The 288,358-nt window shown below is 46.3% G+C and overlaps 3 protein-coding genes and 1 long non-coding RNA gene across 5 annotated transcripts in view; 3 read left to right on the top strand and 1 right to left on the bottom strand.

The window, feature by feature from the left end:
* The first annotated feature begins 1,319 nt into the window (after positions 1–1,319).
* On the top strand, positions 1,320–19,246 carry FEM1B (fem-1 homolog B). Its single transcript, XM_023220735.2, has 2 exons — positions 1,320–2,228; positions 12,991–19,246. Exons 1-2 carry the CDS (start codon positions 1,981–1,983, stop codon positions 14,624–14,626), a joined length of 1,884 nt encoding a protein of 627 aa, XP_023076503.1. The 5' UTR covers positions 1,320–1,980; the 3' UTR covers positions 14,627–19,246.
* A 6,784-nt stretch (positions 19,247–26,030) lies between these two features.
* On the bottom strand, positions 26,031–157,301 carry ITGA11 (integrin subunit alpha 11). The gene is made up of 30 exons (XM_023220911.1): positions 157,160–157,301; positions 127,599–127,710; positions 91,601–91,701; positions 87,169–87,260; positions 84,091–84,205; positions 80,955–81,082; positions 79,659–79,807; positions 73,759–73,903; positions 73,116–73,281; positions 71,319–71,389; positions 62,178–62,322; positions 58,993–59,141; positions 55,602–55,742; positions 55,123–55,326; positions 54,263–54,393; positions 51,417–51,583; positions 49,930–50,072; positions 48,436–48,546; positions 44,811–44,896; positions 43,587–43,794; positions 40,611–40,709; positions 39,011–39,087; positions 37,142–37,231; positions 36,136–36,226; positions 34,351–34,464; positions 34,059–34,145; positions 30,533–30,643; positions 30,295–30,390; positions 27,081–27,194; positions 26,031–26,428 (listed from the first exon to the last, which is right to left on the bottom strand). Exons 1-30 carry the CDS (start codon positions 157,209–157,211, stop codon positions 26,357–26,359), a joined length of 3,567 nt encoding a protein of 1,188 aa, XP_023076679.1. The 5' UTR covers positions 157,212–157,301; the 3' UTR covers positions 26,031–26,356.
* Positions 45,621–54,600, top strand: LOC111548413. Of its 2 annotated transcripts, none has more exons than XR_002733396.1 (5): positions 45,621–45,820; positions 47,011–47,335; positions 51,866–52,203; positions 52,385–52,507; positions 52,955–54,600. It is a non-coding gene; the product is annotated as an uncharacterized LOC111548413 (long non-coding RNA). The 2 variants fall into 2 exon arrangements; XR_002733395.1 differs by having other exon boundaries at positions 52,088–52,203.
* Positions 157,302–243,948: 86,647 nt separating the features above from the next.
* CORO2B (coronin 2B) overlaps positions 243,949–288,358 on the top strand; it is a 216,252-nt gene continuing 171,842 nt past the window's right edge. The window contains exons 1-2 of the mRNA XM_023220661.1: positions 243,949–244,169; positions 260,878–260,942. The gene's annotated coding sequence lies outside the window, so the exon portion shown is untranslated. The remainder of the gene's footprint in view (positions 244,170–260,877; positions 260,943–288,358) is intronic.

The following is a 288,358-nucleotide window of genomic DNA, read 5'->3' on the forward strand; positions in this document are numbered from 1 at the left end:
CCACATAAATGCATTTGTTCTTTCTCTATGGTAAATTTTGTCCTTTGGGGAAGGGAGGAAGAAGGGAGGAAGTCACTTTCATATTGAGCTTTTTGAGACTGTCCCTGCAGCTTCATCACCTACCATCCACTCCTACCATCCTAATCCAAGGCCTCTCCCCCTATCTACTCATGCCTTCCAGAGTTTATTCTCCACGCAGCAGCCAGAGTGATCTTTTTAAAAAACACAAATAGCATCTTGTTACTTCCCTCTTTAAAACCCTTCATATGTCCCCATCACAGAGTAGACTTAAACCCTTTGCTCTGGGTTATTAGGCCCTAATGTGTGTTGCATCCTCTGACTTCATCTCCTATCATTCTTCCTGTGGCCCACTTTGCTGCAGCCACCCTGACCTTTCTGTTCCTGAGCTCACCAGACGGTTCCCTCCTCAGGGCTTTTATATTAGCTGTCCCCTTTGCCTAAGATACCCTCTGTTCTTGTCAATTGTCATAGAAGTCTTGTCTGATCACCCAAACTAAATGAGTGCCCCCATCATTCTATTTCATTTGCTTCAGAGCAAATGGTAATGATACCAGTTCAACTGATCTTGTCTATCATTTGTGGACTTGTTTGTTCCATTACTGAATCCCTAGTGCTAAGCAGAGCCTGGCACATAGTCGACCTCTAGTATTTGTTGGATAAATGATCGTTTCAAATCCTAACAACAATCTTGTGATGTCTGTGAGAAAACGGAGGTTCTGCTGGCTCAGGATGAGATTCCTGCTCTGACTGAACGCGGGACTCGCTTTCCTTCCCAGGATACCTCGCTCCTTCCACCGCAAGCGCAGCTCCCCTTCGCTCCCATCTTTCTCTCACACTTAATCCCTTTCTCCGGGAACGTCAGGCTGTACTTCCAGTCCCTTCTCAGAGCTTGGTGCTGTGGCTCTCAAGCCCTCCCACATTTCGGGGACTTAGAGACGCCGCCCTTTTTCTGAAATGGACCCTCCGAGTACGCGCAACCCCTTCCCTAACCCCGGGTCAGGGACAGAAAGAGGACCCGCACCGTCTATGGTAAAATAGGGTAGTCTCCTTAGCCCACCGGCTTAGCCCTCTCACTCCGCCCCCCTCCCTGGCTGGAGACCCTCAGGGCCGTGTAGGGGCCAGGAGGAGGTTCCAGGAGTCAAGGGCACTGAGGACATCCAGGCCCAAACTGGAGATGGGCCAACTGCGCGCAGCAGAACCTTTCTCCACCGGGGCCGCGTGTGCCCGCCGGTCGGCTTAGGCGGAGACACCCCACTTATCGTCCCTCCCGCTCCCGCCCTCTCTTCCCGGCTCTGTCTGCGAAAGCTCGCCTTCCTCCCCGCCCAAGTTCCGGCGCCGCTCCTGCGGGAGCGTTCCGCATCGCCCCGGGGGCCCCCACGCTAGGATCTCCGAAGCCGTTGGCAGCGCCTGGCACTTCTGAGCTCGGGGGACGAGAGGCTGAGGTTTCCTCCAGCCAGGGACGGCGAAGGGCGGAAAGCGCAGGCGGAGGCAGTGTTAGGCCTTAGGCCGGGTGGGCCGGGTGGGCCGGGTCAGGCGAGACGCGCCCATCTTTCGCCATCCGGGGCGCGCGAGGACCTCTCGGGACCCGGCCGGCGACCCGTACCTCGGGCACGCGCCTGTCGCATCCCGCAGGAAGGAGGGGTCCGGCCTGAGGCCCGGGGCGGCGGCCGCCATGGAGATCCCCTCGGCCCAGGGCCGGCGCCTGGTACCTGGCGGGCGGCCCTGACCGCCTTCCTCCCTGCCAGGGCTGGGTCGCGGACGTGCCCCTCGCGGCATTCGGCCTCCTCCGCGTCTCCGCCTTCCCCGGGCCGCACTGCTGCCTGGGCGCGGCGGCGGCGACGGCGCCCTGTTGAATGGGCTGTGAGGGCCCAGGTTTGAAGCGCTGGCGAACGCGGCCTCCGGGGGCGCACAGCAGCAGCAGCGGTGGCGACCAAACGGGTGTTGGAGTTGGCGGCGGCCATGGAGGGCCTGGCTGGCTATGTATACAAGGCGGCCAGCGAAGGCAAGGTGCTGACTCTGGCCGCCTTGCTTCTCAACCGGTCTGAAAGCGACATCCGCTATCTGCTTGGCTATGTCAGCCAGCAGGGAGGGCAGCGCTCCACGCCTCTCATCATCGCAGCCCGCAATGGACACGCAAAGGTGGTACGCTTGCTCTTGGAACATTACCGGGTGCAGACTCAGCAGACTGGCACCGTCCGCTTCGACGGGTAGGTACATCCCAAGCCAGCCTCCTTTCCGACGCGCGCGGACTCGTTAATTCACGGGCCGTCCCCTCCCTCACCCTCTCTTTCCCTCTCTTCCATGTAGGTACTCACTTCTCCCCTTTTTGTACCTCCTCATGCCCCACTAATGCCCACTTCATCTTCCAGGGCTAATACTCCATTCCATGTTTTGCTGCCCGTCCTCATCAGCCCCCTACCCCTTATTCCCTCTGTGGGAAGATAACCACACCCTCGGCCTTGAGATCTAATAGATAGTCGTCTTCTCTACTAGATAGTCTGTTAACAAGCCATTTGGAGGAGGTGGCTGCCTTTCCAGGTTTTACTTTTAGTGGAACTGGTGTTGTAACTGATCAGAAATTAAGGAGGTCAGCAGTTAACATTGAAGAACTCCGAAAGAGTTATTTGAGCATCCATTTTTACCCCCTTCAAGTGAGTGGTTCCGTAAAACCTTCAGTGGGCTGCTGGGCGTTAATGTCAAAATAAGCACCTAGAACCAGCAGCAGCTGCAGCCTCGTGAGGGATTGTCGCGCAGCCAGGCATCTCAAGACATGATTCCGATTCCTCCACATTGCTCGGTGTAGATATATTGGCTACAAAAATGGCATTGGACCTGATGTGGGAGATGATGCCATTCTTAAATTACATCTTACCCTGTGATGTTGTGGGGAGGGTTGATCATTTACTGTTAGTCGAGGTGGGAAGTTTAAAAATGCACACTGTTATGCCTAAGATTTGCCCTTGGAGTTTAATAGTACGAATTTTTGGGTAATTGACCAGAATTGTCAGGTTTGACATTATCCTCTTATTTTAACATGTTTTACAGATTACATGTAATTATAACATGTTTTACAGATTACAACTGCATGATAATTTTGCTACATATGTTTTGGTTGACTTGTGCTAGTACGTAAGCTATTTTAGTATTTTTTTTTTCTTTTGAAGTCAGTAGGGTCTGAGCATAAAAATATATATCTTTAGTTTTGGTGATTAAAAACTGTCTGGCTAAAACTCGATTGAAAAAGCATTTCTTCTTTAAGATGACTAGGGAAATGTTCTGTTTCGGTTGATTCTTTTTTAGGTTTAAACAATGAAAGCTTTTTCTATTTTAGATGAGTGGAAAATATTCATAGCATTACATCTTAATGAAATGGTAGCCCATGGGTAATGGCTTATATCACGGGTATCACCATCATACACATTAAGGAGATGTTTTTTTTTTTTCATGTTGACCAAAGATGGCAACCTGATTCATGTTTGCTTTTCCTTACTGGCTTCCGTGTCCTCTCTGTAACTCCTTGCATTCCCGCACTTAGAGAAGGAGTGAAGCACAGTGACCTCTGAACCTCCAGTACCATTTCATCTGTATAAGCACATGCAGTCATTGAGATATGAATTTCTGTAATAACATCTGCTTGGGAATACTGCTACTGAGGCAGTGTGCATAAGGGAGAATAGTGGGGAGAAAAAAGAGTTAAGAATTTCGAAAGGTTTTGCTTTTTGCCCTTTTTTTCAGTCATCAAAGATGTTTTGAGGTGGCAATTAAAAGAACCTGAAATGACTAGAAATGTAGCATTGAGCCTGTGTAGTGGCTTATCTTGCCCAATGTTCTGTACTGGCCAGAGAAATTAATGAGTTTGGTAAGTAAACATTTATTGAACACCTACTGTGTGCTAGGTTCTGTGGTAGCGATTGGATATGCAGAGATGAATAACATATTCTTCTGTTGTGGAGGATGACAGTCTGGGTGTGGGGAGAGAAATTAATAACATAAATGAGTATTTGCAGATGCCATGCCATTTAGGGTTGTAGAATTCATTTGGACTACTGAGGGAAAACAGGGAAAGGAAGTGCTCAGTTTTATCTGGGGGGGGGGGGGAATCTGGAAAGGCTTCACAGAGGAGGTGATGTTCGAGCTGTGTTTTAAAGAATGGCAGTGGAACATGAAGAAGAGGGGCAACAGCTTGGTGCTCTTACAGTGACTAGTGTTTCAGTGCTGTTGCAAAAAGGGATTCAAGTTGGAGCAATTAAGAAAGAGATTGTGGGAGACTGGAGAGAGCTGGAGACCAGATGATCCCCGTATAAAGTACTAAGAGTAAGACTGGTGAAACTGCAATCTCAAATGTTTCCATCATTTGTGATTTCATCTCCTTGATTCCGTATATCAGTTTAGCTTATGGATTATTACAGTTATGAATTAGCTGCTATGTAAAAATAGTTTAGTCTTTATTAAATGCTTATGATGGGCCTAGCCTCTGTCATGTTCTGGAGGAAATGTAAGGTACAGGAAATCTAAGGTTTCTACTTTTGAGAAGCTTACAAATTAATTAATAAAAGAGGTATTGAAGTTCCTGGTCCTCTCTGCCCATTCACACCCTCTGTGAGATTATTTTGCCATTTATCCCAGTCATTTTAGCATTTTAGAACCAAAAAAGAGTGTGATGATTTCACTTTGCATTTGTTTCAGACATTGTGAAAATGTTAGCCTGAGTACATTAACAATAGAAAGCTGACTTGACCCTTGGGGGCTGACCATTGAAAAATACATAGCCAGCACCGCCCCCCTCCCCAACCCCAACCATTGGCACTTGAGACACATGGCCAGGTAGAGAAGCTGTGTGCTGAAGTAGATTAGCGTTTCTAATTTTTAGTCATTCACATGCTATCTTCACAATTTTTGGCCAGATTGTTCAGTAACTATACTGCTGTTTACTTAATAAATATCTTTTCTTTAAATTGTCTGTTATTTGCTTGATAGTTGTCTTTAGAATGTTTTACTTCTGAGCTTCATCCTATGTAATTATGGGTTTGCTATGTGTTTTGTGTGTGTGCGTGAGAGACATACATTAAAATAAATATTAACGAAAGTTTTAAAAAGTCTGTTTTACCTAAAATCTTCTATAATACCTTAGGAAACTAAAGTGGATTCATGATAGAGCCTCGAGGGGAAAGGGACCACCTACCTGGAATAAATAGCCATTGATATATGAGTTCTTGTTCACATTTTTAGGAGTAACATTTGAGATTATTTTACTTGTGGCTTGACATGTGAACACCATGTTGATATAGATGAGTGGACAAGAAGAAAAGTCATATGAGTGGAAATGAAAGAAGATCCCGTAGTTGAATAGTGGGAAGCTGTTTGTTAAGAATGTTATAAAAATGGAACAGAACAAGGGGGAGGTGTCATGTGACCATGGAACATTGTGCTGGCCTGAGTTCTGAGGGTCTGGTTGCTCTCTGCCAGAGTTTGTGAAGACCACCTGTCCTTGAAGGGGTTTGTTGATGTGGATGGGGAGAATAGGACCTCCGAGAATTTTGAGGCTTTTTGTTGGGTGTTGTTACTTTCAAAGTCAGCGCTAGTACTAATATTTATGATAAATGTTCAGGTAGAGGAAAGGCATGAGGGGCATGCCAGTATTTGACTTCATTTAGAAAGTCATTGTCAATATATATTTCAAGGAATTACATTTCATGTAATACATGATTTTTAAGGACCTTGGTTAAAATAAAGTGTGGATCATTTATATTTAATGAATTTTTATTTCCCTTTCAAATGTTTGAACCAGGCATTTCTATTTCAGATTGAACCAGGTAATAGATGAGCTCAGCCTTGTGATCAGAAATGTTATCTCTTATTGTGAAAAGTTTCCATCATCTGATGCATACTATTTGTTTGAAAAGGTGAATATCAGATTATAGTTTCTTGATATGAAGATGAATACATAATAGAGAACTTGCATTGTAATTTTGGACTGGGCCTAGAAAGATAATTGCTTTATAGTGCTTCTCCTTCAGGAACTTAGTAAATATTGCGTTAATTTTATTTTATCTTTAATTTCTGTTAAATGCATTTGGTATTTTGTTTTGAGGCAGTATAGTCTTATAAATTTCAGCTAGATTTTATAGATGGAGGAATATCATAAATGTTAGTATTATAATTCTCTTTAATCTGTTTAATATTTTGATTTAGATTTAGAAATTCTAAATTTACCAAGGCTAATGTTTCTGAAGGACCAGTCTCGTGAAACATTCTGCGTTGAATTCTTTTGTCATAGAATATATTTAAAAATTTTAATTGCCTCAATAGAAATAGGTAGTTTGAACTTTTTTGAGGCTCCTGTCAGATGACTGTAGCTCAAGGGAAAAAATGGAAATTATTAGACTATACCAGGAAAAATATTAAACTGACCAAGTAGTTTCCGTTATAAAAACCAAGTGAATACTTGTAATTTAATTTTTACTCTTACATCATAGATTCTGAGAAGTTTGAGATCAGAAAAATATTTTAATCACTTTTTGTCTCTTTTCATCTCTAAAATGAGGGTAATGCTTTTCTTGTAGGGTTATTGCTAGGGTTAAAGATAATGTGACTGCCTATTTTAATCTAACATTTCTTGAGTTTGAAGTAGTTTAGATTCCTGTTCCCTGGCTTTTAATAATGACATATCTTAAAAACCAGGCCTGTTGAAGTGGCTCACACCTGTAATCCCAGCATGTTGGGAGGCCTAGGTGGGGAGATCATTTGAGCTCAGGAATTTGAGACCATCCTGGGCAACATAGTGAGACCTCAACTCTACCAAAAAAAAAAAAAAAGGTAGTATGCAGTCTCAGCTACTCAGGAGGCTGAGGTGGGTGGATCCCTTGAGCCTGGGAGATCTAGGCGGCTGTGAGCAGTGATGCTGTGCCACTGCCATGAGCAGTGTAAGCCTGTGCAACAGAGCAAGACCCTGTTTCAAAACAAAACAAAACAAATCCAGTGCAAGGAAACATTGTAACTATGTAATTGTCACTATGTATTAACTTTGTATTTTTTGATTATATTAACAATCAGTTTGGAAATGTTCTTTAAATTGAAACAAATGTTTGAACAATGATGTGTACTGTGTTTCCTTATGTTTGATGCATTTTATGGTATTCCAAGTACTTTTGTATTTTGAATCTCGTAAGCTTTTTTTTTTTTTTTCTTGAGACGGAGTTTCGCTTTTGTTGCCCAGGCTAAAGTGCAATGGTGCAATCTTGGCTTCCCGCAACCTCCGCCTCCCGGGTTCAAGCAATTCTCCTGCCTCAGCCTCCCGAGTAGCTGGGATTACAGACATGCACCACCACACCTGGCTAATTTTGTGTTTTTCAGTAGAGACAGGGTTTCTCCACGTTGGTCAGTCTGGTCTTGAACTCCTGACCTCAGGTGATCCGCCTACCTCGGCCTCCCAAAGTGTTGGGATTATAGGCGTGAGCCACTTCGCCCAGCTCTCACATAAACTTTTTATTTATCTGCATAATAGTTAATATTATAACTATAATGTAGTAGTATAATAGGGCATAATAATAGTACCTACCTCATAGGATTATTGTGAAGATTAAGTGAGATATTTTGCGTATTCAGCAGTGAATACAGTGCTTGGCATTGTATTTGGTATAAATTACCAAAGTTATTTGGTATAAATTACTTGAATTGAAATTACTTGAAATTGAAATTACTTGAAATGAAAGTATTTGGTATAAATTACTTATATTCATTTAAACTCTTTTTCTTTGAAGTCGTTTGTGCCTGTTTTTGTTTATAATTATATCTGTTTTTTTAGAGGAGGTATATCTAGTAAAGTACATGAATCTTGTGTACAATACTGTATAATGAATTTTTAATATGTTTACATCCATCTAGTCACCTTCTAGATGAATGTGTAGAACATTTTATCACTCTGAAGGTTTCCCTTGTGCCCCTTCCCAGTTTCCTCCCTTTCCTTCCCAGAGGTAATGATTATTTTGAGGTCTGATAGGGTGTGGCTATGTCCCACCCAAATCTTATCTTGAATTCCCACATGTTGTGGGAGGGACCAGATGGGAGGTAATTGAATCATGGGGGCAGGTCTTTCCTGTGCTGTTCTCCTGATAGTAAGTCTCATGAGATCTGGTGGTTATGATAAGGGGGAGATTCCCTGCACAAGCTCTTTTTGCCTGTTGCCATCCATGTAAGACGTGACTTGCTGCTCCTTGCCTTCTGCCATGATTGTGAAGCCTCCCCAGCCATGTGGAACTGTAAGTCCAATAACCCTTTTTCTTTTGTAAGTTGCCCAGTCTCGGGTATGCCTTTATTAGCAGCATGAAAATGGACTAATACAACTTCTGTCACCACAGATTAGTTTTGCCTGTACTTGAACTTCCTATAAGCAGAATTATACAGTATGTACTCTTTTTGTCTGACTTTTTTTGCTTAAAACAGTGTCTTTGAGATTCATCCATGTACTTGCATGTATCAGTAGTTTCTTTTTTTAATGATGTGTGATATTCCATTGCATAAATATACTACAGTTTATCCATTTCCTGTTAATATTTTGGTTGTTTCCAGTGTTTGACTGTTATGAATAAAACTGCAAATAAAACTACAGTGAACATTTGTGTATGTTGTTTGGTAGACATTTGCATTTAGTTATCTGGTATATATCAAGGAGTGGAATTGCTGGGTCCTCAGGTAGGTGTATGTTTAACTAACAGATATTGCCAAATAGTTTCCCCAAAGTTCAACAACCAAATTACATTGCTACTTGCAGTTTCCACCAGCAATGAGAATATCAGTTGCCACATCTTGCTGAACACTTATTATTGCCCTGTCAGTCTTGTTAAATTTAGCTATTCTGCTGGGTGTGTATATTGGTAAACTGGTTTTAATTTGCATTTCCCTGTTAAGTAATTATCTTGAGCATCTTTTCATATGCATATTGGCCATTTGGAGATCTTTTGTGAAGTATACTTGTTCAGTCTTTTTTTTTCTTTTTTTTTTCCTTAAATTGAGTAGAGATAGGATCTCGCTGTGTTGTGCAGACTGATCTTCAACTCTCAGCTTAGACAGTCTTCTTCTTAGCCCCCCACAGTGCCGGGATTACAGGTGTGAGCCACTGTGCCTGGCCACTTAATCACTTTTTTTATAATGTTTTTTGATTAATGGAAGTTCTAGTTTTAATGAAACCCAATAAAATACTTCCTTTTTCTTTAACAGTTAATGATTTTTTTTTTTTTGGTATTGTGTTCAAGAAATTGTGATCAACACTAAATTCATTAAGATAGTCTGTGTTTTATTTTTTTTGAGAAGCTTTTATTGTTTTGCCTTTCTCAGTATAGGTCTATACTGTGTCTCTAATTTTTGTGTGTACTGTGAGGTAGGAATCAAGGTTAATTATTTTCCATATAGATTATCTTGTTGCTCCAGAACTATTTATTAAAAAGACCATATTTTCTATGTGAATTTCCCTGGAGCCTTTGTCAGAAATCAAGGGATTCTGTATGTGTGAATTTATTTCTGGAGTTTTTTTTTTTTTTTTTTTTTTTTTGGGTCTGTTGATAGTATTATTCTGTCCCCGTGCCAGCACTTAATTTTAATTACTGTAGTTTGTCCTCTAGCTTTATTTTTCTTGAAGATTATCTTGGTTGTTTGCATTTCCATATTCTTTTTAGAATTGGCCTGTCAGTTCTTTCTTTCTTTCTCTTTCCCTTCCTCCCTTTCCTTCCTCGCCTTCCCATTGTAGAGAGAGTGTCTCGCACTGTTGCTCAGGCTAGAGTGCAGTGGCCTGATCATGACTCATTGTAACCTCGACCTCTTGGACTCTCACACACGCACGCGCGCACACGCGCGCACACACACACATATATACCACACAACCTGCTGGGATTTTCATTTGGTTTATATAGACTCTAATAGAGATCATTTTGGGGGAGAATTGACATCTTAACATTATAGAGTCTTCTGGATCATGAACATGGAATATTTTCCCATTTATTTAGATTTTCTTTACTTATCTCAGGAGTGCTGCTTTGTAGTTTTCAGTGTAGAAGTCTTGCACATTTTTCATTAGATTTATTACTATTTATTGGTATTTTCTGATGCTGTTGCAAGTGGTATTTTTTTGACAGTAAATAAATGTTTATTGAACTTTACATAATCATGACAATAAAAACATAATAAGTGAATTTTAATTAAACTGAATTGTTTGCAAAACATATAGTTGGCATCACTGATGTAGTGTCTTATTTTCTTGATACATTCTTTTTTTTTTTTTTTTTGAGATAGACTTTTGTTCTTGTCACCCAGGCTGGAGTGCAATGGCGCATTCTCGGCTCACTGCAACCTCTGCCTCCTGGGTTCAAGCGATTCTCCTGCCTCAGCCTCCTGAGTAGCTGGGATTATAGGCGTGTGCCACCACTCCTGGCTAATTTTTGTATTATTAGTAGAGAAGGGTTTTCACCATGTTGGCCAGGTTGGTGTCGAACTCCTGTCCTCTGGTGATCCACACGCTTTGGCCTCCCAAAGTGCTGGGATGACAGGCATGAGCCACTGCACCCAGCCTGATCCATTCTTTAGTTAAAAAAAATCAATTAACAAATGCATTTTTAAAAATAAAAATTAAAAAAGATAATTTTAGGAGGCTTCTGATCTTTTTTGAGGTATATCTTACCTACAGTAAAATACAGAGATCTTAAGTATGCAGTTTGATGAGTTTTTTCCCTAAATATCCATTCATGTGACTGCCACCCAGATCAAAATATAGGACATTTCCAATACCTTCAGGTCTCTTCCCAGCCAGTCCTATCCTCTTCTCTGTAGGTAGCACTGTTACTGAGAAGGCTTTTGTTTATAAATATTTTGTGTTATTATTTGAAACTGAAGAAGTAATTGCTTAAATTATTATAAAATGAGTATTTTCAGTAGAAGTGATAAAGGGTATTGTTTTTTGTGTTGATGTTAACTGGGGTTAAACCGTGATATTTATATGTCTTAGTCTGTTTTGTGGTGTTATAACAAAATACCTGACACTGTAATTTATGAACAGAAATTTATTTCTCATATTTCTGGAGGCTGAAATCTTCAAGATCCAGGTGCTGATAGGTTCAGTTGTCTGCTGAGGGCCGTATCCTCCAGAGGGGAGGAATGCTGTGTCCTCACATGGTGGAAGGTGAAAAGGCAAGCCAGTGGAATGTTGCTAACACCCCTTTTTTTTTCTTTTCTTTTCTTTTTTGAGATGGAGTTTTACTCTGTTGCCCAGACTGAGTGCAGTGGCACGATCTCAGCTCACTGTACCCTCTGCTTCCCAGGTTCAAGCGATTCTCCTGCCTCAGCCTCCTGAGTATTTGGGATTACAGGCATGTGCCACCATGCCCGGCAAATTTTTGTATTTTTGGTAGAGATGGGGTTTCACCATGTTGGCCAGGCTGGTCTTGAACTCCTAACCTCAAGTGATCTGCCCACTTCAGCCTCCCAAAGTACTGGGATTATAGGCGTGAGCCACCACGCCAGGCCTAATGCCTCTTGTATATGGTCCTTAATCTCATTCACAAGTGGAGGAGCCCTCATGACCTAATCACCTCTTCAAGACATCACCTCTTAATGCTGTTCACATTTGGCAACACCTGAATTTTGGTGGGGACACATTCAAACTGTAGCACCAGGAGCATTATTCTCTTTTCCACTGTCCACTTCGTGGGGGATATAATTTGACCAGTGTTGTAAGGTTGTATAGTGAGAAGCTCACTAGTGAGGTTTTTGGTATGTATATTTAATTGCCCTAGTGAATGTTCCTTTGATCAACCTTCCTTGTTAACACTTCCAAATATACTTACTGCTTCTAGCACAGTAGACTATCTCCAGCAAAAATCTACTTATCAGGTCTTTTGGTTAGTGGTAAAAATTTGAGAAATTGAGGTTGGGGAAAAATTGACAGTAGAAAGGTGGGAAAGATTGGACTCTAGCAGTAGTCTAATTTTGTACCTAGTAGTGAACCTAGCACATATCAGATGTTTAGTAAGTAAGTGATAAATATGAAACCACAAGTCCAGTCATGTCAGAAGATATCTGCTTGGTTTTCCAAAAGTGCGAATTATTTCCTGCTGTTAGTTTTTTCCTATAGTGGTTGATTGAGGAACACACATAGACAAGCAGTATATGCACGCACATATACATACATGTTTTTAAAACTTTTAAATTAGAGTATGATGTAACTTAGAGAAAAATGCACTAATTATAAATATATAAAAATTTCACAAAGTGAACATATTTGTTTACTAGAGTCCCCTTTGTGCTTTCTCCCATTCACTCCTCTCCCCAAAAGTAACTAGTATCCTCACTTCTAACACTGCAGATAAGTATGTAAATGTAATAATATAATATGTGCTGTATTCATCTGACTTCTTTTTCTCAGCATCAGGTTTATGTTATCTATTCATATTGTGTAGGGAGCAATAATTATTTCATTCTCATTGCTGTAGTATAGTACTCAATTAGCTTAGGGGAAACTTAATCTGGTTCATTTTTTTCTTCTTAAAGCGGCTTTAATGTAGGGTTGGGGTGGCTTTCCTAATTGTCAGAAACTGCTTGCTGCCTGGAGGCTACTGGGAAGGAGGAACATGTTCTTCTAGGAGCCAGTGAATCAACTTGGTGGTGAAGAAGCTACCTCCATACATTTCCTCTGTGCCTTCTGAAATGTATTTACTTTTGCTAGTAGAAAGTTGTTGATTTTTCAGGTTTTGTTTTTTAGGGTTATATAGTAACAGTAATAGCTAGCATATATTGAGCTTTATATTAGGTATAAGTACTATGCAAAGTGATTTTCTTAAATTGCCTGTTTTTATTTTCATGAGAACTGATGTTTTATTAATGTTCTGGAGAGTGAGGTCTTGGTCGGTGTGAGTGAACACATCCTTTCAATGTATGTTAGGCTGTGGCCTCCATTATCTAACTGCTTCTTCTTTTCATGTGTAGGTATGTCATTGATGGTGCCACTGCTCTTTGGTGTGCAGCTGGAGCAGGACATTTTGAAGTTGTTAAACTTCTAGTCAGCCATGGAGCCAACGTGAACCATACCACAGTAACTAATTCAACCCCCCTGCGGGCAGCATGCTTTGATGGCAGACTGGACATTGTGAAATACTTGGTTGAAAATAATGCCAACATCAGCATTGCCAACAAATACGACAACACCTGCCTAATGATTGCAGCATATAAGGGACACACTGATGTGGTCAGATACCTTTTAGAACAACGTGCTGATCCCAATGCTAAAGCACATTGTGGAGCCACAGCATTGCACTTTGCAGCAGAAGCTGGTCACATAGATATTGTGAAAGAGCTGATAAAATGGCGTGCTGCTATAGTAGTGAATGGCCATGGGATGACGCCATTGAAAGTAGCTGCCGAAAGCTGTAAAGCTGATGTCGTTGAACTGTTGCTCTCTCATGCTGATTGTGACCGAAGAAGTCGGATTGAAGCTTTGGAACTCTTGGGTGCCTCCTTTGCAAATGACCGTGAGAACTATGACATCATAAAGACATACCACTATCTATATTTAGCCATGTTAGAGAGGTTTCAAGATGGTGATAACATTCTCGAAAAAGAGGTTCTTCCACCAATCCATGCTTATGGGAATAGAACTGAATGTAGAAATCCTCAGGAACTGGAGTCCATTCGGCAAGACAGAGATGCTCTTCATATGGAAGGCCTTATAGTTCGGGAACGGATTTTAGGTGCTGACAATATTGATGTTTCTCATCCCATCATTTACAGGGGAGCTGTGTATGCGGATAACATGGAATTTGAGCAGTGTATCAAGTTGTGGCTTCACGCCCTGCACCTCAGACAAAAAGGTAACAGGAACACCCACAAGGATCTTCTTCGATTTGCTCAAGTTTTCTCACAAATGATACATTTGAATGAAACTGTGAAGGCCCCAGACATAGAATGTGTTTTGAGATGCAGTGTTTTGGAAATAGAACAAAGTATGAACAGAGTGAAAAATATTTCAGATGCTGATGTCCACAGTGCTATGGACAATTATGAATGTAATCTCTATACCTTTCTGTATTTAGTGTGCATCTCTACCAAAACACAGTGCAGCGAAGAAGATCAGTGCAAAATTAACAAGCAGATCTACAACCTGATTCACCTTGATCCCAGAACTCGTGAAGGTTTCACCTTGTTGCATCTGGCTGTCAATTCCAATACTCCAGTTGATGATTTCCACACCAATGACGTCTGCAGCTTTCCAAATGCACTTGTCACAAAGCTCCTGCTGGACTGTGGTGCAGAGGTGAATGCCGTGGACAATGAGGGAAACAGTGCCCTTCATATTATCGTTCAGTACAACAGGCCCATCAGTGATTTTTTGACCTTGCACTCCATCATCATTAGCCTAGTTGAAGCTGGAGCTCACACTGACATGACGAATAAACAGAATAAGACTCCGCTAGACAAAAGTACAACTGGGGTATCTGAAATACTACTTAAAACTCAAATGAAGATGAGTCTCAAGTGCCTGGCTGCCCGAGCAGTTCGGGCTAATGACATTAACTACCAAGACCAGATCCCCAGAACTCTTGAAGAGTTTGTTGGATTTCATTAAGTGACTGGATATGTAAAGTCGTTTAATGTGGTGCTAAAAAGTAAAGGACTTTAATCACAGACAGTAGAATTATGTGTTCATAAATTCTGCTTTTCTTTCCACTACCCTTCCTCCCATCCCATCCTTCCTTAGTTCTGTATTTGTTTTTTTTTGCCTCATGGTAATTGATTTCAGACAGACTTTAAACAAAGCCACATTGTTTTGGTGTAACGATAAGGTATTTGGATATTGGTCACCTATTTGTCTTTTTTTTTTTTAAAGGAACAGATATAAAATATTTTGTTTATGTAACAAGGGACATTTATAATTTCAAGTTGATAATGTTTTAAACAGCTGCTTACAAAAGTATTTCTGTTAAGCCTATGTCAGCATGTTATCCATGCAGCAGTTTTGAGGATTTTATGAAGAAAAAGAGCTAAAAAGGAACATTAAAAGGAATGGGATATCCAGGTGTTCTGCACATGCCAAACTGCTGTAGATAGTTTTCACTCTTCCGTTATTTATACGGAGTGATGCAGCACATTTTAGCATTCAGGAGGATTTTAAAAAAATAGCTGCAGATTAATCTGGAAAATGTGCTAATTTAATAGTTACAAATTTATAAAGTTAAATCCATTTGAAATTGTTGCATTATGCTGGGTAGTATATACAAAATGGTTATCATCTTAAACCAACTTTTCAGAGAATCTTGATGGACTCTGCCTTTAGGCTTGAATTCTTCAGTCTATTTTAATGAAATTTATCTAAATTGCAGCAGTCTATTTGATTCAGCTCATAGACATGTAAAAATTATGAATGCTGTTTTCTTATAAAACAAATTGTCACAGTGTAGCTATACATTCTATTTTTGTCCCCTTTTCCCTTTTCCTCCTGTATCTTTTAAAATTTGGAAACTACTTTTCCAGAAGGCATTATTTATGCCTCCCTAATAAGGTATTTTTATTTATGACAGATGAAAAGGAACCAGGATATTTTTGAATTTTTTCACTTTCTTAGTTTGTGACAAGAAGTAGAAATATCACTAGTGTGGTATAGGAACTTACGTGTTTTTTATGATAAAAATAATTCTTAATGCCACTTGAAAGGTAATTTTGTCTGAGAGCTGCAAATTTTTCAACCACAAAATGTCACTTATTCCTACAGGCTATACAGAGGTCTTTATGTTTTTTTGTTTTGTTTTAATGGCAACATTTTAACTGTCAAACTAAAAGCGTATTCTGTGATTATCTTTTAAGCATTACAGAAATTCAAGTGAAAGTTATACGCTTATTTCTATTGATGTTAAAAATGATAATGAAAGCAAAATTAGCTGTATCTGTAATTTTCTCTCTAGTGCCAAATGAATGCCTTAGCTACTCATAGTGCATGGTACTGTAAGTGAAGACCTGCAGCTTTTTTTTTTTTTCCTTTAATGAAAAGCATTATAATGATGTAGCAACATCAGATATAAACTTAAAAAAAATAAGGTTTCAATTAACATTTTATGTATGGATAATGCTTTGTAAAGTATAAGAGAAAGGTTGCAGTTGGATCAGTATAAAACAATGACCAAGCCAAAATCAGCACCTAGGGCCTTAAATAAAATAGAAATACCCCACAAAATGAAATATTTTGAAGGGTGGGAGGGGACAGAAGGGGGGACTATCCCCCAAGGATGCAAGATACTTTTTACAGTTGCTATCATTATACTTTGTGTGTCCTCTTGCTTCCGTTAGGAATATTTTGATGGTAAATTCTGTCATGGTAATAGATTTCTATTTTCCTAACCTGAGATTTTACAAGGAAGGTTTTTAGGTTGGCTTAAATGGAGGTATTTGAGTGAGCCCTAATTTGAAAATTACCAGACTTGATCCTCCTGGTATGAGTCAAGGAAATACTGTACCTTGCTCTTAGCAACTCTCAGTGGCCTGAAAGAGAAAATGCTCTTCTTCGAGGTGAGTGAATCATGCTTTTCCACAGTTCAGATCAGACCCTTTATTTTTCAGACTACAAGGCCTGCTTATTGGACAGTCTAAGGAATAACTTTGATACTTGGTATTCAGTTGGTTCCATTATTAATGTATATTATTTTTATTTAAACATCAAAACTTAAAATATCAGATAATGTTGCATGTTTTAAAAACACATTTCATCCCTTTGGCTATCCAGGACCAGCACTATTTTAAGACACTGCTTATTTATAAAATGAGGATAATGATTATATGTACATATTCAGACATCAAAATTTAATAACATTCTATTTTGAGAAGGGAAGACAATGCTGGAGAAAAACTGTTGATTGAAATGCTGACAGGTTGGAGAACAAATTTGAAGACAGTGGAATAAACTATGAACTATGCTAATGGTAATTAGATTTTTTTTGTTTGTTTAGTATAGTGGTAAATTGTGTAGTATCCTGCTGAGAATCTAATTCTATCTTGTAAAATCAATCCAAATGTGTATTGTGAAACACCTGTATAAAATCATTTTTGAAATAAGTGATCTACATGCCTGTTTTTTTAAAATGTTTTTGGTAGAATTGTTTTAAAATATGTTTAGCCAGACCCTTCCCCAACTTAATTTTTTTTTTTTTAAAAAAGGAAAATAGGTAAGAAAATGATAGTTCTATATCTTAGCCCTGCCACTTTGGTCATTTGATGTTTACTATCGGTATACTTATGCTCTGAATTGTATCTCTTCATTGATGGTATTACAGATTCAACCAAAACTTCTCTGTCCTGTTCAGTAATTGTTATATAAATCTGGATGAGCTAGGGAGGCCCAGATGGATGTTTTCATTTGCAAATCATGAGAAACTTAAGTGGGTTTTATGCACTTGATAGAGTTGGCAAAATTGAGCTATTGAGTTTAAGTTAACTATTTAACTCAAGGAATGGGCAGCAAACCCATCCCCTCAATTGATAAAGAAGGGGGAACGTTTTTACATTAGAACTGACACTGACAGCATAGCTTTTTCAGTCCACCCTGGTTGCTCTAGTAGGCCACAGCCCAATCATGTTAAGGTTCTTTGCTGTGGGAATTTTAAAGAAACCAAACCCAAAAGCAGACCATCTGTAAGCTTTGGTCTGCTTGTTTCTGAGAAGGGTTTTATTTCATTATACTAATAGTGGACTAACAATTGGTAATTGTGAGAACTTAGGTATGATAGCATTGTTTGAAGTAAAATATGATTTGGGGGCAGCAGCTTTCTAAATACCAACTCTGTTTGACAAATGTTTTGAAAATTGAAATTTCAAGTGAGCAACACCCTGTTAAGAGTTTCCACTATAGTTGAGGCAGCTACTTTATGAATAAGACCACTTTGGGTTGTTCAAACAGAAGCATTTCTTTTCTTTTGGAATGGGGTGGGGTGAGGAATGAGTTGCCAGACCTTTGATTACAGTTTGCTGGTTTAGAAACAGCCAGTCAGTGGCTGAATTAGTGAATAGATGAATGAAAGTATAAAGGACTTGTTTTTTTATGGTAGATTTTCTGTAAGAATCTTAAATGTTCCTTTTCAGATTAGTCAGATGTGTTGATGCACACATGACTATTCTGTTTTTCTCACTGACTATACTATAACATTAAAAAGGGGTTAAAGAAAACAAAACTCTGCCTTTTGTGCTGTGAAATATTTTTAGTCCAGAGGTTTTAAGCTATGTGTCCATTCCTGCTCTGAAAATGCATAGCTTTTTTCTGGATGTCATCTCTTGAAAGTAGAAAACTCCTATGTGTATATCACATTGCAGGGCTTTCTTATGTATTTCTGGCAGACTTTCCCAAATCTTTAGATGGACTGGGTTGTACAGCATGCCCTCCCACAAATATGGGATCTGAAATAAATACTACACTATTGATAGTGGAGATATATTAATTTTTAAAACTGTAAAGTAAATGTGGTCTCTAGTCTAGGTTTGTGGTGTGTACCTTTGTGTTAATGTATAGGGAAGAGACATTGACTTGATGGTTATGGGGAGTGTATCTTGATGTGTGTACAGGGGTAAGTATTGCTAAATTATTAACAGCTTTTATTCAGGGTGAGTCATGTGATGAATGGCCTAATCAGAAAAATGAAGGAGCGAAGATGCAAGCTTGCCAAGTGATGAAACGAACACGATTTTGTATCTATTTTTTATCAGGTGTTGTAAAATTTGTGCATGGCTTTTTTTTTGTTGTTGCTTAGTAACTGGTAGAGAAGAAAAGATGAGGAAAGAAACTCAGCTTTCCTCACCAGTGTTTTCAGAGATACACAGTTAGGGAGTAAAATCTGACTGGCCTAATCGATGGAAAAGACCCTGTCCTTTTCACCCCATCCTGCAATCCTCCGTGTAGAGGAACTACATTGTTGTATTCTAGTAATTCACTGTGATTTATAACAAACCAGTGATGTCATTCTATTGTGCACTTTTGTCAAACCATTTGTGTGACTTTAATAAACATAGTAAACTTGCTGACTGCACCAGAGGTCCATTAGTGATTTATATATTGCATGACATTTTCTATTTGAGTTTGACATGTAGAGTCATTTTTAGTTTCATGGCAATTGACAGTCCTAATAACTCAGCTAATATGAAACTAACAGTCTTGCTGTGTAAAAGGAAAAAATGGTGTTTGTGTTCAGTAAATGTTTGAAAAAAACTACTTTGAGGTTTGTGTCTTTATTATTCAGTGTGCCGTAGTTGCGATGTTCTTTTGTTGAGTGCCTTAAAGTTGTCAAAGTTATATATGTGCACGGGAAAAAATTCAAATAGTAAAGAAAAATTCAAATATATTTTTTTAAAGTTCCCTTTTCATATCTCCCCGCCTCCCATTTGGACTCTGCAGAGACAATCACTATTAATAGTTTTTTGAGTAGCTTCCCGGAATGTTTCCGTGCACATATGTATTATTTCTCCTTTTCAGTTTTTAAAATGCAACACTATTCTGTATCGTATCTTTTTCATGTAATATATCTTAGGCATTTTTCATTTCTATATGTATAGATTTTTAAAACAACTTCATAGCATTTAATTCTGTTGATGGATTGAAAATGTATTTAACTAGATTGTATTGATGGACTTTAGGTTTTCAGTTTGTGGTATTTCAAATAATGATGCAGTCAACATCCTTAAGTACAATACTCATAGGACATATTCATTCCTAGCAGTGGAACTTGGTTTAGTGACTACTTAAAATCTTGACAGAAGTTACCAAATTGCCTTCCATCTTTCTGCATCTTTATTGACATCAGATATTACTTAATCATTTAGTTTTTTCAAAGTTGTGATTAATGAAAAATAGTATTTCATGGTTTGATTTGTGCGCCTTTATTATGAGTGACATTGAACACTTTCATATATTTATTGACTATGTTTGCTTTGGGGTTTTTTTTTTTTTTTTTTTCCCTACTTGTTAGAAGTTCCTTAGAAGTTTGAGTACATTTTCTCTGTCATATAATAGTTGCAGTTTATTTACTTTATGGTACTTCTGTATCCAAAGTTTACATTTTTCTATAGTCAAATTTATCACAATTAAAAAAAATGGAGTCTTGAGTTTTAGATCCTGCTTGTGAGGCTGTCTCTATTCCAAGTTGTATGTCTTCCCCCTCCCCCCCCATGATCTATTTGAAAGAGACACTTTTATGGCTTCCCTTTCCTTCTTTCTCCTTCTCTTCTTTGGTTTAAAATTTTGGTTTTCCTAGAATTTGGTTTTTGTTTGTTTGTTTGTTTGTTTTCTGAGACACGATCTCACTTTATCACCCAGGCTGGAGTGCAGTGGTGCCATCATGGCTCACTGCAGCCTTGATCTTCTGGGCTCAAGTGATCCTCTCACCTCAGCCTCCCAAGTAGCTGGGACTACAGGTGTGTGCCACCATGCCCAGCTAATTCTTTTTTTGGGGGGTATTTTTTGTAGAGATGGGGTTTTGCCATGATGCCTAGGCTGGTATTGAACTCCTGGGCTCAAGCAGTCTTCCCACCTCAGCCTCCCAAAGTGTTGGGATTACAGACATGAGCCACCACACCTGGCCTTGGACTAGTATTTCTTCATTTGTCTTTTTTAAGTGGAGAGGTGGGAGTGGCTAACTTTTTTCATTATTATATGTTTATCCAGATGAAGTTTGGTGTCATTTCATCATGTTAAGAGATTATTTCGTTTAGCATTGAATTAACAGATTTAGGGACATCTGTGCAGTTCTGCATTTCTGAATCTTTTTTTTTTAATCCAAAAGAAAGCTGTGTCTGGTTAGGTAAATCATACACCTCTATCCAGAATTTGTTTTTTTTTTTTTTTTTAGGTTTTTCTTTTTAATGAAAGTCTTACAACTATTTTCCTTTTATTAGCACTACGTACTTCTAAATAATAATGTTTTTACAAAAGCACTGTATTTTTTTTTTTTAAAGAAATACATTTTCAGTTACTTCTTTTGGATGTCCCAGATACACTAATCATTTGCAAGTAACAATAATTTGGCCTTCTCATTTCCAGCATTCACACCTCAGGAGAGTATTAAAGGGTGGTATTGGAGCACACCCTCGGGACATGTTTGTTTTCAAATTTAGATTCTGAGTGGCTATTCCAGTCTCTATAGAGATCTGAAAAAAAACTGCAGCCCTCTCATTTTATAGTTCAGGACACAAGCCCAGAAAGGCTGCACAAGGACTAAGTGTGTCATAACTGAGAGTGGGCTCTGGGTCTCTCGACCCACTGAGCAGTGCTCCTTCACTATGAGATGCCAGTACTAAGGAAGCTCACCTTCAGATCTCTGCTGGGTCACTCCCCGGCTGCAATACCTAGTGAGACCACGGAAATCATCCAGACAGGTTTTAAAACATTTTTTTCTTTGTTTCAAGTAGTGTCTGCTCTGTGACAGATGACTAAAGAAAATACTGGCAGTACTATATTCCTTCAGATACTTGACCTAGAACATTTCAGTATGAGAGAGGCAAACTTTAGATAGTTCAGAAAACCTTAGCTTGTTGGCAAGTTTAAACAAAAATATATTTTCTAATTTGCCTGTGCTTTAAAACTTTGGTGTGCTCAGTCCATCAGAGGGGAGGACTGGGGTTTTGCTTTTGCCTTAATCAACGGCAAGATACTCTTGCAAATTGGTGCTTCCTGAACACCTACTATATTTCAGGCACTGCACCACAGATACGCATACAAAAATAAGAGAACAGCCTGGGCAACAAAGTGAGACCCCCTTTCTACACCAAACTTAAAAATTAGCTGGGCATGGTGGTGCACATCTGTAGTCCCAGCTACTCGAGAGGCTGAGGTGGGAGGATCACTGAAGTCCAGGAGGTTGAGGCTGCAGTGAGCTGTGATTGTGCCACTGCACTCTAGCCTGGGTGACAGGGCAAGACCTTGTCCCAAAAATAAAAATAAGAAAGATGGTCTCTCTCTTTGATAAGTTTGTTCTCCAGTTAGATGCACCTATTTGAAATTTGATTTTCTGTATTTCCTCTAATTTTCTAAACAAAACAAGTTATTTTTTGACTCTGGCTTGGGCCACCTTCTGAAAACATTTCAGACACATCACTAAGTTGCTGCACATCTTTTTAAATGCAGTGCCAGGGAGATAGTCCAGGAGTTTGAGACCAGCCTGGGCAACATGACAAGACCCTGTCTCTACAAAAAATACAAAAATTAGCTGGGTGTGGTGTGTGCCTGTAGTCCCAGCTACTCGGGAAACTGAGGTGGGATCGCTTGAGCCCGAGAGGCAGAGGTTGCACTGGGCTGTGATGGAGCCGCTGCACTCCAGCCTGGGCGACAGAGCGAGACACTCTCAAACCATGCAAAGCTGATTAAAAGGGTAAGTCCCTCAATGATAGTGCTCCTCCTTTAAAAATAACTTTCTGCTTGTACTCGACTTTGGACTTGGTAAGTTTGCTAGGTACAGTTTAGCATACATCTTATTGAAAAGTTCTGGAGTCCAGGTGCAAGGCTTAGAATTCTCTCTTCATGCTAAATCAGCAAGGCTCCGTTCCTGCTTCAGTTTCAGTTTTGGAACATGCTGTCCTATTTTAGCATGATGTTGAAACTAATTGAATAGACAGTGACACAAAAGCACTCTGCAGATTTTAATGTGGCCAATTAGGCCTGGCTGTCCTTTGAGAAGAGAAGAACCTAGTTGATGTTAACACTAACATAAAGATAGTTTGGGAGTTGTTTTTTTTTTTTTTTTTTTGTAAGAAGGAGTGCAGAATAAAAGCTGGAACCACATTAGCTAGCTGAAGGTAAAAGCAAAGACCAGTATGATGTTGAATAAAAACAGGGGACCATTCATACTAATGGCTGTATTTAAGTCACCAAAGGCACATTTGGGTGGTGGGGAGACTGCTTGTTGGGGGTGAGGCATGGGTGCAGTGAGTTATGCCAGGAAAGGAACATGATTAAGCCAGCGGTCTCCATTACAGGCTGCTTGGCATCCTGAGCTTGAAGCCAGGGGACTGACTCAAGTCTAGTGTCTTATTCTCAGACAGTATTGATGCTAAAACCTTTTGAATACTGATGGAGGTAGCAATTTATCTTGTAAAGACCTCTAGGGATGGAAAGGTCCACACCGTCTCCCAGAACCTCTTCCACATGTCCCTGGGCAGAGCTACTCCATAGTGTCTCCATTGTGTTTGCGTTAGCACTTTGCTCTTTTCACCTAGGTACCCGTCATGTTAAGAAACATTACCTTCCTTAACAAAAGTAAAACCCAGAAACTCCACTGGGGTTTTTGCTGATTTTCTTTGCTGGCTGCCACCAAGATAGTCCTCAGCACAGCTGAAGGGCATCTAAAGACAGGCCTGACAGTTTAAGAAACGGACATTGAAGATTAGAGCATAGCAGAGTATTACTATAATATCATAGCAGAATATTATAGCTGTTATGTAATATTAAATCCAGATGGCTGTTCTAGAAGTTTAATGTGCTTAGAATTACCTCATAGAGCTTGGATCTGTGAAGTCCGAGGAGGAACTTAGGAGTCTGTGGTCTGACTGAGGCAGTCCTGGGACCACTCTTTGAGAAGCTCAGCTCTGCAGAGATCTTCTGCTTTATGAGGCACAATGGGCTTGGGCACAACCCCCTGTTTCTTCATCTTCTAGCTTGGATATTCACTTACCTGTTGATGACAACTCTCAGCCATTAGAGTCATCTAGGGAAGTTGGAAGCAAATTTGGCCCCTCTCCCAACCAGTGAAATTGGGATCCATAGTGGGGAGGGCCCTTGCAGTGGTCACTTTTAAAGCTCCCAGGTGGTTCTAAGGTGCAGCCAGGATTGAGAAACACTGTTAGCATAGACTTTGCTCCCTATAAGATGCATCTTTGTTTGCTCTGCCAGGCACTCTTAAGGCTCATATTGGACATTTATACTTCAGAGTAAATAGATTGAGAAAGGGAGACTTGATAACAGAAATTGAGAGGCTAAGGGTCTTGATACAACTCTCAGTTTGCCTACCTTTTGACCACTTAGTTGGTCTTGGTGTAGGTCTGGGGAAGGGTGTGAAGGGACTGTGGAGTTCTGGAATAAGGGATGCCTGCCTCTGACTGCGAGTCCAGAGGTTGCAATTCAGTGGCCTCTGGGCTGCATTTGACCAGCAGACACATTCTGTTTGGCCTGCAGTGTGGTCACAGGCAGCAGTTTTTAAAAATATGAACGCCAACCTCTAAAAATCAGGTTTTCCATGAGAGCATTCTCTCAGATCTGATGGTATTTGATGGAAGACTTGGTGCTAAATCAAACAATGCACTTCTGAGTGGGGGTTCATTAGTTCTTATTTAGCCAGGTTACCCCATTCATAAGAGTGATGACTGAAATGGATTATGATTTAGCAACATTTCCTTCTGATTCTATTAGAAGGCAATGGGTTTTGATACTCAAATTTTAGTTTCACCATTTTCACCTTTTGCTGCACATCAAGCCCTTCTGAGGCTGCGCTCGAATGACAGCATCTGGCCTGGGTTTAGTTTTGGTTTTGCTGTGGGAGCCTAGGGCTCTCTCTGGTTCTCAGTGTCCTCATTTATGCAGAAACAAGATCAAATTATTTCCACGGTTCTACTTATTGGGATTCCAAGACATGAATGGCATAAGAACAGGATGGAGACGCCTTGGTTGAAGTCAGAGTGTAAGAGGGTTAACAATGAAACTGGCCTGGAGAAGTCTGGGAGGCATGAGAGGGAAGGGCTGGAACCAAGGTCAGAAGCTACAGTGAAACATTTGGGTCCTAACCATCCACACTGGCCATAGATGGAAGGGCGATCTTGGGAGAGAGAGCACTCCGCCCCTAGAGACGCCATACAGAAGCCAGGCAGCCACTTGGAGGGCATGTTGTGGGCAGCAAATGGCGGAGGAGTCCCTTCCGACACGTAGGGGGGAGGAAGCAAGGAACCCCCTCATCGACTTCCTCTCCTTCAAAGGGGAGTGTGGCTCACTGTGATGTGTTCTGCCCACAGAATGGGATGTCAGTGCTTGGTTGTTTTTAAACACTGTATTTTTAATTTTTCAAAAATATTTACGACAGTAAAGGTCGTACTGTGCACAGGGGGACAGATGCCTTTGATGTGTCCCCCTTTCATTTCTACCTCAAAACAAGGTTAAGGCATAAATTACTCCGCTGGGCACCAGGCATGCCCCTTGTCCTTGGGGCATTATCACTGGTCATACCACTTGTCCTGGGGGCCGGCGGATGAGATATTTGCCACCGAGGCTGCACAGGCTCCGGGAGTCCTTGCACGCGCTTTATTCAGTGCATTCCAGAGGGCACCCCTCAACAGCGCTGGCCAAGCCCTTCCCTGTGCACTGGTTGGCATAAGGGAAGGATGGGAGGCAGTGTGTGTGTGTAGGGAGGGGCTGATACAGGGAGGGGAGGCTCCCACCCCTACACCTGCTGCCCAGCTGCAGCCGGGCCAGTGCGTCCATGTCTAGGGGCAGCCTGCAGCAAGAAGACATGTGGGAATGCACAGCCCCAGGGATTGTGTCATCCACATGCTTCCCATGAGGTACCTGGGAACAAAAGTGGCCTGGGAGGGTTGGCAGCTGAGAGCAAGGGGCCACAATTGGTGGGGGAATGTGTGAGTTGCGGTCAACGTGAATGCACGTGGGTGCAGAGCCCGGCTGCCTCTCATCTCAGGTCAGCGTCCAGTATCCTGGTCCCACTTGCCTGGCCATCAGTCTCCGCATCTCAGAGTCTTTCTTCATCCCTGGCTCGCAGCTGTCACCATCAAGCCCTTGGGCTTGGATTCATTCTTTGGGAGCCCCAGGGGCCTATCTATGGGGAAGGGAGTGAGTATGACTTGGGAGCCATTGGAGGGGTGGGAAGGGTGAGAGAAAAGGGCAGACTTCAGATCTGTTCTGTCTTGGGTCCTTCTGGAACTAGAGGCCTGGAGTGTGCAGATTGGGTTCGTATTTACAGTCTTCCTCCCTGGGTTTCTTTGAAGGATGGGGATAATTACAAATTCCTAGCACCTTAGTAGCTGGGGCAGCAAATGCCCTCCAGAGAGCCTAAGGGAGGCCTTGGAGTGGGCCTAGGTGTGTGGGGGTGTCCCTTTAAATCCTTAGGGGTCTGTGCCGAAGGTGTCCCAGCCTCCCAGTAGGGCAGTTCCACTTAAAACCAGCTTGAGTTCCATTCTGGAGGGAGCAGGCGCCATTGCTCAGGAGATGAGGTCAAGTGCAAAGCCAGCTGGCTTCCTCTCCGCTCCAGCTCGGTGGGGCCACAGGCCTGGGTCCGAACACTGCCTGGACAGGTGTCCTGGCCCCCATCAACTCAAAGTCTCCTCTGGAGCCTCACTCCAGCACTTTGGGGGTGGGGTCCAGACCAGGCTCCCTCCTGCGCCTGGCACTTTTGAAGAAGCCGAGCTGCGAGGAAGCAAAGGGAGACGTCTCAGAGGAGGACAGGGTGGACAAGGCCTACCCCTGCTTTCCCTCCACTACCCTTCCTCGAGATTCCTCCCTCAGGGCTTCCTTGAGTACCCCAGCTCCTTCTGAGCACCCCCTCCTCCAGAACTGCCTCTGTGGACTGGAACACAGTGGATGAGACCATGGGTGGCATGCAAGAAGTCATGCTGGCTCCCACCACCTTGCTGTGTGACCAGCCCCAGCCAACATCCCTCTCTGGGCCTCCTTCATCTGTAGCAGGAGGAGGCTGAGACCCGGGGTTTGTAACCAGAGCTTCAGAGACAGAGATGGACTTTGGGAGGTTTGTTAACAGCTTGACATTGTTGGAGAAATTTTGTGCAGTTGTTTGTACTTGCTTTTTTTTTTTTTTTTTCTTTCTCTATTAATAGGAACCTTAGTTCTCATCAGGTTCTCAAAGGCACCCACAGATAGGTCAGAGCCGTAGTCTGAGTGCCCTCTGTTGGCCCTAACCAATGTGTCTGCTGTGGTGAGGGGGTGGGGTGCCAGCTCCCTTGGAGAGGAGAACATGGCAGTGGCCACGAAGCTCCAGGGGCTGGAGCCTGAGCCCACCAGCCAGGATGCTGCTCCTTCCCTCCCCTGCAGGGGACCTCACCTTCCACAGTGCCAGGACCAGCAGGGCCAGCAGCAGGAGGCCCCCCAGGGTGCTGCCCACAATGATCCAGATGGGGACCTGCCAGTCCTCTTGCTTGGAGATCTCAAACACGATCTGTAAAGGGAGGGGGGCCAGGCCAACAGCATTACTGTTCTGGGGCTGGGGTGGCAGCCCAGGAGGGGCAGGAGGGTGGAGACAGCTGGCACCTGGTGGGGGAGCTGCATCCTCTTCCTCAGGGGGATGCCGGAGGGATGGGTGGATAGGCCAGCCGAGGCCTCAGGACGACCAGCACCTGAACAGCCGACACTGGGTTCAGTGGCCCAGGTGATCCTGCCTCCTTGAAACACTTGCTGCCTTTGGCCTCAGGCCCCGCCACTCCCTGGATCCTCCTCCCACCACATGGGCTACTCCTTCTCCCTTTGCTGCCTCCGCATCGCCTCCCGCACTTCTAAAGGTCGGTGTGTCCCACGGTTCAGTCCTTGCACCTCTTCTTTTTCTAGAGTCACTTCCTGGGTGAACTCAGGGCTGACTTTCCCACGAGTCACGGTAGGCATGGTGCCAAGGCCCATAACACTTTTAGGAGCCCATGAAAATGTTTACATTTCTTTTAAAATTAGAGGAAAAAATGGAATAGAATCCAGCTTGGATAACATTTTTTTGTCTTTGTGCCAACACAGTTATAAACCATAATTTTAAATATTTTTTTCCTGTGGAGAAAGGCGTCCCAAAGCCAAAAGTGGCCAGGGCTGGGAAGGTCAGAAAGCAAGTCCAGGCCAGCTCCCTCAGTCCTGTGGCTATCACTGTCTACACGCTGACTGCTCTCACATTTCTGTCTTCTGCCTGGATTCTCCACTGAATTCCAGGCTAATACCGACCGTCTCCAGGCCTGCCTGGCAACTGTAACAGGCCCCTAACCAAGCTCTTAACACCCCAGCCCCTCAAGCCTGCTCCTTCCAGTTCTTTCTCACCTAAGCAAATGGCAGCACTATCCCTCCACACTGCTCAGGCCAGAAGTCACATATCCATCACTGACCCTAGCTCTCACACCCGCACGGAGCCCAGCAACAAAGTCTGTCCACTCTATCTTGGAAACACCTGGAATGTGGCCACTCCTCCCACCTGGACCTCAGCACCCTCGTATCACCTCTGGAGACTACAGCGCTGCCCGACTCTCTCCCCTCTGCAGTCTGTTCTCAGCACAGCAGCTAGAGGGATCCTTCTAAACAGCAAGGCAGGCCCATGCTCTGTTCTGCTCAAGCTCGCTCAGAGTAAAAAGTGCAGTCCTGGCCCTGGCCTGCAAGGCCCTCCCCTCTTTGGTCCCACCTGTCTTGCTGACCTCACCTCCTGCTCCCTCTTGCTCTACTCTAGACTCCGGCCACCTGGCCTCCAACGTGCATGCCATGGCGTGCCTGCTGCAGGCACTGCTATCCCCTCTGCCTGCGAGGGTTTTCCTCACACAGCTGCAAGACATTTCTGTCTTCCTCATGGTCTCTGTCTGATGTCACTTTATTGGAAAGGCTTTTCCCACGTCCCCTGTATAAAACAGCAGCCCCTGGCACTCCACCCTTAGATGTGTGCCTTTTTCTGGGTGGCCCTTATCACCAGTTGATAATGTTTATGTTTATTGCCCACCTAGAATGTCAGCTGTAGGAGAGCGGGGGTGTTGTTTTGTCCCTGCTCTATCCTCAGAACCTGGAACTGTGCTGGGAATGCAGCAGGAGCTCAGCTAACATGTGGAGTGAACGGATCACCCGCAACAGCAGACAGGGCCCTGCTTTGGCCGCTGACTCGCTGTTCACCTTGAGGCGAGTCACTGTCCCTCCTGCCTCATCTGACATGCCTCGGTGTGCATACCTGAGAGATGGGGGTGGGGACAGTGCCTCACAGTGTTGTGAGGTCTGTCACCGTGTTCGGCACACAGCTGGGGGCCAGCAAATGGCAGGGCCCTTATGTGTGCTCTTTCTGTCCCTCAAGGCGAGTACCTGGCTCTGCCTCCCCAGCGCTGGCACCTAGCACAGAGCCCAGCATACAGGGGCTTAATTTCGGGGTTGCTGGATTTCTAAAAGAGAAGTGAGGCATCCACAGAGTATAAGAGGAATTTTTTGGGGGTAGAGTGGGGGTGGAAGAAGGAAAAGTCACCTAAAAGACAAGCATCAATGTGAGAAGAAGGATTCTCTCTCTCTTTCTCTGTACGTGCAGGGTACGTGTGTGCGGGGGTGCCTGTACCACACCTCCCTCTCTGGGATGCCGGGAACATTCCAGCATCTTTCAAGATTCGGTTCAAACAAACTGTCTCCAGAAAGCTTTCTGGGGACGTCTCTCGCTCTGAACCGCTCCCCCTGGGCCTGTGCTCACCCCCAGACTTCACTCACCCGTTTATTGTCACTGTTTCCCTGCCTGCCTAATTTATCTCTGTTTCCCGTTTTGGGGCCGAAGGAGTCGTAGGAGAGACACCCAACAAATGCCAAATGAATGAACACGTAAAACAGCTCCTTAGGTGGATCCTGATACCCCTCTGCCTGGCATCCCCCAGCCCTGGTTGTGATTGGTTTTTGTTGGATTGTTTTATAAGGGATGCTTCCTGACCCCGCCTCTTTGCTCTCCAGCATCTCCCTGGGGTCGGGATGGGCGCTTACTCCGCCTCTGTAACAGAAACACTCGCCTGGAGCCCAGGCTGGCATTTCTGGGGTGTGGCCAGTGGAGGGCAGCAGCGTCCCACGCCCGGCTGCCCTGTCTATTTCCACAGGACTGGGCTTTGCTTGCTTGCTTGCTTTTACAAATGTATTTCTTTTCTTTTTTCTTCCTTTGCTACTTCTTCCAGGAACGGGCTTTTCTTTAAGACGTCACTTCTCGTTGGGTCTCACACAGAGTCTCACTCCTTTCCCAGACCCCGAATGAAGCCAGTGTGATCTGTAACAATCTGCTTTTACCCAACTAATAAAGAGGCCAATCCCGAGGCATCTCCCATCCTTTGGTCTTCACAAATTCAGTTCACACTAGACCTCTGGACCTTCCCTAGTGTTGCCCCTGAGGCCCATTTGTCTTGCTTTTCCCCCTCTCCTCAGCAGCTGCCCTAACAGCCCTCAGGTCTGCCTGATTCTCTGCTGCTGGGACATGCAGCCAGGGGTTGTAGGAAAACTCTAGAGGAGTGCGGCCAACCCTTTCCCAAGCTGTCTGGCCTAAGCCCAGTTCTGCAGGGCTCCCAGGGGCTCACCTGGCGGCTGGGATCCTCCTCACGGAAGATGAAGGGGCTGTGGAACTGCCTCTGCAAGGCTGCGTTGACCATGATTTTCATGGATTTGTACTTGAGCTGTGCAATCAGAGGGCTCGTCAGAAGCTGGCCTGGAAGCTTTTCTTCCCGTCCCCTCCCCAGGCAGCCCCAGGTGGAAGAAATCCCAACAGCCACCCCCTTTCCCTTCTTCCTTCCAGCGCAGCCCAGGGGCTCTACTTACTGCTTTTAGGGACCTCAACCATAGGTTCCCCAGTAGATGGAAATTGATTTCCTGGTTGGGGGCCAGCCGTATATTGCAATTGATGGAGACGACATCAGAGTTGCTGTGATTCTGAAAGGGAAGATGGGTCTCAGGGCTGAGCTGCTGGGCTAGGGAAGCAGGGGGCGGCAACACTGCTTGAATGACTGGGGCTCTGCTCCTGGGGGCAGGCGCAGAGGACAGGGGACAAGGAGACATTTGGGAGTGGGGGACATGTGTACTGCGCCTGCCAGGGGATGACTGAAGGACAAATGAAGGACGGTATATCTGATGCTCCACTTGAAGCTGTGCATTGTGACCGGCCTGGGTATATTCCAGGGACAGAACTTTGGTTCAACATTAGGGAATCTATAAATGTTTCCCATCACCATATAAACACATTAAGATAAAAATTCTATGATCGCTGCAACAGATGCAGAAAAAGTATTTTAGGAAGTGCAACTTCTGTTCATGATAAAAACTCCCAGGGAACTTCCTGAATCAGACAAAAGGGGTCTTCATAAAGTTCATGGAAAATGTGTATTATGGAAAAACTATGAATGGATTCCAAAACCTTTTTTTGCACCAAAATAAACTTGTATTAACTTGTTGTAACCTATGTGAACAGGATCTAGTTTGAGGCACTAAGAAGGACAAGACATCAGTTTGAGAAGAGCCCTATCAGAGCAACATGAATTCTGCTACAATTGAAGCAAAAACAAACATCAAATTTATGGCGAAACTTGAGTTGAAGAACAGTGAAATCATTGATGCTTTATAAAAAGTTGATGGGGATGATATCACAAAGAAATCAGCGGTTTGCAAATGGATAACTTGTTTTAAGAAGGGACTAGAGGGCCAGGTGTGGTGGCTCACGCCTGCAATCCAAGCACTTTGGGAGGCTGAAGCAGGCAGATCACAAGGTCAGGAGATCAAGACCATCCTGGCTAACCCGGTGAAACCCCGTCTCTACTAAAAAATATAAAAAACTAGCCAGGCGAGGTGGTGGGCGCCTGTAGTCCCAGCTACTCGAGAGGCTGAGGCAGGAGAATGGCGTAAACCCGGGAGGCGGAGCTTGCAGTGAGCTGAGATCCGGCCACTGCACTCCAGCCTGGGCGACAGAGCGAGATTCCGTCTCGAAAAAAAAAAAAAAAAAAAAAAAATACAAACAGCCAGGTGTGGTAGCATGTGCCTGTAGTCCCAACTACTTGGGAGGCTGAGGCAGGAGAATCACTTGAACCTGGGAGGCGGAGGTTGCAGTGAACCGAGATCACACCATTGCACTCCAGCTGGGTGACTGAGCAAGACTCAGTCTCAAAAAAATAAAAAGGAGGGGTTAGAGGACACTGACACTGAAGATGGAGCTTGCAGCAGATCGTTCATATCAATTTGTGAGGAAAAAAATAATCTCGTTCAGGCCCTCATTGAAGAAGCCTGACAATTAACAGCAGAACCATTAACCAACACTATAGACATCTCAGTTGGCTTAGTTGACATCATTCTGACTGAAAAATTAAAGTTGAGCAAAATTTCCACGTGACGGGTGCCCAATCTGTTGCACCCAGATCAGCTACAGAAAAGAGCAGAACTTTCAATGGAAATTTTAAACAAGTGGCATCAAGATCCTGAAGCATTTCTTCAAATAATTATAACAGATAAAAGGTGGCTTTGCCAGTACCATCCTGAAGACAAAGCACAAAAAAAGCAGTGGCTACCAAGAGGTGGATGTGGTCCAGTCAAAGCAAACGCAGATCAGTCAAGAGCAAAGGTCGTGGCAACAGTTTTTCGGAATGCTCAGAACATTTTGCTTGTTGACTTTCTGGAGGGCCAAAGAAAGAGAACATCTGGTTATTACGACAGTGCTGTGAGAAAGTTAGCCAAAGCTCTAGCAGAAAAATGGCTGGGAAAATGTTGCCAGAGAGTCCTTCTCCACCATAACAATGCTCCTGCTCGCTCCTCTCAAAGGGATTTCAAAAAGTTTGTGGAAAAATGGAATTAAAAGATAAAAATTAAAAATTAAATTTTACTTCTCAACATAAGCTCCATCAAGTTCAAAACACTTTTGTAGGCAATGATACCAACCATACAGTCCATTCTTAAATAACTAAGCGTCCTGGGAATTTAACCATGTCAACGCAGTCCTTTTTTTTTTTTTTTTTTTGAGACAGAGTCTTGCTCTGTTGCCCAGGCTAGAGTAGAGTGGCACGATCTCAGCTCACTGCAACTTCTGCCACCTGGGTTCAAGCGATTCTCTTGCCTCAGCCTCCTGAGTAGCTGGGACTACAGATGCCCGCCACCACACCTGGCTAATTTTTGTATGTTTAGTAGAGATGGGGTTTCACTATGCAGTATGCGGGCCAGGCTGGTCTCGAGCTCCTGACCTCATGATCCGCCTGCCTTGGCCTCCCAAAGTGCTTGGACAACAGGCACGAGCCACTGTGCTTGGCCTAATGCAGTGTTTTTTAACATTATTAGCTGAGGAAAAATGGGTGTCCTTTAAATATATATTTTTTAAGATTTAGCAAACCAAAAGAAGTTAGAAGGAACCAAATCAGGACTGGAAGGTGGATGCCTAATGAGTTTGAAATCCCCTCGTGTGTGAAGCCTATAGCAATGATCATATTTAACAATCAAAATAAAAATAAATTCCTTTAAGTCATCATGATTAAGGTAGTCCTGATGATTCTGTCATCATCATATCTATTTACCATTGCACTGGAAGTCTTAGCTAGAGTAACACCACAAGATCATCTATAATATAAGGATTAAGTGGAGAAACTAACGTTGATGGAAAACCCAATCTTCAGAGTTTATTAGGTGAAAGTTGCTAGTGTTGCTGCCTCGCTGCCCACCTCAACCCCAATGCAGCCCAAATCTTTGGCAAAGCACGCTACCCTCAGTAAGTGCTTTGTGGGGGGCACTTGTCTGGGGAAAGTAAAACTAAAACAGCGAAGATTGTTGTCTGGGTAAAGAACAGTGGAAGCAGGGTGAGAAACTGGTATCTGGAGGCAGAGGCAACCCTGAGAAAGCAAACCGGAAATGAGCAGGTGTTTCGGGAGGGCTGTGGAAATTGAAGCTGATCTGCATTCCATCTCTAGGGCAGGAGGCCCCAGCTGATGCGGCCAAATGCCTCCAGTACAAGCCATGTGCGTGTTCCGGTGTCCGCTTCTCTCTGCTTCTCTGTATCCTACGGGTCTGCTTGGCCCAGGTGCAAGTCCACTGTCCCCACCCCTTTCTGCTCGTTTGCCTGGCACACCACAGGCTGTGACCTTGGCTTCTCAGACACTCACTCTGTGGGTTTGTCCCACTCCCTGTGAGATGGGGGACTCACACAGGCCAAGAAGTCTTTTCCTCCTTCAGTTTTTTCTTGGTTTGGGGCTGGGTACATATAGGTGCTCAGTAAGCTCTTACTGACAAGCTGTTGGATCAGGAGGGAAATGGGCCCCGGAGCCCTGGCGGCACGCCTCTAACCCCAACCACTGTGGCTCTCTGCATGGGGGACACTCACCAGCTGCGGAGCACGACTCAAGTCTTCCTCCGTTGGGGTGGGCCGGTACTCAGTGCTGTTCCCCCAGATGTTACAGGACGTGTTCGCCTACATAAAGGACACGGACACACACACACACAGCCTCACAACCAGCTCTGGCAGATGCAGGTTCCCAGAGATGCTTCTTTTCTCCTCCTCTAGCCCTGGCCCTGGAGAAGGGAGCTGGGGTCTGGGAACCTGGGGACACACGTAGGGGGAATGTCTGTCTCCTTCTGGTCCCCTCCCCTGAGCCGGCTCCCAAGGGCATCGGTACCTGGTCGGTGAGGAAGTCCCTCAGCTTCAGCAGGCGGTTGCCGCCCCTGGTGGCGATGGGAACGGTGATCTTCATCATCACCCCGTGGATGGGGAACAAGCCCAAGTTCTGGATCTGTGGCCAGAGACGGGGGGGTGTCAGTACAGTCAGTTGACGGGGCCGGAAAACAAGGTCCACAGGGGCCAACCAGCCCCTGGGGGTGGCGATTCCCCCACCAGGCCTGGGAAAAAGGCCCACTCAAGGCCCCTGGTGTTTTCACTGTGGAAGCTCCTACGCTCTGTCAAATTGTGGCCGGGGACTGCACGGACGAGTGCAAGAAAGCCTGAGAGGGGAGGGGTGGCTGGAAGCTGAAGACAAGCCAGTGGGGATCCAGAGGCCGGAGAGCAGGGGCCACCTCCGTTTTCTTTTCTTTTCTTTTTTTCTTTTGTGAGACTGAGTCTCGCTCTATCACCCAGGCTGGAGTGCAGTGGAGCGATCTCGGCTCACTGCAACCTCCGCCTCCCGGGTTCACGCCATTCTCCAGCCTCAGCCTCCCGAGTAGCTGGGACTACAGGCGCCCGCCACCTCACCCGGCTAATTTTTTTTTTTTTGTGGTTTCAGTAGAGACGGGGTTTCACCGTGTTAGCCAGGATGGTCTCGATCTCCTGACCTCGTGATCTGCCCGCCCCAGCCTCCCAAAGTGCTGGGATTACAGGCGTGAGCCACTGCGCCCAGTCCACCTGCATTTTCAACTCTTTTTGGCTGGGATGGGGATTTTGTAGAGGCCAGGGTGAAGACGGTGACAGCAATCAATGCATTATGAGATGGAATCATTAATTAACAAAGGATGTATTGCTAAATAGCGAGTGCGTGATTGTTCACATTCTAGCAGTGTCACATTTAGTGCCAGGGCAGCAGTGATTCTAAGCAGGAGTTTGGAATCAGAAAGATCAGGAATCTAATCCTGGGCCCGCCACCACCTATGAGCTGTGTGGCCCTGAGCAGCTTACTAGGCCTCTCTTGAACAAGCCACGCAGGGCTCAGTGTGTCTGAAGTCCAGTATTCAGCTGTCAGCCTGTCCTCAGCTTTCACGCAGCCTAGGAGAAGTTGATAAACTTACAGCAGTTCTGGGTTGAGGGAGCTCTCAGGGCCCACTGTAGCAGAGGCTGCTGAATTGCCTCCTAACTCTTATTCTCCCTTTTTCCTTAGTGACAGAACTGAGACTAAAAGCCACATTTCCCAGCCTCCCTTACAGCTGAATCACAATGTTTTGGATAAAGAGAGGTCACTGGAAGAGTGAGGAACTGCCAGGGAGGTCCCTTAATAAAGAGGGAGCATGCTCTTCTCCCCTTCCTCCTCCCTGCTGCCTGGAATGAGAATGCAATGGCTGGAGCTGCAGCCATCTTGTACTGTGAGGCAAACTGGAGGCTGGTAAGTTCACACCGAGGATGGTGGAATAGAAGACCCACTCCTGGATGACTCTGTGAAGCTGCCAACTCTGGACTTCTTTTATGGGAGAGAGTAAACCCTAGTGTGTTTAAACAACTGTTTAAAAAAATTTTTTAAAGAATTTTAGGCAACCACACTGTATCTTCGCCCATATGTCTCCCACTGCAGTCCAGTTGTTTTTCAGAAGACTGAGAGGCCCAGAGAGGGGAAGTGACGTGCCTAAAGTTGCACAGTGGGTGGGTGGCAGGGTTGAGACTGGACTCCGGGCACTAGTGATGATTCCACATTCCTCCCCTCCGGGATGGGGGTGCTCAGATCCCATCGTTCCCCCTCCACCCGGCTCCCCTCCAGCCTCACCCTGAAGATGCAGCTGAAGGGAGGCCCGATACCATCGTATCTCTCCAGCGAGCTATTGGGCTTGACCTCGTAGTGGCTCAGGCTGCTCCTCCTGCAGAGACAGAGGACAGGGCTGTCGTGAGCTCAGTCAGTGCTGGCTGGAATGACAGATGAATGAAAGAGGGAGAGGGCATGTGCCGGCCTCCCCCGGGCCACAAAAAACAGGTTCCCTCTTGTGTCGGTTGGGAGTGAGTGTCATGTTGGAAGGATTCTGAGCCTTCGCAGGAATTAGCGCTGCCGTGGGTGAGCAATGTCTGCCTCCTGGGTGGGTGGGCGTGAGTCAGAAGAGCCAGTTATTTCATCCCTGCCCAGCCTGTTTGCCTAGGGGTGTAGCTGCTTTTCGGAGTGACCGTGCCACTGTGCTGCCTTCCACCCTCTAGGGATGGCTGGCGTGGGAGGGCCTGAGCTTCCTCTTCGTATCTGCTGTTCTGCCCTGACTTCTCCATCTGTCCATGAGCTCTCAGAGGACAGGGGCTGTTTCCTCCATCTGACTGGGGGCCAGTAGCGTACCAAGGGGGCGGGGGTGGGAGCAGTCTGTCTTTTGGGGAGGAGTCTTTTCCCGCTGACGTTGTTTAGATGTGCTGGCGTAAGATGATAATACAAAGTAGATTGACTTATGACAGATATTATTACTGTTTTTAAATTCTCTACAGACCATGCATCCACTTGTTGCCTATGCCAGGGGTGGACGCCTCCCACTGTCCCCACCCTCCCTTCTTGCCTCTGCTAGGAGCTCCCCAGGGCCGGGCCTGTGTCTCCTCCTTCCTCTATTTTGATATCCCCTCCCGATATTGGATGGGGGGCTGCACTCTCTGACCCATCAGGGACACTCTTGGCTCCATCCATAGTCCCTTAGTGCTGGTGTCTGGCCCTATCAGGGCTCATCAGAGGGTACCACCCCCCTTAGGCCTCCGTCCTCCCACTCCCCATGCCTTCCCTCTCCTGCGGCCCCTGGAGCCCGGCCCACCTGGTGAAGAGGACGTCAGCCTCGTATTTGAGGTGGAAGCGTAGAGGGGCCACGTTGTCTTCCTTGGTGCTGTCCCGCTCGTTACTGTCACTGCAGGGAGAGCCAGGCAGCAGCAGAGTCAGGGAGGGGTTCAGCACAGGCAGCGGGAAGGGTCTGAGGCAGACTGCGGAAGGAGCACGCTGGCTTGTCTGGGGCTGATGGGCACCAGACAGGCCACAGAGGGAACCTGAGGCGTCTCCTAGGAGAGGAAGGGCCAGAAGTGGGGACGGATGACACCAGCTCTACCTGCTGCCCCTTTAGGTGGAGTGAGGGGAGGGCTCTGGACTGGAGCTGGGAGGCCTGTGCCTGGCCTGGCATGGACCGGACCCCGGCCTGTTTGCCTCCCTCACCGGGCTGCCCGTCTGTCAGGCTGTCAGGCGGGCCAATCCTGCTGCCTGCCAGATTCTCAGGGTCTGTGGGAGGCGACACCTGTGGCAAAGGCTCGCCCATGGAGGAGGGATGGTGAGGAATTCACAGTAGAGTCGTTCATTCATCCCTGGATTGACCGGGGACAGCTCCCACAGGGCGGCCAGGGGCCACTCTGCTGCCACGAGAAGGCTGGGAGTGAAATTCAGAGACATCTTCAGGGGGGTTCTGTCCAGTGTGCCTCCCTTTATATCTGAGCACCATGAACTACTGGGGCAAATCATTTTAGACATAAACATGTACGATTCTTGCTTGCTACATAGACCGAGTTTGATTCCCTTTGGAAGCCTTACCCCAGGATAGGGGTTTGGTTAGAAAAGGGAGACCCACCACACACAGATGCACCCCCAGGGCCCCCTCCTACACACACCTAGTTCTCAGACACCGCCCACAGCTGTGCCAGAAACACTGCTCTGCAAGTGCACGCTCATTTCTCCTGTGAAGACGGGACTGGATTTTCTAAGAGCAGGGCAGAGCGCAAGGGAGGCCTTGCCAAGTTTGCCACGTGGCGTGTGAGAATTCTACCACAACGCGCAATTCATTTAACTGTAGCTGGGACGCGAGCACATGTGGGGTGTGAGCGCCCAGTGCTTCTGTGACCTCTGACCTACGCGTGTGTGTGCTGCAATGTTAGTGTTCGGTTTGTCTGGGGTATTTATTTCTTAGCTAAGGATTTTTGCCATTTATAAGGCTCCAGAGTGGACAGAATCCCTCTGTCCTTCTCCACGTAGAGGTAATTCTGCACAAAAGAGACATGTATTTACTACTGACACAAAGTGATTCACGGTGTCAGCATATAGCAAGCTGCCTCCGAGAGGCCTGGGAGACAGACAGACAGACAGGAAGACCCACACAGAGTAAGAAAAGGCCTCTTAAAAATGGGAGAGAGGTGACTAGGACAGGAAGAGCCCTGGGTGGGGAATAGGATGAGTAGTGTTCAGCTTCCAGCTGCACAATTCACTGCTGTGTGTCCTTGGGAAATTCACTCACCCTCTCTGAGCCTCTCTTTTCTTAACTTGGAAGATGGTGTGGGGAATAACCCCTGCTTTGATGATCTTAAGGGGCCTCTGTGAGGACTGAGATTTTTGCCTGTACAATGCTTTATAACCGTAGGGTTTGTGAATTACTGCTGTATACAGGGTTGTCTAAAAGTAAAGGGCTGACATTATTATTTATCACCCAAAGAATGAAGAGTGGTGGCAACACAAGGGGCAGCAGGTTGGCCCACACCTGCAACAGATGCCGGCTCACCTCCCCATCCCGTTCCCTCCACTCAAGGTTGGGGCAGTGAGGGACAGGGCGTGGGGCGGCGGACTCAGTGTTGGGAGGAGCAGTCGCTAGCAGCCAGAGAACTGGGCCCCAGAGTAGCAAGCTTGGGGGAGAAGGAGCAGGCACGGCCCTGACCTGCCTGCAGCGAGCTCGATCTCCAGGTGGTGTAGGAAGATGGATTTGCTGAACTCAAAATCAAGACGGAAAGCCACCTGCAAGGAAGCGGTCGCGTGTCTGGGCATTGCCAGGACCAGCCCCGCCCACTCCCCACAGCCCACTCCCCGCAGCCCCCTGCCAGGCTTGGGGAGGGAGAGCTTGCTAGGAGGTTGGGGAACTGCTGGCTGGGAACAGGCTGGGAAAGGGAGGACCAGGTGCTAGAGAACGTGAGCTGAGCTTCAGGGCTGCTGTGGGGACACAGCCAAAGACAACAGCTCCCACAGTGGGGTTTCTCGGGGCTGAGTCAGCCCCCCTTCCTCTTCCTTTTCTTTTGTTTTTAGCAAAAGGCAACCAGAAAGCAGCAAGTCCAGCTCCAGACTCTGTCTGCAGGATTTTTAGGGTAGGGGACCTTGATGGCAGGAAGGGCCGACGGCCATTACAGGATGTAGGGGCCAGAAGCGTTTGGTAGGACCGTCTCACCCACCTCTTCTTTGTGTGTGATGGGGAGGGGATGGCCCGGAGAGGGATGAGGGCCAGTGGCCACCCAGCAGGCCAACAAGGCGTCTGCCCCTCGTCTGGCAGTGCTCCTGCCACACTGCTGACCTGGGCCCTGACGCTCCCCTTGCCCTTTGCCCCCCGGTGGGGAAACATGCGACCCTCCTCGCCTCCTCCCCGCCCCACCAGGGGGCATTACTGGGACTTTGCACAGACACCTGCTGCTCTCCCAGGTCTCACCCTCACGAGGTTTCCCAGGAGACCTCAGCGGCCCCTTCTCTGCAGGAGTGGCTGGGCATGGGTGGGGAAGCCTGGGCTGTGCCCTGCTCCATCCCCACTCCTGGGTTTTTGTCGGTGCCTCAACCCAGAAACTACACCTTCGACTTGTTTCTCACCAGGGAGGTGCTTTGCTAAGGAGCCCTCATCCCCGCTCCCATTTCTTCCACTTTCCCCAGCCATGCAGACCCTGCTCCTGGGAGCACAGCTGCTGCCTCGCTGGCTCCTGCCACGGCTCCTCTCGGATTCCCAAGTCCAAGCAGCTTGGCCTCAATTAGATCTTCTCCTGCTCCAGAACCTTCTGTGGCTGCCCACTGTCCAGGGCTGATGTCCAAACACTCCCTGCAATCTGGTGTCTCCCTCCCTTTCCCAGCTACTTTGCTTCTCCCTTCACACACCCACCCTCTATTCACATGAGCTCTTAAGCACAGTTGGGTGGTAGGTGCTCACGAAATGGTAGTTTCTCTGCCCATCGCTCCCCATACACAGCACAGTGGCAGAGGCCAGAAATCTGAAAAACTTGTGAGGGTGCAGAACAGTGGGACTGGCTAAGGGCAGGTAGGAGACTAGTGGCTGGGAGTGGTAGGAATTCTCTCTGAGTTAAAGGATGGTCTGCTAGCCTGGGGGTGGCTGGCTAATTTGGTCACTTGCATGTCATTTCATGGGAGAAAAGACAAATAAAAGCCACCTCAGGCCTCCCACCCCTCCCTGGTCTTCTGTTCAGTCCTGTTGCTCTTGCCTCCCTCCCCAAACTCCCTGTGCCTCCCAGTGCCCACCCTTGCCCTCCCCGACTGTCCCCAGCCTCAACCTTGGCCTTGGCCCTGAAGAAGGGGTAGCTGACGTTGCAGACTTTCTTCTGGAGCCTCCTCTCCTCGTTCACGCACTCGATGTTACCGTCCGAGTCCTCCTGGAGGTGGGTGGCAGACATCATGGCAGCAGTTAGGCGGGGCCTGGGACCAGGTCTGGAGGCTCCCTTACCCCCAGCCTGCACCCCACCCTCCGCAGGGGCCGCCTCAGCCCCTGATACCCATACGGAAGCCCGGACCACAGCCCTTCTGATGTCTGAGATCCCAGAGACCCCCAGAGGCCAGGGTGTGACTCGGTTCCTGGTACTTGGCTTGACATGGGATGGGACACACTCAGAGGCTATCGGGCAGTGGCAGGAGAATGGCAGGGGCTCATGTATGTGTCTCATTTTGCTCATCTGTTAAATGGGGATGACAGTAACTATCTCATCTAGTTGTTATGAGGATGACATGACGCGATGCACATAAATGCAGCGCCTATCCCATGTCCTGCCTATTGTCATCACTCGTATGTGGCAGCTACTGTTAGGATGATTATCTGTCCCTGCTGAGGGCTCTGCACTGTTGGGCATTACCTGGGCACACGGCTATGCATGTCTCTGGGCATGCATGCACCCGTGTGATGTGAGCCTGTGTCTGTGGAGACTCTGTGTGTCTGCATGTCAGTGCATGTGTGTGCATGCACCTGCTGCATGTATACGGAGCATGTGCGTTTCCCTGGATGAATATGTAGGCCACTGTGTTTTTGCGTGTGTGTGCAAAAAGTGTGTGATCAGACTAACACATCTGCATTTCGCTGAGAAGGGTGCTTTCTCTACTAGAGTTCCCCTTGGCTGGATGTTGGCGAGAGAGAGGAGAGGAATCCGACCTCGCAGCCATGAGCGTTTCCTGGGTTGGGGATGGGTGGCGGCACCTGTGAAGGTGGCAGGCTCCAGGCTAGCCCTGCACCCCACCTGCCATGTCTGGGGGCACAGCGCTTCATAGAACGTGTCTCCCAGTTCTCTTTACCTCCACGCACTGCCAAAAGCTCTTCTGAGCCACAGAAACTAGCTCCATGATTCCCACCCCAGGGTTAGGAGCAGGCACGGGACTGGCCTTGTGAAGTCTGGGCCAGGGAAGCAGGGGAAGGCGGATGCTGGTGTGGGCTTGATTCCCTCCGTATACCTGAAATCCAGACAGACACAAGTCCCCGGGCAGGAGGGGACTCCGAGAGACCATCAGGTGGGCTCTTCATCATCAGCCTGGGCTGTCACTCTGGGCAGTGGAGAGGGAGTGGGGTTGGGGCCCAGGCCTGGGCCTGACAGAAGGGACTGGGCCCTGGTTAGGTGCACACACACCACGCGTGTGCCACCAGCCGTCCACATCCTATCTGGCTGCAGATAGGCCTTGAGGTCTATTTGAGGATGGGGGAACCCACTGAGGAGGAATGGGGGGCAGGAGCAGGCAGCTCCTCGCTTCCCTGGGGTGGCCTCCCTTCACTCAGCTTCCCCTCCTGGCTGCAGGAACTGCTCCTGTGTGTGTGGCAAGCAAGGGGGGTGCTCGGGGAGGGGTGCTGGGCAGCGGTGCTGGGGTGGAGAGGACAGACTGACCCAGCACCTGTCTTGCCCGGCACACTGGGTTCCGCATTGACACTGAGATCCTCAAGGACAGAGGCTGTGTGTAAGGGTCCTGGGACCCCCAACACTCACACATGACATTGATGTCTGAGTTTACTCAACAAACTTGTCTTGAGGGCCTTCTATGTGCCCAGCTCTGCCACAGACATGGCTAAGACAAGGCTCTTGTCCCCTGGGAGTCGAGGGTTTCAAGAGGCCAGCACTTGGAGACTGAGGTTTCTTCAGAGCACATGAAGGGCTGTGCCAGATGCTGTGCGGGCTGGAGGGCCACCTGTGGCCTTGGAGAGCTTCCAGAAAGATACCCCAGAGAGCAGGGCTGAGGACTATCCTTGACCACAAAGCGCAGGCTCAGGCACCGGCACCAGCTGTGGGGCGGGAATTCCCCTCTGCTGCTCCCCAGCTGTGTGGTCCCAGGCAGGCCTTAATCCCTCCCTATGCCTCAGTTTCCTCCTCTGTAAAATGGGGACACCACCATCACCACTACCACCACCACTACTGCTATGCCCGAGGCTGCTGCAAGGGTTAAATGCGCGCCAAGTGCTAGCACAGCGCTGGATGCCGTGAGCGGGCAATACGTGGATGGTCACCAAGTAGGAGCAGGAGCCTCTCGGGCAGAGGAGAGAGGAGTCCCAGTTGGGGGTCATGGTGGGAACGAGCAGGGCGTGCTGGGAACAAGGTGGCCCGTGGCAGGGTTAGGGGAGAAGTGGCAAGAGGTGGGTGGGATGGCCCTTGAATGCCACAATGAGGAGTCTGGAGTTTGTTCTGACAGCAGCTGGGAGTGATCAGAAGTTTTAATGTGGGGAGGAACCGGTTCTGATTCTCGTCAGAAGGACCTTCCGAGCAAGCCCGCAGGGTGCACTGTTGGTAGAAGGTGTGGATGGCTGGTGGCACACGCGTGGTGTGTGTGCACCTAACCAGGGCCCAGGAGACAGGCTGTAGGGTATTCCTCTCCATGTTCCCAAAGGGCTCAGGCTCCCCTGGTGCTGGTGGTTCTCAGCCCTGCCTGCTCACTGAAGTCACCGAGGAAGCTTTAAAAGCCTGCCGACACTAGGCCCAAACCCAGAGCAAATCAGTTAGGACCTCCAGAGAAGGAGTCTGGGGGCAGGCTTTTTAAAGCTGTCCTGTGATTCTTTTTTATTTAATTTTATATTTTTGTAGAGACGGGGTCTCACTATGTTGCCCAGGCTGGTCTCAAACTCCTGGGCTCAAGTGATCCTCCCACCTCAGCCTCCCAAAGTGTTAGGATTACAGGCATGAGCCACTGCACCCAGCTTTCTCGTGATTCTAACACACAGCTCGGACCCCACCTGGCCTTCCTTTTCCTCTGCCTCAGGCAGTCTGGGCAGGTTGCTGAGGTCTTACCTTCTGGATCAAGCTGGCAAACTGCAGGTTTGCTGACTGTGAGATATTTAGGACTGTGCTGTAGGCATTCTCGCCCCTGTTCTCCAGTGTGGCCTCCACTGCCACTCGCCGGCGTGTGCTTTCTATGATGAAAACTGTGGTGTCGAAGGACAGCGTGTATGCGGAGCAGTCCTGCGCAGGCTTCCTCAGCACCCTCTGGCAGTACTCCCTGAGAACAAGAGAGCACCAGAGATTGGGCAGATGGAATGAGGAAAGCAGGGGTAGAGAGGAGCCCCAGGGTTGGGGCAAAAAGGTGGGTCTGGGCACTTGACTGGCCTCTGCTCATGGGAATAGCCACTGGGAGAAGAGGGGAAATGGATGGCAGGGCTGGAAAGAGCTCACCCTTCAAGACCACTTCCTATTTCAAAGGCCCTTGGCGTCCTCACCATAAAGATCATACCCTCCGCTGAACCCAGAGCTCTTATTTGACCTCACCACTCATGCATCACTACTCCATGCATCCTGTTTCCCTTTTGGCCTTGGCTGCCAGGAAGCTCAGCACTAATGTAGAGATAATCCTTATTTTAGCCTAACTGGTTAGAATATGTGCTCCATTATCCTTCTACAAGTTTTGAATGTGCTATTTCTCTTTATTGTCTATGTCATGGTATATATGTTTTCTATCTAAATCATCTCATAGTTGGATCAAAGTTGAGCATAAATTATTGGAAAATATGTTACATAAATTAAGAATACGATATTGTTGATTATTTTCCCTGGTATGTTCGTTTGTCTCTTCCAGGGGATTGTGGGTCCCCTGCTCCTCCTCTGCTGGTGGTCCCTGGCATCTTTCCATCAGAAGAATTGGAAAGCCCAAGGTGTTCAGCCAGCAGGCTCTAGAAGTCACCTCATCGGGGGGCTGAAGGACAAGCACCCAGAACTCTGAGTCCCCTGTCTCTACCTTTCATCTATTTTGTAATGTGGGCTCCAAAGAAAGGGTTTCTTTTTTTAACAAAATTTGAGATTAGATTAGACTAGTAGTTTCATATGACAGAGGAGACTTTCCTGAGGTTATGCAGGAGTTGGAGGTAGAGCCTGGGCTAGAACACAGGCTCCAAGTCAAGTGTTTGATCCACGCTGCCTGTGAGGAGGACATCCAGGAAACAATCCAGGGCCCCAGGAGCCCCAGAACCTCTGACAGTGAAGGGGAAGGGGCGAGGGTGGGGGTGGAAGGAGCCAACTCACATGGCCGTGGGCAGGTCACTCCGGGCATCCAGCACAAGGTCAGGGACACAGTGCTCATCCTCATTGCAGCCGTTCCAGAAGGGCACCTGGGCCGGGGAGAGCCAGGTGTGGGCAGCTGGGTAGGGACCCGCAGTCCCTCGCCCTCAACGTACACCAGCATCTGTCTCCACCACACTAGACATGCGCTGGCTTTCCTGCACTGGCCCCAGACACCACACTGCTCCTTCTTGGGCTTTTCCGTAGATGCTTCCCTCTTTAAAACGAGGCTCAAAACTCAGCTCCTCCTGGTTCCCCTCCAGTTCATAACTGGGCTGATAGCACAGAACCCCCACCCCCACTCACCCAGCAGAGCAGTTCTGGTCAACATTTATTGATCATCTACTGTGTGCTGGCAAGGGCTTTGGTACTGGGGATATGAAACAAGGAAGATGCAGCCTCTGCCCTCAGCTCATGGGGAAGATCGGTGTATGAACAAATAACTAGTGTAAAATGTGCGAAAAATCCAAAGAGAAGTGCATGAGGAATAGAAGAGGCAGAGAGGAAAAACAGCTGTTTTGGCCTGTAGGAAGTCAGGGAAGCCTTCAAGGAAGTGACAGTGGGTCAGAGTTCTAAAGGACCGTCAAGGTAGCTGGGTGGACCGGGGTGGAGGTGGTGAAGTCCAGGAGGAAGGACTTGGGGCAGGAGGTGGTGAAGTCCAGGAGGAAGGACTTGATGCAGAGGCCCTGCGGCAGGAGCAGGACAGTGAATCGGAAATGATGGGTGGGTCAGTGTTGCTGTGATAAGAGGCACAGGGCTGAGACAGAGGAAGAGATGGTCATGGGCCTGTGTTTACAGGGCCTTGGGGTCATGCCTTGCAACTGGTAGGAGTTGCCAAATGCCTCAGGCAATGAGTGTCCTGACAGACCTGCATACTGAAGGCTGCCCTGGCTGCTGTGGGAGAATGGAGTGAGAAGATGGAGGTTCGAGGCAGGGAGGCCATTGAGGAGGCTGCCACAACATGCAGGCAAGAGGTGATGCTGGTGTTGGTGTGGTAGTGGGCATGAGAGGAGAAAATAGGTTACTGACCCCAGAGGCAGGATCAATAGGAACCTGGAGGTTGTCGGGGCTGAGGGAGAAAGGGGTCCAGGGTGTCGGCTGAGTTTCTTTTTTACGTGTCTGGAAGGATGATCATGGCATTCAGTAATAAAAGCAGGGATTGGCCGGGCACGATGGCTCACGCCTGTAATCCCAGCACTGTGGGAGGCCGAGACAGGCAGATCACCTGAGGTCAGGAGTTCGAGACCAACCTGGCCAACATGGTGAAACTTCGTCTCTGCTAAAAAAATACAAAAATTAGACAGGCGTGGTGGCGCACGCCTGTAGTCCCAGCTACTCGGGGGGCTGAGGCAGAAGAACCCCTTGAACTCGGGAGGCAGAGGCTGCAGTGAGCTGAGATCGCGCCACTACACTCTAGCCTGGGCGAAGTGCCTGTGGCCCACCGGGGGCGAGGACCTCAGCAGGCAGCTGGCTATTCAATCCTGGAGCTGAGGGGCGGTAACTGTCACTACCAACAACACAGCCCAAACCAGGGACGAGGAGTTACAGAGTCATGTGTATCTTAAATTCATTACCTTTTCTCAAAGGAGAGCTCTCTGGCCCTCACTCAGATCCATGAGCCCTTGCTTTAGGCATGGATCTACCCATCTCGCCCCCAGCTCCCCACCGCAAGGTGGATCTGCGGCTAGAAGTAGGCCAACCGCAATGGCAGCCAGCGAAGCCATATCCAGGGGTCGCTGTGGAGCCGTTGGGAAAGGGACTTAGTTCCAGATGGAGGCTTTACGGCATTCTAGCACCAAAGTTCATCCTGGTGACTTCAAGTCTCGAAGAAAAACTGCCCGCTCCCACTAGGCATACTGTTTAAGAAGTTTGAGAACTATATAATGACCTTCAGAAGAATCTCTATCTGGCTGATTAAAATAAGTAATTTAATGTAATAAGCAACTGTTACCCTCAATAATATGGAATGGCTCACTTCCCCAAGAGGCCAGATCTTATGATATTAGAACAGTGCTGGGCATTTAGTAGAGGCAAAGTAAGACTTTTAGAATGATGGGAAGAATGTGTCTCACTTGCTGGGGGCTAGAAATCCAGATAAACCAGTTTTAGAAACTTAGCTGCTCTTCAAAGTTTTCAGCTCTGTTTCTCACCTTTTCTTTATAAGGTGAGAAAGGGATTTACATGAAGCCGCAACCTGCCTTTCCTATTTCCCTGCCTTGGTGATGCTGTCAGCTCTCGCGGAGTAAAAGCCCATCCTCCCTGTCTCCGCATGTCTGAATCCTGCCTAGCCTTTAAAGTCCGGCTAAAGGCCGCCTCCTCCAGGAAGCCCTGGCCTATCATCTGATTGCTTGATTGTATGTCCTCTGAGTGCATACCGCCTCCCACCTGGCCTGTGCTGCTCATCACCACCTTGCACGGAGATCGTCGGTGTCAGAGCAGGGATTACCCTGTGTGTTAATCTGCACTGTGGGCTTCAGCCTGCTTGTTGGGTAAGTGCCATGTACTCATTCCTTTGCCGTAGTGACTTTGTAATTACTGCGAGAGGACAAACGTGACTTAGTGCACCCAGCTTTCCCCTTCTTCCGGCTCACTAACAAGGAATCCAACTTCGCCAGCCCAGGGGCGCAGACTTAGGAGGATGGGGGGCAGGTGTGAGGATGGGGGTTTGGCGGGGGACTGTGGGAGGCCTGGGGAGAGGGGTGTGGAGGGGCTGTGGGGGATGATGCGTGTGAAGGAGAGAAGGGGAGGTTTTCAGGGGCATTGCTGCGGACTGTACAGTCCTTTCCTGGTGTTGAAGAAATGCGAGTAAGAACCTGAATAATTCTGAAACTGCTTCCTGGCCGGACTGTGTCACTCACACAGACGTTGCTCAGTGACTGGACCTCACAGAATGGCTTAAGAGTGCCGTGGTGTGTTTAAAAGTTGTTTCCTGAATCCTCAAGGTTCAGGCATTAGCTATTCCATTTTACAACTTTTGCCTGCTCTTACAGCACAGCAGCAGAATTGATCACTGCCTGACATTTTTCTTGAGTGGGATTTACACGGAGTTGCAGCTGCAGGGGGCATCTGAATGTTAGATGTCAAACATTTTGGATGCCCTAGAGCCAGGGATTAGAAAATGTGGTTGAGGGATGGGGTCGCTTCTTTTTGGAATGCTTAGGAGCTCTGTCAATCAGTTAGTCATCTAACAAGCAGAACTCCGGGCTCTGAGAGTCACTCTCTGGTCTCCATTGTCCTCATCTGTAAAGGAGGGAGGTGGGTGATCAAGATCTCAGATCCTTTCTCATCCAGTGATTCTTTGTATTTCTCCAGTGCTCACCCCTTATTCCCCTGTGCTGGGGATATGGGGAACCTTAAACAGGAGAAGGCCTGGGCCTTGCCCTTAAGGAATTGATCTACTAATACTCAGCACAGGCCCCGAGGGAGGTGGGAAGGAGCCACACTGTGGGTTTGTCGGGACAGAAGGTGGGAAGGCGAGGTGAGGGTGGTGTCCTCTGCACCCGGCACACTCAGGCTCTGGCCTTTGGGGAGGAGGTGGAGGTGGGGGTGGGGTTCATGCCTGAGGTGCGTGCCCTGTACCGAGATGTACCGAGACTCTGAGGGTGGTGGGCCAGCCGTCGTCCAGCATGGGGCCATGGTCAGGGTCCTCCAGGGAATACTCGGCTGAGAAGGTCACTGGCTTCACGTAGTCAGCAGTGTCCTGGGGGGTGGAGACGAGGGCAAGGGTGAGGGAGGAGAGAACGTCATTTTATGAGCCAGGACCATGGATGCCGAGATAGAACTTTCACCTTCCTAAGGTGGCAGGGCAGCTGCCCTGTCCCCTCAGGATGAGTCCGCGGGTGGATGGAGGTTTCTAGCAGGTCTGTTGGTGGGAAGAGTGTGCCTCTGTGAAAGGAGCTCCAAGCTCAGCTCATGCCAACCTAGCTGCCTGGCTGTTTCACCAAGCTCCTGCACATCCTTCAGGGCCAGACTCCCATTGCCCGGATACCTTGGCCTCCGGGAAGCCTGGCAGTGCCGGCCCGCATCCCACCCCACCCACCACTCTGTTTAGACCAGTTACGCCCGCTGCTCACGTAGCATTTGAACCATTTGACTGTGGTCACTCTTCCTTCCCAAGCAAAGAATGGGCCTGGAGCCTCCCAGCATGGCCCTAGCACTGTAACAAGGGCTTCAGCATGTGGAATGGGTGAATGAACAAACTCGTGAGCAAGACAGGGGCACTCAGGTTGGTTCTGAGCATAGATGATAAGTAAAAGGGTGGCTTATAGCTGCCTAAAATTTCTGCTTGGAACTTGCAATCCCTGATTATGTAAAGGCAGTGGCTCCCAAACCTGAGCTGGTATCAGAGTCCCCTGGGAGCTTGTTAAAATATGGGGTGCTGGCCCCACTCCCAGAGTTTCTGAGTCAGAACATGTGAATTTCCAAGTTTGTGGGGAGGATGAGGATGCTGCTGGTGTGGACGCATCTCAGGGGACCCCTTAACAGGGATGTGCCTTCTCACACCTGCTCACATCTCTGACCTCTGGCCATTGAACTACTGGGGCCAGGAGAGCTCTGAGTGACCCTGCTTGCATCTCTGAGGCTGGAGCTCTGGATAGAAGTAAACCTCTCATCCTCTTCCTTAGCTATAAAATGGGACACCAGGCCACTACCCTGCTCGTGACATCACTGGCGCCCCTCTCTGTCTCTCCTCCCGTTTTGTACATGCCACTGCCTCCTGGACCTGGCCTTCAATTGTTAGCTGCTGCCTGCTTACCCCTCCCTTTGGGGCTGTGCCCCCCACTAGCTGCTCCTGGTTCTCTCTGCTGGACCTACTGAGCCCACCTTCCTTCCCTCGGCATCTGAGAGTGGCAGGATAAGAGGTTTTGGAAGGCGCTCCAGTGAGGTGGTATGTAGCATGTCTCTGGGGCATGAGGTGGGATTGTGGAGTGGCCAAGTTCAGGGGATACAGACCCCGGCTGGCTTCCTGAGGTCTGCTGGGGGCTCAGAACCAGCCAGGCACCAGGTGGACTCTCTGCCTCTCCCACGGCAGGTGCTCCTTCCTGTAGGAGCTTGGGCTCTGCTGGTGGGGCTGACAGCTCACCAGGACATGGAAGTTGATCCTCTCACAGAGCTCCTGGCCGGAGGAGAGCAGGACAGCTCTGTTGGTGAACCGGTCCCCGCCCTCGTCCAGGTGGGCCCTCGGTGTATACCGCCTCTCGTCCATAGTGGCATTGTATCTGATGCCTGCAGGAGGGGAGAGGGCAAGACCACAAAGGTGGAGCCACATGCCCATCCAAGACTGTCTGCCTCCTCCAGGAAGCCCCCCAGGCTGGCCAGAGGAGAGCTATTCCTTTCCTCTCACGAGCCCCAGTGTGGGTGAGAAACTCCCACACGGAAAGCCAGTGATTGCATGAGGAAAGGAAAGGAAGGAACCAAAGAAAAGGGGGAGGAAGAGGGTGGAGAAAGAGCAGGAGGAAGAAATGGAGGGAAAGTAAACACCGCAGACAAGGCGGGGAGACAGGATGTGGGGCCAGGGCGGTGCCATGTTGAGCCCCTGATGCAGTCAACAACCCCCTCTGCGTCTCCCTCCACCTTCCCTGTCTCTCTCTTGGCTCTGGGATCCCCCTCAGGGCTGATCAGAGCCTTTGCTGGGTGCTTCCTGTCACATCAATGAGGGCTGGCCAGCCCCTTCCCGCCGGCTCCTCAAACCTTTGACTCCATTCTGGGGCATAAAACCTGCAGCCTCCTCCCCTTCAATTAGGTTCTGCCAATTCCAGGAAAGACTCAGTCCCTTCTCCTGCTCTCCAGCCGGCCCGCAGGTTGCTGCTGGCTCTCCTATCTGTCTCCTCTCAGGGATGGAAGTCGAAAGAGAGAGGGGCACAGCCCCAGGCCCGCCTTTGTTCTCATCTTCCTTTTGGTCTCTGTCTGGTCCTGCTCCTTGGCTGAGACGCTCCCTGAGTCCCCGTTTCCTGTGCCGGTGTAGACAGTCCTGGAACCTGCAGCTCACTTCCTGAGACCACCTGGACCCGAGGCTGTCAAGAGGAGGTGTCTGACTCCAGACTTAGCTGGAAGTGATGGACCCTCAGAAGGAAACTGCCCCGCTGCAGACTCACACCCACTTCTGAGCAAGGCTCCCTGCCGCGAACTCACACCCACTTCTGAGTGGGGCTCCCTGCTGCTGGGGTCTCATTAGCCTGGACTTCTGGTTTCCAGCACCCCCACTGTAGGACTCCTGGGTCTGCCTCTTCCTCTGCATCCAGGCAGACTTCTGGGTTTCTGCACCCCACTTTGCTCCACTGGCATCAGTCCTGTGTTCTGATCCAAACTCTGCGCCCAGACTGTTTCCTTCTTCTCTAGTCCTCCCTGTCATGATCACCCCTGCTCACTGCCACTCTCACCCTGGCATGACATCCCCTCTTTGCTCTTTGGAATGACAGCATCAAATGGGGTCCAGTGGTCATCCAAGGTGGCTCTAGGGCGACCTGGCACTCAGCATCCATTTCAGGAAAAGCCCAGGCTTTGAAATAGAGTAAGGTGCAGGGGAAGACTGGAGCCGGGAGGTGAGGAGAAAGGAGGGGCCTGCTTTACCAACAGTTGTCGTTTGGAAGTGGGGTGCCAGGAAGACGGGCGTGAAGCAGAGGAAGGCGGCCAGGCAGGTGGCATCCCTGCCACTGCGCTTGCAGTCTCTGTGGAAGATGTTGATCTTGGATGGCTCAAAGTGGAGGCTGGCATTGATCTGAACCACAGGGCGGGACCTGCGGGAGAAGGGCCAGTGAGCTGGGGTGGGGCAGGGGCTCAGGCTGCCCTGCTGTGACCACGGGGAAAGACAAGAACCAGATGCGAGTGGAATCTGCAAAGCCACTGGAGGGGTGAGGTGGAGGAGGGAGGGGGCTTTGGATGTCAAAGGATTGGCAAGAGGGAACACAGGGGAAAGAGGGGCTCAGCCCCTCCATGCAGCCTCTCAGCACTTTCCCCCAGGGGCTGTGCTCGCTGTGGATCATGCTGACTCCCCTTTGTTCCCTCATCACCTTTTCTAGCAGTGGTTCCCCACCCTGGATGCACGTGTGAGTCATCTGAAGAGCTTAAAAAAATCCTGGTGCCTCAGTTACACCCTAGGCAAAACCACATCAGAATCAGGCCTTCGCAGGTTTTAAAGCAGTGCCTCTGAAATTTTCGTATGTGTGCACGCCCCCTGAGGATCGTGTTAAAATGCAGATTCTGATCCAATAGCTTGGCACCGATTTTGCATTTCTAAAAAGCTCCCAGGTGATGTGAACGTTCCATGGACCACACTTTGAAGAGCGAGGTGTTAAAGTACCCCAGGTGATTCCAGCGTGCAGCCAGCACCCATCCACCCCCACACCACCCCATCCAGGTAACCAAGGAAATACAAATTTACCCTTATACCAGCCTAAGTCAAATGTAATTAGGAACGAAACCTATTGCCTCTGCCAACCATGAATGTAGATAGAAAGAAATAGGAGTAGAGTGGCTTAGAGGTTTCATAGCTTCAACGTGATGATCTGTACTAATACTCTGTTCTTCTTGGCATAAAGGTGAACAGCACCTCTGCGCTGTAGAGTGAAATGGTGGATTTGAGTCTTGGCTCCGCGGGTTCCTCACTAGACCTTGGCAGGTCACATGATCTCTGCGATGGGAGATTGTGAGGATCAGAGGAGGTAAGAATGTCCTTTGACAGTGTAGAGTGCTGTGTCAACACAGCGGGTTACATCTGAAGTTCTCAAACTTGACTGCCCATTGGAATCACTTGGGGAGTTTTAAAAAAATTACGGCTGCCCAGGTCCCTCCACAGAATTCTGCTTTAATTGGTGTGGGTAAAGCCTGGGCAATGACATTTTAAAAGCTCCCCTGGTGATCCTAATGGGCAGTCATGTTTGAGAACTATGGGGCTTGACCATAAAGTCTTCCCAGAGGACTCTGGCCCACAATTTCATCACTATTTAGGTAGCACGTAAGTGTGGACTTCAAAAGCTAGAACTTGATCCAATCATTTCTGTGATTCTGATTATCCTGGGGTGTGTGTGCATATGTGTATCTTGTTTCCTGTAGAGGAGTTTATGTGTTACTTTAAAGACCTGCTAGGTTCTGTATACCCGTCTCTCCAGGCCTTGGCCATCTGCCTTGCTTTCTTGGTTGGAACCAACGCAGTGAACACCTTTACCACGCCTTGCAAGCCCAGGCTGCTGTTGCTGCCACCATCACCACCACCAAGGACCTAAGAGCCCCCACATACAGCACAGACCTTCGAAGAGACAGACCCTACTCCTGTACACTAGTTGGGCTGCACAGGCCCTGGCTTCCCAGTGCTGCCTAGAGGGCCAGGGGACACCACCAGGACTGTTGGTCAGCAGATGCTCTGGCCATGACAAATGAGGGATCTGAAGGAGCCACAAGTCTGCTGCTCCCCCTTCTTTCCCTACAATGGGCTGTGTTATGCCACACTGGAAGTGCCGAGATGCTGAGCAAAGAGCAGTACGCGTGGTGAAGACAGGCTGGCTTGCTCGGCATCTGTGCTCCCTTCCAGCTTCACTTTTGCTTCTGGGATTGCACCCCACTCCCAAAGCATTCAAGAGGCTTTTGCCTCAGGCTCTGTTTTCTAGGGAACACGGAAGAAGACATTTCCCTCTTGGGTTGTAGTAACCTTGCGAACAGGAGCCCGTCCTTTCCTTTATTCTCCCTGTGAAGTTATATATCTCTGTTCAATGCCTTTTTAAAGTTGTAGGGCAGATAAAATTGCATTTATATAAAATTATAAGCAGCAGAAAAAGGACTGGGAGAAGATATGCCACAATATTAATAGTGGTATTGTTAAGGTGATGGCAGGCTGAGTGATTCTTTTCCTTATTTTATAAATGTTCTTCATGTTATTGTATTTATGATGAAAAATACCTTATCAACATATATGAAAAAATATTCGAGGTCTTTTTTTTCTGGCTCAAAAAGTAGCCAACATATGGTAAAATAAATGGGTGTTTAGGAAGCATGAAAATGAAGCCCCAAAGAAAGGAAGCAAGAAGTCAGAGTGCTTTGGAGGAAAGAAATCTCTGTATTAGATAAACATTCCTCCACGCCAGGGTAGAAGGAAAGGTCCTCCCAGATGGTAAAAATATGCTCAACTTGCCCCTGCAAGTGTTATAGCTTGAAAAGCTGAAGTGGAAGACGTGCTCGAGTAGCCAGAACTTTTAGGACAAATTCTAACAGCGGGGGCTTTTGGACAGGACTTCAATTTATATTGAATTTACACTGATTCCACCAAAAGGAAATGTGTAAGCAAGTTGGGGTAAGAACAGGGTAAGTCTAGCTGAGGGCAGTTAAAGACAAGAGAAAAAGATCCTGAAGCCCGTTTTTAAAACCCCTGCATTCATTGTGACCTTCAGGGGAGCCCAGGAGATGGGAACAGTGGGGGAACCAACCAGAGAATCACAGCGTTGCCAAGGGCTCCCACTGCCAGGTCGATGAGCCCATCCTCATTGAGGTCCAATTGCCCGTGGATGCTGCAGCCAAAATACTGGAGGCCGGTAGCCAGCTCTGAGGCTGTGATTCTCTGCAGGGAGCAGGAAGAGAGGGGGAGGGCATGCACACCGTGAGTGTGGGGGCGGGCGGCCCTGAGCTCCAGGAACAATTGGGAGCCTGTTTGAAATCACGAAGAAGCTTCCCCAACCCAAAGCAATCTCCTCTCCTGGCCTGTCATGGCACCTGAAATTCCTACCATTCAAGTCATTCTTTTGGATTAAAATATTGTGTCTTAAAATAGTTCCCTATTAAGTGTAAATACATGTTACCTGGCAAGCGACCCATCCATGTCTGTCACACTGGTCTATTTTTTAGGCTATCTTACTCATAAACCGTGGGGCAAAAGGATGATTCTCAGGGGATGAGACCCAAGACGGGTTGGTTTTGAGGTGGGCATGAGTTCTAGCACGAAGCGTTTCCGGAGAAGACTGAGCCCAGAAGAGATGCTCCACTGGTAGGCAATTGCATGTGTGCATGTCTTGGGAGGAGTGAGGGTCAGATGCCAGGGATTTGTTGCTGTTTGTTGTTAGGGGAGGATAAAGGTAAGCAGGGGGAGGGTGCCAAAGTGGGAGGGTGGGGGGATCCTGAAGGTAAAATGTGCCCTTTTCAAAATTTCTACGTGGGGAAGCATGACCAGGACAGATTGGCATCCGTTCCTGTGAGAGGGCACGGAAGAAAATCCTGAACCAGATAAGGCACAGAAGCTCCTGGGACCCCTGCAGCCCCATTTGCTCCATCCACTTCCCCGGGGAAGCCTGACCTGCTTAGGTGTCTTCAGGATGCTGCCTCGGAAGCCGTGGAAGATGTAGATGGCTCCTGCGTGGTTGTCCTCGAGGGGGGCTCCCACCACAACATCATCGTAGGAATCCTGGTTGAGGTCTCGAACTGAGGCAATGGAGGACCCAAACCGGGCATTCTGGTAACTGTGTGAATCCTTGAGTGTTCCGTTATAAACAAACCGGTTCTGCAAAACCAGGGGCAGAAAAAGGCTGGGAAGGGCTTGGCAAAAGTCCTCAGGCTCATAATTCCCTCTGCAGGCTGCTCCGGCATCCTCTCCCCACTCCATTCCCCCAGATTCCCGTCTCTGGCTACATGAGCCCAGCCACAGAGGAGGCTCTGATTCTCCCCAGACCTGGCTCTAGCACTGGCCTCGCTAGTAACCCATTTCCCTTGTGGCTACCCAAGTCAAAGCAGAGGCTGGGGCCCCTGAGAAGCTGCCCAGCCCCTGCCCAGCTGTACCTGTCTCAGCTCGTAGACGTACACCTTGCCTCGCTCGCGGCCCTCACTGAAGTACATGGGTGCACCCACCAGCAGGACATCAGTCACGCCATCACCGTCAATGTCCACCGAGGTGATCTCACTCCCAAAGTAAGAGCCTATCTGCGGCACGTGATGGGAGAGAGGAGTGGGCTGGCTGCCCAGCTCGCACAGCCCAGAGTCCTTGCCTTGCCGGCAGAGGGAAGCCAAGGTCATCTTTTGACTCAGAATTTTTGGTGAACACATGGGTCCTCCCTTCTCATGCGCTCCCTCCCTCTCGTCTCCCTCAGAGCGGACTGGCCTGTTTTCAGTTTGCCCTTCTCCCCTTCCCTCTTTTCCTTCTGTCATTATCCCCTTCCCACTCTTCTTTCTTTCTGTTAATTTTATTGGTGGCCATTTGTCTTGTGTGTAAAGTGAAATAATGGCAAAAAATAAGGAGAATATTTAAAAGTATGAAGAAGAAAACAAAAGTTACCCACAATCCTGACATCCAAATATAACTACCATGAATGTTTTAGCGGATTTTCTTCTAGTTTTTTTTCCCCTGAGGCATGTTGCCTATTTGTACTTGTGTTTTATTTTTACAAATTGGACTAATAATGCAAATATAGTTTATATACTGATTTTTAAATAAAACAATATATCAGCAACATTTTTCTATGATGTATTATATTTTCATCTACAACATAATCACTGATGATTCCACGATGCTTAAAATTATGCATGTATCATACTGTATTTAATCAATTATTGCTGGAAAGTTAGCTTTTTTTTTTTTTTTTTTTGAGACAAGGTTTTGCTCTGTCACCCAGGCTGGAGTGCAGTGGTACAATCTTGGCTCACTGTAGCCTCGAACTCCTGGGTTCAAGTGATCCTCCCACCTCAGCCTCCTGAGTAGCTGGGACCACAGGCACTTGCCACTGCGCCTAACTATTTTTAAACATTATTTGTAGAGATGGAGGCTCACTATGTTGCCTGGGCTGGTCTGGAACTCCTGTGCTCCAGTGATCCTCCCACCTCACCCTCTCAAAGTGCTGGGATTACAGGTGTGAGCCACTGTTTTTAATTTTTGATGTTATAAATCATTCTGGCATTAGCATCGTGGATGGTGAATTACGATTTCTTTCAGTGTCTGAGCACTTGCTGTGCTCCCCTTCCGTTTGGGGTGCAGTGCTCCCCACTTCAGTGAGGACACCATCCACCCCCTCCTCAGAAACCCAGAAACCCTGACTCCGTCCTCCACCTCTCCCACATGCAAACCTGCCAGCAAGTCCTACCTGGTGGGTGCCAATTCACCAACTACTCCCTCCTGCTTCTTCCCTAGGTGAGGCGCCTTCTAAAGGGCCTTCCAGCCTCAGGCTGGCCCCTTCAGCCCACCCCCATGGCAGCTGGCGTGGCCTCTAACAACATTCCACCTCTTGCTTTTGGGGTGGTATCTAAACTCTCCAGCAGGACCGTGCTGGACCAGCCTCCCTCCCCAGCCTCTGTCCCCACAAGCTCCTGCTCCCAACGCAGTGCTCCTGGGTCCTGCCAAACTGAGTTATTTCTCTTCTCCAAAAGCCCCAGGCCTTGGCCGGCTTCCAGGCTTCCCTTTGCACAAGCTTTTCTCTTGCATGCACTCCCCGCCCCTGCTTCCTCCCCAGATCATCCCCTGCCACCCTCAGGTCTCAGCTGAAGTGTCACTTCCTGTTAGAAGCTGTCCTTGACCTTCTCCACTCCGCTCCCTGCCCCTTTTCCATGTGCCTTCAGCTCCACACTCCTCCCACCAGCCCCTGTTCCCTCTGCTGGGATCCTCATGAGGGTGGGCATTGAACCTGCTGTGTTCCCTCTGTGCCAGGGTACTGTGCCTGGTACACAGAAAGTACTTAATTAAAGCTGGGTTTCTAAGGAAAGGGGAAGGCACCCTGTTCGTGGACAAGCCTTGTTTGGGATGGTTTATAGCCTTGGGTTAGCTCATGTGAGCCCCATGCTACTAGGAGAGAGAGTCATCCTCATTTTACAAGGGAAGGAACCAAAACTCAGAGAACTGGAGTTTCTTGCCCAAGGTCAGAAGGCCGGTCACCTGGTCACCGCCAAGCTGGTTGGAATTGGGGTCTGTCTGACACCCTGGCCCATGACTTCTCTGGCTTAGTGTGTTTTCAGAAGAAATCCTTCTCTGGCTTAGTGTGTTTTCAGAAGAAATCTATTCTCAAGGATTAAAAGCTGTTAACTGAGGAGAAAGATAAAAAATTTAGAAGAGAGGAAAGGGAAATAGTACACTTGGGTGGGAGAGGGAAAAGATGTGCCTACATAAAGTAACTAAGAAGCAGACAGAGAGCAAGTGAGGGAGGGGGCGGGAGAAATTTGTCTAAATATGTGGCCTCAGCTATGTGGGTCACTGCGATTTGGAATTCACTTAATTTAGCTGCCTTCAGCACTGCGGTTTCTCCTTCGGATGTTGGAGGCGGAACTGGGCAGGAAAAATGTCATAAATTCATCAGCAAATTCCCTCCAGCTCTCAAGGTCTAGCCCTCCATTCCAAAAGAGTTGGCCCTGGGCGAGTGTGGGCAGGCAGGGTGGAGGGCGAGAGCTTCGCCGCCTGGAATGGCCCACACCCAAGAAACAGGAGGAGGAATAGCAGGAGGGTGGCACTCTGCAGCGAGAGGGATTTAGGTTAGACTTGGTGAGGAGCAGGTTCTCACAGTGACAGGCCAAGGGCAGTCATGGACTCAGGAGACAGGGCTGTTCCCAGGCTCAGGAGAGCCGACAGGGAGCTGGGGACAACATGGAAGGGCCTGGACAGTGCTCAGCTCCGGCCTAGAGAGGGCACGGATGCTGCTGGTCAGGAGGAGCCCAGGACTGGTTTTGGGGTTATTGGGGGTCAGGAGGTGGCATGATGCAGGCAGCCCCACCAAGAGGGTTCTTGGCTTGACCCAGTCATGAATTCACCATAGAACCCTGGAAAAGCCACATTGCTTCCCAGGAGCCCAGTTTTCCTCTGCGCTGGAAGTGACTTGGATTGGAGCCCTGTTTTCACCACCAGTGACTCTTATCATAGCTTTCCAATTCGCATTCATCACTGTCCAACACAGCACTCTTAGCAGCACAGTCTGGTTGCCAACCACCTCCCTGTGGGGCAGTGGCATTGGCAGCCTTCCCATTCCTCATTGCTTCCATTCCAGGAAAAAGGAAGCAGCTGGCCTCCTGGAGGACCCATGGGGCCTTCTGTGGGTGGATGCACACTCCTGCCACTCCTGGAAGCATGAAGGTGGCTGGAGGAACATGACTGCCTTCGGAGCACCCAGTGGCCCAGGCATGCTGTATTCACTGCCCTCCCATTTGTCTGATCCGCCCCTCTTCCCTCCGTCCCTGCCCCAGGCTCCCCCTCCATTACCTGCTGGCCCAGCAGAGCCTGGTGGATGGTGAGGCTCCGGTTGTTGTGCATGGTGAACAGGATGACTTTGCCCGTGTGGTTGAATCGGGGGGCTCCGGCCACATACACCCGCCCCTGCCTGGAGGACACGACCGATGTGACTGTGTACCCTGCCACAGGAGGAAACAAGCTGATATTTGGCACTGTGTCCTCAGCAGGCCTTGATTGGCCCGGTGCATGGCTCGGCCGTGCCAGAGGATGGGCCAGAGGTGGGGTAGGTTCAGGACCAGCTGAGCAGATTCAATCATGCAGGGCTGTAATTCCTAGGGGCAGCTGGGGAGGCCTGGAAGAGGCAGGGCCCAGGGGAGGGGTTTGGAGGGTAGGGAGGACTCACTGCACCCCAGCCCCTACTGGAGAAAATAAAGAAAGCCAGGTGGGGCTGCTAAAAGACTAACCTGAAATGCACACATCCCTCCTTCACCCGCTCATGAGCACGGCGGAGGGCAGCAGGGAGTAGGGCAGACTCTAGCCTCACTTCAGTTAATATTGGGGAGACTTTGTTTTGGTTCCCCACCAATCTTCACTCTTAGGGACTAACCAGTGTCCTCTTTATGACCACAAATGCCTGCTAAGTGGCCCACTGAGGACTAGAGTGTTAACTGTAAAGGTGGAAGGAATTGGTCTGCTTCAGATATTTACGTGGGGTCTCAGGGATTCTTGCAACCCCAAAGCTTTGCAGACTCAAAGGAGGAAGCTCCCAGGCTCCTGTCAGTCCCATCCGTGCAGCATGCCAAAGAAAGAAACGGAACCCCAGGGGCTCTTTGGGAAAGGCTGCCAATCCCTGCTCCTGGTATGGCTGTGCCTGATCACTGTGAATCTCATCAGCCACCCAGTACCCAGGAAGCAAATGTGCAGCATCTTCAGGCAACTCTCCTGAAAGTGGGCTCCAGCAGGTGTGGAAAGCCGATGGCATCCCAGAATCCCACTTTCTGCCAGATAATCTTGGATCCCAGATTTTAAATGGGTGTTGGACTTTGTTGACAGTTTCTGGGCTGTTTCTGGGGAACAGATGTCTCTTGCAATGCCTGTGTGTGAGTGTGTGTGCACATATATGCGTGTGCATATGTGTATCTGTGTGTGTAACACTGTCACTTGGGTCCCATTGGCTGCTTCCAGAGTGGCTACAGGGTGTACAGGTGAGCTGACTCAGTGCCTGGGGGTGAACCACCCTGGTTCTAGACACAACAGTTTTCACTCTTGAGGCTGTACTTTGGGAAATGAGGCTTGACAGGTCCATAATACCAAGACCTCACAAGGGGTGGCTAACACAGCCACGTATTTAGAGCAACCATAAATATATGGGTGGGGGGGGGGGGCTTAGCCTTGTGGTGTGGAGCAAAGGTTTCTTTTGAGCTGAGCCCTCAGTGGCACTATTGAAAATGTTCTCAGTAGGCCTTGAGTTTCTGGGCCTGCTTGGAAGGAGGGGCACTGAGACACAGTCTGGGGGCCAAGTGTCCTACGGGAAGGTGTGGGTCAGCATTCAAAACTCACAGAGCTTCCTGCCTTCCAGCTGTCTATAGGCAGCACCTTTGGTTCCCAGGCAACTCTCTGGCCAGCAGTAGGGGCCATTCTGAGGCTGGGCCAGCCTCCCTAAAGGCCTGATGAAAGGGTAGGGCCATGGCCCGAAATCTATACTGCACCCCCAGTAGAGGCTGGGAGCCGGCCTCCTGGTCTCCTTCCCCTGTAGTGCTCCTCTGGGCCTGCTTGGAAGGAGGGGCACTGAGACGCAGTGATCTGCCTAGCTGTTTAATGCCTCGTAGCACCTGCATCTTGCGTCCCTTCTTTGGTTTCCTTACTTTCAGCGCAGTGCTGTGCACTTGGGAGGAAACACAATGAAACACGAGTGATTCTAGTTTCTAGTTAAAGGGTCGCTAGCCTTTGTTCTTCCAGCATCTTTCCCAGTGTTTGAGCATTTGCCAAGGCAAGGACTCCAATCTTTCTCTCCTTTATTTGTGATTTTATCTGAGCTCCCACCTCACTTGTGTTATAATTATATGTGCACACGTCTGTGTCTCTCAGGAAGCAGCTTGAGGGCAGGTGCTGTGTCCTGCTTACCACGGCACTCTAGCACAGCACTCTAGCACGGCACTCTGATAGCATCAACCGCAGTGCTATGCAATTCAGGTTTAACACCTTGTGAATTAAATGGACCGCAGGCCCTAGGGCCAGGCGCTGTTGGGAAACTTCTAGGGATCTACACTTCTGGATTTTCTAGCACAGTCCTGATTCCAGCATTTTCCTCTTTTGTCAGCTGAGGGTCCCATGGTTGGGGATAGAAAACAGGGTAACCACAGTGTGGGCAGAGTCATAGGCAGGGTATTGGCTAAAGAGCTGAGGAACAAAGGTCAGGATGGGATGAAGCACCAGAGAGACGGACACATGGACAGATTCGCTGTGCACTCTGGGTGGCCCAAGTTCATGGAGGAGTGGGGTCCGAGGAAGCCTTAACGAGGAGTGACTTCACACAGAGTGGACTTGGTTCGGAAATTCAGAAAGACCCAGAGACAGTGGGGAACCCCCTCTTGCCACCCTCCCCTCTGGCCCTTCCCTTAGAAAGGAACAAGCCTTGGCAAATGGGACATGGCTGGGGATGGCCAGGTGACTGCTCCTGCAGAGTTGGAAGGTGACTTTGGCCAGCAGGCTAAGGCCTCGCTGCTAGGACCTTCACCATGAATGATGTGCGCTTCTCTAGATATCCAATTCCAAAGTGCTTCATGGGCAGCGACTTCTGCCTTGATTATGAAATAAAAACAAGTGCAGATTCCACTCGACTTGCGTTTTGCCTTCAGAAGGCAGGCTCAGTGTACTGGAACCCTAGTCAGCCCCAAAAGCTTTAAAGGCACAACAACAGCTGACCCAGACTCTAGAAGCACCAAATGAAACACATTGAAGGGAGCGGGGAACTGCTTGTCCTTTGTTCTACCTATTGATGGAGCGCCTGTTATACGCTGGGCAGGGTGCTTGGCGCGGTGGTTACCAGGGTGGAGAGGAAATGCCCCCAGGGATGCTCTTCAGAATTGGGTGCTTGAATTAGCCCAGAATATACACAGCAGGCCCCCCTCTCGTGTGTGGGCTGGGGGTTCTGCAGCCCCTGGGTGCCCTCCCGGCCCACAACCCGCCAGCCTCCCCTCACTCTGGGCTCTTACCCAGGTATGCACCATGGTTCTTGAGCTCCTCGGGGAACTCTTTCAGGTAGGACTCGCGGAGAGGAATGACCTTGCCGGCACTCGTCTCCTTTAGCACAGCTCCGTTCCAGTCATAGGCACCAACGGCTCCCAGCAGAACCCCATCCTGGCATTGGGGAGGGGACACACATCAGCACCTGTCCTCATGGGCCTGTTGCCAGGAGCCACATCAGGTCCTGTGACCAGTGACGCCCCTGCCAGCCACCTCAGGCACCTTCTCCTGGGTGCATTATTTAGCAACCTAACTTCTGGCTGGGACTCTTGGCTTTTGAATGAGCCAAGGAGACTTTTTTGCCCCATTCCATCCTTAGGACAAAATGGGTCAAACTGATCCCAAGGACAGGAACTTAGGGAAAAGGAATGTTCTAGAAACAAACTGTAATCCAGGGCCAAACCTCCATCCCTCCTTGGGCTTCCAAACCCTCTAGGGACCCTCTCGCCACTGTCCATTCCTTCTGACATTTATTGAAAGAGGGAAAGGGCCTCCTGCACTTGCCCTTCTTCAATATTTCTTTGCAGTGTCTGAGTTGCTTCCCTGCATGTAAATCCTACTCCTTGGTTTCTTCAGAAAACATTCACTGAGGTCTCCTTTGTGCCAGACATTTGTTTGGTGCCAGGGATATTGTCCCCCGCCCCCAGCCACGCCCCCCTCTCCCTGCCACAGAGCTTGAGGATACAAAAAAAATACTCAAACAAACACGCAGTTGCAAACTGTGATCAGTGCAATCAAGGAAAACCACAGTGAGGCTGAATCTAGATTGAGATGGGGGCCAGGAAAAGTCTTCAAGGTTGTTATGTTTAACTGTGCACCTGAAAGATGGGTAGGGCCAGAAAGAAAGAAGAGCTGGAGAAAGGGCCAGGAACAGCCTGTGCAGAGGCCCTGAGGCTGGAGAGAGTGCAGAGCCTTTGTTCTCAAGGAACTGAACGCTGTTCAATGGGGCTGGAGCACCAAGTAAGAGGGGAGGAGAACCTTGACATGAGGCTGGGCAGATAAGCCAGGGCCACCTCCATGACAGCCAGCACCCAAGGCACTGGTGCTTGGGCTTGTTTCTCAGGGCTTGGAGGGTCTTGTTCTACCCACCAGTTGCAGGACAAGGGGAAGCTGCAATGCTTGGGCAGGAAGACAGGAAACTCTGGCTCCTTGAGGGGAAGTTTCCAGGTTACTGACCCCATGGCCCTTTCTTGAAGACTGGGTCCACTCACCCTCTCTCTTGTGTACCCCCGATGCCCTGCTTCAGCAAGCCACATAACTAGTGGGCACAGGCAGACAAACAGCCAGCACTTGGAAGAGGAAGGAAAATGACCAGGGACAATGAGGGACCCAAGGAAGGTGGTGGAAGCAGGGAAGGGCTGCCTTTTGGGTTACCTTGGTGATTACAGGGGTGGGGGCAGACTGTCTGGATCCCAGCTTTGGGCTTTCAAAACACAGGCTGGTGAAGTCACCACTGTCTCCCATGGAGCCTTCCGTGAGCCTGGCCGCCTGGCTGCCTGGGTGAACTTGAGATTCCCACCACTTTACAGAGTCAAGCTGATCTTATCAAAGGGTTAACGTATCCTAACCCTACAGAGGTAGAACTGACTGTTCAGACAGAATGTTTTTACAGCTATAAATAAGCTAGTCTTGGGAGAGTCAGTGTGCTTGGTTATGTTTCACATTGCACTTTCTAATTAGCCTTCTTCCTCCTACTCTGTGCTCGAGCCTCAGCCTAGGAGGCTCTGACAGTCTGTCTGGGCCAGGACGGGAGCCAGGAACTCAGATATTCGCTGTCCACAAAGTCACCGCCAACATTCCTGCACGTGGGGTGTGCTCTGTTCTTTGTGGAATACTTTCTCACCCGGCTGCCCATCTGGGCCCAGAGGCCCTGTGAAATCAGACGGGCAGATGTTCATTATCTGCACCTGACAAATGAGCCGTGAGGTTCAGAGGCAGAAGGGGCTTGCCCAAGGTTACACAGCAAGTCAGAGGCAGGGCTGGGGCTTTGACCAGACAGGTGAGTAGGGTCGAGAAGAAAACATCTATCTGTTTCCCCAAAGCCTGCTGTGGGTCCTGCTTTCCATTTTCCACCTGAACCCTCCTGAGGGAGGAGCGCACTATTTGGGGTCTGACTTTCTTCCTTTCTTTCCTCCGTCTCTCTGCCTGCTGAGTCCAAGTTTGTAACTGCCGACCAGGCTTCTGTGCTTCATGCACAGGCCTTTGAAGATGAATTTCTGGCTCTGCAGATGGCAGGGAGCCTCTGTGATGTACTGAGAAGAGCTGGCTTGGCCCAGCGTCCCCGGATTCAGCCGGGGAGACCCCTCACACTGACTCTCCTTGTGGGAGCTTGGGGAATTCCAGCCTGACTTTTGGGTTTGGCAACACTGGGCCAGGCGGTTGCTTACAGCCTCCCTGCCATTTTAACCCTGGCGGCAGCTGCAGTCTTGGGCCTGCAGTGGGAGGCCCTTTCCTGAGAGTGAATTTGTTGCGGCCAGGGGGAGTCTTCTGAGGATGGGGACACTGTGAGGAGCGGTCAGGTTAAGGCCACCGAAGCAAGCCTCAGTATGTCACAAACACTTCCCAGCTGGGGAAGCCCAGACATTTTGAGTTTAGAAAAATCTAGAAGGGTGGGGAAAAAGAAGAGAAGGGACCAAATCCTTAATGGGGAAGCCAGGCATGTGGGCCCAGCTGGCGAATGAACAGTGGGCATTCCCAGGAAGAACTGTGTGCCCCGCTCCGCAGGCCTGGCACAGGCTTCCTGTTTTATAGCCTCCTTTCCCATCTGAGGTCACCTGGGCTCCCTCCAGATATTACCAAGGTGTGCCTGGGTGGTCTTGCACAAGGGGACCTTCCCCACAAGCTGATTTTCCTGGCGTTCTGTGCAGACATGAGGTCGCAGGCTTGGCAGCTGTCAGAAGGTCCGAGGCCACACTGTGCCTTCCCAAAGGACATTGTAGCTCTAGCACCTGCAGTGTGTGTAGCTCCCACCACCAGACCCTGCCAGCTCAGCTCTCAGCTGCCCTCTGACCTGGCCTCTGAGGCAGTCTTGCCTTCCCAGCTGAGCTGCATGCTCCCAGGGCGTGTGACCATATCTCTCAAAGCTCTGTGTTCTGGTCAGTCCGTGTCTAATCCAGGGTTGGACCACAGCCCAGGCAGTGGAGGCAGCATGGTCTAGGGCAGTGCTGCTCAATGGGGGCAGTTTTGTGCCCTAGGTGATATTTGGTTGTTACAGCTGGGGGTAGTGGTGGGGGTGCTATTGGCGTCTAGTGGGTAGAGGCTAGAGACGCTGCTAACCATCCTACAATGCACAAGATGGTCCCTTATGGCAGAGTTATCCAGCCCAAGATGTCACTAGGGCAGAGGTGGAGGATCCCTGGCCCGGTGGTGAGAGCAGGAAGGAGCTCTGGAGTCAGAGGCTTCTGAGTTCCACTTCAAGCTCAGAGCTTCTAGCTGCGTGACCCTGTTCTCTCTCTCGCTCTCTCTCAACCTTGAGTTCCTCAGCTGTAAAACAGTTCTGTTGTGAGAATCAGCATTTTTAATTCTTAGCAGGGTGCTTGGCAGCCAGTGAGTACTTGGGACACGGTAGCTTTGCTCGTTCATGAATCCATCTGTAAGCATCTCCTGGGTGGTCGGAAGTCGAAGAATCAGGTGTCACAGTCACGTTTGTCATTGCGGTAGCGTGTGAGAAGTGCTCTGATTGAGTCAGGGACTGGCCACTTTGGCAGTCCCAGGAGCAGGTGAACAACTGAGACAGGGGGTGAGTGCATAGTAGGGTTAGAAAAGGCTTTTAAGAAAATCTTCCTTGATTTATTGGTATGGCTCAAAATGAACACTTCCAGTTCCAAGCCTTGATTCGATTTCACAAATATTCTTCAGACATCTACTAAGACAAGCTCAGAGAGGTCAAATGATTTTTCTGAGCCCACACTGCCAGACACTGCTTCCCTCTTGCCTCTTCCCTAATTCCAGTCATGGAATTAGGATACTAGGTGCCAGCAGTTCTTCCTTCTAGCTCTTTTTGGCTTTTGGGAGGTAAGACTGTGGAGCCAGGTGGAGGTAGTTGCTGGTGGTGCTGTGGGCTGGTGTGATGGGAGACCCCCTAAAGGACACCAAGGCTGTCCTCCTCCCCAAACTCCCGAGAGTCTGAATCAGAGTGGCTGAAGAAGGGTGAGGCTCTGTTCCCAAGAGCCCCTTCTAAGGCACATACACCATTTGGAGGGTGGATTATGCTTTCACTAATTGCTTGGACTCTTAGAAGGCTTGTTTCAACAAGCTTGAAGTGGGTCCGAGGAAGGGATGAATGGCCAGGAGGCTTGTGGGCAGGAAAGGCCCAGAAACAGGCCCTCTGCCTTTCTGTGGAGGAGGGGCCCTCACCAAGTGCGGGGCTGGAATCCGGCAGCCAGGGTGAGCAGAAGGGGCCGTGGGGACCAGGGCGCACTACACTGACTTCTCATTCCCCATCAGAGAGTTGGCTGCCTCCTGTCAGAGGCCCCGGGAAAGAGGCCCAGGAGTGGGCACTAGGGCACAGCCTTAGGACGTGGGGCCAGGCTTAGGAGGATCCGAATGAACCAGAAATGATTCCTGCTACCAGGAGTCAACTTGCAAACCATCGGGACCAGCGTGGCAGAGAACCTCAGCTGTTGTGTCCTGGACTGCGGGGGAGAGGGCTAGGAGACCATCTTGACGGCCTGCCCAGCCTGGCAGGTGGAGGAGTCTATTGTTTAGGTCTAGGGGGGACAGGAGGGGTTTACAGCTTCCACAGGTCAACCCCTCAATTCACCATTATTCATCAGTTTATCTCATTTTTTGTTGAATCAGATATGCAAAACCAGTTTAAATGCGAAACCCTTAGGGAAGATTACACATCTAAAGCTTCAGCCACTAAGAACCTTAGCGAATAGCCAAGACCCTTCATTGTCTAGATCTCAATCCCAGGAGGGCCTGTGGGATGAGCACAGGCTGAAGAGGCAGGAGGGTGGCTGGGGTAGCTCAACTGGGAATGTTTACACCTCCAGAGGGGGACTAGACTCTAAGACTCTGTAATCCCATGGGCCTTGAGGGGAAGATGTGGAAGGGGAAAGAGGACTGCAAATAATTGATGCGTATGAGTGACGGTGTGCAGAGGACCCCTCCCACACAGGGCTCAGCTCGACTGGACCTGTTTCAAAACAGAACTGAGCACTGGCCCTGTTAGGTCATCATGTGCAGGGTCAGTGACCTCACCTTTAGGTACAAGAGGAAAAGGATCTCTTCCCATCTCGGGTGAGTCACCGAGGTTTTTGTGTAGACAAGATCTACCCTGATAAAACTGCTTCCCTCTGTAAACTTTTGGAGTTAGGGCAGATTTAGGATTCTAGCGTAGGAAGGCGGATGCGAAATCCCTCCAGCTGAGCCCTGTGTGGGAGGGGTCCTCTGCACACCGTCACCCATGCGCATCAATTATTTGTAGTCCTCTTTCTCCCTCTGCATCTTCCCCTCAAGGCCCGTGGGATTATAGACTTAGAGTCTAGTCCCCCTCTGGAGGTGTGAATCCCTTCTCCCAGCTTTCTGGCAGATTCTTGCAGCTCCTGCTTGATTACCCAGCTTGACAGGTAGTTCATTACCTCAGCAGACAGCCAGCACTAATGGAAGCCACTCTGGCTCTTAGTGACTTTTGCGTTCATTTCCAAATGCTAATGGAAGCATTAGCTTAAAAATCTATTCTGAAGTTTGACCAGGGATCCGCAGCTAGCCTTCCTGATGGTAATTTTTGGAATACTTTCTTTCCCCTTTCTGCAAATCAAGACTAGAGTTTCCAGCTCCATGGGTTTTCCCAATGACTCGGACGTTTTGCCTTCAGCCTGGAATGTGACGTTCTGGGAACTTGGACTGTGTGGGTGTCAGGTGATGTCTTGGGGTCTCCCCTCTACCCTGGGCTCTGGTCATTTCTCTCTCCTGTTGCTTTTACCCTTGCTAATTCAGAGACTGATTTCCTTGCTCATTAAGACAGCAGCAAACCAAGAAAGGAGGAGCCGGGCCTTTCTTCTGCCATCTGAGAACATTCTACTAGGGATCTCTCCTTCTGCCAGAACTAAATAGACCCGGGGAAGCCTCAGGTTCCTTCAGTATCTTTTTGGGCAGCAGCTGTTTGAGACCATCTGTGGCACTTCTGGCAGGGAGGAAGTCTGGGGGCTTGCCTGGGAGACAGACATACTCAGGGCAAAGTGGAAAGGCTGGACCCAATAGCCCTGATCCCCAGGGAGGCCTAACTGACCCTCAGAGCTGAGGAGCTAGACTCTTGGGGACAGGATCTCTGTGGCCAATCATGGTGGCATCAGCAGCCTGGCACTGAAAGACCTCTGTGCTCTAAAATAGCCACCCAGTGGCCAGTCACAGCGCCAGTCAGCCCATCATGCGTACACCATTCTTGTGCATTTGAAAGGTTTTTTTGCTTTCATTTTTGATACTAAAGAGTCTCAGATTCAAATGTGATCGTCGTCTCTTTTAAAGTCCAATTAGATGAAAATGTCAGGGGTGATGGAAGAACTAGGGTATATGGGAGAGGCAAGCTGGGCCCCTCTGCCTGGGGAACAGAGAAGTTGAGCATGTGTGCAAGGGCTTGCACATGACAGTCATGACCTTGACTTGACCGAAGTCATGTGCTGGGGCTGTGAGCTCCTGGGTCTCCCCACTCTGGAAGCTGGGGAACCTGTTGATCCTGCAAGGATCACCTTGCTCAACACTGAATTGCTTGGGCCACTTTCAAGGCTCCACTCAAGCTTCCCTGAGTCCCTGAAGCCCATCTTAATGTCCTCTTCTTTTTAGATTCTGCGATTCCTAGACATACACAGATCATGATTTTAGAAGCAGGACAGTGAACTTATTATTTAAGAGTTTTTCTCCCCAGCTAGGCTACGAACGGCTGTCAGCTGAAATGTTTCTTTAATGTACCTGGTACAGAGCCTGACACACATGAAGATACTAAAAAAAGGTCTGTAGAATGGACAAAGGAAACATTGGGACATTCATTTTCTCTTCTGTCCCCAACACCAGGGCTGACCTCTGAGCTGTGCCAGAATGTCGCACAGTGTGTGTCCACAATGCTCTCTATTCTCCTGCTTACTGCTACCCAGGACTGCTGAAATCTGTGTCCTTTAAGGGCTGCTCGAGTGCCAAGCCCTCCCGGATCTTTCCCTGACCATCCCTTCTTTGAGCAGAGGCCCTTGCTTCTGTACTACCCTGATCACATTGCTTTGGTTAACATTAGGCATGACCATGTCTCCCCCCATTCCCCGCATTGAGCAGGGGGTCTTCGGATGGGGGGCCGTCAGGTGTTGCACACTCTTACCTAGGAGGCATCTATAGTTTCTTTCATCCTACTCTCAAAGCTAAGAAATGCCATTCACGATTGTTTGCAAGTTGACTCCTGATGGCAAGAATCATTTCTGGGTCCTTTTGGCACTTTAGCGGCATTTAACAAATGCTTGTTAGATTTAATTAAATTGCATTTCCTTGTTGCATTCTCTAATCAGCTCTGACCTCAGAGTCTGGAGACCAGGACTGGTCCTGCAAACCACATGACTCTGCTTGCCCCAATGTGAACGGATGCTCTCACCTCTCTGTGCTGGGCTCTTTACCCTGGGACTCTGAGCACCTTGAGGGCAGGACTCCCGCCTCTGCTTCTCCTGGCATCAGGCTCAGGACCCGGCACAGAGAAGGCACTAAAAAGAGTGGCTGATCCAACCACCTAAAACGGGATAACTATTATCACCTGCCATCCTTGTAGGGCTGTTCTGGCATGAAATGAGGTGCAGGAATTTCCTGGAAAAGTTTAAACCGCTGTGCACATGTAACAGGGCTGCTATTAGGACAGGGCAGCTACATTTACATCTTGCTGTTACTCAAGACAGTGGGCATGAAACTGTCCAGATGCAACTCAGAAAAGTCTGAGTGTGAGTGGCATTTCCGTCCATCTGCCAGCTGCGTGTCACGCACGTGTCCCCTTCCCCTCCAGTTTGGAAGTTCTGACTCAGACCCCCGGAGATTCCCTCTCACGGAGCAGCTGCTTGGTCTAGAGGAAAGAGCATGAGACCAATATTTTTCTCATGAATTTTACTCCAGCAGGTCACTTAACCTTCTCATGCCTCCAATTCTTTATGTGTAAACTAGGAACAAAGAGTCCTCCCCTATCCGCCTCACCGAGGAGTTAGGAGAGGGCAATGGGAGGATGACAGTGACATATAACTAGGATGCACTAACGGGCCTTCTCTGGTAAATTAGGAGGAATAAGTACACTCTCATGGTGCCAGCCCAGGCAGAACACACACAGGCACACACACACACGCACACACATGCACCTGGCTGTGCAAAGCACACCCACGGGAGCACGTATCGATACTGACAGACGTAGCTGGTATATTTTCCCATGTGACAATCCTGGGCAGGACTCTACAGTACATTAAGCATATTCACAGACATGGATTCTTCTGTACCCCTTGCAATCCGGGGAGGTTCCAGCCTCTTCTTATGAAGCACCACCAGGTGAAGCACACAAGCACACAGAAGGGGAGTGATGCAGAGTCCCAGATGTCACATGTTGCTTGTGACACCACACCCTCTCTCTGTGGGCCAGCCCCCCACCCAGGACCTCTGCAATCGGATGCAGCACCCGCACAGTGGGGGTGCCTGTGAGTCACCTGCCAGAGCACAGCTGGAACATCTGGATACCCTCCCAACATTGACATGGGGACACGCCCTGACGTGCAGGCCTCCTCGGGCACTGGAACTATCCGAGGCACGTGCCATTGGCTTTGCCACCTGCCCTAGATTTTGCACAAGGCTCTCTGGACTGAATGGGAAGTGCACCCCGCACCTCACAGGTGAAATTATGGGATTATTAACTGTAGTCCATTCACTTCTGAAGAGGGCTTAAGACGATATAAATAGGTGGAAGACCTCGACTCCCCTCTTCCAGCCCACAGAAGATGGGAGGCAGAGAGACCCGAAGAAAGAGAACCGGAAGAAAGAGAGAAAGAGAGAAGAGCCAGCCCATCTGCGAAGGTGGATGACAGATTGAGAGAGCTAGAAAGGGAAAGTGCATGCCCTGAGAGACAGAGGCGGGGCTCTCTGCTGGAACCTCCACCACGTACCTCCACCACGTGCGAGGAAAAGCCTGTCTGTGACATCTCCAGTCCAAAGGAGGTCTCGTTCTTGTTGGTGCCTGCAACAGAATGACAGAGAGATGTCAGCTCTATGACCAATCACTTAGCTCCAGACAGAGCTGCCGCTCAACCCACAGCTCCTGCTTCCTTGGGGCATCATTAGGGGGTGGAGCTCTCTTTCAAGGTGGGGCTCTGAAGCGGAGGCCAGTAGGGTGCCAGCCTCCTCAGCCCTCCCCAGCACTCTGTGCGGTGGGGAGCACCACACACCTTCCAGGTGCCCGTGTGGGTTGTTACTGGTAGCCCACTTACTTCTGAAAAGGGCTCGGGACAAATTATATTATAGGGCCTGCATACTGTAAGACTGCTAAAATGGGGGAGGGGGGGGGAAGCAAGCAAAAGTGCACAGAAATAGTGTACGTTTTTGGCAAGAAATGGAATTTCCCACTTTGTTCATTCCTTTATTCACTAGCTTTGGTTCCAGATGCCTTTGGATGGACCTCAAACATCAAATCCACCCTCAGAGGGAGGTCTGTCACCACTGCAGATTTGCGTAAGAAATCCCATGAGTGCTGAAAGCCTCTCCCCACGGAGGGGCTCCCTGAACACATCATTGGAACCAATGTTCTCATCATCCAAGGTGACCATTTTGAGGAGAAATACACAGATTTGGATATTTGAGTTCTGGAGTGGGTGTCAAGGCTCACGTTCATACTTTATATTCATCTGCCCTTGTTTACAAGGGCCATTTTAATCTCTTTTCGTGTGTCTGTGGCTTGTCATTTCCAATGCACTGCAGACTTCTCAGGCTTTACATGGCCTTCTATTTCTTTTTATAATCCTCCCATATGCCCAAAGCCCGATATTGGAAGGGCTCACTATAGCAATGGTGGAAACGAAATTCGTGCAAATCAAATCAAAAATGGAGCTTAAATCACAAGGAGAGAGGCAATCTGAAGGACTCTTCCAAAAATAAAAAATGCTTTTGGTGGAGTGGAAGCAGTTGGCATATAGGGATTAAGGGTTTCAGGATACAGAGTCAGACTCTGCTAGGTACAAGCTAGGGTTGCCTGATGCAACACAGGATGCCCAATTAAAACTGAATTTCAGGCAACAAATAAGTTTTAACCTAAGCCTGCCACACCCACTGTATTTTATTTTTGCGAAATTTGGAAACCTAGTTCAAAGCCCACCACCCTCCCAAGCTGTGAGATCTTTGGCAGGTCACTGAACTCCTTTGAGTTTCAGTTCTCCCAGCGGTAAAAATGAGAACATTAGCAAAGTAACCTTTCAGCATTGTTCATAAAACGCACAGCCTCACGTCCGGCATGGAGTAATACTCAGTTGTTGGAATTTATGACTTCTTTATTTCTGGGGACAGGGTCTGGCTCTGTTGCCCAGGCTGGAGTGCAGTGGCATGATCTCAGCTCACTGCAACCTCAACCTCCCAGGCTCAAGTGATCCTCCCACCTCAGCTTCCCAAGTAGCTAGGACTACAGGCACACACCACCACACCTAGCTAATTTTTGTAAATTTTTTTTTTAAAGAGATGAGGTTTTGCCTTGTTGCCTAAGCTGGTCCTGAACTCCTGAACTGAAGCAATTCACTCACCTTGTCCTCCCAAAGTGCTGGGATTAAGGCGTGAGTCACCATGCCTGGCCTGGCATTTATTTTTATGGAAGACTTTTGCTAAGCCATTCTGTTTTGTGGGATTGGGTTGTGCTCTGTGGCGTTTACCTGATATAAGCCCAGGAGAGCGTGGATCCCCTCTTAGCATGCACTGCTCACCTTCCAGGCTGAAGATTCTGTCCCCCAGGGCATCGACAATGTCCTTCAAGGCAGCCTCATCAGTGACATTGAAGAAGTGCTTGTCATCGGGGTCACTGGCGATGTATTTGATTTCATTTAGAAAAGTTTCTGGATTGATCCCCCTGCGGTTGTAGTAGCCCAGGACCTGCCAGGGAACAGGGGCAGGAACCACAAACCAGAACATAGCACAGACTTTCCCATATACCACACGGCCTAGACCCTGGGGACCCCAGGGCGGGCTGGAGCCAGGGCCGGTAGCTGTGAGAGTTCCTTGGGATGCCATTTGTGTGTGGAATGGGCTCTCTTTTAGGGACAAGATAAAGCCTTTGTGCGAAGCTAAGGTCTGGGAGCTGGGAGGTTTGGAGGTGTGTTCCAGTTTTCTGAGGTTCCAGACCCTCCCTGGCAATGGATGGGGGGGAAACCCAAACCCACAGCTTTTGTGGATAGGCCAGAGCAGTGCAGAAAGATTCTCAACTTGTTGTTTAGAAGATGAAATGGGAGGCTCTTTTGAGGGCCTGGACACTTGTGATACTGCCTGGAACTAGTCCCTTGGAGTCCCCGGGGATCTGATGGCAAAGCCTGTAAGAGACCATCAGGAGCCCTTGGGCGGGCCAGGACTTACGGCCACCGCGTATCTTGTTACGTTGTCTCTCTCGCTTTGCTGGATCACCTTCTCCAGGTCTGGGCTGTCGTGGGACTCTCCGTCTGTGATGACAATCATCACCTTCTTGGCCCCTTTCCTTCCGCCCTTCTGGAAAGCCTCTGAGCTGGAAGCCAAACGCAGGGGCAGGGTCACGAGAAGGAAGTGGGATTGGGGCAGCCCCTGACGCTCCTGCAGAGGGGCAGCCACAGAAACCAGGACTAAGTCCCCCTTGGGCAACCCAACAGGTGCCAGGACCTCGAACCAAAAAAGTAGCTGAATTGAGATGGCCAGAGCTACTCTTTCACCAGCTGCTCAGAAGGTTCTTAGATCTGTTGTCTTTAAATGAAATGTTGAAAAGCTCCTTTGGAGTCCTGACCTTGCTGTTTTGGGCAGGCCAAAGAGATGAGGTGGACCTGGGAGGGGAGTTCAGGGGCAGGTGACAACCTTTAGAGGCATTAAGTCAGTGGTTCACAACTCCAGCTGCTCACTGGCATCTTGTGGAGGGAGCCTTTAAAAACTGTTGGCCGGGTGCGGTTGCTCACGCCTGTAATCCTAGCACTTTGGGAGCCCAAGGTGAGCGGATGATCTGAGGTCGGGAGTTCGAGACCAGCCTGACTAACATGGCAAAACCCTGCCTCTAGTAGAAACACAAAACTTAGCCGGCTGTGTTGGCATGCGCCTGTAATCCCAACTACTCGGGAGGTTGAGGATTAAAATTGCTTGAACCCAGGAGGCAGAGGTTGCAGTGAGCCGAGATCACGCTACTACACTCCAGCCTGGGCGACAGTAAGACTCTGTCTCAAAACAAACAAACAAACAAACAAACAAACAAACAAAAGCTGTTGATGCCCCGGCCTCAGCCAGACCCCTGAAATTGGAATCTCTGGGATGGTGGCCTGGATATTAGTATTTTTATTTGTTTATTTATTTTTAATTGAGACAGAGTTTCCCTCTGTTGCCCAGGCTAGAGTGCAGTGGCACAATCTCAGCTCACTGCAACTTCTTCCTCCCAGGTTCAAGCGGTTCTCGTGCCTCAGTCTCCTAAGTAGCTGGGATTAGAGGCCTGTGCCACCACGCTTGGCTAATTTTTGTATTTTTAATAGAGATGGGGTTTTGCCAGGTTGGCCAGTCTGGTCTCGAACTCCTGGCCTCAAGTGATCCGCCCGCCTCTGCCTCCCAAAGTGCTGGGATTACAGCTATGAGCCACCGTGCCTGGCTGGCATGAGTATTTTATAACGTTCTGGTGAGCATCCAGAGCTGAGACTCACTTTCCTTAGTACTGAAAACAGGATGTGCCAGGGTGACTCGGCATCCAGACAAAACTGACCCATAAAATACGTGCGATGAGGCCTGACAGAGCTCTGACTTCCTCACAAGGATTGCTTTGATTCTATTTTGGGAAACATTAAATATCAAATCCATGACAAATATTTCTCTTTCTCACTTTTTATTTTGTTTTCAGTGTCCGGAGCATGAGCTCAGCCCACTTATCAGGCAATCCAGCCCGGGGACAGCAGGGCTGGCACCTCGACCGTCAACCTGGCAGACAGGCTCTTGTAGTGGGCCATTGGGCTACAAAGTGTGAAAAACTGGCTGCCAAATCACCACTGGCTTTTGGTGTCCCTGTGGCCTGACTTCCTTTAGACCATGAGGTTCTGAGGGGTATAGACATGGTCTCACTGAGGAGTCTGGCCCAGAAGTTATAATTTGCCAATAAGGACCTAAAAATAAATGTTAGTCTTAGACTCTGACGTTATTCCTCATGAGTCTGACCCATAGCAAGGCAGGACAGGCCACACATTTAAGCTCTGTAGTGACAGGTTAAAGAGCCACATGGCTTTGGTATCGCAGGTATCTCTTCTTACGTAGCACACTGAGGAACGGACGCATATGATTTAGGAGTTGAGGAATTTACAAAAGCTGAAATAAATTAGTTTAGAACATCTTCAAACTACCAGCAAAGAGAAAAAACATCCGCCATTCTCTTAGCAGTGCTCCAATATGCTGGATATGTTGCCGTAAAAAACCCACTAATTTTAGTATGTGCTGTGGACTGAAGCCTGCAGAAGCACGTGCCACATGACGAGAGCAGATTTTGAGCTCAAGCTCAACCCAGTAGCAGGAGAACTCTGCTATTCTTTCCAAGGAGATTCTAGATGCTTCCGTGACTGCATGGAAGGGCCAGGCCCAGGAATAAAATGCCCTGCAAAAAAGCATGGCAGGAGCAAAACATGTTTTATTATATATGGAGCCAAGAAAAATGTCAGGATCATATTTCCATAGAGTGGAATAGTGTGAATGTCATATGAATCTGTAATTGTGTGAATATCAGCATGAATCATCAGATTTTAAATTGTGATTCTGCACTGGGAAAGGGACTTGGATTTGTTCGTTTGTAAATTAGATTATACATTCCTTGAGAGCAGTGAGAGCTTTATGCTAACAACAGGCTCCATGGGCCTAGAAACCAGAGTGGCCCATGGAGATTGAGGCCACGTCATAGCTCGTTTCTGCTCAAAACCTGCACAGGTTCCTCTTTCTCTCAGGGAAAGCCCAGGTTCTGACAACGGCTCCCTAAGCCCTCTGAAATCTGGCCCATTTCCTCTCTTAGCTTCTGGTCCTGCTCACTCACCCCCACCTACACTGGACTCTTCAATGATCTGGAGTCCTCAGGCACACCAAGCCTTTGAGCTGTCCCCTCCCAGCCGTCTGCTTGCCAACAACTCCCTCACCTCCTTTCAAATCTCCAGTCAAAGGTCATCTGTCAGGGAAGCCTTTCCTCGCCGCCCTGTTCATGCTGATTCCGTACCTGCCCTCTGCAACTGCTGTACTCCCCTACCACACTTCATTCTCCCCATAGCTTTCATCTCCTAGTATGCTATGTTATTTATTTATTTGTTTATTGTCTGCCTCTCTCTCTAGAATGTCGGCTCACGAGGGCACAGCATTTGTACCTATGTTGTTCACTGATCTAGCCCTGGTGCCTAAAATAGTGAGAGGCACATAGTAGATGCTCAATAAAGTGTTATGTGGCCAAAGGTAGAATCACACCACGTTGTTCAGGGGCCCTCTCCGCTTCCCTGCTGTACATAGCTGCCAGGCTCGTTTTCTTAACGTGTATATCTGATGATCACACTCTTGTACTCAAGAACCTGCCATGGCCACCCATGCTGGTTTTAACTACAACATCATCACTCCCACCATCTTTACATGGCTCACTTCCCACCAACATGAACTCTTTGCTGTGGTCAAGAGGAGTGCATCTCTGAATGCAAATGTTCCTTGACTTTCCCTCTCCTCTGCTGGCATCAGGGTGGAATTTCTTGTGTGGCACGTCTTCTGTTCACCTCTTTTTGTTGGAATCCCAGGGTCTTCCCAGGACAGGTCCAGTGCTGCCTCCTCCTGGCAGTTCTCCTTGGCCCCTCCATGGGGGCCTCTCCCTCTCTCATCCTCACTGAGTCAGGGTTAGGGTGAACACTTGTCACAGCCCTCCCATCAGACTGTGAGCCGCCATAGCCAGGACCCACAGGTTACCGACATCTTCATAAGCCCTCATGTTCATGGCCTGAATCTTTGCCCTTTCGTAGGAGCGTAGGAAAAAGAAATGCATTAAGAATAAACTGAGTGAGGACAGAAAACCTTTCACCTTAAAAGGCACCAGCTGTAGTCTGGGACTTGAATTTGGCAGGTTGGGAAGATCAGAATTCCGACCTTCATTTGAGGTGAAGATTGCAACCTCAGCAGTGCTCATGAGTCAGGGATGGTTCAAACTACCTGGTGAGTCACACACAAATAATTGACGTGAGGTTGGTGAGTTGTAAAGTCAGGTCCAAATAGTGGGTTTTATTCCTGTATGAGTCAGTTAGCTTCACACTGAGAAAGTGAGAGCTGGTGGTTATGGGCTGCCTTCCTTGCCCCAGCCATTTCACAAGGGCCTGCTGGGAGTCTCAGGTCTTACCCCGATGAAGGCAAAACAGAAGCAGAAAAATGGCCTATTCCTTGTGAGGATGAGTAAGAGAGCCACCTTCACATGGAGAAATGCTCATTTAGGAAAAGCTTGAGCAAGTTTTATCAGCAAACAGAAACACGCTAGTTAAGCAATGACTTAATTGTAAAGAGTTATGAGGTTGGAAAAATCTTAATCTTTTGAGCACATGAAATCACAATACTACTAAATAGTTCTTTTTTTCTTTTCTTTCTTTTTTTTTTTTTTTTTTTTTTGAGATAGGGTCTGACTCTGTTGCCTAGGTGGAGTGCAGTGGTGTGATCTTGGCTCACTGCAGCCTTTGCTTCCTGGGCTCAAGTGATTCTCCCACTTCAGCCTCCTGAATAGTTAGGACTACAAGCATGCACCAACATGCCTGGCTAATTTTTGTATTTTTTTAGTAGAGATGAGGTCTCATGGTTTTGCCTAGGCTGGTCCCAAACTTATGGGCTCAAGTAATCCTCCCACCTCAGCCTCCCAAACTGCTGGGATTACAGGTCTGAGCCACTGCACCTGGCCTCAATAGCTCTTACATTGTGGATTTTTTAAAAACACATCAACTAACCCTACATAAGGTGGGATCATAAGGTAACAGGTCTGTGGTCTCAACAAATGTAGCAGAACTCATATTTATAGGTGTAACATTTAGACATTTAAAATCTAAATGCCTTTGACACAGTCATCTTACGAGTTTAGGTCTTGGCTCGAGAGATCTGGGGCATTGCTTTTAAAATCGGCTTATTTCAGTGGGGGGATGACCACCATGTTTTGAGCAACAACATTACTGGAATAAGCATGCAGACTTCTGCATGGACAACGTCTAGGGATAACATTTATCCGGATGAGTGAGTTCTGGTGTGATTTTATTTTACTTTTTTATTTTATTTTTTTTGAGGCGGAGTCTCGCTCTGTCACCAGGCTGGAGTGCAGTGGCACCATCTTGGTTCACTGCAACCTCCGCCTCCTGGGTTCAAGCAATTCTCCTGCCTCAGCCTCCCAAGTAGCTGGGACTACAGACGCATGCCACCATGCCTGGCTAATTTTTTGTGTGTATTTTAGTAGAGATGGGGTTTCACCAGGGTGGTCTCAAACTCCTGAGCTCAGGCAATCTGCCCCCCTCGGCCTCCCAAAGTGCTAGGATTACAGGTGTGAGCCACCACACCCGGCCAAGTTCTGGTGTGATTTTTAAGGAATCAGCCTCACTACTCTACAGTCTCAGGTGTCAGATTTGACTGCGTTCTTTCTATTCCATTGATTACTAACTCTCCATAAGAAGACCCCACCCTCACAGAACCTACTTCTTATAGAGTGTCTGTGGCAGAAGCTATTTTTCAAAGTTGGCTGCAACAGTATTCCCCATCCTAAATGCTCTTCTGCAAAATGACCTCACTATTCATCCATCAAGGCAGAACCAGCTTCCCTTCCCCTTGAGTCTGGGCTAGGCTCAGTCATTTGCCCAACCAACAGAATGTGGCAGAAGTCATATTCTGGGACTTTGAGACAAGGTTACAGGCAGTCTCCCAGGTCCTGCCTGGGTCTCTTGGAAAGTTCTCTCTTGGGACGCTCTCTCTAAAACTCCAGTTGCCATGCCACAAGGAAACCAAGCCACATGGCCACATGTGGGTGCTCAGGTCACCAGTCCCAGATGAGCTCTCAGCCAACAGCCAGCAACAATTGCCAGTCATGTGAGAACCTTGAGATGACAACAGATCCAGGTGACACCAGATTGCAACCACCTGAGAGGACCCAAGAGAAAACCAACCAGCTGAGCCCAGTCAAACCCCAGAATTCTGAGGAATTAAGAAATTATTGTCTCAAGGTACTAAATTTTGTGGTAGTATGTTACATGGCAATAGATAACTACAATTCTTCTACTTTTTTTTTTTTTTTTTACCGTGCAAATTCGATGCCAAATGCCGTCCGGGTCTCTGTTCCTCCTCTCTGCTCAATGTGGCTGGCAGCTTCCACCACGTCTTTTACAGATCTGTAGTCATTGAGGTGAAACTCATGCACCACATCTTCTCCATACTGCACGACTCCAACCTGCAAGGTAGAGGAGAGGGCAACAGAACATTTTGACCCCCTGAAACTTAGAATTTGAGAGTGAGGATCCCCGGGAGTTGTTTCTGTGTGATAATTCAGAAGGGAGGAGGGCTGAGGACCTTTGCAAGAAAGTAACCACAGCCAAAGGGAAGTAGGTACTGCAAAGTTCTGGGAATGAATGGACAGCTTGGTGGCACAAGAAGGGGTGCATATAGAGAATGGAGACTTTGTGATTGAAAGAAAGGCCCAACAATTATGCTTCTTTCTTAGGAAAACAAAAGCGGAGCAAGAATCTAAGTCCAAAATATTACGAACAGTGTGGGTGTAAGGTCACAGTGTTTACCAAACTCCAAAACTGAGGTTCCTTAAAACTTGTTAGAGAAGAGGTTCTTTTATCCCCATGGATGATAAAATAATGACGATATTAATAGCTTCGAAATAAACAAAAAGCTTCAAGACCTATGGTAGGAATAGAACAATGAAACGTTCCTATTGGATGAGCCCACACGGTTTATTTGGCACACGTGCCCTTCTAATGCTGGATTTTCACCCATGATACCCTAAAGGATGATCTTCTGGTGGTGGGGAACTCATTACTTCATGAGAAAGTCCACTCCCTTTTTAACAGCCCTAATTGTTACAAATAATTTCTTAGATTGACTTGAAATCTGCCATTTAATAACTTCTAGTCATTAGTCCTCACTCAGGCAGAATAAAAGGGAATGAATCTACCTCGCTTTAGCCAGGCAGCATTTCAGATATATGAGCCTAGCAGCCCTTACCTCCTCTCCTGCCATCTTCCCTCCACGATCTATATGTCTAATTCTCCCCTGTGCCTCACTCAACAGGGCTCTAGCATCCACTCAACCATTCCCACCTTCCTTCTCACTTTTTAGCTTGTCTAAGTCTTCATAGGTGGTGTGTTATGTCTGACCTGTGAAGTGAGCCCTCCCCCAAACTGTCATTTGATGTGCTGCACTGGAGAGGAGTGTCCTGAGCTGCAGCGCCCTGGTGCCGGCTGGCCCTACTACCTCTGTCCTCTTACCTACACCTCCTTTGTGCACACACAGATCTCGCCTAGACCTAAGGCAGCACCTGCCATAGGTTTGGGTGGCCCTGTTCAGAAGAGGGCCCAAGAGATGCTCACCTGGATCTGCCCTGGGCCGATGTAAAACTTCTTCAGGATGTTGATGAGGAAGTGCTGAACCTCCACCCAGGGGTAGATGCTGTTGGAGCCATCCAGGACAATGACGATGTCCATGTAGGTCTGGCACCCTGGGAAGTGGGGACACAGTTATGGCTACCCAAGAAGCAGTGTCTGCGAGTCTCTGATACTCTGGATGATTGTTCAAAGGACGAATGAATGACTCTGCTCCATGTGTGTAATTCCCTGGGCTGGGAAGCTGTCCCTGGGCTGGACATTTATTTGGGCAACGTGAATGAGCCCAGGAAGTCCTGGCTATGTCCCACCACTCTGCTGGCTGTTTGAACAAAGCTTAAATTAAGCCCAATCACTTCTATTCCTAATCAGGGACTGACCACTACCAATTGGCCAATGCTTCCGAGGCAGCCAGCACTGCTCAAATCAGCACCTTGTTATCGTTTGTTTTGCTGTGATGAGCAGGCGGTATTTACCACTTACAGCCCTAATGAATGGATTTCTTTTAGGAGGGAGATATGATGTCATGGTTAGAAAGGTGGGATGTGGCATCACACTGACTCCTGGCTTTGGCACTCCCTAGCTGTGTGACCTAGGGCCAGTCACGAAACCGCTCAGCCTCAGTTTTCTCTTCTGTAAAACAGGCACAATGATAGTAAAGAGTTGCCTAGAGTCATTCATGAGAAGATGCTTCTAAAGGGCCAAGCACAAAGCAAATGCTTAGGAAATCTGAGCTGATCATGGTTTCACTTTTTTTTTTTTTAAGGAGACCACTGAGTTAATATGGTACTGATGTCATCAGGTCAAGCTCTCATGCCATTATCTCTGCCTCTGAATATAAAGGTTGCTTTATGCTCTTGTAATATTAATACTAAATTAGGCTGGGAGTGGTGGCTCATATCTGTAATCCTAGCACTTTGGGAGTCCGAAGTGGGTAGATTACCTGAGGTCAGGAGTTTGAGACCAGCCTTGCCAGCATGGCAAAACTCCTTCTCTACTAATAACACAAAAATTAGCCAGGAGTCAAGGTGCACACCTGTAATCCCAGCTACTCAGGAGGCTGAAACATGAGAATTGCTTGAACCCAGGAGGCAGAGGTTGCAGTGAGTCAAGATCGGGCCACTACACTCCAGCCTGGGTGACAGAGTGAGACTCTGCCTCAAAAACAAAACAAAACAAAACAAACAAACAAACAAACTAAATTAAAAGGAATAATGAAAATCAACAAAGAAAATTAAGAAAACATTGGCCATAACAAACGTTAAAAAAAAAAACCCCTCCTCTTTTAAAATCTAAGTAATTTATTTCTGTTTGTCAGCTGTTGGAGTTACTTTGAAATATTGCATACACTCTGCGTCTGGGCATCTGCTCATTTTTATTGGTGAGTCTTTATACTGCTATAAAATCTACTTTATAACAATGCTGCATGAACCTTTTGTGTGTTAACTGTTCCAGTAATTCTTGCATTTCGAAGAGGCACTATGTTGAAGTCAGTGCTGAGCAGATAGAGGAAGGTGGGGGTGGCTTTGGGTTGGGACGCCTGTTGCAGGCTTTGTGTTTAGCAGAGCATTTTAGAAGCATTTGGGCAACTTGAATGCTCTGCCACTTCTTGTCCCATCTGCATACTGTGTACAGCACGTGATGACCTGACACTCCTGGCCTGGCAGAGCCTCATACGTTTGTCCTTTTCTGGTTTAGTTCGGCTCTACACACGTGGACTGAGCGCCTGCTATGTGCTGGAGCTCCGCATGGTGCAGGCGGCAGTGGGGGTGACCAAGACAGAAATGCCTTGATTTGCAGGAGTTCATAATCTTTTAACAGGTTATTTTTATGTTTATTTTTAAGCCAGCTTTATTATTAGAATGTATTTATTATTGCTGATTTCTTTATTACAATTTCAAATTTTTCTTTTTAAGACTCCTTGGGAGCAAACTGGTTTGAGGGCTACGGTTCCTAAACATGACTGAACACTCCTTTGGGGAGCTTAAAAACACACACACTCACATGCACGCATGCACACACGCATGCACATACTCCTACTGAATTAGGACCTACGTAGGGGTGCCCTGGAATCTGCATTTGATAAGCTTCAGAGCAATGCTGCTGGTCAGCCAGGTGAGGAGGCCTCCACCACATGAGGTTCAGGGACCGTAGGATGGTCACTTCTTGGCCTGGAGGGACTAGTTCTAGGGGTGGTGACATTCCCCAGTGGACCCCTCACGTACCCTGACCTCAGGCCTCCTCCTGTGCCCTGGCTCTGCCATTTCCTCTGTCATTTTGTGTGAATAGAATCCACGTCTCCTTGTCCCTCAGGAGGACCACCTTTCTGCCCCTACTGGATTGATGCTTCCTCCTACTCCCTTCCCCAGCCCCCTCTGACTGGGCCCTGTTGTCTGGAGGGCGGCTGCCGGCAAGCCAGAGGTGCCAATTCCCGAACCCTCCATAAAACAGGCAGCAGCCGCTTGGGCAATGGTATTTAGTGCAGAGGAAACAGTGAGGCTCAGAGCCAAGAAGTCTGGGCTTGTGGGAGGCAGGGTCTGAGCGGTAATTCCCCAGGTTTTCTTGGCGGGTGGGCAATGAACAAGAGGTTTTACGTTCCATGAGGCTCTGGACGAGCTGGACAGAACTCCCTGCTGTCCAGGAGCACTGGTCTGGTGGAACTATTACCAAGGAGATTTCTGTTCTCCCTGTTCCTTCACCTATAGGGCGACTGCACTGTGCAACATCAGGGGGCGCCATTCACATGGTAGTCTAAGCGAACAATTTCCCCAGAATTGTGCAGTACACAGCTTGTCTGCTGCATGTGCTCGCCAGGTAACCTCCTATATACCCAGGGTTTCTGCAGTGAGCCTCCCTTGACTGGGATTGGGACAGCCGGGACTGTCTTTGAAACCTTAGCTCATTTGCTCCTCACTATCACACTTGGGAGAGGGAGGCCAGGATTATGACTCCCACAGAGGCCCAGAGAGGTGGAGTGATACATTCCAGGTTATTCGGAGAGCTGGGGCAGGGCAGGGCTAGAGTCCAAATGCTGCTTTCTAGCCACAGGTTGTGGTGCTCAGAGCCCAAGTCTCTCTGGACCGTCCACTGCTCAGCTTGAGGTTGCAGATTTGAAACCACTTACTTTGGAGAGCTGGGGCCACGGTCTTGGAGAACCTGAAGTTGGAGTTGACTCTTGAACACATCCCTGTGGTGTAGTAGGAGCTCCCACACTCATGAGACCAGAGGGGGCTGCAGGCCTGGGGAGGACAGTGCAGACCCCTAGTCAGCGAGGGGCCTCAGAGAAGATCCAGGTCCAATGGCCTGAGGCCCAGTCCCCTCTTCCATGACCCAAGACAGACTTCTCCTATCTGAGGGGTGAGGGGGTGAGGGGTCGTCTTTGGGTCTAACTGAACTCTCTCTTGCTGCAATGTGTACTAGTTCCTTTGGTTTCAGGTCTAATGGAGAAAAACTAATCTTGGAGTCTCTTTCATTGTTTTTTCAAAGCTCCGTTCTCCATCTCATCATTTAGGAATATGATACTTCCTTACGCTACCTGTCCACCCCACTCACCCATCCATCACACGGGATCTGGGGAAGCCTTTTCATTCGTGGGTGTGAACCCTTCAAGGGTCACTAGAATAACTCCTCTGTCTGAGAGGTCGCCTGAAAGGCCTTCCTGGGCAAAGTTCTAGGACTGGGTCCCAAAAACATGCCATGGCTCTTATTGGGGCAGGGGAAGAGAAGAATGTCTGTATTCTTTCTGTGAAATGTTCTACCAAAAACAGTGACGTCAGTCCCCATTGAAGGACCGAGTGATGAGTTCTTCTCAGTCATTGTCATTAAAAATGAAAGCTCAGCTCTCTATGCTCCCATTGCTATCAGGAAACCCAGAGCTAATTTTGTGCTGTAATTTCCTTTGGTTTAGGGGAGTAAGTATTCTACTTCCAATTCCTTTCTTTAATTACTTTATTTTTAAGCCCAGACCTTAAAGGTTATGTTTTATGTGTGTACTTTGTTGAAGCTGCTGTACATAATGTTTGGAAGTGGGGGGGCGGGGGTTGGGAATAAAGAATGGACAGATGGGTGGATGGATAAGTGGATGGATAGACAGATGATGGATGGATAAGTCGATGGTAGTTGGATGGATGAATGAATGATGGATAGATGGATGATGAATGGATGGATGGATAAATGGATGGAAGATGGATGGAAGGATGATGGATAGATGTGGATGGATGGACAGATAGATGAATGGATAATGGATGGATGATGGATAGTGAATAGATGATGGATGAATGGGTGAATGAATGATGGCTGGATAGATGATGGATGGATAAGTGGATGGATGATGGATGGATAGATGATGTATGAATGGGTGGATGAATTATAATGGATGGATGATAGATGGTTGATGGATGAATGGGTGGATGGATAGATGGATGAATGGATAAGTGGATGGATGATGGATGAATGGATGATGAATGAATAAGTGGATGAATGACAGATGGATGATGAATGGTTGATGGATGGATGGATGATGAATTGATGGGTGGATGAATGATAGATAGATGATGGAGGTTGATGGATGGATGCAGGAAGGAATAAATGGAAAGATGGATGATTGCATAGGAGATTGAGGGTGGATGGATGTATAGACAGATAGGTAGATGAATGCATGGATGGTTGGATAGATGAATGGAGGAATGAATTGTTGAGGGGGGAATGGACTGATGAGTGATTCAATGAATAGGTGACTATAAACCAAGGATTAACCTACTCACAGAGGCCCCAGAGAATATATCACACCATTCCTCTCAGACCTTCATACCACCTTGTGAAGAAGAAATGTGATAAGGAGCCTGAGAGGGAAAAGGGAGTAGAGACAAAGCCCCTGATGGATATGTGTGTGGATAGGGCCAGGGGTCCTGCTTTGCCTCTGGTCGTGGCTAATGAAGGGCTGTGGGCTAAATATACATCAAGGCATCTCATGACTTTCCCTGGCAGAGCCACTATGTACTGAAGTCCCCTTGCATCCCAGTCATCTTCTTATCTTTTTGTCTTATTTGTCTGATCTAATTTGTCTTGTGATTCATGCCCCAGATGTCTCATTTGTCAGCAGAAATAGACAAGAACAAAGACTGACACAAGCACCCCCATCTAAAAATGGGTAGTAATTTGTACTGGGCTTTCTGGGGTAAATTTTCTCTGAAATTCTCTCTTGTAACTGGTCTCTTGAACCATCAGTCTCAGAAGGATCCTGTTTGAACCCCAAGCATTGCCCACACTCAAGGCACCACTCCAAGGTGGTGGCAAGGAGCAGGCAGTGCCAATCCATCATGCCGCCCACACTCGCTACTGTGTGCAGAACCCACACGTGCTTGCCTGGGCACAGAACAGAGACCTGTAAACAGGGCCTGCTGCTGTCTGTCCCCCAGCGTCCTGTTAGACATTACTCATTTGCTTGTCGCCTCTTTCCAGCAGAGTGTAAGCTCCAGCAGGGCAGGGTCTCTATTCACTGCCAAATCCTGGTGCCCAGCACTGGGCTTAGCACATACTATGGTAAGTGCTCAGAAACATCGTTGTTTAAATGAATGAATGTTTCTACCACCTCAACCCAGACGTCCCCTTTTCTTTCTTCCTTGCGAAGGCCTGTCTCTTTAAAAACAAAACAGAAACCTCCTCCAGCCTTCTTCATCTAATCCTGGATAGTTGAGACGGCTTGTCTCTGTGTAACCCTTCCCTTGGCTGTAGTAAATCTGTGTTTACTTATTTAAGGCATCCCTTCCAAGTCTTCTTTGGGAATGTGGTGCAGCCTGCTTCTTTTTTCAAGCCTAGAGCAGAGATTTGACCTCCAGCGCAGACAACTAGCTCCCCAAGGGAAGGGACAGTCCCCCATCAGACTTGTTGGCTATCTGTATTTTTTCTTGTGCCTTTTCTGGCTGTTCCTCCCTTCCTCAGAGTATGCACACAACAGGGCTCAATTGTGTCTTCTGCCTGGACTGTCCCTGCCAAAACACCCAGGGTCCTGCCACCCAGAATGGTGTAAGCAGGGAGCTGGTGGGGGAGCTGCTCCCTGGAGCGCGCAGGGCCAGGCAGCTTGGATGGAGTGGGGGAGAGTGGGTGTACAGTATGCACATGAGGGTGTGTACGGAGATGCTCCACCCCTCCCCAGCTCCACCCCCACCTCTCCTGACCGCAAGCAGTGGCAGGTGGCTCTTACCAGGAAGCTGTTGTCCTTGGGGTTGGTGGCGAGACTAAGGCCGAGGCGCATGTTGTCCTTCCGCTCGGACACGTTGGACAGGGTGACCCTTCCTGGGGTGGGGAGAGAAGCTCAGCTTGCAGCCCCCTCCTGCCTGCCCTCTGCCCAGAGCCTGCTGCTGGTCTGGTCACCTGTGGTGCCTCCCCGATTCTCCCTGACCCTGGGGACCTCTGGCTCTCAGAGTTTACAAAAGGCCTTCCCCAGATGTACTTTCAGGACTTCCTCACAACTACCTGTGAGATGAGAAAACTGAGTCTCAGAGAGGCCAAACGACCTGCCCAAGGTCACACAGTAAGCACTCACCGAGCCTTCCATCTCCTAGCCCCACAGCTTTCCCTCCTCCAGCCATCCGACTGGAGCCCCACTCCCCCGTGTGCCCCCAAACATGCCACGGCATCCCACCTGGGCTGGCTTCTTCTGTGCAGTTCCCCTGCCACGCTTTCCTCCAAGTCGACCCCCATCCACACATAACCAGTCCTGTGCCCAACTCTTTCCATGCCCGCTTCTCTGCTCATCTGAACAACCAACATGTGACAGCTGAGAGAGTTCCCTCTCATGGGTAATAGACAGTCAACTCAACAAGAGCCTTCCAGAGCTACCAGACCTTGCCCAGGAACGCCATTCTGAAGGTGGCTGCCAAGAGAGGTGCTTAGGAGCCGGTTTACCAGCCTGCTGGGAGTAGGGAGAGGGTCGGCTCGGCGGCAGATTAGAATAAAAAAAATTGCATCAGTTAAGGTTTTACCAGATCATCCTGGAGGCCACTGAAAGAAGGGAAGTGAGTCTGAATTCCCTAGAAGTGTGTTAGTGTGTGTGCGTGCACGCACACACACACGTGTACAGGAAGAAGGAGTGGGAGAGGCTAGGGAGCTAGAGTGTGCCAGCCCTCACCTGCAGTGTGAACAGCTCTGGATGGCTTCCCTGCCTGGGGAAGGAGTAATTTCTTTTCTTTTTTCTTTTCTTTTCTCTTCTCTCCCCTTCCTTTTCTTTACTTTTCTTTTCTTTTTTTTTGAGGCAGGGTCTCACTGTGTCACCCAGGCTAGAGTGGAGTGGCACCATCACAGCTCACTGCAATCTCCAACTCCCAGACTCAAGCAATGGGAGGAATAATTTCTAAGGAAGCCTCAAGCAAGAATGGGTTGCATGGCGCTGTGTCAGTGACTGGAAGTGTGAAGAGTCGGCCTGGCTCCCGGGACACACTGGTCAGGAAGGCCAGCTGGTGCGGGAGTCTGGGGGTGGGCCGCTGGCAGAGCCCAGCTTGTCAGACACGGACTGTTTTGTGGACTGGAGGGTGGGGGCTGCTGTGTTTCTTGTTTCGCCTTTTTGGTTTTCCTCAGTTTGAAGAAAAGCTCCTTTTGAAATCTGACCTTCTTGACTGTGCTAAGAATGACTGGGCTTGATTTCTCTTTTGTCTGTCCAAACAGGCACGAGAGAAAGTAACAGTAAAGCCCTGGTGTTTCTGAGATGCTTTATCATCTACAAAGCACCGCGCACACCTGCCCTTTCAGGACCCCTCATGGTCCTGGGAGACCCGGGGTCATCATTTCCATTTTACAGATGAGAACATCGAGGTATAGAGAGGGTTAGTTACTGCCGCAAGGTTACGTGCTGGGAAATTAAAGAGCAAGATCTTCAGCCCAGACCATGTGACGTTTCATCCTGAGTCCTATTTTTTTTCCCATCTAATGGCGTCATGGTGGCAGTGGGAACTAGAGGGGCAGCTCCATGCTCCACTGGGCTGGGTAACCCTCGCCCCCTTCTGGCTAGAATTCTGCCCTCCATTTATGTAAGGGACTCGGCCCTCACCACCCTGCCTCGCTCTTTCCTCCCTCTCCCCTGGGACTGACGTTTGCAGTGAAACTGGGCAGCTGGTTGAGACAGAGGGGCAGGGGAGGAAAGATCCCTGTGTTGGAGTTAGACAAACTCAGGTTCAAGTCCTGCTTTACCCTACCCCTCTGTGAGTGGACACGCCTTCCTTGGCAGGTATGGGTGAGGGTCCTGGGCCCAAGCCTCTCCCCACACAGGGCCTGGCTTTGAGAATCACATCACCTCCCCCAGTCCCCACCCCTCATTGAAAGCCCTGACTTTATCCAGGTGTTGGAGGGACAGTGCCAGTGGTAGAGTCTTTCCCACTGAGGTGTGAATGACTGATACCCATTTAGCCTTCCCTGGAGAAAGAAGAAAGGACATTCCTGGCACCGTGCTGCCCAGGGCCTGGAATGGCCGTAGGAAAACCCAGGACTCAGGTTTCCCAGCCTTGCAGTTTCCACTGTGGGGCGAAACTGACAGATGTTCTTTCTGCCATGCATTTTCTTCTCAGTGGGAGAGACAGAACCACACCTCAAATGAAGAGTAATTTTCCTCTGTCCCAGCTCACTTTGCTACCCACTGCCTCCTGGGCTTGTGCCCCAGCTCAAAAATGTTTTCCAGGGTCTGATGGCTTTATGCCTCCTCCTCCCTCTAGAGAGAAATGGGGTCCACATTGCAACAGAGAAGAAAAAAAAAAGATTGATTCACGAATCCACATCCCTCCCTGGACCAGAAGCTTCTCTCGGTGGCTGAGGCCCTGAGCAGAGAGCTCACTCTTCCACCACCCCCCAACCTCATTGCCTCTGTCCCAACCACATGGTTTTTCTTTATCTTCTCCAACAGGGCAGACTTGCTCCTCCTTTGTCTGGAGTGCTCCACCCCCACCTATAACCTTCTCAAAAACTACCTGCTCAGAGAGGCCTTCCCCAACCACCTTGCTAAGGTAGAAATCCCTCTCCACTTCCACCACCCCCCTAGCCACTCTTATTACAGCGCCTGGTTTATTGCACAGCATTAATCCCTGCCTAAAATTATCCTGCTTCCTAATTGGCCTACCCTATTACCTTCCCCTTCCTTGGCCTCTTGTTCCCGCCATATCCCTAATAACTAGTACTGTGTTTGGAACATGCTAGCTGCCCATTAAAAGTTCCAGAACAGATTAGACCCAGAATGGATCCTAAGGGTTGTTGAGTCCAGCCTCCTTGCTTTACACATGAGTAAACTGAGGCTCAGAGAGAGGATGTGAACTCCCCATGGACACACAGCAAAGAAACTGTACAGCTGGAAGGGGACTCTAGCATGGCCAGTTTCAGAAGCCTGTGCTCTCAGGGTGCTGATGACCTGGAACCATACGCCACCCACCAAGCACCCTCTTCCCTTAGACAATTTCCTCACTGAAGCTTGGGCCTCAGCTGTGCTGGGTTTTCAACTTCCCACCCATGGCGCTGACGCAGATGTGGACAGCGGGAGCCTCCGGGACCATGTGACAGACAGCTGGCTGCCCTGCGGAGTTCTTTGGGCTTTCTCTTGGATGCTGAACTTTTCATCCATCAGCTTATCTCTGCCATTCCCATGAGACCCTGCTGCCCTTCCCATCCGCCATCTCCCAGGGAGCCCCACCCCACTGCTCTGGGATGGGGGCCCCCCTCCTAGAAGGAGGAAGGCCCAGGGTCCTGGTCCTAGGGAAGGTCAGTCCTCCAGGGCAAAGCCTAGAATTGCAGCTTGTCAGCCAAAATGGAACTTTTTCTCCTTTCTGAGAGCAGAGCAAGCAATGGTCCAGCTGCTGTCTGACCTTTAGGACAAGTGGGAGCACTTTAGTGGACTGGTGTGTGTGCTTAGTGGATACACATGTTTGCACACACATAAGCAGACACACACATGCATGCAAACACATACGAGTAGATTTTAGGAGGGCTTTGGAGGCTGGGGGCTGTTTACAGCATCTCCCTGTTCCAGAATATGCCTGAAAGTTCTTCAGTGAGGAAAGGCTTGCGCTTCCGAAGTGCAGTGTTGCATGGTGGTTAAAGGGATGCCATAGCCTGTATGGACTGGACTCCAAGCCCTGCTCCTTGTGAGCTGAGTGACCCTGGGCAGGTCCCCTCACCTCTGTATGCTGTCATTACCCGTCTGTTAAATGGTTAAATCCCATATGGGTGTTGTGAAGATGAAATGAGTCCAAATGTGCCTCACACATGGCGAACATTATCTAAGATATCTGAATGTTAGCTATTGTTGTTATTATTTCAAAATCAGGGAAAAGACAGGAAGTCCTTTTTCTTTCTCCTGGGAGAGAAAACTTTGAGTTGAAGGGCAGTGGCTGAGTCAGAAAGAGGAATGGCCTGGGACAGCTAGGGCCTGTGTTGATTCCTGGTGGGCCCCTAGCAAGCTGTGTGGCTGTGGGAAAGTTGCCTCCTCTCCCTGGCCTCAGCTTCCTCATGTGGATTGTGGGGGCAGTGACATCAGCTGGGTCACCTCGTGGGGTAGCAGGAAGGAGTCAGTGTGACCGTGGACATGGGCGTGCATCAGAGCCTGCCTTGTGTTAGACAACCGTTGGCCTCATTGTGAAGAGACCGCCAGCCCACGTTACCCAGGTTGAGTTTGGTGCAGTTCCCATGGATCACTGGACACTTGTACACGTCTCCCGTCTTCTGGTGGCCATTGGTTTCCAGTGGGGCGCCCACGACCAGCCTGGGAAGGAAGAGAAGATGAGCGAAGACATTGGGGGAGGTACTCCTTCCTGGCAGAGGATGGAGCCTGGTGGGCAGTGTGGAGGTGAAGCTGGGTGCGCAGGGTGGGAGGGAACCCTGGAGGTGTGAACACATGCAGATCCTCAGGCTGGGACCACTGTCTCCCTATGGGGGGAATCCTGGGCTTTCAGCATAAAGTCATGGGACCTGTGGCCCATTCTAGGCCCGTGCCTAGGTACAGAGATGAAGACCACACGGGCTCCGCAACAAATGGGATGGAGGCAAATCCCTGGTGGAGGAGGGGACAATGTTTGAGCTGGGTCTTAAGGGATGAATATGAGTTTGTCAAATGACAAGAGAGTGGTAAGGGAAGTCATTCTGACAAAGGAATGATGTTTCTGGAGCCACAGAGTCTTGACCATCTGTCATTACCTGAAAGGGGCCTCATTCTTCATCTTATAGGGAAGCCTTTAAGCTGGTGCCCCAGAGTGGGTCAGGGTGGACAAGGCAGCCAGTGGGCGGAAGCTGCCGTGCAGCTTGAGCCTTGAGCCTATGCCTTTGCAACCTTCTTTGGAGAAAGTGTCTTTGCAGATGTAACTAAGTTAAGGTTCTTGAGTTGAGATCATCCTGGATTATCTGGGTGGGCCTTAAATTCGATGACAAGTGTCCTGAAGAGGAAACACAGAGGAGAGGCATGGGGAGAAGAGAGACCTGAGAAGACAGAGGCAGAGTTAGGAGCGATGCCGCCCCAAGCCAAGGAGTGTCTGGGGCCACCAGGGCCAAGGAAGCATTCTCGCCTAGAGCTTGCGGAGGGAGTGTGGACCTGGTGCTGCTGCAATTCAGGCTTGCGCCCTTCAGGACTCTGAGGGAATGCGTTTCTGTTGTTTTAAGCCACCCAGGTTGTGATCATCTGTTATGGCGGCCCTAAGGAACTAACGCACCTGACTTACTTACTTACATGTATCTAGGGAAAAGTGAGCAGCCACTCCTTCCTGGCCCGGCCAAGCCCCAGTAGCCGTGCCCTGGAAGAAGAGCCTGTGACCTTGGAGGTGTGGCCGTGGACTCACCCCCCTTGATGCTAGGGAGAGTTCTACCTCAGACTGGAGGGTCCCAGGTCCTGTCCTTTGTGCTCCCCAGGGCCCTCTATGCCTCATCTCCCACCCACCAGAAAGCAGCTCCATCACGGGGGGCCAGAGTGTCCCAGGATTCTGACCTGCCCACTGGGTCTGAGGCACGTGACTCTGGCACACCTGGGGTCCTCTAGGCCTTGGGTGCCGGTCTAGTTCTCTACTCAGGCCATATACTAACAGTGGCGAAGAACAGTAACCCTCCCCAGGGACAGTGGTACTCTGTGGGAGGGGACACCATAGCCCACAAGAGCCCTGAAAGGCTTTCGATCCCAAGGGATAGAGAACAGATGATGGTGGGATCTGGCACACAGGGACAGGGGGGACTTTCCGGAGCTTTTTAACCTTGCTCTTCCAGCAGCTTCCCACTGCCTGGTGACATGGCCCAAAGAAGAAGCTACCGCACGCCAGCTGACTTAGATGGTTGGGAGGAGGTGGCTGGGAGGCTCGGGCTGCACGGGACTTAAGTGGCTTCTTGTGGTCCATTGCTCCCCCTGCCCCGGTCCACCTTGACACTGTCAGGAAGGAAAGCCAGGTCTGAAGTGGGAGTTAACAGAACTCTGTTTGAAATTAAGCGTCTGTGAAATAAGAGCTGAGGTTTCTCCCCTGGGGAGCCAGATGCTGGCAGATTCTATATATATCCCCTTATTAAGCCTGCCTATTTTTGACTGGCAGGAATTAATTGGACCCATAAAATCTGTTTGTCTAGACGAGGTGATTTTTGGCTACTTAATTCTGCAAGTGATTGTGTGGTCAAGGCTGCTCCATCCTTGAGAGAGAGAGAGGGAAAGTGAGAGAAAGGAAGAAAAAGGTCAGTAAGAGAACCCTGGGCTCTAAGCTTACTTCTCTGGGGCTGCTCCGATTTTCAAGGTTAACTTGACACATGTCCAGGTCTTCCTGAGGGACACGGTCCTCCTGGGCACTCTTGCTGGATAGAGGTGCACCTCTCAGGATACCTCTGGGAGAATCAGGTGCAGCATGTTCTAGATTAGAAAAGCCATGGCCAGCTGGGTGCAGTGGCTCACGCCTGTACTTCCAGTACTTTGGGAGGGTGGGCATCTGTAATCCCAGTTACTTGGGAGGCTGAGGCAGGAGAATCGATTGAACCCAAGAGAAGGAGATTGCACTGAGCAGAGATCATGCCATTGTACTCCAGCTGGGTGACAGAGCAAGACTCCATCTCAAAAAAAAAAAAAAAAAAAAAAAAAAAAAAAAAAAAAGGCAACAAGAAACAGAAGGGGCCATATCTAGGCAAGCTACGTGCAAAGACTGGTGACTTCCCAGAAGTCATGTGTCCTGGCAATGGCTGAGATGGGACAATCTGGCAATAAATTCACTAAGTCACTGAGACCTCGAATTTGCAATGAGACCAGTTTTGTCCTTTTCAAAGAACAAAGGCCATTCCCTGGGTCCCATCTCCACTCTCCCAGACCTCATTTCTCTGGGAGTCCATAGTACTTCACGAGGTAGGAGGGCAGCGCTTACTGTCCCCATAATACAGATGCAGAAACTGAGGCCCCAGGAGGGGAGCTGACCCAGCCTCAGAGTTGGTTTGTGGCAGGGCCAGGACTGGAGTTCTCCTGGGACTGCTTCCTCTGCATTGTCTCAAATGTTTCTTTGCCATGAAAGGAGGGCCTGGGTCAGCCCTTCTCTTTATTCTTGAGTCTGGGCATTGCGTGTGCCTGTTGGGCTTGAGGTTTTGAGGATATGATTCAGTCTCAGTTTGAGGGGATAACTGCCGAAGCGCAGGGAAAATGTTCACGTCACCACTGAGACCAGCCAAATTGCCTGGGGTCTGGCAGCCCCTGCCACCCCCTGTGGCCTCAGCCTTATATAGCCATCTGCAGCCTCAGGGCCTGCTGCGCCTCTCGGGGGCTTGATACCCTATACCTCCTGGCATGGGCACTAGACGGCACGGCAAACCCCAAAGGTCGTTGCGAGCATCCGGCCCTTTCCATGGGCTGTGTGCTGTGAGTCACTGGCTGCGGGCTTTCAGCATTCTTCCTGCAGAGGCGCAGGGAGCAGGGCTTTGGTGGATGGGAAAATGGGCACGAGGCATTCCAGCCACAGCCCTGTAGGACCCTTTCCCTGGTGACCAACCTCTAAGAAGGGGCTTGCCGAGAGAGGATGCTCACTGTGGAGATTGCCACTGTGGAAGGCTGGACGTGGCCCTGCTCTGTGCTGGGCTCCTTGGCTCCTTGCCGGACCCAGGCTAAGACAAAGGCCCCCTGACTCCAGCGCCCTCCCACCTGACTCTACCTCACACTCTCTCCAACAAGGCCCTTTGGGGACTCATCCTGAATTCTGCTTATCCTCAGCTCCATTCTTCCAGGCAGTTTTGGTCTCTAAACTTTTAAACTTCAATCTCCTGTGAGAAAAAAGATGACATGTACCCCTAATTATGTGTAAGTGTATGTGTAAATTATACCAGCATAAACTGTCCAAATTTAATTAACTATATATTAAATGTTAGTAATTCTATTTTTTCAAATAAAATATTAACCTAAATAGAACTCACATTATTTTATTTCTGTACTCCAGTATATAGTCCAGCACAGTCCCTGTGGTGTGTGTATCCCACCCTGGAGACCATCCCTTTAAAATCCAGCATAAATTCCCACCTGCTCCAGGAAGCCCTCGGTGATTACCCTGCCCTTTCTCATATAAACTGGCATGTAATCCCTGCTGTCTGGTGTGGCCAATGTTGTAATGTCATGATTCCCTGAGGTCTGAGGTGTCCTGGATTGCCCTGCTGCACCAGCGTAGGGTGATCCTGAAGGCACTTGGCAAAGAGGTGCCCAGTGACCGACCTAACCTTCTGTAAGACAGTCTGCAGCAGGAGCAACTGTGGGAGCTTTTGGCTTTGCCTCAGACCTAAGAGAAGCCCCCGAATTCAGTCCTTGGAAAGAGGGTTGCTGAGAAATCGAGTACTTTCCATGCATAGGAGTTCAATGGAGTGACCCAGCTTCCGTGCTAAAGTCAATGTTGACTGCTTCCCTGATTTCCATTTCCTCCTTCTCAACAGTACTCATTTCTGTTTGAGGATCCAGGGAATCTGACTGTATTCCCAGTCGCAGGGATGCAGCACATAGCTCATGTTAGGACAGTTTATCCCCCAGCTGCAGTGATTGAGTCAGGGTGGGCCAAAGACTTAAATCTCCCCAATCAAAGTGAATCTCAAGACTTGTGCTTGGGATGCAGGGATCAGGGTGGTCTCTTTTCTCTGGATGCCATAGTGAGTGAATGCAAGGCCTGGAACTGCTGGGAGTCACCTTGTGATGATGAGGGGTATGAGCTGATGCATTGACAGCGGGAGAGCTGAGAGAAGCATAAAGAGAAGGAGCTGAAGTCCTGCTGATGCTGAGAACCCCTGGATCAAACGGTACCTGAAGCCTACTACCTCTAGACTTTTCAGACATAGGCACAACGACTACCTTTTACTGCATAGTAAGTCTATGAGGTTTTAGGTACTTATAACTGAAAACATCCTAATGTTTACAGTGTACAAGGCAAAAACGTGCACATAGTTAAAATTACTCTTAGAAATTCCATATGTTATTATGCTATAAGAAAAACATGGCAACCAAGACCAACGAGGGAGGAGCAGATTCATATCCCCTAGCTCATGCTCCACCTGGGGCCTGGACTTACTGAGGGAGGGGTGGGTGGAATCGCCAGCACCATGTATATTATTTCTCTCTTGTTGTTTAAGTGAATGCATACAACTTTCCCCTGGCCCAGACTTGTGGGAACAGAAACCCTTTTGTCCTACGTGCATCCCACTTACAACAGTTGCTTAGACAGGGAACACGGCATTCCAGATGTTTCTGGTTACCTGGTAACAGGCCTAGAGATCATCAGAGCTGGGAGGAAACATGCAGGTTCCTTGGGCCAGCCTCAAATGTGGGATCCAAGGCCAGGATGAGAAGTGCTGTGTCTGAGGCCTCAGAACAGGCAGTGGCAGAACTAGACTAGTACATGGTGTCCTGACTCCCAGGGTAGTGCTTCTCCCAAGCCATGGAGGGCAGAAAGCCCAGAGGCAAGGGCTGGGGCTCTAGGCCCTGTCAGACTTTTACAGGGGTTGTGTCTGCTGAGGCAGGCGGGAGCAGCTTAGTTCCCTAGCAGATGAAATGAGCCCAAGGGCATGAATTGAGTTCACTGGATGCTAGGGGAAGGAAGAAGGAACCTCCAAGGATGGGCCTGCCTCTGGAGGAGGTCCTAGGACCAGAGGCTGGCATGGACTGCCTAGGAAGGGAAGAATGTGGGTTCAATCCCCTCCCTGACGGGCCTCATGGCCTCCCTCTGCAAAGCCTCAACCTCACATCCCGGGAAATCCAATTATCATTGGTTATCCTTTTCATTTGAATGAATCACTTTCAATGCAATTTAATTGCACTTGATTTTGATCTCCAGGACAGCTTTGGGGCTGGCAGAGCAGTTTGTGTCTGAGGCTCAGAATGTAGGTGTGATGAGCCTGTAGAGAGACACTGATCAGTTTCACAGCCAGGATTCCACGTCCTGTGCTCTTTTTCCCATTGTGAAGAACTGCAAAGCTCAGTGCCCAGAGAGGAGCGAGGTCTGCCCTCTCTAAGGCCAGCAGGGCCTGTCCCCACAGGGGCCTCTCACCTCTCTCCTCTCTCACCCCATTCCCTTCTTCACCTGTTCCTTTCTCTCAGCACAGCCCCCGCCCCCTTAAACCCACACGGGCCCTCTGTCTCTTTTTTCTCCTGGTTTCATGTTCCTTTTCTGAAATTAGATAGGGGCATCAGGGAGGGGTTTCACTGGAGGAGCCGAGAGAGAGCTCGAGGGAACAAAGGGAGATTATTCCTTTAGTGAGGCCTTTCTCTCCCTCTCTCTCCATGGAAAATGGAATCTCCTCCAGCCCCTGTGAGTTTGGTGGCTAATGGGTTCAAGATGGGGCTGGGGAAGCGCTGAGCGCAGCAAGTCCAAATGCCTGCCCGGTGGGGGCCCGGGGCTGCCCTAACTGGGGGTTGGGTGTAGATGGAGAATCTGGCCCAGGATCTGCCCAAGGGGAGAAGTTAGCACCTTCAGGTCTTCCTGGGCTGACTGCAGGGGCTTGTGGTTCACCTGGGCGTGCACATCTGGTGAGGCCTGGCCTCGTGGGGGCTGGGGAAATGAGAGCCCCTTATTCTCCCTCCATAAAGTCCTATCAGACACTGGAGACCTTTGTGTGCATTTTAAACAGGGACATATACATGATGATTAATTTTATGTGTCAACTTGACTGGGCCACGGGGTGCCTAGATAGACGGCCAAACATCATTCTGGGTGTTTCTGTGAGGGAGTTTTTTGCATGAGATTAACACTTAGGCTGAGGAAAGCAAATCGCCCTTTCTAATGTGGATGGGCTTCATCCAATCAGTCGAACGGCAGAACGGAATAAAATGACTGACCCTCCCTTGAGAAAGAGAATTCTCCCTGGACCCTCCCCCAGACCATCAACAGAGGCTCAAACTGGGGGTGGGGTCCAGCGTTTGTGTTTTCACAAGCCCTCTAGGAGACACTGATGCATGCTTAAGTTTGAGAAGCATGAGAAGTGTTTATATGGGGGAAACAGAGGCATGGCGACTCTCACTGGGCTCAAAGCCCCAGATCCATGCCAACAAAATCCACCCTCTTCACCGTGCCTTCTGAGGCTCTGTATCACCTCATTGATCTCCTCTCTTTTTTTACCTGGGCTGCTATAAACACTGTGCACAGGCGGGTCCTCTCCGCCATCATCTAGGGCTCATCTCCAAGGCCAGCTCCCCAAAGTGGCCTTTCCTGAAGACCTGTCACTCTCTGTCTCACCAACCTGCCTCGCATTCCTCAAGTGCTTTGCAGTGTCCGATGTTGGCTTCTTTGTATGACTTTTTTCATTGTCCTTATTTCCCTATAGGATTTAAGCCCCAAGGGAGCTAGGATCTTGCTGGTCAAGTGGGCAGCCACAAATACCCCAGCACCCAGAACAGCATCTGGCACAGAGTGGATCCTGGAATGCAGTTTTTGTATGAACGGGTGAATCACCTGGCTTAGTGGGATGCCTGTGACCCAGTAGCCTGCAGCTTGGGACCACTGGCTGCCAGCTGCTTGCTTTTGTCTTCCAATATGGGTTGACCCAGCTGGGCGAATAGAGCAAGCTCTGGCAGGGGAAGCCAAGGTCATTAACTGCCTTGGGCCTCAGTGTTCTCACTTACCCAAAGGGACTGAATATTATACCTGGGCTGCTCACCCTTCAGGGTTTTAAGGGGCAGTGGTTTCCGCCCTTGCTGGTTATCAGGATCGCCAGGGGAGGTGCAAATGCAGGTTCCTGAATCCCACCTCCAGAAAGTTCTGACTCAGCCAGTCTGGGACACGGCCCAAGAATCTGCAGATCCTCCGGGGTGTAGAGGCAGGATGGGAAACCCTGTTTGAAGGATCTGCTAAGGAAGCAGGTAGGAGGCCCTCTGGCCAAGTGAAGCAGCACTTCTACCCTGGGAACTTCCACTGTGTCTGGGGATCATGACCACAGCCATCTCCGACCATCTGGCTCACCCAGATTGATTTTATCTATTTATTTTTGAAAAATTTGTTTTATTTCTTTTGGTCATAAGAAAATATGTAATAAATTATACTTTAATTGGTTCAAAAAAGTATTAACGTATTTAAAAACTGATTTTTTAATTAAAGGTAATACACATTTGTTATCTAGTGTTCATGTTGCAAAACTGTGCAAAGTAATATTTTTGTTTTGGTTTGTTTTTTGAGACAGAGTCTCCCTCTGTTGCCCAGGCTGGAGTGCAGTGGAGGGATCTCAGCTCACTGCAACCTCCAACCCCCTGGGTTCAAGCAATTCTCCTGCCTCAGCCTCCCTAGTAGCTGGAATTATAGGCATGAGCCACAATGCTGGCTAATTTTTGTATTATTAGTAGAGACAGGGTTTCACCATGTTGGCCAGGCTGGTCTCGAACTCCTCACCTCAGCTGATCTGCCCGCCTCAGCCTCCCAAAGTGCTGAGATTACAGGCGTGAGCCACTGTGCCCGGCCCAAAGTAAAACTGAAAGCCTTCTCCCTCCCCTTCTCAATCCAGCCTTCTATGGAAAACTACTATAGCAGCAGGGATGCAGACAATCTAGAGGACATCCACATTTTAAAAACTGGAATCATTCTACATACGTGGTTCTGTAACAGGCTTTTTCCATTTAATTATTTTGTACGTGGACATATTTCTGTGTTAATATCTATCAATGCCCCCCTTAGGCTGTGTGACTAGGGCCCCTGCTCTTGGTTCTGCTCCAGCCCTTCTCTTCTGTGCCCCTTCCTACGGGATGAGGAGTCCTAGGGGTCAAAAGGACAGGACACCTAGAGCCACTGTCCTCCTACTCTGGGTGGTTGGGATGCTGGAATCTCCTGCCCAAATAGCCTGGGCCTGAGTCCAGGGCCTGTGCAGGCCTCTCCTCTAGACCTGTCTTTCTGATAGAGAAGCATACCTCTGATGGTAGTAGCCAAGGAGTGGCCATTTGCAGGGCTGTAGAGAGAGCTTGGGTGTGCAGGCTGGAGTGTCTACATGTGTAATGCCCCCCAATTATTGAGAGAGAACCTGAGGTGGGAAGAAAAGATGGCAGGTCATGGACCAGAGCCTCTGTTTACTTTCTTGCCTCAGGGTGGGCCTGGTATAGATAGATAATATAGTTTTGCCTCCTTCTTTATAGTGGTTGCACAGTGTTACACTTTTTAACCATTCTCCTGTTTAGGGATACTGAAATAAACAGTTTCATTCCTCTTTCTATTGATAGACATTCAGGTACTGTGGACAATTTTTCTTGAAGCTGGGCATGGTGGCACGTGTCTATAATCCCAGCTACTAGGGAAGCTGAGGCAGGAGCATCAGTTGAGATCAGGAGTTCAAGACCAGCTTGGGCAACATATCAAGACCCCATCTATAAAAAATAAAAAATTATCTGGGTATGGTGGCATGTGCCTGTAGTCCCAGCTACTCAAGAGGCTGAGGCAAGAGGGTCACTTGAGTCCAGGAGGTCAAGGCTGCAGTGAACTATGATCATGCCACTGCACTGCAGCCTGGGTGACAGAGAGAGACCCTGTCTCTAAAAAATAAAAAGTAAAAAAATTTCTATTGCATATCTTTTATCAATAGTAATAAATAAAAGGCCTCCATGTGTAAGTAGCTATGGGTAGTCATGAAGTCAGTAAATACAAAGCCCACATGCTATCCTGATGGCTGGACGTAGAGGTGGCCCCTCTCGGCTTGGGCACACACCTGTTGACAAGCATTATCACAAACGTCAACTTCATAGTCGACATTTGGGTCTCTGGTTTGCACTTGACAACTTTTAGGTCCATCTCAGCTGACATCCAAACAGCGATTCTTTCCTAAGTTGCAGAAGTTCTTAGAAGAGAAGAGGGAAGAGTGAGGGAAGGTGACTGCAAAGGAAGTTCTCAACCCATTTGGAGGGAAAATGAGAACCTCTGCCACTGACTATGTGGAATAAAAGTAGCCAACTTGTGCCATTTAGAGTGTCTGACATTTGAGTGTCAACCTCTCAGCACCCCTCCCCATCTCACACCCCAATGCCAGTCACACGCGGCTACTCATCCGTCTGTTTCTCAACATTGCCTGCATTCTCTCCTTTCCACCTCTGCATGAGCAAACTCCTCATCTCAAACTCTCAGTCTATCCCCCTTCCATCCACCCTTCAGTGCCTCTTCCTCCAGGAAGCCTTCCTTGGTCTCTTAGCTGAAAGCTCTTTCAATTCCTATGAAGCTTTGTCTATACCTTTATTGTTTGTGTCTTTTCTCTCCTCTAGATAATTTGCCTATAGATGGCAGAGAGAGAGAGAGAAACCCTGATGCATTTTCAAATCCTCCCCCAGTGCTGGTCAAATCCCTTGGACACAGTCAAGGCTCAACCACTGTTTGCTGAGTGAATACATGATGGAGGAAGCTGCTCATTTTGCAAAGACAAGCTGAGTCTTCACTTTGCTTCTTGGGGTGTATCTGGCAGCACAGCTGGGCCGCGCTCTTCTGGGTCCCGTCCGCAGGTGGACAACAAGGCTTGGTAAGTTCTTGGCTCAGCTCTCTCAGGAAGGTGGCTGTGGTCTGTTCTCCCCCCAGAGAGGCTGGACATGCAGTGTAACCCCTCGCCCTTCTCTTTGCAAGATGCCTGACAAACCCTTGCTTATTTTTCCAAGTCATGCTCAGAGGTTTTTTTCTTTCCACTTTATAGCAGATTTCTCCTCCAAAAATGAAACATAAACACAGCAATAGTTTGGACAGATGTTTCTCAGCAGAACGTACAGCTTTAATTTCTGGTATGTGTGAGTCTGACAGCTTCTCAACCATTGCGTGGTAGGAAGGAAACGGGCCTAAGCATTTCCTGCTCTCTGATCCGGGCGGTGTGCTTGCTTTGGCTCATGAATAGGATGGTGACTCTTTAAATATGGCCAGTGAGGTGTACACACCCAACTGTCTCCAGCAAACTACAGCCAGGCAGGTGGTCCAGCAAGGAAGATATTCCCACTGGACTGGGGAAGAAAGCAAGGCCCAGAGAATGTCATGATTGGCCCCAAATCATGCAGTCAGGCAGAGGATGAGGCACAACTGATATCCTCATTCTTCCAGCTGTGTCCACCAGCCACAGGGATTTGGGTAACATAGAAAAAGGAGATGGCCTGGACTTAAAAGGACAGATACTCTTTTCTTGTTCATGGGCCTGTTGACACGTGCGTGGCTATCTCTAATCTATCCCCAGATGGGTTAAGCGACCCACGGTGAGTCACCTGCCATCTCTGAGCCTCAGTTTCCTCATCTGTAAAATGAGGGACTTGGACAGGTTCCGTTCAAAGAAGTGATTAAGGAGCACTTGCAATGTGCTGGGCTCTGTGAGCATAAAGATGAATGAAGCACAGCCTCACGCCTAGCCCACTGAGGGCAGGGAGACCTGTACCCGATCAATTTAGTGTGGAGGACATGCCGCAAGAGGGGCGTTCAGGTGTGGCAGGGCACAGAGGAAGGGTTCCTGCTCTGCTGTCTGGGGAGCCTTCCTGGAGTGGGAAACTCCTGGACAGAGGCTTGCACAATGAATAGGTGTCACTCAGGTGAAAAAGGGCTGGGGTTCACAGGGAGGGCTGCGCATGGTGCCGGCGCTCATGTGCATTATTTCTATGCTGCCTTCCATGATGAAGGCTGGGCCTGAGGTGGGATCTGGAGGGACAGACAAGTCCCTGCCCTCATGGAGCTTGTGGCAGAGTCATCCTCAACAGGTTCATCCCTGTTCCTCCTTTCTGACTTTCCAAGTCCCCTCCCTTCTTGCCTCACTTGTCCAGAGAACTCTACTTAAAGTGGTCCTAAGTACGGACAGATGGTTAGATGCCTACATGGTTGACAAGCACAGCATTGTCCCCCAGTCAGGTTGCCCCTACCTGCTTTCCGGGATCCTTAACTTCTTGCCATTGGTTATCCCTCTTTGGATTCAGGCACCGAGGGCCACTCTCAGTATAAGCCTGGAACGGAGTTAACCTGTGGATCCATGGGAACTCACAGACCTCTTAGAAAAAATTAAGTCAGTGATTCCAGCACCTGGCTAGGCATTAGACTCACCTGGGAATTTTGAAAATATGGACTACCAGGCATCACCTCTACAGGGTCTGTCTTTGTAATTCTTGGACTTGACTGAGATAGCTGCATTCTTTTTGACCTTTCACAGGTGATTCTGTTTTGTGGCCAGCTTTGGGAACCCCTGGATTATCTTATCAGGTGATCACCAGTCTTTAAGATGATGGAAAACAGATAATATGGGGATAGAGAACAGGATGCCCAACCAAGAAATAAGCAATGGGACATGCGCGCCTCTCCCTTCAAAGCACTTTATATGAATAAACAAATAAATGGATGTATGAATGAGTATTTTGGGGGGAGTTTATTATGTACCAGGGATTGCGCAACGGGTGTCCCTGACTTTGACCTAGTCTTCTCAACCCTGAGGCAGAGACAGCATTCCAATTTTTTTTTTTTTTTTTTTGAGATGGAGTCTTGCTCTGTTGCCCAGGCTGAAGTGCAGTGGCATCATCTCAGCTCACTGCAACGTCTGCCTCCTGGACTCAAGAGATTCTCCTGCCGCAGCCTCCTGAGTAGCAGGGATTACAGGCATGCATTGCCGTGCCCAACTAAATTTTGTATTTTTAGTAGAGATGGGGTTTTGCCATGTTGGCCAGGCTGGTCTTGAACTTCTGGCCTTAGGTGATTTGCCCATCTTGGTCTCCCAAAGTGTTGGGATTACAGATGTGAGCCACCGCCCCCGGCAACATTCCCATTCTGAAGCTGAGGAAACTACAGCACAGAGAAGTCACCCAGCTGGTTAAGGGGTAGCTAGCTCTTCAGCCTCACTCTCCTCCCCGGGCCTCACCCCACCTCTGGCAGGTGGATGGAGTGCAGGAGAGCAGAGGATGCAGAAGCTGGCTTTGGTTTACATCAGGGAATCATTGTTTACATGGACTCCTTCGAAGTCTTTTCTGTCTGGTTCAAAGCTCAGATTTATTTTCCTCCTCTCCCTCTGTGTTGTGACAAAGAGTCATCCTTACAGAATTATTCTTATTTCAAGAAACCATAAAGAAACAAAAAGGCTGTGGGCTAGCTTCATTGGAAGGTGAAGTGTGTCATTACATTTTCAGAAATGTCCTCCTCCTGGGTTATAAAATTATTGGCTCAGCAGTTGGGAAGTGGCAGAAGAGAAATTGCAGAGAGGATCTGCTGTCACAGGGCGAGCCATCCCGGAGCTGGGCCAGGCCACCAGCCACCACTCACCTGATCTCCTGCCTGAGTTCGCTTTAGTAGGGCCCTTCCAAACTTTGCAAGGAAAATTTAGAAAAACAAGAAATCTCAACATCTCCTATCCAGGGGCCATGGTCCCCAGACCCTTTAAAACAAGGACATCCAGTTTTGGGCTTCTCCAAGATTTACCTTGGGTCACACCCAGACTTTTAGAATCATTCTCTCCCTCCCTTTCTTCTTCACCATCTGTGGGCCTATGCCAACCACTGAAGAGGCCAAGATGAATAAAGTCAAGCCCTACCCTTGGGGGCTCACAGCCTCCCTTCCCTCTTTTCTTTCTTGTTGGCATTTTATTTTCCGTCTCATCTTTCCTCTTTCCTTTTCCCATTCCAGTTTCCATTTTTCTTGATTCGCCTTTTCTACAACTCTCTTTCCATGTCTGTCTACATTATCATCTCAAGGTGACTCATCACAGATAAACCAGGAAGAAAAGATTCAAGAGGGAAAGTAGCAATTCAACAGAAGATGACAGAAACCTTGTCAAGATGGCCTCAAGTTGATAACAAGCATCGTGCTATTGGTTGTATGTCTGAGGGTTGTGGCTGCTTGGAAGAGAAGGCACTGAAAAAGAAAAGCAATTTGAAAGAGTTTGAAATCCCAAAGAGCAGCTGGGCGCGGTGGCTCAAGCCTGTAATCCCAGCACTTTTGGAGGCTGAGGCGGGCGGATCATGAGGTCAGGAGATTGAGACCATCCTGTCTAACACAGTGAAACCCCACCTCTACTAAAAATACAAAAAATTAGCTGGGCATGGTGGCGGGCTCCTGTAGTCCAAGCTACTTGGGAGGCTGAGGCAGGAGAATGGCGTGAGCCCAGGAGGCAGAGCTTGCAGTGAGTTGAGGTCATGCCACTGCACTCCAGCCTGCGTGACAGAGCGAGAGACCATCTCAAAAAAAAAAAAAAAAAAAAAAAAAAAAAAAAAAAAAAAAAAAAAAAGAGAGAGAGAAAGAAAGAAAGAAAAAAGAAAAAAGAAATCCCAAGGATCCCTTGATTCCTCATGAAGGAGTCAGGGAGAGTTAGAAGGAGGTATTTTATCCAAGCCTGCAGAAAACAAGGGTTAGATAGTGATTAATTATAGTTAAAATTAGTGAGAAAAGGAATTTATGGCACCTTCATTTGTTTTTCTAATTGTATATAACCTTAAAACATGCACATTGCACCTTGTGGTTTTCAATAAGAAATTCAGTTTTTCACATTTTATAGCCTAACTGAATGGAAGCACATGCTACCCTGAGGGTTATCTATGTGAAGCCTCAATGGTTGACTAGAGGAGCCATTAGAGGGCTATCTTGCTCCCTCTAGTGTCAGTTATGATCATTGCACATAACGTGCCAAGGAGCAATTAAAAACAGTACCAGCCTTGAAAATTCAAACCTATGAAATTACAGAAAGCCACTCTCAAGATACAGGGAATTTCAACATTTGTTTATTCTCCACCTCATATGAAAAGCTCCGCTTTCCTCTCCTTCACTGGACTTAGGAAGGATGTTGGCATCGCAGAATGAATGGTGTTGGCTTCAGAAATGGAAAGGAGGTTGCGGGGAGCCCACAGGCTGCTGTAGGGGGAGGCTGGTGAGGGAGTGGGAAGAGACGGGTGGCAAAGATGCTGAGTTGGCAAACCCCTCTGGCTTTCCTGAACTGCCCACGTTAAATTTATTTTCTTTCTTGGAAGTTAGTAAACAGGAGGCTTTCTTTTCAATATTTCCACTACCGAGATTGTGCGTCTTACCTCTAAAAGCATACAATGGCTGGCCTCCTGCCTTTCCGAGTTCAGCACTGAGGACATTCTATGGCCCTGAGGAATGGCCTTAGAGGCCTTAGAGGGTGGAGCTGAGATTAGCTCCATCTCTGGTTGACCAGTTTTTGTGGGTGTCAGAAGTCTCCTGGCCCCTCACTGACATCTCTTCAATTTCTGGAACTTTCTTGTGTGGTTTGGCATTAAAAAAAAAAAAGAGAGAGAGAGAGAGACAGAATGAAAGAGCAAAGAGAGAAGAGGGAAAAAAAATCACCCAAGAGATGCAAGGAGCCTTGGGAGCTGTTTGCAGGCCGCATCCTAAATCCACTGTGCCCCAGACTTCGCTCTTGGTTCTGGGGCTACTGTTCTCTCCTTGGTCATTCTCACTGCTGCTTTGTGCATTTGAGTGCCTGAAATGCCCCAGCTCCTGTCAGTGAGGATGAATGTCTGGATTTCCACTCTCCCAGCCCCCTGCAGCTCATTTTCTTGTCTGTGTGTGCCTGCCAGGGTCTGCTGGGTGGCTTGGCCTGGGGCCTCAGGCCAACGTTTCCCCACGAATACAGTTTTTCCCCTCTCCCTCTCTCTCTGTCTCTCCGTCTATCTCTCGTGCGCTGGGTGGTTTCATCCTATCCCGGGCTTCGCTTCTGTAGTGATTTATTCTTTAACCAGAATGAGTCATGATGCCGGATTTTATTTGTTCCAAGAGAAAATAGCAGAGAGCGTTTATGTGCTGTGGTGTTGGGAGCCTGTTCTGGGGGCCCAGGCCAGGAAAAGAGTAAAGGATGTTCCTCAGAAAGGCTTCCACAGCAACAACCAAGGCTGCCCCAGGCCTGGCGGCCTGCACTGTCACTGATGAAAAAGGGCAGACTTGTGTAAGATCCATCTTTCTGCTCAAACAACAAGCCCCAGAGGCCCTTTCCTCAAAACCTGCCCCTGGACACCATACCCTTTCTTCGGGGCATAGGCCGGTGTAGGGAACTCACTCATTCAGCCTCTGCCCCGCAGTAGACACTTAAACACCATCTCTTATTTCTTCCTGAAAAGAACCCTCTGGGATTCACATCACCATACCCATTTTACAGATGAAGAAACTGTGGTCCAGAAAGTGGATGTAGTGTGCTTGAGTTTCCATGGCTTGGAAAGTAGCCAAGCTGCCAAGCTGGGAAGGGAGCTCAGTTCTGTGATTTCGAAGCCTAGATTCTCCCTGCAGTGAGGAGCCACTCAGACGTGCCTTTGCTTCCTCTGCTGAGGCAGAAGGCCTGTGTGTGCTCCGAGACAGCACTCTATGCCTGTGAGAAAGGGCTGCAATGGGAGCTGGAAATCTCTGGGTTTGGAGAGGAGGAAGTGGCCTTGCCAGAGGGCATCGCTCCTGGGCCTAGGCTCCACAGCTGGTTTTGTGGATTTACTCCGCATGGATTACCTTTGCAGTCAACCCAAATTCCACCATAGTCAGCCTCTGGTTTTAGACATGCAAGACCCTAGTGAAAAGGCAAATTTGTTATCTGGGAAGGTCAGTACCTAAAGCCACTGTAAAAGGATGAATGCCTCACCCCAACTAGAATTTAGTTTGGGTAAATGTCATCTAGAAAGTCTTGAGACATGAGATCTGCAATGGTGGGTGAAATGCCCCTTGGGTAGTTTTCACCTAAGTGCTTGTTAAGCCTGGTGGAAATGCCACAGAAATGGAAGCAACTCTGGGCTGGGGGCTGGGAAATTAGGTTTTGGTCCTGGCCCTCCCACTGACTTGCTGTCTGACCTTGGTCCAGTCTTTTCCTACCTCTGGGCCTCAGTGCCCTCATCTGTAAAATCATGAGGCTGGGGCAAATGATTTCTCAGACTCCTCCCAGGCCTGGGGAGGAGCTGCAGCTGATGGAACAGCTCGAAGGCCAACCCTACCCACAGGCCTGAGTGGTCCATCTGCGCCTCCGGGGCCTGTCTCCAGCCACTCTGTCCTTCCCCACCCCACCATCATCTCTGAGAATTGGGGTCTTCTGAAGATCATGGGAATGGTGGCCCCGTCTTCAGGTTACGGGGCTCTCCCCTCTGCCTGGAGTCTCCACAGGTAGAAGACACTGTGTTTATAGAGAGGTCCCCAAGGAGAGATGGGTATTCACCTGATCAACCTATGCCAGATAGGTCCATTCCAGCCCTGATCCACCTCAGGGGCTATGGCTGCCCATCCACTGTGTGATGCCAAGCTTTGGGGGGTGGTTAGTGGTGATGGTGGGTGTTGGCAGGATCTGCACTTGGCCATGGTGGATGATTTGCTCCTAAGCCAGGCAAGCTGCTGGGTCTCCCTCCTTACTGCCTCACAGTCCATCCTCAGGACACCCAATCCCACAGCCCCTTCCATGTCTGGCCACACAGTGCAGGTTCAGTTGCTGCAAAATAATCCCAGAGTATCCTTCAAAGAGGTGGGAAGGCTGCCCAGGACCCTTTGTGACTCTGGGGAGTCAAGCCAGCATGTCCGTCCCTCCATGGCTGAGGGTGATGAGAGTGAGGCTTAACATGCTCCCTTTTCCCCAAGAGAAGCTTCTGTTTCCCATTGGGACACTCCCCAGGATTTAGGAAACAGGCGCCGGTCGGTTCTGCAGGGGGCAGCCCATCTCCCAACTTCCTTTCTCTCCCTCTCCACCAGGATCCCCTTTCTCCTTTTTCTCCTGGTCCAGGGACTCTCCCTCTTGCTGCCCTTGTCCTTTTCTCTGTGCACACTCTCTTCGCCCCGCCATGAGTCTGCAGGCCCACTGCTGCAGGTGGGCGCTGGGAGTCTGGATGGGGCTCTTTCTCCTTCCCTCCTCTTGTGGGTAAAAGGCAGGCTGATGAGACTAAAGACACTGGCAGCTGCAGAGAGAAGCAGCGAGAGGCGGGACAGGGCAGCCTCCCCTCACCTTGGCCACCTCTCACCCCCTATCTCACCCATGTCTATCAGAGACTCGGGGCAAGGGAGTGAAGAGGGGAAGGAAGAAAGAGAAGGGATGTGGGAGGAGGGGATGAGGGGAAAGGGAGGGGAACAAGGAGAAAAGTTGAGAAAGTAAGATGAGAAATCCAGAAATCAGTTAGAGGAAATAGGCAAAGAGAAGGAAAACGGATGGAAAAGTAGAAGAAGGTAGGGGAAAAGATAAGAGGGAGAGAGGGAAGGGGCCTCTGGGTGCATTACAAGAATGAAGCGTGAGCAGATCGCCTCAAAAATAGCACCTTCTGCCCTCCCCACTTCACCTCCAGCCCCACGCCCGCTGTCTCTGGGCTCTCCATGGCCCCACACATGGAGGCGTCTACACGGTGATTCTGCCTCTGCCTGTCGTCACCAGCTTAAGACCCTGGGAATGGCAACCACTAAGTGTGTGGTTCTTAGAGTGCGGTTCCCAGACCGGCAGCACCAGCACTACCTAGGAAGTTCTACAAAAGCACATTTTCAGGCCTCACTCAGACCTACTGAATCAGCGACTCTGGAGGTGGGGCCCAGTAATCCGATTTAGCAAGCTTTCCAGGGATGCACGCGCGCTAAGGTTTCAGAATCATTGCTGGACAGTAGTTCATTCCAGACTCTTTACACATGACAGTAAATCCTTGCAGAGACTGGAGATTTTCTGTATGTGTTAATGTATATTATGAACATTCCTTTACATCCCCAGGGCTCTAGTCCTGGTAGAGGCTGCCCAGTGCTGTGAGCTGCCCAGCCAGGCGCCTTCAGCTGCTTCTGGGAGAGGCACTCCTGGTTGCTGCTTTCCCTCCTAAAGCTGGAAGTTCTCACGATGCTGCACCCACCTTCGTCTTCGTCACAATCCTCTCCTCTTCTGCCCCCGGACACAGCACCTCCTCTGACCCTTCTCTCTCAGCCTTCTCTTCCTCCTCCCTGCCCATACCTATGGACGTTCTGCATTCTGTGGTTCTTCCTAAGCCCCGCTTCCTTCTCCTTGCTGAATGGAGCTCTCCTGACGCACATCTGGGTCTTAGCCCTAATCTCCCTGCCAAGCTGAAGTCCCCCTTCCCTGCACCTGGATGGCCCTTGGATCCTTCAAACCAAGGAGTCCAAAGCTCAGCTCACCTGAACTTCCAAAGCCTGCCCCCTGTTGCTGGATTTTGCTTTTGTACAAAGGACGCCACAGTCTTCCTAGTCAGCAAGATATGTCCTCAATCATCCTGCAGCCTCTTGCATCTCCAAACTTGCCTCCTTCTACTCTTGTCCTAGCTCACTCTACTCCAGCTTCCTTGAACATCTCAAGCATGCGCCTACCTCAGGGCCTTTGCACTTGCCATTCCTTCTGCCTGGAATACTCTTTTCTCAGATAACCACGATTCTCTTAGATTCTTCCTTTCCCTCGTGTCTCTAATGACTGTCATCCTGTCATGGCGGCCTCCTAGACAGCCTGTATAAAGTTGAGCCCTCAATTCAACCTCTGTTCCCAAGCCCACTTACCCTGCTTAATGCTTTTCCATTGCACAGATAACTATCTGACAGATGATGGACAAACTAATCATACGTTTTGCCCCTCCAGAAGAAAAACTCCATCAGAGCAGAGACCTTGCAATTCTATTCACCATTGAATTTCCAGAACCTATAACAGGTACTCAAGAAGTACTAATGGAATGAATGAATGAACTACTGATGTTCATAAAGCACGCCCCTTTCTCGAGCCCCCACCCCATAGCTTGGATGTCCTCTTTGCTCACCTAGACCTCTACAGCCTTCCCACTTGGCTCCTCACCTCCAGGGTCTCCTCCCTCGATTCCATCCTCCACATGGTAGCCAAATTGATCACCTGAAATTATAACTCTGGTGAGCTACTCTCCTGCTCTAAAACCTCCAATGGCTCCCTATTGCCTCCCAGGTATAGTCTTTTCACTCTGCTATTTAGGAACTCCATGGTAGGATCATCACTCTCCCAACTTTGGGCCTTACTTCTCTGCTTTTTGTACCTTCTCTCCAGTCAAATGGGACAGCAGCCTTTCCCCAAATGCAGTTTCTTCTTTTCCATCTCTGTACTCTTTCCCATGCTGTTCCCTCCATCTGCTGTACTCTTCTCACCCATGTCTACTCTGAACATTGGAATCTTATCCACCTGGAAGCCTCCTCCTTCACAATCCACTCTCAATCCGCTCCACCCCCGCAGCCTCCTGCTATGTTGGAAATTAACTCTCCCTCCCATGAACACCTGAGATCCTTTCTGTGTGTGTCCCTCCCTTGGGATTCATCTGAGATCGGGGTTCTGTGAACATACACCTTCTCTTCCAGGTTGGGCAGCACTTGATCGCCCCCCAACCCACTTATGCAAATACACTTAGTGCTGGGCCCTGTGGACACCACAACCTTGCTCTCATGGGGCCAGCAGTGCGTCTGGGGAGGGGCATGGCAGCCCTGGGGCTGAGGCTGCCTCTGCTCTGTGTCCCCTTGGGGCTCACCAGGCCCCTGCCCTGAGGCAGAGAGAGTAGACAGATCTGGGCTCCAGTCTTGCCTCTGCCTCTGACACTTACTAATTATGTCATCATTTGGAGTCTCAGTTGCTTTGCCTGTAAAATGGGGACAAACCTACTTCCCCTACAAGTTGCTCCTGTCTGTACACCTGTACCCAGGGAATTCACCGAGATCTCTTGTTCTTAGAGCCCACCGTGCCCCCTAGAGAGTCCCCTTTTGGAGCTCACTGGGGGCTGGCAGTCTTCTGCTCCCTGGCGCCCTGGAGGAGAGGAGGAGAAACGTTCTGCCTTGCTGAGAGCTGAGGCTTCTCCTCTCTCCAGGGATGAGAGCTGCAGTGAAAAACGGGAAACTTGTGAGGCCCAGCTCTGTTTTTTCTCAACACCAGGAGGCTTCCTGCTTCAGGGGGCCAAAGGCTCAGAGAGGCCCTCTGCAAACCCTGCATCGGAGCTGCTGGGACATCAAATGGCCTTAAAACTCACGGAATTAATAATTTCAATGTAAATGCAATAGAATCATGTGGATTAAATTTCTCCGAAAATACACAAGGGCTTAAAAAGCAGGGGCAGGGAACACTCAGCCCAAGACGAATTTGTTTTCTCTTTCCTTTTTGTGTGTCTGCGAGTGTTGTTATTGTTGCTAAAACCAAGGGATGTGAAAAACTGTTCAAGATGTCTGAAGCGTTGGTGTATGGTCAGCTTTGCTGAGTTTGAGCTCTGAGTTGGGAGTGAGGTGGGCAGAAGGGGAAATGTTAAGAAAATAAAGTGACTGCCCCACCAGATCTGTCCTCTCATCCTCCAGCTGTTTACTGCAGGCCCTTGACATTCAAGGGGGCTCACAGCTGGTAAACGGGGCATATCTCATTGGTGCCTGAGGTGGGAGTCAACAGTGGGTTCTTCCCTGGGGGCAATGCTGGGACCTGGATTTGGGGCCAGGGCTGCGGAGTGATGTTCTTTCTCATTGGAATCTTTCTGTCCTACATGCTCAGTGGAAACAGCGATCTTCGGGGATCACAGTCTCTCTGCTAGTGTCCCCTGGGAAACTCTTTCAAACGCAGCTTCCTGGCCTCCCCAACAGGCCCAGGAGATGCAGACCAAGGCACGCAAGCTCTGCCTGAAGTGTTGGAAGCCAGGTCCACACCACAGAGGCAGGAAAAGCCTAGGTCAGAGGGAGCCTCGCCATCAAGTCAGCAGTGGCCTGCAATGACTCAATCCTCGTTTCCTGTTTTACTGATTACAAAATACAATCATGTTTTGGGTATTCTTTGATCTTGCCTAGCTCCCTGGGACAGATATGCTTATTCCTATTTTACACATGGGCAAATAGAGGTTCGGGAAGGTTGGCAGAGGTTCTTCCAAGGTTCTTCCTCCACGTGGCAGAGGCTTCGAACTTCGAACCTTTGTTCCTGTCCTTCCTTTGAGGTACACCCTGGCATGGAGCTGAATCAATACATACCACTGGGGTCATGCTTAATAGTCAGTCAATGTCTCCTAAATGACACTGGCATCAACCTCTCCTTTCCAGGATCAATACCCATAGGGTCCTAGGTCTGAATCAAATTCTTGGAATGCTGCCCACACGACAGGGAAGATGGGGCCAGAAGAGCAAGCAGGGAGGGGAAAATCAAGCAGGATTTGTGGTGGGGTCCTCACAAGTGGGGACGGAGATTCTAGAAAGGCCCAGTGTGCTTCTGTCCATTCTGGAGGTGGCTCAGTTCTCGGGGTCCCCAAGGCCACCCTCTGTGTTTCTCAGCTTAGTTGTGGCAGTAACATGCTGAGGTTCAGTGGCTGCAATGGGTGGGACCCTGCCCACCTGGGGCACCATTTCTCTCCCACAATGCTCCAGGCTGCACTCAGATCAGCAAAAGCTGCCAGAAGTTGATTCTGTCATATCTTTCTGCTCTTCTATGCCCAACCTCCCAGATCATGTTCAAATGCCCTCTTCCATGGAGCCTTCCCAGAGAACCCAGGCACAGTGATTCTCCTTTCAGAGTCTGACTGGGTTTCTGTTGTGAGGAAGATGCTGCGTTGGCTGCTCTTGGGCTGCAGGGAGATGAAGCTGGTGTCCAACAGGGGAGATGGGCCATGGGCCGTAGTGACTCCAACACAAAGTTGAAAGTGGTATGTGTTATCAGAGAAAAGGCTTGGGGAGGGTAAGGTCATTTTAGGCTAGGAGAAGGGTTCAGAAAGCCTTCAGGGAGAAAGTAGCCTCAAAGATGCATATAATTAATACCAGGTCATATTTGACTTGCATTGGTTTTAAATTATTTCAAGGGTATTAATGTTGCCTCCTTAACTGGTCTGTGACTTATTTGAGAGTGAAACCATGTTTTACTCATACCAGTATTTTGCAGAGTCTAGTAAAATTCATTAACAGAAACCTAATAAACAAATACTGGTCAAAATAAATTCTGTCTTGGAAAAGTCAGTTCAACTTAATCTTTAACCTTTCATATCATGTAAACAATATGGATGTCATGTGTCTTATGTCTGGGCTGGTTGAAAGAAGCTCAAATCCTTAATTCAGTCTGCCAAAGTAAGTTCTTTGAGCACCTACTAAATGCCGGGAATTACCCCCTTGATTTTAGGAAGAAAGATAATGATACAGGCAATTACTATTCAATTTGATAAGTACTATGAAAAGAGAAACACAGAATTCCATGGGGGCAGCTTATATAATGATAGGAAGGGATGGTCAGAGAAAGTTTCTCAGAGGAAGTGATATCTAAGTTGATAAAAGAATATGAAAGAGGGATTTCAATTCTAGCCACAAACAACTATGTAAACAGCACAAAGTATCTAAAACAACTATTTTCAGGCACTGGACAGCAATCAAAGCAGAGCTCAATACTTGTAAGAAGGGAAATACAGAAGCTGAACCCCTATTCACTCCAATTTTTCCTCTGAGGGCATTTTCTTTGCTGCAGCATGGGGAAATGGATACAGACAGTAGCAGTCTTGTTGGATGGAGGAAATAGGGATCGAAGTTGGGGCTGCAAAGATGACTAGGATTTGGAAGGAGCAGCGTACTAGAAAAGAGAGAACAACAGAAAATGAGTCTCAAAGGCTCTGTTGAAAATTTCCCTCAGATTCTTAGCTGACTCCTAAGCTGTATATGCATAGTGTGATACACTGGAAAATCTATCAGAAAACAGCCAATGGGAGCAGAGATTTTAGAGGTTGCCTCCTAGTCTTGGAGGGAGGTGTTGGGGTTCATGCCCAGTCAGAAAGGAGAGACCTTAGTGAATACTCTGGGATTTCATTTGAGACCCCAGAAAATCTATGCTCTAAGAGTAAAGACCATATCCTAGGAATTAGGGCAAAACTAGGTTAGACCTATCTATCCTGACCATTGCCCAAACCATACCTTGGTAGGATCTGGATGATTTCACCAGTAATTTAGCTGACTATCTGAACAAAACATAGCTTTCTTTAAAGGAAGGTAAAGTAATCAATAGCTTCGATAATGTAACATCCACAATATTCACAATATTTACAAAGTAAATAAATAATCAGGAAACATTGGATAACCATGAGATAAAATAGTCACTAGAAGCAGACCAGAGATGATCCAGATATTGGAGTTAATCAACCAGGACCTCAAAATAATTATAATTAATGCGTTAAAGAAAATAGAATAAGAGATGGACAAATGGGATCAAGACAGATTATTGTGACAGAATTAGAATCTGTAAAAAAAAAATCCAGTGGAAATTCAGGAGCAAAATAAAATATCTGTCATAAAGAGTATATTGAATGGATTTAGCCACACACTGGATACAGCAGAAAGCTGGATTAGTGACCCTGAAAACAGATGAATAGAGGATATCTAAACTGTTTCATACCAAGAGAAAAATTGAATAAAAAACTGAATGGAAATATGAGAAACATGGCAAGAAGAACTAACATACATACAATTCAAGTTTAGAAAGAAAATGAGAGAAGAAATAAAAGCTGTATTTTTAAAAATGAAGGTAAAGAATTTTCCAAATCTTGTTAAAAGCATCAATGCAGATTCAAGAAGATTTGGAAACCCCAGGCAGAACAAATACAACAAAACTACATTTGGATTCATCATAGTCAAACTGCTGACATTAAAGGCAAATAAGAAAGCAACCACAGGAAAATGACATATTGCATTCAAAAGAATGATACAACTGATGGTTGACATCTCAACAGAAACTGTAAAGCCAAAAGACAATGGAGTGACATTTTAAAACTCAAAGAAAAACTACATAAAAAATACGTCAGAAATTAAGGTGAGATTAAGATCTGTTTAGACAAACAAACAAAAACAAACAGAAAACCCAACTCCCAAGGCTGAAAGAACTATTGTTAGCAGACTTACACCACAAGAAATACTAAGTAGAGCTCTTTGGCTAAAAGAAAATTATCTCAAATGAGAGCACAGAATTATATAAAAGAGATGAAGAACACCAGAAAGGGTAGTTATGTGGATAAGTAGACATAAATATTAATAACTTAAAGCAACAATAACAATAATGTCTTGTGGAATTTATAACATATGCAAAAAAGGTAAAATATATGACAAAAATAACACAAAGGACAGGACAGGGAACTGGAATCAAACTGTTGTAAAGTTCTTGTGTTACTCACAAAGTGGTAAAAACACTAATTGCAAGTAGATTGTAAATCTGTATTAGAAATGAAAATGGAGATATTACAACTGACACCACAGAGGTATAAGAGACCATTCAAGACTACTACGAACATCTATGCAAACAAACTAGAAAATCTAGAGGAAATGCATAAATTCTTGGAAGCATACAACCATCCTAACTTGAATCCGCAAGAAACAGTAATTTTGAACAGATCAATAACAAGCAGTGAGATTGAATCAGTAATTTAAAATATTGCCAACAAACATCTAAGAATTTAAATTACACAGCATTTCTCTTGACCACCGTGGAGTTGAATTAGAAATACAATAGAAAGACAACTAGAAAATCTCCAAATATTTGGAAATTAAAAAACACATTTCTAAGTAACCCATGGTCCAAGGAAGAAATCAAGATGAGAATTAGAAATTACTTTAACCTTAATGATAATGAAAACATCAAAATTTGTAGGATGCAGCTAAAGCAATGTTAGAGGAAATATATAGCCTTATATATATATTTCAGAAAAGAAAAAGGGTCAGGAAGTCAACAATTTAAGTAAGAAGCTAGAAAAAGACAATTCCAAAAAATGGAAGAAATAATTAAAATAAGAATAGAAACCAATGAAAGAGAAATCAGAGATTCAATAGAGAAAATCAATAAAGCCCAGAGTTGATCCTTAGAAAACATTAACAAAATTAATATACCCATAGCAAGACTGATCAAAAACAAGAGGAACAACACAAATTACCAAAAAGAGAAATGAAAAAGAGGATCTATAGATCTTACAGACATTGAAAAGATAATAGGAGGCTAATATCAATATTTGTGGATAAAATTTGAATGAAATGCACAAATTACTTGAAAAACCCAAGTTACTAAAATTAACAGAAGGAATAGCAAATCTGAATAATCCATTATCTTTAAGAAGTTGAGATCCATTCCAAGATGGCCGAAAAGGAACAGCTCAGGTCTGCAGCTCCCAGCGTGATCGATGCAGAAGACGGGTGATTTCTGCATTTCCAACTGAGCCTCCACTGGTGATATCCAGGCAGACAGTGTCTGGAGTGGACCTCCAACAAACTCCAACAGACCTGCAGCTGAGGGACCTGACTGTTAGAAGGAAAACTAACAAACAGAAACGAATAGCGTCAACATCAACAAAAAGGTCATCTACACCAAAACCCCATCTGTAGGTCACCAACATCAAAGACCAAAGGTAGATAAAATCACAAAGATGGGGAGAAACCAGAACAGAAAAGCTGGAAATTCTAAAGATCAGAGCGCCTTTTCTCCAAAGGATCGCAGCTCCTTGCCAGCAGTGGAACAAAGCTGGATGGAGAATGACTTTAATGAGTTGACAGAAGTAGGCTTCAGAAGGTCGGTAATAATAAACTTCTCCAAGCTAAAGGAACATGTTCGAATCCATCATAAGGAGGCTAAAAGCCTTGAAAAAAGTTAGATGAATGGCTAACTAGAATAAACAGTGTAGAGAAGACCTTAAATGACCTGATGGACCTGAAAACCATCGCACGAGAACTACATGACGCATGCGCAAGCTTCAATAGACGATTCGATCAAGTGGAAGACAGGGTATCAGTGATTGAAGATCAAATTAATGAAATAAAGTGAGAAGACAAGGTTAGAGAAAAAAGAGTAAAAAGAAACAAACAAAGCCTCCAAGAAATATGGGACTATGTGAAAAGACCAAATCTACATTTGATTGGTGTATCTGAAAGTGATGGGGAGAATGGAACCAAGCTGGAAAACACTTTTCAGGATATTATCCAGGAGAACTTCCCCAACCTAGCAAGGCAGGCCAACATTCAAATTCAGGAAATACAGAGAACACCATAAAGATACTCCTCAAGAAGAGCAACCCTAAGACACATAATTGTCAGATTCGCCAAGGTTGAAATGAAGGAAAAAATGTTAAGGCAGCCAGAGAGAAAGGTCAAGCTGCCCACAAAGGGAAGCCCATCAGACTAACAGTGGATCTCTTGGAAGAAACCTTACAAGCCAGAAGAGAGTGGGGGCCAATATTCAACATTCTTAAAGAAAAGAATGTTCAACCCAGAATTTCATATCCAGCCAAACTAAGCTTCATAAGTGAAGGAGAAATAAAATCCTTTACAGAGAAGCAAATGCTGAGAGATTTTGTCACCACTAGGCCTGCCCTTACAAGAGCTCCTGAAGGAAGCACTAAACGTGGAAAGAAACAACTGGTACCAGCCAATGCAAAAACATGTCAAACTGTAAAGACCATCGATGCTATGAAGAAACTGCATCAATTAATGGGCAAAATAACCAGTTAACATCATAATGACAGGATCAAATTCACACATAACAATATTAACTTTAAATGCAAATGTGCTAAATGCTCCAATTAAAAGACACAAACTGGCAAATTGGATAAAGAGTCAAGACCCATCAGTGTGCTCTATTCAGGAGACCCATTTCACATGCAAAGAGGCGCATAGGCTCAAAATAAAGGGATGGAGGAAGATCTACTAAGCAAATGGAACAAAAAAAAAAAGCAGGCATTGAAATCCTAGTCTCTGATAAAACAGACTTTAAACCGACAAAGATCTAAAGAGACAAAGAAGGCCATTACATAATGGTAAAGGGATCAATTCAACAGGAAGAGTTAACTATCCTAAATATATATGCACCCAATGCAGGAGCACCCAGATTCATAAAGCAAGTCCTTAGAGACCTACAAAGAGACTTAGATTCCCACACAATAATAATGGGAGACTTCAACACCCCACTGTCAACATTAGATCCACATGACAAAAAGTTAACCAGGATATTCAGGAATTGAACTCAGCTCTGCGCCAAGCGGACCTAATAGACATCTACAGAACTCTCCACCCCAAATCAACAGAACATACATTCTTCTCAGCACCACATCACACTTATTCTAAAATTGACCACATAATTGGAAGTAAAGCACTCCTCAGCAAATGTAAAAGAACAGAAATCACACCAAACTGTCTCTCAGACCACAGTGCAATCAAATTAGAACTCAGGATTACGAAACTCACTCAAAACCGCTCAACTACATGGAAACTGAACAACTTGCTCCTGAATGACTACTGGGTAAATAACGAAATGAAGGCAGAAATAAAGATATTCTTTGAAACCAATGAGAACAAAGACACAACGTAGCAGAATCTCTGGGACACATTTAAAGCAGTGTGTAGAGGAAAACTTATAGCACTAAATGCCCACAAGAGAAAGCAGGAAAGATCTAAAATTGACACCCTAACATCACAATTCATAGAACTAGAGAAGCAAGAGCAAACACATTCAAAAGCTAGCAGAGGGCAAGAAATAACTAAGATCAGAGCAGAACTGAAAGAGATAGAAACACAAAAAATCCTTCAAAAAATCAATGAATCCAGGAGCTGGTTTTTTGAAAAGATCAACAGAACTGATAGACTGCTAGCAAGACTAATAAAGAAGGAAAAAGAGAAGAATCAAATAGATGCAGTAAAAAATGATAAAGGAGATATATCACCACCGATCCCACAGAAATACAAACTACCATCAGAGAATACTATAAACACCTCTACACAAATAAACTAGAAAATCTAGAAGAAATGGATAAATTCCTGGACACATACACCCTCCCAAGACTAAACCAGGAAGAAGTTGAATCTCTGAATAGACCAATAACAGGCTCTGAAATTGAGGCAATAATTAATAGCCTACCAACCAAAAAAAGTCCAGGACCAGACGGATTCACAGCCGAATTCTACCAGAGGTACAAAGAGGAGCTGGTACCATTCCTTCTGAAACTATTCCAATCAATAGAAAAAGAGGGAATCCTCCCTAACTCATTTTATGAGGCCAACATCATCCCGATACCAAAGCCTGGCAGAGACATAACAAAAAAAGAGAATTTTAGACCAATATCCCTGATGAACATCGATGCGAAAATCCTCAATAAAATACTGGCAAATTGAATCCAGCAGTACATCAAAAAGCTTATCCACCATGATCAGGTTGGCTTCATCCCTGGGATGCAAGGCTGGTTCAACATACACAAATTAATAAACATAATTCATCACATAAACAGAACCAATGACAAAAACCACATGATTATCTCAATTGATGCAGAAAAGGTCTTTGACAAAATTCAACAGCCCTTCATGCTAAAAACTCTCAATAAACTAGGTATTGATGGAACGTATCTCAAAATAATAAGAGCTATTTATGACAAACCCACAGCCAATATCATACTGAATGGGCAAAAACTGGAAGCGTTTCCTTTGAAAACCAGCACAAGACAAGGATACCCTCTCTCACCACTCCTATTCAACACAGTGTTGGAAGTTCTGGCCAGGGCAATCAGGCAAGAGAAAGAAATAAAGGGTATTCAATTAGGAAAAGAGGAAGTCAAATTGTCCCTGTTTGCAGATGACATGATTGTATATTTAGAAAACCCCACTGTCTCAGCCCAAAATCTCCTTAAGCTGATAAGCAACTTCAGCAAAGTCTCTGGATACAAAATTAATGTGCAAAATTCACAAGCATTCCTCTACACCAATAACAGACAAACAGAGAGCCAAATCATGAGTGAACTCTCATTCACAGTTGCTACAACGAGAATAAAATACCTAGGAATCCAACTTACAAGGGATGTGAAGGACCTCTTCAAGGAGAACTACAAACCACCGCTCAATGAAATAAAAGAGGACACAAACAAATGGAAGAACAGTCCATGCTCATGGATAGGAAGAATCAATATTGTGAAAATGGCCATACTGCCCAAGGTAATGTATAGATTCAATGCCTTCCCCATCAAGCTACCAATGACTTTCTTCACAGAATTGGAAAAAAAAACTACTTTAAAGTTCATATGGAACCAAAAAAGAGCCTGCATTGCCAAGACAATCCTAAGCAAAAAGAACAAAGGGAGGCATCATGCCACCCGACTTCAAACTATACTACAAGGTTACAGTAACCAAAACAACATGGTACTGGTACCAAAACAGATATATAGACCAATGGAACAGAACAGAGACCTCAGAAATAACACCACACATCTACAACCATCTGATCTTTGACAAACCTGACAAAAACAACAAATGGGGAAAAGATTCCTAGCCATATGTAGAAAACTGAAACTGGATCCCTTCCTTACACCTTATAAAAAATTAATTCAAGATGGATTAAAGACTTAAATGTTAGACCTAAAACCTTTAAAACCCTAGAGGAAAACCTAGGCAATACCATTCAGGACATAGGTATGGGCAAGGACTTCATGACTAAAACACCAAAAGCAATGGCAACAAAAGAGCCCAAATAGAAAAATGGGATCAATCAAACTAAAGGGCTTCTACACGGCAAAAGAAACTGCCATCAGAGTGAACAGGCAACCTACAGAATGGGAGAAAATTTTTGCAATCTATCCATCTGACAAAGGGATAATGTCCAGAATCTACAAAGAACTCAAACAAATTTACAAGAATAAAACAACCTCATCAAAAAGTGGACAAAGGATATGAACAGACACTTCTCAGAAGAAGACATCTATGCAGCCAACAGACACATGAAAAAATGCTCATCATCACTGGTCATCAGAGAAATGCAAATCAAAATCACAATGAGATACCACTTCATGCCAGTTAGAATGGCAGTCATCAAAAAGTCAGGAAACAACAGATGCTGGAGAGGATGTGGAGAAATAGGAACGCTTTTACACTGTCGGTGGGAGTGTAAATTAGTTCAACCATTGTGGAAGACAGTGTGGTGATGCCTCAAGGATCTAGAACTAGAAATACCATTTGATCCAGTGATCCCGTTACTGGGTGTATACCCAAAGGATTATAAATCATGCTGCTATAAAGACACATGCACACTTTTGTTTATTGTGGCACTATTCACAATAGCAAAGACTTGGAACCAACCCAAATGTCCATCAATGATAGACTGGATTAAGAAAATGTGGCACATATACACCATGGAATACTATGCAGTCATAATAAAGGATGAGTTCATGTCTTTTGCAGGAACATGGATGAAGCTGGAAACCATTATTCTCAGCAAACTATCACAAGGACAGAAAACCAAACACCACATGTTCTCATTCACAGGTGGGAATTGAACAATGAGATCACTTGGACATAGGGCGGGGAACATCACACACTGGGGCCTGTTGTGGGGTGGGGGCCTGGGGGAGGGATAGCATTAGGAGAAATACTTAACGTAAATGATGAGTTGATGGGTGCAGCAAAACCAACATGGCACATGTATACCTATATATCAAACCTGCACATTGTGCACATGTACTCTAGGACTTAAAGTATAATAATAATAATAATAATAATAAAAGAAGTTGAATCTATGATGAAAAACTTTCCCACAAAACAAACCTAGATGCTGTATTAGTGGATTATCCTAAACATTTAAAGAAGCCATAATACAGATCTTATGTTCTACCAGAGAATAGAAAAAAAATGAAAACATTTCTTAGCACATTTTATGAGCTCTGAATAACTGTAATACAAAAACTTGATAAGGGCATTTGCAAAAAGAAAATTTACAGGTCAATATATCTCATGAAACAAAACAGATACAAATACCCCAACAGAAACAAAATTCCTGAGAATATATACATAGGAGAATACAGGGTGACCAAATGAGGTTTATCCCAGGAATGCAAGTTTGGTTTAATAGTTAAGAAAAAAGAAATCAACCCAATCAATCAATCAATCAATCAATCAGTGTAATTAACCATATTAATAGAATGAAGGAGAACCTTTTGTCAGGTGTCGCAGAAAAATCATCTGATAAAATTCAGCAACTGTTCACAGTTTTTAAAAAAATCAACCTCAGAAATCTATGAATAGAAAAAAACTTCTTTAATCTAGAGAATCTAGAGGTATCTACAACAAGTAAATGAACAAATTAGAATTAACATCTTATTTAATTATGAAATATTGGAAAAATTCACTATCATAGCAGAAATAAGAAAAGAATGTTCAGTATCACCACTTCTTTTTGACCTTGCACTGAAGATCCTAACCAGTGCAATTAGAAAAACAAAGGTAGGAAAATTGGAAAAGAATAAACAAAACTGTAATTATTTCAGATGATCTGACTGTATACGTAGAAAATCCAAAGGAATCCAAAAGCGAGTTATTAGAAATAATAAATGACTTTAGTAAAGTTGCTGGATGTATTGTAAATATACAAAAATCAATTGTATTTTTATGCACTAGTAAAAAAGATTGAAAAATTAAATAAGAATATTTCATTTTTAACAGCATAAAATATAAATATATAATATATAATAGTGTAAAATACAAATATATTTATATTAAATATAACATTTATTATAATATGATTTATATTAAATATAATATAAATAGAAGTATAAATATTTTATAGTATAAAATGAATAGTATAAAATGAAATAAAAAATTTATTTCTAATAGCATAAATGCAAATATGAAAATAAAAATATTTACATTAAATATATATTTATTATGATATAATTTATATTAAATATAAGTATAACTATATTCATAGTATAAAATGAAATGAATAGTATAAAATGAAATAAGAATAGTTTATTTTTAATAGTATAAAATATAAATATATTTTATATTTTATTAATGCAATAAGAGATAAGTAAAACATACTGAATATTTCAAAACATTATTAAGATTTCATTTTCTCCTAAATTTATCCATAAAATTGAATATATAAATTCAGTATAACTCCCATAAAAATCTCAGCAAATTTTGTTGGAGAAAAACTGACAAGCTGACTTAAAAATTTATGTGGAAACATAAAGGATCTATCATAGCTAAAACAATCTTGTCAAAGAAAAACAGCCCCATTAAAAAAAAGGGCAAAGGACATGAACAGACACTTCTTAAAAGAAGACATACAAGCTGCCAAGAAACATATGGAAAAATGCTCCACATCACTAACCATCAGAGAAATGCAAATGAAAGCCACAGTGAGCTATCATCTCACACCAGTCAGAATGGCTATTATTAAAATGCCCCAAAGTAACAGTTGTTGGCAAGGCTGTAGAGAAAAGGACGTGCTTATACACCATTGGAGGGAATGTTAATTAGTTCAGAGTTTGGAGATTTCTCAGAGAACTAAAAATAGAATTACTATTTGACCCAGCAATCCCAATTACTGGGTATATTACCCAAAAGAAGATAAATCATTTACCAAAAGCACATGCACTTGTATGTTTATCATAGCACCATTCACAACAGCAAAGACATGGAATCAACCTAGGTGCCCGTGCCCATTAATGGTGGATAAAGAAACTGTGGTGCGTATACACCATGGAATACTACACAACCATGAAAAAGAAAGAAATCACGTCCTTTGCAGCAACATGGATGCGATTATTCTAAGCAAATTAACACAGAAACATAAAACCTAATATGGTGTGTTGTCACCATTATAAGTGGGAGCTAAACACTGGGTACACATGGACATAAAGATGGGAACAATAGACACTGAGGACCACCAGAGTGGGGAGGGAGGGAGGGAACAAGACTTGAAAAACTACCTATTGAGTAGCTCACTACCTGGGTGATAGGATCACTTGTACCCCAAACCTCCGCACAATGCAATATAGCCTTGTAACAAATCTGCACATGTACCCCTGAATCTAAAATAAAAGTTGAAATAAAAAAGAAAACCAAATATAGAGAATTCACACTACCTGACTTCGAGACTTATTTTAAAGCTGCAGTAACCAAAGCAGCTTTTTGTTTGCTCAAATTTAGATAAATAGACAAGTGGAATAAAATAGAGTCAAGAAACAGGCCCATATATCTATGGTCACCCGATTTTCAACAAAGATGACACTAGAATTCAATGGGGAAATTAGTCTTTAACAAATTGTGCCAAATCAATTGGTCATCCATATGAAAAAAAGAAAACAAAAACCTCTGACCTTTATCTCACACCTTACACAAACATTAACTTGGGATGAATCACTGACCTAAATAACAAAGCAAAAACATCAAACTTCTAGAAGAAAACAGAGAAGAATATCTTCATGATATGGGGAGAGATGAAGATTTCTTAAACAGGACACACTAAAAGCACTAACCATAACAAATATTGATAAACTAGATTTTATTAAAGTTAAGAACTTTTGTTTATCAAAAGATACCATTAAGAGAATGAATAGGCAAGCCACAGACTGGGAACAGATATTTGCAATGCTTCTATGTCACAAAGGATGTGTACACAAAATATATACATATACTTTAAAGGCCTTTAATCAATAAGAAAAAGACACACAACACAATCTTTAAAATGGGCAAAAGACCTGATACAGCATTTCACAAAAGGGGATACAAAAATGGCCATTAAATTTATGAAAAGTTGCTCAACATCATTAGTAAATAGTGAAATGCAAATTAAACCCACCATGAGATCCCACCACGCACAACTAGAATGACTAAAATTAAAATGACTGATAATGTCATGTGTTAGTGAGGACACGTCACAACCAGAAGGCTTTTATTTTACTAGAGAGAGTTTAAATTGGTAAACCACTTTGAAAAAAATGCCTGGCAGGTCCTACTAAAAAGTTAAACATAACTACCCTTTAACTCAGCAATTCTATCCCTGAGTAAAAACCCCATAAAAGTGAGCACATATGCCCATCAAAAGACATGTACATGAATGCCAATAGCAGCATTATCTGAAATAGCCCAAAATGGAAACAATCCAAATACAGTAAAATAAACACTAAACTTAAATACATTGTGGTAGATTAATACAATGGAATAATGCTTATCAATGGAAGCATGAAGTATAGCTCATTTAACAACATGTTAAACCTCACAGGCATAATGTTGAGTGAAAGAGGTCAGATACAAATGAGCACCTATTGCATGATTTCTCCTCTATGAAGTTCAAAACTAATCTATGGAGATAGGAGTCAGCATAGGGGGTCCCTGAAGGGGCACTGACTGGGTGGGGTGAGTGGGCACCACCTTCTGGGAAGCTGGAAATGGTGTATATCTCTGGGAGGTGATTGCATAGTAGTATATCACCTGGAAGTTCATTAAGCCATACACTCAAGATGCCTACACTTTATTGTATGTATGTTATACCTCGGTAGAAAGATAGTAAGTAAGATATTTCTTTACAAAAAGCAAAAAGAATATGAGAGAATTAGCCAGATGGTGGTGGGGTGAGCAGAGAAGTCAGGAGAGGGCGTCGCAGAAGGGAAGAGCATGTTTGAAGAAGATCTGGGGAAACAGCAATGCTGCGATCGTGCCATGTGGCTGGAGCGTTGAGCACAGGTAAGGGGGTGGGGGAGGCACAGGAAGAGAGAGAGGCTGGGGAGGGTAAACGGGCCAGAGTGGGAAGCGGGCAGCGTAGAACATTGATCACCAGTGTTCATGTGATCTCTTGACTATGCAAGGGCTTCTAAAAGGGCCATGCAGAGGCCTGGCCCTTTCCATCCCAGGAAGGATGGCCTTCTGCCAGCTAAACACCAAGTGGGGAGGAGGATGACTAACCATAAATGTGGTGAGAGATCTTATTGGGGTGATAAAAACATTCTAGAACTGATTCGTGGTGATGGCCTCATAACATGGTAAATTTTCTTAAAAAAAAAATCATCGACTTGGACACTTGAAATGAGTGAATTAGGTGATAAAATATGTTGAAATAAAGTTATTTTTAAAATTGGAGGTGAATCCTTTCTTCCTCCTGATTGCCCCTGCTCTGGAGGGCTCTCGGGGATCTTTCCCGCCCTCTCCCTCCACTTGATCTGGCCCTCCCTCCCCTTTGCCCCATTGCTGCCTGGGTTTCAGCTAGAGGGCACACTCACACCCATCCTCTCGGAGACACCCCCAGCAGCTCTCCAGGTAGACAGGACCAGGGGCTAACAATTGGTCCCCAGGTGGCTGCTACCTGCGCTGTCACATAACCCAGAGAAGGAGGGCTCGTTCATTCCCATTTCACAGATGAGAAGACAGAGGGCTTGAGAAATTGAAAACTCAAGCTTTCATAGTCAGGAGCAGAGCCTGTGCAGCCTCTGACCTGCTGGGACAGAGTCAAGTCACTGGAAATGTCAGTCTCCATGTGAGGGCCAGTGGGGCAGCCACGGGGCAGGATGGAGGGGCTAGGTGTGGAATGGTACAGGGCTGGGTGTGGGCGGCCGCCCTCACTCACCACTTCTTGCCACTGATATCATGCTGCTGCACTGTGTAGCCAAAGAAGGCGGTCCTGGAGCCAGGGATGACCCGGGGCTTCCTGGTGTCCATGTTGAAGGTGTCCGTGAACCCTGAGGCAGGGGGAGAGGAGAGGAGAAGAGAGGAGAAGCAGGGGAGTCAGACAGGCAGAGGTGTGGGCCTTGGGCTGTGTCAGGACCCACTGGCAGGTCATGAACCTTGGAGGGTCTTGGCTGTGGGATGAGCATGTTTCCCCATCTTGGGGAGCCCCTGTATGAGATGGCTGACATAGTCTCTGCCTGGAAGGGCCCACAGTCTGATGCGAGAGATTCCACCCCTGTCCTGGGGGAGCCTGATACAGTTTCATTGTGCATCCCTTCCAAATCTCATGTTGAAACAGGATTCCCAATGTTGGAGGTAGGACATGGTAGGAGGTGTTTGGGTCATGGGGGCGGATCCCTCATGAATTGCTTGGTGCCATCCCCTTGGTGATGAGTGAGTTCTCACTCTGAGTTCTCACAGACCTCGGTGTTTAAGACTGTGGGGCCTCCCCACTCTTTTTTTTGCTCCCACTCTTGCATGTGACACGCTGGCTCCCCTCTGCCTTCCACCATGATTGGAAGCTCCCTGAGGCCCTCATTAGAAGCAGATGCTGGCACCATGATTCCTGTACAGTCTGCAGAACAGTGAGCCAAAATAAACCTCTTTTCTTTTCTTTCTTTCTTTCCCTCCCCACCCTCCCCGAGACAGAGTCTCACTCTGTGGCCCAGGCTGGAGCACAGTGGTTCGGTCTTGGCTCATTGCAACTTCCTCCTCCTGAGTTCAAGCGATTCTTGTGCCTCAGCCTCCCAAGGAGCTGGGACTATAGGGACACGCCATCGTGCCTGGCTGATCTTTATATATATTTTTTAGTAGAGACAGGGTTTCACTGTGTTGGCCGGGCTACTGTTTTCTTTATAAATTACTCAGTCTCAGGTATTCCTGTATAGCCCCACAAAGAAAGGCCTAATACAGATCCTGTACATGGATAGGGGAGGCATAAAACCTGCTCTCAAAGAGACCCAGTCTGAATGGAAGACCTGTCCTTCCCCCAGGGAATTCCTGATTCTACCAGGGAGAGACAGTTGCCCTCCTTCTCCATCACTCCTTCCTCCCACCTGCTTCTTCCGGCTTTTGTTGGTTTCCTCTTTTTTATCTCTCTCATTTTCTTCCTCTCTCCTGCTCTCCCTTCTCTTCCCTCCTTCTCCCCTCATTACCGCCTCTCCTATCTGCTGAAGAGTCAGGGAACTGACATCCCCCTTCCCCTGCAAGCCTGAGGTCCCAGTGGCCATGGGCTCTAGCACCGGGCTCCCCACTTCCCTCTGAACCAGTTGGCAAAGCTCCATCTGGCTTTGGCAGGGACTACTTTTTGGCCGAGGCAACTGAAGCGAGCACAGAGAAAGCCCCATGACCCTTTTGCCCTGCCCCAAGGGTCGCCCCTGTTTGTTTAAGTCACCTGTCAATTAACTAATTCCTCCTGGCGGGAAGCCTGTGTTAAGCCAAATGCTTTACCCCTTTGGGCAAATCACAAGAAATAACAAAATAACAACTCACATCTGTATAGTACTTTCGGTTTCTGGGCCTCCTCACATCTGCCATCATTTGCTGTCACAGGACCTTGGAGAATGAGTGCGCATCATCCTCACTTGGCAGATGCACTTGGTACAGCACCAGAGAGGTTAAGAGGTTTGTCCAGGGGTGCACAGCAGGCCAGTGGTAGCATCAGAACTAGACCTCAGACACCTACTCTGTGACGCCTCCCCACCACAAGGCATTTTCAGGGCACATCTGGCCTTGATACCCATCCAAACTTGGGACCCATTAAATTTGAGGGGTGGGATCTTGCCACGAGTCAAAACTTTTAGATAAGTGAAAACAAATTGGCAGAACAGACTTTTTATCATTGTGGCCCCTTTCACATGTAGGGTACTTATTAAGTTGCAAAGACCATTCACATGTATGTTATCATTCGATCTCTGTGACAACCCCGTCAGGTGGGCAGCAAAGGGAAAACAGAGGGTCAGAGAGGTTAACTGACCTGCCCAAGGACCCAAGCCTGTTGGTTAGGGCCTCTGAATTTGAGGGTTGGGCCCGCACACGAGTGCCCCACTCTCCTTCCCCTGGGCACTGACCCCCTGCTCAGTATTCAAGGGGGAAGCCGTGGGGCGCTTACTTGAATAAGGCCTATTGTACAAGTTCCATCATTAGAGTCATAGAATTAAAGGCCCCAGAGGTAAAACTGAGGAACCTTCAAGCAGGGATGTTAGATACGTGTTATCTTATTGAGCATATGCCAGTTGATCGTGGCCACTTCTGGAGCACTGAGTTAGGAAAGATTCTGAGGTCAAGTCTGGGCTCAGCAGGCAAGAGGAGTGTGACTGAGAGCAGTACCTGCTACGGGGTCAGGGGAGGACAGTGGCGGCAAGTGACTATGTAGCTGTCAACTCTGTCTTCATGATTCCTAATCTGCCACATGGATTTCGTGTCATGGCCCTGGAGTAGGGGTTGGGGAAGAAGAGTATGTGGACCTGTTAGTGCTTTGTTTACAGAGCCCATGGCATAAATAAACTTATCAGCCTGGTTAGCAGCAGGCGGCCTTGGAGAAGAGGACTCTGTTCAGGTGAACACAGGATCCTGAAGAACACAGGTCCCTGGCCAGTGAAGGCATATCACAGAGGAAAGAGAGAGACACCAGTGTCACCTGTGCAGAGCGGGGAGCCTGGTGGGCACAGGGGGGTTACAGAAGTAGTGTTGCAGTGACAGAGAGAAACTTACCCTCTCTCCAAATCTGTCTCAGGAATGAACACACACGTATGCACACATGCACACACACACTCAGGTATACATGCATGCATGTGCACACACAGACACATATGCACAGGCTACATACATCCTGATTGTGGACGGCCCTTTGCCTGGCTTCCTGGTGCCCACTAGACACTAGGACCTCCCCTTCCTGCATCTGACCCATCAGGAAGAGGAAAGTATGTTCTAGCTGTCAGGAAATCCAGACCACCTACCACTTCCAGGCCTACAGAGGGGTGAGGGCCAGTGAAGCTGAAGCCACAGATTGTGTCTTTGGGGCCTTGTCCACCCCATGCCCTCTATCAGTGCTTCTTGTGCAACCATGGCCAGAGGGACCCTTCCAAGACCTGTGAGATCCCATCACCTCTCAGCTCCACCCCCTCTATCAACGAGTTTTCCATCCCATCAAAGCCAAGGCCAAACTCCTCATTGCAAGGCCCTCCATGATCTCACCCCATTCACTCTGCCCCACTAATTTCTACCCTCTCCTCCTCCTCTGCTCCAGTCACACTGACCCTCTTGCTGTCCTTCCAACGTCAGACTCGTTCTCTGCTCAGCGTCTTTGCCGTGGCTCTTCCCTCTTCCTGGAATGCTCTTCCTCCCATACCTGCAAGGCTCCCTCCAGTCTTAGAATCTCTGTTTCAATGCCGTCTTGTCCATCACCAGGCCACTACAACACCCCGGGGATTCCTTCCTGTGCCCCATTTTTCCTCATAGCACTTATCACAAACACATGACATTTATTTGTTTATTGCCACGTGGCTGATATTTAGAATATTCCTGTAGTCTCTAAGTGCCATGGGACTCTGCTGTGTCCTCACTGCTGTATCCTCAGTGCCTTGAATGAAGGTCCAGCTCATAGATATTGGTTGACTGGACAGTTAGAGACCAGGCCTTCATTTGTCTGGGACAATCTCTCCCCTCAGTGAGGAAAAGGAGAAAGGAACGAATGATGAGCACTGATATACTCCAGGCATGATTCTAGGCATCTAACCATGAGTTTTACATTAATCAATTAAATCTCACACCAACCCTGTGAGACAGATATGATCACACCTCTGGGATATTAAATAGTTTTCCCCAAATCACTCAACTGGGGACAGATTAGCTGGAAAAATGACCACATATCTTGGGGTGCCGGGGTGATGTGTTCTCTTCCCTCCCTAGATCGGCCTTTCATAAGAAGCACTCACTGGAGAGAAGGGAAGATTCCTTTCAGAGAAGAGGGTCTCTGCTTCCTGCCCTAGGTCCCACCGCCTCTGCCTTTGGGTTCCAGTTGGGAGACGCAATGGGAGGGAAAGCCAGCCACCCGTGTTCCATCCTGCAGCCAAAGTGAGGTGCCCAGTGAGCGGGTCGTGGGGATCCAGGGGGAGGTGGGACTAGTCCTAGACAGAGCCCCAACCTCACTGGGGACAGGATTAGTGAAATCTGGCCCCAAGGAAGAGGCATTAAATTACAAAGTGCTGGTTTCTTCCCCAGAGACAAGTTGGCATTTGCTTCTGACCAAACCGAACCAACCAGAGAGTGGATTTCCTAAAAATGATGTCAGTCAAGTCCATCTCTCTGACCTCGGCTCCTGACAAGATCTCTGGCCTCCTCCTTTTATGGTAGATGGGTTTCATGTTTGGGAAAGGTACTTTTCTCAGAGATTGGTGACTGCCAAATACCAACAAGATAAAATAAAGTTGTTTTGATGGGAACGAACAGGCCGATTGCAGAGATGTTGGGAGCCTGGTTGGGCAGCTTGCCACTGTTCTGCCCTTGATATTGATGACAGAGGGGGAAAAAAACCACAATTCCTGGGCTGCTGTCCTGTGGGCCATGGTCAAAGTTACGTCAGCTGTTGCTCCCTTTCTCAGAATCTTGTCTGTCTTTCAAAAAAAGCATCAGTCCCGTCTCAAGAAGGGACAAAAATAACATCAAGCCAGAGCATCACTTGGGGCTCACAGTTCTCAAAGCCACTCCACTCCCTGCAGGTTAAGGTGGAGGCCAGGTGGGGCAGTCCCAGTCCCAGGTGCTGAGGGCTGCTGGCCAGCATACGGCTAAGGCCATTCAACAGCTCAGCAGGGAGAGTTCGCTCCAGCTTAAGGAGTGTCTGCTGTGCTGTTCCATTTCCCTGCCTCTCCTCCTCCTCCCAAATAGCTTCCCAGGGATCTTGGGAGAAAGTCCAAAATGTTCCATGTGGCCCCATGGCCCTCAGCCTCTCCCTAGTCTGGTCTTGTGGGAATTTTCCTCTGGGTGCCTTTTCTGCTCCCTCAGATGCACCTTGCTTCCTCTGCCTCAGGGCCTCTGCCTGTGCCATTTCCTCTGCCTGAGCCTCTCTGATGAGCTTCCCATCACCTTCAAACCCCAGCATAACTGCATATCCTCCCCTGGCCTCCCCTGGGAAGCTTCTCTGATACATTGATTATATCAGATCTTGCTTAAGATCTCATCACCCCTGTGCCTTACTAATGGGTGACTGGTGACCTCTCCTTTTCTTATCACATTTAGTAATTCCACTCCATGGATGTGACTATCTGATTACTCCTGTCTCCCGCATCAGGACTCAGGCTCCATGAGGGCAGGATGGGGTCTGTTCACTACTCATTGTTGGGTCTAGCACTTAGCACAGGGGATGAGTGGAGGGCAAAACAAGAAGAGAGATGGGCCCTACCAGCTTGGGAGAGTGGCTCACAGGAAGCACGTGGAGTGCAAGTGTGCCCTGCAAGCAGATGTCATGGTTGTTAGAGAGAAGGACCATGTGGGCTCGGTGCTCAGGAAGCTTCTGGAGGTGTGATTCTGGCCCTGAAGGGCCATGTGGAGGAATAGGTGAAGTGGCCCAAAGGCGTTCCTAGTGCAAACGTGGAGCCAGGGAAAAGAAGAGAAAAGCCTACTTGGGTGGAGGTGTCAGGAATTGCCCGGCTCCCTCTGCCATCCTGCCAGGCTCCTTGAGAGTCAGGCCAGACATGAAGAGAGGATGGGCTTTCAGTTCTGGGAGAACTTGGTTAGAAGCCTGGCTCTAGCACTCATTCATAAGTGGGTGACCCTGGGGAGTTACTCTCCCTTTCTGGTTCTCAGTTTACTCATCTATAAAATAGGAATAAAAGTATCTATCCGGAAAAGTGGTTGGCAAGACTAAAGGGAGTAGCAAACCTCTGGCACTGCCTGGTGCAGGGAAGATATTCAATACTTCTTGGTTGAATAGAACTGGATCAAGATGCCCTGTTTCCTGAGCTGGCCTCAGTACTTTTGCCCATGCTGCTCACCTTGCCTGGAAGGCCTTTCTTCCCTTTGTCCTACACTTTCAAGGCCCACCTCTGATGACACCTCTGCTACCAAGTGATCCTTCCTCTGGGGCCCTCAGCATGGGCTGCTCATAGCTCTGTTACTCCCTGCCCTGCATAACAGCTGCCTTCCCACCTGCCTTACTCTCTTAGGTTATATGCTATTCAAGGCCACATCCACGAATGGCTTTTATGTTTGGCCAGTGCCCAAAAGATGCAGATAGACTTGCCTACTGGATTTCTCACCTTCTGAGAATCTGTTTTCAGAATCAGTACCTGTTGGCTCCTCCTGCCTTAGTTTACCTCCTAGCTCCCTGATTTAGGTACTGATAGTAGGTACTGATAGGTAGTACTGATACTCTACCTATCGGTACTACCTGATTAGGTAGGTAGTGATAGTTCCTTACCACCTAGATAACAATAATAAAAATAATTGTGTACATGCACAAAGCTCTTACTATTCTGAATGTATTTCATGCTTATAACAACCTTTTGGAGTAAGTATATTATCATTCTCATTTTGAAGATGAGGAAATTGAGGCACAAAGAAAGTCAGCAACTGGCCAAGGTCATACAGCTAGGAAGTGGCCGGGATGACTTTGAGGCCTCATGGGTCCTGTGCTGTCCAGCCTATCACCATCAGATCTTCCTCTTCCCTTTGAGTCACCCACTGTCCTCAGTTTCTTGAGTCCTCCCTGGAGTGGCCTCAGCCAGGTTTGTCCCCTCCTACACCCTCTTCTTCTTCAGACTCATCCATCTCAGCCACATGCTCTAAGATCCTACTCAATACAGAACTGACTGGTGACTCCCGGATCACAACAAGTGGAGTATAGCAGACCTGGTATACCAGAAGGATGGGGCCAGAGTCCCAAAGGCCTTGAAAGTCTGGATGAAGCACCAGGCTGGAGCTGACGGCCAGAGGAAGCCGCTCTGTGGAACCTAAGTGTGAACACCTCCCAGCAGCCTCCCCACAGCCCTGCCCCAGGCCTCCGCTGGTTCTTTGGGCTCCTTTCCATATTGCAGATGCACCTGTGTAAGCAAGAGCTTTCATTTTCCTTGGACGGAGGGTGCTGGGATGGGGTGAGGGAGGCGGGGTTTATCACTAAGAATCTCTGGTATTATCTTCCTCTTCCCAGTTTTACTTGGGCCCCAAGAATCTTCGCATCTAAAAGCAAATCACAGACAGGGAGAGGAGGAGGGATAAAAGACCATAAGCTGGCCTAAGCAAAAAGATGTGGCAAAGTGAACTTCTTGCTGCTATGGGGGAAAAAAACAACCGATTCGAAAGTGAGGAAGTAATGAGCTTCAGATGGCTGACTGTTCCACATCCTCTGCATTACTGCCCCTTTTGCCCCAGCGAGTAGGGAACTTGCTCTGCTGTCAGCCAGCCTTCCCTTCTGCCCAAGGCCATCATTTCAAAGAGGCATCTAGAAAGGCAATGCTAGGTTTGGGAGCACTGCTGGAGGCCCAAGGACCCTAGTCTAGCCTCCTGTAATAGGCACTAGTGAGACACAGCAAGGGAGGGATGAGGGGATGTGGTCCCCACATCAGAGAAGCTTCTAGCTAGTTGAGGGAAGAAGGTCTCCATTAGAGAAGAGCTTGGGGAGTCCTCTGACTCTGGGGAGAAGCCAGGATCCTGCCCTTGGGGACCTGCTGCTCTCACCGGAGACCTAGTAACTCTGCCCTCACCCTGGGAAGCCCCCAGGCAGGTGGGGAGTGTGCGGTTCCTCCCCCATGGGCAGGTGCATGGCCAACAAGGAACTCACAGTGGACTATGAGCGTCCCATGGGCAGCAACTCTGCCTGCATTGCCACACGGAAGGTGTGGAGTGAATATTTAAGTAATAGGATTAGACGTGTACACTGAGCAGAGCAGATTCCCCACAATCTTCTCCCCATCTAGGATTGAGCAATGTGAGGAGGAGAACTGGGTTCTATTTATCCCTTTATGCCACCAGAAGGCCTGGTGCTCAGAAAAATGTGTTGAGTTAAAGTAGAAAATTCAGTTCTAACAACAACAAATTATCAACAACAGCAACAACCCTGGAGTGGTTTCACCCAGGCTTATCCCCCTCCCACACACTCCTTCTTCAAGACTCACCCATCCTGGACCCATGCCCTCTGCTCGCTGCAGAACTGATTGGGGGCTCCCTCATCGCAACAGGCAGAGCATAGGAGACCAGGTATACCAGAAGGACGGAGCCAGAGTCCCAAGGGCTTAAAAGTCTGGATGAAACAGCAGATGGGAGCTGACAGCCAGAGAAAGCCCCTCTGTAGCAGAAGAGAGGAACTGGAGGCACAGTGATCCCATAACTTGTCCCAAGTCACACATCTAGTGGGTGGCAGAGCTGGGATACAAAAACAAGTGGTCCTGCTCCAGCTTGCATCATTGGTCTCAGTTCTTCACTTCTCTGTACGCACACCCTTTGCCTCGGGACTTTGCAATTCCTGCCTCTAAAAGAGCAGAGTATATTTCCCCTAACCACTTGACTTTGGGCTAGGCCGTCTGAGCAGAAGTAATGTGTGCCCATCCCCAGCCTTGGCCTTAGGATGCCTTATCTATTTCTGCTTCCTTGCACTTCTGGCAGCAACGTGAGACGTCTAGTCCACTAACCCCAGGAAAAGAGTGAGAAGTATTCGGAGCAGAGCTGCCCCAGCTGAGTTGTTGCTCCAGCCCCACCTAGCTGAGGTCAACACCCCCAAACTCACGAGCAAGCCCAGTGAGCCCAGCAGAGCCACTCAGTTGAGCTTAGCTTGGACCGGTTCACTCCCCTACCCTCAGCTGACCCCAGATATGTGAACTAAACAATTATTATTGTGTGCCACTGAGATCTGGGGGAATTATTTGTTACAGGACATTATTATAGCAATTGATAATTGATGCAGCTTAGCTCTTAAGTGATGGACCATCAGGGAGGAGGAACAATGTCGCAGAGTGATTGGACAAAGACAAAGAGAAGAGCAGTTGGGGATATGTGGGGACTCGTGGTTTCTGGGATAGTACCCCAATCATTTCCTACTCAAGATCTCATCAGGAAGGCCCAACATTAGGCAGGGCTGGGCCTGGGCCTACCCTGTCAGAGAGAAGTATGGCCTAACAAGCAAATCATGGCCTCTTCCTGCCTCAGCCATGCACCAGCCTGATGGCTGGGTTGTCCTGGATCACTCAGGGAATGGCAGACGCAGACCCACGGCCAGCCAGGCACCCAACGCAGATTCTGTGCTCTGGAGCAACTCTGTGCAGAACGGAGCCTCCAGAGCATGAGGCCTCCTTCACTTCATTTTCTCTCTTTCCAGTTGCTAGGGGGCATGACACGAACTCCCCACTAGACAAGTTATCATTAGGTCAAAGCTGGTGTGTAGCAAATATGTTATGAAGGAGGGGTAACTTATTATTATTATTATTGTTTTTTTGAGATAAGAGTCTTGTTCTGCCGCCCAGGCTGGAGTACAATGGTGTGATCTCGGCTCACTGCAACCTCTACCTCCCAGGTTCGAGCAATTCTCCTGCCTCAGCCTCCCAAGTAGCTGGGACTACAGGCGTGTGCTACCACGCCTGGCTACTTTTTGTATTTTTAGCAGAGAGGGGGGTTCCACCATATTGGCCAGGCTGGTCTTAAACTCCTGACCTCAAGTGATCTACCTGCCTCGGCCTCCCAAAGTGGTGGGATTATAGGCATGAGCCACCGGCACCCAGCCAGGCTTTTATCTTTAAGAACAAGCAGGAATTTTCCAGATCAAATAATCTGTTAGCCTCCAAACTTTGTTTTCCTACAGTGAATCCCACATTTTTTGAACAAAATATATACATGAAAAGTAGACACAAGAAGTGGATGTTGGAGTTAGGACTAGGGGGTAGGGAGGAATTTCCCACCCTCAGTAGCAGACCTAAAACACTTCATTGAAACCTTAGGGTCTCCTGGAACACAGTTTGAGAACTGCTGTATCGAGTTTAAAAAGCTTGTTGCTATAAATGAGAAGACTAAGGCCCAGTGCGGGGCAGTAATGTGTCCGAGTTCACCAGACTCTCTTCATACTTATCTATGTTCACCACCACTCCTTCCGTGTTAGTCTGCTCTACAGCCCTTCAGTTCAATAAACCTCTATTTGGGGTCTATGGAGCTCCAGTTTCCATGGTAGGAAGTGAGGACACCAAGCTGGCTGAGACATGACTTACAGTGTTCAGAGCTTACGGCCCTGCTGGGCAGACAACAGACATGTTTGTAAGTCAACAGAGCCTGAAGTGAAGCCAAGAGAAGTTTGGACTGGGGTGGGGTGATCTGGGTTCTAATCTCAGCTTTGTCATTAACTCTGCTGGATGTCCACTGAGAGCCCCGATGCCTCTCTGGGCCTCAGCTTCCCCATCAGTGAAATGAGAGGCTCCTGCTCTGTAACATCGAAGACCCACCCCGGCACATGTCAGTGAGGTTCCCTTGGGCAGACGCGCAGCTGACTTCCAGTTGTCGGCACTCGAGCATCTGTCTTGAGTCTCAGCAAATAATTTAGAATTGGAAACCAGGCAGTGTGGAGGAATGCAAACTCATCTTAATGTTGGCCGGAGCCAAGCACATTTAGGAAGGGAAATCTCCAGGCAAAAATGATAATATTTTGCATTTCCAAGCCAAGAAAAGAACGAAAGAAAATCACCATCAAACGTTTGGCATTGTCCAGGCCCCAGCTCTCTCTCTCTTCCTTTGCCTGCACCATGGAGACTTGGCTGCAGGGCCCTCCTGCCCTGGCCAGGGCTTCTGGGCACACCCAGATGTCAGAAAGACAGAGGCCTTGGTGGGGGTCCAGGCGATGTGGTCACCTTTCCACAGAAAGCCCAGCCTAGCCCCACAGCTGGACTGTGCTGCTGAAACCTCGATGAGGAGACTTAGGGCAAGTGGGCACATGGCTGCCATCAGACCACCTCTTCATTCAAAACTGGCAGATGCCAGGCAGGGAGCACCAGCTCCTTGAGGCATGACTGTGGCCCTGGAACAACAGAGGCTTCTGTCTCCCTGAGGTCTTCTAGGAACGGTCACTGAGGGGATGGGGGGCTGGAAGGCAGAATGCTAAGGTCAAAGGCCACAGGATGGACTTCTGACTTTAGAATAGCTGGTTCCAGGACTCAGCAAAGGGGACATGGGAGTATAACAACCGCTCCTGAGTGCTGAGACCACTGTGTTGAGAACTAGGCTGGACATCAGAAGACCTGGTTTCTCGACTGGCTATATGACCTGAAACAAATACTTTCCCTCTCTGGACCTCTGTCTCCTCTTCTAGAAAATGAGGAAGTGAGGCCAGGTGGTCTAAAAACATTTCCAGTACTGATGTTCTGAGTCTGTGTGTTCCTCCTCCGCTGGACTTATTTCCAAATCCATCTCCCCTCAGAGGGGAGGAGCAGGCAGACTGGCACTGGGGGCACTCCCATGGGCAGGCAGACGGCCAGTGCCTCTGCAAGTCTATCAGATTGGCTTCTGGGACTGAGGACGTTCCCTCCTTCCCCTCCAGCACTTGGGTCCTCAAGCCCCTCAAGAAAGTGAGCTGTAACCCTTCTCCCCACGGCTTAGCACCCAGCTGGGCCTGCCCTGCTGCTACAGTTGCAGGCTGCCACTGGGGCTAGCCTGGTGATGCCAAGCCAGTTCTTACCATCCTGATACCCTCCTGTGCTCTAGAGAAAACTTGACCAAACTTGGGTCTTTCCAGGACAGGGATGCATCCTTCCTCTTTACTCTTGCAAAAGACACCCCTGTTTTCTGGCTTCTCTGATCAACTTGTCAGCATCTTACTTCTCTACCAAACGACTGCCCCTGGGTGGACTGCTTGTCTCCCTGCTAACTGGGCCTTATCCCCCTGCCTTTTGCTCTGAAGGAAGCTCTATGGGGTCTCTTCTGCTCCTTATTCCTCCAACCACAATATCAGCGCCAGCCACCGGCCTTCCTCGTCTCTGGATGTGTCTCTTGGCTTCCCCAGCCTCTGTGCAGGTCAGAATGCAGCTCACTGGAGAAGACGGGGAGGAATAACGGGAGCAAGAGATTATTTCTCCTGATGGAGTCTAGAGAAAGAGGACGGGTTCAAGAGATGGAGGGTGCTGTCCATTTGAAGGCTGGATAGAGACTGGCCACAGAAGGGAAAAGAGACGGATTTCAGCAGCAGAGGGGGCTTCTGTGGAAAAGCGTCATCTGTCCCCATGGTATGAGCACACCACTCATTTCTCAGCGGAATCTCTGGGGGAGATTATCTCATTTGGGAAACAGCACATCCCCAGTCCACACCCACTGCTGCTTCTGGCAGTGAGCGGCTCCGAGCGCCCCAGTGGTTTGAGGCAAGGCCTGTGTCGTGGAGCTGCAGTCACAGTGTCCACCTTCCCCGGGGGGAGAAGCCCTCGATAGGGATGTGCTCGCATGTCCTCCCGAATGTTAAGCATGTGAAAAAGAACACACCAGGAAGCAGAGAGCTTACGTGTGTCATGAGGGGCTGGGAGCCAGCACTAGGTGATTTCCAGGGTCCGCTTCAGCTGAGAGTCTTGAAGATTCAGCGGGCCTTCATGTGGATGCTCAGAAAGAGTGAAGCAGGTGCTGCCTGCCGCCAGGGCTGAGCTTACCAGATGAACTTGATATTCATCCAAGAAGGGCCTAAGCAGATATTCATCCAAGAAGGGCCTAAGCAGATATTCATCCAATAAGGGCCTAAGCATCCCTCTATGCAGGGCAGCCTGCCATTCACCCACCGTCCTCTGTCAATTCCACCTCCCCTCTCAGCCAGGTCCTGGCGCGTCCTCATCACACACACTGGGTGCCTGCAACCTTGGAGCTTCCTGGCCCTGGCCTGCCTCCCTCCCTCCTACTTTAGTCTTGTCATCTCATCAAAAGCCTTACCTGTTATCTGTCCCATCCCCTCAATGTCCTGTTCTATGGTAGATAAACTAATGCTTGTAAACGAGTGACTTACCACAACAGCCTCCCCTCAGCCATCGGAAGCATTTGCAGCTGTGTATGAGGAAGAATTCTCCAAATCAGAAACAACCAATCAACCAGGGGCTGGGCAGTGAGGGTCCCTTCGCTGGAGTTGCGGAGGAGACCAAATGCCGATAGGGCAGGTGGCATGCGGGCTGAAACAGAGACCTTCACAGAAGCATCCGGAGACAGGGAGACAGAGAACGAGCAAGGGCTGGTGAAAGCCTCGGCTGCCCTTTGTATCTTTTTCTGAAATATCAGGAGTTTGCCAATGGTCTGGTTAAGCAGATGTCAAGCTCAAGGAAAACAGGACTAAAGCTTTAAAGCAGCGAACAGTACATTGAGGTGGACTGTAATTAACAGTTTTTCCTCCAAGCCCTGGACAGCCATCTCATGCCTTCAGAGAGTACATGGATCATCTCCTTCAAGAACAAAGGTCATGGTGGGGCATGGTGGCTCATGCCTGTAATCCTAGCACTTTGGGAGGCTGGGGCAGGCAGATTGCCTGAGCTCAGGAGTTCGAGACTAGCCTGGGCAACACGGTGAAACCCCGTCTCTACTAAAATACAAAAAATTATCCAGGCATGGTGGCAGGCGCCTGTAATCCCAGCTACTCGGGAGGCTGAGGTGGGAGAATTGCTTGAACCCAGTAGGTGGAGCTTGCAGTGAGCTGAGATCATGCCACTGCACTCCAGCCTGGGCGACAGAGAGAGACTCTGTCTCCATAAAAGAAAAAACCAAAAAAAAGAAAAAAAAAAAAAAAAAAGAACAAGGGTCACGGTTTTATGAAAACTAGTGTATTTTTTCTGTCTTACATCATTTATCATTTTCTCTGTGTAGGAAAAGTGATCAAAATGGACCTCCTCTTTTTCTTTTTTTTTTTATTTTTTTGAGACAGAGTCTTGCTCTTTCTGAGTGAGCGTGTGGGACCTTGGCCTCAACGTGGCCCGAGCTCCTGAGGACCCCATATTTCACCCTACCAAGCCCAGGCCTGCCCTTTGAGCTCCACAATCAATTTCCTGGCTGCTTATAGGACATTTCACTTGGATGTCTCATAGCATCTCACATTTCATATGCTGGAAAAGGAACCCAGGTTTTTGCTTCCAAAATGGTTTTTCTCCTCATTGTAGGAAATGGCATTACCACCCACCAGATGGCTCAAGCCAGAAGCTTGGAAATCATTCCTTATGATTTTCCTTCACTTCCCATCAGCAAATCCTGCAGGTTCTAGCCCTCAGTTTCTCTCCAATGTGCCCATTCCTCTCTGTCTCTTTTGCCATACTTGGACTAAGCCACCCTCTTCATTTCGTATCTGGACTTGCACTGGAGTGTTCCAACTGGTCCCTCATTCCAATTTTGCCCAGCTTCAAGCTATGCTCTTCACAGCAGCCACAGTGATCTTTTCAACAGTGTCGACTAGATCCTGGCTCTGCTTAGCCCCTGAGAGTCCCTCCATTGCATTTAGAATAGATTCTAGACCCTTCCCAGGGCCCAGCAGGCCCTGCGGATTTGCCTTCTCACTTACTACCTTCCAGCCTCATCATCTTCCTTTCTGTTCCTCAGATACACCAAGCTCTTTCCCACCTTGAGGTCTTTGCACTTGCAGTCCCCTTTGTCTGGGACATTCTTCCCCAAGAACTTCGCTCACCTGACTCCTTCTCAACCTCCAGTTTTAATGCCATGGCCTCTGAGAAAGGAGAATCCATTGCTATGGAGAATCTGTTCTTCTCCCTCACAGTATCTTATGTGTTTTGCAATTAAAAATAATTACAGGTGGTTATGAGAGCTGTTTGCCTGCTTGGACACTGTACCCTCTCCCACTGGGTTTAAGTTTCACAAAGGAAGGGACCAATGTGTGCTGGAGTCTGCATACAAGAGCTGATTGTGTGCAATCTTCCCATTCAGTGATGTTATGTTGGTAAATTGAAACTGACCATGGTAGGAGGATTTACATTATGGTAATTGGCAAATATTACAAATAAGAATGATAGGAACTCTTTCCATCCCATCCTAAGAGCCAGAATCAGTGTGTCTGTCTCCCCACTTTATCCTTAGCATCTAGAACAATGTCTAGCTTACAACAGGTGATCTATATACATTTGTTAAACGAGAAGGAAAAAATGAATAGAAATATTCAGGCTTCTAAGATCCTAACCTGTCAATAAGGGGTTAAAGGGGAAAATGATAGAGCCTCAGGGAGGGAAGGAACTTAGAGTACTGGATTTGGCTTCAGAAGTCCTGGTTCTATTGCCAGTATGGTTTCTAAATTGCTTTGCAACTTTGGACCAGTTTCTTACTTCACATGGCCCTCAGTTGCCTTATCTGTGAAAGGCACACACAGGACTAGATGATTTCAGTCCCTGTGTAGGATTTTTAAAAGCACATTTATGTACACCTTTACCACTTTCTTTACCCCCTCCACCCCCTTCCTGAGGTCACTTTTACTACACAACTGCAGAGGAAGCTGTTTACATTGTAGTGATGCAAATCATGTAGCGCACAGCCAGTACAGCTGTACGTGGCGGCCCTGCCCACACTGATTCTGGCTTCAGGCCATTTCAAATGGAGCTGAATTGGACTGTGAGTCCCTCCCTTTCCTGGCATACTAACCATCTCAAAGAGCTCAGACAGTTTGGTTTTGGTTTTCCAACTCCTAAGCTTGTCTCCTGCTTGCCATGGGTGTGTGGATCAAGAGCCCTGTGCATGTGGGATGTGCCCCAGCCCAGAGTGTTTGGGCAAAATAAGAGCAAGACAAGGCTCAGGATATGCAATTTGTGGCAGGGTTTTCCCTCAGACGAGAGGAAGTAGGGTGAAGAGGACCCAGAGAACTACTGGGCCAGTCTGCCCTGCTCTTTGAATGCAAACTAAAAAAAGGAATTGTGGGGGCCCTTCCCTTCTAAGCCTGCCGGGCCCGCCCTCCAGTGGATATACCCACACCCATCCGAAAAGTTCTCTGGCTGCATGGAATTTAACATAGATCCACCAGATGCCATTGTCTAGGCTTGGTGGGGATGGCAGACTTTGGGGAGTGCAAGTGTTTTTGTTCTCTGAGGGTTATGCAGAGGTCTTTTTGGTTTTCAGTACAAGCCAATTTTTCATGGTTGCAAAACCATCTCAAATGTCTACTGCTACTTTTAGATCCTTAAAGGAGTCAAGGGCTCATGACTCCATCTGCCTTTGCTAGAAAATGAAGGACTACCATGCAAAGTGGTGAGCCCCCCTCACTGGAGGGATGCAAGCCTGGGGTGGCCATTTGTTTGGGATGTTCAGGCTCTGTTAAGGGCCCTCCCAGGCAGACACTTGGTGCTGAGGCCTCTCAGGGAACTCCTGAGGCCCAGGACCCCTCATGAACTTGTGGATGAGGAAGGACCAACCATGCACTGAGTGTACCCATTGTTTGGAAATAGAGTCCCTGTTGTCAACTTCTTTCTCCTGTTACATCTGGATTTACAATCAGGATCGAGGTTCTGGCTCAGGAAATGTTCATGGCAGCATGGAAGCATAGCCCCTAAAGGGCTTTTAGAAACATGAAGGCCAAACGTTTGTATTAGAAGTGATCGAATGGAAGTCTTGAGAGGTTTGGATGCTGGCTCTCTTGTTTAGCAGCAGATGTATGACCTTGGGCGAGACACTTGACCTCTCAGAATTGCAGTCTCTGGAGTCAGACTGCCTGGCTTCAAACGCCAGGCTGTGACTTTATCATCCGGGTGATCTTGGCTAAGTTACTTAACTTCTATGTTAGCTAGTATTACCGTTGCCATTAACGTTTATTGAACACCTCATCCCTGCCTGACATTTTGTTTGTTTTTGGGCATTATTTCTCATTTTTATATTAATCCTACAAGGTAAGTGATTTGTTTTTCTAAGGCCAGCCCAGGGGGCACAAAAGAACCAGCGGGTAGGCAAGTGTAGGAGCAAAACTGCAAGTTTATTTTTGGTCACCTAAGGTGTGGGGGAGAAGTCTGTCAGCCTCCGGCAAAGGAGGCCGGCAGAGTCCCCCCGTGGGGCTCTCGGACGGACTTCCCACAGTCCTGACATCCCGACAGGAGTGGGGCTCTGAGAAGGCCGTGTGGCTCACTGGCCAAGAGTGGCTTTTCTAGGAGTGGGCGGGCAATAGGCGGGGCACGGGCGTGTCGGGGGCGTTCCGCAGGTGCGACCAGGTAAATCTTGGTCTCTTCCGATTGACGTCACCTGGCGCATGCCCAGTTGATCTGCACCTTCCCGGGCGCCGGCTGCATTTTCGCGCGGGAAGAGTTGGTGGTGAAGAAGAACCCGGAAGTGCACCTCCTTGCCTCCGTTCGTCCAAACAGTAAGCATTATAATTTTTGTTATACATTCTATATATTGTTATAATTTTTGTTATACATACTCTAAAGAGAGGAAGTGAGTTGCCCAAGGTCACATACTTAAGTGTCGAGACCAGTGTTGAAACCTTATGTCAGTGGAACAGGCTCCTAATATGGACTTTGTTAAGTTCAGACTCAGTCTCTCCACCTGTGCAATGGGTTTTGTGTCATCTCCCAAGCCACCAGGGCAGATTCTGGTTTGGTGGTTCCCAGGGATTGGACTGTAATCTGGGGTCTATATTCAGCTCCCACCATCTTCTCTGGGCACTCCCAGCTCCTTCTTGGGTGCTAAACAACATGACCACATTCTGTGGCATATGGATGATGTCTGAATCACTACCCTTTTGTGGGAAATGAGGCATTTTAAATTCCTGCTGCATGCCCCCCGCCCCTTGTTTCCTAAGAAGTCCCATTATATAACTAGGTTTACACTGTGCAAAAACAAGGCCATTCCCCTGTCTCCTTGTGTCATCTTAGAGCCATAGTAAATAGTGATGAACAGCATGGGGCCAGCTGGGCCGACCTGGACTGCCTGCTGTGAGCCAATTTACTCCTTTCTAAGGTTCTCCTCCCTTCCAGGGCCCTTCCTCCCTTCAGCAACCTTCCTTGCCCTGCCCATTTGTAATTGATGCTCAATGGCCACCAACCTCTTCTTTTCTGGAAAGAAAGCCTTTGATAACAAGTGGCCAGGGAAACGTCAGGAATGAATGTGTACCCACCTAGTGGCCTGGGGTCATAAGAAGGGTGATTGGCTTATCTAAAAGGGGTAATTGATTAGTAAATGGGATTTCTAGCAACTGTGACAGGCTGGCGGGGAGATTTTAACTGACTGATTGATTCATTCTTGAACTATTTATCATTTGTGTACTCTGGCCAAGTATTGCTCTAGGCCCTGGAATGCATAAGGAAACTCAACAGACAAAAATCCTTGTTCTCAGGAAGATTACATTCCATTGAAGCAGGCAATATACAACATGAATAAATAAAACAGGTAATAATGTGAGATAGTATTAAAAGCCTCAGAGGCCGGGCGTCGTGGCTCACGCCTGCAATCCCAGCACTTTGGGAGGCCGAGGCGGGCGAATCACGAGGTCAGGAGATCAAGACCATCCTGGCGAACACGGTGAAACCCCATCTCTACTAAAAATACAAAAAAATTAGCCGGGCGTGGTGGCAGGCGCCTGTAGTCCCAGCTTCTAGGGAGGCTGAGGCAGGAGAATGGCGTGAACCCGGAAGGTGGCAGAGCTTGCAGTGAGCGGAGATCGCACCAGTGCACTCCAGCCTGGGCGACAGAGCGAGACTCTGTCTCAAAAAAAAAAAAAAAAAAAAAAAATCCTTGGAGAGACTAAAGCAGGGAAGGGTATAGGAGGGGAGCTTATGGCATGCAGGACGGTTGAATTTTAGGTAGGAGCCCGAGGTAAGGCCTCAATGGGAGAAGCATGTTGGAGTAAAGACCTGCAGGAAGTGAGAGAGGTTCTCGGGGAAGAGCATTTGAGGCAGAAGAAACAGCAAGTGCAAAGTCTAAGGTGCCTGGTGTGTTTCACGAACAGCCCGGAGGGCCTGGGGGTGGAGCGGAATGAGCCAGTGGGGAAGGCACAGAGGATGAAGTCAGAAAGGCAGGGGAACCAGATCACACGGGACCTCTTACTCAGAGTAAGCGGGGAGCCCTGGAGGGTTTGGAGCAGTGCTGGGACATGACATGATGTGACCTGCATTCTGGTGGCAGCCCTCTGGCTGCTGGGTGGGAGATCCTCAAGGTACAAGGGCAGATGCAAGGAGGCCAGTGAGGGGGGCTGTCGCCACAGGCCATGGGAGCTTTTCTCTCCCCTTACCCCTCATGTAACCTGACTCCTGGCCTTCCTCTTTTGGGCTGAGCAGAGTGGGGAAGACGGATGGGAGATCAGAGCCTTCACACAAGGGTGATGTGGGGCCAGCTTGGGTGGGGGTGGCGGTGAGGGGCTGGGTTTCAGATGGGCTAGAATGCAGACAAATCCATGCTTAAAAGAGAGGACATTATGTAGCCCAGAAATATGTACAATTATTATTAGGTGTTTATTAAAAATTTTTAAAAAGAGAGTTAAGAGCAGTGATACTCTCGGTGGCAACTGGGACATGTTCAGGACGATGGCAGGGACTGCTGGTGAGCCTGCCGGTGCCTTTGCCCCTGGCTGGCCTCACCGTCAGCAGCAAGCACATTCCACAGCTGACGTTTGGCTTGTGGTCTGGCCTGGCCCTCTGGTTGGTTTCTTCTGCTCTAAGAGGCTTTTAAAGTCAGAATTTGAGTTCTCTTTAAGTTTGGGGCATGAATCACTGCTTCTGGGCCTGGAAAGGGGTGGAGGGACAGAGTCTCCGTGCTGCGGGGCGCTGTCTCTCACTCAGGCTGGTACCACTGAGGCACGTCTGTGTGAAAGCTCCCAGTCAAACCACTCCAAGTCCGACTACTCACTGGCATGCTCCCAAGCAACATTCCCCCCTGCCTGAGGGCCACCTCCACCTGCCCACGAGCACTACAAAGTCATCGTTCAGGCCTGACTCCACTTCCCCTGTAAAACCTCTCGTCCTCTCACACCTCTCTTCAGGTTGGTGACACCGCCCTTGGTCTCCCAGACACCTTTCCTTTTCTGGTGACCGGGCCCTGTTAAATTCTATTGCCCCTGGGTTCACTCCTTTTGCATTTCACCACCTCACTTCACTCTGGCATCCCCTTGCTGGGTCGCTGCAGTAGCCATTCCACCTGCTCCCCATCGTAGCCCTGCTGTATCCAGCCTCCCCCTCCCACCTGAGGAAGCTCCTCCAAGCACAGATAGAACATGTCACTGCTCTCCCTCAGAAACCTTCCATGGCTCCCATCTGCTAAACCCAAATGCCTTAGTTGGCTTTCGGTTTCCTCTCAGTGACCTCAGCCCACTGTTCTGTTCTTGCCTACAGCACACACTCCAGCATCCTGCCAACCAAACCTCAGGCAGTTTGCCCACATGAACTCTCTACCTAACTCTCTTGCTGCCAGACCCAGTCCTTCTTACATTTACAAACAATCTCTCTCCACCTCTCAAATCCCAGAGTCCCTTATCTTTAGCTGTGTCGTAGTCATTACTTCCTCCCTTGCATTGTAGTTACTTATCCAAAAATCTCTCTCCTGCTAAACCATAAGCTCCTTGAAAGGCAGGAGTTATCTCTTCTCATCTTTTATCCCCCAGAGCACCTCCCAGGGCCTGACTCGCAAAGGCTATTGTGCTATCACCTCCTGGAGTGCATGTGCAAAGAAATTTAAGACATCTACCCTGCCCTTAAATAGCTTTCCATTTACTTGGACAGAGAGTTCTTTTGTTCATTCAACACATCTTAATTGAGTGCCTGCTATGTCTGGCGCTGTGCAAGACCTGGGGGTACAGCGGCTGATTAGAGATATGGTCCCTGTTCTCCTGGTGCTCCCTCTGCAGCAGGGGAGATGTGCAGTCAGCTGGAATACTGTGTGGTGGGGGAAGTACAGGATACCTTGGAATCACACAAGTGGGGCCCCACTTGACTGATTGAGGGGGTCAGGGGAGGTTTTCAGGAGGAAGTGGTGACCAAGCAGAGACCTGAAGAATAAGTGGGGGGCAGCCAGGAGAAATGAGGGGGAGGGTAGAATCAGACATAGGCAACAACAGGAGTGAAGGCCAGGGACAGTTCAGTGTGTTTAAGAAACTAAGAAGCTCGGTTTCATTGGGGCTGCTGTTGGGGTGTGCACGTATGGCTCTGTTAGAGGTGAGTCCTGAGTGCAGGCCATTCCTACCTGGTCTGGTTGGCTCTGTCAAAGAGTCTGGACTCAACCGAATGGTAGTAGAGAGCCACTGACGATTTAGGGAGGAAAGGAAGACAACTCTGTTTGTTTTTGAGCCTCGCTTTGACGGCTGTGGAGAAAGCTCTGGATGAATGGGGGCAAGAGGGACAATGAAACCTGAGCTGGGGACCTCAGGGAGGTCCTGGAGTCCCCCTGCTCAGCCCACCCCCAGGCCAGCCTCCTTCTTGCTGACGGACTATTCCTTCCTCACCCAGCCTGGGCTTGTCGTTGCTGGTGTCCCATCCCGAGTCAGGTGATTCCTTCGCCTGAACCCTCACTTTGACTTCAGCAGAGCCCAAGATCACAGGGTTGGAATGACCCTAATGGACTTCGATCAACCCCTGCCAACACCTCCCATAACCCCCCGCCCCAGTGCTGGTACATCTGTCTGTGGACAGCTCTGACTGGCATCCTCAGCCAAATCAATCTATCTGTAGCTCTTCTTTGGTTTTCCTGGTCTCCCCCTTGGGACCACACAGGCATCAAGTGGCTTATGCCTTGTAGGGGACACGGAGAGTATCTCCAATGAATCACTCCCCACCTACCAACTCCAATCTGCAAAGTCCACCTTGCACTCAGCTTCTCAAACTCTCAAGCTGTGTCTCCAACCCAACCCAGCTGTGAAGCCTGTAGCACTGCAGGCTGGGCAGTTCCAGCAGGACTGAGAGTCAGGAGAACTGAGAACTGGTTAAATCTTGGCTTTACCACTGGTGTTGTGTGACCCCAGGCAAGTCATTTCCCTTCCCTGGAGAGTGTTTGGTTTTTTGTTTTTTTTTTTTTTGCATGACTGGGACTGGGTTTACATTATACCAGTGATCCTCCATCTTGGATGCCCATTAGAGTTATTGGACAGCTTCAAAAAGTGTCCCTGCTGGCCCCAATGTGGAGAGTGATGATGTGTTCTGGGGTGGGGCTGGCACAACAGTTTTCTTCTACATCGTTGTTCTCACACTCACCCAGGATGAAGGACCACTGGATCTGCTGGTCCCTGCCTTCCCTCCTAGCACTGACTCTCTACAATTCCATGCCAGAATGAGATGGGAGGCCCATGTGAGCAGGTGAACAGGAGTCACCCCTTATTTAGAAGTGCTGACCCTGGAGGACCATGCCCATATAAATACTTGGGGCTGCCGAAAGGCCAGGAATTTTAAGTACCAGCTTCTCAAGTCTGCCAAGGTGGAAACTCCAGAACCCAATGTTGAGGATGCAGAGATCCCCTAAAAAGGTTCCCAAAGAAGTCTTGGGGCAATAACTGGAGGCAGAATCATCTTAATTCCATGGCTTAAAAATGACCTCACGGCCCTGGCGTATGCCTTTAGAACTGCTCCATGGACACCCCTGCCCTCCATGTACATCAGTGTTTGGAATGAGCCCTGCAGTCTGTGGGATCTGTGGGGCACCTTCTGCATGTTCCTTGAGGCAGAGACTGCGCTTTATCTAATTTGGAATTTCCAGAACTTGGCGGTGCCTGGGGCTTAGTGGGTGCTCAGTACATGCTGGTGAAATGGACAGGCCACTCAGTTTTTTTCATCTGTAAAGTGGGATCATGGTGTCTTCCTTGCCAAACAACAGGCCCATGGGGAGAGCCATGTAAGCAGGGCTGGTTTGATGAGCGCTTGGCCTGTACAGTGACTGAGGGCCTCGTGTTCAGAAAGGCCCTGCACTTGGTGAATGCTCTGCTGTGGCCATCTAGAAATTCATAATAATTTTAGAACAAGGGGTCTCACATTTTCATTTTGCACTGGGTCCTTCAGATGAAGTAACTGCTCCTGCATGTGTCATATGTGGTTTGAATAAACCCAGAGAACCCTGTCTACAAACTATTGATGGGACTTTATTATGGCCACCGATCTCTGAATGTAGGTGGCTTTGAGTGTCAGGGAGAGAGCAATTCCAGGAGATGGAGAGGGAGTGGAGACTGCTTTGTGCCTTTCTGCCTGGAGGAAGTGGGGGCAAGGGCTTCAGTTTCTCTATCCATCCAATGAACAGACCTGTCTCAGCAGGACCTCTGGCCTCACCTGGCCTGGCCTGACTGACAGAAGGAATGTTGGGAGTGCTCTTTGCAGAGGTACACCCACTTGCCCATTCCACAATTTTTCCATGGCCTTCCTGAGGCCCAGTCCTCTCATCTTCAGGGAAGAAATGGGTCCTAAAAATCCGCAGGGTCAGGATTTCTGGTTGTCTGGCCTAGCTGAGTGATGCTGCTGGGGGAAGAAAGCTGTCAGCACCAGCTGCGCAGGCAGGAGCCCCTTCTCTGTGTCATCCTGTTTGGAATCCCGGAGTGCATTGCTATAGCAACTTGCCTAATTCACCCCACATGCCACGTGGAAAAACCTCTGCCCGCTTTAGAGCTGCATCACCCAAGCCACAAGCTGGGTTCTTCTACATTGTAGAATGAGGCTGCCCATCAGCAACAAGGGCTGGGGTAGGACGTATCTGACCAGTGATGGAGTAGGGGGCTGAGTGGTTGGACTACACCAGGTAGGTCTTCCAGCCTCACCTGTTTCATCTGCTGGCTGGCCCTTGTGCCTGACATCCTACCATTAGCCCTTTATTCCTTGGGCTAAAGGCACAGCCAGTTGAAATGGAAATCCCTCTGGGTAGAACATATCACGTTGTCATCACTTATTAGTGCGGTTCAACATGAGTTAACTCATTAGGCCTGAAGCTCAAAGAAGGTTCTGATTAGCGGAATGGGAGCAGGCGGGGCAGGCAGGAGAAGGTCGCCAAACCTTGACCCTGAGAATGGGCTGGAATGACAGCCCCTGGGAAGTCAGTGTTCCAGAGTATTGGGCACCTGGGGGCAGGTGGCAGAGCCCGGTGGGCCCTGAGCCGGGTGGGGAGAGGGGAGGGGGAGAGACGTTCTCACATAATAAGTCATCATAGGAGGACCACTTCTACCAAGCCAGCATCTTGTTGGAGGAGTCACTGTCTAGCTGGGCCTAGAAACTGGTGCCCCTGCGGGGGTGGCTGTTTGCATACTGATCTCAATTCTCCAACAATTCCCCAATTCCCCAATTCCTCAGCTATTGAAGACAGCTCCTTCAACAAGGACAACTTACTGTCTTTCTGTGCTCTCAAGGTCCATTTCCTGAAGAGAGTATGGTGCATGGATTAAAAGCAATGGCCCTTGTAATCCCAGCACTTTGGAAGGCCAAGGCAGGCAGATCACCTGAAGTCGGGAGTTCAAGACCAGCCTGGTCAACATAGTGAAAACCTGTCTCTCCTAAAAATACAAAGATTAGCTGGGAATGGTAGCACAGACCTGTAATCCCAACTACTCAGGAGGCTGAGGCAGAAGAATCGCTTGAACCTGGGAGGTGGAGGTTGCAATGAGCTGAGATCATACCACTGCACTCCAGCCTGGGTGACAGAACAAGATTGTCTCAAAAAAAAAAAAAGCAGTGGCCTTGGGATCAGAAAAATCCCAACAATGTCTCTTAGTCTATCGACATGACCTTGGATAAGCCATTTAACTTTCTATGTGTAACCCGGTAGTGGAATGGCAGAATTGTAGTAGTGACTTCGTGCAACTGTAGCAAGGCCTTATTGAGATGTGAGAAGGTGCTTGATACAGTGCCTGGCATCAATCAAATATTAAATGATGGGAAGAGTAATAATGCTTCTGTTAGCTGGGGGCTTATTGGGTGCCAGACACTGTTCTCAGCACTTGACACAAATGAATTACATATGGACCATTTAACCTGATTGTTGTCCTATGAAGTCATTATTCTGACCATTTTACAGTTGAGAAAAATGAGGCCTGGGGGGCTTATCCAGAGTCACCCAGGTAGAAAGGATTTGCATCCGGGCAGTCTGGGTCCTAAGCCCACACACATGCTGATTATTCCTGCTGCGTGGTGAGTGCTTCAGTGAAGGAGGAAGTGAGAAACAGCAGGGAGGGGATTTGGCCTCACTGACTTTTTCCTCCAGGTGGGATTTCACACGTCTTGTGACTCAGGTCTTAAGTATATAGTATGAAAACTCTCCATGGAATTTTTTTGCAGCTCACTTATTTTAGATTTACAAGATGACCAACATCAGTCTCTTCCTCTCCTTCTCCTGTCAGTGGTAACAAACTTAATGGGCATTTGATGAAGAATTCACACAGTTAGGATCTGCATGATGGGGTTGTGGAGGGTTGCCCTTGGACCACAGCTCCTATAGAAAGCACTCCGTGCTGAAGATGTGTGGGTGTCTTTGGAGCTCACGACTGCTTAGGGAAAAGTTCCAAATGGCTATGAATCCTTGATGGTGGCCTACAGTTGGTGGGGAGCGGGTGGGCAGGGAAGGGGACTTCAGTGATGAGGATTAGCAGAGATACCACTTTTGAACCGTATTAGAGGATTTTTAAAGCTCATTTTGCAACTGACCTTCCCTGAGTCAGCCAGAGCCCATCACTGCCTGGGGAGGGTTATAATGGATCCTAGAACAATGTTCAACTTTGGCTCCCAAAGTAAGCTCTGGAAGCCCATGATGAGACAATAACACCCAAAGTCAGGCATTGTGGAGAAGAAACAGGGGCTTTTAAAATTCCCCAAATTCCCTTCTACATAGCAAGAGCCAAGCCAGCTCAGCTTAGAACATAGTTTTATCCTAAGTGATAGGAGCTGGGAGTGTTGGTGGAAGGGAGGGAGAGTGGAAGGGAAGGTCTCTGCTGTTAGAAGAAGGAAGAGCTCCTCACTACAGGAGCGTAGAAAAAGAGGTTCAGAGAGGGCAAGGTTGAGAGGTAAGATACTGTCTGAGTTCTTCCAGGGCTCACAGCCTTGTGTGGATGGGCTGGGAATGGGGGGAAGAGCGTGGAGATAGACAGCCCATCTCTAGGGGTCCACTATGGGTAGAGCTGGGGGCATGGTGAGTAAGTAGAAAAAGAATGAGACTCCAGGGCCTGCTTGTGATATGGAAAGATCCAGAAGCTCCTCAGCTAATGATAGCTGAGGGTGGCGAAGTGACAAACTTCCCCTTCTTCCCTGCTTTCCACTGGGAAGGAGAGGCTGGGAGCAGGTCTTGGACCTCTGTAGCCTTTGTACACCCGTGGTGTCTAACACTGTGCCTTTCCACAGGATACTTTCTGTTGGGTAGGACCTCCACCCACAAGGGCCATGTTGCATGGTATAGGCCTTCTCCACTACCACACCACAATACATCCACATCAAGAGCATACTGACTTCAAGACAGCCCCGATGGCAAACAAAGAAAACAACAACCCTGAGTTCTTATTATGATCAAGAGTTTGGGCCAAGGCTTTGGGGAAGGGACTAGGAAAGTCTTAACTTATTTGGGGCCCCAGCATGTATATCTCCTCTGATTCTTCAATGCACTTCCTCTAAACTTCTCTTGCAAACGTGAGTTTGAAAATTCTATCTCTGTGTCCTTAGATCCTGAAGAGTCAAAACCTTGAGTGCTGCTGCTGCTGCTGATGATGTTGGAGAAGAAAGACAACCTCCGTGAGTGCTTAATACATGCCTAGCACTTTCTAAGCATTAATCTTTGTGATAACTCTAAGTTCTATTATTACCCCCACTTTGTAGGTGAGGAAACTGAGGCACAGAGCCATGGAGTAACTTGCCAAGGGCACAGAGCCCTAACTGGTAGGGTGTAGGCCAGTCCCAGGCAGTGAAACTCCAGGGCCTCCACCCTTACACTGTGTCTGATCTCCCTTTGTGTCTTTATGGAGCCTGGCAGATAACAGGTGCTCAGCAAAGATTATCACCCTTACTACAGATAGGTTATGACTGTGAAGCTCTGGTCAATTGATCTCCTCTCTCTTTGGACTTGATTACTTCTTGTTTTAGGCTTTCCTGATAGTTTTGTCTACCCCATCACGCTGTCCAGCCTGCAGCAGGAGCTTTGGGAGAGTAGACGCTCTGAGGTCTCACTCTCAACGTGGCCTCTGACAGATTCCCTGCCCAGACAACCATCACCAGTAGACAATCCTCACATTGTCCTTCCCGGTAATCCTCACATTGAATCCATGCAATGCACGGATGAGAGGTCAACATCAGTCCTGTCCTGGAGCCTGAGGAATGAACCCAGTGATCCCTGAGACCCTTCTAGTCCTCAAAGTCCACACTGACCAGAGTGGTTTAAAAATATTCATCATCTTCTTTAATTAGTCTCAGAAAATAACACTCCAAAATACGAACATTCTCACTTTAAGGCCCATGCACACTCTACACACTTTTTCAGGGCCAGTTCAAATGATATCTTCTCCTCCAGGAAGACTTCCTTGCTTAATCTGGCTGAAATTGAACTTGTCTTGTTTGAACACCCAGCCCTTCGTTTCCCCGTGCCATTCACGCCCTCGTGCCTCTGTTTAGCTTTCCCTGGCCTTGGCTTGTTCTCAGTTACAGGCAAGACCCAGATTGCACACATGCTTGGGCCCCACCCCCAGCTCCTTGCAAGCAGATGTCGTTGTTCCAACATTGATTGATATGTTTAATGAATCCCATATTTCAAGAACGCAACTGACCAGACGTAACTCAGGAATGGTTTTTGCCATATAAGCAGAGCTCTGAGTCACAAATCCTGTGTCTTCAGAGGTCCTTTAATATCCTTGTTCTTCACCCCCTCCTCCTTGAGTAGCAACAACATTAACAACCATTGATTAAAGCCTACTGTGCACCCAGCCCTGTGTTAAGGGCCTTTCTTACAGTGCCTTACTGCATCCTGACAACTTGACTGACAAGGAATTTGTGTCTCCATTCCTCACATAAGGAAACCTGTTGGAAAGGTTGCATTACCAGTCCGATATTGAACAGCTAGCGGGATGTAGAGCCAGAAGTGGAAGCCAGGTCTGATTCCAAAGCCATTGCTCTTAGCTTCCTGAGGTACAGGCTGTCCTTAGCCCCTAAGGCAGCCACTCCTTCCCAAGTTTCTGATGGAGCCACCTATCTGGAGTCACACAGGACTGCCTCTCTTTTCTTGTGGCTGGATCTCGAGTGATATGAGGACGGCTCCTGGAGAAGATTCTCCCCTCCTGTCTAAATGCACCTAAATGGGCTTGGCCTCCTCGGCAGCTGGCTTCTAGATGCATGTTGGCCTGGTGGCAGTTCTTCCCCTGCTCTCCATTCCAAGCCCCCACAGCTCAATGCATCCATGATTGTTTTAAACTGTGACTCTAGGAGTCCACTATCAGAGGCCCATTCAACCATGGGCCCTCTGAGAAGCTCCTCTGCAGACCGACAGGAGGGCGGACTTGCTTTGCGTGGTACCCGGGGACTGGGGCAAACAGCTGCGGGATGGGGGTCTCCACCTGAGCTCCCTGAGGGCACCTCTCCCACTACCACCGCATCTGACCCCCACTACTGGCCCCAGCTCGGGCCTGGAGCCCACGCAGAAGGAAAGGCAAGGTCGAGCGCCCACGCCCGCCCTTCCAGTAACCTAGGCACTGGCCCTTGCTAGAGCACTGGGCCGCCTTCCACAGAATAGCATCACTGGCGGCCGCCCCCGTGGAGGGTGGAGCCGGGGCGCCCGGCGTGTGACGGCCGGGGCCAGGGTACCCTAGGGAGGAGAGCCCAGGGCTGGCCTCCCGCTCCCGGCCGTGAGCCCCTCGGGCCGGAGGTGCCTGCCGCGCCCAGACACCTGGAGTGCATTAGGCGGCGGCGCGCGTCTAGGCGACGGCGGCTTTCCCCAGATTATTGAATAATTGCATAATTCCGAGCGCGGGTTGGGAGGCGATGCCGGGTCCCTACCCCGGGTGTCAGGTAACGTTTCCCGGGGTCCTACGTTGCGTGGCTGCGTCCCGCCGCTGCTGGCCGGGCCTACGAGGGCTAGCCCCCGCCTACCGGCCATACCCCAGGGGCTTTGCTCTGTCTTTGGCCGGAGGGACTCTGGGCAGCCCTCATCCCCACCCCTCAGCCCTCCGGGGCCGCCGCGCCAGCTCTCCAAACTTTGAGATGCTTCCCCGGAGCCAGGGAGGGCAGCTGGGGCACACTCTCTCGGCGCTGTCCCCTTCCCCAGCCGGGGCCGCGCGCCCTCGGCGCTCCCGGGACACCCGAGTGCCACTGGCAGCCGTGCGGGAACCCCGGCGTGGGCCTTGGAGGCACCCAAGGCGCCCAGGAGGGCCACCAGCTCTGGGCGCTTTTCAACTCAAGCCTCTTCAACTCTTCCCAAGCACACCAGAGTCCCAGTTCTCAACAGCCTCCGCGCACCTCCCTCTTTTGCGAAACTTGACGAAACCGCTAGACTGGGGCCAGTCCCTGGGGGACCCACGTCCCCAAGAGCAGCCAAGGTCTGACCCTGGGAGGAGCGTCGCGTCCCGATCCTGGCCGCTGGATCCAAGCCCCGAGGGCCCAGGGAGGGACTCCGAGAGGCAAGGGGAGGCAGAGGGTGGGCACGTACCTGGCCACAGGCTGAGGGCCCAGGCCACCACCAGGCCCCTGGGCAGGTCCATGGCCCGCGGTGCGGCGGCGGGGTCCGGTGTCCAGCGGCGGCGGGGGGCGGCGAGCCAGAGCGGCAGCCTCCTCGGCGCGGCGCCTGCAGCCTGCACTGCGCGGGGCGCCGGGCTCCCTGACAGCAGCGGCTCATTCAGAGGAAGTGGGAGGGCTCGAGCGGCGGGGAGGGGCGCCGGACACCACTCCGGCTCGGGCTCTGGGCCACCTGGGCAGGCGGCGTGCTGCCTCGACGCGCCTCCACAGCGCTCCTTCTCCGCCAATCCTACGTCAGCCTCTGGAGAAAACTCCAGAGAACCGCTCCTGGGAACCCCCTCACCAGTGTAGCACCGCACGGCCTCAGTCAGATTCTGTTCCGGAAAAGCGGTTTCTATTACCATTTCCCAGTAAGAAGACATTCACAAAACTCAGAGGGTACCCAAGTTGACTCAGAAACACCTGCTGGAACTCAGGTCTCCCTTGGCCAAGTGAGTGGATGTCCCTCAAAGATCCATTCTGAGACATCCCCGTGTCTCCCCGCACCCTGAGGCTTGAATTGTAGAGGCTACAGTGTTTCTTCTGACCCTGGAATACATGCAGATTCGTCTCCACTGCCACTCCCCAAGCCTCCACACCTGAGGCATTCCAAAGCACCCAGGGACACCGTGCACCCCCTCTTACCCTAACATGAAGCTCTTCTTTGGAACCCTGCCACCTTCTTTCCCCTTCTAATCACTGACAGTTAAATTCAATGCACATTTATCTCAAGAGCTTTAAATCCAGGCCGTGGACCTCCACCGCGCGTGTGGAGGCTGGCTTTTCCAGCAATGGAGTAAGCCAAGGCAGAGGGTAAGATGGCCAGGATGCAGGGAAAGCCACAGCACAGCGCCCTTTCCCCACTTTCTCAGGAAAGGCTTCCTTCACCCCCTCTTCCCGTCCCCACCAGGTAGGGTCCCAGACACATGCTGATATTCCCCAGCCCGTTCTCCCTCATTTCTCTTCATTGTGCTTAGCAGAGGAGCTAGACATCAATTGGTATGATTATTTGACTAACTTTTCTCTCCTGTGCAGACTGAAAACACCAACAGGGTAGAAATCTCTGGTTCACAACAGAGTACTAAGCCCCCAACACCCAAGAACAAAGTAGGTGGGTGGGTGGATGGATGGGTGAGTACAGGTGGTGTGTGGGTGCACAGAGGATAGAGTGTTCTATCTGGGAGGTATTGGAAGGGCTTCCCAGAGGAGATGATGTTCAGACAGGGCCCCTGAAGATGAGCTAGAGTTTGAGAAGACCCAGGTTAACATAAGAGAAGTGGGCATTGTGCTCATCTCCCAACCTCACTCTCTTTCGGGTGGCTATCTGGGTTTTACTTCAGTATCTTCACCTCTCCCATTCAGCCACAGCCTTGGGGAAGGTGATTCTGTCCCTGGTGTGTGTGTGTGTGTGTGTGTGTGTAGGGAGGCATGCGGTTCAGGCTGAAATGAATCAGTATGTTGCCTTTCCCAGCCCATAGTTTCAGAAAGGGCAATATGACAAAAGAAAAAGGGGTTCCGGGAAGCAAGCTTTCTTGCCTTTCTAAAAGAGCCCATAGAACAAACAAACAAATGAACTAACTTTCTCTTCTCTCCTCTCCCTCTCCTGCCTCCTCTCCCTGGCTGGGACAAGGAACTTCATAAGCTCAGAAGTTGACAGGGTCAGGGTAGGGAAGGAAGATCTGGCCTCGAGATGAGGTGGACACTGGATGACAGAATGGAGGATCTTGTTGAACCTCTGAATGAAGCCACCCCTTAACCCTGCTCATCTTGGGACTTACCAGTTTTGTGACAGTGAGTCCCCTTTATTGAGTTGAGTTTAAGCCAGCTGAGTTGAATGTAGAACACCCTCACAGCTAGGGAATGAGCTGCAGCCCATGTCCCTGCCTTGCACAAATCTCCAGGTGCATCAGAATGACCTGGAGCACGTGTGAAGAATGCAAATTCCCCAAGGATCAGGGCATGCTGGTGGGTGCCCCAGGCACCTCTGACGTGTGGGTGGTCTGCAGCTTGCGCTTAGAGTCTGCATGCTGCTGGCTGAAGGGGCGCACTGTGGTGGCTGTCCTAGCTGCACTGCTGCTGGTCTCGCTGGTAACAATTCTACCATTCATTCACCTTCACGGTCCTCACAGGGACCTGGGGATCCATCTGTGTGCTTTTGTGTAACACGGGAGGGAGGGGGGAGAGGTGTGCCCTCATTTGTTCTTTGAACAAGTCCTACTGTGAGCGCCTACTGTGCCCCTGTGCTCTGCAGGACACACGGTAGGAGAACCCCACACTAGGGGAGCTGGTGATGGAGCCAGGGCGACGAGACATGACCACATATTTATTTATTTAATCATAATCTGTTATTTATTAATCTATTTAAAACCATTTATTATTTCATCACTATTAAACATTATTTAAATCACACCCAAGGCAGCAGCATATAAGTGACAAGTGCACAATCCAGACTCTAAGGCTGGAGAACTGCAGAGAATTTGGTGAAGGGCTTTACGAAAGCTGTGATTTCTGTTGAATAATAATAATAATTCTTTACATGTACTCAGTGTTTTAATTTATTTATTTATTCATATGCTATAAACTGTACCATAGAATCCAGTAGTTTTTAGTATCTTCACAAGATTATAAAATCATCCTCACTAATTTCACAATATTTTTATCACCCCAAAAAGAAACCCTGTAACCATGAGCAGCCATTCCCCATTCCTTCCCACCAGCCCCTGGTAACCACAAATCTATGTTCTGTCTCTATGGATTTGCCTATTCTGGACATTTCATATAAATGAAATCATACAATATGTGACTTTTTGAGTCGGCTTCTTTCCCTTAGCATGATGTTTCCAAGGTTTATTCATGTTGCAACATGTATCAGTATTTCATTCCTTTTTATTACCAAGTAACATACCTTTTGTTTATCCATTCATCAGGTGATGCTTATTTCTGTGTTTCCACTTTGGGTTACTGTGAATAATGTGGCTATGAACATTTGTGCTGCCAGTCTTGCTGGTAACAGTTCTACCATTCGTTAACATGGCATAATGTTAGCATAGTATTCATACAAGTTTTTGTATGAATGTGTTTTCAGTTCTCTTGGGTATATACCTAGGAGTGGAATTGCTGGTCATATAGTAATTTTATGTTTAATCATTTCAGGAACTGCCAAACTGTTTTCCACAGTTGGTGCATCATTTTAGATTCCTACCAACAATGTACAAGTGCTCTGTTAGTGTTTTACTATTTTTGAAATCCCTTTCACATCCATGATTTAATTTAATACTCAGCAGTATTGTACAAAATTGTATTTATTTTTATAGATAAAGAGATTGTATAGTTGAAGGTTCTTTCACTTGCAAGTGACAAAAATTCAACACAATCAAACTGAAGCGGAAAATAGAATGTAAAAGTTCATGTAACTAGGAAGTGCAAAGGTGTTCTGTCTGCAGGTATGGTTGGATCAAGGGTCTCAAATCAATGTTACTGTTCTCTCTCTATCTTCTCTTAGTTTTGCTTCACTCCATTTTCCTTTCCTGCAGTGGAAGAGTTTCTCTGTCTGTCTAGCAGTCCCAAGCTTATACTTTATAGATTCTAAAGCGAGAGAGACAGTCTCCCTTTAGTAGATCCAGCAGAAAAGTCTAGGGCTTTGGTTCATGCCCACCCCTGAACCAGTCCTAGTGTCTAGAGGATATGGTGCTATAATTAGCTTAGTTTGGGACACACACCCAGCCCCATGACTTGGGAAGAGAAAGGCGCCATGACTGACAGCCCCACCAAAACCACATATTACAGGAGAGGACTTTCCTAAAGGAACCAGAAAAAGGGGGATGGTGAAGTATACTGGACAGACAAATCCATGGTTACTAAAAAATCTAAGCTCAAAGTAGCAATAGATTCACCCAAGATTCCACATCATCTATGTGGCAGAACTGAGATTGGAACCCAGCATTCTGACAGCAGATTGAGAATTAATCCCAACATCCCAACTAGGTGGAGGGAGCACGCATTTCAGGCCAAGACTGCATGAGCATGGTCAGCTCAGAGACAGGTCCTATGGGCAGCTTCTGTGGCTCCCAAGCTTTCAGTCTGAGCATGCTCCTCTGGGAGGACCTCGGCTTCTCTAGGGAGGGAGAACGAGCAGTGGTCTGGAGCACTGATGACAGAGCCCTTGGCTCAGTTAGGACCAATGCATTCTTTATTGTTTTTTTGGAGACGGAGTCTTGCTCTGTCACCCAGGCTGGAGTGCAGTGGTGCAATCTCGGCTCACTGCAACCTCTGCCTCCTGGGTTCAAGTGATTCTCCTGCCTCAGGTTCCCGAGTAGCTGGGATTACAGGTGCCCGCCACCATGCCTGACTGATTTGTGTGTGTGTGTGCGTGTGTCTGTATCTTTTTTTTTTTTTTTTTTTTAAGTAGAGATGGGGTTTCACCATGTTGGCCAGGCTGGTCTCGAACTTCTGACCTCAAGTGATCCGCCTGCCTCCCAAATGTTGGGATTATAGTCAGGAGCCACCACACCTGGCCCCAATGCACTCTTCTTCCAGAAAAGTTATTGGGGTGCCCTGATCTGCACTCATTTCAGAGAGGTGTCTCTCTAACCTTTCTCTGAGTTTTTCACCTCTCTGACCTCGGGTGATCAATTGTCCTGGTTTGCCTGGGATTAAGAGCTTTTCTAGAATATAGGACTTCACTGTCAACATTGGGGAACCATCTCTGGCAAACTGGGATGAACTGGTCTCCCTGTGTCTATCTTGGGCCCTCTGTCTCACTTTCTCCAACTTTGTTTTCCAATACTCTTCACTCTCTTCCACTCTCTGGTTATTTCTCTCCACCCTTCTCTGTCCTGCTCCCGGGTACTTCCAATGCAGCCAATCTCCATAATCAGCCTGGGGGCTCCACCTTGAGGCACTCCCTGGCTTCTAGGCTCCTTTCTGCCCTTGCGGGGGCCCCCTCACGGATCTTATCTCCTCTCTGTACTATGAGTTGTTTTGTGCTTAGGAAATGCAAACTTTTTTTCAAAGATAAACTTAAGTAAACTTTACAGTTACTGAGAAGGCACATCTTCTGCCAAAAAGTGATATAATAAATCCCAAAGGGAAAAGAAAAGAAAAGAAGTTAAAAAAAAAAAAAAAAGACCACCAGATTGCCTTGTTATCTGCTGTTTGAATGATGCATGCCACTGTCCTGGACCAATGACTTCTGTGATAGGAAGTGGCTGCATTTGTCACGCACAAGTGTGCTTAGAGGGCGTCCGTTGGGTTTTATTTGTCATGCCAGGTCTCATCCCCAACAACAAAGTGAAGCAGGTTAACTTTGAAGAAGTGTGTTTACACCAGTAGTGTATGTTTGTCCCGGCCACTTTCCACTTCAAAGTCTAATCTGAAATGTTAGAGCCGGGTGGATGCCGCCATTCTTCCTAATCCTGTGCCTGCGGGTCAGTGACTGGAATTTCTACAAGGATCAAGCCCTGTACACAACCTATACTGAATCTAGAAAGTTATTTTGTGATCTCCATTTCTCAAGCCACAAGTATGTACAGCATTTGCAGTAAAGATATCAAAGGGAAGGAGCATGGCCACAGCACAGACACGCAGGATGGATAGGGAAACATCTCTTTGAAGAAAATGTATGTCAAAGGGTATGAGAGAATAGAAATTGCTTTAAAAGTCTAGAGGTGTCAGTGGATGTTCCAGCTGAGAGGTCATTTCTGATGGGGATTAGATGGGCTAAACCCTTGACATTGGACCAGACTGGAAGAGCCACTTCAGAATTGAATGTCACTACAGCAATGTGAAGAATACCTTCCATTGAGAAGTTAGTATGGGCTAACTGCAACTCTTGCATCATTTCCTTCAGTCCTCAGCACCACCCAGGGGGTTTCCAGGACTTCCCTCCTGGTCCTGGGCTGGGCTGATATGTCTGGGAGAAGCCATGAAAGTGAGAATCTGGGTACAGTGCACAGGGGTAAAGAGGACAGTCTTGGGAAGCAGTCATGACGTGAAACGAGACATGCAGCAGAGTGCGGATTTCCCACGGTACATAGGGTTCATGGCCAAGGGTGCAGCTTGGCAAGGGAGCAGGAGTTGAGCCATTCTATTAATGCATTTACTGGGCACTCTCCTGGCGATGGAGTGACAAACCAGATGTGTTCTTGCCTCTCCACAAAGCTCCTAATCTGGGAAAGGAGACAAACATGAACGGTAATAATCAAAACAACACCTCCCATTTATTGATCACTTACTGAGCTGGATGCTTTCCTCATATTTCCTTTAGTCTTCATGACAACCTTACAAAGTGGTATAATTACTACCTGACTTTTACAGAGGAAGAACTTGAGGATCACTGAGGTAAGGTTTCAGAACTTGTAAAAGGATGACCCAGGATTTGAACCTGGTCTTGCCTAATTCCAGATCCCAAGCTCCTAACCACTTGGTTTCATTGCTTTTTGGCACTGGATGGTAAATGGGACTGTGATAAGAGCTAAAATAGAAGTGTGAACAGAGTATCAGAAAAGCACATAGGAGGACCAGAGAAAGAGATCACCTCAGAGTGGGCCTTGGAAGTAGTTTTTCAGAGGTGAAGTGAACACTCTAAGTAGAGGAAATGCAAGCGTACCAGAGTCTGTGCAAAAAAGTCAGCATTTGAGCTGTTTCCAGGGAGTGAGGAATAGTCAGAGGTGGCAGAAGTGTGAGAACAGCATAAACCCAAGTTTCAGGTTCCCGCCCCTTTAAGGATAAGCTCTCTCTGGTGTATTTGGAGAAAGGGAGTTTGCCTCACGATTCCCGACTTCCTTGGAAGCCACTTCTTTGGTCTAAGTCTGGTCAACTACAAGTCTCTCCATTGGCAGAGGAGGCAATGTACACATTTGCCCCCTCTCTGTGGGCTTTCAGTCGGCATGACGGGAACATACACACACACACACACACACGCATGCATGCATGCATACATACACATGCAGCAATAATAAACAATATTCTTCAGATCCAGCACAATCAAATCCATGCTAAAGAAGAGAAACATTTCCTTAGGTAAACCTCAGATGTACACATGACCCCGAATATTTTGAAGATACCATTTTCCATTATTTCTCAGAGCAGTATTGGTTCTTTCTCCCCCTTTCAGATGTTGCCTAAGGGTTATGAGTCACTGCAGCTAGCATTGTCTCAAATGCCAGGGACAGATTCCCTGGAGGACTCTCTCTGGCTATACATAAGGCTCTGATAAAGCTTTTACATTTTAATCTTTTTCTTTATTTTGGGGAGATTAAATTTTTTGCAGGGGGGGTGAGAGGGAGTGATAAAAAGATAAGAATTGAAAAATAATTTGGAGTCACATTGTAGGGGATTTTTAATGTCATAATGTGGAGTATGGCTTTCATTTGATAGGTAATAAGAAGCCTTTGGAGACTTGCAGGAGATGGGGGAGACTAGAGTAGGACTGTGTCCACACCAGTCAGAAGGACAGAAGCCTGTGGCCTTTCTAGCAGTTGAGGAAGATTCTGTGAAGGAGGTGTCGTTGCCTTGTGGATGATTTTTCAGATGCCTCCTCACACTCCCCGAAGGCACCTTGTGCTTTCATAGCCATCATTTGAGCTCCCATAAAGATGATGTCTTTCCCCACCTTGGGCTCCACAGGTGCTATGTCCTCTGCTCACCTGAGTGCCCTGCACCACCCCGCAGCCCTGCTGCTCACAGGATCAAATCTATGCCCTGTCTGCCCTTCAAGGCCCTATTTAATGGGGGCTTACTCCTGCCTTCCTCATTTTCTTTCCTACCTCTCTCCAAAACAAACCACGAACTCCTGTCTGGGTAGTACTCAGCATACCCCAGATATGAATAACAGGACCTATAACCATCATTGATGAAGCCCTAACCATGGACCAGGCACTGTGCTGCGTGCTCTATCTGACTTCATTCAATCCTTCAGCATACCCTGGGTCTTTTTATTCCCTCTGAAAGGATGGCACTGAGTCTCTGTCAACACCCCAATATATTCCCTTGGCATTCACCATTCCTGTGAAAGCCAGATCTTATGGCCTCCAACTAAAAGCCCAAGGGTATTCTCCAGCTCCTGGAGCACCTCTCAGCAGACTGGGCATGGTGTGGCATTAATGGGAGCAGTCCTCAACCAATGACCGATGACAGCTGGTGGACAAGTACCCCAGGTCCCTCCCCTCCAAGGGACCACTCTGAGGTGTGTTCTCCAACAATCTCCCAAGAGTCCCCAATGGGATTGCACCCCAGTCACACAGAGTGGTAACCGGCTCACTGCTGCACCCTTAGCTTCCTTCTTTGTCTTATTTCTTCATTGCTTTGACAGTGCTCTCTGGGATCACTTCCTCCAAAAAACAACTTACACTTAAGCCCTTGTATCAGAGTCTACTTCCAAGAAAGCCCAACCTATGGCAAATGGTTTAGAGAAGTGAAGCAACTTGCCCCAATTTTTGTAGCGAGAAAGTGGCAGAGTCAGGATTTGAACCCCGCGGTTGTGGGAGCAACACTGATAGTTCCTCCAAACCATGCTAATTATATTGCCTCCAGACTTGCTCACATGTGTCCAAGCAACTGGGATGTCTGGGAATGCCGGAAACTCTGCTGTTTGAGTTTCTGGCTCTGGGTACACTCCTTGAAAAAGAATATCCCCTTTGGGAAGTAGATTAACCTATTAAACTAGTATCAGCCATTCACCTGTAGTGTGAACTTATTTATCACATCGTTTTCTTCCCCAAGTTCCCTGAACAGAGGAGGAGTTTTAACAGGGAAGAGAAAGGATATGAGTTTGTAGTGAGTGTGGGTCAGGAGCACCAGCACTCGTACAGCTCGAGGGCCCAGAAGGAGAAAGAAGACCTTCAGAAAGGCAGCTGAGGGAATGATAAAAATTAGCACGTTCTGTTTCTCCATTTAGCTGAGAGCTGGTCCTAGCCTTCTGGGCTGGTGTCCTCGGTCTGGAAGGGTGTGCAGGAATTTCTGAATATCACAAGTTGCATAACTGATCTTGGAATTCGAAGAGGAGAAGATAGGAGAACACAACCTAAGACAAACCATAAAAAAGTTCCTGACTAATGAAACTCACCAGCTAATCTCCACCTCCAGCCAGCCTTGTTAGTCAGCCTCACTAGCCCAGTGGCCAGAAGATAAAAAAGATGCAGCCATCCTCTACTTCCTCTCCATCACAGGATTGAAGGGCTGGCCTTTTTCCTGTGATCAAATGCCTCGTAGGCCGGGGCAGCCACCAATGGGTGCCAGCTTAGAGACTGCTTGTCTACACTTACTTCTGCAAAGAGGACAACCTTCTTGCCCTTCCGGGGAAGGTTCTCCCAGACTGCCCCAGCTGCTGCTGCTCATCCCCAAGCATGTCCCAGAAATAAACATATCCCAGGAAATTTGCAGCTGGGGGCAGAGGCCAAGTGGTGTTGTGGAGGAGGGGTGGAGGTATGATGTGTGTGTGTGTGTTTCAGTTAATGTTTGGGTAACAAATGCTTCTGTGAGCATTTTTTCTCTGCTGAGCATTAGTGAGAAAAATGTGGGTGCAAGTGTTGGGCTTAAGGCCTCTTGGGAGTGTTCCCCTCAGTGAAGGCCAAAAATCAAGCATCATTTGGAGGATTATTGCAAGGGAAATGGAGCTAGCATTTTCCCTCGTCTTTGCAGAGCCTCAAAACAGGCTCTGCAAATGGCTGATGGCCTCTGAAGTTGCTCCTGGGGCTGCTGGATAGGAAGGTTAGTAGTTAAACATAGGCTCTGTGGTCAGACAGACCTGGATTAGAATCCCAGCCTGGCCCCTCAATAGCTGGGTGACTTGCCACTTACAACTATTTACTGCCTATAAAATAAAAATGATAAAACAGCAAGCTCTTACAGAGAACTTACCAAGTGCCAGACACACTTCTAAGCACTTGACATACATTAACTCATCCAATAATCACAGCTCTATGAAGTTGATGCTATTGTTATTCTCATTTTATGGATGAAGAAACCGAGGCACGGAAGGAGCCATACCTTGCTCAAGTACACTCGGTTGGTAACATGGTGGGGCCTGGAGATGATGTCAGGCAATTGGGTGGCAGTGCCCTTGACCACTCTGTATCTTGGGCCACTGTAAGGAAGAGATGAAATGCAGCCTTAGAAAGGGGTTGGCACAGTGCCTACAGCATGACAAGCTCTCAATTAATGTTAACTTTTATTATTAACAACACATGAAACAGCATGCAACAGACTAGTTGAACTTTCCACATCATTTTGAGATTCTTAACAATGCCTGACATTTGTTTAGTTCTGTATATAGTTCAAGGGGCCTTCTGAATTATGTCTCCTGTAACCCTCCTTGAAGCCCTGTGAAGGCAATGGGCAGTTTACAATGGGCTTGAGAAGGTGAGTGACTTGCACAGGGTCCCATACCAGCTCTCCAGTCATTCCATCCTTCATTAAGTCTGTATTGATATCCCAGAAGCGGAATCACACAACATGTGGGATGAAAAAAAAATCCCAAAGCATCATCAATATGTGACCCTTTAATGCGTTTAGCTCAGATTCTATGTACACAAACATTTTGATACTCAGCTGTACAAACTGTGATACAGCAACAATTTATCAGTTATTCAGATTCTAACTTTTTACAATTGGGATCTGAAGGGATGATAACAAAAGTGGATACTACAAACATAAAATCGCCTGAAAATAAAATAAAATAGGAGATCAAGAGTAAAGCAAGAGAACTGACATTTTTACAGCATTTTCCAGTTCATAAATATGTGATCTCATTTCAACCTCATGACAATCCACTACTAGCCATTATTGTGCCATAAAATTTGGGCTTAAAGAGCTACTGTCATAGAGAATATAGGACTATGCCCAAACCTCCTGCCCTGATGGAGTTTTGCCTGTGTGCTTTTGTCAGTTACTAAGAGAGTAGTGTTAATGTCTCCCACTACATGTCAGTAACACTCTGGAGCTAGAATGCTTGGTTTCAAATCTCAGCCCTGATACTTTACCAATTCTGTGACTTTGGGCAAGTTACTTAAGCTTTTGGTGCTTCAGAATTCTCACCTAGTAAGTAAGGGTACCTACTGCATGCCACAGTTGTGAGGGTTAAATGAGCTAGCACATGTGAAGTGAGTGGAAAAGTGCTTGGCACAAAGTAACAAAATGCTATCTTCTTATACAAAAATAAACAAAACTATCTCCCTCAAAAATTGTAGAATTGTGTCTCTCCTTGTAGTTCTGTCCATTTTTGCTTTGTAGATGCTTAGGCTAAGTAGTTAGATGCGTACAGATTTTGAATTGTCATGTCTTCTTAGTGACTTGAACCTTTTATTATTACAAGTGTCTTTATATTTAATAATGCTTATTGCCTTACAGTCTACTTTGTCTGATATGAACATGTTTTCACTGCCTTTTTTTGGTTAGTGTTTACACGGACTGTCATTTCCCATTCTTTTCCTTTCAACCTTTCTATATCTGTGTTTTAGACCTATATCATGTAAGCAGCATATAACTGTTTTTAAATTTAACCTCTTCAACTTTTTGTTAAATTGGAGCACTTAGTTTATGTACATTTAATTTTATTGCCTCTATACTCGACTTGAAATTTACTATCTTAGAATTTTTTATTGTCCTGCTTGATTTATGTTCCTTTTTCTTTCTTTCTTTTGGATAGATCATTTGTAATTATTCTATTTCCTCTCTGTTATGTTGAAAGTAATAAACTCATTTGCTATTCTTTAATGTTTCCTTGAGATTCCAGCATGTATGTTTGCTTGATAAAGTGCTAATATCATTATAATTTGTATCCTCCTCTCATACACTGCAGGGGCCTCAGCACATTTACCCTACAGCTGCTACCCTCCTGATTCAAAAACAATTATTTTTGTTTATTCTCTCTATATTTCAAACACCAGGAGTCATTTTTTTTTTTTTTTGCAGCCAGTCAAAATTTAGATTTATCTATATATTTACCATTTTTTCTTGCTTTTCTTGCATCTTCAACTTTCCGTATGGGGTCATTTTTCTCCTGTCAGAAGAATATTATTTAGTGTTTCCTTTAGGACTAGAGTTTCTGGTGTCAAATTCTCTCTGTTATTGTTTGTATGAAAATGCCATTATATCATTTTTATTTGTAAAGGCTATTTTCTCTGGGCATAAAATTCTAGACTGGCAGTGTGTTTTCTTTTAGTACATTAAAACTATCATTTCATTGTCTTCCGATTCTTGTTTTGGTTGAGAAGTCCATTTTCAGTTTAATCTTTGCTTCTTTGAATATAAAGTATCTTTTTTTCTCTATAGTTGCCTTTAAGATTTTTCTTTTTAATTGTGGCTTAGAGAAACTTTGCTATGTTGTGGGTTTATTTTTACTTATTCGCCTGAGGCTTCTTTTATCTGTGGATTTAAACCTTTCATTAGTTTAGGACAATTCTCAGTCATTACCTCTTCAGACATTGTGTCCATCTCATTTTCTCTCTTCTCTACCACTGGGACTCCAACTAAATGCTTGTAAGAATTTCTAACCAAATCTTAATTGTATCTCATCTTCTCCTTGCAAATTTTCAATTTGTTCTTCCTATTGTTCATTCTGGATACATTCTTCTTCTCTGTCTTTCAACTTATTAAGTCTTCCTCAGCTGAATCAAAATCTATTCCTTAGGTTCTTAATTTTGATTATTTAACTTTTTAGTTTAAAATTTTCCATCTGGCTCATTAAAAATTCTCTGTTAAAAATTTAAATCTTGTCTTTTATCTCCTCAAGCACAGTAAAAATTATTATTTTAAAGTCTGGGTCTGAGAAACTGGAGTCCTTATGATTTATTTATATTGTACGTTGTTTCCTCTGATATATATATATATGTGTGTGTGTGTATGTATGTATTTATAGTCTTGAGTAATCTAGGTAAATTCTTCCTCTAAAGGGAACTGGACAAAATATTTTCCAAAACTCAGTTTGAAAGAATGAGACTATATATGTATAGTCTTGTTCCTCATGTGATTCATTATCTTTGTGCACAGGTCATTGTACTTGAAAATTGTTTGCAAAAAATAAATTGAGAACTTGAATTTTATCTTCCAAAGATAATCATTTGCTTCTGCTAGGTTCTTGAGACCATTCAGAACACCTTAATCCTGTTAACAATGTTATAGGAATTGAGACTTTTTTGGGTACCCAGACATTTAAAGGCTGCATTACAGTCTAGTGAGGACTGGTGTACTGACAGATCTCTCTCACTCTTAGGGCATAACCCTTTTGGGTTTTAAGGTGTTAAGGATTTACTGTGATCCCCACTGTGGCAGATCCTGAACTACAACTTTTTCTCCTACCCACAAATACTGTAAAAAATGTTTCCCAGTCTCAGTCACATCTTCCAGATTTGCAAATGCCTCCAGGGCAAAAGCAGCCCCAAATGCCAGGCTTACATCTTTGAGTTTCCTTTCTCTTTCAGATGTCAGTCCAGTAATTCTTTTTACTACCTTAATAGTTTTCTCATTCTTTCAAACTGAGTTTGGGAAAATATTTTGTGCAGTTTTTAAAGTTCCCTTTAGAGGAAGAATTTACCTAGATTACTCAAGCTTCCAAACTTGGAAGTGAAAATCAAAATATGACAATGTCATTTCCTAATGATGGCCGTTAATAATGTCTCATAAAACTCAGCAAGAATTTTCTGGTGAATCTTCTAGAGTTTCTAATTCAAAATCACCTACTGCTGGCATAGTGATTTTGTTTGGTCTTATCTAATGACAACTTGAGGACTAGGAGATTCGTTCATTCACTTATTCATTACATATTTGTTGGGTGTATGCTATGTCCCAGGCACTGATCTAGGGAGCACGAACACCCTCCCTCTCTCAAAAAGTGTAATGTCTAAACAGAGAGAACAACAAGTTAAAAGCAAAAAAAACTCTACAACTGAAATGCCATGAGAGATTGAGAGGAAAATTGAGAACTATCGATTGTAATAGGAAGAGGGTAAGAGTGCCAAATACCAGAAGAATTACATCAATTATGATGCTTTGTCTGCAAGCACCAGAAAACTGAACCCAAATGGACTTAAATAATAAGTGAATATATTATCCCTGATAAAATAAGAAGTGCAGAGGTAGAGGAACCTCAAACAGAGGTTATCACAACCCTAGCTCCTCTTCTGCCTTCTCATTGTCCTCGGGCTGGTGCAAGACGGCAGCTAGAGTTCCACTGAAATATATCCATCATGGTGACATCCAGAGGATAAAAGGGAAGCTTCCCAGATGCCCCTGGGACACCTCTCCTCATTTTTCACTGGGCAGAATTGGATCCCATGCCTGTACCAATCATTGGCAAAGGGAATAAAATCACCTGATGGACTTAGAATAGCCATGATCTGTTCGTGGCTGGGGATGGGGCTGTATTACTTTGAGTCGGCTGTAGGAGAGGCTAATTCCTTAACAAAATTTAGGCTCTGTTGGGAAGGAAGAAAGAAGGCACAGAATGGTTTTTGGGCAAGCAGCCAGCAGTGTCCATCTCAAACGGTTGATGGGAGAAGTGGGACATCACCAAAGACCCACCTTCATTCCACAATCCTCTAGGGTCTTTTACATATGCATTCTAACATGTTCTTCAAAAATAACCACACAAATCAATAATAATGGTCATCGAGTGGTTATATATGTTAACTCATTCAGTCCTCATTTTATAATGGCAAAACTCAGTCACAGAGTGTTAAGGAGCTTGTTCAAGGTTATGTGATTGGTGAAGCCAGGATTTAACCTTAGTTAATCTGGTTCCAAAGTTAATGATTTTAACCTCTTTGACCAATTGCCTCTCGTGAGGTATAAGGAGATAAGAAATTTCAGATGAGAAAACTGAGGTTCAGAAATGTGAAGTCCATTAATCTGTTTATCCACCCAACGAAACTTCGCTTTAATGTTCCAGGTGCTATGCTACCCCTTAGGAATACATTATTAACAAGACACTGCCTGTGACCTTATGATGCCTATGGACTAGTGGGATGGCAATTATTGGACTACTGTGAGTAATTTGGCACAAAGTGAAGAATGCAAGTTCTGGTATCAGATGCCTGGGTTCAAGTCCCAGCTTCCTGTCTCACTAGCAGTGTGACCTTGGGCAAATTTCTGTTTTAATCACCTCCACTTCACCCCATTGGTGAGGGGGAGATTATCCCTCTAGGATTATGGGAATGGCTGAACACATGACACCCAAAACAAGACAGGTGAGGTACACAGCAGTTTATTAGTCACTTGTCCTTACAGTCTGGGGGATGAGTCATGCCACACAGGGTCACACAGGGGCTGCATTCAGAAATAGAGTGAATAGCAAGGGTTGGGGGAGGCAGGCTTTGTAGTATCAAGAGGGCGAGGTGCCTCCTGGCTCCTGCAGGATTGTGTGATTGGCTTGTTTGAATAATTCCAAGGGTTGGCAGAGAACTAAAATCCATTGTTGAGGGATAAGGAGAAATTCCACCTGACCCACTTGATATGGAGGGCAGTTTAACTAGGAGACCTTATCCAGGGAGCATACTGGGAAGGGGAAGTGACAGTTGGGCCATCTGGGGCCTGTGTGGTTTCACCACATGTCAAGACAGTCAAGGTTCATAATACTGAACCTTAATTTCAGGCCTTATGCTATGGTTTCTTAACTTTGTAGCACCTTTCTTTCTTCATCTGTAAGATGGGAACAGTAGTGCCTAAATCATTGGTTGGTTGTGAGTTTTGAATGAGACATTGTGGATTAAGCATTTAAGGCAAAGACTGGCACATGGTGAGTATAGCTGTTATGAAGTGCCAGACCTGGGCTAAACGACTTGGATAAGCTCATATGGCTGGTGAGCAGTGAGCTCAGATTTAAACACACATCTTTAAAATATATATATAGTTTAGACTGAGAGGGCACATGCACAGGTTTGTTACATGGGCATATTGTGTGGTGCTAAGGCTTGGGTTTCTAACGACCTTGTCACCCAAGTAGTGAATCAACCTCCATCTTTTGTTTCCAGGCACTGGGAACTTTCCATAACACTGAACTGAGATCTTGTTCATTGGGAAAGTGCTGGTTTGTTTATCCATCCATCCCTCCCTCTAAACATGAATGCATCTGTTCACTTACTTGTTCACTCATTCAACAGACATTTGATGAGTGCATCCTATGTGAATGGTGCTGGCACTGTGAAGATGGCCTTTTAAAAGCTTACAGTCTGATGGAAGAGACAGCCATGATGTGGGTGCAATACAGTGTGGTGGGCGCTAGACCACAAGAGGTCAGTGCCAAAGACAAACCAAGGGAAGAACCTTTGTATGTGAGGTGTGGGTTGTAAAGACTCTGGGAACATACTCCAGAGACACCAGCTGAAATATCTTCTTCCTCCCCTATGACAGTTGTGGACTGATGACTCCTCTGTTACACACTGGAAAGGATTTCCCACTGGGATCCCTGGTTGACAAGTGACAGACTTTGAAGACTTTTTCTGAGTATGCAGAGGCTCCTTCTGGTTCCTAAATTGTAGCTGCCACTCATGGTGGTATGATCTCAGGCAGGTCCCTTCCCCTATCTGAGCCTCAGCTGCTTCATTTATAGAGTAGTGAGGTGTTGGACTAGGAGGTTCTTTTTAGCTCTACCTAAGGCTATGTTTTTTGTTTTTTTTTTTTTTTCTTTTGGAGACAGAGTCTCGCTCTGTCACCCAGGCTGGAGTGCAGTGGTGCAATCTTGGCTCACTGCAACCTCCACCTACCGAGTTCAAGTGATTCTCATGCCTCAGCCTCCAGAGTAGCTGGGATTACAGGAATGTACCACCACAACCAGCCAATATTTATATTTTTGAAAGAGACAGGGTTTCACCATGTTGGTTAGGCTGGTCTCAAACTCCTGACAACAAGTGATTCACCTGCCTCGGCCTCCCAAAGTGCTGGGATGACAGGCATGAGCCCCCAGGCCTCGCCAGTAAGGCTATGTTTTTAAACACCATGTCTCCTGAGACCCTTACTCTATGGAACCACAGCTGTTCCCTGAATTAACGCCCACTTTTCTCCCACTCTACCCGAATATAATCTGGCCTCCACAACATACTCCTCTGAGCAGGGACCAGCCTTTTCAGAGAATTGCTTCCAGGAAGAAAGCAACAAAAACAACAAGAAAAGGCCATTGCTAGCCCCTTTGTCTATCTTTGAAGGTTGACACATTTCATCCATTTGAGCAGCCCGACTTTTTCCTAAACAAGGTTCCTCTTTAAATTAGACTTACCATGGCCTGGAGGCTCTATTTTTCAAATTCTATGCCTGGTGCTCCTCAGGATTTCAGAAAGGAGAGCCAGCTTTGCCGTTTCCTCCAGGTCCACTTGCCCAAGGAGCTTCCAAGGCTGGATAGAAAGACAGAAACCCAGCAGCACTCGATGTTTCCCATGCTGGCTCTACAGTAGCCCTAAAGGCAGCTGGGCTGGCAGTGAAGTGAGGACTCAAAGAAGTTTGCAGGGAATTTGCCTCCTCCTCCAACTGGCTGTGCGGGAGGTATGAAGGAGAGCTTGGCAAGACCTCTCTTGCTCCTGTGTGTCTGTAGTCTGACTGGGGTCAGAGCATCCGAGGGACGGTGTTGCGGGACTCTCCCCTGACCTGTAGTCTCTCTTCTCTCAAACAGTTTATTTTCATTAATGAAAGCAACCAAATTTGTACAAGGGGGATAACTGGAAGATTTCAACTGTCCAGGCCAAAGAAGGTTGTACACCAAGGGCCAGACCCTTGGAAGTTACAGGGAGGGCTTCCATGCTTGCCCATTGCCCCTGGGGCATCAAGAAGAAAATCACGCAAGCCTGGCACTGCCACTGACAATGGGATGTTGGGCCAGTTGCTTCATCACTCTTACATGATCTGAAAGTTCATTTCAGGCCATAAGGTACCATGGAGGGGTCAGGATCATGGAATCTGAAATTAGACAGACCTAGTTTGAATTCCAGCACTACTTACCAATAGTGGGACCTTGAATAAGTGAGTTAACCTCTGTTAACTTCAGGATTGGCATGAGAATTAGGAGAGTTACTGCCTGTCAGGAGTGTAGCTCAGGCCTAATGTAAAGTAAGCATTCAGTAAATAAGTTATGAGCTCTCGAGATGATGAAAGTAATGATCCTGGGTGCTCAGCTGTGTTCAACTTTCTTTGGCTTACTCTTCCTGGGACAGAGATCAAAACACAAGTGCACCGAATGCCAGGAGCTAACAGTGGCTCTTCACTCCCACAGCAGATATTTCCTCCCCAGGCACCCAGGCCAGCAGCCAGACATCAGGTGGCTGTTGCTGAGTGTGAGGCAGGGAGTCAGGAGAGGTCAGCTGAAAGCCAGCAAGTGCCAATGGATGGTAAGAGAAGGGGCAAGGAGCATTTTCTGGAGTGTACCATAATTGAGAAGAAGCTCATGATTCTACCACCAACTGGCCTGGCCTTGTCTTCCTGTCGTGTTCCATGTCCTCTTCTTGTGAACCATAAGTATAAGAGGAAAAGAAGGCATGGAAGGATGGCTGAGGGACACTTGACCCTCCTTGACCATAAACTAGAGACTTCTGGCTATTCTGCCCTCATCAGCCATGGTGAACAACCCTTCAGGTGAGCCATGACCCCAGAAATCCTACCATGAGTAGTAATCGCAGTGGACTTATCTAACTGCTGCCACAGTGTCAGCATTCATGGCTGTGAGTTGTTTTATTGCTCTGGACCTTGGTCTCCTCTTTTGAGAAGTTATGAAGACTCCTTTTTCCTGCATTGTGGCAGACTAGATACCATAAATGACCCTACCAAATGAAATAGTGGATAATTCTGTATGGAGTAGAAAAGAATATTTTTAATTACACTAATGAGCTGGCATAAAGGTAAGGGATCACAGATGAGGGGAAACCAGAAATCCTTGGCTGGAAGTTGGTGCCAAAACTCTCTTTTGAATTGTGCATTGCTGTCAAAATTTGGGGGATCTAGAGCTCCTGATTTATGATTTTACAGAAGCAGGGAACAGAATAGGAAGACCACCCAAGGTAGAAAATCTAATAGGAGATCTTCTTGTACAAAGCTAGGACATCCCTCCTGCCCCACCAAAGCTTTATCTTTTGTGTAAGAGTGAATAAGAAAAAAACTCTACAAAGAAGGTAAAGCTTGGAAACTGTTTTTTTTTTTTTTTCTTAAATTTATTGTGGATGGAGAGAAAAAAAACATGAAAATTCAAAACTATAGGTTGTCTGTATGTGAGTTTGAAGTCCAGATTAATCCTATCAGCCTGGCTCCAAAACCTCAAATGGAGAATTTAATTTTAAGTGGTCCTAGGATGATAAAAGCAAACATAAATAATCTCTAGGGGAATTAAAACCCAACCCTCAAATAATTCTCACAAGTAAATTTCCAAAGAAAATGAGCAGCTCATAATAAAAACAAAATAATACAAAACACACAAGAAAATAAGGCACCAAAGAGGAGAGTCAGAAGAAACAACAAACAGCTGAAACAGATCCATGAAGACTTCATATGCTGGACTTACCAGATTGAAAAACTGTTTAAATAAATTAAAAAGTATCTTAAAAATGTGAGCAAGAAACAAGCAGGTTGAAACAGAATCAAGTAGATCCAGAATTTTTAAAGTATAATAACTGAAACAAAAAACCCAGTGGAATTGGTTAATGAGCAAATTAAACACTGAAGAGAGAGGCTGGAGAGGAAATATGTGAATTGAAAAACAATAGACAGATATAGTATAACAAAACAAAGAGCTAAAATGGGGTAATAGACAATATTGTAAAGAGATACAATAATGAAAGGATACACAATATGAAAGGTTGCAAATTGTGACATCAATAACATAGAATGTGTGTGGAGGAGAACTAAAAGTGTAGTTTTTGTATGTGATTGAAGTTAAGTTGTTTTCAGTTTGAAATAGATTGTAATATGTTTTGTGTCTAAGTTGTGATATGTAAGCTTTACGGTAATCACAAGGAAAAAATGTCTAGTAGATACACAAAAGATAAAAAGAAAAGAATCAAGCATACCATTACCAAAAAAACTATTAAATCACAAAGGAAGACAATAAGAGAGGATCAAAAGCTCTACAAAATCGTCAGGAAACCATTAACAAGATAGCAAGAATATGTCCTTACCTGTTAATAATTAAATGTAAATGGATTAAATTCTCCAATTAAAAGATACAAAGTTGCTGAATGAATGTAAAAAAACAAGGTTCAACAATATGTTGCCTGCAAGAGATTCATTTTAGCTTTAAAGACATGGATAAGCTAAATGTGAAAAGTTGAAAAAAAGATGTTGCATGTAATGTTAAACAAAAGAGAACAGTGGTGGCTACACTTTGGTAAGACAAAATAAGACTTTAAGTCAAAAAATGCCACAAGAGACAAAGGAATTCATTATATAATGATAAATGGATCAATTCAACAGGAAGCCATCACAGCTATTAATATGTATGTGCCCATGTATGTAAAATGAACATTGACAGATCTGAAGGAAGAAATACACAGCAACACAATAATGGTAGGAGGCTTTAACCGCATTGTCTATAGTGGATAGATAATTCTGACAGAAAACTAATAAGTAAAGAGGAAAACTGAACAACACTATGCACCAAATGGACCTAAGAGACATACACTGAACTTTCTACCCAGTAGCAGAATACATATTCTTCTCAAGTGCATATAGAAAGTTCTCCAGGAAAGATTACACATTAGGTTGTAAAACAGCTCTTAACAAATTCAAAAAGATTAAAATTCCAAGCATCTTCTCTGACCGCAGTGAAATGAAACTAGAAATCATTGACAGTAAGAAAATGGGAAAATTCACAAACGTGGAAACTAAATAACTAATTATTGAACAACCATTGGGTGCAAGAGAAAAATCAAAAAAGAATTTAAAAAATATTTTGAAACAAATGAAACAAAAATACAACATACCAAAACCTATGAGATACAGCAAAAGCAGTACTAAGAGGGAAGTTTAGCAATAAATGCCTATATTTGAAAAGTAGGAAGATCTCAAATAAACAACCTAATTTGCATGTCAAGAAACTAGGAAAAGAAGAAGAAAAAAAAACCCAAAGTAGAGAAAAGAAAATAATAAATATTATAACAGAAATCAATCAAATAGAGAATAAAAAATAAAATTAAAATTAACAAAACTAGGAGTTGGTTATTTGAGAAAATAAAATGGACAAACCCTTAGTTAGACTAACTAAAAAAAGGGAGGATTCAAATACATAACATCAGAAATGTAAGAGGAGACATTACAATAGGTATCTAAGAAGTAAAAAAGATTATAAGGGAATGTTATGAACAAGTACACACCAACAAATCGCATAATCTAGAAGAAAGGATAAATTCCTAAAAATGTACAACCTGCCAAAACTGAATCAAGAAGAATCAGAAAGCCTGAACAGACCAATAACAAAGAAAAAGATTAAATCAGTGATCAAAAACCTCCCAAAAAAGAAAGGTCCAGGACTAGATGGCTTCACATGTAAATTTTACTGAACATTCAAAAAATTAATACCAATTCTTCTTAAACTCTTCCAAAAACAGAAGAGAGAATACTTCCAAACTCATTTATGAGTTTAGCATCAACCCAATTCCAAAGCCAGACAATGATACCACAAGAAAGGAAAACTACAGGTCAATATCCCTGATGAACACAGATGCAAAATCCTCACTAAAATACCAATGAGCTGAATTTAACAGCACATTAAAAGGATTATACACCATGAACAAGTGGGATTTATCCTTGGGATGCATGGATGGTTCAGCATATGCAAATGAATCAATGTGATATACCACATTAACAAAATTAAAGAAAAATATATGATCATCTCAAGAGATGCAGAAAAAGCATTTGACAAAGTTCAACATCCACGCATGATTAAAGTTCTCAACAAAATAAATAGAGAAGGCCATTTACCTCACAATAAAGGCCATATAGCAAATACCCACAGCTAACATTATAAACCATGGGGGAAAACTGAATGCTTTCCCTCCAAAATCTGGTACAAGGTAAGAATGCCCATTCTCACCATTTCTACTAAGCGTAGTACTGGAGCAATGAGACAAGAAGAATAAATAATAAACACTCAAATCTGAATGAGAGAAAAAATAAAATTATCTCTTGTTTGCAGATGACATGATCTTATATGTAGAAAATCCTAAAGACTCAAGAACAACAACGAATCTGTTAGAACTAATAAAAAATTCAGTAAAGTTGCAGGACACCAAATCAACTTGCAAAAATCAGTTGTGTTTCTATACAAGCAATAAACTCTCCGAAAAGAAAATTAGGAAAGCAATCTCATTAACAAGAGCCACAAAAAGAATAAAATGCTTAGGGATTTTTAGTTAGACCTAACAAATGAGGTGAAAGACTTGTACACTGAAATCTATAAAACATTGATGAAGGAAATTAAAGAAGACACAAATAAACGGAGAGACATTCTGTATTCTTGGACTGAAAGAATTAATATTGTTTAAATGTCCAAACTACCCAAAGTGGTATACATTCAATGCAACCACTATCAAAATCTCAGTGGTATTCTTTACAGACATAGAAAAAAAACACTAAAATTCATATGCAATTACAAAAGACCCTGAATAGCCAAAACAAAGCTGGAGACATCACATTGCCAAATTTCAAACTATATTATAAAGCTACAGTAATTGAAACTATATTGTACTGGCATAAAAACAGACATATAAACCAAAAAGATAAACCAAAACTAACCCTTGTATCTACAGTCAGCTGATCTTTAACAAGGGTACCAAGAACAGACAATGAGGAAAGGATAGTCTCTTTCTTTCCATAAATGGTGATGAGAAAACTGTCTATCCATAAGCAGAAGAATGAAATTGAATCTTTATCTCATACCATATACCAAAATCAACTCAAAACAGATTGAAGACTTAAATGGAAGACTTGAAACTATTAAATTACTAAAAGAAAACATAGGGGAAAAGCTTCTTGACATTGGTCTGGGCAGTACTTTTATGGAACATTACACCAAAAGCATAGACAACAAAAACAAAAATAGACAAGTGAGACTGTATCAAACTAAAAATCTTCCACACAGCAAAAGAGACAATCAGCAGAGTGAAAAGGCAATCTATGCAACGTGAGAAAAATACCTGCTAACTATATATCTGATAAGGGGTTCATATCCAAAATATGTAAGGAACTCAACTCAATAGCAACAACAACAGAAAACATTAAAACATGGGCTAAGGATCTGAGTAGACATTTCTCAAAAGAAGAAGATATAAATAGCCAACACATACATGGAGAGGTGCTCAACATTACTAATCATCAGAGGAATCCAAATCAAAACCACAGAGACATACCTGTTAGAATGGCTGTAATCAGAAAGACAAGAGATAACAGGTGTTGGTGAAGATGTGGAGAAAAGGGAGCACTTGTACACTGTTGGTGGGAATGTAAATTGGTACAGCCATTCAGTATGGAAGCTCTGCAAGCAATTAAAAATGTAACTACTGTATGATCCATCAATCCCATTTCTGGGTACACATCCAAAGAAAATGAAGAAGCAGCTTGAAGAGTTATCTGCACCCTCATGTTCATGACAGCATTATTCAAAATAGTCACAACCTGTGTCTATCAATGGACAAATGAGTGAAGAAAATGTACTGTGTGTGTGTGTGTGTGTGTGTGTGTATGTGAAACGGAATTATTCAGTCTTAGAAAAGAAGGAAATCCTGCCATTTGCAACAACATGGATGAGCCTGGAGGACATTAGGCTAACTGAAATAAGTCACAACAGAAAAACAAATACTGAATGATCTCATAGGTGAAATCTAAAAAAGTCAAACCCATACATGCAGCGAATAGAATGGTGGCTGCCAGTGGCTAGCAGGTGAAGGAAATGGGAGGTGTTTGTCAAAAATACAAAGGTTCAGTTATGCTGGATGAATAAATTCTGAAGATCACTAGCACAGCATGGTGACTATAGTTAGTGTTAATAATACTATACTATATACTTGAAATTTGCTAAAAAATTTGATGTTAAGTATTCTTATCACACACACACACTGTGACTATGTCGGGGGATGGATATGTTAGCCTGACTGTGGTAATCATTTCATAATGCGTGTGTATATCAAAAGCTGTGACTATGTCGGGGGATGGATATGTTAGCCTGATTGTGGTAATCATTTCATAATGCGTGTGTATATCAAAAAATCATGTTATACACTTTGAGAACATATAATTTTTTGTCCAGTATACCTCAAGAAAGCTGAAAACCCCATAAAACAAAAACAGAATCAGTATAATTTACAATATTACCAAATGAAAATAAAAAATAATATGATCATCTTAATAGATTGAAAATACATTTGACAAAATTTAATATCTATTTATGATAAAATATCATATCAAACTAGAAATAGCAGGGAACATCATTACATTGTTAAAAAGTATCTTTTAAAAACCCTTACTGCAAACCTCATGCTTAGAAATAAATATTGTATACTTTCCCCCTCAGATTAGTAAGATGAGGAAGGCTGCTATCTCATCTGCTCAACATAGTACTGAAGGTCCTACCAAGTGCAATAAGGCAAGAAAAAGAAATAAAAGGCACAAGAATTGGAAAGAAAGAAAGTTGTGTTCACAGAAGACATGAATGTAGAGCCAGAAAATCTGAAAAGAATGTACAAACTATTGAAATTAATAAGTGAACTCAGCTAGGCCATCATATACAAAGTTAATAATTAGAAATCTATTTTATTTCTATAGCCCAGAAACAAAGAGAAAATGGCACTTTAAAAGGATACAGTTTACATTAGTATCAAGAACCACCAGCTACTTAGGAATAAGTTTCACAAAATACGTGCAAGATCTATTCTGAAAACTACATGATATTATTGAGAAAAAGTTTAAAAGTCCTAAATGAAGGGAAATATGCCGTGTTTATGGATTGAACATGGAAAGATTCATTATTGCAAAAATGTCAATTTTTCCAAATTAATCTATAAATTCAATATAATTCCAATCAATCAAAATCAGTGTGTATATATATGTTTGGTGAACATAAGCAACTTGCTTCTAAAATTCATTTACAAATTCAAAATATCTAAAATATTTAAAACTATCTCTAAGAACTAAACTGGAGGATTTTCAGTACCAGGTAACAAGTTATAAAGCTACAGTAGTTATAGCAGTGTGGTAGATATACAAACAGACTAATGGAACAGATGAGAGAGCCCATGAACAGATTCATGCATATTTTGTTACCCGTTATGATAAAGGCCACACTATAGTGTAGCATGAGAAGGGATTGTCATTTCAATAAGTGGTGCTAGTTTGATTGATTGTGTACGTGTAAAAAAATGTATTTGGCTCACTACTTTAAACACGCACAAAGACAAATCCAGAAGGACTGCAGATCTACATGTGAAAGGCAAAACAATAAAAAAAATTAGAGGAAAATATTACAGAACACTTTTATGGTCTTGAAGTAAGCAGTGATTTTTTAAACAGGGCATAAATCATAAAAGAAAAAAATGATAAATCAAACCATATAAAAATTAGAACTTCTGTTTATCAAAAGACACCATCAGGAGAGTGGAAATGTAACCCACAAAGTGGGTTATCCAACAAATTACTCATATCAGACTACATAAAGAACATCTACAAATCACTAAGAAAAAACAAACATCTTGGCCGGGCGCGGTGGCTCAAGCCTGTAATCCCAGCACTTCGGGAGGACGAGACGGGCGGATCACGAGGTCAGGAGATGGAGACCATCCTGGCTAACGCGGTGAAACCCCGTCTCTACTAAAAAAAAATACAAAAATCTAGCCGGACGAGATGGCAGGCGCCTGTAGTCCCTGCTACTCGGGAGGCTGAGGCAGGAGAATGGCGTAAACCCGGGAGGCGGAGCTTGCAGTGAGCTGAGATCCGGCCACTGCACTCCAGCCTGGGTGACAGAGCGAGACTCCGTCTCAAAAAAAAAAAAAAAAAACTCAATTAATAAATAGGTAAAGTATATGATGAGCCAGGCACTTCAAAAACAAATATCCAAATCACTAATAAAAATATGAAAAGGTGCTCAACTTAATTAGTCATCAGAGAAATGCAAGTTAAAACCACAATGAAAATAAATTTGAATCCTTATCTCACACATACACAAAATTTAAGTTGAAGTATATCATAGACCTAAATGTAAGAGCTAGAACTGTGTAACTCAGAAGAAAACATGGACATAAATCTTTGTGACCTTAGATCAATCAGGTATTTCTTAGATGTGACACCAAAAGCACAAATGATAAAACAGATTGTTAAGTTGGAATTTAACAAGATTGAAATCCTTGAGATTCCAAGGACATCAAGAAAGTAAAACACAATCCACAAAATGGGAGAAAATTTTTCAAATTATAAATTTGATAAGGGACTTGTATCCAGAGTACTTAACAAAATGATCACAACTCAACTGTCATAATAAAGACATATAACCTAATGCCTTGAATGGGTTAAAAATCTGAATAGTATTTCTCCAAAGAAGATATACAAATAACTAATAAGCACAGAGAAAGTGTTCAACATTGCTAGTCATTAGGGAAATACCAATCAAAATCACAATGAGATATCCCTTCACATCCACTAGAATAATGATGAAAATAGATAATAGCAAGTATTGGCAAGAATATGGAGAAATTGGAATTCTCATACATTGATGCTGGGAAAATGAAAATGGTGCAGGAACTGTGCAAAACAGTTTGACAATTCCTGGTGGGTTTACCGTATGATCTAGCAATTCTATTCACAGAAACTATTCAATAGAAATGAAAACATACATCCCCACAAAAACTTGTACATGTATGTTGATAGCAGAGTTATTCATAATAGCCAAAAGTGGAAAAAACACAAATGTCCATCAGCTGATGAATGGATAAATTAAGCACAGCACATCCATACGATGGAGTATTATTTGGCAATACAAAGGAATGAAGTACTGATATACTGTGTGTGTGTGTGTGTGTGTGTGTGTGTGTGAGAAAGAAGCCAGTCATAAAGGACTACATATTTTACAATTCCATTTATATGAAATATCCAGGATAGGCAAATCCATGGAGACAGAAGTAGGTTAGTGAAGCCTAGGGCTGATATAGGAGGAGGAGCAAACAGAGGAAGAATGAGGAGTGGTTGCTAATGGGTACAAGATTTCTTTTTGATTTGGGGGATGATGAAAATGTTCTAAAATTAGATTATAGTGAAGGCTGCAAAACTCTATAAATATGCTAAAAATCACTGGATTGTACACTTGAAATGGGTGAAATTCATTGTATGTAAAGTATATCTCAATAAAGCTGTTTAAACACATACACACATGAGATACAGCTTCATCCATGCTGGAATATTGAAATGAAAACGACAGAAAATATTGGTTGATGGCAAGGATGAGAGGTATCCAGAGCTCTCCTGCATTGCTGGCAGAAATGTCAACTGGTACAGCCACTCTGGAAAACTCTTGGGCAGTGCAGCGTCTCCTAGAGTTGAACACATAGGCAATTCCACTCCAGAATATATTCCTGAAAGAGATTTTAACCATACTACTTGTAATAATCCCAAGCTAGAAACTACTAAGTACTTATTAACAGAAGAATGGATAAATACATTGTGGCATTTTCACACCATGTAATACTGTATTGAAATGAGAGTGAGTAGTCTGCAATAACACATAACAATAGGACACAATCTCACAAATATCATGATGAGTAAAGAAGTCAGATCTCAGAGAGTATATATATTGTAATTTCATTTAAATGAAGTTCACAAATGGGTGGAATGAACTGATACTTATTTGGGTGAGAATGAGTTGGGTTAGCGCTTACCCCTGGAGGCCAGTGACTGGCAAAGGGCATGAAGGTCTTACGAGATGCTATTGACGGTCTATTTCTTAATCTGAGTGCTATATAAATGGGTGCATTCAGTTTGTAACAATTCAGTGGGCTCTTATGATATATGTATTTTACTAATGTGTATCAATTTAAAAATTTAAAAATTACCAAATATGAAAACAGCAAAAAAAAATTTAGGAATAATCTAACAGAGATGGGCTAGCCCTTTATTAACAAAATTGTGAAACGTTATAGAAAGACATTAAAGAAGACCTAAATAAGTGAAGAGATAGACTATGTTCTTGGATAGGAAGACGCGATATCATCATGATGTCAGTTCTCCCTAAGTTGGTATGTAAAGTTAATGTAATTCCAATTAAAATCTCAACAGTATTTTACTTTCTTCAACAAGCTGATTATCAGATTTATATGGGGGAGCAAAAAGGTCAAGAATAGCCAACACATTCTGATTTTAAAAAGAACCATCAAACCAGTAGTGAATTTACCAGGCCAGGTATCAGGATTTACCATAATGACATGGTAATTAAGGCAGTGTGATATTAGCATAGAAATGAAATGAAAAAGAGAGCCCAGAAATAAAGCCTCACATATGTAGAAGCTTGATATATGACAGACCAGATGCTGCAGACCTGCAGTGCTAAGACAATTGGTTATCCATATGGAAAAAAAGGGAAATTAGATTCCTACCTTATACAATACACAAAAATCAATTCCAGATGGAATAAAGGCTTAAATACAACAGGAAAAAAATATAAAACTATTGGAAATTATATAAGAGAATATATTTATGACCTCAGGGTAGGAAATGATTCCTTAAGTAAAGCACAATAAATATAAACCATAAAGACAAAGATTGATCAATTTAACTATATTAAAATTAAGAATTTTGTCCCTCAGGAGACTCCATAAAAAGAATAAAAAGACAAGCCACAGACTAGGAGAAGAGAGTTGAAACACATAAAACTAACAATAGATTGCGTAGCATCTAGAATATATAAATAAGAATCAATAAGAAAATGACAATTTAAAAAGGCAAAAGACATAAACAGATTTTATAGAAGAGGAAGCATAAATGACTTATAAGTGTAGGAAAAGAAGGTCAACTTCATTAGTAATGAGGGAAATGCAAATGAAAGACACGAGATACAAAATTACACCCTAATGAGACAGGCAAAAATTAAAAAGTCTGACAACACCAAGTATTGGTGAGGATATGGAGGCATGGAACTCTCTTCCACTGCCAAAGGGAGTATATATTGATGAAACTATTTGGAAAGTAATTTAGCATTACCTAGTAAAGTTGAACATGCAAAAACCCTATGACTCGAATTCCACTTCTAGATAAAGGCTGTTTTGCACATGTGCATCAGGGACCACTTTAAAGAGTGTTCATAGAAGAGCTGTTTGTACTAGCCCTCAAATAAAAACAATTCAAATATCCATCAGCTGTAACATAACTGAATTCCAGCATGTTCAAACAAGGGAATACTATACAGAGACAGAGTGAACAAACTACAGCTGTGTAAAAACACACATTAATGTCAAACAATGCCGGGTAAAAGCAGTAAGTCACAGAATAATTCATACAGCACCATTTAATTTATTTCCATTTTTTTAAAAAAGTACCCATTTTAATGTATACTTTCATGATTTTTGATAAACACAGTCATGTAAATTAGTGTTTCATTATTCAACGCTGATATCTGTTGCAACACAGATGATACCTGAAAAATTATGCTAAGTAAAAGAAGCCAATCACAAAACACGACATATCATCTGATTCTGCTTATATGAACTATCCTGAGTAGGCAGATCTATAGCAATGGAAAGCCAGATTAGTGGTTGCCGGGAGATATGGGGATAGGGGAATGAGGAGTGACTGCTGATGAGGACAGAGATTTTTTGGGGGGTGATAAAAATGTTCCACAGTTAGATAGTGGTGATGGTTGCACACTGTGGGAATATACTAAGCACCCCTGATTGTTCATTGTAAAAGGGTAAATTTTATGAAATGTGAATTATATCTCAATCATAATAAAAAGTACATATCAAGTGGTAAAACTTATTTAATTCCTTGTTTATTTATGAGATAGGGTCTTTCTCTGTCATCCAGGTGGGAGTGCAGTGGTGCAATCAGGGCTCACTGGAGGCTCAGTCTCCTGGACTCAAGCGATCCTCCTACCTCGGCCTCCACAGTAGCTGGGACTACAGGTGCACACCACCACGTCTGGCTACTTTTTAAACTTTTTATTGTAGAGACAGTGGTCTCACTATGTTGCCCAGGCTGGTCTTGAGCTCCTGGCCTCCAGCAATCCTCCTGTCTTGGCCTTCCAAAGTGCTGGGATTATAGGCGTGAGCCACAGTGCCCTGCTGGTAAAACTATTTTTAAAAGTAAAGACTAGTTAACTAAGAATCAAGATATGGTTGCCTCTGGTGTGTAGAGGCTGGAAGTTACTACAGGGAATGGTAGTGGGGACAGTTCTAATACATTGGCAATGTTTCTTTTCTTAGTTCAGGGAGTGTGTACATGGTGACATTATGACTCCACACACCATACGCCTGTCTCTGTGCACTCCCATTATGTATGATGTATATTATAATAAATAATTACTATAAAATGAGGGAGTTGGATTAGAATGACCTCCCAGAGTCCTCTGCCCATATGGTCTCCTGCTCTGGGGAAGTGATAGAGGAGTGGAAGCAGTTTTTAAGCACAAATGCAGTGGTGCTCCACACTGGGGTGCTACAATGCGCCCATTGTTGATATGGACGTTCCAACAGAAAGGAGCCCTGCCATGCTGACCTCAGGGGTCTCTGGGGACTGCTCTGGGGGGGACTGCTGGCTGGCCATCCCCTGGAAGTCCTCAAGGCGGGTGTCAGCATGTGGCCTCTCAGCCAGGCACACTCAGACACCTGTGGCCCCCACCCAGAGCCTGCACCTAGGTGTGGGTGAGGGTATTCTTGTGAATAAAGTGTGTGAATCTGATGGATAAACCTAAATACTGCATTATCGACACTGCAAGGACAACTCAGCACTCATGTTGGGGTGCTCACATTCTCTCCCGGAAGGGGAACTGAGTTGGGGCCAGTATCACCAACAGGAAGTGGTTTCGTGTGTTCAAGTGGAGCAAGGCACGTCCCTGTCACACCGGAGTGGCCTTGCATGAGGCTGGAATCTTCATGGTCATTGATAAAATTTCCTGCCTCTCTCTCCTCAACAGGTATGACATGTCCTTCATTCAACCAACAAATGTTTATCAAGTGCTACCGTGAAGAAGGTTCCATCCTGGGCAGTGGGGACACAGCATTGAACAGAAGAAAGCTTAAAGGCAAACCATGAAGGTGAGATATAACCAATAAACAGCTAAAAATAAAGTAACACATTGTGATAAATGCAAGGGAAACTCATCTGTTCAATGCGCCAACCAATCCTAGACCCTAGAGGAGTGCCTGGCATAGGCATGGCCAGTAGTAGATGAATGACGAGAGACTGCATGAAGTGGATTTGTTACGTGAATGACAATGTGGCCAGTCCACAGGCAAGGGCTGCCTCTCCTCTGCCCTCCTGGGCACTGCCAGTGTTGGTCTGGGCACATCATCTTCCTCCACTCTTCTGTGATCAGCCAGCCCCTCCCTCATCTGACCTACACATTCCTTCTTTGGACCTTTCCGTCAGGACGTAACACAGTTTTGCTGATGTGGGGACCAATCTGTCTCTGAAGGTCACTTTGCTTATTACTGCCCTGGTCTAATTTCCCAGGGGAGCATGCCCCTGAGGCTACTGGCATTGACAACACTTATTTGGCTATCATGGTGCAACCATGGGAATCATTAGAGTAACCTAATGAAGAGATGGTGACCACACCCCATACATAAGTATGTGTTCACTGAGGAGCAGTAATGCACCTAGGATTTAAATGACATGATCTCTTAGCACAGCACTTAGAATGTACTAAGTCTCAATAAATGTTAGCTATAATATTATTATTATTATCATGGTTCAGAAAAGGGAGAGAGGGCTGGAGAACCTGGAACAAGCTTCAGGGAGCAGGCAGAATGACTCCCTTAAAAGCAGAGTAAAAATTAGATAGGTGGGAAGGATGGCAGCAGTGGGGGAAATCAAGGCAGGGGCCAGGGAGGGGTGGGTGAAGGTGGTGGCTGGTTGGTGAGGAGCCCTCCAGGCCAAAGCATAAAGTTGGAGCTGGGGAGATGAGGGATGAGGAAAGATAGGTGAAGGGACCTGATGGGGTGAGGATGGGCTTTGAACCTGCATATAAAAAGCTCTTTGCACCCCAGCAGAGAGCAGGATTCCCCACAACCTGCTGAAGGCATTGAAAGTCTCACCCCTCACGTCCTGAGATCACCCGGCTACCTGTGATGAATATATGAGGCAGTTGCCATTTTGGAAAGAGTATCATATGGAGAATAGGGAAGACTCAGGGTCTCATCCTAGCTTTGCCTCTAACTGGACAAGTGACACCATGCTGATTCCTGTCTTCTACAGACCTCGGTTTCCTTATCCGTAAGGTGGGGAGAGGGCAAGTACCTGATCTTTGAAGTTCCTGATCTCCGCAAAAACAAAAAACAAACCAAAATACCCACCCAACTCTAACCTTGCTACTCCTGTTTCAAAGCTTTTGCGGGGACAAAGCTTCAGGTATTTTATTTGGTTGGAGTTCATGGAGAGGTTGCTATGAGCTGACCCTGTCTTTTTAGGTCTGAAAATTAACAAGGCAACTGTTGTCTCTGGTTCTGAATTTGAGAACTAATACTTTTTTAAAAAACCTCTTTAAATGCAAATTGGCTCCAGAATAGCCCACAGGCAGCTGTGGGTGGTGGAGGAAACCTTGGTCTTGGGAAGAGTGGATGGGGATAGAGTGCTGGCTCTGCTGCTCACCACCCACTAGATCTTAATCAAGACACTTAACTTCCATGACCTCAGCTTTCTCATCCCTACAATAGTATAGGAGGTCAGATGGACCGTGACCATGAGTGTGTGTGATGGAAGTTAGCCATTATAGTCTTATCTTGTCTTTGTTCAAAGTGTTGAAATTTGGCCATCACAAGTCTTGTGAGCCAGGGTGGATACTATCATCTTCATTTCCAGGCTGGGAAACTGAGACTCAGAAAGGGGAAGTGAATTTTCTAAAGTACCACAGCAATGGCAGAGCTAGGATTATAAAGCCACTTTTTGTCTCCTCTGCACCATGACAATACTTCTAAAAACCTGCATTTTCACAACCACCATACAGGAGATTTTGAATTCTCCATTCTTGTCTTACAGACACAGGTGAGGCCAGGCTAGTTTCTGCAGTGCTAAGTGGACGGAGTATTCCCTGACATCTGTGCTGCTGGGGCAACCTGGCAGGGCCTCCGTGGGAGCAGATCTCCAGTCTGGTGCATGAGCAAGAGCTCCTCCCCCAATCAGAGATGACCATGGCCCAGGAAGGCAAGGCAGGGCCATGTGGCTGTTGACCACAATCACCGGCAGGCCTCTGATTCCAGTAGCTGTCCCGGATGCTGCAACCCAGGCCTGTAATTTCTAGGCTGGGTCTGGACCAAGAGCAACCCCACTGCTGAATCAGTCACTCAATCAGTCCTATCTTATTATTTCTTGGCTCCCTGGTGGTGCAGCTTTGCTTCCAGGAAGCAGTGCTCAGGAGTCTGCCTTCTGCTTAGCATGCCTGGGGTCTCCTCACTGTCTCCCGTCCTGCTCCCCAGAGCTCTCTTGCCTGGAGGAATCCATGCCCCTCACTCCCTACCCTTCCCCCAGCCTCTCTCTGGCCTCCCTCATCAATTGCAAACCTTTCTGGTTCCATCCCACCGGCTGAATCATGCATTTCTTCTCCCCAGAGGGCCCCAGCTGGGGTTTCTGCCAGACAATCTGACAATCTATGCAGATAACTGCAGGGCACTTTCCCACAAAAAAATGGGAAAATGGCCCAGAAATTAGAGAACTTGCCTCTTTTCTTCACCCTCCTCCAGTCTCCTACAGCTTCACAAAATGCCTGAGCTAAGCCAAAGAGGAGATGGTCTTAGGAGGACAACACAGGGACTTTGTACCACCTTCAGGTGCCTACTTCTTTCTTAGGTGGGCCAATAAACTGACCATCCCTTCCTGGGCGCCAGTGCTCTGCAGAAGAGCACTGGCTGGTGAGGGAAGACCTGGTGTCCTAAAAGACCTTGGCATCTTCCACCATCATCTCGATGGTGATGGCGCTGGAGCATATAATCACTGCCCGGCAGTCCCCCTTTATCTCTATCCCACACTGAAGCCAGAGTTTGCGTCCTGAAATGTAAATCTGTTTTGACTTGTCTGGTCCCCCCATTAAAACCCATCAATGGCTCCCTACTGCTCTGGAGGAATTGTCTCTGTCAGGATTCCAAGGCCCTACCTTGCCTGCTCACTTAACCCCAGCTTCTTGTGGGCCATTTGCCACCCCCATGGCTGCTCAGGCCCTACCAGCCTTCAGCCAGTTCTCCAGGGCCACACTCCTTCCCATTGCAGGGCCCTTGTTCATTTTGTTCTCTCTGCCCAGAGCACTCTTCTCCATCTGCTATCTGAACAACACCTGCTCAACCTCACAACTTGGTCTCTGGGTCTCCAAGCCCAGTTCAATCCCAGGCCCTCAGGCTGTGTCCCCCTCATAGCACCACAAAACTCCTTATCACAGCAGAGTCATGGTGCAATTGCATGTTTGTCTGTGTGGTTGCTTGTCTGCCTCCTTCATGAAAGCAGGGAGCTTGTCTGCTTTTGCTCATTCCCATATTCCCAGTGCCTAGTACCCTGTGTGGCCTGGGACAAGTGCCCAATTAAGATATGCAGTGTAGGAGAAGGAAATGCTGAATATGCCTGGTGCCAAACTCCTGTGGTCCAAGAGCTCCCAGCAGAGGTCACATGATGTGCCCAGAGGAAGACACAGCAGAGTTGAGAGCTGTGGTTGGTTCAGTCCCATTGCAAGTATGCAAAAGACATGTGTATGCATCCTCAGGAAGTGTGTGTGCATATGTGTGTTCACATCCAGTGTACGTATGTGTAGGCATCATCAACGACCTGAACTCCTGGCAGGCCCAAACTCTACTACATACCCAACAGAGGCTCACCAGCCTTTCACTGGACATTTTCCAGTGACCAGGGAAGCTACTTCATAGGGAGGTAGTATTTTGAAATATAGACCCTGAGGTCAAATGGGCCTGGGTTGAAATCCCAGCTTCAGCACTGAACATACCGTTTAAATATTTGGGGCCCCAGCTAGGCACAATGGCTCACACCTGTAGTCCCAGCACTTTAGGAGACTGAGGTGGGAGGATCACTTGAGCCCACGAGACTGAGACCAGCCTGGGTAACATAACCTGGGTAACACATGGGTGTGTGTGTGTGTGTGTGTGTGTGTGTGTGTGTGTGTGTGTATTTATTTATATTTAGAGCTTCAGCTTTCTTTCTTGAAAAAGAGGGATGATGATTTCTACCTTAGAGGATAATAGTGAAAACTAAATGTAATACTGCATTTAATGTACTTAGCACCATGTGTGGCACACAATAAGAGCTCAATTGCCAGTGGCTGTTAGCATTGCTAAAACCAATATTTGGCTTTTCTTCTATGAGCAGTCTTTGATTTTTGTCTCAGGTCCAACTTGATCAGCAATCAAGACTACCATGTCCCTCAAAAGCCCAAAACATTGGTGAAAACCCTAAAGCTTAATGAAGATTTTGAGGTGAGATGAAAGCCAGGTAGTAATGTCATATACAACATAACAATAGAGGTCCCCAGACATCTTTCTTATCCTGTTTGCTCTCCACAAGTTTCTCCTACCTTGATACCTCAGTGATACACTTCCCCCCACCTTCCCCCATACAGCTCTTCACTACTGTGTCTGGCAGTTCAGCTCCGGCCCAAATTTGCATTCACCACTAAGGAAAAATGCCACAGTTTTTCAGATCTCCCTTCCAACAGTGATTTAACAATGGTGATCACATTTTGTTATGGAAGATTTCTTTTTGGGCATTTATTCCATTCTTAAGCCCAACTGCTGGTCATTGTTCTCCTTTCTAGCCCTGTGAATGCTATCTCAAAGAAGAAATGATAGTAAATACAATTTTCTCCAATCTTCAAGCAAATCCTTTAACCCAGTATATTGCAGGGTGAGTCTGATAAAATTCTTTCTTATGCGGAGCTGAAATCTGTTTCCCTGTAACTCATACCCCATGGGTAAATGCCCATGAAGTCCATATTCTCCTTCACAAAACAAATCCTTAAAAACTCACATCCACTTCCTTTAAAAAACCTTCTTCAGTTTATTCTGCAATTTGTTCTTGGCTGTGTGGCTGTCTGTCCTTTCAGTTTTCATAATGTCCTTTTTTCAGCTGTGGCTCCTGAGAATACCTGATGCTTGATTTATCAACCAACTCCCCTTAGCCTCCTTCATGACGGGTCATATCTTTGTTGAATTTTCATTTGCTATTATAAACTCTAAGATGTAGTATTTCAAATTGAGATGAGAGATTGCTACTTGCTTCTAAGTTGGATAGAGAGATTATTAAAATGCAGATTCTGGGCTTCATCCCAGAACTAGGAAGGCCAAGCCTCTGGCTACAGAGCACAGGAGTAAACAAACTCTCCAGGAATTATGATGCCCAGTCAAAATTGCAAACCAGAGCTCTAAGGAAAGCACAGATATACCTGGTAAAATGGGGACTCCTTGCACATTCTATTGCTCTTTCTCCCCAAGTGGATTTGGCTAAAGAAGGATGAAATTATTGATAGAGTTGGTGGTGAGAGGTGGTTTTCTTTGTTTTTTGTTTTTTGGCTTTGGTGAGAAGTTGTTTAACAAGTAACAAAATGTTCCTTTCCTGGGGCTTTAGTAACATTATTTCTGGAGCTACTGGGATTTCCAAAAATGTTCCAGAAGCTGATAAATTGAGCTAATTCCAAACCCGCTGGCCAGTTGCTCAACCATACTATGCATTTGTTGGTGTTCAATAATATTTCCTGAGCACCTAATTTATGCCAGGCACTCAGGATACTTCAGTGAGCAAAACAGACATACATCCTGCCCTCATGGAGCTTACTTGCTAATAGAAAAGGAATAATCCCACAAGGGCAAAGAGGAAGAAAAGAGACATCAGCAGATGAGTAATGTTCATTATTTTGGTACGATAAGATGCAATGAGGCCGGGTACAGTGGCTCACACCTGTAATCCCAGCACTTTGGGAGGCTGAGGCAGGTGGAACACCTGAGGTAAGGAGCTCGAGACCAGCCTGGCAAACATGGAGAAACCCCATCTCTAGTAAAAATAGAAAAACAATTAGCTAGGCATGGTGGCAGGCACCTATAATCCCAGCTACGCAGGAGGCTGAGGCAGGAGAATCGCTTGAACCCGGGAGGCAGAGGTTGCAGTGAGCCAGGATTGCGCCATTGTACTTCAGCCTGGGCGACAAGAGCAAGACTCCATCAAAAAAAAGAAAAGAAAAAAAAAAGATGCGGCCAGGCACGGGGGCTGAAGCCTGTTATCCCTGCACTTTGGGAGGCCAAGGTGGGTAGATCACGAGGTTAGGAGCTCGAGACCAGCCTGACCAACATGGTGAAACCCTGTCTCCTCTAAAAATACAAAAATTAGCCAGGCCTGGTGGTATGTGCCTGTAATCCCAGCTACTCAGGAGGCTGAGGCAGGAGAATCTCTTGAACCCTGGAGGCAGAGGTTGCAGTAAGCTGAGATTGTGCCACTGCACTCTAGCCTGGGTGACAGAGTGAGACTCCATCTCAAAAAACAAAAAACAAATAAACAAACAAAACATGCAATGAGATGCAGGGGTAAGGAGTAACAGAGAGGGAAGACCCGTGAGGAGGTCATAAAGGAGAAATTCTAGGGTGGAGAAGGGATGGGGGGAGTGGAAGACTCTGAAGGTGATTAGGGACTGTGCTGAGGAGAAGCTGAATCTTATGTGAGACTAGAGGAGGCAAGGACCCCACAGTAGACTGGTGGCCTACCCAGGCTATTAGTAGCTGCAGCTGGGGTATGGGAATAAAGAGAGAGAAGTGAATGCCAAGGTGAGGAAGGGGCACCTGATATTTAGGAAAGTGAGCTAAAAAGCTAGATTTCCAGGGACATGGGATTTCTGTGTGGGTCCAGGCAACTTAGACAGGGCTGGGGAACCTCCAGGCAGATAATTTATAGGTCTGGGTCAACCTTATGGCATTCCAGGTCTACTGAACATGGTGCGTGGGTCCTTCTCGGGGCAACTGTGGTATAATAAAGTGGAGAACATGGCTCCAGAGCTCACAGGAGGTACCAAGTGAAGCCTGGGTTCTGAACACCTTACAGGGAAAGAAATGGCACACACACACTCACACAGGCGGACACACACACTCAGGCATATGCACACAGAGTCACATACACTCTCATGTACACAAGGTCACCCTCCTTCCTTTGTATTACTGAGATTCCTAAGGGTGGGTTGGAGGGAAGGCAGGGTGACAAATACTGCTGGCAGGCTGGTTTGGGACATCTGAAATATAGAAACGAAAGGAGGAAGGAGTATTTGCAGCTTTCTGACATGTGAGCAGAGCTATGACAATCTCATTCCAGTCCAGCTGTCTACTTCTGGTCTGCAATTGAACATTTCACAGTGGATTAGTAATAATAGAATCAACAAAGGAAAGAGCTCTTCAAGTAGCCCTGAATTGGCATTTAGTCCTCCTGAAAAGTGGAAAACACATTTTTGAGGCCAGATTTTTCATAGCCAGGAACTCATTTTAACCAAAGCAACAAGTCTAGTGACGTGTCACTTTTGACAATAAAATTTTGTATTTATTCTATTTCTGCAGTATAATCTTTTCATCTTTGGATAAATATTTATCTTGTACTGGCTCTGTACCAGACCCTGTTCTGGATGCTAAGCATACAGTGGGGGTAAGGATGAGCCCAGTCGTCCTGGAGCTTACCCTCAGTGCAAGGTCAGGCCTGAGAGCAGAGAGGCTTTGCGTGCACAGCAGGGCTGGGACCTTGTACTGAGGCCCTGTGGACTTTCTAGTTATGCAGCTTCCCAAGTGGTACTCCAGGAGATGCTACTGCACCTGGCATTTGCCATCATCTGCAGAGAACAAGCCTGCGGCTGTGTGGGACTCAGGGAGGCCCCAGGACGGTGAGAGGTACAGCAGAGATCTGAATCCAGCACTGTCTGCTCCCAATCACGAGGCCATGCTCTTTCTTTTGCCCACCCCTCTCCCCAGGAAAGAGCCAGCAGATCAGGTTCTCCCTGCTCCTCACACTGTGAAGAAGGAAGCAAGAGAGAGCCACTTTGCATGTGGCTGGCTTCAGAAGTCAGAATAGGCTGGGGAGGTTCCTAAGGTGAGTGCTAAAGTCTCAGTTCAACTTCCTTCATTATCATACGGCCTCCAAGTCTCCCTGCCCTGGGTTTTTCTGGTCAACCACCTCCATTCAACAAATGCGCTGATGCCAGCTGTGTGCTGGGCACCAGGAATCCGGGAGTAAATGAACTGATGTATCCAGTGTGCATGGAACAGCACACTGATGGTTTAATGGAGTAAGAACAGAAGCCAGAGGAGGACACTGAATTCTGACAGGCAAGTGTGCCCAGACTGAAACTGATGCCTTCTTCTCTTAAGGAAGCTCCCATAGGGAAGGGATTAACCCCATCATGTCCATTGCACCTCACTTCCCAGCACAGAACCTGGCACGTGGAGATGCTCACCAAATATTTGGGTGAGTGACTCAAAAAAGCAAGGCTGGGGTCACTGAACCTGGCTTCCCTCATGCTCTCAGTGACATGACCAAGCTGTAGTTTGTTTGCCATCCTTCAGGTGCCCCAGAGAGACACAGCAACCACCACCAATGCCATCCCTTAGGGTCTTGTTATTAGTGACCTCAGAGGAGCAGAACTGGGCCACTCAGAAGCCCTGGTTCCAGAGGTGACTGGCAGCAAAGCTAATGAGGCTTCAGTTTCAGAGCCCCCCTCTTGTGTGGGTTCTGCAAGGCCGAGGCATCCTCTGCTGAGCATGTAGGAGAAAGCAGTGGTCCAGCCATGCAGGGCATCTGTAGCCTCTGCCCTGGTAATGCCAGCACCACCCCACATCCACAGGACTCCGCGATACTCCCCCAGGGGATGTCACTGAATGTGTGAGTTCTGCTTTTAAAGCCACAGGAAGGACTCTGAAGGAGACAGTTATAACCCAGGCTTCACATTAAATCAAGTTTAGCCTAAAGCTGTCTCCTTACATATTTTAAGTTCAGCCTAAAGTTTTTTTTGTACATCATGAACTATAACAAGTGGAGGTGTAACCAGACCATTGCCTGTGCCAGTCACAGTGTTTAGGCCAGTTAAATGTAGCCAACTGTTTGAACCATGTTCAAATAAGGCAAACACCTGAGCTATAACCAATTCAGCTATTTCTTTATCTCATTTCTGTTTTCTGTATGTCACTTTCCTTTTTCTCCCCATAAACCTTCTTCCACCATGTGACTACACTGGAGCCTCTGAGCCTACTCTGGCTCAGGAGGCTGACTGATTCATGACTCAGTAATTGCTCAGTTAAACTCCTTTAAATTTAATTTGGCTGAAGTTTTTCTTTTATCAACGGTCACCTGGCTCCAAGGGTTACCAGTCCAGCAGGTGCAGATGACGGTGGTCCTAGGCATAAAGCACCAGCTGAGCAAGAGACTGCAGGGGATATTTCAGGTGTGACATTATTAGTAACAGGTCATGGAGCTGCTTTCTCCAAACTACCATCATGAAACACAGTTTAAAAACCCACGCCAGAGGGAAGGCTGAATTATCTTTTTCTTTTCTTTAGAAGAATAATTTTATAAAATCATTATTACGTGAAGAGGTGATCACAGAGTATCGGTCAGAAATGTTAACATATAGGAAAAAAGTGTATCCATATCATAGAGGTGTGTAAGGCAGTCCATTACTATTAATAATAAAAAATGTTATTCTTCTGGATTTTGTGATGATTGTGTTATTTGTCATATTTTAGAAATGCGTAATTTCTCCGGGAGGCTGAGGCAGGAGAATGGCGTAAACCCAGGAGGCGGAGCTTGCAGTGAGCTGAGATCCGGCCACTGCACTGCAGCCTGAGCGACAGAGCGAAACTCTGTCTCAAAAAAAAAAAAAAAAAAAGAAAGAAATGCATACTTTCTCATTCTTAATAATAATCACTTTGATACCTGATTTTGTATTTACAAAAAATACAAAAATTAGCCAGGCATGGTGGCACACATTCCTGTAGTCCCAACTACTCGGGAGACTGAGATGGGAGGATCACTTGAGCCTGGCAGGTTGAGGCTGCAGTGAGTCATGATCAGGCTGCTGCACTCAGGCAGGGTGAGGAAGTGAGACCCTGTCTTAAAACATAAAAATAAATAAACAATTTGCCAGTCCACTGTCTTGTACATTTGAACAAATTTGTAACTTGTATATTTTTTTTCTTAGAAGGTCTCATCTGCCCTAAATTGTCCAAGCTGCAGGATTGAGATCTACACAACCTGGATATGTGTGTATGGTTCATGGCATACGCTTATCATGGCTGTATCCATGGCCTATCTTTTCATTTATGTATGTGTCGCCTTTGAACCTACCACCAACGACAAGAAATAGAACACTGCTCACTGGTTTTTCCCATCCCATCTTCCTGCCTCCTCCTGTTGAGATCATCATTATCCTGAATCTCATATTCATCATGGCTTTACTTTAAAAATATGGTTACCATTATACGTGTATACACACACACGTACACACAAATATACGTACATATATGTGTGTGTACATGCAAAACAATTTACCACTGCACTTCTGAGGAGTAAATTGTTTAATTTGTTTTTGTTTTTATCTTTATAATCTTTATAAAAATAGTATTGTGCTGTCTGTAATCTCACTTAGGCTTTTTATTCAATAGTTTACTGGTGAAATTCACCTATATTATTGTGTAGCTATAGTTCACCAGTTTTGACTGTGTAAAAGATTCTACCACAATTTGTTGATTCAATCACCATTTGATGGGCAGTACTATACTTTTTTTTTTTTTTTTTTTTAGGATTTTGCTATTATAACATTGCTTTGAAAATTCTTGTATGTGTCTTCGGGTTTTGGGTATAAAACTAGGAGTAGAAACGTTGGGTTCTGAAGGGTGTGTGACTGTTCAAATTTACAAGACAGTGGACTGGCAAATTGTTTCTTTATTTTTTTATTTTTTATTTTTATTTTCTCGCCCAGGCTGGAGTGCAGTGTCATGATCATGGCTCACTGCAGCCTCAACTTGCCAGGCTCCAGTGATCCTCCTACTTCAGTCTCCCGAGCAGCTGGGACTACAGGAATGGGCCACCATGCCTGGCTAGTTTTTGTATTTTTTGTATAGACAGCCTATGTTGCCCAGACTGTTCTTAAACTCCTGGGCTCGGGCAATCCTCTCGCCTCAGCCTCCCAAAGTGCTGGGATTACAGTCATGAGCCGCCACACCTGGCCACAAACTATCTCTTGGAGTGGATGTGCTATTTTATACTCTCCAGGGCAATCTGTGAGTGTGAGTACTACTCCACTGTGGAAAAGGGCTGGGGGAAGACCTCTATGAACTGATATGGAATTAATTCCAGAAAATATTTTTAAGTGACAATAATTTAGGTGCAAAAGGACATATACAGTGGGCTACCTTTTGAGTAAGAAATGGAGAAATAGCAAAACAAACCCATGTCTGCTTAGCTTTATAAAAAAAGACAGAGCAAAGATGAACTAGAAAACAATGAAGCTGGTTACTTACAAGTGTGGGGGGATGGGGCGGGAGGAATGTGGGAGACAGTGACACCTCTCTGAGTATACCTTTTTATATAGTTTTGACTTTTGGAAGCATGTAAATTTTTGTATATTCAAGAAAATTAAATAAAATTTAAAAGAACTTAAAGGGGGAAGGTTTTTTCCCCTTCCCATTCTTTTTAACACACTAAGCTCAACTTATTTAAATGAATTCAACTGTATTTCAGAAAAGTACCATAACCACACAGAAGGGAAAAAAGAAAAAATGAATCCAAGAAGCTTATGAACACAGTACTCGACTATATAACTTCAGACTTGGGTCGGATGCAGCAGGGGTCGGAAGCGCAGCTTGTTTTGGTGTAGTGCTATAGGTGAAGCAATTCTGAAACCACTTTAGATGAATGTAGGATTGATTAAATGAGGGGATGGTGCCCGTTGGGAGATAGAATTTTCACTGTGAAAGAAGGGGCAGCTAAATACAGACTGAGGGAAGGCAAGAAAGAATGAGCATAAATTGGAGTTGGAGGTATCAGTGTAAACTCATGATTTTTAGAATATGTCTATGTATGTGTACATGTATAGGAATATGTACCTGTAATGTGTATTTGTACAGACGTGTGTGTGTGTGTGTGTGTGTGTGTGTGTGTGTGTGTGTGTATGATTGCGTGCTTATGTTTCCTAGCTCTGTTTACTAAGAGGACCTAGAATCAAAGACACCCTGGTAGTGGTGAGCACACCCAACGCCCAGATCTTGGTCTCTACTATTATTCCCCAATGAAAGAAACCAGAACTGCTTGAAAATGACTGATTCTAGGGCTGGATCAGAATAGGTGCAAGATAAGCCTGAAACATCGTAGTATGCCAGAAAGGAAGGACTGGCTCAAAAAATGATGGGAGCATGTCACAGGGACACAAGAACCAACTGGAAGGGATTTCCACTGGTCAAATCGAAGATAATTTGAACACTCAAATCATTTGGAATAACAGTGAATTATAAATTACTGAAAATGTAGAAGTGTTAGAGTCTATAGCCATGATAAATAGATAAATAGGTAAATACAAACAAATAGACACACATGGGAGAGGAGGGAGGGCTATCGCCAAGAATGTAGAATGCTACATGTCCCTGGCAAATGTGGAGGCAAATGCAGCAGTGAACATTGGAAGAGGCAAGTTTCAGCAATCGATGCAAACGCTCATGTATAGTTCAGTGATAAGTAAGATATTTTCATACTCTAACAGTATCTCTCTATGTGTTGGTTGATAATTGCAAGGAAAAAATAACTTTTTTTTTTTTTGAGATGGAGTTTCACTCTTGTTGCTCAGGCTGGAGAGCAATGACGCTATCCCGCCTCCCAGGTTCAAGCGATTCTCCTGCCTTAGCCTCCCGAGTAGCTGGGATTACAGGCGTCCGCCACCACACCCAGCTAATTTTTATACTTTTAGTCATGACGGGGTTTCACCATGTTGGCCAGGATGGTCTCGAACTCCTGACCTCAAATGATCCACTCACCTCAGCCTCCCAAAGTGCTGGGATTACAGCCGTGAGCCACTGTACCCAGCCTGAAAAAAATAACTTTTCAGTGGAGAAATTACATGACACCTAAACTAGGTGATCAAAATTCGTATCCTCAATAAGGGGCAGGTGACGTCATGTGTCTCCAAATGTTTCCGGACCTGATGTTTCTTAGGTAACATTCCAACCAGAAATGCATAACTTGAATCCACTCATGAGGAAACAATGGACAAGCCCTTCTGCTCCTCCTCCTCCTCATTCTTAGTCTTCTTCCCCCTCCTTTTCCCTCTTCTCCTCTTCCTCAACTTCTTCCTCATCCTCTTCTTCCTCCTCCTTTTCTTATTCTCCTCCTTCTCCTTCTGTTTCTCCTACCCTCTCTCCATCTCTGTGTCTCTTACTATACATTTTTCTACTTTATTTCTTTTTTAAAGAATTGACTTTGTCTTTGTTGATCTCTAGGTTATTCATTTTCTATTTCATGAATTTTCACTTTTATTTTTAGTAACTCCTTCCTTCTAGTCTCTTTTATTCTTTTGTTGTTTTTCCCACTTCTTGCACTGGACACTCAGCTCTAATTTTCAGCTCCTGGGTTCAAAAGTAAATCTGTAATAGAAATTTAAAAATCCTTCCAAGTGAATGATTACATATATATATATATATATATAATTTTCAATTATATGTAAAAATTAAATTCATAATTTAAAAAACTTCCAAGACGAAATCTCCAGGGCAGATGGTTTTACTGGAGAATTGTACCAAAACTTTAAAGAAGAATTAGCACCAATTCTTCCCAATTGTTAATATAGACAAGATTATTTGAAAATTTATATAGAAAGGTAAAGGAACTAGAATAGCTAAAACAATTTTGAAAAAGTAAATGGGGAGAAATCAGTCTGCCCAAGTTCAAAAAACTTATACCATAGCTACAGTAATCAAGGTCGTGTAGTATTGTTGGAAGGATAAACACATAGATCAATAAAACAGAATAGAGAACTCAAGACCCACACAAATAGATACAACTGATTTTTGACAAAGGTACAAAAATTCAATAGAGAAAGAATCGTCTTTTCAATAAATGATGCTGGGGTGGTTGAATATCTATAGGCCAAAAAAAAGAACCTTGATATAAACCTCACACCTTATATAAAAATTGCAGACTGAAATGCAAAGTATAAAACTTTTAGAAAAGAATCATAGGGGGAAATCTTCATGATCTAGGGCTTAAAAAAGTGTCGCTAGGTTTGACACTAAAAGCATGATCCATAAAAAGGAAAATGTATAATTTGTGCTGACATAGTTTGGATGTCTCCTCCAGATTTCATGTTGAGATGTCCTCCCCAGTGTTGGAGGTGGGGCCTGGTGGGGGGTGTTTGGGTCGTGGGAGTAGATTGTTCATGGCTTGGTGCTGTCCTCACCACAGCGAGTGAGTTCTCACGAGATCTGGTCATGTGAGAGTGTGTGGCGCCTCCTCCCTCCTTGCTCCTGGTTTCTCCATGTGAAGTGCCTGCTCCTACTTCACCTTCCACCATGGAGAAAAGCTTCCTGGACCCTCCCTGGAAGCAGACGCCGGCATCATGCTTCCTGTATAGCCTGTAGAACCATGAGACAAGTAAACCTCTTTTCTTATAAATTATCCATTCTCAGATTTTTTATAGCAACGTCAGAAAGGCCTAATACATAGACCTCATCAAAATTAAAAACTTTTACTCTGAAAAATACCCTGCTAAGTGGATGAAAAACTACAGACTGGGAGAAAATACTTGCAAATCACATAGCTGACAAAGGACTAGTATCTGAAATAACGTCCTCAAAACTCAACAGTAAAATATGCAAACAATCCAATTAGGAAAAGGGCAAAAATGTGCACAGACATTTCACCAAAGAGGACATACAGATGGCAAAGAGGCACATCATCATTAGCCATTAAGCTAACGAAGCTAAAACTACAATGAGATATCACTACTCAACTTTCAGAATGGCTAACCTAAAAAGGTTAGTGCTGAGACTGGATCATGCATACAAACCTGGTGAAAATGAAAGAAAACGATACAGCCATTCTGAAAAACAGTTTGACAGTTTCTTTAAAAATTAAGCATGCAACTACATATGACCCAGCAATTGCACTTCTGGGCATTTATCCCAGAGAAATGAAGATTTATCTCCACATGAAAACTATACATGAGTGTTTACAGCAGTTTTATGTGTAATAGCCCCAAACTGGAAACAATCCAGATGTCCTTTAACAGGTGAATGAATGGTTAAACAAACTGTGGTACATCCAGATCATGGGACACTATTCAGCAAGAAAAAGGAATGAACTATTGATACATGCAGCAACTGGCTGAATACCCAAAGAATTATGCTGAGTGAAGAAAAGTCAATCCCAAAAGGTTAGAGACCATATGATTCCATTTATATAACACTCTTTAAGTGACAAAGTTATAGAAATGGAGAACATAAGATTCTCTAGTGGTTTCCAGGGGTTAAGGAAGAGGCGGGGATAGGAAATAAGTGGGTGTGGCTGTAAAAGAGTATCATGGGAGATCCTTGTGGTGGGAAACATCTTGACTATACCAATGCCAATTTCCTGGCTGTGATAGCAAGCTATAGTTACCAACAGGGGAAACTGAGTAAAGGATACCTGAGATCTCCCAGTACTGTTTTTTAGAATTGCATATGAATCTACAATTAGTCTGCATGTCTTGCAGTTTTCTGGGGATGGAGAAAAAGAGAGTGTTGGTCAAAGTGAGTTGAAAGGTTAATGGTATCCTATAGATTTAGTGGATGTCATGGCTGCTGATGTTGACCATAAGATGCCCCTGGTACTGGCTAGGTGCTGTGGATCACAGCTGTGGTATAATGAAACCAACCCTCAGCATCAAGCCAGAGCAAATTTCAACTTTATCACTTACTAATTGTAAGTGATAAATTTCAACTGGTTTCAAATTTCAACTTTATCACTTACTAATTCCTTGGTCTTTAGTAAGTCACTTCTAACTCAGTGCCTTGGTCTTCCCTATTCCTCTCCTCTACTCCCTGTGATTCAGACGGGGCTGACCTGTCTTCGCTGGCCAGGTGTGGGCATAAGGCTGTTTTCTGACCATTCAGGGCCTCATCAATCTAGCCAGAATGACTGATTCTTGTATCAGGCTGCGATCAAGGCAAGATTAATTAGAGTCTTCCTCAAGCTGCCTCCTCCTCTTTTCCTTCCTCCCCAAGAGCCATAAGAAAAGGCTCCTTCTTTTTCTCTGGAACCACAGACCCTAAGAATTACAAGGAACTCCCTAGAATCTTCCTCCTCAGCAACCTGGAAGAAGCAGTAACTTGACATTGTTAGAGTTCCTAACTATCCTCAAGGCGAAGGCCTATCCTCTATCCAGAGGCCTCAAGGCAAATACTGAAACAATAGCCTTTTTTACTTATGCTAATTTGAAAGAGGTTTCTGTCACTGGCACTTGAAAAAGTCATGATTATTACTTCCTTTAACCAGGTTGAGTCTGTTGTGTTATCTCTAAAATAAGTGTAATAATAATAACAATTTCATTGGATTGTTGTACTTAATAGATCATACACATAAATCTGTGATCCTTTCCCCATTGCTAACTGCTTGATTAACCTGGGTAGAGTCATAGAGATGATTAGAAAAAATAAGGTTAAAAGGTCATACTTGGAGGGGATGTTAAAGGTCATCTAGACCACCCATTCAATACTCTCTTGAGTTTTGTGTTTTACAAAGGGGATAATAACAAATTTTGTGGTGCAGGGTACATAGTGTGGTTGGAGGGATCAAATGGTTTAATGAATATCAAAGCATTTTGCACAAAATGTAAGAAAATAGTTATTATCTTTCAAGGAGCTTGCAGTCTGGCAACAGAGATAAGGAATATTTCAAGAATCTTCTAGACAGGATTATAGTGTGCTTAAGAATAACCTGAGAAATCGGCAGGGTGATCAAAATGCAGATCTTCTTTTTACAAATACCCTGGTCATTCTGGTGCTGCACTCTGGGAATTGCTGCATGAGTGACCAGAGAAGAGGATGAGAGCCCACGGAAAGGGAGCACTTGGACCCTTGCTGCCACCATCATTGAAAGGCCAAGCTATGATGGCCTGGCCACCAGGAAAGTGCAGAAAGGGCAACTGGTCTGGAATCAGGATGGATGCCTGGAGGACAGGCGTCATAGGAGGTCTACTCCAGGAGTAGACCTGGAGACAACATTCAGGTGCCGTGGATTGGCCCAGGGTGTGCTGCCGTGGAGGACTGCTAAGGAATTGGGTGAGACAGTATCAGCTAGAGGAAGAAACCAAGTAAGGGTTCCATGGCAGGTGAAATCCCATGCTCAGCCTGATCCCAGGGGGAGCTCTGAGATGGCAAGCATTGGCTATGGAGGTTGGGTGGATAGGGATCAATCCTTCCTATGTCCAGATCTCCCTGTGGTGAGGCTGTTCCAGTGTCCAAGAACATTGCTCTGAAAGTCACAGTTGCTGCCATTAGCAGTAAAGCTCCAAAAAGCCAGAGGGTGAGATCTGAGAGGGTCTGGGCGGGAATCGACCGTATCCACTAATGGGGTTGGATAGAACCTTGAGACTGGGTGTATTTTCAGGAAGGAGGAGGAAGACATTTCAGAACCCTGGACTGAAAGCACTGTGGGATGGATTCACAGCTGCCCGAGCTGCCACTCTTGTGTTCTTATTTCTTATATTCCTAGCAAAACACAGATAAAAATCCAGAGAACGTTGGAATGTCACCCACCTTCCCACAACCCTCCCTCGGCCCCCCACTGCACACGAAAATGAAATATTTTTAGCTGTGCTCATTTGCTGTCTGTCTTTCCAGACAGAGTTGCATAAGAAGGGGCCATTTTCCTCTCCTCAGGATTGCAGGGGGACGGGTAAGCTGCACACGCGGATGGTAAAGCCATTTACACTCGAAGAGGCAGCCAGTGTGGCTCGAAGAAGTTGGCAGGTCCCAAACCTCATAAAGGGAAAACCTGAGGAGTGCCAGGGAGGCGAGGTGACTTCATACGGGGGATGATTTACTGCGAGGAATAACACACGAGCCCTCCCACTGCTCCTGCCTTTTTGGAATTTTGAAATCACAAAATGTTACAGCTGAGAGGACTTTTAAGAGCAGAGCATCTGGCCCAAACTGGTCATTATAAAGATGAGAAAACCGAGGCCTTAGCATGGGGCAGAGAAAGGGACTAATATTTGTAAAGCAGAGGTACCACTAGGCCAGGGCACTGTGCTGGGCACCTCTCCCAGATTGTTCCATTCCCCATGTGGTTCCATGTCAGCCCCACTGTGGGGTGGGATAATGAACGTCTTGTTTTCATAAACAAAGATACAAACTCAGAGGCATAACAGCTTTCCCTGAGTCACACAGCTAAGCAGGGAGCTGAGATGAGAAGCCTTGTTTGTTTTTCTCAATCTTCAGGGTGAGTTGGAGATCAACTGTCTAGCCAGCTGGGAAAGAGCCTTTGCCTGCAACTTGCACTGACGTGTCAGTGCCACAAGGGCGGGGCAATATCTCTTTTGTTCGTTGCTCTATTCCAGTGCTTAGAATGGAGGCTGATACATAGTAGGTGCCCAATAAACATCTGTTGCATGAACGAAGAAGCAAGCAAGCAAGCAAGCATTTATTATGCTCCATCTCCATGCAGCGACTTGTCTCCACGGAAGTTGAAATAGTCCTTGTCCTTGGGGTGCGCTCACTTGAGTTGATTGGACAGGTTGTACACATGGCAAATGCTGGAAAATGGTCCCAGGTGACACAGGCACACATACGAGTCAGGGGTTGTCCAGCTGGGCCTGGGTTCAGGGCAGCTTTGAGGGGGTGTATTTCACCACTGCTCCATCCCCTCCATTCCCAGTGTGCTCTGGCAGAAAGGAATCTTGGTCTTCCCAATCAGGGCCTTGACCTGAAACGGACTTCTGATTCTCCATGTCCAGATCCCACTAGCCTTCAACACTTAGCTTCAGTGCCATCTCCCATAGGGATCCTTCCCTGATTCCTTCCGCTGGCAGGGATTTCTTCCATGTCTGAGTTCCTGCAACACTCGACCAGTACCTCTCTTGTGACACAGACCTTATCTTCTTTACTGACCCTAGGATGGGTATCTGATTCACCACAGTAGTCCCAAACGCCTAACAGAGAACCTTGACAAACTGGTGCTCCCCAAATGTATGAGTTGAGTGAGTAAACAGAGGAAAGGATGGAGAGGTGGGTACCAGACAGACCGGGTTGCCTGGTGCTTTATGGAGTTGGTGGTTGTCTTCACGATAGAATTGGAGGAACACAAAAGCCCACTCCCCTGATCAAATACCTCCCCCCCGCCCAGTGGTGCTAACCCCTTGCACTTACTATTAGCCATTTACTGCTTTGAGTTGAGGTAGGGGTAGAGAACCTCTGTCCCCCTGGCTAAATGAAGCCTTGCCTTAATTTCAACTCATGCATGGAGCAAGAAGTAACAAGCACATTCTTATTTGGTGCTTATAGTTGCAAAAAAGGTGACATGACTATAAACACCTTGGTATAATGGCCTGGAAAAGTGATTTTCAAATTGTGTTCTGAGCCACCCCTGTTTATAGAGTTCCATAAACAGCTCGCTTCTATCTCCCTAATTGGTTTTATGTTTTTCCCATTCAATTTGTTTGAAGAAATTTTACAGTAAGAAGTTTATAGATTCCCAAGATGGAAACATCCCACCCTGTGTCCCCTTCTGCCTGTCTTTCTCTATGTATCTGGGCCCCCCAGCCACCCTGGGAGCCTGGACCTGTGTAGGTAGTGAGACAACCAGGTGGGAAGGGGCCCCCAAAGAAACTCCAGCACTGGGGTGGAGCCTCAGGAAGTCTGCACCACTTGCAGCAGGGAGGAGCCTGGCCTCTCCTTTTCCTGTGTGGAATCTGGGATCCAAGCTGCCTGCAGAAAGCTCTCCAGCAAGGGGTTCTGATCTAGTGAGAGTCCTTGTTTCCCCCTTTTCTTCCTTTTCACCCAGTAAAATCCTGTCTTACTCACCATTCAAATGGTCTGAGAGCCTGAATTTTCATGGCCATGGGACAAAGAACCCCGTCTTTAGCTGAACTAAGGAAAAATCCTGCAACAGTAGCGCTCAGGAGATAACCTCAAACTTCACGTTTCCCTCTCACCAGATTGCAGGCTTCTGGAGGACAGGAGCTGACCATATGCATCACACGTGCTCCAACACTGGGCACACTGCCTGGCACCCAGGAGCTGTTGGGTGTTTCTTCTTTAGTTTTTTTTACACAAAAGGGGGAAATGGAATGGATGGATGAGATGGTTTGAGGTATTGGCGCATCTGGTGAAATCGTTGCTAGACATTTGACAGATGTATCTGGAACACTGTGGAAAAATGGCTGTAGGAATTTAGAAAATCAAGTCAATGGAGGGAGGTAGGGGACCGGGAGAAAGCCATTCAGTCTAATGTTGGCCCAGCACGAGACCAAGCGCAGGCCCCTGGAGAGGCCGATCTCCATTTCTTGCCTCCTGAGGGACCTGGTGCACATGCATAGGGACACGTCGGCCTTCACGTTCCAGCCTGTCCACGTCCCTCCAGAAAGTACCCACCTCTTGGTCTCCTTTAGGGCCCAGGAGTATGTGCCCTCCTTAGAAGAGGTGAAATGGGCCTGTGGACATTTGACCAGGGAATTAGGGAGTCCCAGGAACTGGAAGTGTGGCTAGAGAGGAGGTGTGGGAGCCCCAGGTAGGGACATCCCTTTGGGCCTGGGAGCACCTCAATCTCTCTGAAGAGATGCAGTCGGAGGAAGGCCAGCATAGGGCCAGTGCAGGAATCCTGAGGGCCAGGACTAAGAGGTCAATGCCAGCGGGGAAGAAAGGGTTAAATGCCACAGGAAATAAACATGGTCACTATTTGATCCATCCAGAACCATTTCTACACAGGCGTAGTAATGGAAATATGCTTACTGATTTAATTAAAATGTGTGCTTTTGGAAATATGGGAATAAAGGAAATGGGAGAGTCACAGGTAAAGTGTTAAATTCCAGACTACCAGGACACGAGGTTAAGAGATTCTGTAAAAACAAGCAATTCAAGTAATAACATTGTAAACACATATATATTTATTTTTAAAAACTTGGAAATCAAAACCAGAAGAAAGAGCTAAAAGAATTGAAAGTTGGTGCCATTAGGGACAGGAACCAAGGGTGGGGGGACAGGAGATAACAGTTTTTCATGAATTTTTGTAAAAGAGAAGATATCAGCCAGGCACGGTGGCTTATGACTAGTCTCAGCTACTCAGGAGGCTGAAGTGGGAGGATCAATTGAGCCCAGGCGTTCTAGGCTCCAGTGAGCTATGATTACTCCACTGCACTCTAGCCACAGAGTGAGATCCCAGCTCTAAAACCAATTAAAATAGGAAAAAAGAAGAAGAAGAAAATATCCATGTATATCTTTATGTAGAAGTTTGGTACTCACTATTTGTTACAGCTATATTCTGGTTATCTTTTGTTGTAAAACAAATTACAAAACGTAGTGGCTTGAACATTGCCTTTTAATTATATCTCATTGTTGTGTGGGCCAAGAAATTCAGGCAGAGTTCAAATCAGCAGTTCTGTGTTCGTGGACTCAGCGGAGGTTACTCAGTAGCAGTCAGCTGGGGTGATGGGCTATCAGTGGGTCTAGGATGGCCTCATTCACATATGCGTCTGGCACCTTGGCAGGGTGAGTTGGCAGACTGGGCTCAGTTTGGACTGTTGGTCTGAGCATATACACGTGCCCTTTCCGGTACTGGAGGTCTCAAGGACCTTCGATATAGGAAGGACTTCTATCATGGCTCAGGGCTCCCAGAGACGGTGAGGGCCAGGTGAAATTCTCAAGGTTTCTTATGGCTTAACCTCAGAAGCCCCAGTCCATCACTTTACCGTCTTCTGCTCAAGCAGGTCCCTAAAGCCAGCCCAGCTTCAAAGGGAGAGGAATTTGACACAGAGCAGTAGCAAAGAATTGGTGGCATCTTTAATTTCCACGTCTACCTTGCTCCTTCTAAGAATTTGAGGTAGTTTGCATTATTTTTAAGTAATAAAATAATTTAAAATGTTTTTACAATATTGGGAATTTAGAAAATGTGTTTTGGCCCCTGCATACCTTTTTGTCTGTTCTTGTTTATGCCACTGATTAAGATCTGCTGTACAGTGATGAATAAATGTGGCAATGCAATCATGCTGGTCTCATTCTTGATTTGAGAGGGAAAGTGTTCCTTCCACATGGTACTCCAAGGATCACGTCTGTGGTAGGATTTTTGTAGGTACTCTTTTATTAGCTTAATAAAGTTCATTTCTGGCCGGGTGTGATGGCTCATGCCTGTAATCTCAGCACTTTGGGAGGCCAAGGTGGAAGGATTGCTTGAGCCTAGGAGTTCAAGACCAGCCTGGACAACATAGTGAGACCCCCATCTCTAAATTTTTTTTCAAATTAGCCATGCATGGTGGCACACTCCCGTGGTCCCAGCTTCTAGAAAGGCTGAGGCAGGAGGATCACTTGAGCCCAGGAAATCAAGGCTGCAGTGAGCTCTGATTGTATCACTGCATTGTAGCCTGGGCAACAAAGCAAGACTTTGAATAAAAGAAGAATGAAAGAAAGAGAGAGAGAGAGAAAGAAGAAAGGAAGAAAGAAAGAAAGAGAAGGAAGGAAGAAAGGAAGGAAGGAAGGAAGGAAGGAAGGAAGGAAGGAAGGAAGGAAGGAAAGGAAAGGAAGAGGGAGAGGAAGAAAGAGTGAGAGGAAGGAAGGAGGGAAGAAAGGAAAGGAAGGAAGGAAGGAAGGAAGGAAAGAAAGAAAGAGGGAGAGGAAGAAAGAGAGAGAGGAAGGAAGGAGGGAAGAAAGGGAAGGAAGGAAGAAAGAAAGAAAAAAGAAAGAAGAAAGAAAGGAAAGAAAGAGAAAGGAAGGAAGGAAGGAAAGAGAGAAAAAAAGAAAGTTTATTTATATTAGTTTGCATTCCTGAATTTGTAGCACTATTTTTGAAAATAATGTGCTTATATGATATTTTGGTTAAATAAAAATTAAACGTGAAAGATGACTTTGGTAGCCATGTGGAGAAAGAACACAAATGATGAGTTTAGAGATGGAGAGACTGAGGGAGACCAGGGGATGTCTGGGGGGAGGGCAGCAAGCCAGGGCCTGTGGAGGAGACTTTTTGGTGGGAGGGGTACCAAGGCAAGGACTGAGTGAGGAGCTGCAGGTCTGAGTTCCCAGGACACTCATATGTCGGGAGACTGAGGGGTCATATGAGGACAGCAACACCACAGGGCAGGCGAGGCAGGCGTCCCAGGCTGGCCACGAATGAGATGTGGGGTGTGGAGGCTCAGTCTCGCCTTGGCTGCTGCTGCTGCGGTGGCCGGGTGGACCCCTCTAGTCATATCTCTGACCGTCACTCAGGCACCTTCATGACAGCTGGGGAAGGGGCCCAGGGTTTCTGTGGCAATAGGGCAAAAAATCCCAGAAGAGGAGAAAGAAAACCACGAAATCAAATCTGGCTCTGAAATAAAAATAGCCAGTAGTTGAGAATTTTAAGAAAGGAAAAACAAAAACAGTGTTGGTACATGAGTCACACCAACTTCTCCCAATTACCAGTTTTTAGGCTCCAAATAAAACTTCCAACGGAGGAGCCTTGGAATGTCAGTGGTGGCCAGGACGCTGAGCTCTGACCCCTCCTGCCAACCTTGCGTTTGGCGCTCTCCTGTGGAAACAGTCATCCTTCCTGCCCAGAGCTGTATGCCTCCTCTGGCATATGGAGTCAGAAGACCTGGCCCAAGCGATACCCATCTTTGGGTCTCAGTTTCCCCCTTGGCAAAGCAAGGAGCCTGGACTGATTTTCATCTTTGACATGGCTATCGTGCTCAAATATGGCTATCAAAGAGCACTCAGTCAGGACTGAGGACAAGACAAATGGCAGGATTATTCCAGACTGTTGGTCAGTTTCAGGCCTGTGAACATCAGGTGAGTCCACCCTGCTGAGTGCAACTGTTGTGTAAAGTCACAAATGCCACGTTCCATCATAGACACTGACCTCAGGACCCAAGTCTGTGGGATCCCATTCCATGGAGCAATGCACAGAGACCCTGGTGCACAGCAGGCTCAGGAGTTGCCAACACTTACTGATCAGGGACGTGGGCATAGTGGCTGAGAGGCTCCTGGCAGCCTGCAGCTGGACGGCCAGAGTTTGAATTCCACCTCTACCTCTTACTGGATGAGTAATGTTGAGCAGGGTCTCATAGGAAATGGATGTTTGAGCAGAGTTTGCAGGAGGGGCTGTTTACAGAGGTGTGTGCAGAACCCACAAAGAATGGGGCAGCCCCAGAAGGCTGTGCAACCTCTGGGACTGGAGGGTCAGGAACAAGGGGCAAGGGGCATGTGAAGAAAGTGGTGGCAGCTGGAGCCCTGGGAGAGGGCCCGAGGGTGGGACCTGTGGCCAGGGAAAGAGGAAAGCAGCTCTGCAAAAATCAAGGCTGGCAGGAAGGGAGCTGGGCAAATACTCTGACCCCCTGTACTCCTGCCAATGCCCCTGGGGGCTGAGTCCAACTAGAAGCTAGAAGACAATGCAGTGGGTAAAGTTGAGGGCAGACATCAGCCCTTAGGGCACAGAGCAGGGAGGAGAAAGGTGGAGGGTGGGTCTGGAGGGCAAAGACCAGCACACATGAACTTTCTGGGCCTCTGTTTTCTGATTTGTAAAATGGTGATGATAACAACATCCATGGCATAGTACTAATGCCATAATAAATCTCTCTCTCTCTCTCTCTCTCTCTCTCTCTTTCTATCTATCCACTTATCTTTCTATCTATCCAGTACTTAGAACAGAGCCTGGCACACAGGCATGATGTATAAACGTCTGCTATTTTACCTATGTTATTACCATGCTCCCACTCACATTTGTTCCCTTCCTCCAGGCACCCAAGTTTTCATCTTCCCTTTTATCCCAGTGTGCTTCCTGTCAGCTGGCTCATGGGAAGGGTCTATTAATCAGCTCCCACTAAGGTGTACATAACTGATCATGACTTCAGGAGCTCCCTCTGCCTGGGAGCACTTGCATTTTACAGGAACTGCTGCACCTTCCTTATGGTGTGAAGTTCTGATGGTGGAACCTCAGGTCTTTTGTTGCTGTTGAAATTACAGGGGAGTGGTCTCCTCTTCCTGCATTGAATAATAGTAACCAGTGGGGAAGATACTGGGGAGCAGGGAGGCTTCTGTAGTGCAGCGAGTGGCCCCTGCCCAGGGACAGAGCTGTGAGTCTCTGATAGGAGGAGGTGGTCAAGCTCCAGCCACTTGCCAACTTTGCCAACTTGCCAACTCTGGAGAAGCCAGCTCTGACCCTAAGCCTGGAAGAAGGGTCCTCGCCCCCTCAAAGCTGGGGCAGAGCCCCTTCAGGGGCCCAGATAGGGAGGTGCTCAGAGAGGGGTAACACGGCCCCGGGTTCCCCAGGAGGCTGGTGGTGAGTCTGGGATTTGAACCAAGAGGCCTGACTCCCAGGCCAGGGTCCTTCCTTCCCTTGCCCCCATCCCACCCTTCTCTGCTCTGGAGTACACACCCTTGAGTGGCCGGAGACATCCCTGGGCGGCAGTCTGACCTCACAGTTGGCCCTGGAGCAGTTCAGCCTTTCAGCCAGAGGGAAATATGTGTCCCAGAGAGGGTCCAAGAGTGACTCAGGCTGAGTGTGGACTGTTCGTGCTGCTGAAGCCCCTCCATCCTTGGCTCTGTCTGGCAGTTATGGCCTCTCTCCTGGGCCAGGTGGCTGTGGCCGTGACTCTCCTCATTCCCATCTACGGAACTGCCCCTCAAGTAAGGTTTCAGTTGACCTCAGAATGGCCTTCTCTCCACCCCACGGCCTGCGAGTTCTCCAGGTCATCGGTCATATGCTCCGGGACACACATGTGAGCTGATTGTTTATGCAGTGTTTGCTCACAATAGCAACAAGCACCCCTTCTTCTGCAGCCCTTTGATGGTAAGATGCTGTCACACAGGAGGGGCTACAAAGTAGCTGGCAGCAGAATGCATCCACAAAACAAGCTCAGGCTAGTGAAAGCATCTGGCAAACAAGCTCAGACTCAAGCAATCATCAAAAGAAGAAGAGGGAAAAAAAAAACAAGCTCAGGCTCAAGCTCTTTCCTCTCAGCTTGTGACTCATTTGTACACATAGGCCTTGCTCCATGGTGTCAGGGTCAGCTCCCCTCGGCCACATCTCAGCCTTGTGAGCCTTTGTGAACCCTGACACAGCACCACTTCCAACCCAGGTGCCTCGGATTCCAAGGTTGAGAAGAGGAGGCTGTGGGGCATCAAGGATCTTAGAAACACAATGAAATCTCAAGACGTTAAAATCGAGAGGTTCTTAATTTTGCATGAATGTGCAGTTTTCTTGTGGTCTGAGCTCCCATCAGATTCTCAAAGTGCCCTTGTATTAATCAGGGTAGACTAGGTAATGCTGTGGTAACAAACAATCCCAAATTCTGATAACAGAATCCCAAGTGACTGATAACAAGGGTGAACCTTCAGACAGCCACTGGATGGAGTCTATTTCCTGTCCCTGTTTTTCCCTAACATCCAGCTGCCCATCTATGTAAGAATAAACAAAACAAGAAAAGCAAAATGTAACCAAATTATCATATTGATTTTCCTTTGTGTGACAGATACACAAAGAACCAGGTGTTTTATGAAGCACGACCTCATTTAATCTTGTGAGGCAGAGGAGGAAACTGAGGCTTGTGGAAGGGAAGTGACTTCCCTAAGTCACCTGGCTAGTTGTCTAGTCAGAAGCTGGGCTGAGATTTGAACCCAAGCCCCGCCTAGTAGCTACACTGACTGAACACAACCACATGCGATGTTTCCACATGCGATGTTTCCAACCACATTGCTACTGGTTCTAGTACTTGTATGGTGCTTTTGAGTTTACATAGCATTTCCATTAGTTTGGCAAATATTTACAAGCACCTCCTGTATTAGTCTGTTCTCACACTGCTGATAAAGACATACCTGAGACTGGACAATTTGCAAAAGAAAGAGGTTTAATGGACTTAAAATTCCACGTGGCTGGGGAAGCCTCACAATCATGGCAGAAGGCAAGGAGAAGCAAGTCACATCTTACATGGATGGATGGCAGCAGGCAAAGAGAGAACTTGTGCAGAGAAACTCCCGTTTTTAAAATCATCAGATCTCGTGACACCCATTCATTATCACGAGAGCAGCATGGAGAGACCTGCCCTCATTATTCAATCATCTCCCACCGGATCCCTCCCACAGCACGTAGGAATTATGGGAGTTACAAGTTGAGATTTGGGTGGGACACAGAGTCAACCCATATCACCTCCCATGTGCTGGCACTGTTCTAGATGCTAGGGTTCTAGGGGTGAAGACAATTGACACAGGGCACATGGAAGGGCAGAGAATGGATTGGGGGTAGCAAAGAGAATTGTTGGACCAGTGACTAATGAGGAGTCAAAGCTTTAACTGGAAGGAATGGCACCTGCTGGGAGCTTCAGGCTCCATAGCAGATTGACCAGAATCATTCATGTGCCTTCCACAGCAAACTAAGTCACTCTACAACCAAGGCGGGGGAAGTTTCCCAAAAGGGATCCTGGAGACGTCTCCACACCACAAAGACTGGGCTGCATTTTTTAAACTGTGGAATCACATTCATCATTTTGTCCCCAGTGGCATGGGATCTGGTTTAGAGAAGATTTTCCCCAAATATTTATGGAATGAACGGGTTAACAAACAAATGAATGGATGGATGGTGACTGAGGCTGGGCAATGCCCTTTTACTCCACGGGCCTCTGTTTCCTCATCTGTCCACCAAGGTGATGTCCAAGGGCCTCTTTCTCACTGACATCTGACAGCAGTGTGCCTGTGTGACTGGAAACCCTGCTGGCCATGTCTGCCCAAACAGAGATCGTGTGTCAGTCTCCAAAGCTGACTTCTGTATTGTGTGGGTAATTTTGCCCCAGAGACGATTGTTCACACTGTGATCATGGGAATCGATTCCAGCAGCATTGTTGTGGAGATAGTTAGAATTCTCTAGGGCCAGAGTAGCTGCACTGAAGGACTCTGTGGCCAGGATTCATGGTTGGATGCAGACGGGTGTGACTCTAGGAGCAGAGACAGGAAATGTTTTTTCCCCAAATACCTCTTCTACTGCTGCCTGAAATTCCACCATTTGTGATTTATTCCACTGGGTTCAGCATTGCCCTTTCCTTTGGTGGGTCTTCTCTATAAGTGCTAAAAGCCTTCGTGGAGTGATGGAGATTTTAAATAAAATTTAATTCTTTTCTTAAACTTATTTTTTGGAGATGAGGTCTCATTCTGTCACCTAGGCTGGGGTGCAGTGGCACAATCATAACTCACTGCAGCCTCGACTTCCTGGGCTCCAGGGATCCTCCCACCTCAGCCTTCCAGTAGCTGGGACTACAAGCTCATGTCTTCATGCAGTTTTTTTTAAGAGACGGGATCTTGCTATATTGCCCAGGAAAGTCTCAAACTCCTGGGCTCAAGGAACCCTTCTGCCTTGACTTCCCAAAGTGCTGGGTTTACAGGTGTAAGCGACAGCACCCACCCAAATTCGATTTCTGATTGCCTTTTATATGCCAGCCTCTGCACAGAGGGACTGAGATGGATCCGAAAATAGTAACTATGACAATAATATAACTATACCATTGTTTTCAATTAAAAATGATTTTTTTAATTGAAAAAATTTTAAATTGATACATAATATTTGCACATGTTTTTGGGGTACATGAGATAATTTGATACATTCATAAAATGTGTAAAGATCAAATCAGGGTAAATTGAGATATCCATCACCTTAAATATTTATCTTTTCTTTCTGCTGGGAACATTAGAATTATTATCTTCTAGCTGAAATATATAATAAATTAATGTTAATTATAGTCACCTCACTTATCTATCAAACCCCAGGTCTCATTTCTTCTATCTAAGTGTATATTGGTACCCATTAATCAACTTCTCTCCATCTCCTCCCTCCTTCCTTCTCTTTTGGCCTCTGGTAACCACAAATCTACTCTCTACCTTCATGAGATCCACTTTTCAGCTCCCACATGAGTGAGAACATGCAATATTTATCTTTCAGTGTTTGGCTTATTTCACTGAACATAATGACCAACAGTTCCATCCATGTTACTGGCAGATGATAGAATTTCATTCTTTTCTATGGCTGAATACTATTCGTCTGCACATATGTACCACATTTTCTTTATCCATTCATCCACTGACGGGCATTTAGGTTGATTCTATAATTACCGTTTGTTGAGAATTTAGTATGTAGCACATTGGTTACATTAGCTCTTACCTCAACCCTTGGAGATATGTATGTATTTTTGGCAACATTTTACAGATGAGAAAATGGAGTCAGAGAGGCTGAGACACTTGCCCAATGCAACATAACCGAATTTCTCCTGTTGCATAGCCACTATGCTACAGCCACCTAACTTATGAGGGTTTATGTCTAGTGGGGAGAAAGACCTGGTGGTAGAACAGAATCCATGCTAAACAGAGGAATAAACAGTTAGCCATGAGGCAGCCAGGTGTAGATGATCAGGCTGAGATTTTATTCCAGCTGGTTCTTGAAGGACAAGAAGGATTTTCATATACTGAGAAGGAAAGAGGGAAGTCACACCTGGGAAAGTTACAGGAGCCAGACCCCACACAAGGCTGTCTGTGTGTTGGCCTCAGGTTGGGTGAAGAATACAGTGAATGGAAGAAGAGGCATGAGTCGTGTGGGTCAGGTCACGGAAGTCAATTGGGGAGCCACTGAGGTTGTAGCAGAGTGGAAACCTGTGAGGTCTGCTTTGAAATACTCCCTCTCTTGAAAAACTGTCACAGGCTAGAGAGGGCTGGGCAGACATAATAACTAAACATAATAAGGCATCCTGGATGGGATCCTGGAACAGAAAAAGGACATTAGGAGCAAAACTGATGGTACCCAAACAGGTATGGAGTTTAGTTAATAGTAATGTACCAGTGTTGATTCATTAGTTATGGCAAATGTATCGAAGCATTTAGCAATAGGGGAAACTGGATGAAGGGTCTGTGGGAACTCTGTATTATCTTTGCAAGTTTTCTATAAATTGCAAACTCTTCTTAAATACATTTATTTAAATAAAAACATTTACTCCCTCTGCAGGCAGTGTGGAGGATGGAGTTGAGTGGGGAGGGTCAGGATGCAGAGAGCGTGTGTGAAGGAGGCCACCACCATCCTACTGTGGCAAGGAGCTGTGACCTGCAGGGGGCAGAGGGGCTGGAGGGAAGGGGGCAGAAATGGAAAACACACTGGCACTGGGGGAGGCAGAACTTGGCAACTGTTGCATGTGAGGGCTGAGCTGGAGGCATGAGTCAAAGGTGATGTGACTCCTGTCCTGAGCCCAGTGACACGCACAGAGCAGATCTCATAAAAGGAAGGATAGGATTGCCATAGACCAACATGGGCAGCTTGGGGAGAGAGGAAACATACCAAATTCAATACCACTCAGCACTCCCGTGTTCTGATCGTGATGCTGTTTATTGGGTAGTGAGATTCTTCACAATGGTGCCTCCCAAACTATTGGTGGTCAAGAACCAGGTTTTTTGTTTTTTAAATGTATTTCCAGTCCAGGGAAGAGCAATGTTTTGGTCTACATCCTGTTCAGTGAGACAAGTCCACGGAGACTGTGCCTGGATGTCAGGCATTTTTAAAGTGCTGTAGAAGTTTTTGATCCCTTACTCTCCATTTTTATTTTTATCTCACTGCAGACCAGTTAAAACATTGTTCATGGACCGGCACTAGTCCACTTCAAACCTCCAACTATCCGAGGGTTAGGGACTATGAATCTCAATTTACAAATGAGAGGGCTGAGACTCAAAGAGATTTAGAAACTATCCAACGGCTCACAAAACTGGTAAGTTGCAGAGAGCAGGGATTTGTTCTGTGATCTGTCTATCTCTAGAAGCAAAGCTCCCATTCGCTGCCCATGACCCATCAGTGCTCAGGCAGTCCTGCTGCTGGCCTCTTGCCTCCTGCCCTGCAGGTTGTTTTCAAAGCTTCTCTTCACTCCTCTTCCCTGGAGGCTGAATCATGGGTTACTTTGACTCAAGAAAAGGAGGATGTGGAGGGGAGTGTCTAAAAAACCTTTGCCAGAGGTGACCTCATAACCATCTCCCCGGGGCTCAGTGGACCGTGCAGAGAGCTCAGGCCAGTGGAGACCTTAACAGAGTGGCCAGGAGCACTGACCCTGACACTGGCATAATTCCAGTCTCTGCCAGATTAGGAGGGAGGTCACACAGGGAGGTCACACAGGGAGGGAAGGTCCAAGGCTCACCCCTTTGGTGAACTCAGGCAGCGCTTAGCAGCAGCTACAAACAACAGTGGAAAGGTTGAAGAACCCATCACAAGCCAGACACGGGGCTAAGTGCGCAGATACCAATTTGTGTTTACTTTTGCTTTGTGGAAAATCAGGAGGATAAGGTCTATTTGGTTTTTACTTTCCCCAACGAGTTATCTCCCACTCTGAGACTGAAGCTGGACTTTTGGGCTTCCTCTCTGCAGGGCCGTGTGCAAAGATGAGAGGGAAGTGTGTTGGAAGCAATCTTCTTTTCAGGCTTCTGAGAAAGCCCAAGCTTACAGAGGAGATGGTGCCAGAGAAAGGCACAGACAGTGCTTCTGGAAGGCGAGGTGGCCATGGAGATTGGAAGATTCTCCAGCCCTTAGGAAAGGGGCTGAAAATCTGTGTGTGTACGAGTTGGGGGACCCTCCTGGGGCAATGGCTATACTGTCTGCCTAGGGAGGCTTCCAGCCTCTTCAAAGATGCATTTATTCATCAGAGAGTCACCAAAACCCCACCGTGTCTAGGTCTTGGGGACACAGTGATAAACAAGACAGACTTTCAGAAAATAACAGCACATTTCTTGCACACTCCATTTCATAGAGCCAGAGGCTATCCTCCAGCTCCTGGCTGCGGTAGTTCCTCTTTGCTTGAAGAGGAAAGAGGTTGTTCGTCCTATTTCACAACAGAGAGACACTCTCTTGCTCAAAACCTTGATATACAGTGGCTCCATTTTGGCAAGGATAAAGCACAGATTATTTGTCAGAGTGCAGGAGGTCATTAGAATAGAATGAATGGTATCACCATCACTTGCACACACTCCTTGGGTGCATGTTTCCCCCTCACCCTCTAGGACCAGGCTCAGCTGCTGCCCTTCCAGCCTCATTTCCCAGCACTTGCGTTCCCCTTGTGTTGTGCTCTGGCAACACCATCGCTCCTTACAGTTCACTTTCCAGTCTCTGCTCCCTTCTTCAGAATGTTTCCTCTGTTCCAACTGAGTTCTGGATTTTTCATTTCTCTGTATATTGAAATCTTACTAATCACCCAAGGCCTAGCTCACATATTACCTCCACTGGGAAGCCTTCTGATTTCCAGAGTCAGAAAGAACACTTACCTACTCTCCATTCCCAGCCAACTTGACTTACACATATTCATAATAACCTCCTCACTCCTAGCCAACACTTTGCATTTCCTCTGAAGTGTGTTCTGAAGAACACATTGCTGGTAGGCTACTCTCTGTTTGGCCCTCACACTGTTCCTGCTCATGTAGAATCTGCTTATCAAAGCAGTGTATTAGTCAAGGTTCTCCAGAGAAGCAGAACCAGAAGGATGGACTGACTGATTGACTATGAGGAATTGGCTCACACAATTATGGAGGCTGACAAGTCCCACAGTCTGATGTCTGCAAGCTGGAGACCCAGGAAAGCCAGTGGTATATTTCAGTCCAAGTACAACAGCCTGAGAACTAGGGGAGCTGATGGCATAAATCCCAGTCCAAGGGACACAGAAGATGAGATGAGATGACCCAGATCAACAGGCAGATAGGAAACAAAAGGGCAAATTCTTCTTCCTTTGTCTTTTTGTTCTCAGACTGGATGATTCAGACCCACATCGGTGAGTGCACTCCACTTTACTGAGCCCACTGGTTCAAATGCTAACCTTGTCTGGAAATACACTTACAGAGGCACCCACAAATAACATTTAATTTGGCTATCCTTGGCAAGTCAAGTTGACACATACAATTAACCATCATAGGCTGTTGTTCGCAAACCTGTTTATCTGAATTGTTCTGTTGTTGTTGATGACACATCTACAGAGGCTTAGCATACAACCAGTTCAGAGGGAGCAGGGGGACAGAAGGTTTCAAAAGAAATGGTTCCAGAAAACAGGAACCTAAGCTTACACAGTGTGTTTAACTCAATAGAGAAATGTTTATAGTTCTGGACAAAATTAGGGGCTAAATTACTCATAGGTTTATAGAGAGTAAACAAATGAAAGGGAAAAGCAATTATTAGCTGAAAAAACAAAAGCTGTTCAAAAGAAAGAAAATATAATTGTAGTACACTAGGTGGCTCAGCTGTGAACAATATTTATATAATCATAGTGATGTCAATACTGAATAAGAGACAGATAAAAATTGTGATACAATCATATTGAAAGGATGGGAGTCTGGGAAGTGTTGTGTCTGCATGTGTACATGTGCTTGTGTGTGTGCACACATGTGTACTTGTGTGTATGTTAGGATTGGGGAGAAGTGTAAGAGAGATAAGCTATCATCTTTGACATTGATGGCTAATGTCAAAAAAAGAAAAGTCAAGAATCAATGCTGATACGATATCAGCATTCCCATATTAATTACAGTAGTATTCACAATAGCCAAGATAGAATGTAGAGGAGAAAATATAATTTCTTTTCCTTCCCTCATAGCTTCTTATCTGAGATGCTCTCCTGTAAACAAAATTCAGATTAGCAAGAGAAAAACCAGCAAAAATGTATTGCTGTGTGCTGTACCCATCACAGGGGAGAGGGAATATTTCTCTCTCAAGGCAGTGGCTTAGGCGCCTTGCTTAAACAGTATTTTTTAAAGCAGCCATAAATTCTATAGTGACAAGACAAAGAAGAGAGCAGCCTCAGGATTCCACAAGGCAGCAAATTGTAGGAAGGTAAATTTATGGGAAGAGTAATGCCTGCACCTAGATCTTCTGGCACTGCTGTCTCTGAGTTGATAAGTAGGCATTGGAAAGAAGCCCCTCATTAGGCAGGAAAAGGCAAGGAGGATGGCAGGAAGACCTGTTCCTATAAATCACCATTAGGCAAGCAGAGGGAGGGGCAGAGTGTCCCCCTACATTTTAACCTTCTTCAGTTCGACAATCACCTGTGTTCCAGAAAGGAATATTTTTGTTTCCTTCAATTGAATCAACTTATATCAATCAATGGATGAATAGATGAAGAAAACATGGTGTATATATACAATGGAATACTATTCAGTCATGAAAAGTAAGGAAATCCTGATATTTGCAACAATATAAATGAATATTGGGGGGGGGGGGGGCATTATGTTAAGAGAAACCACCCATGCACAGAAAGACATGATCTCACTTATATGTGAAATCTAAAAAAGTCAAAATCATAGAAACAGAGATTGAAATGATGGTTAATAAGGGCTGGGGGTTGAGGAAATTGGGGTCATGTTGGTCAAAGAACACAAAGTTTCAATTAGATGGGAGAAATAAATTCAAGAGGTTTATTGTACATCATGCTGACTATAATAACAGCATATTGTATACTTGAAAAGTGCTGAGAGTGGATTTTTAAGTGTTCTCACCACAAAAATGAGCATGTGAGATAATGCATATGTTAAACAGCTTGATTTAGCCATTCCACAACGTACACGCATACAAAATGTCATGTTGTATACTATAAATATACACAATTTTTTCTTGTCAATTTAAAAAATTAATGAAAGGAAAACAGAAAAAAGCAAAGGTCAGAATTAGAAGCCCGTTATATAGAAATATGTAGAGAAATACTCCAAAAGGTGTTAAAAATGGTTGCCTCTTGGGGATAGGGAGGGGTGAATACAGAGACTGTTGTTTTTATTATAAATGTTATGGTACTATTTGACTTATTTATTTATTTATTTATTTATTTATTTATTTATTTGAGATGAAGTATCACTCTGTTGCCCAGGCTGGAGTGCACTGGCATGATCTCAGCTTACTACAACCTCTGCCTCCCAGGTTCAAACAATTCTCTTGCCTCTGCCTCCTAAGTAGCTGGAACTACAAACATGCACCACCACGCCCGGCTATTTTTAGTAGAGACGGGGTTTCACCATGTCGGCCAGGCTGGTCTTGAACTCCTGACCTCGGGTGATCCTCCTGCTTCAGCCTCCCAAAGTGCCGGGATTACAGGCATGAGCCACTGCACCTGGCCCTGTTTGGCTTCTTAAAACTAAGCACATACATTGCTTTAATTAAAATCAAAATTAAAATTAAACATGTAAAAGTAGGTAAAAGACAAGTTAACTGCTGTTCTCTCCCAAAGGGCAGACCCTGAGATCTGTGCCCAGCTGTTACTGGGGCCATTCATTCCCTAGGGAAGGGGATGTGGAGAATCTGCTCCAACACAGCTGCTTTGTCTGGTGGTGTTTTCTTTTTCATGGCTCAGAAGCACAGGGTGAACTAGCTCCTCATTAAATGACATGCTGCATGTTAGGTGTCAGCATGGGGGAAGGCATTAGGTGGAAGGATGTTTGGGAAACACTTGCAGACGGGGGTTAAGGTGTTTGTTTTTCCTCTGAGACCCAGACACTTCTGGTAACTATTGTTCCCAAGTGTGGTTTTTTGAAAATTCATTCTTTGCAAATTCCACAGGCAGCCCAGACTGATTCGTCCGTCTAGGAATCTGAGGGGCCAAGAGCAGAAATAACATTTTATAGGAGAAGGGGGATCAAAGCCAACAGGCTCTTTGCAGAATCCACCCAGGTCTTGCACTTTCAGGATCACACCTCATTAACAGCGGCAGAGCCTCACCAGGTTGGTTTTTAATCAGCTGCCCTTCAGTGAGCGCTGGCTCTTTGTCAGACGTTTTCCAGGCAAACTATTTGTACTGGAGCTGGGATAAGTCCTGATGCTCCCAAAGCAGGACCCAAAGCCCACCATACCAGAGGTCTTGTGCCTTGTCTGCCAACATATATGGCTCTTCTTTCTTGATGTCCTTTCCCCCTTCAAGCAAACGCTTACATTTCTCTAAAGCTTTAAATTCATAAAGTACCTCATTCGACCTGTGTAATATCAACATGGGATGGGCAAGAATTACTGTTTCCATTTTACAGGTGGGGAAACTGAGGCTCAGAGAGGTTAAGGGACTTGCCCACTATCACACAGCTTGAAAGGACAGAGTTGGGAATTGAACTCTGGTTTCCCAAGGCCTCGGCCAATACTCTTTTCTCAACACTAGACACCTGAAGGTGCTAGCCTCCAACCCTGAATGCAGTGGCCCATGTGTGTTCACACAGCATAGCACCTGAGCTAGCTCACCTGCCTGCTTTCCTTAGGTTATCCTTCAGTGGAGTCAACTTTCCAGGCCTTTCAAGCTCCTGCCCCTTCCCCAATCTTGACCTCTTTTCTAGAGCCTGGTTTTCAGCTCTAACCATCAGTTGGACAGAACCTGAAGCTAACTCACTCCAAATGGTGCATGAATGCCACTCAGGCCCTCCCAGGTCAGAGTAGACAAAATCCTGGATTTGATGTTAGCTACAGATCCCAGCTCTGCAGCTCAAGAGCTGTGACCTTGGGCAAAATCCTAAGGCAGTCTGGGCCTCAATGTCCTCTTCTTTGAAATGATGGCAGTAATTCCCATCTCAATACGGTCTTTATAGATCAGATAACTAAATTATTTGTCAACTGTACAAAGGAAAGAGAATATTAATATCAGCAATAATAATACCTATCTTACACCCCATGCCTTTCCTTTTTTTTTTTTTGAGACATAGTCTCACTCTATCGTCCAGACTGGAGTGCAGTGGCGCGATCTTGGCTCATACAACATCAGCCTTCTAGGTTCAAGTGATTCTCCTGCCTCAGCCTTCCAAGTAGCTGGGATTACAGGCACCCACTACCACGCCTGCCTAATTTTTGTATTTTTAGTAGAGACGGGGTTTCACCATGTTGTCCAAGCTGGTCTGGAACTCCTGACCTCAAGTGATCCGCCCACCTTGGCCTGCCAAAGTGCTGGGATTACAGGCGTGAGCCACCGTGCCAGGTCACCCCATGCCTTTCTTATGAATGATGTGTCATTCTCTGCACTTCACAGGCGGGGACACTCAGAGATAATATTTGACTTGCCCAAGGCTATACAGTGAGTTGATGGGAGGTTCAGGTCTAGATCTTAACTCTGTTTGTTTCAAGTTTAATGTTCATCCATTAAATGGTCCATTACCTTTCGTCCAAAATCAAACATTTGCCTTCCTGAGGCCAGGCGCAGTGGCTCACACTTGTAATCTCAACACTTTCGGAGGCTAAGGTGGGCAGATCACTTGAGCCAAGGAGTTCAAGACCAGCCTGGGCAACATGGTGAAATCCCGTCTCTATAAAAATGACAAAAAATTAGCCAAGCAAGGTGGTGTGCACCTGTAGTACCAGCTATTTGGGAAGCTGAGGCAGAAAGACTGCTTGAGGCCAGGTGGTTGAGGCTGCAGAGAGCTGTGATCGCACCACTGCACTCCAGCCTGGGCAACAGAGAGAGATCAAATTTGCCTCCCCATGTAAATATCCATCGTGTACCTGGATCAGTCAGTCCCTATTGCTCAGCCTTCTTGAAAGCCTTTTAACACTTTCATTAAAAATTTATATTTCTTAGGATGCTTTTGGCTGCAAGTAATATATATCTAAAACATGAGGGAAATAAGTGACATCACACACAAGCAGTCTAGTCCCAAGGGTTAGTGAATTCAGGGCTCAGTGGCACCATAAGCAAGTGGCAGGACGCATGCAGCAATTCCAAGGATTCATGCAGGCAGGATGAGTTCAGAGAAGAAGTGGGGTGTTTGCTGCCGTGTTGTCTTTTTATATTCACGAGGAAGCTTTTCCAGGAACTAGTCCCCTTCCCCTTATGACTCATTGGCTAGAACTGTATCACATGCCCAGATTAAACCCATCGCTGGCAAAGGGGAAAGAATGACCAAGACTGGCTTAGACTAATCAGTGTCCTCTCCTAGGGTGGGCTTGGGGCTGGGCATCACCTTCCAGAACACATGGGAAGGTGAGTACCTAAGCAAGATAAGGGCGCTGGCAACAGTCTAGAGCAGAGCTGTCCGATAGTATTTTCTGCAATGATGTGAATGTTCTATATCTGTCCTGCATAATACAGGGTAATATGCCTACTCTACTGGGCACTGCAGGCCTAGAGTGTGCGTATGAGCATGTGTTGTGTGTCTGTGTGCCTGTCAGATAGGTAATGAAGTGTCTGCCCCAGAGTTAATGAGCTGTACTTTCCTGGGAATACTCATATTCTGAATAGGAAATAATATCTTAATACCAAAAGATGGAAAATCTAATGGTGGAATTTCAGGCTGAGACATGGGAATGAAAAATGGGAGAAAGAGCTGTGGAAAGAACCACAGAACGTCACCTATGACATCTCCATGGGGGGACCGATGCCCCCTTCCTCCTCCCCACCCCCTCCCAAGGGAAAGAGAGGCTGATTGGAGGTAATAAACTAGTGGGTAGACGAGGGAGATAAAAAGTTCCCAGCAGGCCCAGATCAAAGAGTAGGTGAGGAAAGTCTGGCTCAGAACCTCACGGGAGAAGCCTCCTGTGAGGGTGCACCCCAGGACCTACCATGGCTGCACCTAGGAGAGTGGGTGGGCCAAGGGCCTGGAGCTGCCCTTTCTGCCTTCTCCTCCCCGTCTTACTCCCATACTCCTTTCCATCCCTGCCCACTCCCTTCTTCTCACCTCCCCATTTCCAGCCTCCTGCTTCTCAGTCCCTCTGCTTCTTCTTTCCTCTGTCTCCCTCAGTTTTCCGTATCTCCCTTCCTTGCTTGTTTCCACTCCTCCACTTCTCTCTTCTTCACTTCTCAGCATCCTGCCAGATTTTAAACTCTGCTCAAAAAGCTTCTCCAAACCCCTTCTCTTTCCTGAGTTTGCCACATCCTCCCAGGCTCTGCCTCCTTCACCCAGTCCCCTGCCCCAAATCCACCCCTGCTCTTTCCTGGCATGGATGCCTACTTGGAGGAGGAGCCTTCTGGAGACACTGACCCTGGCCCCCGAGTTCTGAGTCTGATGGTGGAAATCCTTGGCCCCCAGAGCGGGCCCAGCCAGGGGTTGGAGGACCAATTTGGGAATGAAAAGGTTTTCTGGAGCCCTTCAAATCACACAGTGCTGGAGAAGGTAAGGAAAGCTTGGGGGCATGCTGTGGTGAGGACCAGGGTACTAGAAGTAACCCATTTTCCCCTGTCTTTGGGTTCTTGGGCAGCCCACAGAGACAAGAGATGAGTCTCTGAGCCAAAGGACCTGCCATGGTTCCTAGTAACGGGGTTGAATGCAGCTGGAAATTCTCCCCATCCCCTCCCATGCTGGCCTGAAGGGGTTTCAGAAGAAGGCCACAGGGAGGGTCTGAGAGCTCAGCAGTTCATTGGCCTCATCTTCTTCCTCCATGGAAGCATCTGGGCCAGAGAGGAGAGGGACGCCCAGCACACATGGTGAGGATCTGGAGCTCTCCTCCCTGCTCCCAGCAGGCTGGCCTGCTGCTGTGATGCCATGGGTCCCTATCCTGGACGGCAGCTGCTCCTGACTTGAAATTGCCACTCTCCGAGGGCTTCCCAAATTTCTGAAACCTGGGAGTGGCATCAGGGCTTAATCAGCTACTGGGAAGGAGGAATGACTTCATCAGAATTCTTTCCAGTTTCTAGTCTTCACTGTATTTTTAAGGGCAAAATGCCATCACCCAGACCCTTTTCAAAGGTCCAAACAGCTTTCAAACAGGACAGAAAGGGACTTCTGCTCTCCAGGAAAATGCTCTATCCCAAGTCATAAACAGCCCGAGTAACCCTACCCCAGTGTGGCCAAACTGTAAATGCTGGCTTTGTTCAGGGAAGGGGCCTGGTAGAAGGATCAAGTCTGAGTGGCGTGATTGCTTTCCCTCCTGGGCACTGCGTGGTGGGGGATGCCCGTGATCCTGTGCCAAGCAGTGCAGCCCACCCAGGTAGCAGTGGACGGGCCTCTGAAGCCCATGGGCCCTGCGTTCACAGAGATGGGAGTGGTGGTAAGCCTGGCCCGGGCTGAAGGGCTTCATCATAAACACCCTGTTCTGCTACCAGGCAGCCCACCCTTCTGAGCAAACACTTCTAAGGTCCTGGGGGGTCTCTGTTGGACATTCAGAGTTCCTCCCTATTCCCTCCCATCTCTCTCTCCTCCCTCCTCTAATCCCTGCACTGACCCTCCTCTGACCACATGCCAAGATCTAACACCCCCATCGGCCTTACTTACCTCTTTGCCTGTGCTTCCAATGTCTCCACCTCATCTACCTCCATGGTTCTATCAAAGTCCAAGTCAAAAGTTTCCTCTTCCTTGAAGCCCTTCCGGATCTCTGCCCAGAACTGAGCAACTTCCTTCTTTGTGTCTGATGACTCATTTGATGGGTTTATCAGAATAAATCACGGTCTGCCTTGCTTTAGCGTTCACCCTACATGTCTGTCATCCCACTCATGTATCTTTGGATCTATCTCTCCTTCCTGCACTCCCACCTGTGCCAGGCACAGTGTCCTGTTAGAATAGGGCACTCAGCCCCCTTGGTGAAGACTCACTCCCTTTCAAGTTTTGCAACACTGCGTACTAACAGCTGGCATTTGCTGAGCACTTACTATGTGCCTGGTCAGAGTCTAAGTAATTTATGGGCATTAATTCATGTACCCTTATCATAACCCTCTGAAGTGGTACTGAAGTTACCCCCATTTTACCCATGAGGAAGCTAAGGCACAGAGATGTTGAGTAACCAGCTCAGAGCCAACCAGTAGCAAAGCTCAGATTTAACTCTGGGCAGCCCCTGCCCTTTCACCTCTGCTCCCTGTCTCAGTGTGGCTGTGGACATAGGCTCTGACTGCAGGGGTCGGAATCAGGGCTGTACCTTCCCTAACTCTGTAACTTTGATGGGGTTACTTAACTCTCTGAGCTCAAGTTTCCTTGTGTGAGACAGAGGTAATAACAGTACATCCCCACATCGCAGCATCGGCACGAGAACTCAGTGAAACCGCATGGCAGAAGGCTTCGCACAGCACCTGGTGGATAGAAAGGGCACCGTGCTTTCTATTCCTGCCATAACACTCGGCTTCAGAATGGTCTCAGGCAGCAGCTTGCAGCCCAGGCGTTGAGAGCTGGAGATCCCAGAAAAGTGCCCAGCAGGGTCTCACATTGCAAGCTCTCAGGTAAGGGCCACTCTTGCCCAGGACCCTGGCATGGGGTGGGGGAAAGGTCCAGGTAGCACAGCCACCCAGCACCTCCCAGCCTCACTCATCCCAGAACTGCAGAAACAACCTGCCCTCATTGTCCCAGGGCCACAAGGATGGGATTCCAACACTAGAAGACAAACCCCAAACACTCAACATGCAGCAATAGGGTTGCCTCAGAGGCCCCAGAGTGAGAAGATTCCTTAATGTCTTTTATGAAAGGAATCAGCTGCCATCCCCAGGCTAACTATCATTTCTCAAGCTCTCTCCTGAGGCCGGAGAATTGTACTGTCATTTCTAACGGCCTCAAAAGATGTGTGCAGGCAGACAAGGTCCGGAGGGAAAGACCAAGAGTAAAAAGAGCTATCATGTTAGGCTGGAGGCACAGTGGGGTGTGTGTGCTTCTAGAACATTATTTAATGGTGATGTTAGATCCCCTCACCCACCCCCTGCCTTTAAAAAACACTGGGAGTAAGTGACATTGTTTCAGGCACATGTGCTGTGTTTGCCTGTGTGGCAACCGTTCACCCAGGTTATAAGATTCTCAGGTTCTGATGCCAGACCTGGCTCCCAGGTGAAGCCTGTGACCCAAGCCTGGCCCTTTAAAGCATCAGGTGCCGTGGGCTGTAGAGTGGCTGGGAGGTGAGCATGTGACCCCAGGAGCTCAGTGAGACTGACTTCTGGGACCTTCCTTTGCACAATGGGGTACTACAGACCTTGAGCCACTGTTGGCTGCCACATGGAGAGGCCTGGCAGAGACTGAAGCCACTCCGAGGGCCAGTGAGGGGTGGTGAGGGAAGTGGACACTGGACGTATTGTTTGAGCCTCTGGATGCAGCTTTCCTTGAAGAGAGCTCTTGGCCTGGATTTTCCTCCCTCTGGGGATCAAGGACATGGGTTGTGGAGCCGGCTTGCCTTGGCCAACTCTTGCTCTACTACTTGCCAGCAGTGAGATTGGAGATGAGCCCACCCTCTGCCTCGTCTTTCTCATCTGTGAAATGGAAATAAGAATGCCTGCCTCTAGGCTGTTGTGAAGATTAAGTGAGCTCATGTACCTAAAGCAAACGCAAGCACCAACATGGTGCTTAATGTTGGTCTTCCTCAATATCTATTAGCAACTTTGAGCTAGGTTCCTTCCACTGGCGACTGAACGTGTCCTCACTGCCACACGGTGCCATGGTTAGAAACATCTTCTCAGACCAGCATGGAGGAAGGCTAGGCAACTGGCCCTGCCATGAATAGGCCGTCCACAGGACCAGATCCTGTGGCTATCAGTCCCGTCTTTGCTTGGCCACAGTGCTGCAAACTCCTTCACTCATAACATGGGCTGGTTCTATGTCCTCTAGGATCCCCCCTCTCACCAGGCAAGGACTGGAACTAGCTGCCCTGCAGAGTTCAGAGGCCTGGTGAGCCTGGATACAGATGAGCCCACTGACCAAGCCACAGCTTCTTTCTTCCCTGACCCATTGGTCTCACTTGGAAGACAGCCACTGACTCACTGCCCTGGCCAACCCTCCAGTGCCCTGTGCAACGAACACCTGCCTCACTCAGCCCGTGGCAGCCTCACCCCAGCAGTGGACTCTGGCAATGCATGTCCAGCCTGCCCTGAACATCTGGACCTTCCAGAACATAAAAAAACCTGACACCCTCCTACCAAAGGAAATCTCAGAGGGGCCAAAACCAAGAGAACCAAGAGCATAGCACAGTTACAGTAGCAGCTGTGATGTATTGAGCATGGGATGAGGAGGGGTTCCTTAACCACAGAGTGGTGATGCAAAGCTAGACCCTGGCCGGGAAAGCACCCCGCACACTCAGCCAGGGCCGTACATCTGCAGGGGCTGCTGTCAAAGCATGGGAACAAAGCCAGAGCTGGGTCTTCTTCTATCCAGTCACACCGCCAGCCCGGGAAGTAAAATCTCCTCTTCCTCCCTTCCTCCCCTCCTCCCCGGTCTAGCAACTGAGTGTGCACTCCCTGACAAGCCCGAATCCCCCGTGTTAACTCTTTATTGCCCCATAAAAATCACCCCAAAACTCAGCAGCCTAAAACAGCGAACGTTGATTGTCTCCCACAGTTTCTGAGACACAGCAATCTGGGGGCGGCTCAGCTGGTGGCTCTGCCTGGGGCCTCTCATGAGGTCAGGCTGTCTGCGGGGCTGCAGTTCTCCCAGGGCTTGTCGGCTGTTGGGGGAGCTGCTCCAGTCTCACCTTCTGTTGGCAGGAGGCTTCAGTCCGTCCTGCTCCCCTGGGCCACTCACGGCATGGCAGCTGGCTTCCCCCGAAGTGAGCGATGACTGAGAGAGGGAGAGATATACTAAGAGGGAAGCTGAACTGTCTCATATAGCTAAATCTTGGAAGCCTTCCACCTCCACGTCTGCCATCTTCTGTTATTCACACAGACCAATCCTGGTACTGAGAGGGAGGAGACCACGGCAGGAGCGGCCATCAGAAGGCAGGCCACTGGGGCCATCTTGGAGGATGACTATTGCAGGGACCCAGAGAGATCTGGGGTCAAAAAAGGGGGCAGGGGGAGGATATGATTCAGAGAAGTTAGAACTGTGAATGGTAATGTCATATTTCCATTAGACTGAATATTCGCCCGAGAAACTTAGATGTTCATAGCCCGACTGTAGAGCTCCTTGAACTCTACAGGGACAGGGTGAAGAGGGTGCTTCTGCTCTGAGCAGGTGGAGGGTGGGGGTGTTTGGGGATTAGAAAAACAGAACCTGTAGATCTTAGAGTAATGTGGACTTGCACTGGAGAGTGCAAGTTGTATTTATTTGCTCGTACAGTGAGCCATTCAGTAGTGCACCCATAGGAGGGTCTAGGGAATAAGATAGGTCTCCTTACAGAATGGGGTAGCTTTTAAACCGGGCCTTGAAGGAAGGAAGGATTTGGTCAGAGAGAGGCAGCGAGGACATAAGAGTGGAAGGAACTGCGGAAGTAAAGGCTCAGAGAAATACACAGCCAGTGGCTTTCAGGACACTGCCCACCATTTTTGCTGCTATGCAAGCTCCAGTTCCCATCTGACCTACCACCTTCATGCACCTTTCCTCTTCATTTTGCTCCACTGAATTTTATGTTTCTGTAAATTGCCAGCAGGGATTTTTCTTTGTCTTTTCCAGGTAGATGTTAACGTCCACTCTGAGCTCTGGAGCCAGTCCAGGCCATGGAGGCTGCGCCCAACCCCAATCTAGTTCACCTTCCTTGAACAGCAGCTGATTACCCCTCCTGTTCATCCTCAGCTGCCCACACCTGGCCTGGTTCTGCAGGAAACTCCATCCTCAGGGAAGAAGAAGGAGTAGGCTGCTGCAGAGCCAGCCAGCAAATTCTTGAAGCATGAACAGGTTAGTTTTCATCAAAAGATTTGAAAGTTCTGGACAGCCAGATACCTCTCCTTGGGATAATGATATTTACAGGCCCCAAGACCTGTCTTCCGGCTCCTGTGTGCACTGGCTCTCTGCCTTCCAACACCCACGCCCACACCGTCACCTCAGAGTTCCAGAATCCCCAAGCCAGGCTCCCTGAGGCCTTTTCCACCCTCCTAGGGGCCTCAGGGCCTGATCCAATTCCTGTAAACTAGGCATCCAGCCAGGAGGCACCAGGGGGCCCTGGGCTCAGTCCCCAAGCAAATGCAGCCCAGCCTCAGCCCTGATTCTCCAGGTGTGGCCAGGATCCCCCTTTACACTCTGACTCCCATGACAGGGCATCTACTGCTTCTCCTCTTGCCAGACGCTCAGCAAGTTCTGCCTCTTGGGGCCAGTGATGCTTAATTTTACGTGTCGATTTGACTGGGCCATGGGACGCCCAGATGTTTTAGTCTGTTTTCTGTTGCTATAACAGAAAACCTATGTGAAAGGAGACTCATTAAGCCAAAGGGAAAAGGTAAGCTGGGAACTGGGTCACACAAACCTGCCTCCCCCTTTTCTAGTTCCTAAATAAGAAGGCTACAAGATGAAAAGCTACATACCTCCCCCATAGTTTGCCCACAAGGAAATTCCTAGTAAGCTCCAAGATCTTTACCCTAAAGTTTTTCTGTTAAAATTTCACCATGGCAATGTAAATTGATTGCTTATCTTTACAATGCAGTCACCTCTACTCCACCCACCAGAAACAAATGCATATCTGATTGCTCTCCTGCCCCATTTTGTCCATGTTACCTTATGTAAAAATGCAGATTCCCTGCATTTTCCCTCTGCCCCATTTGTCTATGTTGTCTTCAGCAAAAAAAAAAAAAAAAAAAATGCAGATTCACTGAGCCAGACAAAGGCATGAATCACTATTTTTCCCTACCTGCTCTTACATGAAAATTATGTACTTCTCAATACCCCGCCCTTTCCCCTTTAAATTTGGAGCCCTCAAAATCATCTTCGGAGAAAAGCATAGACGTGTCTCCTGGGCAGGTGTCCGTAACTTTGGCAAATAAACCTCCTAAAAGGATTGAGACTTATCTTGTCATTTTTTCTCAATTGACACCTGAATACATAAGAAGTTCTGGAGGCTGGAAGGTCCAAGAGCATGGCACAGGCATCTGGTGAAGGCCTTCCTGCTGCATCATAGCATGGCAGAGGGCATCACATGGCAAGAGGTCAAGTGCCAGAGAGCCAGAGAGAGCTCACTTTGATAAGAAAGCCACTCCCAATAACAAACCCACTCCTGTGACAGCAACATTAATCCATTCACAAGGTAGAGCTCTCATTAACCCATTAATTCATTCATGAGAGCAAAGGGACTAAGTTTCCAACATATGAACTTTTGGGGGACACATGCAAACCATAGCACCGGATACCTGGTTAGACCTTATTTGGGGGTGTGTCTGTAAGGGTGTTTCTGGAAGAGATTAGCATTTGAATTGTTGGGCTAAGTAAAGCAGATGGCCCTCCTCATTGTTCAACCTGTTGAGGGCTTGAGTGGAACAAAAAGGTGGAGAGAGGTTGAATTCTCTCTCTCTGCCTGCCTGTGCAAGCTGAGACTTGGAGCTGAGCCATGGGGCTGGAACCTATACCAATGGCCCTCCTGGTTTTCAGGTCTTCTGATTTGGACTGGAATTAACAGCATCAGCTTGCAAATAGCAGATTATGGGACTCTGCAGCCTTCATAATGGTGTGAGCCATAATGGTGTTATATATATACATATATATCCTATTGGTTCTGTTTCTCTGAAGAACCCTGACTACTACAGTGCCTCTAAAAAAGGTAAGAACATAGAAGCTAATAGGTCGGGCGCGGTGGCTCACGCCTGTAATCCCAGCACTTTGGGAGGCTGAGGTGGGTGGATCACGAGGTCAGCTGACACTAGCTATTTTCAGGAGTTTGCGCTTCTTTGTTAGAGGCTCCCCATGATACTGGTATTTGTACAAAATTTAGTCAGGCTGCCCCCTCAATACATTCCGCCAAGCAGTTTGAAAGGAGCGATGCTTCCAGATCAAGAAGAATAACCAATTGCTACCTAGAGTTATCTTCATGGACATTTGCAGTGATGAAAGAGGTCCAAACACCCTCATGTGAACCCTTTTAGAAAGCTGGTGTGGGGCCAGGCTGCCTTCTCCCTTGTAAATTTCACTTTCACTCCCCACAGGTGACATCAGTGAGAGTAACTCACGATTTCTAAATGAGAACTGGGTAAAAGTGATTTGTTTATCCTTATTTTTCTCTCCCACCTCCTTGTACCAACCCCACCTCTAAAGCTGGTGAGGAGTCTCTCCAATGAGGGGTCAGACAACTGTTCCAGGCTGCTGGGGTACAGCATTTCCCCTTTCCACTGAATAGTGAGCTCGTGCACTGGGATGACAGAAGCTGCACAGGGCTCCCGTGCACAGCTGCCTGGCAGGGCCTGCAGCATTGGCAGCAGCCTCCAAGTGAGTTTGCAGGCAGGCTGGCTTGGGAATGACCATGCAGCGTTCGCCTTTGTATCCTTTGTTCCTAGCTGGCTGCCAGTCAAGACTGGTTTGAAGTCAAAGGAATTGGGCTCTGTGACCACTACTGTCTACCTCTTACAAACCAAGACCCTGTAGTCTTAAGTGGCTGTGATCTGACAGATTCACCTGGTCTGGGCCATAAGATCCAGGTAGGTCACTAAAGCAAAAAGAAGCAGGTAGAGTAGGTACAGAGAACCATTCCCTCATTGTGTCAGCATGGACATGTTCAAAACTATTTGTATATGCTGTGTGCCAGGCCATGGGGAGGTAATGGTGAGTGTGACTATTGTAGCCCTGCTCTCACAGAGAGGGGGAGGTCAGCAGGTGGACCAGCAATTGCAGTAGTGCTGCTGTCTATGGGAGCTCATGGAAGGGGGCACTGTTATGGATCGAATTGTGCCCTCTCTCGCAAAATATGTTGAAGTCCTAACCCCTGGTACCTGTGAATGTGACCTTATTTGGAAACAGGGTCTTTGCAGAAATAATCAAACTAAGATGAGGTCCTTAGCTGAGTCCTAATCCAGTATGATGGATGTCCTTAAAGAAGAGGAGGAGAGACAGACACAGAGACATTCAGGGAATGTCATGTGATGAGAGAGGCAGAGATTGGAGCAATGTGCCTGCCAACCAAAGAACAGCAAGAATTGGCAGCAACACCAGAAGCTAAGAGAAAGGCATGGGGCAGATTCTTCTCATAAGGCTTCAGAGAGAGCATGACCCTGCAAACACCTTGATGTCAGATTTCTGGCCTCCATAACTGTGACAGAATACATTTCTGTTCTTTAAAGCCACCCAGTTTATGGTACTTTTACAGCAGCCCTGGAAAATTAATAACAGGCACTAAACCCAGAGTGGTCCATCAGGGAAGGCTTCTTGGAAGAAGTGACATCTAAGGTGAGATCATGAGGGTGGTGGGCCAGGCGCGGTGGCTCACGCCTGTAATCCCAGTACTTTGGGAGGTCAAGGTGGGCAGATCACCTGAGGTCAGGAGTTCAAGACCAGTCTGACCAACATAGTGAATGTTTCGCATGAAATTAGAATTGTGCTGCACTAAGGATTCAGACTTCATCCCAAAAGTAGGGAGTGAAGTGATCTGAACTGTGTTTTCTAAAGATCCCGGGGCTGCAGGTGGAGAATGCATTGGGGCTAGAGCAAGACCTGGCACAAGGCCTGGCCCCAAGTCAATGTGCACAGATGATGGTGGAGGGTGTGGAGTCAGGAGGCCCACAATGAGGGCAGTCAGGAGGTGAGGGAGGCCTGGCCGTGGCAATAGCAGGGAAGATGGAGGGAAGTAGGTGACTCCTGAGGCCCCAGGGAGAAGAACGGAGGAGACTTGGTGCCTGATTAGATGTGGGGAAGAGGGAGAGGGAAGAAAACAAAAGGGACTCCTGGGGTTCAGATACAGCAACGAGGTGGCCGGAAGAGGAGATAATGGCTGCACTCCGGAGCATGGGAAGTTTGAGACACCCGAGGGGTAGCCAAATGAGATGTGGGTGAACAGCTGGAACATCTGGAGTTGGCCTGGAGTTCTAGAGGGAGGGCCTATCTGGAAATACTGATTTGGAAATCTTTTGCCTAGAAAGAGTAATGGAGTCGTGGAGATAGCTCCTGCGGAGCTTCTCTGTAGAGTGAAATGCAAGAATGATCTTGGACAGAAGCCTGAGGAACACAAGATTCTACGGAATGAGCAGAGGAAAAAGAGGCTCAGAGGAGGCTGGGAGCTGCAGCTAGAAGGGGAGGGGAAACCACAGGGGACATTCATGGAAGCCCAGCAAGGAGTGCCCAGCGAGGTGGAGATGGCCAGCGGTGTCAAATGCTGCCTTGAGGCTAAGGAAGATGAGAGAAGAAATATGTCCCTGGAATGTATTGGCAAGGAGGTCCTTGGTAATCTTGGCAAAAACCATTTCATTATGAGAGCAGAGGGCATAAGTCACGTTGTGGTGGAGAGTGTGGGAGTGAGCTCCGTGTGTGCAGACAGCTCTCTCCAGAAACTGGACTGGAGAGGGAAGAAGAGAAAATTCAGAGATGAGAAGAATGAGGAATGGAGGGAGGCTGGTGTGTTTGTCTTTGTGATGGAATGATGTGAATATGTGGCAACCCCAGGAGGATACAGAGTAGAGGTTGAAAACAGGAGAGAGAGAGAAACAAAGGTGCCAGCCCTTGAGGAGATGAGAGGGCTGGCAGGCCACACCCACAGAGAAAAGGGGCCCATGGAAGAGGAAGGGAAAGAGGAGAGGTGGAGGTGCCAGCTCCTCTGAGAGTGGTCCACGGCCCAGCAGTGGGGACAGAGCTGTGAGCAAATGATCCCACCAAAGCAGCCCAGGGACAGCAAGAGCCTTGGGAGCACAGAGACCTTGAGAGAGGCTCGATGACAGCAGCCCCAGCCCTGCCAAATGCCTACACATCCTTCAGAGATCTGCTCAAACTTCACGGCCTCAGGAAAGACACACTGAGCCTTACAAGATGGACACAGCTCCAATAACATACACTGTCCCAGCACACCTCCCCTCCCAACAGAGCACTGTTCTATTAAACTTGAACTACAGAGAATGAAGGAAATTACTCTCTTGGATGCATGGGATCCCATCATCATCTATCCATGCAAGGTCCTTGTGGTAGGTAGAATAATGGCCCCCAAACATCTTCATGTCCAGGAATCTGGGAATGTATTAATTCATACAGCAAAACAGACTTTGCTGATGTGATTAAGAGAAGGATGGGAGATGATACTGGATTATCTGGGTGGGCCCAAGGTCATCATAAGGATTCTTGTAATGGGGAGGCCAGAGGCTAACAGTCAGAGGAGGAGATGTGACAAAGCAGTACTGCTGGCTAGAGAGGGGAGGAAAGTAGTCATCTGCCAAGAAATACAGGCAGCCTCTACAAGGAAAGGCAAAGACAAGGAAGCCAGTTTTTTCTCAGAGCCTCCAGAAGGAATCAGCCCTGCTGACAGCTGACCTTAACCCAATGAAACTGATTTTGCATTTCTGACCTCCAGCACTTGTCAGGTAATAAATTTGTGTTGTGTTAAGCCATTAATTTTGTGGAAATTTGTTATGACCGCAATAGGAAAATACATCCCCCGTCTTGTTTTGTTTTACTTTTTGCTTTTATCTCCCAAACTAGTCTAATTCCCCTCCTCATTCAGTCCAAGCATGAACCATATTTAATTCCATTGTATTTAATACATGTCTTTAGATATTTAATGTATGTTCTTAGAGACATGGGAAATATACAGCGCTTTTATATGTATATGTTTTTAACTGATATAAATGTTACTGTGTATTAGCTCTTATGCTTCCTTACATTTTTCTCTCAAAGCTAAGTTTCTTGATTGACATCAGTTGTGTCATCTTGTCGATTTGTGAGTTTCTTATGTCTTTTTACAGCTCTAGTCTGTTTTATTCATTTAAACTGTTTTCTCCCAAGTTATCATTTAACTTTGCACATTGTATTATTTATTGAACAAAAATGCTAGTTTTGATGTAGACAAATAATCACTTTTCCCTTTAAAAGTTTGTACCTTTGGAGTCTTGCGTACAAAAGCATTCCCCCAGTCACAGATATTCTTGGATTGTCTTACTATTCTTAGTATGTCTTCTATAAGTTTTTTAGATTTACCTTTTGCATCCAGTTAGTATTTATCTTTGTTATAAAGTTTTACAATTTGATCCACAAATGTCTTGTTAATTTTACACTTTCTTAGATGACTTGTAAATTTGCTGCTATTTTGACTAGAGGTTTATTTTCTACTTTTCTAATTTATTGCTATTTTAGAGAAGTGCTAATGAATTACCTAGGTTGATCGTCTAACCAGCTTTCTTGAAGAACTATTTTTCATAGTTCTATAAGTTGTGTGGGATTGTTAGTTTTTATTTGTAGATCATGATATTATCCACAATTAATAGCTTTATCTCTTCCATTACAATAGTTATATTACAATCCTCATTTCTTTTTCTTATTTTATTGCATTGGCCAGACCCTCTAGTACTACACTAAATAATAGTAGTCATTCCTGCCTTGCACCTAAACATAAGAAGAACATATCTAAAATTTTAAACATTTTCTTAGGTATATTTGCTGTAGGATTATAGTAGGGAGCCATGCTCAAGTTAAAGAAGTTCTTGTTTATTTTTAGTATCTGAGAGTTTTTAATCATAGAGATGTTGAACTTTTCAAATACCTTTCTTTGCGTCTGTTGAGATATCATGTGATTTTTTTCTCCCTTAGTTTATTAATGTGGTGAAATACACAGGCAGATTTTCTGATATTGGACCATTCTTAAATTCCTGGAATAAACCCTTCTTAGTCACGATTTGCTATTTTAAAACTAATTTACTAGTATTTTATGAAGAGTTGCAACTAGGGTAATAAGTGAAATCATCTATACTTTTCTTATACTCTCCTTATAACGTTTCTTGGGTCTTGTAAAACATTCAGTTGTTACTGTGAAAAAACTGGGAAAATTATTATCATTCTTCCAACTTCTTCCATTAAAATCAAATTGCCATCTGCTGCCCTCTTACCATGTCTTTCTCTGAGCATAGTACCTTTTTGTTTAAATGTTAAATAATAGTTTTTTTTTTTTTCCCCTGGCAGCAGCCTTTTTAATTCGAACACTTTATTCTTAAAGACACATCTTCAGTACAGTTAACAAATGGTTATACCTGAAATCTGCTGAGAGCAGAGCTCAAGATCCACAATTGCAAAGGCTACTGGCTCACTTCCTCACAGGCTGTATTACCTTCCAGAGCTGAGTGAGGCTGTGCTCTACGTCCCAACACTTGTTACTGAGTGGACATGAAGTGCAAGTTTAGCACCTTAAAAGGAGAAAAAAAGAAATAGGTTAGTATGCAGAATGTGATTTTGTCCTCACTTCGACTTAAGTCATCTTTTTTTACTTGCCAATGTGCGTTCTGAAAGGTAGTACTATACCTGCTTAGAAATGGCTGACTGTCAATTAAAAAACCACATTGCTGTTGTTTTTAAAAGATACTTTAAACAGTAATTGAACTGAATACCTATGGTACCAATCATGAAAAACAGTGCAGAGTTGAAGCGCCAATGACATGAAGAGCCATGGACAGATTCCTACATGTACAACAACATCACAGCAGCCACCAGGCCAATAGAAACTCACAAGGCTTCATTGATTATAAACACACCCTCATTGCAGAAATGTTCAAATGTGCTTCTTACAATTGAAATATGGTAATATAAGGAAGGTACCAAGTATTATCAGACAGAAATGAAATGCCAAATTGCACAATTCCGGTTATATATGCATTTACAGAGATGACCCTGGTCTCCTTCCCCAACCCTATGAGGGTCTAAGTGTTCTAAGAGAAGATGTGCTGGGCTGACCCACCTGTCCACTCTGTCTTGTATGACCAATGGCACATGCTTGAGAGCTGCTGTTCTATGGTGAATCTGGCCAGGGTATAATAAGCCAATCTTGGGCCAGGGTTAGATGTCAGTCTGTGGTCAGGGAGTGATTAGATCCTGGCACTGAGCTGTAGCCTTTGAGGATTGGGGTCAATATTCAAGTATGGTTCATGCTTGGAGTCAGTCTCTAGGTGGGGTAACTATAACTGGGTTTGTGGTCAGCCTGTGGCTGAGGTTTGGAGCTGGTTTGTGCCTGGTTTGAAGGGTCCGTTTGTGGTCAGGGTTGAGGTCATTCCATGGCCAAGGTGAGCAGCTCTCACTACCCTACACTGTGCAAGGAGCCCCATGCCTGATCCCTTTGGCCAAACAGCTTTTGTTCTGGGTGTCTTTATAGTGTGTGCTCTGGACAGGTCTGTCTTAGCACCCCAGGCCATGGCAAACCTTGGCATTGCCTCTCATACGGGCTCTACTTAGGGCTCTGGGGCTGCCTATCACTCTGCTTCCAACACAGCAAGGTAGCCCTGCTGGGAGTCAGCCCTGCCCAGTTCATCCAGAGTTAGAAGACCCTGCTCCCACCTACCTCCCTAGAGGCTAGCCAGGGGGCTAACCTAGAATGAGAGGAGAGCCCATGGAGGAAAATGTGTCTGTTTAGGGCAAGTCTGAAGGTGCCCCAGTGTGCTACCCAGGGGCACTGCTATGTGGAGGCAAGGGTCCTGTGTTCGAGTCCTGCTTCTCCCTCCATAGAGTGGGCAAAGTCATTTGCTGTCTTCAAACTTAGTTTTCTTGTTTATAAAATAGGAATCAGAACTTCTGTAAGAATGACATGGAATAAAATGTTGAAATTTACTGTGAAAACTGTAAAGTGCTATTACAGAGTGGGGAATGGTGATGATGTTGATGATGATGGCGATGGCAATGACTACAAAAGATGATCATTACAGGGCTCTTGATCTTACAAGGGAGTTGGAAAACGTCATTTCTACTGTGAACCCAGGAAGCAGAAATGGTATGGGGAACACATGGCCTTGCCTCAGTCACAGAAGATATCACAATGCCTATTTTACAGATGAGAATATGGAGTCTTAAAGATTGTATGATTTACCCAAGGTCGCACGACTCCTGCTTTAGGACTTGTGCTGTGACACTGGATGCCTCTGTGCAGAGTGTTTCTGATGGCTGCTTTATCCTTCCCTTCTCCAGAATGTTCTCCTGTTGTCCTCATCATGCAGCGCAATGATAACCATGGTAACAACAGCTGACTGAGTGCTTTTTATTGGCCATGCACTGTGCTGAGTTATTCAGACAAACCATTTCACTTTATCTTCATGACAGCCCTTAAAAGGGAACCTATTTAAGTCCTAAGGTCCCAGGAAAAATGTTACAGATGTGGAAACCAAGGCTGAGAGCAGGAGTGACTTGCCAGTAAGTGGCTAATCCCAGACCTCATCTCAGACGTTCCTGGCTCTGAAGCCCACACTCACGCCACCGTGTCCACTGAAACTTTGCCAGGTGGGAGTCAGACCACCTGACCTCTGGGCCTTACCCAACCTACCAGTGACATCTTTGTGTAACTTTGGACTCATCAAGCATTCTCATTTGTAGAAAATGAAAATGCCTGCCAAGCCTACTTCCTGGGGGTTAGTTGAGGAGCAAATGAATGGGAAGATGTGTTAAGAAAAAAAAAAAAAAAGTCAAGTTATTGCATAAATAGGAGGGATTTTTAATATCCTCCAAATGCTTTCCTTTTCTCCACCCATTTTTCCTGATTTCCTCACTCTTCATCAATAACAAAGTTAGGACAAAAGTGATGATTTTTCTAAGGGGGCACAAGCAGGGTCTGTCCCTTGGAAAGGCTTCTCCTCCCAGCCTCCTATGGGTTTTTCCAGTTTTCAGGCTGTTTCCAACGACCCCAAGAAGACGGCCACTGTTTCCCCCCTGCAGTGGTGGAAATAATTAGCTCCATTCTTCCTATTTGAATAGTCATGCTTAGCTGGGCTCTTAAATATGGTCTTTGTGAGCAGTGCATTTTCAAACTCTCACAGGTTCTATTTTTACTTCTCTTGCTGAAGGAACGCTGTGGAAGGCGATTCCAGCACAAAGGGCCCTAATTAATTTCCCCTGCCTTTAAATATTTTTTCAAAGTATGTGTTTGAAAAGGACATTTAAAAAAAAAAATCCGTGACTCTGGAGGTGGATTGCAACATAGTTCTCACTGCCTTCCACTTGGAAATCCACCTTCGCCTTGCCGCCTGCATGGCCAGGCTGGAGTGCTCTGTTCTGCAGCTGGGCAGTGCTTTACTGCTCCTCCTCCAGACAGAAGGGACTGCGTCCTCCATCCAGCCTCTCAGGCCACAGACTAGCTTACGTCCTAGAGTCTGAGGGCCCAGGGGGAGGATGGTGGTCGCTAAAGGTCTGGAGAGCTGAGGAGCAAATGGGGGTCTCTGAAGGCCAGAATCGTGAAAACACAGGACTGGGACCATTGGAAAAACCATTAGGCGAGATTCTTTTGCCTTGAATCCCCATTCCCAGAATGGCCTCTGAGCCAAACCATACATGCCGGGTGGTGATTTATTATTAATCTGACTGTCCTGACTGTGAAATGATATTCCTCAAACTGTATGTGCCCTCATAAGGCATAAGTTTTTGCAATCTGCAACGCAGGGCTGCGGGGAGGTAGTTTTATCCTTTGAGAGTAATTGTGGTTTACAGGGTCCTCGTTGAAAAGAAGTTGTTTTGAAAGAGCAAAGCCTTTTGAAAACACACAAGAAAAGCTTCTCCCATTTCTAGCTCTCAGCTGCCAGTGGGTAGGCTCTGGCTTCCTGGAGCAAATCCTAAGCCTAGGCAGGGAAGCTTTTCAAGGCCTCCAAGATGTGGATTGAGGGCAGGCTCCTGCATTTGAGAGCCCTGTGCCTGAAATACCATCGTGAGTGCTTCATGCTTTAGGATTCCAGGCACCATCCCTGGCAAAATGCAAATTGTCTTGAGGCAGTACATGAAAGGCGTGGGTGGCAGCGATGAGGACCGAGCTCTTCTTTTCCTGCTTCCCTCTCCTTTCTTCTTCCCTCCCCTGTCCTCATTCCCTGCCTTCTGTCTTGCCCACTCCCACCCCATTTTCTGTTCCCTACCCATTTCTATTTTCAGCCCTTCTACCTTCTCCCTACTCTCTTCTCTCCTCCTCCCTTTGGCTCTCTTCCCGCTTGCTCCCTGGGAAGCAGCATCCCGTTTCTGCCTTCCAAGGTGAGTCCAATCAGCAGCACTGCACTCTTGCTGCCAGACTTGGGGCCTTCTGGGCACAGCTTCGGCTGTGACTGGAGAAACAGCCTTCGGGCTGATCTCTACCCTAGGACTCCCCAGGGGCTTCCTGGGAACGCTGTGATGCCCTCCCTTGCTCCTTTCTGATGGAGAGGGGGTGGGGGGCTGCTGAAGGAAAGAGCGGTCCTTTTCTTGATAGCCGTAAACACTGATGAGCAAGACCCACAGCAAGTCCTCTGCTCTTTGTCCCGCAGGTCTGGGGACTCCAGACCCCTGGTTCAGCACCCTGGGAAGACCTCTAGTTTATGAGGAGGAGCCTGGGCTGGGTCTCTGCTCTCTAGACAGTGATTTCAGATGAACATGCCCCAGTTGCTTTGTTCCAGGCCCGAACCTGCACACACAGCATCAAAGCAGAGCATACAGGGCCCAGGACTCCCTCACACTCAGGAGCCTCTGACCCAGATGCACAGTCCTGCACATGTGCACAGGAGCCCTTGCAGGTGGCAAAACTGTTCAACTGCAGCTGTTCCGCACCCCAGGGCAAACATATCCTGCGGGCACCTCTGGAGAAACCCAAGCCCAGTAGCCTGCAGAAAGTGTGTCCAGGACGGACAAGGGCTAAGGAGACGACCTTCAGAAAGCATGCACATGCACACAAGCACACACGTATAAGCATGTGTGGTTGGTTGAAGTCCCAGAAAAATGAAAAAGAGGAAACAAGGCAAAAGTCATATCTGAAAAGATAAAGACCAAGAATTTACCAAAACTGTCAGACAGGTTAATTCTACATTATCATAGGTTATTCTATACTATTAATTCTATTTTAAACCCCAAAGCTCTAGGCAGTCTGATTTTAGAAGGTGCACTCATACCATTCTGCTACATAACCTGGATAAATTCATTAATATTTATCTTCTCAATACTCATATTGATGATTTTTGCTCTCCCTCTTTGTTCCTTGCTTAGTTTTTCTAGAGGTTTATCAATTTCATTAGTCTTTCAAATAACCAACTTTTGATTTTGTTGATTTCCCTTTGTTGTTTATACTCTATTTCATTAATATCTGCTCTTATTTCTATTATTTCCTTCTGACTATTTTCTTTGCTATTTGCATAGCTTGCCATTCTTTTTCTAATGTCTTAGGATAGATACTTACATAAGTGACTTTCAGTGTTTCTGCTTTTCTAATACATGAAGTTCAGGCTATACAGAGCTCTCTAAGCATAGCTTTAGCTGTATCTTGAGATAAATATTAGATCAATTGATTTCAGCCTTTCATGTTTTCTAATATAGGCATTTAAAATCATACATTTTCCACTAAGCACAGCTTTAGTTCCGTAAGTTTTGATATATAATATTTATTATAGCATTCACTTCAAACTATTTTTTCATTTCTATTGTGATTTTTAAAATCTATGCATTATACAAAGCATGATGCTTTATTTTCAAACATCTGGTAATTTGCTTGTTATTCTTTCATTATTGATTCCTAGATTTAGTCCACTGTGGTCAAAAGACAAACTTTGAATCATTTCTACCATTTGAAATGTGTTGAAATCTGCTTTATGGGGTAGCATGTGATCCATGTTGATAAATGTTTCGTGTACACTTGAATGTGTTTTCTATCGATGTTAGGGATAGCATAGCTTCTGTGTATGCGATTAGGTGAATGTTGTTTGTTACATTATTCAGATCTATATCCTTACAGATTTTTTTGCTGCTGCTTGTTCCATCAGTTACTGAAAGAAGTATATTACAGTCTCCCCTTAAAATAGTGATTTTTGTCTATTTCTCCTGTTAAATTTTGCTTTATATAATTTGAAGCTATGGCATTAGATACATAAAAATTTGGAAAAGTTGTATCTTCCTGATGGACTAGCACTTTTATCATTATGAAATGTCTCTCTTAAATGCTTAGAAATACTTCTTGCCTTAAACTCTACTTTCTCTTGGTCACAGTTCACAGAGTATATTTTTCTATCCATTTACTTTCAGCTTCACTATGCCTTCATTTTAGGTTGAACTATAAGAAACTGCTATTTTTATAAGTCAAATATGGTTGACTGTCAGCACATTAATGTAGTTCAACTTATATTTAAGGGCCCTTGTAAACAGCATAGCATTTTAAAATCCAGTCTTAAAAGCTCTGGCCAGGCACAGTAGCTCAAGCCTGTAATCCCAGCACTTTGGGAGGTCGAGGCGGGTGGATCTCCTGAGGTCAGGAGTTTGAGACTAGCCTGGCCAATGTGGCAAAACCCCATCTCGACTGAAAAAAATACAAAAATTAGCCAGGCATGATGGCGTGAATCTGTAATCCCAGCTACTCGGGAGCTGAGGCAGGAGAATCACTTGAACCTGGGAGGTGGAGGTTGAAGTGAGCCAAGATCATGCCACTGCACTCCAGCCTGGGTGACAGAGCAAGGCTCCATCTCAAAAAAAAAAGTTTTGTCTTTTAAATGGAGTATTTAATTCATTTACATTTAATTGGAGTATTTAGTTCTTTGGTTGGTAAGTTTGGTTTTACATCTACCATCTTTACTATTTGTTTTCTATTTTTCCTACCTATTTTATGTTCCCTTTTCTTGCCTTCTTTTGAATTAATAAGTTATTTTTCATTATTCCATCTCCCCCATTAACTCATCAGTTTTACATTCTGTTACTATTATTTTAGAGATTGTCATAGATTACTTAACTTACTAGAATCTAATACAAAGTAGTACTTTTGTAAATTCTGGACAATGCCACAAGCTTGGAACATTTTAACTCATTCCCCTTCTTTTTGTGTTATTATTGTCATACATTTTAGTTCTGTATATATTTTGAATGTCACATTACATTATTTTCTTGTAAAGTCAAAGTTTATTTAGATGTACCCACATATTCACCCTGTCTATTGTTCTTCATTCCTTCTTACGTTTCCTTTTTGACCATCTGGGGTCATTTTACTTTTGCCTGAGAAATTCATTTTAGTGTTTATGTTAATGCATGTCTACTGGTGCTGAATTCTCTTGGTTTTTGCCTGTCTGGAAATAACTTTATATTGCATACACTTTGAAAGTTTCTACACTGAGTATAGAATTCTAGATTGTCAATGATTTTTATTTTGGAAATTTGAAGATATCATTCCATTGTCTTCTGGCTTTCATCTTTTTATTGTGCTTTTGAAAGTATGTGTCTTTTCACTGAGACTCATTTCTTTTCTTTTCTTTTCTTTTTTTCACTTTGTCAGCCAGGCTGGAGTGCAGTAGTGGCTCACTGAAGCCTCGACCTCCCAGGCCCAAGCAATTCTCCTGTCTCAGCCTCTCAAGTAGATGGGACTACAGACCAGGCATGTGCCACCACACCTGGCTAATCTGTAAACTTTTTTGTAGAGACAAGTTCTCCCTATGTTGCCCAGGCTGGTCTTAAATTCCTGGACTCAAGCAATCCTCCCACCTCAGTCTCCCAAAGTACTGGGATTGCAGACATGACCCATCATGCCTGGCCCCATGGACTCCTTTAAAGAATATTCTCTTTATCTGTTATTTTCAAAGATTCACAATGATGTTACTAGGTGTTATTTTCTTTCTTGCTTGGACTTTGTAGTACTCTTGAATCTCTAGCTTGATGTCTTGGCATTGTTGGAAAATTCTTAGTCATTATTTCTGTATCTCTTTAAATACCACTTCTTCTCCATCCTTCTCTCTTTCTCATCTGAGACTCCAATTGTATTAATATTCAAACTCTCCACCATGTCTCACATGTCTCTTATATGCTCTTTAAGCACAGCTTAACTAATCCTCCTCAGCTGTGCCATTCTATTGTGGCGCCATCTATTGAATTCTCTTTCTTTCTTTCTTTCTTTCTTTCTTTCTTTCTTTCTTTCTTTCTTTCTTTCTTTCTTTCTTTCTTTCTTTCTTTCTCTCTCTCTCTCTCTCTCTCTCTCTCTTTCTTTCTTTGTTTCTTTTTTTTGATGGAGTCTTGCTCTGTCACCCAGGCTGGAGTGCAGTGGCACAATCTCAGCTCACTGCAACCTCTGCCTCCTGGGTTCAAGCAATTCTCCTGCCTCAGCCTCCCGAGTAGCTAGGATTATAGGTGCTTGCCACCACACCTGGCTAATTTTTGTATTTTTAGTAGAAACGGGATTTCACCATGTTGATCAAGCTGGTTTCATCAATTATATTCCTTTTCAGTTTTGGAATTTGCTTGATTTTTAAAAATAGATTGTTGTTCTCAGGCAAAATTCTTCATCTTGTTATATCTTTTTATGAGCATATTAATCACAGTTGTTTTAATGTCGAATAACCCTAATATGTAAGTCACATATGGGTTTATTTTTCCTGCATGTTTTTCTTGCCTGTTTTTTCTCTTGGTCTTGTAACTTGGAATACTTAATATTTTTTATTGAATACTGGAGAGTTTATATTAAAACGTGGAGACTTCGAATGATAACATTTTCTTCTATAGAGGATTCATTCTATTCTCTGGCATGCAGTTAGAGTAGGGGCTGTTTGTTTACCCCCATTCAATCAAGGGCTGAACTGACTTGAAGTTGGTTTTAGTCTTTACAAATTTGTTCTTTCTCTGGTCATTTTTCCTCCAAGAGTATAGCCATCCAGATCCAGGGATGTTTCTTTCTTTCTTTTTTCTTTTTTTAAAAAGGGTCTCACTCTGTCACCGCTGGATGGAGTGGAGTGGCATAATCGTGGCTCACTGCAGTCTCAACCTCCAAGGCTCAATGTGATCCTCCTACCTCAGCCTCCTAAGTAGCTAGGATCACAGGCACATGACACCACGCCTAGCTAATTTCTTAACTTTTTGTAGAGATGGGGGTCTCCCTATGTTGCCCAGGCTGGTCTTGAACTCCTGGGCTTAAGCAATCCTCCCTCCTCAGCCTCCCAAAGTGCTGGGATTATAGGCATGAGCCACTGTACCCAGCACTAAATTCAAATTTTTGTCTCTCAGAGACCATGAAAGGTTTTCCAGCTACCTTTTGTTGAGTTTCTTAGCTTCTCACCCTGCACAGCCAAGAATTGACAAATAACTCAAGTGGAAAAATGCCAACTGACAGGTTTAGTTTTCCGTGCCTCCTTTGTCTCTTGGACCTTGGCTCCTCAAGTCAGCTGCCTTGGGAGCCTAGAACTGTCCTTTTCTGTTCCTCTGCTCTGTAAGATAGCCTAAAGCTCTGCTGGCTTCTCTGCCTCTTTGTGGATGAACCCTACCATGCCCTGCAGCCTCCCATATCCCAAAGGGAAAAGTGATGACCAAATGCTGAGATATTTCATAGAACTTCCTTTTTTTCTCCAAAATCTTGGCCCCTTAAGTAGTGGTTGCCTTGGGTGTCCTACAATTCTTCAAAAATATTTTTTAAAATATTTTTTTCCAAGGCTGGGCACAGTGGCTCACACTTGTAATCCAAGCACTTTGGGAGGCCAAGGCAGGAGGATTGCTTGAGCCCAGGAGTTCAAGACCAGCCGGGACAACATAGTGAGACCTCATCTTTATAAAAAATTTAAAAATTAGCTGAGTGTAGTGCTGCATGCTTGTAGTCCCAACTACTTGGGAGGCTGAGATGGGAGGATTGCTTGAGCCCAGGAGGTTGAGGCTGCAGTGAACCATAATTGCACCACTGCATTCTAGCCTAGGCAACACAGCAAAACCCTATTTAAAAAAAAAAAAAAAAAATTCCAGCCTTTTTAGTTTATTTCACTAGAAACTTTGGTCTGACACAAGTTACTTTATTGTAACCAGAAGTAAAATTATAACTCTTACAGCTTTTAAAATCTTGTTTTAATGATTTTAATGTTAATAAAATCTGTTGTTTTCCCTAATTCCTTTTTGCTGTTCTATGAGGAAATAACTAAATCATAAATCCTTTCATGCAGTTTTTGCTGAGATGTCTTAGGCTTATCTCCCCAATCATACTCTAATAAATGAACGTCACCATTTTATTACCTTCTTTAAAGTGCCATGCTAAGCGTTCCCTTCTTTGAACCCTGCCTTGATACTGTGGAGTAAGTAGGGATCATTTTTTTCCATTTTGCAAATGAAGACATTGAAACTCATAAAAATTTCTTTAACAGAGAAGTTAAATAAATTCTTCTAAGGCTGGTAATTAGGTAGAGGGGTCCTAACTAAAATTTAGTTCTTCTAGCTCAAAGTCTAGTCACCATTCACGCTTCTTTTCCATTGGAGGACCCCCGAAGCCAGAACCTTTCCCTGAACACTCCACAGGACTCACTAAAGGTCTAAATATACAGTAGATGCTCTGGTATTACTTGCTGAATTGATTTATATTATGTCGCAGCAGCTGATCAGAGGCAGAGGCTCCCAGCCTGACCCTGGCCCTTAACTGTTGCATCAGATTTTATTTAAAAAGGAACAGAGAATAATAAATTAAATTCTGGTGCCAAAAGGAACCCACAGGAATTTATGAGAAATACAACATAAATTCACAAAAACTCCTACTCAGTATTTATCCCTCTCTGTCTTATATTTAGGCACATCTGGGTATAACTAAATCAGCCAAATCTGCTACTCTCAGACAGGCAGCTTAATCCCCCTCCCAGTCCCCCTAAAAAACCCCAAAAACAAAAATAAAGCAAACTGACATCATATAACAGTTCATAGGGCTTATTATGGTCTAAAATGAGGCATGTAAGTTGAAGCCAGTTCTGAAATAAGTCTCTCAAAATTCCAGGGGGACAGGGGGCAGATACAAACTTCATTTTCAAAGCAAATTCTGAAGCATTTTGAAAGGAAAAGAAGAGCTTTCTGTGAAACATTGCTGGAAAAGTCAGGAAGGACTGCAGATGTTTTGAAGCAAATTACTAGTGAGTTTGTCAAAATTTGGAAAACGACAGCTTCCCCTTATTCTGGGTCATGGGAGGACTCAAGAAGACTTTGTAAGTTACCCAGCTGAGACTAACTCGATTCTTGACAGAGCCTTTTGCAGGGTTTAGTGAAAATATTTTTCATTTGTTAAAAAGTAGAAATGCAATTTCTGTTACTTGCTCACTCAATAAAAATCTCCAAACTCTTGTCTCAAATTCAGCCTACTTAATATCTATCCCCAGAACGGAAACCAAACCCCCGAAGGGGGTCAAGATTATCAACTTTGTTTATAGAATAAACTGTTGGGCAGAGAGTCAAACTTGGCTTGCTGGATTTTTTAAAAAATAATTTTAATCAACTTTATTTACTTTATTAAAGTATAATGTGTTAAAATGCACCAACTTAAACCTGACCATGCAATGAGTTTTTACAAATGTATACATCCATGTGCAACATCAAAATCAAGCTATAAAACACTTCTCCCCAAAAAGTTTGCATATGTTCTGTCCCAGTCAATCACTTTTACAACCAGCTTAAGGAACATAGATTTGTTATTTCTGAAGTTTTTAGAGTTTCAAATGAATGAAATTATAAGTATGTACACTTTCACAGCCGGCTTCTTTCATTCAACATAATTATTTTGAGACTCACCCATGTGGTTTCGTGTATCAATAGTCATTTTTTACGGTTGAGCATGATTCTATTATATACATGTACCACAGTTTATTTATCCACTCACCAGTTTATGCATGTACATTTTGGTTGGTTTTGGTTTTTGGTTTTCATTAAGGTGTTATGAACATTTACAGATGGGTCTTCATACAGACATGTTTTCATTTCTCTTGAGTAAATGCCTAGGGGTACACTTGCTGGGTCATATAAAAAACGTATATTTAAGTTTATAAGAAATTTCTAAAATTTTCTGAAGGGGCTATACCACTTTAGACTGTCGCCAGCAATGCTCCACATCCTTCCAATTCTTGGATTGTCAGCTTGTAAATACTAACTATTCTAATGGGTGTGTAGTTACATCTCATTGTGGTTTAGGCTTTCATTTCCAAGATGAGTAATGATGCTGAGCATCTTTTCACATGCCTAGTGGCCATTGGTGCATCTTCTTTTGGGAGCCATCTTTTTTCATCTATTGAGAATTTTTCAAATTTTTGTTATTATTGAGTTCTTAGTGTTCTTTATAAATTCAGGATATAATGTTCACTCTACATATAGCTTTTGTCAGCTATGTGAATATTTCCTCCCAGCCTGTGACTTGTCTTTTCCTTTACTGAAGATGTTTTTCAAAGAGCAAAAGTTTTAAATGTTGATAAAGATTACTTTATTTAACAGGTACCTGTTGTTTAAGTTACCCAGTCTGTGGTATTCTGTTGTGGCAGCCCTAACAAACTAACAGAAAGACCAAATTATCCATTTTTTTCTTTTGTGGTTTTTTATTTTTCTTTCCCAGCTAGGGAATCCTTGCTTACCCCAAAGTTGAAAAGATTTTCTTCTATTTTTCTTTCCTATCAGTTTAATAGTTTTATCTTCCACCTTTAGATCTTTTTCCTATTTTGGGTTCATTTTTATGTGAGGTTTATTTTTTCCTCATCTGAGTATCTAATTATTCCAGTGCCATTTGTTGGAAGACTCTCTTTTCCTTTACTGAAATATGTTAACAATCCATCGACCATGTATCTGTGAGTCTATTTTTGATTCTTTATTCTATTCCATTGATCTATATGACAAATTTGATGCCAGTGCTACCCTCTCTTCATTACTGTAGCTTTATAATAAGTATGAAAATCAGGTAATATAAGTCCTCCAACTTTGTTTTTCTTTTTCAAAATTGTTGCAAATTTTCTAAATCTTTTACACAAAGTTTTACACTAAGCTTGTCAATTACTTTTAAAAGCCTCTGAAATTTTATCAGTCAATATGAAGTAGATTAACATTTTAGCAGTACTCCAATCCATGAACATATTGCAGCTCTCCCTTTATTTAGTTCTTTTAAAATTCCTCTCAGCAGTATTTTGTAGTTTTCAAAGTGCAAATCTTACACATATTTTGTCAAGTCTATCCCAAGGTGTTTCTCATTATTTGATGCTACTGTAAATAGTATTTTGTAAATTTTTATTTCTAGCTATTGTCGTTGGTAGAGAAAAACAGCTGATCTTTACTTATTGGCCTTTCATCCTGTGATCTTACTAAAGTCACCAAGTCACTTATGAGTTCTCAAACCTTTAAAAATATATGTTCCTTAGAACTTTCTATGTACAAAATTATGTTGTCTGCTAACAAAGACAGTTTATTTCTTCCTTTCCAATTCAGATGTCTTTTATTTCTTTTTCTTGCCTATTTCACTGGATAGGATCTTTAAGACAATGTTGAATAGAAGTAATAAAAGCAGATATTTTGTCTTGTTTCTGACATTGGAAGGAAACCATATAGTCTTTTACCTTTAACTGATTCTCTTTATCAGGTCATAGGTTTTTTACATATTCTCTTTATCAAGTTGAGGAAGTTTTCTTCTATTCCTAGTTTACTGGTAATTTTAATCATAAATTACCACTTTTCAAGTGCTTTTTCTGCATCTATTGAGATGGATATATGGTTTTTATCCTTCATTCTATTAATGTGGTGAATTACAATGATTAACTTTCGGATATCAAAGCAATCTTGCTTTCCTGGGATAAGCCCTGCTTTTGCATGGTATACTGTCCCTTAAAATGTTGTTAGTTCTATTTGCTTATGTTTTGTAAGGATTTATCACCATGAGTGATATTGATGTATAGTTTTCTTCCCTTTTTGGTAATATCTATATATAGTTTTATTAGTATTGGAGTATGATAGTCTCATATGAGTTGGAATATGTTCCTTCCTCTTTTTTCTGAGTTTTTTTTTTTTTTTTGAATTGATATTTCTTTCTTAAGTGTTTGTTGGAATTCACTAGTGAGTTCATCTGGGTCTGGAGTATTTTGTGTTTTGGGGATAGGAAAGGGGCTTTTAAATTATGAATTCAGTTTCTTTGAGGAATATGTGTTGCATGTAAGTTTTGGTTTTAATTCCAATTTTGCTCAAATTCTAGCAGAAACAAAACTGAAAAAGCACACAACATGGCTTAATTAAACATTTATAAATTCATGCAGTTATTTCTTTTAAAAGCTAAATGGCCAAAGCAAACCTAAAAGATGGAAATGATGCAGAATAATCCTAAATTTGTCTTTCTCTTTGCCTCAACAACTACTAAATGTCCTCTGATCTCTGACACTCCAATGTTTCCTGGACAAACAAAGGGAGTGAAGTACATGGGTTGTTCAATAGGAAGTGGCTTGAAGGTGGTTTGTCAGGCTGGGGTTTTATTCCCTGACTCTTTGTGGGTATATTCTTACTGTGGCTTATCAGGAGAGAGTATTTTTCATCAGTGTGCTTCCATATTTAATACATTGGGAAGCATAAATCTATTTACTTCTTTTTGCTCTCTATATCTTTATCAATTTAGGAGTAAGTAACCAAAGCATTTTATTTGCTTATGTTCCTTCCAAGTCATATCAATCAACACAGGTCACAATAGGTAACACAAACAACTCTAAAGATGAGATATCACAAAGTTCAAGAAATGTATTCATAACATGTATATGGCTATTTGGGTTTTCTATTTTTTTTAAGTTGTACCCTTTAGCAATTGGCCATTTCATCTAAGTTGTTGATTTTTTTGACATAAAGTCTTTCATTATATTCCCTATTTTTTCTAATAACAACTGTGTTGTTATTATCTCTAGCATCTCTAGTTATGCCTCCTCTTTCATTCATCATATTAGCACTCCTGCTCACTCTCTCTTTTTCTCAGATAAATCTTGTTGCAAATTTTTCAATTTATTGATCTTTTTAAAAGTCAGCTTTTGGTTTCGTTGGATTTCTCAATTGTATGTAATTTGCCCTTCTGTTTCTAAAGATGAAAGCTTAGAATATTAATAAAAACCTCTTTCTGTTCTAATATGAGCATTTAAAGACATGTATTTCTCATTAATCACCACCTTATCTATATGTCATAAATTTTGTTATGTTGAATTTTCATTTTCATTTAGTTGAAATATCTTTAAATCTCCCTGTGATGTACGTTTTGAACCAAATGTTACTTAGAAGTGAAGTCTTTAATTTCCATACATTCTAAGATTTTTTATATTTTTCTGTTGTTGATTTGTGTTTTAATTCCATTTTGGTCAGAAAATATGCTTTGTTTCAATCCTTAAAAATATGCTAAGATGACCGGGTGCAGTGGCTCACGCCTGTAATCCCAGCACTTTGGGAGGCTGAGACGGGTGAATCATGAGGTCAGGAGTTCAAGACCATCCTGACTACTACGGTGAAACCCTGTCTCTACTAAAACATACAAAAAATTAACCAGGCATGGTGGCAGGCGCCTGTAGTCCCAGCTACTTAGGAGGCTGAGGCAGGAGAATGGCGTGAACTCAGGAGGCAGAGCTTGCAGTAAGCCAGGATCGTGCCACTGTACTCCAGCCTGGGCAACAGAGCGAGACTCCATCTAAATAAATAAATAAATAAATAAATAAATAAATAAATAAATATGCTGAGACATTTTTCATGGCACAGAAAATGACGTTTCTTAATACATGCTCCATGTATACTTGAAAATAATATGTATTATTTTGGTGGGGGTGAGTAGATAATCAAGAAATGGCAATTAGGTCAAATTGGTGGTATTGCTCAAGTCTTCTTCATCTTTGCTGATTTACCTACTACTTGTACTATCAATAATTGAGAGGGGTATGGAAATCTCCAACAATAATTATGAATGTCTGTCCTTGCATTTATGTCAGCTTTTCTTCATCTCTCTTGAAGCTATATTAATATCAGTATACATATTAAGGATTTTTGTGTCTTCTTGATAAATTGTGTGCTTTATTACAATTAAATATTTCTCTTACGTCTAGTGATATTCTTTTTTCTAAACACTACTTCTTCTCATACTAATGTAGTCAAACCAGTTTTCTTATGATTATTGTTTTCATGGTGTATCTGAATTAATCCTTTTACTTGCAAAATATGTATGCCTTTACATTTAAGGTAGATTTCTTATAGATAGCATATAGTTGAATCTGCCTCTTTATTGTTTAGATCATTTACAGTTAATGTGATTTTTGGTATAAATCTACCATTTTATTGTTTGTTTCCTGTTTGTCTCATCTACTTTTTGCTCATTCTTTTAAATTTTATTTTTAGTGGTTGCTCTGTGGCTTACGATATATATCTTTAGCTCACCATAGTACAACTTTAAATAAAATTGCATACTTTTGCATACAATCCATGACCCTTACAACACTATACTGTCTTTTACCCCACCCATCCTTTATGCTATTATTGTCTTACATTTATTCACTTGTCTTTTAAAGAACTTTCAAAATAAGGCCTGGCACAGTGGCCAGTGGTGCACACCTATAATCCCAGCACTTTGGGAGGCCGAGGTGGGTGGATCACCTGAGGTCAGGAGTCTGAAACCAGCCCGCCCAACATCGTGAAACCTCATCTCAACTAAAAATACAAAAAAAAAAAAAAAGCTGAGCATGGTGGCGTGTGCCTGTAATCCCAGCTACTCAGGAGACTGAGGCAGGAGAATCGCTTGAATCCAGGAGGCGGAGGTTGCAGTGAGCCAAGATCGTGCCACTGCACTTCAGCCTGGGCACAAGAAGGAAACTCTATCTTAAACAAAAAAAAAAAAAAAGAAAGAAAAAGAAAGAGAGAAAGAACTTTCAAACTAAGAAAAAATATTTTATATTTACCAACATATTTACTACTTTTGATGCTCTCTATTGTTTTAAGTAAATCAAAGTTTCCATCTAGTATCATTTTACTTCTGCCTAAAGGATTTTCTTTAGCTTTTCTCAGAGCGTAGGTCTACCAGGATTGAATTTTAGCAGCTTTGTTTTTGTCAAAAAAAAAAAAAAAGTATTTAGTTTGTCTTTGTTTTTGAAGGATATTTTTACTGAATATAGAATTCCAGGTTGACAGGATTTTTTTTCTTTTAGCACCTTAAAAATGTCTTTCATTGTATTCTAATATGCATAGTTTATGACTAAAAGTCTGTGGTATTTTAATCTGTTTTCCTCTGACATAGTGTCTTTTTCTCTATAGCTGCTTTTAAAAGTTTCATTACTAATTTTCAACAATTTTATCATGATGTACCTTTGGGTTTTTTCATTTTTGTTTTGTTATGTTTGGGACTCATTCAGGTTCTTGGATCTGTGGGTTCACATTATTCATCAAATTTGGAAAAGTTTTCTCCAATATTTCTTTAAATATTTTTCTATCTTTTTTTCTCTCCTCTGGTACTTTAGCTACATATGTATTAGACTGTTTGATGCTGCCCCATAAGACATTGTGGCTATGCTTATCTATTGTTTAGCCTTTTGCATTTCTATGTTTTGGTGTCAATGGTTTCTGTTGCTGTGTCTTCAACTTCGTGTTTTCTTCTCATCTGTTCTTAACCCCATCCAGTGAAATTTTCATTTCACATATTGTGTTTTTTGTCTCTAGTAATTTCAGGTTCTTTTTAAATGACTTTTTTGTATCTTCTATTTTTCCTAATTGTGTTCACATTTTTATTTAAGTCTTTGAACATATTGAGCAGATTGATAATAGCATTTTAAAGACCTTGTTTGTTAATCTTGTCATCTCTGTCATTTCTGTTTCTACTTCTACCGACTGATTTTTCTCCTGGTTTTGAGTTACATTATTCTGATTCTTGGCATATCTATTAATTTTTAATTAAACTTTAGCTTAATTGTGAAATAAACAGGGCTGTTTATTTCACCTGGGTGCAGGCAGGCTGAGTCCAAAAAGAGAGTCAGCGAAGGGAGATAAGGGTGGGGCCGTTTTATAGGATTTGGGTAGGTAAAGGAAAATTACAGTCAAAGGGGGGTTGTTCTCTGGCAGGCAGGAGTGGGGGTCACAAGGTGCTCAGTGGGGGAGCTTTTTGAGCCAGGATGAGCCAGGAAAAGGAATTTCATAAGATAATATCATCGCTTAAGGCAAGGACCGGCCATTTTCACTTCTTTTGTGGTGGAATGTCATCAGTTAAGGCGAAGCAGGGCATTTGCACTTCTTTTGTGATTCTTCAGTTACTTCAGGCCATCTGGGCTTATATGTGTAAGTCACCGGGCTCAGAGGCCTGACAGAGCCTAAACATCTCCTCACCTGTATGAACTCTGGGAACTATTCAACTTTAAAATCCACTGTTGTTCTTTGCCTGAATTAATGAAGTTTCAACCTCCACATGGATGGCCTATAATTCAGCAAAGCTCCAATGAAATCCTTTTGCACTTTTTAAAGCTCTTTTTCTTCATGGTGCCTGAACATTAATCTCTGTCTTCTCAGCTCAGTAAAACCGTCATGCTATACTTGATATTCTTCCTTGCACCACAATCCAGAATGTGCCTCTAGACACAAATCCCCAGAGATCATTTGACTCATCTTTTTGTTTCCCTTCCCCCTGATATCATACTCCATGGTGCCTGTTAACCAATATCTGAAAAGTTATTTAACATATTTCAATCTGTTTGCTAGTTTACTATGGTGGAAAGGTAAGTGTGGATTCTGTTGCTTTATTATAACCAGAAGTGGAAATCTTGTGTGCTGAATTTAATTTAGAAACTTTCAACTAGGGAGCAGATATGGATTAAAAGGTTTCCAGATTAAACAGACATATATGTGCAAAATTGTTAGTTGGACACATGAACAAATAAACAGACAAACCTGACCAGGAAGGACCTGGGATAGACTCACCAATGTTGTTGACAGACTGTGGAGCTAGATGCAGTGCAGCTGGATCACTGAGTATCAGTCAACTAGAGATAACTGCCACTCCTTTGTGGTAAAAAGAGAGAAGCCAAACCTGAGGCTGGGCCTCCTTGGGCAGGGGCCTTGAGAGAATGAGGTCAGGAAGTTGAGTAGCCATTCCTCCCCAAGCATAGTTTTAAAAATCAGTGTCTTAAACGTTTCCAAAGATTATTTTCGACATGATAGTTCTTAAAACAATCATAATGAAAATGTGTTAGAGCAAGAGTATAGAATATTCAACTGAAGCATCTGTTCCCCAAATACAAGATCCCAGAGAAGGTGATCAAAGGGTGGGGACCTTTCTGTGGTCATTTTCCACCACAGCCCTCACACACTTGTGCCCAGCCTCCTTACATCCTTATGTTCAGTTCCTCTCTATAGCCTCCGGGTCAGATCCAAACAAGACCCAGTCTGCCCTAAACTCTCCCTAACCCCTAACTTCCTAACATAAGCTCTGTTTCTAAGATAGGACTTGTGCTTCATGGTTCTCCATGCACGCTGATGCCCTTTCCCCTGGACAACCTGCATAATGGTGGATCCTCTGGATAGAAAGGCCTCCCACCACCTCTGCCAAAACCACCCCACCTAGCAGACTTCTTTCTTGCCCTTCTAAATGCAGCTTACCTCCTTCATCTCCACGAAACTTTCTTTTCCCCATCTCCTTGTGCATACACATACACACGCACATGCATGGATGTGTACACACACCTGCACATATGTGTAAACACATGCACACACTTGCATACACACATGCACACAGATGCAGTCCTCTCCTAGCTGCACTAATGTTTTATCTTTGTTCACCTATTTATCCTGGTAAAGTGGCACTTCCTAAAGACAAAAATTTTGCCTTAAACATCTTCATAGTGTTTTATCTCCAGATCCAGGTACACAAGAGAAGCTCAACGAGTAACTACTGAATAATGAACTCAACTTTCACTTTAGGAATTTATTTACCAAATGGACCAGAGCACTCCTGTCAGCCAGTCCAGGAATCCCCTTTTCCCTATTTACTGCCAATTAAAGACTGCTAACTTACCCTTTGAAAACACACTGAAGGCTATAGCTGCTTAGCCAATGCATTCATTCTTCCTACATGTGCCAACACAATGGGTTATGTTACATGAGAATGCACTGGAAGCTTCATCCTGACCAGCTGTACTAGTCCATTTTCATGCTGCTGATAAAGACATACCCAAGACTGGGTAATTTATAAAGAAAATGAGGTTTAAAGGACTCACAGTTCCACGTGGCTGGGGAGGCCTCACAATCATAGCAGAAGGCGAAAGACACGTCTTACATGGCAGCAGACAAAAGAGTGAATGAGAATCATGCAAAAGGGGTTTCCCTTTATAAAAGCATTAGATCATGTGAGACTTATTCACTACCATGAGAAGAGTATGGGGGAAACTGTCCCCATGATTCAGTTATCTCCCACTGGGTACCTCCCACAACACATGAGAGTTATGGGAGCTACAATTCAAGATGAGATTTGGGTGGGGACACAGCCACACCATATCACCACCTTATTTAGATGTGTGCCTCTCTGAGTCACCGAGGCACCTCACCTCTTGCCCACCCCGAGGAAGGATCATTTCTTCAGATGGTTCCTTTGATCATGTTTCTGCTGAAATTTAGTAGTTTTGATCCCAAAGGGAGAGGCCTAATAAAAGAGGCCTTATCCTATGCTCTGCCCCAATGCTGGAGGCATCTCTCTGTAGCCCTGGAATCAACAACCAAGGTTATAATTTGGAATCTGCTACTTCATAGTTGTATGACCTTAGTCAACTTACCTAATCTTTCTTAGACTGGATTTTTTAAACTATAAAATGAGAATATTGATGATAACTAATTACACTAATTACACAGATAATTCAACCACAGAGTGACTGGGATGGTTAAATGAGATGAAGTATGTCGGGAACTTAGTATGAGGCACATGATAGGCATTGAATAAATGTTGTTCTAATTATTATTATTGTTAAGCTTTCATACAGTGTTAATACCACTCTGGTCCTCCTGCCTCTCATAGGACATTTCTAGAATCTGCTGGGGTTCCTGAGAGAGGGAGAGCACCTGCCACTGGCATTGAAAAAGGTAATATTTTGTGAATCCTAATTTGGGAGAAAACACAGTCAACTTCAATTGCTAGCTCATTTGGGAGACTTAGGAAACCAGAGACCAGGAATGTCATCTACAAGAATTATGTAGGGTTCAAGAACTCAGGTTATTTAAGAACATTGTTTCATTCTGGAAACTTGGTTTGTAAGAATTGTATGGATTTATGGAATGTTAGCCTCTAGGAATGCTGTGTGTTTCTAGATACAATGGTTGAAAGAACTTCAGGTGATTCTGGAACATTGACCTGTAAAAATGATATGTGATTTGCAATTTTGGCTTTTAACAATGTTATGCCATTTTATAACCTTGTGTGCTTCTGGAAACTTGATTTATACTAAACTTATATGTTTCTGAAAACTTGGTTTATTAAAACATTATGTGATTCTGAAAACTTGGCTTGAAATAAATATGTTTGATTCCAGGATCATAGCTGTCAGAATAGCACTATAATCACATGGTATGGCATCAGAAACTTGCTCTATAAGAATATTGTGTGAGTCTGGAAGCCTAGTCTACAAGAAGTTCAGTTTAATTTTGGAATCTTGATCTCCATGTACGTTGGCTGGTAGGAATCTTGCATGAGTTTTGAAACTTGTTCTGTAGAAATCTCATATATTTCTGGATGTTTGATCACAAGAATTTCATGTGACTTGCAAAGGTTGGCTTATTAGGTTTTGTGATTTTGAATCTTGGCTTGTAGGAATCTTATGTGACTTTGGAATCTTGGCCTGAAAAACTGCTATTTAATTCTAGAACCTTAGCCAATGAGAATCTTAAGTGATTCAGAATCCCTGGTCTATAATAGCACAGCATTTCAGAACATTGGCTGGTAAGAATATGATGCAACTCTGTAACACTGGCCTGTAATAACGTGATATGGTTTCAGAATCTTAGCCTTTGCAAAGTGTGATTGTGATACTTTGGTATGTCAAAGACCACTGATAGTGTTTTAATATTTGTTTTTTCTTCCTTGGTCATAGACCACTGATTTTTAGCTGTGACAAGGCCAGCTAAAAACTAAATTTCTGAATAAAAACTGAAATAAAAAGTCAATTTCTCATTCTGTCTTACAGCTAAGTTTGTCCTTGTGACTAAGCTCTGGCCAATGACATGGAAACAGAAGTGGCAGAGACACTTTCTGGAAAATATTTGTAAATGGAGGGGCTATGCCCTTCATCAGCCCTTCCTCCTTCCTATTGGCTGGAAAGTTGGCCTGCTTCCTGCAGCCACTTGGAGCCAGGAAGTGATGCTGGCAGGGAAACCACGAATGGTGGAGTATCGAGATTGAAGGAACCTGAGCTCCTGCCACTGTGGAGCACCACCCCAAGCCTACCTGATATGAGACAGAATTAAATCGCCTCACTGAAGCACTTTTATTTTGGATTTTGTGTCACTCACACACAAGCCTAATCTAGTGTTTTAATCCAAAGAACAATAGGTGATTCTGAAAAGTTGGTTTCTATCATCCTGGCATTGTGGCCTGTAAATCTTAGGTGATTCAGACACGTTGGTATGCTGGATTACCTGTTGTCAGTTTAGCATCACTGCCACCCTCTTGAAGAGGAGAAGCCAAGAACTACATTTCCCAGAATTCCCTTCAGGGTGGTTCTGGATTAGAGTTGGCTGTGAGGGCACTCACGTGAGATCTGGAGGGTGAAAGAAGAGAGGCCATTATTCTCCAGAGACTACTAGGCAATATGGGCACACTGGCTGCTATGACTTAGGGCAGAGGTTAGCAAACTACAGCCCATGGCTGTAGTGGGTCAGACTAGCACACTGCTTGTTTTTGTAAATAAAGTTTTGGGGTGTTTTTGCTAATTTTTTTTAAGTTCTGTGGTACATGTGCAGGGTGTGCAGGTTTGTTACATAGGTAAATGTGTGCTATGGTGATTTGCTGCACCTGTCAACCCATCACCTAGGTATTAAGCCCAGCATGCGTCAGCCATTTTTCCCAGTGCTCTCACTCCCCCCGCCTCCCCCAAAGACCCCAGTATGTGTTGTTCCCCTCCCTGTGCCCATGTGATCACATTGTTCAGCTCCCAATTATAAGTAAGAACATGCAGTGTTTAAATAAAGTTTTCTTGGAACACAGCCTTGTTTACATATTGTCTATGGCTGCCTTTAAGCCACAACAGCAGACTTGAGTAGTTGCCAGAAGGATCCTATGCGGCAAAACCTAAAATATTTACTGTCTGGCCCTGTATGGAAAAAGTTTGCCAAATCCTGCTATAGAGTACATGGTTGGAGCTTAGTAACTTCCATTTAATAAGTATGTGTTGAGCATCAGCTGTCTGGTGTGTGGCGGGGAGCCTTGTTCATAGAGTGGGGATTATTTAGGTGGAACAATAAAGTATATCCAAGTAGCAAGGTCACACATTTACTTTTGTTACCTTTAACTATTCAGAGAAATATATAATTTTTTTTTTTCTCTAGTCATTGATCTGATCTCCTTCAAACCACTATCCACTGGGTAACAAAAGCAAGAAATTCTACAATTTAATTTATCCCAATAATTTTTTCCCTTTGTCCTTTTTTTTCTCTGCCTCCCCTGAGACTCCTGGTGTGTGCAGAGGAAGAGGGGAGTAACCACAGCTTTCCAGGAGGCCCACCTGCCCCCCAGTAACTTTTAATTGCATACAATAATGCATATTTCCAAAACTAGGCTTGGCTTCATTAGGTAAAAATACACAGGATATGGCAGTACAGGAGTGATGGGGCTTCAGACTGACGCAGTATGTGCCCTCTGGAACCTCTGGCCTCAGCTGCAGAGGGGCTGGTCCTGAGTGTCCCCTGGGCTGGTGACTGTGAGGAGGTCCTGAGCGTTGCCCTGGCATCCGTTGCTGGAGTCGACGGTGGCTTCAGCATATGAATTGCTCTCCTTTTTTCTCTGCATGGTCAGAGCTCACATTATCCCAGTTGATTTGGCCCCATTTTGGTCCTTTCTCTTCGTTATTTTGATTGAAGTCCAGTCTTCAAGTTCACTTTAAATGAACAAGCCTTCACCTAGAGAGAAGAAACTCACCAGTTTATTAATGTAACAACAACAACAACAAAAAACCCTCAGCTTTATTGTCATCTCCCAACCTCCCTAGACCTACTGGGAGAGAAGAAGAGGATCCCTGGACCTATTAGGACTTCTCACACTCTAAAGAGGTGTCATTCCAGTGGCCTGTAGGTTCTCATGGGTCTGGGTCTCACTTTATTTGATCAAGGAAGGAGATACGGCCAGGGAATCTTCCTTTCTAAGAGGTCAGTTGGCTAAAGTCCTGAGGTGCAGATGGTTTGAAAAGCCATTAATCCTTTATGTTTTTATACCACAGAACAGTAATCACACTTTTACGTCTCAGTTTTTGTGTCAAAATTCAAATGTTTGCATTATAATTGAATTGTATTAAGCTACTTAATGCCTACAGGCTTCTAGAGATATAGGAGACAGTCCAGTAACCAAAGATAAAGGCTAGTCACAAGGCAGCAGAGCTGAGCACTAGAGAAGCCACAAGCTGCAGGAGCTGCCGAGAGAAAACAGTGGGAGGATGTCTCTGTAGAGCCCTCTACTGACAAAGCTTACCACTGTGGCCACTGGCAAAAGAAAAATATTTAATGGGCCCATCTCCGTTTTTGCAGAGCTGGTAGTGAAGGATAAATTTGGAACCGAGAGTCAGTAAATTGATAACTGGAACATATGAAATATGTCTATTCATAATTATCATGGCAGGTGCAGTGGCTCACACCTGTAATCCCAGCACTTTGGGAGGCCAAGGCAGGCAGGCAGATCACTTGAGCCCAGGAGCTCAAGACAAGCCTGGGCAACATGGCAAAACCCCATCTCTACTAAAAATACAAAAAAATTAGCCGGTGGTAGTGTGTGCCCGTAGTCCCAGCTACTCAGGGGGCTGAGGTGGGAAGATCGCTTGAGCCTGGGAGGTTGAGGCTATAGTGAGCCAAGATTGAGTCTGCCTGGGTGACAGAGTGAGAACCTGTCTCAAATAAGTAATAGTGATAATGATATTTATCATAATAGAAAAACAGAACATTTTGAAATACTTATTAATGCATTTTTAAATAACAGCAATAAACATATTATGTATTAACATATTTTAATCAAAATATTGATATTTTCCCAAACAAACAGAAGTAATAAAATGAGTGGGATTGTTTTGGAAATCTCTTTGCTGTTTGGTTAATAGAAGATAGCCGGATTCTCCTTCCTGCTTTTGCAGTCATTCTATCGTGATATGTTGTTTTGGTTAAAGTACATAAAGAAAATCTGGCTTTACACAAGCATGCAGTTGAAAAAGGGAGGAGTATTTTAACAGATTTTGAAGATAATTGTAGATATTCTCCCTTAACCATTCACCAAAACTCAACCAGAAGGAGTTTCTTAAAGATTAGTTGCAATGTGGAATTTGAAATCACATCAGTATGTTTTCATACTCTGTAACATTAAAATCCATTTGTCAACCTTGCACTTTAAATGGATTTTTGCCTGTGCATGATTTTGAAACATCATACATTGATCACTTAGAAAATATTAGTTCACTGAATTATGTAGATCTTCCAAATATTGACACATTTAATTAAACAATATTTTTAAAAAAACATTACTTAACATTACAACCCATCACAATGCATTGGGAAGCTGTCAATCCCACAGTAGCAAATGCAAGTTTTCCAAAATTCTAATTTACACGTGAAATTTTGAATTTTATAATTGGCAACAATGATTATCAATTATTTTCCTTGAAGTGGTGGGCTCCTTTCATTTATTTTCAAGATAATGTCTGCCAAATACGCAAGTCTGATTAACTTTACCTTATCTGTTTTTCAAGTAAAACAGGTGCTCAATGAAAAATGTGCAGTTTAACTCACAACTCAATCTCATCAGTCCCTTTCATTTAAACAATCACCATGCTTTTGTATGCAGCAGAGCTGCTGTATACATTTTCCCATTTTGTCACACTGAATTTGAATATTAAAATGGCAAGTCCTCAAGGGTCAATATTTAATAACACGAATAATTTTAACTGCCTCATGAAGAACATTCTTAAGTAAAATTTACTTTTTTTTAAAACTGCAAGTGCATGATGGTTAAAACACACACGCACACACACACAGAGTCAGTGACTGTCAGTATAGTCTGCCCTGATTCATGCTAAAAGCACCAGCAGTTTTAGCCACCTTTGCTTTTCCACCATCAGTGCACATTTTAACACAGTAAAAAAGAGGATTATTATGAAAATAGTCGTGACTTTTCAGATCCTCTGCAAGGGCACAGTGACTCACACCTGTAATCCCAATACTTTAGGAGGCTAAGACGGGCAAATAGTTTCAGCTTAGTAGTTCGAGACCAGCCTGGGAAATATTATAAAACCCTATCTCTACTAAAAATATTAAAAAGTTAGCCAGGTGTTGTGGGAGTGTGTGCCTGTAGTCACAGCTACTCAGAAGGATGAGGTGGGAGGGTGGCTTGAGCCTGAAAGGCGGAGGCTGCAGTGAGTCAAAATGGTGCCACTGCACTCCAGCCTGGGTGACAGAGCAAGACCCTGTCTCAAAAAAAAAAAGGAAAGAAAGAAAATGATTGATCTACTTAACATCTTATAACTAAGGACCATAATGTGATTTCAGGGTTATCATGTTCATTTGAGTAAGAGTCCTATTGGCACCAACTAGTATTATTTTATTTTTAAGGACTAACATCAGAAGGAGACAGTATATAAATGAGTTCACACCCAGTGACATCAAAAATGCCATATGAACAAAGGCTTTAGAGTACTTTGGATAGAGGAAAAAGTGATGGGGGAGTTGGATCATCACACAACACAAGGTGATAATAAGCTGAGCTCGAAGGAATCTATATCACTGCAGTCAATACCATAATCACAGCGCCAGTGGTGAGTTAGTTTCAACAAAACAACATCATCTAGAGCTAATCATCCCCGACTACTAAAGCAAGATCCTCCTGAGTGCTTTGCCCAGTGCCCTATGAATTAGGAGGTTTTTCAGTCTGGCTGGAGAGCAGGTACTATTCCTGGCCCCGCATGAGCTTCTGTGCTGTTCCTTCTAACCCTTTTGGGTGGTTCTTTTGCTGGCTCACGGGACTTCCTCAAAGGCAGGTGCTTATGGGAACTCTGCTAAATGCCTGAGGGAGACCCTTGGTGGATCTTTGGAGTCCTTACTCTGTGTGGCTCTCTCCTCTCCAGTCCTGTGCCCTGCGAACTCAGACAGCCTGGGCCCCCTTACATTCACTTCCTTCCACCTTCTCAACCCAGCGAGTCTGCTGGGACCTGCCTTCTCCCTGCACCGTGGCCTGGAAACTCTCTCAAGGCAGCAAACTGGGACGGCCACAGGGCCTATCTCATTTGTTTGTTGTGTCTTAGGGATGACTTTGTTGCCTGAGGTCTAGTTAGGGATGACTTTGTTGCCTGAGGTCAAGTGTCTTGAAAATCAGTGTTTCATATTTTTAGTTGTTTCAGGTGGGCCAGTAAATCCAGTCTCTTACTTCTTGGCTGGAAGCAAAAGACCCCAAAAGATCCAAAACTGATCCCATCGTAAGCACTCATGTATTAGGCTGACCCATCCTTAATCAGTTTCTGAACTCATCTCATCTGCAGTACTTTGCCAAATGCAGCCAACGGCAAGCAAACCACACCAGTAAATTTATGTCTTCAAACTTCTTTCCCTACATTTCAAGTAATTCCAGGTGAGAGTTTCACCATACGTTTCTCCACTGCATGGATAGCCACCTCTCCAGCCTTCAACATCAGTTTCTCATTGCTGCCACCGAATCTCTAAGAGAATACTGCATATTTTTGTTGTTTTTTTGTTTGCTTTAACAACACCCCACTTCTAAGAACAAATTTCTGTGTCAGTCAGGATAGGCTAGGTTAAACTATGCTAACGACAACTACCCTTAAAATCAATAAGAGTTTATTTCTGGCTCCAAAGTGGAGCAGAAGGGAGAGGCTCCCTCACGGCCACCTGCGACTCCGTGGCGAAGCCTGCTTTCATCCCTGCAAGCAGGAAGGAGACGTAGCCAACTACACACTGGCTCTTAAAGCTTCCGCCCAAAAGGGTCATTTGTCACCTCTGCTCACATTTTTATGGGTCAGGGCAAGCCATATGGCTTCACTTAACTTCCAAAGAGAGCAGAGGTGTGCAGTGCTACCATGTGCCAGGAAGGAGGGAGATGGGAACCTTTCAGAGCAGCCCTGGTGCCTGGCCATGTGGCGTGTGTGCTTCCCTTTATCTCTGCTCTAGCTCTGACAATCAGCAATCAGTGTGTGACTTGCTGAGTGATAATTAGCTGCCGGATGCATTGAAAAGGAATGGCTCCTCCAGGCTCCTTGGGATGCCTTGCTTTACTGCGGAACAAAGGAGACTCCTAACTACGGAGGCAATGTGAGTCCAAAAAGCATCAGGTTAGACTGGTGGAGACAACTCAGGAAGGCTTCCAGCGGGGGTGGGGGTGGTGGGGGCTTTGCATGGCTGGAAATTCCCACAAATTGCAGTGACTCTGGCCTTCAAGATAGAGGGGTACATTTTCAAACACTGCCTCTCACTGGCTGTGTGACCTTGAACAAGTCATGTCCCCTCTGGAGCCCTCAGTTTGCTCCCTTGTCAGAGGGAGATAATGTGAGTGGAAATTTCCAGTACAGTGGTTGGCTTTCTCCCTTCCCCCTGACTGGGAAACGTCTCTCTCTCCTGGACCGAAGCCTAGGGCTGATTCATAGTCACTATCAGCATCATTCTCAGCCTGGGCCAGGTCAACACATTGTTTATCTTGGTGTCTGAGCCCATTCCTGACATTGCAGAGACAGAGGCTAAGAGCTTGGGGGCTGGTGGATCCCCAATCCCCATCTTTCTACCCTGTCTCCTCCTTCCTCCTCCCACCCCAGGGGCTTGTGAGAATAACTAAAAAATGCAACTCTAAGGCCAGCAAGGCCAATTTCCCAGGGGCAGAGTCCATGATTCCCAGACAGACCCTCCTGTTCGCCTCCAAAGGAGGCTTGCTTTGTAATGACTCTTGAATTAATCAACTTCTGTTGACTCCTATGCCTGCCTCTGATCTCAGGGTCTCCATTCCTCCCCCAAGACAGCTGCAGACATCTCCCATCTGTCCTTCCTGCCCTAGTCCCTCTCTCCACCCTCCTGACGCACACTGCGGTGACTGCCAAACCAGGCTTCACCCCATCCAGCCTCCTGCCCAGCAGCCTTTCACACTGCCCAGGTGACAGGAAGCCTCGCCATGACTCCAGATCCTGGCCCTTACCTCTCTCAAGTCCTCAGACCAAGCAGTCTGCTGGACTGGGCACGTGCTTCTCTGCCTGGAATGTCTGTCCCAGTCCTTTCTCTGATTATCTAAGGAGCATCTCAGACCCCGCCTTGGTGGCCACTGCAGTCCACTCATGCCTTCCTTCCCCAAGCCCTGTAGACAGACAACTGTGCAGTGTAGTGATCAGAGCAGAGGTGCTGATGACCCACTGTGGATCCACACCTGGGCCTATATCTCCTGAGCAAGCGACTATATCTTTCTCTGGTTCAGTTTCCCCATCTGTAAAAGGGAGATACTGATATTCCCAGAGGGCTACTGGGAGGAGTAACAAGATGTAACAATATGCAGTGTGTGTGCATGGGCATGTGACACTAGTCATCATTTAATGTGTATTGGCCCAGCCACTGTGCACACATGGATTGAGTCCCTCATTTTTGCCAGGGTCTGAGGAACTCACTAGGACTCATCCATGCCCTCAAAGAGTCCTGCTTCAACTAGGGGAGAGAACACAGCGTTAGAATACCATGTGATGGTATCCATCCTGTTCCAGGTGGAGGATGCAGAGGATGACTCCCTGCACCTTCCAGGATAAGAGGATCCTGATGCAGTCAACTTACCACCAGGTGGCCGGTTGGTCTCCTCAAGGAAACAATGCCATTTCAAGGGTTTGATATTGGTCTCCATTATGGACAAGTTGGACATTCGGAAGTGGCAGGAGCTAGATCAGCCTTGGGTAGGTGGAAGCCCATGTCATTGGGCCAACAGCAGCCCCAGGTCTCTGCCGTCATAGCCCATCTGCTCACAGGCCTGTCATGCTGGCTGTAGGATGCCAATGATAAGGATGGCAAGTGTTGACTGTCCAGGTCCTTCTGTCCACTGGCTTGTTCGGTGCATCTTCCGTGGTGACTGTTTCTTGGTGAGCACTAACCTTTCATATAGCGGTCTTCATACTCCATACCTACTCCAGATGCCCATCCCTATGCCACTCCCCACACGTTCTTGCCTTTGATTTGCCACACACCTGACCAGATGGCCAGGGCACTGGCCCCTGCCCAACAATCTGTATATATTCTGACTCCAGACTGCTTCTCCCACCATACAAATGCAGTCAGGTACACTTATCACAACTCTATCCATCAGAAAGATGCCCCCTCTCCGCTGTCTCCCAGAGTCACCTTGAATGTGACCATAGGACAGTCACGATCTCTTTTCTCTTTGCATCCACATATTAGACTGACCCATCTTTAACCAAACTCAGGATTTTTCCTTCCTTTTCAGCTGGTTGCTAGTCACACAGAAACACTCCCCACACACACATGCACAGACATGTGCACACACACAGACATGTGCACACACACACATATATCATACTTACAACTATGTGCTGTTTAGGAGAAGATCATTGGTACAAGGTTGGTAGGTGGCATGGGAGTCTAGACCGACTGCCTGCTCCTGCAACTCACTCGTGCCTCTGGTGCTGCTCAAACTTGATCCAGATGTACCACTTGCATCTGACAATGGACCACTCTTGGTCTGACTTTATGATTTGCAGGAATAAACAAAACACAGATCATAATGGGCAGTTCCATACAAACGGTCACCTGGCCTCCAATGATCAAGTGTTTCATCTCTACCAGGGTCCGTAACGGGCCAGCCAGGAGCTGTTTCACAAAAGGAGTGTCATTCTCTGCTGTGGCTTACATGGCTTTGCTTCAGAATTCCCGGGTCTTCATTCTGCCTTTGTCCTGAAGCCTGCCATAAGCTCCATGCTGCGCCCTTTCCCACCACAAACATCTCCAGCCCTGTAGGATTTGCCAGATCATATGAACCAAGACAGAGGGCTGATTGTACCTTGGTCTGGATCTGCTGCACAATGTTCTCCTTCTTTGGGTCCCACCCCTTGCTGTCTTCTCAGCTACCCAGGATATGGGCTGGAGCGATATTCCTTGATGTGAAATGTGTTGCCTCCAGAATGCAAAGAGCTCTATCCCAGGCTGTGCTTCCCTCATCGTGGTAGAAGATGCAAGATGCAGCAATTTGTCCTTTATTTTGGAGAAGGTATCTCAGCACACCCCCTGTCCACTGAAACCTTCAACTTCACTGAAGTGGCAGGTCCCTGAATCCTCCTAGGGTTAATCTTCCACCCTTGGGAGTTCGTGTATCTTACCAAAGCCTCCAGCATATCTGCTGCCTCTTGCTGGTCTGGTCCAGTCAGCGTGATGTCATCTCCCTGAGGTTATGTGAGAGTCTGAGGATGACTAGGTGGTACAGTTATCTTCAGACTGTATCATGACAGTGAATGGGACAGTTCCTGTAGTCCTGGAGCAAAACCATAAATGAATAGTTTGTCTTTCCCATCTAAGTGTGAACTGTTTCCTATCCTCTTTTCTAACTATAATGAAAAAAATGTATTCACCAAATCAATGGCTGCTTGCTATGTACCTGAGGTCTTACTATTAATCTGCTCTGACAATAATACAACACTGGGCACAGCAAATGGATCGGTTATGCTCTCTGCAGTTGGAAGTCTGCAAGGCACATTCTTGCACGGGTGGGAATCGGTGTCCATAGATTCCCACACCCCATGTGAAGTCTGCAGGGCAGGACCCCTCTAAGAGCGACACATGTTGGAGGAAAAACTGAGAGATGGTAGACTTCCCTCCTCAGAAAACCTTGCCGTGGAGTCTTCACGATTTTTCCCCTAATTTTTCAATGTGGGTGTTTAATTCATTTATTTTCACTTTTTAATTTGTATTGCTGTGGAAAGGCATTTGGGGCTATAAATGTCAGGTCTCAGATTTGCATGAGTCCAAAGTTCATGGTCTTCCTACTCTACCCCTCCCCCAGCTCCAGCCTCTGTCATACCCAGGTGGGAAATTCAATTCTTTGAATTGAGTTGTGTGTTGTGTGGTTGTTCTCTACATTTTAAAGTTCTTGAGATAAAGAAGGGCGTTCCCCATTGGCCTCCCATCATCCTGGAAGCTCCCTGAGGCTAGGCCCCAGCTCCAGGACCAATCTCAGAGCCCCTCCCTTTGAACTCCTGCCTGGAACAGGAATGCGGTGGGGGGTAATACTGGGAGAGGGGGACTGGGCATTAGCCAGGGTGGCATTTGAAGGAACCAAAGGGGCCTCCCCTTCCTTAGGTCCTGGCAGAATCACTGCTTGGAAAGAAAACTATAATTGTCCAATGTGATAGGGGGAAGAGCCCGGGTAAATGAGGCACGCCTGAGAGGCTGGGGGTACCCCTGGGGATGGCAGGAGCTGCCATCAGATGGGGCATCCCCAGCCCCCAGCCTCAAGGGTGTGGCTTTGGGAAAGAGGTGGATAGCCGTGCCAGGGCCCGGGAAGACTGTCAAGGCCAATGGCACTCAGAGACTTGGCATTTCCTCCCAAATGGACTCATTTGCTCAGCACTGGGTCTCTTAAACCCCTAGACCCCACCTCTCTCTGCCCTCCCCCTTTTGCCAACTCATGTCACTCATTGTGGAAGGCAGAAAGCCAACAGTGAGCTGTCCTCGCCACCCTTAGTTGCTTGGGTAGAAAAATCGACTTGGTGCTCCTTCATGCACATAAAACCACTCTCCTATTGATGGTCCATTCTATTCTAGTCCTCTCTCCTGCACATCTGCTGTCAGGAGGTTGACCGGACAAGGAATTGTAGTGTCCATTTTGCAAACAAAGAAGTTCATCTCAGGGACATGGAGTGGTTTGCTTCAAGGCTTCCCAGTAGTTGCTTTAAGATTCCACCATCCAGTTGCAATCTTTTCTGTTTTCTCACCTTTGCAATACCATGCATCAATTTGGGCTGTGTGTGGAATGAGTGTCTGTAAATTGAATCCTGGCTTAGCTACTGCAAGGGATTCCAAGATTTCCAGGGCCCTACGGGGAGTCCTGTCAGAGTGAGAACAACCAGCCACCTCCAGCCCAGACCACCTGGCTGCTCTGTGTGGGTTTTCCCCAGCTGGATTTTGGTAATTCTAGACCCTCGGGTATCTAGATGGGCCACTAGGAGCTGCTGTTGGCCTTCTGCCTGGCCCGCCTCCTCTGCCCAGTGCAGTACATTTTCTTCTTCCCTTGTAGCCTACCTGCCTCTGACCTGGTGCCTGGTGCTCAATAGTTACTAAATGAATGAATGAATGAATGAATGAATGAATGAATGAGTGAATGAATGAATAAATGAACAATGCATGTAGACTTGTTATGCTCCTGATCCTGCCTTCTACCTGCCCCCCTCTAGTCTTGTGATGACCTTTTCTTCTGCTGACGTTGGCTTTGACCATAGCTAGTATTTGCAACCATCTGTTCACTTCTTCTCCTGGCTCTTTAGAGGTGGGAATACTCTTCTAATATTAGCTAGTGTTTTAAGTGAGCCCTCAGGAGACTTTCTCCCTCTCTTGTTGGATCCCATCTTACATACCTGATGGATTTGAAAAATAAATTAATTTATGACCAGCTTCATTCCAGAAAAGACTCAAAGCAGTTTCTAAACTTAAATATGATACAAAATGAAGTAAATTATAAAACAAATAAATGCAGAAATCACAGCAAATAAAAAATGAGAGTAAGAAAGAGAAGGTAAAACAAGGAATGAGGTAAATGCAAATAGGAGGTCCAGGATAATTGCTAGAGGTTTTCAGGCCAAATATCTGCAGCTGAGCTTCCTAGCAGCCCATACAAAGAGAGCAACCTGATTAGTTATCATCTTACTTAGTGTCCATAAGATAAAGGCAAATCACATAGAGAAACTCAACTGTTCTGGAATTATGCTTCATAATAAAAAGACCCTGTATAAATTAATTGTACCCATAATCATAGCCCCCCTAATTATAGTAATCATAAATAGAGCAAGAAAGTTTATAGCACTGCTTCCTTTATTTTAAAAATACAGAAAATACAGAGACCATCATAAGCACGCACAACTCTATCATCTACAATGACAGTTGTTAATATTTTGCTAGCATTACTCATTATGCAGAATTATTTTATTTTATTTTATTTGTTTGTTTGTTTGTTTTTGTTTTGAGACAGAGTCTTGCTCCAGGCTGGAATGCAATGGTGCGATCTCGGCTCACTGCAACCACCGCCTCCCGGGCTGAAGCGAGTCTCCTGCCTCAGCCTCCTGAGTAGCTGGGACTACAGGCAGCCACCACCATGCCAGGCTGATTTTTTGTATTTTTAGTAGAGACGGGGTTTCACCATGTTAACCAGGATGTCTCCATCTCCTGACCTTGTGATCCACCTGCCTTGGTCTCCCAAAGCCCGACTTATACAGAATTAATAAAAGAAATAAAACACCTCAGATAAAGTCCTCTATCTCCTTCCTATAGCCCTCCTCTCAAAGACAATTAGCATGATAAATTTGGTATTTATCCTTCCATTCAATTTAAAAATTATTTTACACACAGACATATGTTCCATAAATATTAAATACTATTTTCAATCTGCATAGTCATATCTTATGTAATCTTTCAGTCAGTCACTTGCTTTCTTAGCTTAAAAGTATGTTTTTGTCTGGGCGTGGTGGCTCACGCCTGTAGTCCCAGCACTTTGGGAGGTCGAGACAGGTGGATCACTTGAGGTCAAGCGTTCGAGACCAACCTGGCCAATGTGGTGAAACCCCGTCTCTACTAAAAATACAAACATTAGCCTGGCATGTTGGTGCATGCCTGTAATCCCAGCTACTTGGGAAGCTGAGGCAGGAGAATCGCTGGAACCTAGGAGGTGGAGGCTGCAGTGAGCCAAGAAATATATATATATATGTTTTAAAAAATCAGTCTACGTTGATACACACATCTAATTCTTTTCTTTTAAATTCTGTACACTATTTTATAGAATGAGAATACTACAATTTATTTGCCTGTTCTTCTACTAATGGCTAGTCTACATTAGACTAGCCAATGCTTTTCTCTTAGAAGCAAAGCTGCAAAGAACCTATTTGCAGTGGCGTGCTGGCAAATGTTTAACCATCAGCTTTCTTGAAATACTCCCGTCATGACTGATTACAAGCTGCCAACAGGACATCACTAAATGCAGAGTTGGGAAGAATTGAACACTGTCCGTCTTGCAAGCTGTACAAGTCGGCTCCAGCACACCACAGCACATACATCTCCCTGTGCGTACATGTGAGTATGAGAGTTTCTCTAGGAACATATCTCAAAACAAAACTGCTATGTGCATTTTCAAATTTACTACTTATTGCCAAATTTCTCCCCAAAGCGATCTTACTAATTCACACTCCTCCCAGCAGCATATGAGAGTATTAATGTCTCCAAATCTTTCCTGATACTCAATATTTTCAGACTTTTTCATTCTTGCCAACATGATGAATGAGAAGTGGTACAACCAGTGAGGTTGAACTTTTGATGTGCTTATTGATGACTTAGATTTCCTCTTCTGCAAATTACCTGTACATATTCTTAGTCCATTTTTATCTTAAGTTAGATATCTTTTTCTTATTGATTGACAGGAATTATTTACAGATCATATCACAGTCCCTTGTCCATTATATAAATGGCAAATATCTGTAGCTTGTTAAACTTTTTCCTATTGGTTTATGTTTTGTTTCAGAAATTCTCTCTCCTCTTTCCCAAATCATAAAGATACTCCCCTTCTTCCTTCCTTTTTACAAATAATTTTTCTTATTACATGAGCAATACAGAACCTTTGCAGAAAAATTAGAAAATATAGACTGTCAAGGAGAGGAAAAAAATCAGAATCCTACTACTCAGAAACAACCACTGTTCGTGTATTGGTATATTACCTCTGGTCTTTTTAACGGCCATTTACAGTATACCTCTAGCTCACAGGGCGTACTGCTATGTAGTGTGCAGCTCTTCAAGAATTTGCTTTAACACTTTTCAATTTTGGCAGTCCTCCTTCTTAGAGTTTACATTGGGGTCTTCCATGATCTGGGGTTGTCTGGGAATTTTTATTGTTTGCCTGATTTTTTATCTTTTTATGGATTAGTTGGCTCTTTTAATGTGTCTGTTCTTGTGGCACCAAAACCTCCCACTATCTTGAGCATGGACTTCCAGCTCCTTCCCTTCTGCTCCCACTTTGGTCCTTGGCTAAGCCCTGGCTGGTCCAGCTCAGGCCCCCTGTGAGTCAGGGTGACGGGACCATGGGGAGGATGGAATGGGAAAGCCCTGAGCTGGAAGCTGGATCACTACATTCTGGTCCCCGCTGCTGCATAAAATTGCTGGTGGCTGGGCACAGTGGCTCACGTCTGTAATCTCAGCACTTTGGGAGGCCAAGGCAGGCATTTCCCTTGAGGTCAGGAGTTTGAGAGCAGCCTGGTCCACATGGTGAAACCCTATCTCTACTAAAAATACAAAAAAATTAGCTGGGCATGGTGGTGTGTGCCTGTAATCCCGGCTACTCAGGAGGCTGAGGCAGAGAATTGCTTGAACCTGGAAGACGGAGGTTGCAGTGAGCCGAGATTGTGCCACTGCACTCCAGCCTGGGCAGCAGAACAAGAATATGAATCAAAAAATTAACAAATAACATTAAAAATAAATAAATAAATAAAGTTGCTAGTGACCATGGGCAAGTTACTTAGCTTCTCTCAATCTTGGCAAGTTCCTGGCTTCCTGCTTCCTGCGGGCTGCAAACCACACTTGGTAGGTTTTCCAAACCTGGGGAAGGTGGAATCAACCAAGGGGTGGATGGAGAGTGCAGGACCTCAGGGTGCCCTAAGGAGAAACCCACTTGCCTGGGGTGAATTTGAAGCTGCTTCTTTCTTACCAGCGTGACAGAGTGGGTCAGACCTCGAAGACGAGCTTAAAAGAACCCCCCGTATGTAATGCCCAAGCTAGTTGATTTAGGCTGTTTCCCAGCTTTATCATTGACTTGCCATGACGTTTTGGCGAGTCGCTCACCACGGGCCTCAGGACCCCTTCTGAAAACCAGGGGCCTGGTTAGGGATCTCTGGAGCTAAGGAGTCGGAATGACCGCACTGAATTTCAGCCACACCCCGACCAATTTAGGCAAGTTGTTTAACCTCTCTGAAGCTCAGTTTCATCATCTATAAAATTGAACCACGATAGCACCCATCTCTTATGGTCGATTGTAAAGATTTAATGATACGATCCAAGTACAAAGTATGAAAGGTGCAATGGTACTTTTTGGAAACCATTATTACTGTCGCCCCGAGTTCTGGGATTCTGGGATCACCTGAGAAGGCAGAGGCGTCCTACCCAGAATGTCCAGCAGGTGGTGCTGTCTCAGAACAAATCTGCCCGCAGGCGCTCTGCGGGAAGATTTTCTCCAAGAGGCAGGTGGATGGCTTGGGAACCAGAGCGTATCTGAGATGCAGGAGGCTCTGGAGGGCCCAGCCTCTTCATTTCCCAAAGGAGGATGCCAAGACCAAAATGGCCGTACTGTGTTCCTGCAGCCATGAGCCAACCGGGACTCGAACCCAGCCCACCTGCCTCCTAGAGGGGGCATCTGAGTCTCCCCACACCTCTAGCCTCCTCCTAGCTATGGGCTACCTCACCCACCCCCAGGATGGGCATGGGATCCTCAGAGAGGTCGGGACGACCAGCTTCTCGCAGCACACTGGGTGTGTGTCTTGGTGCAGAGGAGGTTCCTGACTCTCTAGGCAGAAGAGGGCCCAGGCTGACCGCCCCTGGGTGACCCTGAATGGAGGTCCTCGCTCAGCCTTTCCCAGCACTCAGTTTCTGAAGCAGGCAGACAGGGGTGCAGTGGGGAGAAACTGAAGCGTGATGGAGAGAGAGGGGCCGCTCACAGGGCACGGAGCCAGTATGCTCTCGGGGGCTCATTCTGTGTGAGTGCCTGACCCCCAGCCTACCTCACCCCTAACTCTCAAAGGGCTGGGAACTAGGAGGTCCAGCCAACAACCCCCAGGGGTCCTCCCTGCAGGCCCAGGCCCAACCTGGCACGAGGGTAGCTCAGCTCATCTTTGAGAGCCTTGCCTCAAAGTTCCCACTGGGTTGTGCACGAAGAGGCATGGCTCACCCCAACTGTTTCCAGCGGCTCTCCCCAAGCTGGGCCTCCCCGGCCTCCTCTTTCCTGAGGAGTGAGTCTCCTCAACACTCGGGCCCCTCCTGTGCCCACAGCCTGGCCCTGCCGACCACCTCACTCTTCTGAAGGTCTTGTGTCATGTCCTTCTCCCACGGAAGGCAGCCCAGAACCCCTGTGAGGGACCCTGGGCAGCAGGAATCGGGGCCCTTGAAGATGGACAGAGGCCTGGCACCTTCCATCCTTTAGACTAAGGTGTATTTTTAAAATGAAAAATGACAAATAGAGTTACAAAAACTGCAGATTATTTTAAATGTTTATAATGACAAATTAATACTTTTCACTTATAAAACATGACAATGACTCTTAAAACTTCTTTGATGATGAGATCTAAAGTCTATTTGGGGTTCTTCATGGAAGTGAGGTCCAGAAGCAAAGGGCCCACCTTCCCCTCTCCTCCCATAGATCAAGACCCAGACATGGCAGCAAGGAAGGGTGGGTGGGGGTGGGTGGAGACCCGGCAGGGAGCACGGGGCTGCCTGCTCCTTCTCTACCCCTGAGGTTCTGGAACCCAGAAGGGGCCTTGGTCATCAGCATCCCCAAAGTGTCCTCTCACAGATAGGGAAACTGAGGACCAAGGAGGGGAAGCTGCTTGCTCAAAATGCTGAGCAAGTGAAAGGCAGATTCAGGCCCTGGAACCAGGTCTCCTGATCCCAGACTGGCATTCTTCCGGGGAGCACGTTAGTACAAATGGAAAAACGAAAGCACCCAGGAAAGATTAGGCCAAAACATCCTCTTGTTTTCCTCTCCCAGCCTGGGACGCCTTGGCCCCCATCTCTTCTGATGCTTCGTCCATGACCCTTGACCACCACAATGACAAAAGGACCCCTGTTCATCTGTTTAGCCTTGGTATTTGGACACAGAGGAAATCTGGTTCCATCTAAACACTGGTGCAATCTAGAAAGGGCATAAAACTCCCAAGGGGCAGCTATGGCCATAGGAGAAAGAGGGGGCAGGGCCTTGTTGCTGGGTAACCAGCTTTATCTGTTGCCTCGGTGACAACCCCATCAGAGGGAGTCTGTGTGCAGAGTGTGTGCCTACGAGTCTCCAGTCTTTTTAGCACCAGCTGGCTAGAGCCACATCCTCCCCCATTGCAGACTGCCTCCTGCACACATTGGAGGCCCCTATACCATGATGAAGCCCTTTCCTCCCTCTTTGCCTGCCTTCTCCGTCACTCCTCGTCATAGAATCGCATGCTTCCTTCAGCTACCCCAAGTCATCAGCCCCTCTGATCTCAGCATCATTGATCCTGCCACCAGACCTTTCCTCAGGAAGTTCTCCCAACCTATTGGATTGCTGGGGTCACTACCTCCCAGGTGCAGACAGGAAGGAAACACGGAGCCTGACCAGGACATGTAGTGGTTGCAGAGGCTGCCTCAGAGCTGCATTTCCTGCTGTCAGTCTTTATGTGGCTGAAGAAACCAGAGACAGACATGTGTTCATCCAACAAACATTCAGCCCATGGTGCTTATGTTCCAGGCACCACGCCAGGCCCCGGGAACATGGGGCACATAAGACAGCTCAGTCCCTGCAGCTGGGACTAGCAGGGGAGTGAGACGAGTCAAAGGACAGTCACATACGTGGATGTGGATGTGGATGTGGATGTGTACAACAAAGAGGAAATCTCAGAGGCCACGTAAGCACAGAAGAAAAGCACCACATCCATGCTTAGGAGAAAGAGGGGTGGTCGGCTGAATGATGCTCTCAGCAAAGGTGTCCTTGTCCTGATCCCCAGAACCTGCACACGTTACCTGATGTGGCAAAAGGAACTCTATCGCTGTGATTAGGTTAAGGATCCTGAGATAGAGAGATTATCCCAGATTATCTGGGTAGTCCTAAATGTAATCACAAGATCTTTATAACAGGGAGGCAGGAGGGTCAGAGAAAGAGGAGATGCGATGATGGAAGCAAGGGGCTGGAGTGATACAAGGAAGGGCCCAGAGCAAGGAATGCAGGCAGCCTTAGAAGCCAAAAAAGACAAGGGTGAGATTCTCCCCGAACCGCCCAGCAGGAATGCAGCCCGCCGATGCCTTGGTTTCAGCCCTGTAACACTCCTCTTAATCTTCTAGCCTCCAGAACTGTAGGTGAGTAAGTTTGTGTTGTTTTAAACCACCACGGGTGTGGCCATTTGTTACAAGTGGAAGGCTTCTTGGAGGAGGTGATGTCTAGAAGAGTTTAAAAGAACTTGGAGTGAGTCCAGCAAAGGAGCAGAGGCATCAGCCTGGGCAAAGGCCAGAAGCAGGACTGCCCCTGATGCGTTTGTGCCCCGCCAGCAGCACAGTGAAGATTTTGCTGGAAGAGGAGATGAAGCTATCAGAGAAGAGGAAGGGGGCGAGGGCAGGGCCCAGATCATGCAGGGCCTTACAAGCCATGGTGAAGAGTTTGGATGTGTCCCTGAGAGCAATGGGGAGCCACTGAAGGTCATGAGCCGTGGTGGCTGAACCAATCTTATTGGAATCTTAGAAGGGTCGCTAGTTTTGAAAGGAGAAAGGATTACATGGGCAAGAATGGATGCGGGAGACCATGTTGGAGGCTGAGCAGTAGCCCAGGAGGGAAATGAGCACAGCACAGCAGAGACAGGCTGGAGAGGCGGTGACAGGGCCCCCGGGGAGGGCTCGGCAGGTGGGCTTGTCGGGCCCTTGTACCACCTGAGTATGGGGAGACAGAGAGAGGAGCCAAGTAATACAGATTTTGGTTTTGCCAGTAGGTGGCGCCATTGGTCATATTTGGGGAGGTGAGTAGCTGAAATTGAGGGCACTGGACTCACAGGTGCCCATTGTGGAGGGACCCTCCAAGGATCCCAGCCTCGGGACGTGGGGCAGGTGGGCGTAATACTGAGCAGATTTCCTACCCAAGCTCTGCTGAGGGCCCCAAGCAAACACCAAAGAGGCTAGGAGATGTTTACCTGGAAAGCAGGGAATCCCGCCTGGAGAACCTCCAGCTGCCAGAGTCCAAGCTGATCTTTACCTCCTCCCCCAGGCAGCCCTCCAGCCCAGGCACCTTCCTTTTGCAGACCTAGCCAGAAGATGGGCACCTGAAATGCACCCATGTGAGGTCCTATGACTGCTGAATCTTGGTCCCTCATGTGCAGAATAACAGGCCCCGCCCCCCCAGCCACCATCTGTTGCCCACTCCCCACATGTCAGGCTGGCACCGGGGACTTCACCCACATCATTGGTTTAATCTTCTCATTCACTCTGTGACAAAGATGCTGTTCTCACCTCTTTATACATGAGGAAACTGAGGCTCAGAGTGGCTGAGTGAGCTGTGAGGTCAGTTGCTCAAAGTCTCATGACTAGGAAGGGACAGAGCCAGGGCTCCTTCCCAGAGAGTCAAACTCCAGGGCTGCAGGAAGAGGCCCCCAGGGTGTGGGGCCAGGGTCAGAAAAGGCCACCCTCGACAGCCAGTACAAGGCAGCTCTGGGATTTGAAGCCAGGACTGTGTGACTCCAAAACTTATGACCCCAACCCCAGGGGTGTGTGAGCACAGAAAGGAATGGATTGCACAGCAGTGGCTCTCCCAGACCCACCCTACCACATAGCTGGGACTGGGGTAGGCGGCCCCTTTCCCATACTACCCAGCATCTAGGCAGGCCAACTTGTAGCTCACTCTTCAGGGGCACCAACCCTCTCCTGGGGCGATGCACTCCTGGTCGTTGAAGAATGTCTCCTAAGGCCTGTGTGGGGGAATACTGTGTCGGGGAAGCAGACAGAATTGCTGGCCAACGAGTGAGTTGGCCGGCTGTGCGAGCTGAGCCACAGCTTCCATCCCCGGGTTGGCGCCCCTGCAGCCTCAACTCCCATGTGAAGTCCCCACCTAGACCCTGCTCCCGGGCTTCCTGCTCCCCATCCTAGGCCGGTCGCCTGGTTCCCAAGCTTCAGTCCCCTATCTGTGACCCAGGGTCCTGTGGCCAGCCCTGCTTCCTGCTGGGTTGTTGGGAGGGTCTGAGGGTGCCTTGCAAAAGGAAGCTGCCTGCAAAATAGACTCTGCTCAGCTTGGCAGAGGACTGGCTGAGACGCAGCAAGGAAGTGGGTATTGCACAGACAGGCTCAGGGTTGCATCCCAGTTGCATGAATAGTTGCATGATCCCCACGCCGGATGATGTCAGATCCTCAGTTTCCTCCCTGCACTGAGTGAGGAGTGATGCTGTGGTTAAACCTCCTGCCCAGGTGACTGGGAAAAATGAGTCCTGATGGAGGCACGGCCCTGCCATCTTGTCCCCAACCACGTGTGTTCTCCACACACAAACCCTCACTCCCTTCCTCCACGGTCCCCCTCCACCAAGGCTGGAGTGGGCTCCGGTCCAGGTCTCTTCTTTTGCAAATGAGTAAATAGAGGGACTGAGAGAATGAGCTCCCCATTCAAGGGGACCCAAACCACTTATGTCAAAGCCATGGTCAGAGCTCATAGCCCTTGACTTGCAAACCACTGCTTACCCACCCCGAGGCTGGGGTCTAGGCAAGGGGGAGGGAAGGCTGTCTGCTCCATGGGCTATGGCAGCCCATGGCTGGGATTCACCCCTTACTCTGTGTTGCTGCCAGCAGGTGTCTGTGGGTGCCAGATGCTGGGAGAGGGGCCCAGGTTACTCGAGGTGGTGGTAGGAGATTTCCGTTTCTGCATCTTGATGAACCATGTATGATGTTAAGTTGTCACAGAAGGAAACAGGAAAATGACTTTGCTTTGCCGTTGATGTGGTCACATTCTCCATGGAGAACTCGGAGAAGTCTGGGGGAAGCAGCCCCTCTCTCTGATGCTGCTTTGATTCCAGGTGGCAGAGCCAGGGAGGAGGGGGACAGGCTCAGGGGTCCCACAGGAGGGTCCACGCTGAGGGCCATACTTCAAGATGAGCAGGGCCAGCCTCAAGGGCCACAGACGGCCATCTGACTCCTCCCTCTGTGTGACCTGGGAGTCTGTGGGAGATGGTCTGGAACTGCCAGAACTGGAAAGGTTAATCGTGGGCCCACAGAGGAGCTGCGTTCAGAGAAGGAAGGAAGAGAATCCACTCGTCTCCACCCTTCGTGCATTGCCTGGCTCAGGACAAGGTGGGGTGAGGACAGGCCCAGCGACAGGACGGAGAGAGGGCTGGGCAGAAAAAGGAGGGAAGAGCAGAAGAAGGGAGAGCCACTCATCTCACCACCTTCCCACAATGCCTCATAATCACAGGATGACAGGGATGTGTGGCAGGAAGAAAGATGGGGTGACGAGCGCTGAGGCCACCCTGGAAGAGCAGAGCCCACGCCTCTTGGAGCGCCAGCCCGTGGCAGGGAGTGAGTGTGACAGGGCTCCCCCAGGCTTCCAAAGAACAGCTGGGTGACATCATTGCTGGAGGCAAACCTCCCCATTCTCAAGCCAGGCACAGGTCCCTACCACTCCTCGCCCACCTTCCCTTCATTGACATACATGTGAGTCTGTGGAGGAGTCCCCCTTCCCAGCTAGAGAGACGGCCACACTCACAACGTCCTTCAGTGCAAGGCTGATAACACCAGGACCTACAGCACTCAGGCCAGAGACATGAGGGTCGAAAGGACCCGCAAGGGCAGCGCCACAGAGCAAAGGGCTTGGTGTGTGGAGTAGCTGGAGCCCAGTCCGCAAACTCAGGTGTGGTTGAGTCCCACTTTATTTCCACTAAATCTTCTTTACTCCGCACAGAGTTCATCCCGCACTGGTAAGAAAGTCCGCTTTGCTGTTTGGGGTCTTCTCCCCCTTCCAGATCTCACCAGGGCCTGACTTGTGACCGTGGCTGCCGAGGGATTCACTGCCCAAGCGCACGTGACCTTGTCATGGCGCCACCTCTGCAGAGCCCTGGCCACCTCCTAGAGTTCTCCTTGTGGGATCCTTGGGCCTCTTTTCCCTTCCTAGTGAGGAGGGGACTCATGAGAATCTTCCTTCCCCACCCCAGTCTGTCTCCCTTCCTGTCATCATCAGTCCCCTTCCGGCCTCACTCAAGGACTCAGCATCACTGCTCCCTTTCGCAGGCTTCCAGCTTTGAGAAAAGGAAAGTCAAAAGGTAGAGATGGCTATTGATGGCAACTTCTGCTTTGGTTTGGCCATAAGTGTCCCCTCGGGTAAGAAAATGCAGAGCCTACTTGCCTCTGCCAGGAGGCCATGGGAATACACAGCTCAACAAATGACCCTGCCCTGCCTGCACTTTCCCCCAGCAGAGCAAAGGGATTCATAGAGGATCATATTATAGAGCTGAATCCTGAACAGAACCTTGGAAGGGTCAAGGTTCAGGGGCCAATCTATCCAAGGTCATAACAAAGCTAAGCTTGAGGGGCCAATCTATCCAAAGTCATAACAAGGTCAAGGTTCAGGGGCCAGTCTATCTAAGGTCATAGCAGAGCTGAGGTTCAGGGGCCAATCTATCCAAGGTCATATCGAAGCTGAGCTTTAGGGGCCAATGTCTCCAAGGTCACAGCAGAGCTGAGGTTCAGGGGCCAATCTATCCAAGGCCATAACAAAGTTAGGGTTCAGGGGCCAATCTATCCAAGGTCATACATCTGGAAAATGGCAGTGCAGGGACGGAAACCTAAGTATGCCTTGGGTATATCCAGCTTCATAAAGTGAAGACAGCATCCTAACCAGAGCAGTAGTGAGGGCTCGCTATAGGCCAGACACTGTGCTAAGTGCTTTATATGTAACCATTCCATTCATTATCACTTTGAAGCACAGAGAGGTTAAGTAAATGCCCAAGGTCACAGAGCTGCAAGGTGGCAACGCCAGGACGTAAACCCAGGCAGCCTGACATCAGTTTGCACCATGCTAACTGGGACCCCACGGCCTTAGTCATGGTCCTTTAGGAGTTAGGTAAGAGGGGGTGCAGCAAATGACAGGTGTGAGAGTTGCCAGCATTACACAGCATGAGGCCCCGGTCATAGTCCACACCTCCCAGGTAATATATTACGTCTGTCCAGTTAGACTTCGGAAGGCCCCAACACACACCTTAAGGTAAATGAAGGGCACTGGGCACTGCGATAGGCCTTTGGGACACAGTTAGGGGATCCCTTAACCCAATGGCAGGCAGGGCAGCCTGGCAGTGGAATGGTGGCAGGGTGGCGGGGGGAGCACAGAGGCTTCAGTAGGGCTGAGTCAGTGAGCTGGGCCAGCCTGGGGGAGGGCAGATAAGAAGCTGACAGGTGAAGCTGGTGTTCTGACCCGCTGCAGGACTACACAGCAGGGCTGGTGAACCCCCCAGGCATCGAACATCTGTACATCCATGCTCAGCTTCTCAGGAAGCTGTCTGCTGCTGCCCCTGCCTGGCAGGCCCAGGGGTCCTGCTGGAACTCCGAATGGCTGGGAAGGTGGGGTTGGAGAGGAGAGCAAAAACTCCCTTCCCCCTCACCTTTTTTTTTTTTAAGACAGGGTCTCACTTTGTTAACCAGGCTGGTGTGCAGTTGCCCAGTCACAGCTCACTGCAACCTCAATGACCTCCCATGCTTAAGAAATCCTCCTTCCTGCCTCAGCCTCCTGAGTAGCTGGGCCCACAGGCGTGCATCACCATTGTTCTAGGTAACTTATTGTTTTTTGTAGAAATGAGATCTTACTTTGTTGCTCTGGCTGGTCTCAAATTCCTAGGCTCAAGCAATTCTCTCACCCCAGCCTCTCAAAGTGCTGGAATTACAAGTGTGAGCCACCATGCTGGCCTCTCTCCCTCTTGACTCCAGACAGATGGGGTCTGCGATATAATAGGGGAGTGTGGACACCGGGCCACCGCCTCCTTCCTAGACCTTTGTGGAGGCTGCAGAAGAAATGCAAGGAGCCAGGTGGATCTCAGGGCAAGTCAAAGCCCTGCCTTGACTGGCTGTGTAACATTGGCCAAGTTACTTCCCCTCTCTGGCCTCAGTGCCTTCATCTCCAGGTCCTAGTATACACCACGGGAAGGTGTGATGAGAAATAAAATGAGATAGTGGGTGAAGAGGTGACCCACGCCGGCCACGCAGGAATGAGCGTGTTTCTCTTTGCCTACTTTACCATCTTCAGTTTTAGTCAGTAAATATGCACGGAGCTCCTACCACGGGGCTAGGCGCCATTCTTCCTGCTTGGGAGGGGTGAATGCGTAGAAATGTGCGAATGTGCGAGGTGTGGCTGGGCATTGCCAGGAGAGCGGCCGGCACCGCAGAGGGGCAGGGAGCAGGCCTGACTCAGTGGCGTCAGTGCTATTTCAAAGTGGCAGCGCATTTCATTAAAAATCTGATGTAGAAATTACCCTGGGCTTTGTTTTGCAAAAAGCATTTGCATAAGAAAAAATAATCAGCCGATTAATTCCCCTGTCCACTGGCAGGAAGAGAGACAGCCTTCAGAGAGTTTGGGACTCTCTCGTCCCCGGAGAATTAAAAGCCTCCGAGGCATCCATTTTAGAAGTTCTGGTCAATCGTTCTAAAAGTGCGGTCAGAAGACCCCTCGCATCTGAATGGTTTGGAGCACTCATACAAGCAGAATCCCTGCCCTAGTCTTGGGTCTGGGAACCGAGAAGGGAGCGTCGGGAGGGTGGTGAGGGGCTGGCGGGGAGGGCAAAGTTGACCGTGCCAAGCCGGCCCGCTGGAAGAGCTGCAGGGACCAGACGGGGAGCAGAGGGAACAAGCGTGCAGATGATAAGATGACCCCAGACTTTTTCTTACTTAACCCTTTCCCTGTCTGGGCCTCCGTTTCCCGTTTTCCGGTTGGTGCCGTGCCCTCTGGGGTCCACGTGCAGCTCCACGAAGTGCCCACCAGGGGGCGCGGCCCGCATCCTTCCTCGGAGCTGCGGCGCGCCAAGACCAGCAGGTCTCCCGCAAACGCGCGCGCACGAAGAGAACAAGGCATGTGGCTCTTGGCATCCGTGTCGGTTGGGGTCCTCTGGTAAGCAGACGCTGAGATGGGGTTAGGAGTGCAAGAGGTTTGTTGGGGATTTAAACCTCTGTAAGGACGATTGGCGAGGAGATACTCAGACGGCGACGCAGATTTGACCAAGTCTCTGCCAGCCCAGCAGGGAGATCCCGGTGGAGACTGCCGGTTTGAAGAGTTCCGCGATGGGATGACGTGGCCGGGCACTTGCACCCTTGCAGTGCTCCGGCATTGGCTCGGGGGCTGCCTGGGAAGATCCGGACATTGAATGTGAAAGACAGTAGGTGCTGGAGGTTGCTAACTGTGCTCCCTACAGCTGGTCTGCAAGTTCATTCATTGTTTTCTTCCTTTCTTTCTCTTTCTTTTTTCTTTTTCTTTCTTCTTTTATTTTTTCTGAGACAGGATCTCGCTCTGTCACCCAGGCTGGAGTGCAGTGGTGCAATCATGGCTCACTGCAGCCTCAAACTCCTGGCTCAAGCAATTCTCCCACCCCAGCCTCTGCAGTAGCTGGGACTACAGGTGCATGCCACCACGCCCAGCTAATTAAAAAAAAAAATTTTTTTTTTTTTTGTAGAAACAGGGTTTCACTATATTGCCCAATCTGGTCCTGAACTCCTGGCCTCAAGTGATCCTCCTGCCTCCATTTCCCAAAGTGTTGGGATTACAGGCCTGAGCCACCACGCCCAGCCTGCAGGTTCTTTCTTGAAGGGAAGCACCAGCAACTGGCAGTGTGCAGCCTCCTGTCTCTCTAAGCACTGTCGTCCGCACACAGCCCATCTTCCTCCTCTCTGCTCCTTGCTGGTCAGGGCCCCTCTCCAGCTGTCCTCCCTAGACTCCTGCCTTTCAGGGCCGACTTTCAGGACCTTGAGGGCAGGGTGCTAGGCATAAACCAGTCATCTAACTAGTGGATTTTATATGAGGGAAAAGCCTGCACAACCTGAGGGGACCAGAGGAAGCAGAGCCCCAGCTCCCCTCACGATCTTGTGGGGACTTGTGCAAGTTAGTACCACTCTTGGTTTCCCATGGCACAGCCAGGGTAATTTTCCCTAGCAGCCTCCAGGGATAGGATCCAAAACGGGAATTTAGGAGGCGCCACATTTTCCCCAAGGGATTGGCACCCAGAGAGCACAGAGCTCTGGTGGTTGTTAAGGGGTTTGTGTCCCCCCACCCCGCGTCCCCCAGGCTCCCAACACAACTTTACCTGTCAATACTGGTTGGGTCCTAGGAAAGGGAGCTTGAAGAGGGTTTTTTCCAGAAT

This window comes from Piliocolobus tephrosceles, chromosome 6 (genome assembly GCF_002776525.5).
Source record: "Piliocolobus tephrosceles isolate RC106 chromosome 6, ASM277652v3, whole genome shotgun sequence".
Lineage (NCBI taxonomy): Eukaryota > Metazoa > Chordata > Mammalia > Primates > Cercopithecidae > Piliocolobus > Piliocolobus tephrosceles.

Excerpts from the sequence above, each read along its gene's own strand:
- FEM1B (XM_023220735.2), top strand. The coding sequence starts at position 1,981 with ATGGAGGGCCTGGCTGGCTATGTATACAAGGCGGCCAGCGAAGGCAAG. Across the intron at positions 2,229-12,990 it reads GGCACCGTCCGCTTCGACGG|GTATGTCATTGATGGTGCCA; the intron begins GTAGGTACATCC and ends TTTCATGTGTAG.
- ITGA11 (XM_023220911.1), bottom strand. The coding sequence starts at position 157,211 with ATGGACCTGCCCAGGGGCCTGGTGGTGGCCTGGGCCCTCAGCCTGTGG. Across the intron at positions 73,282-73,758 it reads TAACAAGATACGCGGTGGCC|GTCCTGGGCTACTACAACCG; the intron begins GTAAGTCCTGGC and ends GTTCCCTGGCAG. Across the intron at positions 54,394-55,122 it reads TCCTGAAGACACCTAAGCAG|AGAATCACAGCCTCAGAGCT; the intron begins GTCAGGCTTCCC and ends TGCTCCCTGCAG.